The sequence below is a fragment of the Cupressus sempervirens genome, chromosome 6 (assembly GCF_028749045.1).
Source record: "Cupressus sempervirens isolate cs-2001-9-10 chromosome 6, ASM2874904v1, whole genome shotgun sequence".
Lineage (NCBI taxonomy): Eukaryota > Viridiplantae > Streptophyta > Pinopsida > Cupressales > Cupressaceae > Cupressus > Cupressus sempervirens.
Window position 1 is genome coordinate 180,829,605 of NC_143123.1, and position 288,358 is coordinate 181,117,962.

At 33.8% G+C, this 288,358-nt stretch overlaps 2 pseudogenes; both read left to right on the forward strand.

Annotated features, from left to right (window-relative positions):
- Positions 1 to 6,629: 6,629 nt before the first annotated feature.
- LOC149551849 (coatomer subunit gamma-2 pseudogene) lies at positions 6,630 to 210,889 on the forward strand (annotated as a pseudogene).
- A 692-nt stretch (positions 210,890 to 211,581) lies between these two features.
- Positions 211,582 to 212,180, forward strand: LOC149551850 (putative protein phosphatase 2C 41 pseudogene; annotated as a pseudogene).
- Positions 212,181 to 288,358: the final 76,178 nt, after the last annotated feature.

Genomic DNA, 288,358 nt, shown 5'->3' on the forward strand with positions numbered 1-288,358 from the left:
GCTTGGGATACCCTCGAAAGCCTTTATGATAAAGTGTTTGAAGAGGATGTTTTCAAAATTGAATATGAGCTTGTCTCCTCATATCCTAAGTCATATGATTCTATACAGGATTTCATCATTAAGGTGAATGAACGAAGGAAAAAGCTTACTGATTGTGGGAGTTCTATCAAAGATGATAGGTTGATTAATCTTATACATAACAAGCTACCATCAGAATATTCCACATTTGTTTCTTCTTTTAACACCTCAAAGACTACATTAGGGTCTGCCTATAAGAAATTCACTTTTGATGAATATGCTGATCTATTGGATACTGAAGAAAATAAGTTGAAATCAATGGGGATTCTCAAATCACCTAAGTCTAAAGCATTGGTGGCCAACAATGAGTGTTCTCAAAATTCAGCAGGACGGTCTTCAAATCAAGGAAAGGGTAAGAAAAAGAAGTGGAAGAACAAATTAGAGGATGTAGAAAAGACAACACCACAATACAATCAACAAGGCAAGTCTTCCTCAAATTCAAACAAGAAGGGGGACAATAATAAGGAGAAGAAAAAGTGTGCCTATTGCAAGAAAATGGGTCAGGAAGAACATGAGTGTTATCTTAAAAAGATTGATGAGTTGACCAACATCATGAAGAAACATAATGTTCCATTGCCTAATGCTTATAAGGATAAAGGGTCTTCCTTAGATTCAAAGGGAAAAGGGAAAACACTCATGGCTAATTCAAATTCTTCAAAGGAATGGATACTTGACTCAAGTGCCTCTTATCACATGGGTTATTCAAAGGAGGATTTTTCTTCAATGAAGTGATCAAAGGTACCATACATCTTTGTAGGAGATGATACCAAAATGGAAGTTGAAGGGAAAGGAAATGTGGAAATGGAAAATGTAGAGTTTCAAGATGTTCTCTGTGTTCCAAACCTAAGTTAAAATCCTCTCAATTTACCAAATCAATCACCTTAGATATGGACATAGAGTTGAGTTCCTTCCAGACTCAGTACAGGTGCACAATCTAAAAGACGATTCATTAGTTGTAGTGGGGAAAGTGAATCATAAAAAGATGTTGCGCTCTTTCTCCCATTTTGTGTCCAAGTCTCCTTCAAAGGCCTTGTTAACACAATCCAATTCAATAATGCAATTATGGCATTAGCAGTTTGGTCATCTTGACTTCCACTACCTTTAGCAACTTTGCCTTTAGCAACTTTGTACAAACAAAATGGTCAAAGGTCTACCCTGAATCAACTTTTCCCATGGTGAATGTTCAATAGATTCAATGGATATACATTTAGAGGGGAAGTTATAGAGAGGGAAGTCTTCAAGACCACCAAGTGTTGTACAGATGTTTCACATGGTATTAGCAAGTCCTTTTGCATTCAACTAGGGTCACTACATACTTACCTTTGTTGATGACTTTTCAAGGTACACTTTGGTCTACTTTCTTCATAGTAAGAATGAAGTGTTGGACAAGTTTTTAGCTTTCAAGACTCATGTTGAATAGAAATCAAGAAAAACCATCAAAGTTCTAAGAATGGATAATGGAAGCATGTATGTGAATATAAGACTTATAGACTTTTGTAGACTTGAGGGAATTGATCTTCAAAATCTACCAGTATTTAGTCCACATAAGATAGATGTTGTAGCATTGAGGATCCAAACTCTTAAGTCTATGGTAAGTTGCATGATACAAGCCAAGTCTCTAGATCCATCATTAGAAGTCAAAGTAATTAGTAGTGCCACTCACATTCTTAATCAATCTCCTCATCCAACCTTAGATGGAAAGACTCCTTTTGAGGCATGGTGTGGTAGAAAACCTATTGTGACACACTTCAGAGTCTTCGGTTGTCATGCATGGGAAAAAAAATCTTCTAGAGGATGCAAGGAATAGTCATCTTAGCCTTGTACTTTCATTGGTTATGAAGACAGTGTGAAGGCATATAGACTATTGGATCCTGAGACCCATTAGATCTTTGTGGAGAAGGATGTACATATTGAGGAATGTTCACCAAGCTTGTCCTCTAATCCTCTCTACACATCATACAGAGTGGAAACTAATAGTGACACCAATGATAGTGCTTCAACAGATTCAAACATATGGGGTTCTATTAACAGTTGCAATGAAAGGTCACTACATCAGTCTAGTCCACATGCATATATAGCCATAGTGATAGGTCCAACACAAAAAGGTACATCTAGTCTTCCAGGTCCAACTTCAGTGATAGATTTGGGGGATAGTATTGATGACCTACCTCTTCTTCCTAATGTACCAACACCTTCTTTAGTTGTCATGAGGCCTCCATCTAACCCTCTTGTTCATTCTCTACATGATCAATCGTTACAAGTTGAAGTGATTGTGGATACTTATGATTAGTAGTTGCTGTAGGGTTCTTCATCAATTGTAGAGATAGACAATTCTTTGAGATAGGTTCTTCAACCAATTGAGAAATTTTTAGAGACATCACTTATCCATGGGATTCTTTCCACACATAGCAAAAGCATCTCATTTTTACCTTTTGCATTGTTTCTTCCTAAGGGGAGGAACACCGTTCTACAGTCTTGGATCAACTTCTTCATTAAAGTAGTCACTAGCAAGCATTATTCTTTGGGGGGGAGCCTATTCTATTTCTCGTCCTCTTCTCATTTTTCTCTTATGTATATATTGGATGTATGTCATAATTGGGGGGTCTTGATTACTCCATCCATACATACATCATTTCATCTCTCTTTTTGGGGGAGGTTTTTTCCCATGAGGTTTACCCTATTTCTCTACTTTATGAAAGATATCATATCATTATGTACATGGGTACTTAACATAGCCTAGTAGTTGGGACCCATTCTACATTTCATCCTAGTTTTTATAAGCTTAAGAGCATTCCCCTAAGTTGCACTTAAGAGGGGGTACTGGTATAAATAAGTATTTATTATTTACACTTTACTTAAGTTTACCTAGGTTAATACATTATTTTATTATTTTGCATTGTTTTATTATTTATTAGGTGAGACACTTAGGAGTTTTTGTACCTCATGAGTTGTCATGATGACAATATAGAAGTACACAACTCTATTTCAGCACATAGTGTCTACAACACTAGAGTATGCATCATTCACTAAGTTGTCATGTAGACAACATAGTTATTCGTACTCCCTTTTTAGCATGTGTTTTCTATACCATTGATTTGTGTGCTACACCATTGTAGGCTTATCCTCTCATCATCACACTTACTTTCATGCTTAATGGAGGATAACCCATATCTGGTGGACATGTGTCTAGTTGTATGACTTATCATGATGTTGACTTCTATGCATTCTAAAAGCTCTCCAGAGGCCTTTATATATAGGCACTCCTAGTGTACTTTCATATGGAATATTGAATGAATATATCATCATTCTGATCATACTCTCTCTCTTTGGTCTATTGTTGTGCTTGTGTTTGATTTCCTTTGTCTTGGGTGAATTTTGGCTTAAGCCAAATTCTTACAAAAAGTTTATATAAAACTTTAATGGAAGTGACTGACGGATTGCATAGTACCTTGGTAGTACAACACACTAAACTAGATCTTGAACAGAGAGTAGAAGTAGTGTTAAAATCATTTGATGAAGAGCTTACCAATTTGTTGAATATTGCAAAGGAAAAGGCTCAAATTTCCCATGATGCTAACTTGTTTAGCACCATCTATCAAAATATATAGAATGACTTAGTTAATCTTGATACTTGTATAAAAGAACTTCAAAAATGCCTACAAGATGGGAGAACTTTGTATATTAAATGTATTTTATCATACAAACTGACTAAATACTTTGATAGTTAGATAGAAGTAAAGATGAGTGAGCTAGAGGTTATATCTAGCCAGATGCAGTATCCATCTTGAAAAGTAGATGATTTTGAAAGACAATTGCCTAGTATGCATAGTGACATCAAGAAACTAGACCTTAAGAAGGAATAGACCTTGATGATGATATCAAATTTAAGAGAATCTATTGCTCTAAAATTATCTTTTGTTGAAAAATAGTTACAGGAATGTGTCAAGGCAAAAGACACATATTCCAACTTTTTTTATTCAAATCTTAATGCAGTAGAGATTGCATTGTATGCTTTATGTGCAATTATCACCTTAGTTGAGTTCACCAAGGAGACATCGACTAAGGGTATGGATAGTCTGAAGGCTAATTTTGATGATTGCATGAAGATCACATCAGCATAAGGAAGGACAACATTTTTGGATAGATCTTGACATTTTGACCTTTGTTATTTATGTCAAAGGGGGAGAATAAATGTGAAAATTTTTAATCAGGTAAAGAGAAGATAAAAGTGTTAATTATATTGTAAGGGGGAGCATATGTTAAAAAACTTAACACCATGATAGATTAGATGTAGTTTGTTTTTATCACTTAGCCAATTTTCCCTATTTTGTTGACATCAATGCAAAAGGGGGAAATTGTTAACAATTGGCTAATAGTGATATGTAATTGTTGTCATTTATGGCAACACATGATGTACATGTTCATAGGAAACCTCAAAAATAAAGATACTTAGTGTTTGGTAATCAGAATATTGTCTAAGTATAGAATTTGGTTTACAACAATATATTGTTTTGTTTATAACATGTTACTAACATCATACTATGACTAAAGAAGTTACATGGAGATATTATACATGTTTTTGATGATGTGTATAACCTCAAAAGTTAGTACAGGCTATACAAAATAGATATATTTATATTTTCATGGAATAGGATAGTGGAATTGAAGGAAAGAATTGTTTTTTTTACAAAATATTTACTTTTGCAATTAGGGCCAACATCCTAGATCTTTACTCTAAGTTGGAAAAGTGGTTTGTGATCTTAGCTGACCCAAAAACAATTTGTCAAAAGGTGTGGTATTTATGCAAGGAAATTTTGCGATAAGAAGTGTGAAAGTGTAAGTGTAAGTGTGAATTGTAAGATTGTGATTATATGTGAATTTTTGTGAAAGTGATATTGTGAATTTTTATATGAGCTATTTGATGATCCAAGTTTGACCTAAAGATCAAAGATTAGTCAAGGAAGAAGATATAGTACCTATTCCAAACTTTTGATTGCTTGTTTGGTTAGTGTGCTCTTCTTGTAATTGGAAATACATGTTTGTTCAGTAGGCTCATCTTGCATCTACTATACCACAATGCCTAATAGGGTTAGAATCTCCTAACAAGGATTCAAAGTCTCCTAAAAAGGACTCATTATACTAAATTTTCTCATTGACTCCTAATAGGGTCCATCCTCTAACAAGGAACTTATATATCAGTATATTATCTAGAAGGTATCATCGCCACTAGGGTTTTCCCTTAGCTAGGGTTTCCATAGTTAACAAAATATGGCATTATGAGTTATCATTGTGCATTGTTACTATTACTAGTTAGCATTACTTTATTACTTTGTAATGCATGGTTTAAAGTAAGTAATAATATCCAATTTGTGACTAAAGTTTGTAGATTACTGATTCACACCCCCAACCCCCTGCCCCCCGCCCCGCCTCTCAATAATCCCTATTTCTAACACCTTCAACCCATCAATGTGGGATAAATGCCTTTAAAATATTTTTATTTATTTCCCTACAAGTGCATAAGAAATTGATAGATATCTTCGGTGTTCCATCTATCAAGTTTTAGCAAAGAAAACACTAAAATGCATGATTACTAGAACCTTTTCATTTGTCTCTTTTTTGTACATAGATTTGGGGAAATAGAATAATATGCCCTACAATGATGGACCATAGGATTTGGACACACCAAAATCCTTGTTATGGTGATCCTTATCTTCCATACATTTAGATCAAGTTGTGAGGACTCTTACTAAACTAACAATAGAATCATGTGCACTCCATTTTCTACTATAAACCTATCCTTCCAATGTATTTTCCTATGCTATAGTCTCCCATGGATTCATAAGGGCAATGTAACTTATGAGGAAGTCAATTGCCACATCTCTTGACCAAGAATGTACCTCATTTGTGCAGAAATTTATGTTAGCATTGGCCAAGTGGGGAGTATTTTAAATGATAAACTTGTTTTCTTCATGTGTATACATGATTTGATGAAAAATGATGCTTGAATTTGCATACATACCTTGATCTAAATCACCCCTTTTTTCCAACATATTATTTTTCAATTTGTTCTCAATTAGCAAATTTCTACAATGAGATAAAGGAATCGATCTCCAACTGTAAATAATACTCAACTCAAATTCATCATTGATTTGTAACTTTGACATTATATACCAATATTTGTAGAATAATAAGCATTTGATAACTTATAACTGACACACTCAACAAATTCTACCCATGCATCCCAGTTACTTGGCGTGCCCTTTGAATGAGTGGCATTCATATTAGAAGTTGGTGCCTTCTTTTTCTCTATGTCGCAATGTATGTCCACACAACATATCCCTCTACTAATTAATAAAAATATGTCAATACTCTAGATTAAAAAAGCATGCATCCTTAATGTTTATCATAGTGGCTCCCTTGCAAATGAATATGGAGCACTTAATCTCTTTATACCATTAGTAGTTCACAAAAAAAAAATCTTCAAATAGAGTGCTTAGTATGATATACATCACATCTTCAAAAAATTAGAATAGATGGAGAAATGAGAGGGAATGGTAGAGGTTTTGGGTAGGAATTTGACTGTAGGGATTGGAAATGGGAATGGCAATGGTCTTGCAAGGAAAGTGGATGTAGATCCATTTAATGGTAATGTTGGGAATGAAACTCTAGACCGTTCCCAAGAGAAGGAAGAAGACAAAATATTACTGGGGTTTGTTTCAAGAAGATGTGGGGATGTTAAATTTTTATAGTCTCATCCTCTATCATCTATCCTTGCTCCTCAAAGGGATCCACTTAAGAATGTGAAGGGGGGGCTTATGTGGTTAGTTGGGATCTCAAGGATTGAAATGATAGGGTTCATAAGGAGGATTCAGATGAAGTTGGAGGACAAAAGTGGTCTTCTCTTTTTTGAAAAAAACTAGGGGGTAAGTCATCCTTCCCTCCTGCTATCTCAAAATCTTGTTGGGAAAAAGGTGAGTTTCATATTTTTGTACTAGGCCCAATTGTTGATTTCTCTATATCTTTGATAGATTTAACCCTAGTTGATAAATTTCTAGGGGGTTGGCCAGATATTGAGAAATATGGTTAAAAATAAATGGACATTTTGGGGTCAGGTTGATATTTCTATAATTTTTGATGGTTTTATTTCCTTTTTATTTACTTACAAGGATGACCTAAATATGGTATTATGTCGGGGCCCATGGTTCTTTGGCAGTAGCTCCCTTACAATCAAAAAATGGGAACCAAATATGGACCTATCAAATGATTTTTTTTCACTACTCATGTATGGGTTAGACTCCTGGGTATCCCTTTGGATTTTTGGCATGAGGATATTTTTAAAGGGATGGCTGGTGTTGGGACTCAAAATTGAAGCCCTAATTTTGGGTACCATTCTAAATTTTAAGTCTAATTGAGCCCCTACAAAAGCTTTTCATGCATGTGTAACCGACCATCATTTTGAGGCCTATGAAATGTTTCATATTTATAACACTTTTCATTTACTATATTCATGTGTCCCATAATGATAAAGTGTCATTCTAAGCCATTCCATGAAGTTTCATTTTGAGCAATGTTTAAATCTACATTTTTGCAAGTGTTAAATAGTGACAGGAAGCCTAGTTTGCATGTGAATATCTTGCACCTGATTATGTTTCATGACTCACCATTTTGGGAATATTTTTCATGCATATCAAAGAACCTATGTTTTAGTTTTCAATTTGTTTTGATATGTTTTGACTAGGTTTGGAATCCCTCAAATTTGGTTGTTTATTGTTTTCATGCTGATGCAAATTATTTAGAATTTTGGGAAGCCTTGTTTGACCAGTTATAGCTTTGACCCAGTTGACCCTAATGAGAAAATTCCTTTTGCATTGCATTTTACAGGTTAGATAGATTATTCATTCTATATTTGAGCTTATGATGAATATGTTTGACTAGTTTTCAAATGTGATTCCAAATGCAATTTAGTTTTATTGGTGTCAAAAAGTGTAGATTAATCAGTACCCCTGTTTGGGATGTCATAACTTTGGAACCATGATAGATGAAACCAAATGGATTATACCACTATGTTCTACTCTAAAAATAATTCAAGTGTGCCAATTTTTGAGACATGACCAATTCATCTGCATATTTTCCTAGGTCTATTCCATTTGCAAAAATAAATCTTCTCCAAGTGTTCCCTGTCCTACAATTATGAGGACCTAACTTTGATTATTGCCAAATTTTCCCAATTATTTTTCATGAGCCCACATCATAAAAATTATACTCTCCTCATGAAAATAAAGTAATGCCCCAATTTGTAAACCCTCAAGTGTCTGATTGACCTATATTCAAAGCCAAAACTAAATGCACTTTATTATTTTATGACCTATTTGTTTGCAAGTAGTTTCAAATAACTTTAATAATCAATGTCTTTTGAACCAGATGTTGTCATGAGAGAAATCTAACAAGGTACAATAATGTGGAACAAAGAATCAATATGTTTATTTTTAGGGCTTAGTCAGGTGTTTTAGTAAGTTTTAAAGTTGGCTCATAGGCCTTCCTGTCAGAAAATCATAGTTTGCAAGAAGGGGTAAAATGACTTTTTCAATGATCAAACAGTGATCAATTTCAAATCTAATCAATCTCATGGCAATTGATCAACTCAAAGGATTAGGTGTTTTAGCTTCAAAAAAAATTAGATAGACCCACTTTGGGGCCTAGCTAGATTCATTAGGTGGATAAGACATCAGGGATTAAAAATGTTCCCATGATAGGAGTATAATTATTTTCATCATTTTGGTTTTTAGAGTGTACCCATTATTTCTCAAAGATAAAGAAATTATGTGGCAATTTTACAAATATTGATTCTAGAGAGTCAACTATCCTTTTCTTAGCATACACTAGCCATAATCCTTGTCGAATATGTTTAATCCTAGTGATAGAAATAATTGAAAGTCAAAGTGGAGATATGCATCTATGGTGCACTAAAATTGTAGAGATGAGGGGAAATGATGTTAGCTTTTTTTGGTATTTGAAAGGAATGAAAATAAATGAACTGTAGAAATTGTGTCAATTGCAAGGTGTTGTGTGACATATGAATAGAAATGTCAAATATCTCTCATGAGTTTTTATGTGCTAAAAATATTCACTAGATAAGCGAGAGTAAAACTTAAGGATCTATGCAATCACCTTTACCATGGCACTTACTTGTTTCCAAGGCTTCTTCTAGAGATACAAGTAACCACTCAAGCTATCTTGACTATGCTCCATAGTAAAGAGATGAAGGCAAGTATAGATGAAAATTTGAATATGGAGAACTCTATGCAGATAGGCACATGATCAACATTGGTTCAAAGGGATTGATGCATTTCAAAGTTTCATAGTAGATTAGATTTTTAAGCCTTGGAAGTTGACATACTTTGCATGTTGAGTTGCCCAAATCCATGAGCCACTACCTATACACAAAAACTATGAGTTCTAGTAGAGATTATGAATAGAGAAGAAGGTGTTTGCAGGGGAGGTGGTGTGATTTGGAAACCACTGCAAAGATCCTCAATGGCATCATCTAAACCAATACTTTGAGAAGTTGGGTATAGAGCTTGTTTTGCAAAAATAAAAGAAGAGGCAATGGTTATGTGATGGTTGTTGGTATAAGATTGTTTTGGAGTGAAATAATTTGTAATGGAATAATCATTATTTTGTCAATGATGTCAAACCTACTACCTACTAGTGAGAGAATTGTTTTTTGGTTTGAAAGCTATTATTTAGTTGATCGATAAAGAGAATTTGAGAAGAGGAGATAGTACTAGCAACTAGAGAAAGGTTGAGTTATTTGATATGTAAAAGAAGCACTAATACCAAGTAAGACATTAATATTGTAGTGATTTTTTTATCTACTTAAAGTCTAAAATGAAAGATTACGCAAGATAAGACTAGAAGAAGATCAAGTATGAAAAGTGTTTGTCAAGCCTTGCTAAGTAGTCAGTGCAAGCTGAGTAGAAATTAGTGGAAGTTGAGTGAAAAATAAGAGGTGCTGAGAAAAGATGAAAATAAGTGCAAGCCAAGTGATTATCAATATATGTTGAGTAAATTTTAGTTGATGTCAAGCATCAGTAAACTTTAGTGTTCATTGAGTAAACTCTAGTTTTGACTTAGTGGAAGAATAGTAGAGAAGCCAAGTGCCAACAAATTGATGTACAGTACCAGTATTTGTATTAAATCAAAGATTTGATGAATTTGAGTTGAATATTTTATTTTTTTGAATTGTGTGGAGGATATGGAAGATAACTACGATGAGCTAGTGGCATAGAATTCAAGGAAAACCATTTTGTGGTGAATTCAAGAAAGATTGTAGAAGTTTCTAGAGGAACCAAATGGAAAAGTCAATAGATTCATTGCATCCTACCTAATCCTAGCTAACCCTATAATGGATGATTGTGGTTAAGTGGAAAAGGATCTTAATTCTCTATTTATAGAGAGAGTGTCAAAAGCAAAGGTTGTCATGTGTGAAAATCTAAGGAAAATAAGGAGTATAGGGTATTGCTTCATTTAGTGGCCAAATAGAAGAGGCTATAATTGGCATGCAAACCAAGAAGGCTTAAGAGTATGAATGCTTGAAGGATGAACAAGCTATCAAAGCTAAAGTGTGTGAAATCCAAGCAAAATCGAGGACTAAACTAGAGATCTATAATCTACAACTGAGTTGTAATTTGTTTTTAGATCAAGCCTTATTGTTACTTTCTAATCATTGTATCAGTCTAAGATAAATCCTTTGGATTAAGGTTGACCTAAAAATCATTTGTAAATCCTTTAACCAAGTGACATTCCAAGTGAATGGTCTAAATTCCTCTAACAAGGCTCACTCCTAACAGGGTGATTGAAATCCTTAACTAGGTCACATTTAACAATGTGTATTGTAACCTTTAATAGGGTTGGCCTTTCATAGGGGATCACTTTAGAAGAGTGAGAATTAGTAGCATGTTACTGGTGGTTTTTCCCAAATTGTGTTTCCATGTAAAATCCTTGTGTTAAATGTCTTATTGAATCTATTATGTTTCATGTTTATATTTCTACAAAGTTGTTTTGACCTAGAATAGTAACCCACAAAGTTTAAGTGTTGTATGATCTAATGGATGCATGCATAATGAGATTTTATGGATATGGTTCTACTAAGCATTGAATAGTGTTATTTGTACATCTAGACCATAACATATTCAACCACCCCTGACCACCCCCCCCCCCCCAAAGTTATTCTATAGAATTTAAACAATGGTGTGGGGAAATGAAGGTGACCTACTCCCAACCCTTACATGACATGGAAGATTTTCCACTCAAATTAGAAAAACCAAAGAGGAATCCAACATGGAGTGTGGAAAAGATTGATATTTAGGTATGCTTGTTGAAAATAGAGGAATAACCCCATACCTTTCATGATAAAAGGTCTAGGAGAGATCATTGAAAGCATAATGTTTTCCTCATCACCTCCATCGAAATGTAAAAGGAAAGTGTAGCAAATTTGGATGAAAGTCGATGAATTTGTGAAGAAGGCACAAAAAAATTGAAAATTGTGATTAAAAGGGGGCATGTGTGGTTTTGAAAGGAACTTTTTAGACTGTTTGATTTGTGTGAGCTGATGATCAAGAGTAGAAAGAATGATGGGAGAATGGAATGCACTCTGGAAGCATGTGGATTATTAGTGAAGACAACCAAGACACCACCAATGGGAAACACTATGATAGGGGGGTGTTTTACATAGGAAATGTGTATTTCAATAGGGAGATATGAAGTCTTTTTTCTCACATGCAACATATGTGGGGCTTTTAGGCATCTTTTAAGAATGAAGAAATAATGTGTAAGTGTCTAAAAACACACAACTTTTAGACATGGAGGCTTGCATGATGAGGGCCACCCTCGGCCAGCTAATGATGACCAAACATGTAATTTTGAGCACCCAAACCATAGGAAGAAGGTAGAAACACATGGAAAATTCTACAGGATTTTGTAAGTTTGGAAATGTCATAAAATAGAAATAAGAAGCTACAAGAATTTGTATGGTCAGGGAGAGGAAAGCTTGAGAGTTGCGAGGATACAAAAAATCATATGGTCAGAGGGATTCAATTTCAAAGTTAAGAAGATATGATCGTGACTATGGGAAAGCCAAAGTTTCAAATTAATGTGATACACTTGTTTGTCTATTTGGAAGGCCCAAAATGGATAGTTCTAAAACCACAAAAAAATTTATGATTGGGGAAGCATGAATTTAGGAGTTTCAAATTATAGGTGTTGTGAACTTACACAATTCATATGACCAGAAGGAAGAAATAAATTTTTAAGCTCCAAGGATACACTTGAGGAAATGCGGGTCTCGCCCAGATGAGATGGAAAATGAGAATGTGCCATGTGGCACCCAAGTGGAATAAGAGGGATAAGGTGAGAATAAAATTAAAATTAAAATCAAATGTCTCTCCAATCTAAGTGCACATCCTTAGAAGTTCAAAGTTAAAATTTTGAAATAAAATTGACTATTTGTATAGTTTTGACTCTATAAAGTTTAAAATTTTTTAACTTTAAAGAGCCCCATTGATGCCCAAGGGCCTAATTTTTTCAAATGAGCTCGAGGGGTTCATTTTTTCCCAAAATGTAGAGTGCAGTATACCATTAGAAAGAGGAGAAAATGAAATTTCCAAATATGCAGTCAGAATATGTGCAGCTCTTCACTGATGAAATATATGGGAAGATTTGTGAAAATAGGGGCATTGCAGAAGAATAGGTGTTCTTCATCAAGGAGTTTTAGAAGCAGTTAAGAAGCAAATAGAGAAGTTTTCTGGCTCCAAATTTGGGGGAAATGCTCCTAAAAGTATTACTTTTCCTCTAAAGCCATTTGGCAGATGTTTTGGCTCTTGTTTTTAGCATCAAATTCAAAATCTTTTGCACTCAATTTTTTTTCCACCATTTTGAAGATATTTCAAGAATTCGTCAATAGCAATGATGAAGATTTGATTTTTAGTTGAAGGAAGAGAGTAGAGAATTTTTTCATCAGCAGTTGGAAGTTCTTCAAGTGGACAAATGGTAGCATCATAATAGATCTAGGATTTTTTCCATTCTTTATAATCTCTTCTTTATTCTTTCTATAGGGCTACTAATGGTTGGCTATTTTCTAGACTATTGAATAGAGCTCTAGCTATGATCCCACCATTCATGCCCAACATTTATCTCTATATTTGAAAAGCATTATTGAAGTTAATATAAACAATTATGCTCTATTGAGTTATTTTCTTAGTTTTTTCATAGATCCTTTATTTATTTGGTTCAAAGGAATAAATAACATGAGAAATGAATTTATTTTTAATCTGAATGTTGTCTCCTATTTATGTTGTTTATAATCTTCTGTGGTTTGTAGGCAAAGAGCACAGATCCAATTGCAACCTATTTTAGGTTGTATGTTTTTTTATATTTTGCTTATGATTCAAGTAGTCATGCAAATGCTTGATCTATCATAATGGGGTTGAAAAATTCATAAAGGGATAGGTCAAGTTTGAGATTCAAAAATCATGCAGATGTATGATTCACAAGGTGAATGGATAGATCTAGAGTCTTGATATATGAGATGTATCAATAATTTTCAAGGATGTGTGTTAGTAATTTGTGGAATTGCCCAATAGATAAGGCACTAATCAGCTGCATGATCTATATGTTTTGTTTTTCATATCTTGGTTATGTTGAAATCAATCTTATAATCAATATGTTTTCCCTTTTATGTTGAAGAGCTGAAAGGATTTTCCCTCACTTATTTTATCAAGTTCATAGGTCATGATTTTGGCTATTTCATGTCTATGTTTTTTGCATAAGTATAGAAGATTTAGGGGTTTTCATCTACTAAATATAAATTCAGATTTATGGTTTTGGTAACTAGTCACATAATAGAATCTATATTTTCACCCACCTAGGTCTTTCCGAGCCTAAAGAAGGAGTATAGCCTTATAGTTGGCCCCAACGTCTGAATGGGTATGTTGAACATAAGAATTAGCTATCCCTAGATTTATTTTGTTCTCATCATTGGGTTTTTGAAACCTATAGTTTTAAAACATTGATAATATGACTGCCTCAAGGTCTAAACTTATTTCTGCTAGGATTTTTGTTAAGATTTCTCAACTAAAGGATCTACCCCAAAAGGTGGAGATTATTTCTAAATTGGGAAAATGGAATCAAGAGATTATTTTTGAAGATCTCCCTAATGCTTGTTTTATCTACAAGAAGATGGATCACAAGGCAAAAAAAATTCCATTGAAACCAAAACCAAAATAAAGGTAGTGATAGTGGAAAAGAAGGCTCCAAAATTGGTATGGAAACCTAAAGTAAAAAAAGGATAGTCTATTCTTAAAGAAATACAAACTGGGGATATCCCTAGCAAGTAATTCTCAACCTCTATTACGTTCTCATGAACAATTTGTGGATGACACTATTTTCATGGAAAAGGTTGATGTTAGGGAAGCTAGAAGTCTTAAAAGGGGTCAAAATGTATATTCTATAGTCACAGGGTAACTAGTCAATTAGGACAAGAGCTATCTATTCTTTATTAATACTCCTATTCTTAGGAAAAGGAAAATTGAAAATATCTTGGAATGATCTATAGGTATCTTTCCAAGTACTTACCTCGGTCTCCCTTGGGTCATAGTCCTTTAGAATCCTTGTTGGAGGATCTTGTGGAGAAATTTAATAAGAAACTAGTTGGATGGAAAGAAAACATGTTGAGTCAAGCAAGTAAAATTACTATTCTAAATGCCTACCTTCAAAGTCTCCCTACATATGCTCTTAGCCTCTTCAAAATTCTAGATAATTTGCAAATACTATTGATAAAATAGAAAGGAGCTTTTTATGGTCTAAAATTGAAGAAACAAAGAGGAACCTAAGACTGAAGGTAGCCTAGGTATTAGATCTATAAGAAGTATGAATAAAGCCCTATTGGATAAACAAGGATGGAGATTGTACCAAGAAGATAATCAATGGATTTCTATTTGGAAGTATAAGTATCTTTATAATGTTCCACCTATGTCAGAGTTCATGTCTTACCCAAATATTTCCAATGCTTCTACTATTTGGGGAGCAGTACAGGATACTAAAGAAATTTTGAACAAAGGATGTAAGTGGAAAGTTGGAAATGGAAGAAAGTTTAGGTTTTGGGAAGATGTGTGGTTATTAGATGATCCACTGCTAAATAATTTTAATATATTAATTCCATTGATAGATGCAAATAGGTATTTGGGGTTTTTGCAAGCAACTATTGTTGGAATTAAGTTATTATTGCCATTAGTGACAACATTTATCTACATTAGTATAGCCACCGAGCATTCTAGTGTTAATCGAGCTTTGTAGTTCACACTGAGCATTCTAGTGTTAACCAAGCTTCATAGTTCACACCAAGCATTCTAGTATTAACCGAGCTTTGTAGTTTACACTGAGCATCTACAATGTATACCGAGCATTTAGTGGTTACCTTGTAGGTTCATCACTTAAGTAGTTCATACCGAGCATTCATGAAGCTACCAAGTGAATGTGCAATCCAGCAGTGTCTACCAAGTTTACAGTGTTAATCGAGCTTCACAGTGTTTACCAAGTAATGGAAGTATAGTGTTTACCGAGTGAAATCAAGGTAAACAAAGGATCTAGCTTTTATCAAGTCTCCAATGGTTATCAAGTTCCAAGCTACATTGTGTGGTTAGTATGGACTGAGCGTCTACTTCTACTGAGTGCATGACGATGCTAAGTAATACAGTGGATGTCGAGTATCAGAAGGTAACCAAATCAACTTGAAGAACTTGAGTTTTCTACTATTTGGCTGATTCAGTAATATTTTGTTCACTTATGTTTTGGATGACCTTGCAATTGTAACTATTGGAATGGTATATATGTAATGTAATATATCATTTACAAAAGTGAGATAAAATGTGAAGGAATGGATATGAAAAGCTTTGGATAAAAGTGAATTAGCAGTAGAGCAGAGTATTCAGCAAGGTTTACAAGGAGTAGTAAAGATTCATCAGTCACAAGAGGTGATCTATATTTTAAGGATCTAATCAAGTTGTAATTAGATCCACTATTTCATCCTAACAGGTGAATCAATTTTGTAAATCCTTTAACAGGGTAGACTTAATAGTCTTTTTTATAAATCTCCTAATAGAGTGCATACTTCAGTGTATGTTTGTAAATCCTCTAACAAGGTGGACCTAGCAGTCCTTTTTGCTCCTAATAAGGTAGATCACCAGAAGTGGTCAATGTAAGCCTTAATAGGCCAACTTCATACTGTAGTAATGAATTTTTTTGGGTATCATCCCCACCTTAGTTTTACTTTCTATTTGGAAGGTTTCTAGGTCACCAAATCACTGTGTACATGTGTTATAAATGTTTGTTCTCTCATATATGCAGTAGATTAGATGAATGGTGAATAGTATATATGGTTAAAGTGTTGAATTTTTTTAAAGTTTTGATGTTACTGATTCACCCCTCCCCTCTTAGTAACCTATCATATCTTGAATATTTCCAACAATTGGTATCAGAGCTATTTGGTTCCCAAGACAAAGCTTGACAGCTTGAGAAAAGATCAAGGACAATGGAGATATTCAGACTTGACAAAACTATTGAAAATGAAAAGCTAGATCTGGAAATGGCCATGGCTCAACTCAAAGAAGCTAACGAGCATTTTTCTCAATCCTTGAAGAGAAGGAAGGAACTTGCAATATAAATGAATGACCATCAGTATGTTGAAGAGAAGATTGAAGACCTTTTACCATCAAGTAGCTCAAATGAAGAAAATGAGGCTATCAAGGAACTCCTAGCAAAGAATGGCTCTCTATAGGAAGAGGTAAAAAATCTTAAAAGAGAACAAGAAATGAAATCAATCAAGCTATGTGAAGTTTTGGAATAGAGAAACAAGGCAAATGAAGACTTAGAGGCAAGAAATAATCAATCCCTTCAGCATGAAGATCTTGTAGATCAACTATCTAATGCAAATGAAGAAATTATGAATCTGAGATCTGAGAATGAAAGGTTGAGGAATGATTTAATCACTAAAAGACAAATCAATGAAAGCTTACAAAGTGACTTAAGATCTAAAAGACAAATCAATGAAAGTTTGGAAAATGACCTAAATGTTGAAAGACAAATCAATCAGAGAATGATGAAATCTCAGGCAGACATGACTCAATTAAATCAAAAAAGTGAGCAGAATCTTCATAAAAAAAAAGGTAAAGCTGGACTTGGTTATAAGGAAGAAGGTGAAACCTCCAAACAAGGCACCCAAAGGAATCAAAGACCTACTTACAATCACTGTGGTAAGTTAGGTCATACATCAAACAAATGTTGGAGTAATGGAAAAGCTAAATTCAATGGTAAATGCTACAATTGTAGTTAGCATGGTCATAAAGCTAATGGGTGCAAGGAGAAACCAAAAATTGAAGGCAATTGTCACAAATGCAAGAAGCATGGTCACAAGGCATTCCAATGCAGATCCAAATCATTCAATCCAACTGAACAACTTGTTAAAGTAATATTTGGATGGGACTACAATACCTGGTGTAGATATCATTATTGTGGAGAATATGGACATATTGGTATAAATTGTGCAAGACATCACCTAAGGAAGAAGGACACTACTGTAAGATGTTATACATGCACTGAACTTGGTCATATAGCTAAAAACTGCATGAACATAGGAAGAGTTGAAGATGAAAAGAAAACTAAAGCTGATAACATTCGAAAGTAGATGAGGCAATAGTGGATTCCAAAATCTACCGAGAAAGATAGTTCAAATGATGGAAATGTCACTCAAGAAGTGGGTGATTCCACCATTTCCAATTAAATTCATAAAGGAGAATATGGAACTACATCTTCTAGTGATATCTCAAGCAGTTCTAAAATACAAAGAAAGAAAAATGATCAAATCAATATTCTAGATACACAAAGATCAAAGAAAGCATGTCTTTTGCCGAGTCACATCTACCGAGGAAAGTTGGTTGGAGACCTTGCCAAGCTAGGTTGAGAGCAACAAAAGTTTTATTCAATCACCAAGTCACAAGCTTCTACAGAGCAAGTAAATGATAGCCTATCAAGAACTATGTCATCTCAGCTACCTTCGTACCAAGCATTTATGGAAAAATTTAAGTCAAAAGGGCAGAATTTGATTTCATTTTTCACCACGATTATAGAGCTAAGAAATTTCTAGTGATTTCAAGCAATTTTTAAGTGGAGAATTTGTTCAGAATTTTCTTACACCTACCGAGCAGCAATGGCATCTAGGAGTAGCAGTAACACCAAGGTAAAATGAGGTTCAGAAATGCTAGTTAAAGGTGTGGAGTGGAAGGTGTCAAACTTCAAACTAGTACTAGCAATTGCAGAATCACTCAACCCCAATGGAGCTCAATCACAAACTCCAGCAAAGGTACTTCTCATAAATGACATTCGTACTCATTTCAAATGTTCTATTCAAGAGATTGGAAATCTAGAGATGGATAATGCCCTAGAAGAAATGAGTGTTGATGGTTCTTTGAAAGCCAAGCATAAGCATCTGGAGACCAAAGGGTTAACCCACATCTCGCATATGCCAAGAAGTTTTCAAACTAAGTGGATTAGGTACATACTCAGTTGTGTTCACAATGGGCAACTATGGTTAGAATAGCTAGTGTTAATCACCAAGAAGATGATTAATAAGATTACCGATCTTCCCATACTAAGTAAAGCAAAAACTACCAAAACCCCAGGTCGAGAGGAGTTATAGAAGCAAACCATAGCTGAATGGGACGGAAGAGGTTTGAAGGTCAGCACTCTACCTGATGTTGAATTAAGGTTTGGCATTCACATCATTGCCCACAAAATTTATAGCTCTAGCCATTTGAACAATGTACCCTATGAGGTTGTTGATTTGGCATTCAAAATTGTGAAGAAAAATCTTGAATTTGACTTGTCAGAATTGTTGTTGAAACAATTGAACAAAAACATGGATAGCATAAGGACTTTAAAGAATAATCCCTGTAAATTTGGTTCTCTATTAATTTTTTTATTTTTCTATATTCAAAAATTATTTCCATCAAAAGTAACTGTAGTGTGGAGAAAAGATATTCCCATTCTTTATCAGATAAATGAGTTTGTAGCAGAAATGGGTGAACACTTTGATAGCATCATGGAAAATTATTTTGAAGATTTCAAGGAAAGAATGAATAATAGGTTCTAAATTCCACCAAAATTGGTTGAAGACTACAAAGATGATGTATGCTTTATTATTGATTGTGATAAAGTATAGATTCAGGAAATCAGGCCCCGAGTTGCATGGGTGAAACCTCTTCCTTATGAGGTTAATATTGACGAAGCCAGGGATATTATTGAAGCACTAGTGAATGAGCTAGTAGACCCAAAGAAACCAATTTTTGGAACATATGATAAGGCAAAGGCTTGAATTAAGCTTGAAATCAAGCTACAAAGGAAAGAGGAAGATAGCCAAATTGAAAACTGAAACTGGCCCTCTTATGCTAACTAAAGGAAAATGTGAGGATGAAGAAGAAGAAGAAGAAGAAGAAGAAGGCAAAGAACTTGAATCTAAAAAAGATGAGGAACCACCAAAAAGAAAGGAAAGGTGATTATCACCAAACCTAAAAAGAAGCCTACTGCAGTATTCTCTAGAAGAACTAGACAAGGAAAGTAGGAACTTGTACTTGTTAGGCCTCCACTCAATTTGAGGAAAGGTTAAAACAATTGGAAGAGGGAGCTGGCATCACAAATTTTAAGGCATTGAAATTTGAAAAAAGGATAGATGCAAAGAAAATGCAGATTGAGGAATTGGTACTCAATAAGATGGGAAAATGGAAATACTCCCTAGACTAGCTTGCCCCTCAAATCTCCAAAGAACTATTGGAGAGATTGCAACCAAGATGGGAGTCAGCCACCCAAACGGCTAAGGACATATATGAGAAATCCCTATGGAATCTTCTATCAAGTCTTACTGAAGCAAAAATAAAGGTAGCAATGAAGAACCATGAAGGTAAATTTATGATTAGATTTCACACATGTTTGATTTTAATTAAGGACATTGAGCATTTTGTAAATGATGCAACAAATATGTGGAAGAACATCTACCATCTGCAAAAGCCCAATAATGATCCCGTTGAAATCAAGGATGATGACAATAGTGATAGTGATTATTTTGATAGCACTCCATCCATCACAGTTACTCTAGGAGAGCTACATGCACTAATGGAAGAAAAAGAGGAAGAAGAAAAGGAGGAAGAAGCACATGAGAAAGATAAAGATGAAGAAGATCTAGTAAAAATTGCAACAGAAGTTATTGAATCCTTTCCTCAGTTTCCACCAAAGACAGTTACATCTACTTGTGAGATAGCTTCTGAAAGTGAAATTGTTAGCACAAAAGTCACATCAATTGCTCAATCTTCACCAACCCCCTCCTAGCTCCAGGTATCTAAAATAGATATGCGAAGAAATTCATCTACCAAGATGTCTATCACTTCTTTAGCCACCAAGTCAACCTCCTTAACTCCTTCATCATCAGTGAGTGTAACGGTAAGTTCTACAATTTTATTTTTGTCAGTTCCAGTAAGTTCTACAATTTTGTTTCTATTAGCATCATCTGTATCCACTTTGACTCCAATCAATTCAAATTCTACTATGGGTACTTTACCAAGTATGATACCATTTTTGGGAAGTATTTCAATTTTTGATCTAGTTAGTACTTCTATTGGCATTCAATCCTCAAGTCCTATCCTAGTTTTCAATGCTAGCCCCTCCATCTCCACTATTGTGTCTATTCTTAAGGTCAAACCAGTCATCATAGAAGTCAAACAAAAGCATCCATTAAAACTTCTAATCACTAGAAAGGAAATTGGAGAAGACATTGACTTAGACATAGAGATAGTGATTCCAAAGATTGACTATGACAATGCTACTATTTAAGAGATGAGGTTAGCCAGTCAACTCATAGAGATGAAAGCTATGAAGAAATAGTTAAGATCAGAAAGGGATAAGGAATATAAAATAATTGAAAATGCCAAGAATATAATTATAGATGCTATAGGTGTTGAAGTAGATTCTACTCAACACATTTTGATTCAGTTAGATGAGGCAGTATAGAAATTTAATGAAGATTCTTATGGACAAGAGAAACTTATTGAGAAAGATGAAAATAAATTTGATAATAAGGTGCTAGAGAATATTGCTCAAAAGATAGCAATCAAGCAAGTTGAATTGTCAACATTTTTGGGAAATTTTGAAAATTCTTTTAATAATGCAGCATCACTTTTTGCCAAACTTTGTGATGTTTCTGGTTTTACCAAAGAAATAAAGGATAAGTTAAATAAGATTGACATTGATATGCAATCAAGTGCTTCCAATGTAAAGGTGGACTCCTCCTCCACAACCTCTCATCACACCAAAATCAGATATTTGGAAAATGTATAGGCAAAACTATTGAGAGAGGAAGCAAGGATCCAATCTACACTCATAGACATCCAAAACATGATCCTTCCTATCATGGACACAATGCATAAACATATTACTCATTGCAAAACATTGGTCCAAGATTAGAACTTCTCAATGGCTGATCACTTGATCCAATTATCAATAGAAGTTCAAATTGCTCTCTCCACCTATCAAATCTTATAGCAAACTTGGGATAATATGTTTGCTACCATCCTCAATGTACATCCAGGATTTCTATCTCACTTTGGTATAGTCATATAAACTATATATATGTAGTCCTTTGGCATTATTCTCAAAAAGGGGGAGAGATTCAGCATAATAAGTGAGGAGAGTTATCACTATGAGTGATAGGGGGAGTTAGCACTCAATAGAGTTAGCATGTGTACATAAGAATCTTTATATATACATTATAAGTCATCAAGAAGATATATAGAAATGTATATGTAGTGGTTCTTCAAAGATCAATTTTGAAAAACCAAAATTCATTGAGTCAAGTTATGTACATATGTTTTGGCTTATAAGTTTTTTGTCACTAATGCCAAAGGGGGATATTGTTGGCATTAATTTATTATTGCCATTAGTGAAAACACTCATCTACATCAATATAGCCACCGAGCATTCTAGTGTTAACTGAGCTTTGCAGTTCACACCAAGCATTCTAGTGTTAACTGAGCTTCACAGTTCACACTGAGCATTCTAGTGTTAACCAAGCTTCACAGTTTACACCAAGCATCTACAGTGTATACCGAGCATTCAGTGTTTACCTTGTAGGTTCATCACTTAAGTAGTTCATACCAAGCATTCATGAAGCTACCAAGTGAATGTGCAATCCAAAAGTGTCTACCGAGTTTAAAGTGTTCATCGAGCTTCACAGTGTTTACCGAGTGATGAAAGTGTAGTGTTTACCAAGTAATGGAAGTATAATGTTTACCGAGTGAAATCAAGGTAAACAAAGGATCCAATTTTTACCGAGTGACACTATATTTACCAAGTCTCCAATGGTTACTGAGTTCCAAGCTACGTTGTGTCATTAGTATGGACCAAGCATCTACTTCTACCAAGTGCATGCCAATGCTGAGTAATACAGTGGATGCCAAGTATCAGAAGGTCACCAAGTCACCTTGAAGAACTCGAGTTTTCTACTGTTTGGCCAACTCAGTAATATTGTGTTCACTTATGTTTTGGCCAACCTTGCAATTGTAACTATTGGAATGGTATATATGTAATGTAATATATCATTTACAAAAGTGAGATAAAACGTGAAGGAATGGATATGAAAAGCTTTGAATAAAAGTGAATCAGTAGTAGAGCAGAGTATTTAGCAAGGTCTACAAGGAGCAGTAAAGATTCATCAGTCACAAGAGGTGATCTATATTTTAAGGATCTAATCAAGTTGTAAGTAGATCCACTATTTCATCCTAATAGGTGAATCAGTTTTGTAAATCCTTTAACAGGGTAGACTTAATAGTCTTTTGTATAAACCTCCTAACAGAGTGCATACTTTAGTGTATGTTTGTAAATCCTCTAACGAGGTGGACCTAGTAGTCCTTTGTGCTCCTAACAGGGTAGATCACCAGAAGTGGTCAATGTAAGCCTTAGCAGGCCAATTTCATACTGCAGTAACAAAGTTTTGTGGGTATCATCCCCACCCCAGTTTTACTTTCTATTTGGAAGGTTTCTGGTTCACCAAATCACTATGTACATGTGTTATAAATGTTTGTTCTCTCATATATGTAGTAGATTAGATGAATGAATGGTGAATAGTATATATGGTTAAAGTGCTGAATTGTTTTAAAGTTTTGATGTTATTGATTCACCCCTCCCCTCTCAATAACCTATCATATCTTGAATATTTCCAACAACTATTGGAGAAATAATGGATGGGTTAATCTTGTAGAGATTTTCCATAGCTTTAACAACATTCAAATTCTCTCAATTTCTTTAATATTAATCCTAATTTAGAGGATTCTATGGTATGGGGAATAGAACCAAATGGTAAATTCAAGGTGTCTTCTATGTTTAGATATGATTATATTTCCAATCCTCCCCTATAGGCTAAATCTTGGAAGATGGGTCTTACACCTAGAATCAATATATTCTTCTGGATTGCTCTCCAAAAAAAAAATTGAACTCTAGATAATCTTCAAAGGGGTAGTTATATTGTGAATAGATGTAGTTTATGTAAGATGGAAGTTGAAGATATTAACCACCTTTTTATCAATTGTTTTTTTAGCTAGAATGTATGGGTAATTCTCCTCCAGTACTAGAATATTCTATGGGTTAAGCCTAGTAATCTTGTGGAGTGTTTCTAAAGTTGGAAATGTTCTATAAGAAATCCTTGTATTTGTTTCATATGGATTATTTCTCTCCCTTGTCTTTATTGGGGTATCTAGAAATAAAGAAACTCTTGAGTGGGTTGTGGGTAAAAACATTTTTAGGGCTATTAAAGAAAACTTTATTTCCTAGAAGAAAGATATTGGTGGCATGATAATATGCAACCATCTAAAAATTAAAGGAAATAAAAATGATGAAATATAATGATAGTAGAGAGGATTTCATATGGAATTCCCCTCCTACAGGATGACTAAAAGCTCAATTTGATGGATCTACTAAAGGAAATCCTGGAAGAGTTGGATGTGGTGGGGTTTTGAGAGACCATAATAGAAAAGTGGTGGATGTCATGGTGATCACTATTGGTCACTTGACAATCCATAGAGAAGAATTCATTGCATCTCTTTATAATGTTAGAATGGAAGCAAAAACTAGTTATCAAAAATTATGGCTAGAAGGGGATTCCTTAAATATTATTAATATGCTAAATAATAGAAATATGGTAACGTGGAATATTGAAGGGATTATCCTGGAAATTAAAAATTTGATCAAAAAGTTTGATAATTTCATAATATCTCATTATTACTGACAATGCAATAAAGTGGTTGATTGGATTGCTAACAAAGCAGTGAATGTGAATAGTAAGTTGACATGGATTGACAACCTTAGCAAGGATGGGGAGTTAAAGGCAATCATTAATTATGACATGACTAATATCGTCAAAGGAAAGATTATTTGAGATTTTGCGGATTAAAATGATAGGTGGTGGCATTAAGAAAGGGTATTATTGTTGAAAAGTTGCAATTGGAACAATTTTTGTTTTTTCATTGATGTCAAATCTATGGACGAGGCATATTGCTACCTAATCTAAATGTCATATCTATTTGATTGATGAAGAGGATTTGAGAGTTACTCATACCTATATCACCTAGAGGAAAGGTTGAAGTTATGAAAAGGAGTTATAATGGGCATTGATTGGATAGAGTTTGATAAAGCAAAGTAATTTTTATGTCAAGGAAGCTAAGCCTAGCTGAGAAAAAGAGTAAAATACTAAAAAGTGTCGAGTATTGCTAGTGTCAACTAAGACACAATTAGTGCTAAGAAAATCTAATGTTGACCAAGAAATATCATTGATCGATAAATTTAGTTGATGCCAAGCTAGAAAACTTAAAGAATAATCGAGTATTTTAGTCTTGACCAAGTATCAGAATTCAATGATTGCTGAGTGATAGTAAAAGATCAAATTCAAATAAATGATAAGATCAAGCTAACTTAGTTGATTTTTGGGAGAGGTAAAACATGTTGAAGATAAGATTGATGAGTTGGATCATTAAATTCAAGTTGATGATTAGGTAAATACCTAACAAAATGATTCTAGAGAAGTTTCTAGAGGATGATCAAGAATATGTACATATACATTGAATCAAGTTGAATCTAATTGTAAGCCCTAAGATCTACGATGGATATAAAAAAAGGTAAATCATATATTTCCCATTTAAGATGATATAGAACCAAAAATTTGGTGTCTATTCTAGCCCTAACTAGTATGTGTACAAGTTTTTATGTGAAGGAAGTTATATAGAGCAAGGTTGATCATAAATATACAAGTGACTGGATGTGAGGTTAAAAGAGAAAATCTTGCATATGTGATTTTATTGTTGATAAGTGAATTTGAGCAAAAGGATTAAGTGTTGATGAGAAGAGTGGATTGATTACTTGAAGGGTGTCCAAGAAAATCAAGATCAAAGATGACAATGAAAGGCTTATCAATGAAGCAACATAAGGATCAAACAAAGATCTAAACCAAAAAAAGTGAGTTGTAATCACATAGATCAAAACTTATTGTTTTCTTTCTTATCATTGTAAATATTTTATACTAAAATCCTTTTAATATAGGTTGACCTAACAATCATTTGAAGACTTAATAGTTTGTGTAAATCTTTTAACTAGGTGAAATTATAAATGGAATGATCACAGTCCTCTAATAAGGCCATGCCTTATAGGGTGATTAAATCCTCTAACCAGGTCACATTTAATAGTGTGCATTTTAACATTTAACATGATTGGCTCCTAATAGAGCTCACTTCAAAAGAGTGAAAAAGAGTAACATGTTGTAGGTGGTTTTTCCCAAATTGGGTTTCCATGTAAAATCCTAGTGTCAAACTGTGATGAATTTTATATGAATGTTTTATGTGTGGTCATGTTTTTATTATGCAATGAAAGTTAAGTTTATGACAATTTTACATTAGAGATCGAGCCATAGTAGGATATATAGGATAAGCAGAATAATGATGTGTTTGATGTTTAATTCTTCATGTGGTACATATAGACCTTGAGTAACTGATCCTACCCCCTCCCCCCCTGCCTCTCAGTTATTGTAAACATTTCTAAAAATTATCATTTTTTGAGGGAGTACCTATTCATAATTACCAAAAGGAAAGGACACGTATTTTGGGCGAAAAGTTCTTTTGGGTTTAAAGAAAACTTGTCTTCTCTTATTGTTACCATTTGTTGTAGAGTTATCAAAGCTAGATGTATCATGGGTGGAGAGCTAAGGAAGCATGAGCCATCTAACTATAAATAATGGAAGAAAAATTTATAGTTTGGGAAATTCTTCAAATGGGTAAGGTGACTACATACGTTAAGAAGTTGCATAGTTATAAACCACATATTACTAAATATTTCTTCAAGAATTGATTTGGGGAGAGGGTTTCTCTTCATGTGGACTTGACAGAGGATTTCATTGTCAAAATTATTGGTCTTCCTATAGAGGACATGAAATTAAAAAAGGAAACCAACATATCTAATGTGACTTTCAAGAAGTTTCCCAAAAATGAAGAGGAGGAAAAGAAGCTAGTGAAGGAAGGAGACTTCTACGAGCTGGATAAGATTAAGGTAATTTGGAAAGACATTTTATCTTATGTTCATGAATACTTTATTTTAGATGAGAGGTCTAAAAGGGTTCACAAATTTCACTTTGTGTTTTTGAAACACTTCTGGTATAAGGATAGGTTATCTTTTCCCTTCTATTTAAAGCATTTGATTCTTAATAGCCTTTAAGCCCATAAAAAGAAAGATAGTAGGCATATTCTCCATGAAGGTTTTATTTGTCAATTGAATATTATTGTAGAAAGAAAATAGTAAAACTATCACCTACTATGGATAAGAAGAGGAAATCCTTTGGGAAAGAGCCTCTAGATAAAGTGAGTGTGAAAAACAAAAAGCCACAATGTGAAAACTGAGGGTTACAATTAAATTGTAAAGGGGAAAAAGAAGGAGAATGAAGATAATAATACTGTAAAGGATTCTAAGAGAAAATATGAAGAGGAGAGTGAAACAAAAATTGGTAATTTCAGTTCCAACTTTGATGGGCATTTTGGTAGTGAGGGAGATTCTGTAGCTAAAGAAGATGGAGAAAGAACTAATGATGGGTCTATAAAAATGGTAAGAATCATTCTGAACCATTAGGCCAAAATGAGAATAAAGGTATCATGATTCAAGGTGATGGGACAACCCAGATGGAAACTCAAGAGGTGAAGCTCTTAGTTGATTTAGTAAAAAAAAGCCTACAGACAATAATGCCCTTGTGATCAATAATCAAAATTTAAATAAGGAAAAGACTAAAAAAGAGAGTTCAAACAAGGAAAGTCATTCAAAGTTAGATGAGATCTAGGATGCTACCTATAATCCTAAGAAGTTTTTTGAAGATGTGGCCAATGAAGATGACAATAATGAGGGGAAGCTTACTTTCCTCCATAAGGTCAAGTTGAAAGCTAATGTTTTTCTCTAGGTTGGTTCTTGGCTCTACAATGAGATTAGTAATCCCAAGAAAAATATGGGAGAGCTACAGAATAACCTAGATGAAGAAAGAGAAAAAAAAATTCAACTGGAGAATGATATAGAAAGACTAATGGGAACTAGGGCCAAAGGCACACCTAGGTACCAAAGCTAGCCACAAGAGTAAACACAATGGAAAAAAAAATGGAAAACAACAACCAAAGGAGATAGAAGAGAAAAATAATAATTGATTCATCAAATTATCAACATACATGACCAACTATGAGGCTTTCTAGGTTATGACCAATAATACAATTTAAACTTTGATCATCAAGGATGATCCTTATTTCTAACTCTTCAAAAAAAACTATCCTTTCTCACTAACTCCTTCTTACTCTCTAAAAATCAATCCTAGACCTCCTTACAGCCACAGGTTGGCCAATCACAAAAATTAATTTCTACGTTAAATGCATGCACAACCAAAAGTTGGATAGCAACAACTATTAAATATAAATACCAAATTAAATACATGAAAATTTGGTCCAAACTAGAACTAGACATAGACAACTTGGTCAAAGAAGGACTAAGGAAAATAGTGGCACTCAACAATGCTCAAATATAGTGGAACTCAACATCAACAAGAAATCGACACCAATAAGAACTTGGAACCAATAGGAACTTAGCAATGCTTGGCACTACAATTCAGTCAACACTATGAGCTTGGTAGACATTATGAACTTGTTTGAAATAGAGAAACATGAAAAACATGCATGATAGCGATACAACCTAGGATACTTCTCTATCAAACAATTAGGGTTGAAAGAAATAATTCTCCTGAATCATGAAACTAGCACAACCCAAGCTAAATCCAACTTAGATTGGGAAATACATGTAGCATCTTCAACTGGTATGTTCTTCCACCTCACCAAATAATCATAGTAATCTTATCCTCTTGTGGTTTTACTAACTCTTTAACTCAATATATGTTCAACCTCTTCAATCTACTTCTTAGGATAATCATCTGATACACAAACTTCATCATCTCACTCATGATACTTATACAAATTGGCAGCATTGAATATAGGAAATATATCCATGTCATTATGTAACTCAACTTAATAAGCATTACCATTATCAAACTTCCTCAAGATCTTACAAGGTCCAAACTTCTTCATCTTCAACTTACTATATGTTCCACTAGGAAATATGTCTTTCTTCAGATAAACCATCACCTGATCACCAACTTCAAAATCATGATGTCTTCTAGACTTATCAGCACTCTCCTTGTACTTCTAATTACTTTGTTCCAACCTTAACTTCACTTTCTTATGAGAAGAATCCATAAAATCAACAAATTCTTCCCTTGCATCACTTCTCTTTTCTTCACCAGTGACATCCCTCAATTCTAATATTCCTCTAGGATGCATTCTAGTAACAATCTCAAAAGGTTTTTTTTTTACTCTTATTCATAGAATTATTATATGCAAACTTAGCTTGTGTTAACACCAACTCCCAATTATATGGTTTATCTCCAACTAAACATCTCAGCAAATTACCCAAGCTTCTATTCAGAGTCTCGGTCTATCCATATATTTGTGGATGAAATGTAGAACTAAAATTCAATTTAGTACCCATCTTCTTCGAAAAGTTCTCCAAAAGTAACCATAAAACTTATTGTCTCTATCAAAAATAATACTTCTTGGTAATCCATTCAATTTAATAATCTCTTTGAAGAAAATTTCAGCAACATGCTTAGCATCTGATGTCTTCTTACATGGTATGAAATAAGTCATCTTAGAAAATCTATCCACAACAACAAATATAGAATCATACCCCTTTACTGTCTTAGGTAATCCAAGAAAAAAATCCATACTAATGTCACTCCAAGGATTCTCAGGAATAGAAATAGGGGTACAAACCAATATTCTGACCTACTCATTTTGTAACTTGACAAACTTCACAACTCTTTACAAAATTTTGAATGTCCTTATACATGTATGGCCAATAATACTTATGTTGGAAGCATGAATGTTGATGATATTCCAATGGGGTATTATTGTAGAAACACTATTATATTGTTATCATGATGATATGTTACATTCATGACTATGTTTTTCATTGATATCAACATAGTAATTTTCTATGGTATCTAATAGAAGAACATCTGAAAGATCAAGTTGGTACAAATAGATAGTTGAGAATTTTCATGAAGTGAGGTTAAAGGGAGATACTACTAAGTTTCTAGTATATGTAGCTAACCTCAAAAGAATAAGATATTAAGTCTAGAATAATTTATGCAAGTTTTGTTGAAGACTCTTCTAAGACAGAGTTTATAGAGGTATGTTTTGGTAAACCTATTATATCTCTTAGCTAATTTATTATGCTAAGAAGCCAAAGTTAAATATGTGAAGAAGACATATTGGTGATGACATGGATAAGCTCACTCATCATAATAATACATGTACAGAAATATATTCAAGTTACAAGGTGAAATATTAATGTTATTGCTAAGTTTAATGTGTTCTTAATTTGGTCCTATAATAAATAATTGAGTGTAAAAGTTGACTTAGGGAATGTTTTATGGATTTAATATAAAGGAAGGACATTTTAATTTATCATATAAGAGATGGATTAAGTGATTTTAAGTAGCACAAAGAGCAGAATGCAAAGGTGAGTAGTGTAGAGAAGAAGTGAAGGAAACTTCATTGCTGAGGTTTTGTCATGTGATCTGAAGTTAGATACTTGGATTTGAGGTTTGTGACCTGGTCTACAAGGTCTAACAGTGATTGGTCTAGTTGGAAGGATAGAGAAAAGAAGTTAAAGTATAGTACATACAATTATTTTTCAAGGAATAGTTGAGAGATTAGTTGGACAATGAGTTCAATGATTGTATCCTAGAAGCTATTTGGATAGTGGATCCTTCTATCTTCTGCAACTCCTAATAGGGTTGGAATCTTCTAACAAGGAGTCATATGTACTAAATGTTTTAATAGACTCCTAACGAGGTCCATCATCTAACAAGGAATATTTATATTAGTACATCATCTTGTGGGCATCATTCCCATTAGGGTTTCCCTCTGATCAAGGGTTTCCATAGTTAACATATTTGATGTAATTTTCTATGTGCATCTTGTTATGGTTGTTGTTGGTAGAAACAATAGTCTACCGAGATAACTGGTGGGTGGGGGGGGGGGGGGGGGGGGTTGAATCAATTATCCAACATTTGAAATATTTATGTTCTTTAAAAAAACTTAATCATTCATCCAAACTAAACAACAACCATAATAATAGGCATATAGATAATTACACTAGATATGTTAACTAGGGAAACTTTTGATCAGAGAGAAAACCCCAGTGGGAATGATGCCCATAAGATGATGTACTAATATAAATATTTCTTGTAAGAGGATGAACCCTATTTGGAGTCTATTGCAAAATTCAATACATATGAGTCTCTATTAGGATATTTTGAATCCCTATTAGGAGATTCCAACCCTGTTAGGAGTTGTAGTACAATGTATGAAAGAAGAGTCCACTACCCAAACATGTAGTTTCAACTACAAGAAGAGCTCACTGCTCAAACATGCAATTTATTGTTATGTTCTTCTCTCCTTTATTCTCTCAACTAAACCAAACACTATCAAACCTTGTAGACTAGGTCACAAACCTCTAATCCAAATTTCATACCTTGAATCACTTAGGAAAACTTTAAAAATGAAGTTTACTTCACTTCCGCTCTACTCTACTCAACTTCACATTCTTTTCTTAGAATCACTTAGAAAAGAATTCCTTTATATCGATTTCACAAAAAAATTCCTTGAGTTAGCTATTAGACCTTCTCAATTAATCATTATAGGACTACATTAAGAACACATTACACTTAGTGATAACATTAATCTTCCACCTTGCATCTTGAATATATTTCTATACACATAATTTTTTGATGAGAAAACTTAGCCACATCATCACCAACATGTCTTCTTAATATCCTCAACCTCAATTCATAGAATAACAATTCTTCTAAGAGATATAACAAGTTTACTAGAACATGCCTCTATAACTCTAATAGACATCACCAAAACTTACATAACTTCTTCTAGACTTATCATTTCTTCATCTGAAGTTGATTTCATATACTAGATACTCAGAATTATCTCCCATAACCTTAGATAATGAGAATACTCAACTAGTCATCTATACAACTTGATCTTTCTATTGTTCTTCTATCAAATACCATACAAAACTGCTATGTTGTCATCAATGAAAAACTTAGTCATGAATGTAACATATCATTATAGTAACATATTTATAATATTCTCCCATAAGAATATCATCAAAATTCATACTTCCAATAGTCATTTACTTTGGTTCAATGGATAAGATTTTTTAAGGCTGATAAATGTTTTAATTATTGGATAACTACTTCACCCCCCCCCCCCCCCCCCCCCCCAAAGTTATCTTGGTGGACTATTATTTGAAAGCATCAAGTCCTTGAAGATAAATTTTAAAAACTTTAGGAGATCCATGGCAAGAATTCTTAGGAAAGATAGTCTGAAGTTCAATGGAACAATTTATGACAACTAGAAGGAAAAGAGGAAGACACATCTATTGTGTATGGGTCCAAGATATTGGATCTTGACAAAATCATCAAAGACAATCATTTATAAAAAAGATTTGGAGACTTGTACTGAGGAAGAGAGAGATCTTTTCATGTGCAACATGAGAGCTAGAGGAGCACTATTATCTACAGTTCTTATAATTAAATACAATCATATAAAGTTACTTGTTACTTCTCATTTCATTTGGAAAGCTTTGGAAAATAGTTTTGAAGGTGATGAACATTCTAAGAAATTGAGGCTACACAGTTAGATTTATGCATTTCAAGATGCTAAAATGATGGAAGATGAATCTATAAGAACATATAAAGGAAAAATATCATAAATTACTATAGGTATTAGATCTCAAGGAGGAACCAAAGAAGATGATGAGGTTATATGGAAGATATTGAAGAGCTTAACACCACTAGTTAAGTTAACATTTCAAATGATATAGTTGTTGATCTCTTGTACCAAAGATTTCACAAAAGAGACATTGCTTGGAAGACTTGAAGTAGTTGAGAATGAGCTTAGACAGTCCAGAGAATTGACCAAAACTGAAATAACTTTTAGTGCCTTGAATATTTGACTTAGTTTATCAAGGAGCACAAGTGCTAGAGGAAACTTTTCTAGCAGTAGTAGATCTAATGAGGACAGAAAGATTGAAGGAGTAGCCCTTCTAGCAAGAAGAGAAAAAGATGGTAAGAAAATCTTTAAATGTTGGACTTGTAATGAATTTGGTCATTATGCATCTAAGTGTCCTAAAAGAGAGAAAAAAGTATAAAGGAAATTTCAAACCTAGAAGAGATAGAGAATGTCTCTATGTAAATGAAGAAGATAATTCTAATGAACAAGTGGTAAGTGCTAGTGATGATGAAATTAGATTTGTAGTTATTAAAGAAGAAAGTCCAAAGGAAGTAGCTTTGGTGTCATGGGTTGAAAAGAAATCTAATTGGATAATTGATAGTGGTTGTTCACATCATATGACTAGTGATATGAACAAATTTGTTAACTTCAAAAGTCAGGATGGAGGCATTGTGAGAGTTGGAAATAATGTAGCATGCCAAGTTAAAGGTATTGGATCTATAACTCTTGATGGTAAAAATAATAATGAGGATGTATAATATTTTGATGGTTTGAAGCACAACCTTTTGAGTGTTGGATAACTAGTGGCTAAAGGTTATTAGTTGCAATTCACAAAAAAGACATGCATGATCAGAGACAAAGATGGAAAAGTAATTGGAACAGGAACTAGATCTAGAGGTAATATATTTTAGTTGAATCCTACTGAAATGACATTTTTGGTTGTAAAGGTAGATGACAATTTGTTATGACATAAGATATTTTTTCATATCAACTTTGACAATATTGTGAATACCAGTAGTATGTTTGTAGTTAGAGATTTTCCTAAGATTGTAAAACCTACTAACACAATTTGCAAAGAATGTGTTTTGGCAAAACATAACAAAAATTATTTTCCCAAAAAGAAGTTTACTACTATAGAAATATTGGAGATTATACATATAGATCTTAAAATTCCTACAAAGACTAAAGGATTCTATGGTGAAAGGTATTTCATGATTTTAGTTGATGAATTTTCTAGAATGATGTGGGTTGCATTTCTTAAAGAAAAATTTGAGGCATTTGATAAGTTTAAGATATTCAAGAATAGAGTTGAGAATGAATCAGGCATGAAAATTAAATGTTTAAGATCAGATAGAGGAGGAGAGTTTAATTCAAATGAATTTAACATCTTTTGTGAAGCTAATGGAATCAAAAGATAGTTACCAGCTCTGAGAACCCCTTAACAAAATGTTATAGCAGAAAGAAGAAACAGGTCAATAATAGAAGCAACAAGAGCTATGTTAGTTGAGAATGATGTATCCAAGATGTTTTGGAGATAAAATGTGAATACAACAGTTTAGTACACTATGAACAGAGTACACATCAAGAAAGAGACAAGTAAGACCCCTTATGAATTGTGGTTTGGTCAATCACCTATAGTTAAGTATTTTATAATTTTTGGCAATAAGTGTTATATCAAAAGAGATGGTGATATTGGTAAGCTTGATGTTAGAAGTGATGAAGGTATGTTTCTTGGTTATTAATTGAAAATCAAGGCTTATATATATAATATAATCTAAGAAATAAGACTATTATAGAAAGTGAAAATGTAAGAGTTGATGAGAAATTTAGGATACAAGAAAGAATAGTTGATTACAATTCAGATGATGAGAATGTTGTTACTAAACCAAGGAATGATGACATATTGCTTGAGACTAACAATGATTTGTAGAATGAAGGAGAGCCAAGGTAGAAACAAAGCTTAGAACCTTTAGTAGAGCCAAGAGTTGAGATAAAAACTTCTACTTTAGCTAAGAATATGACTAAGAATCATCCACCCGAGTAGATCATCAGAAGCAAAGACAAAGAACTAATGACAAGAAGCAGAATCAATATAGAACTATGTTTAATATCTCAAGTTAAACCTAATAATTTAGAATAAGCATGTAAAGATGAGTATTGGAAGCAAGTTATGAATGAGGAATTGGATCAGATAGTAAAGAATGAGACATGGGAATTGGTTCCCAGACCAGTAGACAAGAATGTGATAGAAACAAAATGGGTATTTCAAAACAAGATGAATGAACAAGGTGAATTTGTAATAAACAAAGCAAGATTGGTATGTAAAGGTTACTCATAGTAGAAGAAATATAGATCTATGATTGGAGGATTATGATATCTAACTCATGCAAGGCTAGATACAACAAATGCAATTGGAATTGTTGTAAGATTCCAAGTTGAACTTAGAGAAGCACATTATGCAGTAGTCAAAATGATATTTAGATAACTAAAAGGAATACTAGAGTTCAAATTGTGGTATGATAAATCTAATGATTTCATTTTATGTGCTTATACTAATGTTGATTGGGTAGGCAGTATGGATGAAAAAAAGAGCACCAATGGTGGAGCCTTTTTACTTGGAGGAAGATTTCTGGGCTAAGCAAGAAGCAAGATTGTACCTCACAAAGTATAGTAGAAGTAGAATATGCTACAATAACAAATAATTGTAATCAAGTTTCTTTTATCAAACAGATGTTGAAGGATATAAGGATAGAATTTAGTGAGCCTATTTTCATACATTGTGACAACACAAGCATAGTAAATATCTCTAAGAATCTAATGTTGCATTCTAAGACTAAGCACATTTCTATCAAGTATCATATGTTGACAAAGAAAGTTGCAAAAAAGGAAATTATATTGGAGTATGTGAGAACTAAAGAGAAGATTGTAGATATCTTCACTAAGCCTCTTCCCAAAGAAACTTTTGAGTATTTATGAGGTATGTTAGGGGTTATGCCCCTTTCCACATCAGAGTAAAGGATGCAAGAGTGCACCAGTCTAGTGTAATAGAGCACTATTGTTTTTCTGGACTGAATGTTGATGCTTCTATATGGGGGAGTATTTATGATGGAAAAATTCATCTAGGACTCTTGTTGAATGTTATTGTTGAATAGTATCTTTTGACACTAGAGCTAGTTAGAAACACTTGTTGTAGAGTTTGATGGTTACTGAAACCTTTGACATTGATGTCAATAGGGGAGAAGTTTAGCATGAAAAATGTGTTGGAAATCTGATTGAAAAGATTATTGATGAAGAAGATTGATCGAAAGAGGTAGATTATTGTTAAAAGAATGTTTTCAATCACTGTTTTGTCATTCATGTCAAACTTACTACTTGTAGGAATGACATTTTCTTATAAGATCCAAGTACTATCACTTAGTTGATTGATGAAGAGGATTTGATCAACAAGATGTAACAAGAGTACCTAAGGAAAAGGTTGATTTATGATGTTGTAATGAAGTGCAAGGATCAATTAAGACACTGGTTAAATGATGTATTACTAACATGCTCAAAGACACAAAGGTTGGTCACACCTAGAAATATTGGAAGAGTAAGTTGTAACAAGATTGACTGCAAAGCTTAAACTAAGTTCATTAGTGGGTGTCAAGCAAGCTAGTTGAAGCCAAAAAAATTCTTAGTTGGAGTCACACAAAAGAAAAATTTAGTGTGTGTCAAGTAAACTTTAGGAGTTGAGTGAAGTTCAAGTGTTGAGCAAAGTAACCGGTGCCAAGCATCAAAAAATCTTAGTAGGTGTTGAGTGAACTTTAGGTGTTGAGCATCAGTAAAAACACAGTTGATGCTGAGTAATACAATCTATGTTGAGCATCATTATTTCAATAGTGCTAAGCTATTGCATTATTTTAAATGATGAAGATTTGCCAAACCTAAGCTGACATATTTGTTATCTTGAATTTTGTGAACTAGATAGAGGATAAGAATGATGAGCTAGTGGCACATAATTCTATGTAAACTATTTTTGGGAAAATTTAAAGGATTATTCAAGAAGTTTCTAAAGGAAAGCTGCCTAATCCATATGAATTGAAATCAAAGGATGGAAGAATCAAGTGGGGAAAAAAGTTCTAGACTTCTATTTAAGGAGTCATAGACCAAGAAGCAAGTGTTGCTGCTAGAATGAAAAATTGCAAAGTGATTAGAAGGGTGTCAAGGAGAAGGCATCTAGGAAGAGCATAGAACAAAAACTCTACTTCGATGAGTGGTCAAGAAGAGATTATTACACTGGTACATTAAGCATGGAAACTCAAGAAAACTAAGCTTGAAAGGAGGGCAAGCTAATAGAGTTGTAGAGATTGAAGGCCAAACAATGTGAAGAGCTAAAGAGTGATTTGAGATCTACAAGTTAAGTTGTATGTTGTAATCAGGTCAAATATTTTCTAATACTCTCTAGCAATTGTATTAGATATGAAAATCCTATGGACTTAGGTTGATTTAATAGCCATTTGTAAATCCTTTAACAAGGTGACATTCCAAGTGAATGTTCTAAAGTCCTCTAATAAGGCCCACTTTTAACAAGGTGGTTAAATCCTTTAAACAGATCACATTTAACAGTGTGTTGTAAGCGTTTAATAGGGTAGGCCTTTCACAGGACATCACTTTAGAAGAGTGAGAATTGAGTAGCATGTTAGTGGTGGTTTTTCCCAAATTGAGTTTCCACATAAATCACTGTGTTATGTGTGTTGATTCTTTATGTGTTATGTTTGCATGTTGATTAATAGTAACTTGCTAAATAGGAATGTTTTAAGTTTGGATGAATGAATGGTTGAATGGGCTCACTACACTTAGTGAAAAAGTTTGAATTGGACATTTGGACCTTGAATAATTGATTCACCCCCCCTCCTAGTTATTCTAAAGCATTTCTAACAATTGGTATTAGAGCCATCTATTGATTTAGTTCCAAGGTACTAGAAACAAGAAGATCAAGATGTCCAAGAGAGAAGTTCCCAAGCTTAACAAAGACAACTTTGTTGCATGGAAAAGTTTGATGAAATTGCACCTTGGATCAATAGATGATTATGCAAAAACCTCAATTGGAACAAAACATGTAGAACTAGCTAGACCTCTTACTACAGATGATTTGAACAAAAGGAAGGTGCATAATCAAGCAATATTGGAGATTTGCCTCTACACTTAGTTATGCTAAATATGATGACATCAAAGGATGTGATACTAAATTCAAAATGTGGAAAGCCCTAATAGATATCTATGGAGGAGATCAAAATGTTCAAAGAGAAAAAAAAGAAAGTCTTAGAGGAAAGTTTGATGACATGAAAATGGAGGAAGGTGAAAATATTGCTTACTATGGATCCAGAATGAAGGAAGTGGTAAGTGCAATAAGAAGCTTAGGTGGTCAATTAGAAGAAGATATTGTCAATAGAAAATACTTGAGAACCCTACTTCCTATCTATGCCATTAGAATTTTAGCCATCCAAGAGCTAAGGTGTATACCAAGAAATGCATTGACTTTTGAAGGAATAGTAGGAAGACTTACTACATTTGAATTATCAAACTTTGACAACTACAGACCTAAGTACCTTGAATCTACTTTCAAGGCTAAGATGACATTGAAGGACACTAAGGAGGTGACATCAAACAAGAAGAGAAGAAAAGAAAAGCATGCATCTAATGATAGCAGCATAGATGAGGAAGATGTGGAACAGTTTGAAGCACTATTGGCTAGGAGATTCCATAGAGGCAAAGGTAAATTCAAAGGTAATCTCCCTATCATATGTTTCAATTGCAATGAAGTAGGTCATATTACTGCAAGATGTACATAGAAGAAGAACTACAAAGAAGGAAACAAGTACAAGAGCAAAAGAGAAGATGATAGCAAAGACTACAAGGACAAAGGGAAAAGATGCTACATTGTTGAAGAAGATTCTAATGAGAATGATGATGAAGTAGTCTATGTGGCCATGAAGGATGAATTAGATAAAGATGAAGATTAAGAAACAACATTGGTAACCTATGTGAACAAGAATGACAAGTGGATTATAAATAGTGGTTGCTCACATCACATGACAGGAGATAAAAGTAAGTTTATTACCTTTACTCAATATGATGGAAATAGTGTTAGATTTGGAAATGATGCTCCATGTCAAATGAAAGGAAAAGGTTCCATTAAACTTACTAAGAAAATATAATGTGATAGTGCATACTATGTTGAAGGATTGAACTATAACTTGTTGACTGTATCATAGTTAGGCAATGTAGGTTGCAAAGTAGAATTTGGAAACAAAACTGTCGAGATCAATGACACTGATGGAAATCTGATAGGAAAAGGTGAAAAAACTAAGAGTAACTTATTTTACCTAGATATGGAAGATGCAACTTATCTTGTTGTTACACTTGATGATGTGTGATTATGGCATAAAAAGTTGTGTCATTTTAACTTTGATAATCTAATTAAAATCAGAAAAAAGAAGAAGGTTAGAGGGTTGCCTAAACTAAAGAAATCTAAAAACACAATGTGCAAACAATGTCAACTAGGGAAGATGACTAAATCTAGTTTCAAAAGAGAAACATATACTTCCAAAGAAGTGCTAGAGCTAGCCCATATAGACTTATGTGGTCCAATAGAAGTGCAAAGCTATATAGGAGACAAATAAATCATGCTATTTGTAGATGACTATACAAGGATAATGACTACTATGTTTTTAAAGAAAAAATTTGATGTATTTCAAATGTTCAAGTGGTATTTAACCAGAGTTGAGAAGGAAATAGGAAAGAGTCTAAAATACCTAAGATCAGACAAAGAAGGTGAGTTTACATCAAAGGAATTTGAAATATTCTACAATGATAAAGATATTAAAAGGCAAACATCAACACTAAGAACTCCAACTCATAATGGTATTGTTAAAAGAAGGAATAGGTCAGTGATAGATTGTGTAAGAACCTTGATGATGGAGAGAAATGTTTCTCTAAAGTACTAGAGAGAAGCTGTAAGCACTACAGTCTACACATTAAATAGAGTTCAAGTTAAGAAAGGTACAAATAGAACACCTTTTGAACTATGGTATGGTCACTCACCTAATGTAAAACATTTCAAAGTATTTGGTTGTAAATGCTATATTCTTAAAGATATTAGAAATGGAAAGTTTGATGCAAAAAGTGATGAAGGCATAGTCCTTGGATACTCCACTAGAAGAAATATAAGTGTTTGAATACTAATGCTAACAATATTGTGGAGAGTGCAACTATAAATTTTGATGAGCATGGAGAAATCCAAATTGATATATCCAAGCAACTAGAATATTATAGATCTTTTGTATACATCTACGAAGGAATGACTATTGAAGACAATGCTACAAATCATATTGGGAATCAGCAAAAAATCTTAGTATTAGCCGAGTCAGACCAAGTGAATGTCAAGCTACATTTAGAAGCTGAGTTGTAGAATGTAGGAAATGCACATTCTGATTCTAAAAATAGTTTATATGAAAGAGATGATGAAATACCAAATGGAGAAGAACAAAATGACTCTAAAGTTGAAGGATCAAACATGGAGAGAAGGATAGAACCAAGATTAGCCAAGTATGTAAGAAGACATCACCCTACATATCAAATCATTGGTGACAAGGATGCAAGACCAATGACAAGGAATAGACTAAGGAATGAATCATGTCTACTAAGCAAGGTTGAGCCCAAAATAGTGAAAGATGCACTACAATATGGTGGCTGGTATAAAGCTAAGGAGATAGATCATGTTGAGAAGAACAAAAGCTGGACCTTAGTTCTTAGACCAGCTGATAAGAATGTAATTGGTACCAAATGGGTGTTTAGGAAATAATGTAATAAAAATGGTGAGATAACAAGAAACGAAGCTAGACTAGTTTGCAAAGGCTATGCACAAGAAGAAGGACTGGATTACGGGGAAACATTTTCTCCTATTGCAAGGATGGAAGGAGTAAGAACATTACTTGCATATGCTACTTCTAAAGGTTTCAAAGTCTACCAAATTAATGTGAAGTTGTCTTTTTTGAATGGTATACTAGAAGAGGAAGTCTACATAGAACAATCGGAGGAATTTGTTGATGACAACAACAAAGATATAGTCTACAAACTACACAAGGAACTCTATGGTCTAAAGCAAGCACCTAGAGCATGGTATGAGAGATTGAACAAGTATCTTGTGAAGATAGGATTTGAGAGAATGGATGACAATAGCAACTTGTACATTAAGGCTGAAAAATGTAAATATATTTTGATATCTGAAATCTTTGTTGATGATATAATATTTGGAGGAAAAGATGCTCTATGCAAAGATTTTGCTATTCAAATGAAACATGAGTTTGAAATGTCAATGTTTAGAGAAATCAAGTTCTTTTTTGGATTACAAGTACATCAATTGAATCATAGCATATTTGTGACCCAATCAAAATACATCAAGGAAATAATCAAGACATTTGGATTGGAAGACTCAAAACCAGTCAACACACCAATGGCAATTGGACATAAGCTATCCAAGAATGATGAGTCAGCTGAAGTAAATTAGACATTGTATAGATTAATGATTGGAAAGTTGTAGTATGTTGTACATAGTAGACCAGACATTGCATTAGTTATTGGAATAGTGGCAATATTTTCTAAAGATCCAAGAGAAAATAGTCTAATGGCAGTAAAGAGAATATTGAGGTACCTAAAAGGAACTAATGACTTTGGTTTGTACTACAAGAGGAATGAAAAGTTTGAGTTAAGAGCCTACACTAGTGTAGATTGGGGAGGTAATATTGATGACAAAAAAAGCACTAGTGGAGGAGCACTTTTCTTGGGAAAAAGATTGATTACATGGACCAAAAAAAAGAAAAGTTGTACCTCACAATCCATAGCAAAAGTTGAATATGTTGTAGCTACTATAAATTGCACCAATATAGTATAGATCAAATATTTGTTGCAAGGTATGAAGGAAGAGGTAAATGAGCCTATGATACTTTATTGTGATAATACAAGTGCTATGAACATATCAAAGAACCTTGTAATGTATGCAAAAATCAAGCACATTGCAATCAAGTATAACTATGTAAGAGAATTGGTGGAAGACAAACAAGTGAAGATGGAATATGTGAGTTCAAAAGAACAAATTGCTGAAATCTTCACAAAAACACTACCTAAAGATGCTTTTGAGTATTTTAGAGGTAAGTTAGGGGTGATACCCCTAGTCAAGGCTACTTAAGAAAAGGCAAGACTCCCCTACATCAAATGAATTGATTGTTGAAATATTACACACTAATGTAGAGGATACTTACTTTAGGATTTATGCCTAAAATAATTGAAGTAACGAAGTGCCAAATTAGTCACAAGCAAGGTGATAGAGGGAGAAAGTGAAAGAACCTACAAAAGCCACACTTGCATATTAAGATGTTGAAACAGCATGTCTTCAGCATTGTTGTCAAAGAGGGAGAAATAATAGAAAACTAATCAACAACTATTGAGAAGATAAAGAATGCAGAAAGAGGGAGAAAATGTAGAAACTGATCAAATGAAAATTAAGGGATAAGTAGACAAAAATGGTCAACAATTGAAGACATAGGAGCTGATTAGAATAGAGAATAACAGAAGATAAGCAATGCATACAGAGGGAGAAGATAAAGAAAAAAGATATAGCAGCTAAGAGGGAGAAATAGAAATGAAGCATTAGAATAGTAGATCCAAAAAGGGAGATGTGAAAACTGATGGTGACACAATTTACTTTTTAGCATTTGACTTACTATTCTAACCTAGTTAATTTGGTTGAATAGTTTCTAATGGTTGATCAGCTTGGTTTTCCATCAATGCCAAAGAGGGAGATTATTGGAAATTTGATTGAAAAGATTATTGATGAAGAAGATTGATTGAAAGAGGGAGATTATTGTTAAAAGAATGTTTTCAATCATTCTTTTATTTTTGATGTCAAACCTACTACTTGTAGGAATGACATTTTCTTATAATATCCAAGAACTATCACTTCGTTGATTGATGAAGAGGATTTAATCAACAAGATGTAACAAGAGTACCTAAGAAAAGGGTTGAGTTATGATGTTGTAATGAAGTGCAAGGAATAGTTAAGACAATGGTTAAATGATGTATTGGTAACATACTCAAAGACACAGAGGTTGGTCACATCTAGAAACATTAGAAGAGTAAGTTGTAACAAGGTTGACCACAAAGCTTAAACTAAGTTCATTAGTGGGTGATAAGCAAGCTAGTTGAAGCCAGGCAAATTCTCAACTGGAGCTGAGCAAGAGAAAAATTTAGTGTGTGCCAAGTAAACTTTAGGAGCCAAGTGAAGTTCAAGTGCTGAGCAAAGTAACATGTGCCAAGCATCAAAAAATCTTAGTAGGTGTCGGGTGAAGTTTAGGTATTGAGCATCAATAAAAACATAGTTGATGCCAAGTAATATAGTATGTGTTGAGCATCAGTATTTCAATAGTGTTGAGCTGCTACATTATTTCAAATGATGATTATTCACCAAATCTAAGCTGACATAGTTGTTATCTTGAATTTTGTGAACCAATTGGAGGATACGAATGATGAGATGGTGGCACATAGTTCTATGTAAACTTTTTTGGGTGAATTCAAATGATTATTCAAAATGTTTTTAGAGGAAACAAAAATGTGGCTTAAATTCAATGAATCCTACCTAATCCATAAAAATTGAAATCAAAGGATGGAAGAATCAACCAGAAAAAGAAGTTCCAAACTTCTATTTAATGAGTCATAGACCAAGAAGCAAGTGTTGTTGCTAGAGTGTCAAATTGCAAAGTGGTTAGAAGGGTATCAAGGAGAAGACATCTAGGAAGAATAGAGCATAGAAACCCTACTTTGATGAGTGGTCAAAAAGAGATGATTGCATTAGTACATTGAGCATGGAGACTTAAGGAGACTAATCTTGAAAGGAGGGAAAGCTGACAGAGTTGTAGAGATTGAAGGCCAAGCAATGTGAAGAGTTGAAGAGTGAGCTAAGATCTACAAGTTAAGTTGTATGTTGTAAATACTCTCTAGTAATTTTATTAGATATGAAAATCCTATGGACTTAGTTTGGTTTAATATCCATTTGTAAATCCTTTAACGCGGTGACATTCCAAGTGAATGTTCTAAAGTCCTCTAACAAGGCCCACTTCTAATAAGGTGGTTACATCCTTTAACCAGGTCACATTTAATAGTGTTTTGTAAGCTTTTAATAGGGCAATCCTTTCATAGGGCATCAATTCAAAAGGGTGAGAATTGAGTACCATGTTACTAGTGATTTTTCCCAAATTGGGTTTCCACGTAAATTACTATGTTATGTGTGTTGATTCTTTATGTGTTATGCTTGCATGTTGATTGATAGTAACTTGTTGAATAGGAATGTTTTAAGCTTGGATGAATGAATGGTTGAATGGGCTCACTACACTTAGTGAAAAAGTTTAAATTGGACATTTGGACCCTAAATAACTGATTCACCTCCCCCCGCCCCCCAGTTATTCTAAATCATTTCTAACAAAATAGGTTGGAGAAGTAGATAGGTTGGAGAAGTACAACATAGAAAAATATTTTGATATAAAGCACATTGAGGTATATCAATGGGGGAGAATGATTGATGAAGAGGATTTGAAAAGGAAGGTTAATAGTCTTTTGCAGTTGGTATTTTTAGAACTAGATGTTTTTCATCTATGTTACTATCAATGCCAAAGGGGGAGATTGTTGGAAGCATGAATGCTAATGATATTCCTATTGAGGAGTATTTTAGAAAAATGATCAGATTATTATCATGATGATATGTTACATTCATGATTGTGTTTGTGATTGATGTCAACATAGCAATTTTTTATGGTATCTAGCAATAGAACAATAGAAAGATCAAGTTGGTATGGATAGACAATTGAGCATTTTCACTAAATGATGTTAAAGCGAGATACTACTAAGTGTCTAGTATATGCAGCTAAACTCAAAAGTATAAGATATTAAGTCTGGAAGAATTTATGCAAGTTTTGGTGAAGACTATTATGAGATAGAGTTTATAGAGGCACATTTTAGTAAACTTGTTATATCTCTAAATAGAGTTATTATTCTAAGAATCCAAAGTTAAAGATGTGAATAAGACATGTTGGTGATGATGTGGCTAAGCTCACTCATCATAATGATACGTGTACAAAAAGATATTCAAGTTGCAAGGTGAAAGATTAATATTATCGCTAAGTGTAACATGTTCTTAATATGGTCCTATAATAATTTATTGAGAAGGTGTAATAGCTAACTCAAGAATTTTTTATAGATTTAGTTTCAAGGAAGTACATTTTTCTTTATCATATAAGAGATGGATGAAGTGATTGTAAGAAACACAAAGAGAGGAATGTGAAGTTAAGCAATGCAGAGTGGAAGTCAAGGAAACTTCATTGTCAAGGTTTTATTGTGTGATCTGAAGTTGGATACTTGGATATTAGGTTTATGACCTAGTCTATAAGGTCTAACAGTGATTGTTCTAGTTCATAAGACAAAGGAAAGAAGTTAAAGTATAGTACATATGATTATTCTACAAGGAATAGTTGAGAGATCATTTGGACAGTGAGTTTAGTGATCTTGCCCTAGAAGATGTTTAGATAGTGGGTCCTTCTTTCTTCTACAACTCCTAACAGGGTTGGAAAAACTCCTAACAGGGTTAGAATCTTCTAACAAGGATTCAAAGTCTCCTAACAAGGACTTATATGTACAAAATGTTGTAATAGACTCCTAAAAAGGTCCATCCTCTAACAAGAAATGTTTATATTAGTACATCATCTTGTGGGCATTATTCCCACCAAGGTTTTCCCTCTAATCAAGCATTTTCCTAGTTAACATATCTGGTGTAATTGTTGATGCGCATCTTGTAAAGGTTGTTGTTTACTTTGGTTGAATGGATAAGATTGTTTAAGGTTGATTAATGTTTTAATTATTGGATAACTGATTCAACCCCCCCTCTTAGTTATCTTAGTGGACTATTATCTATAACAACTTATCTTATAGAAAACTCAATATATTATCAATTCCAAAATGTTTAGTCAATCCACCACTATGCTTTTCCTTGATCAAATTAACTCTCATAGAACTTCTAGGGATACACAACTAAATTTCTTTGAACATATCTTCTTGAATAAAATACTCATCATACTTACTCATGTGATTTAATAGATTTGGTGTTCTGCACTAGAAAAATTAGGGTCAATGTCATATAACACTTTCATTTCATCAAAACCAAGAACTTCAACCTTCATGTCAGTCAATAAAGGACCTCTTCTACTCAATACATTAGAAAATTGGTTAATGACTCACCTTTTATGCTTAATCACAAATGTGAAACTTTGCAAGTACTCAACCCAATTCATATGTCTCTAATTCAATTTAAGTTGACTCCCTAAATACTATAAAGCTTTATGATCAGTATATAACACAAACTCCTTAGGAATAAAATAATGTGTCCACTTCTTTAAGGCTTGAAATTTTTTATAAAATTCTTAATCATACACAAAATACTTCCTTCTAGCATCATTCAAATTCTTACTAAAAAAAGCAATGGGTTTACCTTCTTAACTCAATATAACTCTTATTGCACAAAAACTTGCATCAAATTCAACTTGAAATACCTTATTGAATTTAGGAAAAACCAATATAGGTAACTTAGCAACCTTTTGTTTCAAAGTCTCAAAACTCTTATTAGCTCCATGTGTCCACTTGAAATCCTTTTTGTCTCCTCTCATTGTCTCAGTCATAGCATTACAAATAGAATGAAATTATTGATAAACTTTGTATAAAAACTAGCCAAACCATGAATTGATCTTACCTCACCCACATTCTTAGGTGTAGGCCATTCCAAAATTTCCTTAGCCTTCACAGGATGCATTCTTAAACCATCAGCTAAAATCACAAATCTCAAATACACAATCTTCTCTTGTATAAATGAAAACTTTTTCAACTTAATCATCAACTTCTCCTCTTTCAATCTCTACGATATTTGTCTAACATACTCAAGATGTTCTTCCTTAGTCTTACTAAATATTAGAATATCATCCAAACAAACAATCACAAATGTACCCAAAAATCTCTTCAGAACCTTATTCATCAACCTCGTGAAAGTAATAGGTGCATTAGTCAAACCATAAGGAATTACCAACTATTCATACAAACCATCTTTTGTCTTGAAATTTTTCTTCCATTCATCTCCTTCTTTGATTCTGATCTAATGATAACCACTCTTTAAATCAATCTTGGTAAAATAATTTTCTCCATTCAAACAATCCATTATGTCATCCATCCTCAGCATAGGAAACCTAGATTTCATTATGATCTTGTTAATAGCTCTAGAATTAGTACACATTCTCCATTCTCCATTCTTCATAGGTGGTAATACAATAGGTACAACACATGGAATCAAACTTTCTCTAATCAATCCTTTTTGCAACAACTCATGCACTTGTCTATTAAATTCTTCATTCTCTACAAGTGTAAATCTATATGGTACTTTATTCATAAATTTAGCTCCAGGAATCAGATCCATACAATGAATTATAATTTTTACTAGTGGTAAACCATCACGAATATCCTCTACAAGAATATCTTTATACTCATCTTTAAAAATTTCAATTTTTGTTGGTACTTGGCCTCTACCAATTTCTACTATTCAGTCATTACTAGATTATGTTGCTCAGTCACCACTATTTTCTATCACTCAGTTGCTATTGGTACAACTTGGCCTCCTAGGAATTATTGCAAAATAGACTCGATTCTTCTTCACTTCTTTTTCAAATTGATTTCAATTAACCATGTAAATTCTCAAAGTAGTACAATTAAGCTCATATACACTTTTAATCAAAGGCAGCAATATTCACTTTCTCCCATTCACCCAAAGAGTATATTTATTCAATCTTCCATCATGTATAAGCATATCTATCATATTACTAAGGTCTATCAAACAAAATATGACAACAATACATAGGCATAATATCATACAGAACTTCATCAAAATAATGTCCAATCTTGAACATATTTTGTAACTTTGTAACCAGCTCTTTTGATGCCAAATTTGTAGAACTTCCACTATCAATGATCACCTTGCAACATTTTCCATCCATATTACATTTGGTCTTGTTTAGGATAGGTTCCTCATGACTTTCCTTATTACATAAGGTTCTTCTCACCATCAAATTTTTTCCTGCATCGAGTCCACTCAATGAATCCTCAGCGTCTCCTTGAACCACATCATTTATGTTACCTTTCCCATTTTCAAAGGATTTACACTCAAAGGATCTATGCCCTTTTTTACCAAATCTGAAACAATTACCATAGAAACCACCTCTAGAATAAGAATTATCTCTTCCTTAGTAAGAACTAGTACCTCCTTGATAAGAATCACCACCTTTCCACTCGATCTTACCTTTGTCATCACTCTTCCATTCAAATTTTCTCTTATCTTTCATAGAATTGTGAGATCCATCAACTTCTTCATAAGATTTTCCTCTACCTCTCTAGAATCTACCACCTCTACCTCATTGTCTTTGTTCATGCTTCTTTTTCAAGATCTCCTCAGCTTTTAAGGCATATTTATATGCTTCCTCCACACTTTCCAATTTTCCAAAACTTATTTTATCTTGAATCCCATATCTTAATCCATTTATGTACCTTCCAATTTTCTGCACATCATCATCCACATGTCCAGATATGATGTTCAATATATATAATTTTCCAATACACTCCTTCACATTCATGTTGGTTTGTCTCAAATTTTGCATCTGTCTCAACAAGATAACTTGGTAGTTAGCAAGAAGGAAATTGATCTTTATTGTGTTCACCATTTTCAGCCAAATCTTGATCTTCTCATTTCCTCTCCTTTCTCTATCAGTTTGCAAATGCTCCCACAATAGTGAGGCATGACTCTTCAACCTAGGAACTAAATTTTATACCTTCCTATTATCAAGAATGTTTTCATACTCAAATAACTTTTCTATTTCAAAGATTCAATCCAACACAACATTTGTGTCCAATTTTCCATCACAAGGAATAACTTCTACAATAGGCTTTGAATGTGCCCTAGACAATACTCTCAACAATCTTGCCTCATCCTGATCCTTTTTAGGTTTTGGATTAGGATTTGGTGCTACTACTTTATCATCACTCACATCATCAAGATGTGCTCCTCTCCTCTGGGCTATCTCTACAACATCTAATCTAGTTGTAATTTGTCTCAATGTATCTTATATGGTATCATCAACATTTCCTCTACCTCGAACCACCTTTACAATCATATTCTTTTTTGAAGATTGGAAAGATTGTTGGAAGATTGGTTTGATAACATAGCATGTTTGATATCTTCTGTAGAATCTGACAAAAGAACAGCAAAAAGATCAAGTTGATACAGGTAGCTAGTTGAGCATGATAATGACCTAAGATTATGGGGATAATGATAATGACCTAAGGTTATGGGGAAGTTATGTAAGTTTTGGTGATATATGTTCTGAGATAGAGTTTACAAAGGCATGTTTTGGTAAACATGTTATATCTCTTAGAAGAGTTGATATCTTATGTATCAAGGTTGAGGACAAGGAGAAGATGTGTTGAGGATGATGTGGCTAAGCTCTCTCATCATAATATTGTGTGTACAAAAAGTTATTCAAGTTGCAAGGTAGAAGATTTGTGTTATCGCTAAGTGTAATGTGTTCTTACTGGTGTCCTATAATAATTAATTGAGAAGGACTAATAGCTAACTCAAGGAATTGTTTAATAGACCTGGTATAAAGGAAGGATATTTTCCTTTATCATGGTATGGATATATGTGACTTGTGAATATTTGGAAAGCAACAGAGAGTTTGGAATGCGAAGTTGAGCAGAGCAATGTGGAAGTAAAGGAAACTTCATTGCCAAGGTTTTAGTAGGTGATCCAAGGTTTGGTATTCTGATTTGAGGTTCATTACCTAGTCTAAAAGGTCTGATAGTGATTGATAGGATAGTTAAAAGAACAAGGAAATAAGAAAATAATAGTAAACTATTTGTTTGAGCAGTGAGCTCTTCTTGTAGTTGAAATTGCATGTTTGGGTAGTGGGCTCTTCTTGCATACATTGTACTACAACTCTTAACAAGGTTGGAATCTCCTAATAGGGACACATTGTACTAAATGTTGTAATAGACTCCTAATAGGGTCCATCCTCTAACAAGGAATATTCATAGTAATACACTATATTGTGGGCATCATTCTCACCAGGGTTTTCCCTCTAATCAAGGGTTTCCCTAGTCAACATATATGGTGTAATTATTTATGTGCATCTTTGTATGGTTTTTATTTACTTTGGCTGAATGGTTAAGTTTTTTTGAAGAATATTAGTTTTTTAATTGTTGAATAATTTATTCACCCCACCCCTAAGTTATCTTTGTGGACTATTGTTTCTAACAATTAGTAGCAGAGCATTAGGTCCTCGAAGAAAAAATTTAATAGCTTTGGAAGATCCATGGTGAACATGTTCAGGAAAGATAGTACAAAGTTTGATGGAACACATTATGACAACTTGAAAGAAAAGATAAAGATACATTTTTTGTGTATGGGTCCACGACATTAGATCTTAACAAAAATAGCAAAGACAATCATTGAAGAAAAAGACTTGGAAACTTGCACTGATGCCAAAAGAGATCTTTTCATGTGTGACATGAGAGCTAGAGAAGCATTATTGACTGCACTTCCTAAAATTGAATACAATTAGGTAAAATTACTTTCTACTTCACATTTGATTTGGAAAGCTCTGGAAAATAGTTTTGAAGATGATGAACACTCTAAGAAGTTGAAGCTGCAAAATTGGATTTGTGTGTTTCAAGATGCCAAAATGATGGAAGATGAATCTATAAGAACATAGATAGGTAGGATATCAGAAATTATTGTAGGCATTAAAGCTCAAGGAGGAACCAAGGATGATGATGAAGTTATATGGAAGATATTAAAGACTCTAACACCACCATTCAAGTCAGCAATTTAGATGATATAGTTGTTGATATCATGCACCAAATATTTCACAAAGGAAACATTGCTTGGAAGACTTAAAGCAATTGAGAATGAACTTAGATAGTCTAGAGAATTGACCAGAATAGAAACAACTTTTAGTTTCTTAAGCATTCAACCTAACTTATCAAGGAACAAAAGTGCTAGAGGAGATTTTTCTAGCAGCATGAGATCCAAAGAAGATAGAAAGATTGATGAAGTAGTAGCCCTTCTGGTAAGAAGAAAAAAAGGAGGTAAGAAAACCTTTAGATGTTGAACTTGTGATGAATATGGTCATTATGCATCTAAGTGTTCTAAAAGGGAGAAAAAGTATAAGGGAAATCATAAGCCTAGAAAAGATAGAGATTGTTTTTATACAAATGAAGATTATGATTCAAATGAACAAGCAATGAAATTGGATTTGTGGCAATTAAAGAAGAAATTCCAAAGAAGGTAGCTTTGGTATCAGAGGTTAATAAAAAGTCTGATTGGATAATTGATAGTGGTTGTTCACATCATATTATTGGTGACATGAACAAGTTTGTTGACTTAAAAAGTCAAGATGGAGGAATTTTTAGAGTTGGAAACAATACAGCATGCCAAGTAAAAGGTATTAGATCTGTAACTCTAGATGGTAAAACTAATACTGAGGATGCATACTTTGTTGATGGTTTAAAGCACAATCTTTTGAGTGTTGGACAACTAGGAGACAAAGGTTATCAATCGCAGTTCTAAGAAAGACATGCATGATTAGAGATAAAAATGGAAAGGTAATTGGAATAGGAATCAAATCTAGAGGTAAGGTATTTCAGTTGAATCTTACGGAAACAGCATGCTTGGTTGCAAAGGTAGATGACATTTGGTTATGACATAAGATATTATGTCATATAAACTTTGATAATATTGTGAGGACAAGTAGAATGTTTGTTGTTAGAGATTTTTCAAAGATTATAAAGCATACTAAAACAATTTGCAAGGAGTGTGGTTTGGAAAAACATAAAAGAACTTCTTTTCCTAGCAAAAAGTTTACCACTACAGTGAAGTTGGAGATTGTACACATAGATCTCAATGGTCCTACAAAGACTAGAGGATTTTATGGTGAAAGGTATTTTATGATTCTAAATGATGAAGGTTGCATTTCTTAGAGAGAAATCTGAGGCTTTTGACAAGTTTAAGATATTCAAGAATAGAGTTGAGAATGAATTTGGTATGAAGATTAAATGTTTATGATTAGATAGAGGAGGAGAATTTACTTCGAATGAGCTTAACATGTTTTGTGAAGAAAATGGAATTAAAAGATAGCTATCAGCTCTGAGAACCCCTAAATAGAATGGCATTACAAAAAGAAGGAACAAGTCTATTATAGAAGCTACAAGAGCTATGTTAGTAGAGAATGATGTATCTAAGACATTTTGGAGAGAAGTTGTGAATACAAAAGTCTACACTATGAACAAAGTACGAGTTAAGAAGGACACAAATAAGACACCTTATGAGTTGTGGTTTGGTCACTCACCTACAGTTAAGTATTTCAGAATATGTAAAATTAAGTGTTACATAAAGAGAGATGATGATATTGGTAAGTTTGATTTTAGAAATGATGAAGGTATGTTTCTTGGTTATTCATTGAAAAGTTGTAGATGTTATAATCAAAGAACTAAGACTATTATGGAAAGTGAAAATGTGAGAATTGATGAGAAGTTTAGAATACAAGAGAGAATAGTTGATTACAATTCAGATGATGTTGTTGTCACTAAGTCAAGGAATGATGAGATATTTCTTGAAATTGACAATGATTTTTAGAATGAAGGAGAACCAAGGCAAGAACAAAGCTCAAAACCTTTAGTAGAACCAAGAGTTGAGATAGCAACTCCTACTTTAGGAAAGAACATGATAAAGAATCACCCATCCAAATAGATCATTGGAAGCAAAGACAAAGGTGTAATGATAAGAAGCAGAGTAAATGAAGAACTATGCTTGATATCTCAAGTTGACCCAAAAAATGTAGATGAAGCATGCAAAGATGATTACTAGAAACAAGCCATGAAAGAGGAACTGGGTTATATAGAAAAGAATGGAACATGGGAATTGGTCCCTAGACTAACAAACAAGAATATAATAGGAATTAAATGGGTCAGGAACAAGATGAATGAACAAGGAAAAGTTGTAAGAAACAAAGCAAGATCAGTATGTAAAGGTTACTCACAATAAGAAGGAATCGATTATGAGGAGACTTATGCTCTAGTGGCTAAAATAGAAGCAATAAGACTATTTTTAGCCTATAGAATATAGAAGAAATTCAAATGATATCAAATGGATGTGAAGTCAAAATTTTAGAATGGAGAACTTGAAGAAGAGGTATACATTAAGTAGCCTAAAGGATATCCTCTAACAAATGATAAGGATATTGTATGCAAACTGAGGAAAGCATTGTATGGATTGAAGTAAGCACCCAGAACCTGGTATGCAAGGTTAGATAAGAATTTGATAAAGCTTAGATATAGCAAAGGTATGGTAGATAGCAATTTGTATTGGAAAGAAACTAATTATGGTTTGATGATTCTGGTAATATTTGTTGATGACATTATATTTGGATGTAATGATGAAGAAAGCAAAAAGTTTGTAGAAGAAATGAAGAAAGAAATTGAAATGAGTATGATTGGAGAAATGAAATATTTCCTAGGATTGCAGATAGTATAGAATAAAGAAGGAATCTTTATTTCTCAGACTAAGTACTTAAAGGATTTACTAAAAAGTTTTGGTTTGGACACATGTAAACCTATTGGAATACCTATGGCAGCTAGACACAAGTTATCTACAAAGGATGAGACACCTATTTTTGAGTAGAAGAAGTATAGATCTATGATTGAAGGATTGCAATATCTAAGTCACACAAGGCTAGATATAGAAAATGCAATTGGAATTGTTGCAAGATTCCAGGCTAATCCTAGAGAAGCACATTATGCAGCAATAAAAAGGATATTTAGATATTTAAAAGGAACTTCAGAATTTAGATTATGGTATGATAGAGCTAATGATGATACTCTAAGTTCTTATACTAATGCAGATTGGGCAAGCAATATGGATGATAGAAAGAGCACCAATGGAGGAGCCTTCTTTCTTGGAGGGAGATTGGTTTCTTGGTTAAGAAAGAAGTAGGATTGTACATCTCAAATTATAGTAGAAATAGAGTATGTTGTAGAAACAAATAATTGCAATCAAGTTATTTGGATGAAATAGATGCTAAAGGATATAAGGATTGACTTTAGTGAACCTATTGTTATACATTGTGAGAACACAAGCATGGTAATTATGTCTAAGAATCTAGTGTTGCATTCAAATACTAAACACAATTCTATCAAGTATCATATGTTGAGAGAAAAAGTTGCAAAAAATGAAATTAGATTGGAGTATGTAAGCACAAAAGAGTAGATTATAGATATATTCATTAAGCCTCTTCCCAAATAAAATTTTGAGTATTTGTGAGGTATGCTTGGGGCTATGCCCCTTCCAACATCAAAGTAGAAGATGCAAGAATGCATCAATCCAAGGTAATAGAGTACCATTGTTTGTCTAGACTAGATGTTGATGCTTCCTGTATGGGGGAGTATCTGTGATAAACAAAGTCATCTAGGACTCTTGATTGATATTTTTGTAAATGGTGTCTTTTGACACTCAAGCTAAAAAAGTATTAGTTGATTGCAGAGTTTTTATGTAGAGATATTGGTTGCAAAAACCTTTGACATTGATGTCAATGGGGGAGAAGTTTGGCATGAAAAACATTATGTTAAATGGGGAGAAGTATTATACTAAGAAGAAAAGTTTCGTAGTATGCTGAGGAAGATATTTGACATAAGCACAATATGTGAAACAATAGTTTGGTATAAAGAAAATTGAGTTATATCAATGGGGAAGTATGGTTAATGAAAAAGATTTGAAGATGGATAGTCTCTTGATGAAAAGGATTCAAAGATAGACAATCTTTTGTTGGTATTCTTGGAACTAGATAATTTTCATCTATATTTCCATCAATGCCAAAGGGGGAGATTGTTGGAAGAATAGAGAGATTTTTGGAACATTGGTTTGATGATATGTTACATTCATGACTAAGTTTTTCATTGATGTCAACGTAGCATGTTTGATGTCTTCTGTAGTATCTAAAAGAAGAATAGTGGAAAGATCAAGTTGATACAAATGTCTAGTCATGATAACCACTTGAGGTTATGGGAGATATGTCTAACTATCTAGCATATGTAGTTAATGTCTAAAGCAGAATTGATAAGTCTAGAAGAAGTTATGTAAGTTTTGGTGATATCTATTCTGAGATAGAGTTTACAAAGGCATGTTCTAGTAAACTTTTTATATCTCTTAGTAGAGTTGATATCTTGAGGATCAAGGTTGAGAACATAGAGAAGACATGTTGAGGATGATTTGGCTAAGCTCACTCCTCATAATATTATGTGTACAAAAATTTATTCAAGTTGTAAGGTAAAATATTTGTGTTATTACTAAGTGTAATGTGTTCTTAATGTGGTCCTATAATAATTAATTGAGAAAGACTAACCACTGACTCAAGGAATTGTTTAATGGACTTGGTATAAAAGAAGGATATTTCCCTTTATCATGGTATGGATACATTTGAATTGTGAATATTCATAAAGAAGTAGAGAGTGCAGAATGCAAAGTTGAGTAGAGTATTCAGATCCAAGATTCATGACCTAGTCTACAAGGTCTAACAGTGATTGCTATAGTTGATAAGATAAAGGAAAGAATAGGAAAATAAAAAAATAATAGTAAACTATTTGTTTGAGCAATGAGCTCTTCTTGTAGTTGAAATTGTATGTTTGGGCAGTGGGCTCTTCTTGCATACATTGTACCACAACTCCTAACAAGGATGGAATCTACTAATAGGGATTCAAAGTATCCTAATAGGGACTCATTGTACTAAATTTTATAATAGACTCCTAATAGGGTCCATCCTCTAACAAGGAATATTCTTATTAGTACATTATCTTGTGGGCATCATTCCCACTGAATTTTCCCTCTAATTAAGGGTTTCCCTAGTCAACATATTTGGTGTAATTGTTTATGTGCATCTTTGTATAGTTTCTATTTACTTTGGTTGAATGGTTAGGTTTTTTTGAAGAAGATAAGTTTTCTAATTGTTGGATAATTGATTCACCTCCCCCCCTAGTTATCTTGGTAGACAATCTTTTCTAACTGTTCCTATAAGATTGTAACCCTCTACAAGTTGTAAGTCAAATGCTTAGATCTACTACCCTACAACCAAATAAAGTTATGGTTATACATGATCCAATCTCCATAAGGATGAACCTCAAGCTCTGATACCTCTTGACATAGGGAGACTAATGAGATCTAGGGCCAAAGGCACACCTAACGACCAAATCCACCTACACTATTAAACACAACAAAAATACAACATGAAGAACAATAACCAAAGGAGATAGAAGATAAAAACACTTATTGATTCATCAAAGTATCAACATGCATGTTTGGCTATGAGGCCTTCTAGTCTATGGCCAATAATATAATTCAAACTTTGATCTTCAAGGATAATCCTCACATTCTAACTCTCCAAAAAAAAAATTATGTTCTCCCTAACTCCTTACTCTTTAAGATTTGATCCTAGACCTCTTTAAATACTAGTGTGGCCACAAGTTTGCCTATCATAGAAATTAGTTCCTACATTAAATGCATGCACAACCACAAGTCAACTAGAAACCACTATTAAATACAAATACAAAATTAAATATGTGTGAAGCTGGCCCAACCTAGAACCAAAAATAGAAAACTCAGTTAAAGAAGGACCAAGAAAATACTGACACTCAGTAGTGCTTGGCACTACAACTCAATCAACACTATGAACTCGGCAGCAATAGAGAAACATTAAAAATATGTAGGATAGCAATGTAACCCAAGATGCTCTTGCATCAGAGAACCAAGTAGATAACATCCCTAAGAAGCTAAAGGCCTATGAAATGGAGTTGTGTCAACTATTTAAGTACAACTATCAAAGGATGGATATGGTTACCTTGAGTTTTTGTGTAGCTACTGTAAGCATCGATAGAAGAAGGAACACAAAAATCATTTCCCCTGCTGCTATTCACCTTATTCATGGCCCTAGTAAGAGAGCCAAGTAAAGTACAAAGAATGATGATGTTGTTGATCATGGTTCCACTATGGAGGATATCCTTCAAGGGACTATGGCTATTGGCAATGAGATAGCTAAGGTGATCAAATAGCTAGCTTAATTGTTGGCTCTAATTGTTGGTTTGGTTGTTGGTCCTAGTTATCTATGTGATAGTTTTTGTTTTCTAGCTTTTTTCTTATTGATATACTTTTTAGGTTCCAAGTCCTTGTAAAACCTAGTTTTGAACTCGAACTAATTTTTGTAGGTTCCAATTTCTTGTAAAACCTAGTTTTTGTTGCTATTTTGAAGCTTTAGTTTCTAGGTTCTTGTAAAACTTGAGGTACTTTTATCAATTATTCCTTTTTGTTAATGTAAGGGGTTTTAGGTCCCCTCAAAACTTTCTTTTACCATGATCTAAAACATTAGAATAAATGGAATCCCCTTCATGTTGGGTGTAATTCTCATGAAAATTAATCGTTGATTCATGCCCTATTGCACATCAATATACTTTACATTTTTCAAATATCTATAAGGCTATGTGTTGTCTTGGATGTGTGTAGCATATTTTGAGGCTTTCATACTTTTGAAGAATAGCCTCAAGTTAAGGAGAGTAGTAATGGAAAAAATAATTTTTCCTTACTAGTCTCATATCCTCACACTATTGGCATTGCCAACCAAGTCAACTTCAAATCATCTAGGTTTTATTTTCATCAATCTTTGGTGAATAATTCTTTACACATGTAGTCATGAGGCCCAATTTTATTCCAATCGAGTTCACTTATGAGCATAATTTGCCAAATTATAAATTTGCACATTTCTTTCATTACTCATAGGCTTGCACATACCTAAACCACCTTAGTATCACATTCACTCCTAGAGAAAATTAATTTCAATAAAGGATATACATCAAATTTTCCCATTTTTATTTGTATCCACCTCATATTTGCCTTGTAACAATTTTGTCACTTCTAGTGTGTTTAATTCTTTCCTTTATTGCTCATTGTGCAGATTTGCAATGTTTTGCACACACACTATAATAATATGGTAATTAGGAATATTATAATGTTACTTGGACATCCTTTATTCCCCAAACATCTTCTCAACATATGGATGAAAATCAATTGGGCCCCAAAGAGGGTCCAACTAAAAAAATTGCATTTTAAACAACTGAGTCTTTGAAATAATGCTTTTACTGGCCTCCTCGAGCTAACTAAAAAATGATTTTTCACTAGTTGATCAATTTAAAACTCATTTTCACCTCTTCTATAGACTATCACCTTTTGTGTCAAGAGGCCTCTGAGCTAGCTTTGAAAACTGAGAAAAGCACCTCACCAAACCTTGGCACCTAGCATATTTTCTCTCTGGACTACATAATTTCACCCTATCAAATTTTGTCTCATGATGACTTTTGGATCTAAAGGTATTAACCATCAAATTTTCCTCCTCCAAATTTTCATGCATTCAAACATGTTAGAAACAACAAATTATATTTGGATTAGGCTTGGAAAATCAATCAAATGACCACCTGGGGAGATTGTAAGGAAACTCACGTGCGGAAATAGTTTCCTACACTAATCTCATAAGGAAAGTATGGTGAAAATCCTTTTAAAATCTTCTACACTTACAAATTCAATATCATGTAAACAACATTATTGCAGCCAACCATGCATACAAAAATTAGATAGAGAAAGAAACACATAACACAAAGATTTGCCGGTGGGGAAAAACCTTTCGGTAAAACAACCCCACCCCTCCAGAACCTACACAATGTATTATCTTCAACACAAGATTACAATACACTTGCAATGCAAGTTCAACATCAACAATAGAAGACTCCAGCAACACCTCAGTACCTGCAAAATTTCATCTATAACACTATTGCATTACGACATGCAATATACATTTTATGAACATCTTAAGACCCAACAAAATGCCCACAAAGGAATTGGGCATTTTTCATGGCTCAACCACCAAGAAACATGCACAATGCCACATGTACATCCCATACCAAGAAAAGGGCATCCATCCCTTGAATAGGCAATGACAGCTTGTCATAAAATCTGCCAAAAATAGCGGTCACAAGAGAAGTGTAAGGGAATCTATCATACCAACCTATTTTTGGCATATTCTCTTACACACACCAACCACTGATTATTGGGCACCCAAATAGGCCTCATGTCATAAGATGCTCTTACACCTATCATAGCTTATTCTTTAAATAGCTCTTATGCATCATAAGAATCCGTCATAACCATTTCAGCCATGATCTCCTTCACACACTTCAAGATGCCAACCCATGTAAGTGATCAACATGCCAACTAGACATGTACACTCATATTTACATATTATTTGCAAAAATACATTTTACAAAACAAATAATAATAAGAATAGGAATTATACAAGGTTGAGACTCCTTATTCCTAACATTCTCCCACTTGTCAAACACCTTGTAAGAGCAACAGGAACATAACAGGAACTAACCGCTATAGGCCAAAAGGCCCATAGACTTCGAACACCATCTGAACTTCTCAGTGCCCACTAGTTTTGTTAATGCATCTACAATATTCTTCATAGTATCTACCTTCTCCAAATTTACCTTTCCATCTTCCACCATATCTCTCACTAGTGAAACTGCACATCAATGTGCTTCGTTCTAGCATGGAAAGTTGGATTCTTCGCAAGGCAAATAGCACTCTGACTATCACACCAAATAGTAATCTATTCTGCATCAACACTAACATCAGAACACAATCTCTTAAGCCAAATGGCTTCCTTATAAGCATGATTAGAAGCCATGTACTCATCTTCTATAGTGGACAAAGCAACCACAGGTTGTCGCTTACTCATCCAACTGATGGCACCACCAAACATAGTGAACACATATCCACTAGTTGATCTCCTGCGATCAATATCACCTGCCCAATCTGAATCCACAAACCCATGAATACAAACTGAATGTAGAGATCCAAAAGAGTTACCATGATAACATATGGATTAATCTAATGTACCCCTCAAATATCTAAATACTCGCTTAACTACATCCCAATGTATCCATCCAGGATTATCCATAAATCGACTCAAGACTCCCACTGCTTGGGCAATGTCTGGTCTAGTACAGACCATAGCATACATAAGGCTACCAATTGCACTAGCATAAGGTACTCTACTCATGTCCTCCACCTCACTAAGAGATTTTGGATAATCATCTATAGATAGCTTTTTTCCCATAGGAATAGGAACACATAGTGGTCTACAATCTGCCATGCTGAACCTGTCAAACACAGACTTCACATACTTACTCTGACTTAACCAAAGTTTTTTGTTAGACCTATCTCTACTGATTTCCATACCCAAGATGTACCTCACTGCCCCAAGATGTTTCATCTCAAACTGTGCTAACAACTAAGATTTAAAATTAGAAATCATACCCTTACCCTTCCCAAATAGCAACATATCATCAACATATAATGCAACAATAAGAAGGCGATCATTTTCAACTCTGAAATAAACACAATGATCTAATTTTGATCTTTCAAATCCAATTGACAACACAAAGGCATCAAACTTAAGGTACCACATCCTAGGAGATTTCTTCAAACCATATAGAGATTTCTTCAATCTGCAAACAAAGGATTCTTTACCTTTAACAATGTAGTGCTCAAGCTATGACATATAAATCTCTTCCTCCAAATCACCATGAAGGAAAGTTGTCTTCACATCCATCTGTTCTATCTCTAAATCATATGATGCAGCAAGAGATAATAGAAATCTAATGGATGTCAACTTTGCAATAGGAGAGAATATTTCACCATAATCTATTCCCTCTACCTGTGAATACCCCTTTGCAACCAATCTAGCTTTGTACCTTTCAACACTGCCATCTGCACATAATTTCTTCTTGAACACCCATTTACAGCCAACAGGTTTTCTCCCTTTAGGCAAAGGTACAAGGTCCCATGTTTTGTTTTTCTCTAATGAAGCCATCTCATCATCCATAGCCTCAATCCATGAACCTGCATCTTCCATGCCCAATTCCTCTTTCATAGATCTAGGCTCATCAGTGTTAGTAATCAAAGCAAAAGCACAACTAGAATCTAACATGGAATAACCAAACCTTTCTGGTTGCTTTCTTTCTCTCGTGGATCTCCTCAAGGGCTGAGGTTGAGGTTGTTCTTCCTCTTCTTCTGAACTATCAGAGCTGCTAGAGCTCTCCTCATCATTAGACCCAACATGGTCTCTCTCTTCAGTCTTCTTAGGGGTAGGAGGCAACTGAACAACATCTTTTTCCTTTTCTTTTTTATCTAGTTGTAGCACAATAGGAGAAGATGTTAGCTCTCTGAAAATAACATTTCTGCTATACAACACCTTACTAGTCACAGGATCCCAAAGCTTGTATCCTTTCAAACCAGCACTGTACCCAATGAAAATACATTTAACAGCTTTGTTTTCCAACTTAGATCTTTTCTCCTTTGGAACATATGCATAAGCTTCACAACCAAAAACATGAAGATGTCTAATTGAATACTTCTTACCAGACCACACCTCTATGGGTGTCTTACCAACAAGAGCTGATGTAGGAGATCTGTTAACCAGATAGCAAGCAGTGGCCACAACTTCGACCCAAAACTTTTGTTCTAAACCAGCTCCACTAAGCATACTCCTAGCCTTCTCCATCAGTGTCATGTTCATTCTCTCTACAACTCCATTTTGCTTCAGGCTATAAGGAGTTGTCTTATGCCTCTTGATACCTTGTTCTTTACAGAACTATTCAAACTCTATTGAGAAAAACTCACCACCATTGTTAGTTCTCACACACTTAATCTTCTTACTAGTTTGATTCTCTACAAGGGCTTTAAATTCCTTGAATTGACTAAAGAATTGTGTCTTACTTTTAAGGAAATAAATCCATGTCCTTCTACTATAATCATCTATGAAAGATACAAAAAATACAAACTTGGAGATCGAAGGAACTTTTACAGGACCAAATACATCTGAATGAATAAGATCCAAAACATCAGAAGATTTGTGAGAACTAGAGTAAAACTGAACACGATTTTGTTTACCATATACATAGTGTTCATAGAAGTCAAACTCGAGATTGCAATCATTTAACTCCTCAACGAGATTTTTGTTCTTCAGGGTTCTGAGACCCTTCTCACCAATGTGGCCAAATCTCATATGCCACAACATTGTCTTTTCTGTAGGAAGCTTTCCTTCCAAAGTGTTTACATTGCCATCGGAACCAATAACCATAGAATTCTTCACTGCTCGTTTAGATGGTGAGGATGAAGAATTGTTACATAGAGGAATACATGCATCTAGCTGAAACAAAGTACCTCTTCTAGTACCCTTAGCAAGCACCATCGATCCTCTAATCATCTTACATCCTTCTTTTGAAAAAACAACTTGCACACCTACATCGTTCAACATACTTACAGATAATAGGTTTCATGCTAGACTTGGAATGTGCATAACTCCATTGATTCCCTTTACTCGTCCATTAGGAAATTTGATAGTGACCCTTCTACATCCAACTATCTTCAGGTGAGAATCATCACCCAAGTACACCTTACCACCATCGAACTCTTCATATCTTGAGAACCAGTTTTGATGAGAGGTCATGTGAAAAGATGCTCCTGAGTCAACCAACCACACATCATCAGATGCATGGGCTGCCAAAGCTATGATGAATGCATCGCCATCTTCTTGAGATTTTTTAGAACCAGAATCTAAGGCTTTCTTCTTCTTCTTAGGCTCTTTACAGTCTTTATGGAAGTGCCCAGTCTTTTCACAGTTCCAACATTTTTCCTTGGACTTATTGGAAGTCTTTGACTTCCCATGGGATTTGGATCTACCCTTATTGTCAAACTTATTGTCATTTTTCTTTCCTCTTTCCATGGATCTCTCACAAACAACAAGGGCTTCTTTTTTTGAAATGAAAGCCTTTCTCCGCATCTCCTCTGATAGCAGTGAAGACACCACATCATCCATTTTGAAGGTGACTAATGTGCTTCCAAGAGCCATCACAAGATGGTCCCATGAATCTGGTAAAGAACACAAAAGTGTGTAGCAATGATCCTCCTCCTCTAACTTGACACCAGCTGATATCAAGTGTGCAGCCAGTAGATTAAATGCATTTAAATGATCCATTAAGGATCCACCTTCCTCCATTCATAGAGAATACAACTTCTTCCTTAGGAACAACTTGTTCACCAAAGATTTGGCCTGATACATAGCCCCAAGTCTTTCCCACAAACTATATGCAGTTTTCTCATCTAGAACATTTGGAAGGACTGCATCGGTTAAACAGAGTCTTATGAGACCCTTAGCTTTACAGTCTTTGATATCCCAATCTTCTTGAGTTATAATTGCTGGTCTTATAGTGCTTGTAGTCACTTCCCATAGGTCACGATCTTCCAACATGTCTTCCATCTTGAGTTTCCACAACTCAAAATTAGTGCCATTAAATTTCTCCACCTCCATTCTTCCATATGATGAACTTTCCATCTCAATCTAAAAATAAGATTTAGGATACTCTACACAAGACTCCCACTCAACTTGAGATTAGCTCAAAAAAACCTACCCAACAACTAGGATCAAAAGTTGATAAAGCTCTAATACCACTTGTAAGGAAACTCAGGTGCGGAAACAGTTTCCTACACTAATCTAATAAGGAAAGTATGGTGCAAATCCTTTTAAAATCTTCTACACTTACAGATTCAATATCATGTAAACAACATTATTGCAGCCAACCATGCATACAAAAATTAGATAGAGAAAGAAACACATAACACAAAGATTTTTTGATGGGGAAAAACCTTTCGGTAAAACAACCCCACCCCTCCAGAACCTGCACAATGTATTATCTTCAACACAAGATTACAATACACTTGCAATGCAAGTTCAACATCAACAATAGAAGACTCCAGCAACACCTTAGTACCTGCAAACTTTCATCTATAACACTATTGCATTATGACATGCAATATACATTTTATGAACATCTTAAGACCCAAAAAAATGCCCACAAAGGAATTGGGCATTTTTCATGGCTCAACCACCAAGAAACATGCACAATGCCACATGTACATCCCATACCAAGAAAAGGGTGTCCATCCCTTGAATAGGCAATGACAGCTTGTCATAGAATCTGCCAAAAATAGTGGTCACAAGAGAAGTGTAAGGGAATCCATCATACCAACCTATTTTTGGCATATTCTCTTACACACACCAACCACTGATTCTTGGGCACCCAAATAGGCCTCATGTCATAAGATGCTCTTACACATGTCATAGCTTATTCCTTAAATAGCTCTTACGCATCATAGGAATTGTCATAACCATTTCAGCCATGATCTCCTTCACACACTTCAAGATGACGACACATGTAAGTGATCAACATGCCAACTAGACATGTACACTCACATTTACATATTATTTGCAAAAATACATTTTACAAAAAAAATAATAATAAGAATAGGAATTATACAAGGTTGAGACACCTTATTCCTAATAGAGATGAAACCTAAGGCATCGATAGAATTTTATATAGAGAGTATAAGTGTGCAATTTTGGCTCAAGATAATAATCAGGGAAATTTTGGAAAACCTCTAAAGTTGGGTCCTGGGAATTACATAACTAGGAATGCTATCACAATAGAGGCTTTTGTAAATGGAATGGACCTAGGAAAGTGTACAAATGGATTGGTGAAAACTTGCAAAATGACACACTAGAAGTGTTTTCAGATTGGATCATAGTGGTGAAATCCATTTGGTTTCATCTATCATGGTTTTGAAGTTATAACATCTTGAATGGGGCTTTTGGCTTCATCTATTATGGTTTTGAAGTTATAACATCCTGAATGGGGCTTACCAATCAAGTTGCAAATCTGGTTGCTAGTAAACTTTATGAATTGCATTTGGAATCATGTTTGAAAACTAGTCAAATGGATTCATCATGACCTCAAAATTGAAACATAACATGTCTCTAACTCCTAGAATATAGTGGAAAAATAATTTTCTCAGTAGGGTTTGCAAGGTCAAAGTTATAACTATTCAAACAAGGCTACTTAAAGATTGTGATAAAAGATGACTAGACAATTTTAGGTTTTTGCAAATGGAAACAATTTGTAAAACTTATCAAATGGATTCATCAGACCTTGAAAATGAAAATATATCATGTATTTTATGATTACAACACAATAGTATGGAAATTTCTTCAAAATTCTTATCAAGTCATAAAACACCCAATCTCAAACATGGCTTCTCCAAATTTTGGACAATGTACATCAGTGTGACAACAATAAACAACCAAATTTAGGGATCTTAAAACCTTATCAAAACATGTCAAAATGACTTGAATTATGGAACATAGGTCCTTTGATATGCATACTAGACACTCCCAAAATTTTAGGTCATGAATCATTACTAGGTATAAGATATTCAAATGCAAACTAGCCTTCCGACCTCTATTTGACACTTAGGCAAAAATGCAGATTTCTGGAATGCTCAAAATGACACTTCATAAAATGATTCAGAATGGAAATTTATCATCATGAAATGCATGTCTATACTGAATCAAGGGTGAAAAACACTTGAAACATGTCATAAGCTTAAAAAAGATAGTCAGGTACACATGGATGAAAAATGTTTATAGGGGCTAACTTTGGTGAAGATTTTAGAATATGTACTCCGAATATGCTTGCAATTTTGAGTCCCAATAGATACCATATATTGTCTTTAGATTTAGATAAGTATATTTGTTAGATATGGAATCATTTGACTTAATCACTATTGATTAGATGAATATCACTTATATAATACCCTTGGGATTATTTTGGAGTAATATTTTAATTGGTTAATGTATATTCTAATCTCTTTATTGATTATGATTAGTATTCTGATTAAATGCATCTATTGGAATTATGATTATGATTTGGACTAACCCTAATAATACATTATGTTTTGGTATATACTTGGTTTGATGTGGTTTCTAGATGACGAGAGGCAATCATAGTAACTTCTATAGGACATCTACATGATTTTACACTCCTTTTCTTGTTAGTGTCATATATTTATACATACATGTCTGTGTGTGTGTGTGTGTGTGTGTGTGTGTGTGTGTGTGTGTGTGTGTGTGTGTGTGTGTGTGTGTATACCAAGTTATTGTGGATCAATAATGCAAGTGTGTGAAAGTACCAAGCATTGACTCCACATGTCTACATAAGTACGAGCATGTCATAAAAATACACAAACTAGTTTTTATTTAAGATATAGTCCAATTTTCACTAATGGAAAAACCTTATAGTTTTGATTGTTAGTGCTCAATCTCTTGGTTTCATTTTGGGAGAAAATAAGTACCCTTTTTATGAAATCCTTGATGTTAGTCTCTCTTTTATTGGTTAGGAGATTTGTATGATCATGATACTTACTTTCTCTTTGTGTGTGTGTTGATTATATATATAAGCATGCATATATGGGTGCACATGTGTATTTATGCATGTATATATTTTGTTATTGATGTGCAATTTTGATATTTGAGCTTCTTTGTAATTGTGATGAATATGTGGATTTAAGAAAATAAAATAAATAGAAAATAATAAAATAAATAAATAAATAAAATATAAAACTAATTACCTATTCCTACCTATCTCTTTCTCCTAGACTCTAGTTTGACTAGTTAGTGTAGGGGGTGGGAGTGGAACTCGGGTCCTTTGGGATATAAGGGTTCCAAGTTATGACTAGGGAAATGATTTTCTTAAGAAATATACCTAATTACATTACATTTATAAAATATTAAGTCCAAAATTAATGATAAAATATATTATAAAAAATACTTCCTATATTCATTCATATTTTTTCTCCTACTTGTTTAGATGAGAGAGAGATTAGAACCCAAAACCTCTTTTTCATGAGGGGCCCAAATTACCAATGAGGTAAATAACTTCCTCAAAAACCTCATCTCATTATAATATAGTTATAAAAGAAATTTTAATTATAAAAAGTTAAAAGTAATAATAAATAAATAATTATATATACATACACAGAGACAAACATTTATGAAGTTAGTGTTTATATCTCTAACTATTGTTGTCTATTAGTGTCAAACACTTAGTCATTTACAAGGTAGAGTTAGATGGTCATCACTACAACCAAGCTACTCTATATAGGTTGATTCATGTACATAAGAAAGTATGTACTAAGCACTATAGGAGTCAAGTAATTGCATGGTCATCGAGTAATTTCTATACAAGTTGAGCTCAACATCGATCAAGTAGTCTTGAGCATATAAGTGTCGAGTTACATAGAATGTGTCAAGCATAATACAGACTAAGAAACATCAATACCAAGTGTCAAAAAATAGTAAAGGCTGAGCAATGCAGAGTTTACATGAAAGTCAGGAATGGAATAGATTTTGAGGTAAATTATTTTCAAGCCATCATGGAAGGAATGTTTAATATTTGTAGAGGTTGTTACATAGAGATTTACATGTTAATGACATGGATTCCATATCCCTATTATTGGGAATAAAAATGGAGTAACTAAAAGGGGGGGTGAATCAGTTACCACAAAAATATTTTAGATCCCTTGGATGTTAACAAAACTAATTGTTGTTGTCATTCGATAAACACACAAAAAATGTTGTAAGTCGGTAAAAGTAGTGTGATTTACTTATTACTAATCTTAAACATTCACATTGATTAAATTGCAAGCATAAAAGGAATAACATGAACACATGAGACACCAGGATTTAACATGGAAACCTAGTATGGGAAAAACCACCAATGTAACTAGTTACTAATTTTCACTCTTCTGAAGTGAGCCCTATTAGGAGCCAACCTAATTAAAGGTTACAAAACACACTGTTAGATGTGACCTTGTTAGAGGATTTAAAACTACCTATTAAACCAACTCTTTTAAGAGATTTTTGAATCACTACTACAATGGTAAGAAAGTAACAATGAAATGACCTAAATGAGATGCAACTAAATTGATGGTTAGAGATCTCTATTCTACTTCATGCTAGATCCAACTTGATTGAATATTACTTTGCTACTCCTCAAGGATATCTGACCATCCTTCAAGTTCACTCACACTTGCATACTCTCCCTCTTTGACAACACATGCGAAAGACAACACATACCAAATGAGTATCAATGTACCTCAAGTACTAATTCACATGCAATGTTCTCTTGACTGTGTTGCATCAACTAATAGATCTTCAACTTGGTTCCTATTGATGCATCCCTAGAACTTTATTTTAGTGAGCTTCAAATAGGAGAATGACCCCTAACTTACCTCTTAGATACAAGAATTCATCCTTAGGTAATGGCTTGGTAAATATATCTACATTCTATTCTTTTGTATGGACATATTCTAATCTGATTTCTTTTTCCTGCACCAATTCTCTGACAAAGTGGTATTTTATAGCAATGTGCTTGGTTTTGGAATGCATCACTAGATTCTTTGATATGTTAATTGCACTTGTATTATCACAAAACATGAAAATTAGTTCTTTGATCTCAAACTTCATGCCTTCCAACAACTATTTAAAGAAAACAATATTAGAAAAATTGACTATTGTTGCAACATATTCTGCTTCTGTTATAGATTGGGATGTGCAATTTTGTATTTACTTGTCCAAGATAACAACCTTTTACTAAGAAAGAATGCTCCACCACTTGTACTCTTTTTATCATCAATATTTTTTTCCCAATCAACATTAGTAAATACTTTTAAGTACAAATTTCCTCCAAGTTTATACCATAAGCCATAATCTTCAGTACCTTTCAAGTATCTCAAGATTCTCTTGATTGCCATCATATGATTTTCTCTAGGTTTTGTCGAGAATCTTGCCACTATACCAACTAAAAGAGAAATATTAGGCCTTGTATGAACTACATACTATAATTTTCTAATAATTGATCTATATAAGGTTTGATCTACCTCTTTTGAGTCATCATCTTTGGTAAGCTTTAATCCAGTACACATGGGGGTTCCAACTAGTTTTGAATCTTCCATACCAAACTTCTTGAGTTTCTCTTTGATATACTTAGACTAAGTGATGTAGATACCATTCCTACTCTATTGTATCTAAAGACCAACAAAGAACTTAATTTCACCAAACATAGACATTTCAAATTCTTTGTTCATTTTCTCTAAAAATTCTTTGTATAGATCATCATTCCTTGTAAATAAAGTATCATCCATAAATATTTCTACCAAAAAAATGTTGTTATATGCTCCTTCCTTAATGTACAAACTATTGTTATCATTACTTCTCTAGAAACCAATCTGTATAAGGTAGTTATGCAATCTTTCATACCATGCTCTAGGGGCTTGTTTTGGACCATACAATGCTTTGTGTAATTTACAAACCATGTCCCTATTTTCTAGATCAACAAAAGCTTCTGGTTGTTCAATGTAGACTTCTTCATCAAGAATACCATTGAGAAATGTAGATTTAACATCCATCTGATATACTTTAAATCCTTTATGTGCTACATATGCAAGTAAGGTTCTAACACCTTCCAATCTTGCAACATGAGCAAAAGTTTCACCATAATCAATTCCTTCTTCTTGAGAGTAGCCTTTACATACCAATCTAGCTTTGTTTCTTAATACCTTACCATCTTCATTCAACTTATTCCTAAATACTCATTTTGTTCCAATCACATTTTTGTCTTTAGGCCTAGGTACAAGAGTCCAAGTTTATTTCTTCTCTATTTGATCTATCTCTTCATTCATAGCCTCAATCCAACTTTTATTTTCCAATGTATATTTGACATTTCTAGATTAAAAATTAGCAAGTAAACATGTACCTTTTAGCTTACTTCTTGTCATAGTACCTTCTAATTTATCTCCAATAATTTGATTTGGTGCATGATGCCTTTTGAATAAATTGTATTGACATGCTTTTAAACTTCAAATTCTAGTTCTAGTTTCTCAGACTCAGTAGGCATTGGCTCGGTAGCTTCAGAATGTGACTCGAGTCCTTGTGACTCAGTTTGAACTTCTTACAACTCAGTGACTAAGGAAGACTTAGGAATGGAAGTCTCTTTATTGATAGATGTGTCTGGTAATGTATCAAGTTTGATGTAAAAAAATCTTTTATAATCCTCTGGTTCCTTTTTGCTTTCTTCTTCAATCTTTTCTGCAAACTCATCAATTCTCACATGTGCACTTTCTATAATTTTATGAGTAGAAAAATTGAAGCATCTATATGCCTTACTCTTGAAAGAATAGCTTAAAAATATACCTTCATCACCTTTCACATCAAATTTTCCTTTTCTAGATTCTTTCAAGATATAACATTTACTTCAAAAAACTTTTAGATAACTTACATTGGGTTTATAGCCATACCATAGCTCATAGGAAGTTTTATATGAGTCCTTCTTTAACTATACTCAGTTTAAAGTATGAACTATAGTGTTGATAGCTTCCTTCTAGTATTTGATAGCAATGTTCTTTTCAATCATTAGAATCCTTGTACAATCCATGATAGATCTATTTCTCCTTTCAGCTATTCCATTCTACTTGAGAGTTCCAGGTGTTGATACCTATCTTTTGATTCCTCTTTCAATGCAAAAGTTATTGAATGCATTGGAGATGAATTCACCACCTCTGTCTAATCTTAAGCATTTTAATCTTTTCCCTATTTCCTTCTCTACTCTTGCCAAATACCATTTGAATTTCTCAAATGCTTCTAACTTCTCTGTTAAATACATAACCGTCATCATTCTAGAGTAGTCATCAACAAAAAGAATAAATAATTTTTCTCCACTATAGCTTTCTATTCCAATAGGTCCACACAAATTGGTATGCATAATTATTAAGATATCTTCAAATTGATAGTTTTCTCTTTTGAAACTAGTATTTCCCATTTTGCCAATCTTACAATTCTTGCATAGACCAACATCAAGTTTCTTCAAACTAGGACTGCCTCTTACTTTCCTATTTTTTCTTATTTTCACCATGTTATCAAAATTTACATGACATACCCTTGTGTGCCATAACCAACTTTCTTCAACTTGAGCAATAAAACATGAGCAATCACCAAGATCAAGATAAAATAGGTTACCTTTTGTTTGTTTTCCTGATCCAATCATTTTTCCTTTGCCATCCAGCAGTCTTGCCTTGCCATGCATGAATTCCACCTTGAATCCAATGTTGATTAGTTGTGCCACACTCAGCAGATTATGTTTTAGTCCTTCAACCCAATAGGCATTTTCGCATACAAGTTCTTTGGTTAATGAGATTTGACCTTTCCCTTTTATGCAATAAGGTTCATTGTTTCCAAACCTTACACTACCACCATCATAGTCTTCAAAGAGTTCAAACTTTGTTTTTTTTTCTAGTCATATGATGTGAACATCCACTATCTATTATCCATCTATCATTTTTACTGACATGAGAGATAAGTGCCGTCTTATCTTCTTCATCATCAGATTCATCTTTTACAGCAATGCAAACTATTTCATCTTTAGTGTTATCAGAATCTTTATCCATAAAACATGTCTTCTTACCTTTGTCCTTGTGACTTTTGAAATCCTTCATGCCATTACACTTGTGACTTTTCTTCTCATCCTTGCTTTCTTTGTTTGGGCATCTGGCAACAATATGACCAAATTTTTCACATGAAAAATAGATTAGGAGAACTTTACCTTTGCATTTTCCTTTGCTTCTAGAATATTTTCTTGAAACTAAAGCTTCAACAACTTCAAGACCACTATCAAAACTTTCCTCTAATTCTTCTTCACTTTCAAACTATGTGTCCTTTATTTTCTTGCCTTTCTCCTTAAGTGAAAGCTTGGCCTCAAACACAAATTCAATATTCTTGGAAGCTGGAACATAATTGTGATATTGCTATCAGGATTTAACTGTGTGATTTTAGAATCAAACTCATTGACCCATGTTTCATGAGTAATGATTCAACATGAATCCATCTCTCATGAGAATAAATGGAACATAATTGTCAAAGTTATCTAGCTCAAAGGTTGTCAATCTTCCTACTAAGGTATCCAAAGTTATCTTATAATTTCTCTCACACCTCCTTTCTTGAATAGTAGATACTCTAATATCATAGATAGGAAGCAATGTTCTAAGAAATTTACTTACAATAGTTTCTTCTTTGATGTCTCCTCTAGAAGCTTTCATTGCACTAACACTGGCTTTGATTCTTTCCACATATTTGGCAATATTTTCATCTTCTCTCATTCTCATCTGATCAAATTTTCCTCTAAGGCTTTCTACTTTGGCTCTTCTGACATTGTCATCACCACCATAGATGCCTTTTAGCTTATTCCACATAGCAAAGGTAGATTTGCAATATTTGATATCATCAAATTCCTCATAGCTAAGAGAAGATGCAATATTTATCATCATGGTTTTATGGTTCTTTTTCTCAGCAATGTCTCCAATAGATAATTTACCAGTAGGTGTTTTGTATTCTTCATCAAGGTATTTCAATCTTGAATCACCAATGGAAGCTAGATGAAGTCTCATGAGTCCCTGCCATGCTAAAAAGTTGTCTTTGTTAAGCTTTGGAATTTCTCTCTTGTAATACATCCTCATCTTTAACTTAGGTCCTTGAAACCTTTCCTAGAAGCACCAAAAGCTCTTATACCAATTGTTGGAAATACAAATGGAGTGGAAAATAGGGGGGTGAATCAGTTACCACAAAAATATTTCAGATCCCTTGGATGTTAACAAAACTAATTGTTGTTGTCATTTGGTAAACACATAGAAAATGTTGTAACTTGGTAAAAGAAGTATGATTTACTTATTAATAATCTTAAATATTCATAATGATTAACTTGCAAGCATAAAAGAAATAACATGAACACATGAGACACCAAGATTTAATGTGGAAACCCAATATGGGAAACACCACCCATGTAACTAGTTATTGTTTTTCACTCTTCTAAAGTGAGCCTTATTAGGAGCCAACCTGATTAAAGGTTGCAAAACACATTGTTAGGTCTGACCTTGTTAGAGGATTTATAACTGGTTGTTAAACCAACTCTATTAAGAGATTTTAGAATCACTACTACAATTGTAAGAAAGTAACAATGAAATGACCTGAATGAGATGCAATTGAAATGTTGATTATAGATCTATGTTCTTCTTCATGCTAGATCCAACCTGATCGAATATTACTTTGCTACTCCTCAAGGATATCTAACCATCCTTCAAGTTCACTCACACTTTCCTTCTCACTCAATCAAACCATTTGCATACTCTCACATGTATTATAATCTCAACTTGACTTTATATTTATATCATTTAGATTATCAAGTCAACTTAATTACAAGTTACAATGACTAATAATCATTACCACAGTCGGCTGGAATCAATACTTGAAATAATTAAACTTCACATCCCAACTCAACAAAATCCTTTGATAGCCAACCTAGCTGGATAAACAATAATCTTGAAATGATTTCTTGTGTTAACCAATAGAGGCTTGGTTAACATTGCAAACTTGAAAAATCCTTTGGCAAACAAGTGAACTCAGTGGACACTGACTCTGACCAACTTTCCTTTGTTAACCATGAGAACTCGATTAACACTGGTTTCTGACATAATTTCCTTTGATGCCCGAGTGAGCTTGGTAGACACTATCTTCGTAGAGTAATCTCTAGGAATGCTTTGTACACAAGGAAAATTGCCTTGTTGACCAAGTGATCTCAGTAAGCATTGATTGCCAACTGATATGACATTTGTGTAACATCAAAGACAACACACAATTAGACAATTGTATCCAACACTTATATTTTCCAATCAACAATTCAGGTGGAGAGGCTATTATGGAAGCATCTAGAAAAATCTTTATGAAACTCTTTAAATAGAGAATATCATAACCTAGATGAGAAAAAGATGTGTCTTGGAGATGAGAATAGAAGAGTGTGTGTGCGAACAAGGAGTAATATGTGAATAGTGAAGTGAAAGATCAAGATTAGATCAAAAGTTAGTGAAGGTGTTATATTATCTCTTAACAAAGCAAGTGACCTAATCATAGTAGTGAAGGGGAAGAAAAGTATTATCATATCATAGGATAGGATCAATTAGCAAGGAGAAGACTCAGAATTAGCTTACAAAGCATACTAAGAGTCAAGTACTGAATCAATTCTAACTGACTTGAATTAGGGTAAATCTCTTAACAAAGTGGTCTTAATAGATCTTTTAGATATCCTAAAAAAGTCCTTACATTTTTGTAAGTGTTAAATCCTCTAACAAGGTGAGACCTAGTAGCCTCTTAAGCTTTTAATAAGGCAAACCCCTCACAAGGTAGATCCTATTTTATGATCAAACATTGTAATCATAATAGGTTAACTTTATTACTATAATAGTGAAGATTTGTGGGTATCATCCCCATCCTAGTTTTAGCTTCCCCTTGGAGGCTTTCTCGGAAACAAATATTGTATTATGTGTTTATTTTCATGCATGTGATAGATTAGATCTATATGTTACAATAAGTTTATTATTGCAAGTTTTACATGCATATGTTAACTAGTGAATGCGTGAATGAATTGGTGAAAAGTAAAAGTGCTTAAGATTTTGGTTCACCTCCCGCCACCACCACCCATTATCTTATTATCCTATTTATACCTCTATTAGTCAAAAATTGGTATTCAAGCATAGGTCCTCTAAGAGAAGCTTAATTTCTAGGAGATTAGATATTGGATATGGAGGATTTTAAACTGGACAAGGTTATTGACAATCAAGTGATTGACATCCAACTCATACTATAGAAACTTGAGAAAGAAAGACAAGATCTAAAGGATTCCCTAAAAAGAAGAAAGTTAATTTCTATCTAGATGATTTTTTTCTCCTATGAAGAAGCTGAGACTAAAGGATTTTTTGAATCAATCAATCCAAATGACAAAGAATTTATAGATCTACTTGAAAAGAACAAACTCCTTAATGAAGAAATAAGTGGACTAAAAAGAGAACATGAAATCCAATTAGAAATATTATGTGAAGTGACTAAGAAAAAGAAGAAAGTTGAAGAAGATAGGACTATGGTTGAGGAAGACAAAAGAATAATGGCTACTAGACTTGAAGAAAGGATATCAAATGTGCAGAAGCTCACAAACACATAACTCAACATGATGAATCAACTAATGCTTGTAAATAAAGTAATGAATCACAAGGATGTGAAAATTACAAATCTCAAATCATAGGACATACTAAAGAATGAACTAAAAACTAAAAAAGAATCTATAGAGAGATTCAACAAACCTAAGAGGAAATGAAGTACTTTAAGGAACTTATGAATTCATCTAGTTGTTCAGATGGGTGCACTAAGCACGGAGAATCATCCAAGAATGGAGAGCCAAGGAATGCAAAGCCAAAGGAAAAACCAACATGCTACCACTGTGAAAAACTTGTCATACTAAAAAATTTTGTCGAAGAAAACATGGTATAAAAAATTCTAAACCTAAGTTTATTGGTTATTATTCTTACTACAAGAAACAAGGACATCAAATACATGAGTGTAGGTAAAAAATGAGGAATGCATCTACTACACCTAGATTTGAAGGATTTTTACTATAAATTTTAGAAGGATGGGAATGGAGCATATGAATGTAGATCTTAGACAAAACCTTATTGTAAAAATCAAATGAAAATTATGCACCTAAAAATGCATGTTCTAAATGTCAAAAGTTTGGACATCTAAGAAAGAATTGCAGGACTCAAGTACATTTAGAAAATCAAACAAAATAAAAAGGGAAAGGTAAAGTAGACATTGAGCACATCAAGAAGGAAATGAATCAAAAATGGAAAAAGAGCGCAAAAGATGGAAATAGTGGAGCAAGTGGAGCTGAGGTCACCCAATCCAATGGAGAAGGTGATCATGTCATCTCAAACTAAGAAAGAGAGATATGTATGGAACTATATATTCAAATAATATATCATACATCATTTCCTTACATGAAATATGCTAAAGTTCATATTTGCATATACAAAAGATGCATAAGAACATATTTATGAAGGATTGCCAAACATTAGTAAAATTGTTTATGTTGAGTGAGCATTGCAACATAGACTGAGCACTTTAGAAATTAAAGGGTAGAGGCCAAGTGATATGCAAGAGACTGAGCTATAAAGAAAAGACCAAGTTCAAAAGGAACCAATATTCACTAAGACAAATGGCTTCCACCTACCTAAGTACACATTATTAATAGAGACCCTAAATCGATCAAAAGAAGGTATATATCAAATTTTGAAGACATTATCTCATACCTTGCATATGTATTTCAAGAGCACATAATGACTTGGTGATTTGAGTGACTAGCAAAAGGTTTCAAGAGAGATTTGGACAAGAAGCCTAAATAAGTAAAGATCTAAACCGTGTCAAGTAATTTAGAGGAGAATCTGTTGGTATGAATAAGTATTTACTTATTACACTTACTCAAGTTTACTTAGGTTTATGCATTATTTAATTATTTTGCATTATTTGTGAGACACTTAGGAGTTTGTGCACTCTTTTGAGTTGTCATGATGACATCATAGGGGTCTGCACCTCTTTTAAGCACATGTTGTCTACAACACAGGAATCTTCTACACATATATGACACTTTGTCATTCTTATCCATTCATCTAGAATGTTGGATAAGATGCTTAATTGTCTTATCTTCTAGTTGTTTCTAGAGACATTCTAGGTGCTTCCTGAGATGCCTTTATATACAAGCACTCCTAATGTACTCTTAATTATGGCATATTGAATACATTGTCATTCTAATCATACTCTCTCTCTTTGGTCTACTATGTGCTTGTGTTTGAGTTCTTAGTTCCTAGGTGAATTTTTCCCTTAGGAAAATTCTTACATGATATCAAAGAAACTTGGAGACTTTCTCATCACATAACCATTTGAGACCACACTTTCTTCATCACCTCAGCTTGAATCCAGAGTGCTATAGAAATTGGGAGCATCTAGAGCAAAATCTAACCTTGCCATTGCGTTCAAAATGTTGGATTGGTGAAAATAAATTATAAACACACCTACCTTGGCCCAAAGTGTAAAGGATTTGAGAAAAAGTGCACAACAAATCCATGAAGCCCAAGAAAACTTGCATGCAGAAAACCTGTCACGAAGAAGAAAAAGACAAGAAGAGGTAAGAGTTTGATCTGAAAAACTTAGATGAAGAAAAATATTATTCAACGGATCTTCATAATAAAAAATAAAAAGATATCAATGTTTATAAAGGAGATTGAAACTAAAAATGGGTAACCTAAAGCCTAAAAAAGCTTGGTTGCACAATATAATTAATAAAATATTAATTATATGCACCTACAAGATAGCTTAAGAAAACTAGAGTAATAGGAAACTTAATTAATTAAATCAAAGTGATTTAATTAATAAGTGAAAACAAATAATTACTCTAACACCCCCCCCCCGCCTTAAGCGAAGCTCAGGAGGTAAGCTAACCTAGCACAGCTATGAAAGCAAAAAAATTGGGTCCCAGCAACAAGGCCTAATTAGATACCCAATCACAACAAAATCTCTATAAAGAGGAGAAATAGAGAAAACCACATGGGAAAAACCCTATTGTAAAAAGAGATAGTAAAGAATGTTCTAGAAGAAGGAACAAAGAGATCAGAAGAGAAAATCATGAAGAAAGCCACTAAAGCAGAAGAAACTGCAAACTCTGTCAGAAAGAAACTGTTGATCTGAAGATCCTCCACAGAAATAGAAGGCACAAACCGAGACTGTCTATATGGTAGGTGATCCATCTCACCAAAATGCATAGGTAGCCAACCACTGCAATCGCCTAGTATATAGGATCAAATACTGAATACATAGCTCACTCCAATGAACCATCGAACTAAGGTATCATTAGAACCAACAATATAACCCCCCCTTAATGTAGACGGGGTGAGGTGATAGGCAACTGAAAAGATGGGCCAAAAATCCTCTGTAGAAAGAACCAAGAACAAAGAGAGAGTGTAAGAGGTACAAACACCTATAAAGGCATGTGTCACAGACACTACATGGGGCTAAAGTCATGGAAGGGACACTCACTTGACAAAGGGAGAATGCCTACAATAGAAAACAACTATCCCCCCAATGGCACTTTATAAAATAGTGCGAGTACAAAGGTCTCAAAAAAATGTTCATGAACTCGAAAAGCAAGATTGGCACTTTATCTCAGTGTGTTTTCTAAAAGATGCTTACAATGAATATCAACAAGATTAGAAAAAACATAAGGCTAAAACAATAGAAGGTAGAGCCCAAAACAAAGTATCTGAAGCAACAAAATCGATCCCCGAACTTGAAATAGTCAGGATATCCACCAGCAAGTAAAAACATAGAAGGATGAATAAAATGTTCTTAGAGAAAAATCTAGAACAACAACCAGCATCACTGAAAAGAGCATAGAAAGAGCTTTCTAGTGATATAAAGAAGTCCAAAATGGGAGATTGGATGCTCAAGATACACCTCCCAGAGTGCAAAATAAAACATCCAACTTTGACTGCCAAAATAGGCAACCAAACTTCATCAAAAACCAAAAAAAACCTATACCAGCATCTCCGTATCAAAACCAAATTTTTGACACATTTTTCAAATTGAAAAAATACGTTCGTATGCTCAAGTTATGGAAAGAAACCTCCAGGGCCTCTGAAAATGCATGAAATTTTTTGTTTTTAATAAAAAAAATAATAAAAAATAAAAAATCCCACACCACCCCCGCACCACTAGCAGAGTGGTGGTTGGGCAGAGGGAGGGCAGTGTGGGGTGGGGCCGTGGTAGATACCGTCGGCGGAGCCACTGCGAGCCGCTGGCAAACCGCCAGCAGTAACCGCTAGCGGTGGCTGTCAACGATGATTGCTAGTGGCTCTGCTTTAGTTAGTTAATCACTGTGTGGTTAAAATCACTTTTTTAAATTTTTTTTGTGATTTTAATAAATTTTCTACCTCATAACATGTGTAGGGGGGCGTACAGCCTAGCGAGCAAAAAAATTTTGCCTCCTAGATCAACGTTGTCCAAATCGAAGACATTTTATATCAAAATGGGGGTTTTGACGCCCTCTGAGTCCACCTGTGATGTCTATTTAGCCTCAAACTATTCTTAAAATTAGTGACCCCCCTATTTTCTCTGAAAAAGCCTAAAAAAACACTAGATCTGATCTACCAAACCCTTGTTCTCCCTTTTCCTTGAAACACCAAACAAGCTACAGTAGATCTGGCTCTGATACCATGAAGGATTTGAGAAAAAACACACAACAAATCCATGAAGCCCAAAAAAACTTACATGCAGAAAACCTGTCATGGAGAAGAAAAAGACAAGAAGAGGCAAGGATTTGATTTGAAAAACTCAGACGAAGAAAAATATTATTCAACGGATCTTCATAATAAAAAATACAAAGAGATAAATCCTTATAAAGGAGATTGAAACCCGAAAAGGGTAACCTAAAGCCTAAAAAAGTTAGGTTGCACAATATAATTAATAAAATATTAATTATATGCACCTACAATATAGCTTAAGAAAACTAGAGTAATAGAAAACTTAATTAATTAAATCAAAGTGTTTTAATTAATAAGTGCAAACAAATAATTACTCTAACAAAGTCGACTATGAGGGAAAAAAATTTTGCAAATCAGAACCTAGAGGCCCCGATTTGCAGTTCGGGTATGGTCTTTTGCAGATCTCATTATTATTCTTGGATCTGTAATTTTTTATTTTGCTACATTTTTTGGTCAAATTTTTGGAATTTTTTTTGCCCTTTGGGCACCCAGTAGAGAAAATTTTTGTATAGAACCAGGCTGTCAGCTCCCAGCTCTACACAGTATATTTTATTTTATTTGCAAGCATTAGCATGGATTTCATACTGCACAATGAGCACTTACTTCCAAATTTTCTAGCCTCTAAACTCCACTAGCAGCACCAAACCCACCGATGAGCCAGCCTCTTCCTCACCATCCACTTTCCAACCCGTGGCTCAACTCAATTTATTCATGATTGACGGCCCTTTCTTTATAAAGTCTGCAGACTCCCGTTATGGCATCGATGTGAGATTATATATTATAATCTAGCCCCCACACTATCTTCTTGGCATCGATCTCTCCTTCCACAGTGCTCATAGATTTCTCCCAGTGGTCAAGATTGTTTGAATATCTGGCAGCAAGCCGAGTTTTTTAGACACAGTTCTTTTCACTGCCGTCATACTACATTTCCTAGTAGTAGTCAAACCCTTCCCGACATTGGCCCTTTTTAGTGTCTGCAATCAACATTTTTTGGTGACCAGCTCACATTTTCGAAGTGGGTTTAAGTTTCGGCAATCATAGATAGTTATCTGGCACACCAGGCCTTTTCTAGAAAAGGAAAATTTAAATTCCTGCCCATGGTTTTAAAATCTTGCCTATTCAACATTTTTGGTAGCCAATTGTGAAATGACACATAACCACTCCTTAACCGTGCACAGAACTCCCATTTTGCTGACTCTACATCCTACGTGGTGACACGTATCCTGCCCACCTTTCATGACCCATCAATAATAGATCCTGACACATTGGGTGCACCTGAGATGCCATGTCATCTTAACCATATAGTATGGAATTCACAGTCAGCATTCCTATCACCCTGCCATGTCATCTAACAGGATTTTTTTGCTAACATCAATAGTATAGTGTCTTAAAATTGATGACCATTTGACCATCATTTCTAGGTATTTTACAACTACATTGATGGCTATTTCACTGTCAAATTTAGATGTACAATTTTCCTTCTAGACCCCTCTTTATATTACTCTTCAGTTTGGCAGCTTGACTTTGCGAGCCCATATATCACACATTTAGACTCCAATTCAGGTGCAATTTTTTTTGAAATTGGGTAAAATTTCTTGAATTTTTTAGTGCTAGTGTTGTTTTCTAGTTTTGGTGCATAGATTTTGCAAAAATTGCATTTTTTCGTGACTAGCATAATCCTACATTTTACAACTTTAGAAGCTCGGTACAGGCATATTTGATCACTTTTTTAGGTTCTATTTTTTTTGAAAGTGCATAATTTTTTGTCTACTTTCTAGATCTAAAGTTAGATTCTAAGGTTGTGTGGACCAATTTCTCACTTTTAGAATTAGGCCTTTTTCGGCATTGTAAAGCTTTGATTCTTTTTCAAAATTGTTGTAAATCTGAGCTACAGTGCTTAAGTGATAGATTTTAGCCTCATAAGGTAGTTGTAAAACAAAAATCATAAAGTCCACTTTGTTCATTTTGACAAGTGGCCCATTGTAAATGCACTACTTATAAAGTGCCAACAACATCTTTTTTTGGGTTGTCTTTTGATTGAGTGAAAGGGGGGGGAGGGTGTATTGTGTTCTTGTGTCTCTATTTTGTGCCCTTTTCCTTTCTGCATCATGGGTTTTAAATGTCCTCCTCTAACTTCACGCAACTATTCTACATAGAAAGATATTGCATGGAGTAGATTAATGGAAAAGTATATAGTCTATATGTTGATGGTATAATTACCAAACCTACTGATGCTAAAGAACTCATTGATTGGAAAACTCAAGACCAACAGGCTTTAGGAGTAATTAGGAGTTGTGTACATGGGGATCTTCTCTTTCACATTAAGAATTGTTCAAACTCTAAAGAAGCTTGGGATAAACTTGAATAGTTGTATGGTAAGGTGGATGAAGAAAAGGGATTTCAGATTGAGGATGATCTACTTCTCTTGGATCCTAACAATTATGACACAATTCAAGATTACATCATCAAAGTCAATGAGTATAGGGAACTTCTTAAAGATTGGGAAATCCCATGAAGGATGACAGGTTGATTCATCATATCCTGAAGTGGCTACCTTCTGAGTATGCCAACTTTTTTTTGAGTTTTAATACTCATAAGTTGACCATGGGATCTGCTTACCTCAAGCCTTCCTTTGATGCATTTGTAGAGATTTTGATTGTTGAACAATCTCACTTGGTGGATTTTGGACTTCTCAAGTCATAAAGACCAAAGCCTTGGTGGCTAGTGATGATCACAAATCTAGTCAAGGAGGGAAAAGCAACAACAACAAGAAGCAGTGGAAGCAGAAAACACAATCTAAGACACAAAAATCCTCCTCTCAACAAGGCGGTTCTTCTTTAAACAAGAAAGGAAGTAATGAAAAGAAGGAAAAACTCTTTTGTGCATACTGCAAAAAGCCAAATCATGACAAGAATCATTGCAAGACAAAAAGAATCGATGAGTTAGAAAATCTACTCAAGAAGAACAAGATTCAAGTGCTAGGTACTTCCAAAGATTCAACTCCAACCTCTTCAAAAAGTAAAGGTTAAGCACTTATGGAAAACACAAGTTCTTCTTTAGAATGGATACTTGACTCAGGTGCCTCCTATCATATGGATTCTTCAAAGGAAGACTTTTCTTCATTGAAGCAGTCAAAGGTACCACACATCTTCATGGGAGATGATACTAAGATGGAAGTTGAAGGGAAAGGACATGTGAAAATGGAAAATGGGGAATTCAAATATGTTCTCTATGTTCCAAATCTAAGCTCCAATCTCCTATCAGTTTACCAAATCGCTCACCTAGGAGATGATCATAAAGTTGAGTTCCTTCTAGATTCAGTGATGGTGCAAAGTCTCAAAGATGATTCATTGGTAGTAGTGGTGAAAGTCAATGATGACAAGAGGTTTTATTCCTTCTCCCACTTTGTGCCTAAGATTCCTTCCCAAGCCTTGTTAACTCACTCTACTTCAAACATCAACTTATGGCATAAGCGGTTTGGTCACCTTGACTTTCGCTCCCTTCAACAACTTTGCTCTAAACATATGGTCAGAGGTCTAATATCATCTTTTCTAAGGGAGAGTGTTCATCTTGTTTAGTGGATATAAATCTCAAGGAGAAGTATGATAAAGGGAATTATTCTTGAGCTCTAGTTGTTCTTGAGCTAGTTCACATGGTTTAAGCAGGACCCTTTGCAGTGACTTACGTTAGCCAAGGCCGCTATATACTCACATTTGTTGATGACTTTTTGAGATTCATTTGGGTCTTCTTCCTTCATCATAAGAATGAAGTGGTTCATAAGCTTCAAGACTTCAAGACTCATGTTGAACACAATTCAAGGAAAGCCATCAAGGTACTAAGGGTGGAAAATGAGAATAGATATGTAGACAGAAGACTTAAGAACTTTTGCAAAATTGAAGGGATTGATCTTCAAAACTCACTAGCATTCAGTCCACACAAGATAGATGTTGCAACTATGAGTATTAGGACTCTCAAGACCATGGCAAGTTGCATGATTAAGGCCAAGTCTCTTGATCCTACACTTGAAGTTGAAGCCATTAGTAGTGCTACTCACACACTTAACAGATCTCCTCATCCAGCCTTAGATGGAAAGACTCCTTTTGAAGCATGGTGTGGCAGAAAACTAGTTGTGAGTCACCTTAGAGTCTTCAATTGTCTAGTATGGGCTAACCTATCTTCTAGGAGTTGTGAGTCACCAACACCTAGGCCTTGTACATTCATCAATTATGAAGACAATGCAAAGGCTTACAGACTTATGGATCCAGAGACTCATGAGATCTTTGTGGAGAAGGATGTTCACTTTGAGGAAAGTTCACCCAATTTATCCTCTACTCCTCTCCATACATCATACATAGTGGGAACTGATAGTGACACTAGTGATAGTGCCTCAACAAGTTTAGACACGTGAGGTTCTATGCGATAGCTACAGTGAGAGGTCACATCAGTCTAGTCCACATGCTTATATTGCCACAATGAAAGGTCCATCATAGCATGGTACATCTTGTCTTCCACCTCTAGCTTCAGCTGACTTGGGAGATAGAATTTAGGACTTACATCTTCTCATTGATGAAGGTGATCCTTCTACAGTTGTTGTGAGGGCTCACTTTGACCCTCATGCCCATTCTCTACATGATCAATCTACACAGGTTGGTGTGATTATGGATCCTTATGAATAGCAATTAGTGGAAGTATCTTTGTTAGTTGAGGAGATAGATGGTTCAGTGGAACAGGTTCAACAGACATCCTGGCTAGATCTGCATTCATTCTTTTCAGCATAGTTGGAAGGGGTGAACATTAGCATCAGCAGAGGGATACTTGAGCAAGTTTTAGGGCTAGCATACATCTTCAAGAGTGTACCTTTGGCTTTGTTTCTTCCTAAGGGGAGGAACACTATTCTACATTCATGGACCAGCTTCTTCATCGAAGCATCTTTCACTTGTTGGCATTCTTCTTTTGGGGGGGAGGAGCTTATTCTGTCTCTCTTCCTTATCTCATTTTCTTATGTATATATTGGATGTATGTCGTAATCGGGGGGTCTTGATTACTCCATCCATCGATGCATCCTTATCTATCTCTCTTTTTGGGGGAGGGTTTTTCCCATGAGGTTTTCCCTCTTTCCCCACTTTATGGGAGATTTGTATTTTCATTATGTACATGGGTACCTAACATGGCCTAGTAGCCAGGACCCATTATGCATCTTCATCCTAGGTCGTAAGCTTAAGGGCATTCCCCTAAGTTGCACTTAGGGGGGGGTGTTGGTGTAAATAAGTATTTACTTATTACACTTGCTTAAGTTTACTTAGGTTTATGCATTATTTAATTATTTTGCATTATTTGTGAGACACTTAGGAGTTTGTGCACTCTTGTGAGTTGTCATGATGACATCATAGGGGTCTGCACCTCTTTTAAGCACATGTTTTCAATAACACAAGAATCTTCTACACACATATGACACTTTTTTATTCTTATCCATTCATCTAGAATGTTGGATAAGATGCTTAGTCATCTTATCTTCTGGTTGTTTCTAGAGACATTCCAGGTGCTTCCTGAGATGCCTTTATATACAGGCACTCCTAGTGTACTCTTAATTATGGCATATTGAATACATTGTCATTCTGATCATACTCTCTCTCTTTGGTCTACTGTGTGCTTGTGTTTGAGTTCTTAGTTCCTGGGTGAATTTTTCTCTTAGGCAAATTCTTATAGAAAAAAATGACTTCAGACCCTAACAACCTATATGGCATCTTCATCTACCACTAGAATGAGCCCAAACATTAGTAAAATTTAATTGATGGAGTGACACTTGTCCTCCACTAAAGTTTCATGCTATTCTAAAAATTGTAATGAAATGAGATTTGATGGGTGTGTTATTCTAGATATCACCCAAAGTTATAATGATCCACAATGTTAGAAGTGGTTGCATGTGTAAGGTCAAAGAAAGAGGAGACTATGAGATTAGAGAAGCATATGAGAAGTTATGCAATTGAGGAATCTCAAAGGATGAATATAAAGTTATTGAGAGGAAAGAATTAACTTGTGCCCTAGAATTTCCAAAGAATTTCAAGATCAAATGGATAAAGATTTTTCTAAGATGAGTCTATGATATGAAGTACTAGTTACAGAATGGACCCATGGGAATCATGAAGAAAATGATTTATGGAGTGGCAAGATATCCAACCCTAGATAAGAAGAAAACCATGTGATGCCTGAATCATGAAGAAGTTGAGGCATCTTAGAATATATAGTCCATTGACATAATTGATTTGGGGGTGAATCAATTATCCAACTATCATCACAATCATCAACCTTAAACAAACTTAGCCATATGATTAATATAAACTAAAACTAAAATAAGATACTCACACACAATAACACAAGATATGTTAACTAGGGAAACCTTTGATCAAAGGGAAAACCCTGGTGGGGATGATACTCATAGGATGATGTACTAATATAAATATTCCTTGTTAAAGGATGGATCCTATTAGGAGTCTATGAATACATTCAGTACATATGAGTCCCTATTAGGAGACTTTGAATCTTTGTTAAGAGATCCCAACCCTATTAGGATTTGTGGAAAAAAACTAGACCCACTACCTAAATAGCTTCAAGGAAAATACCTATAAACCCATTCTCCAAATGATCTCTATATTATTCCTATAGAATAATAGAAATGAAATGTACTTTCTTCCTCTTCCTCTATCTTATCGACTAGACCTCTACTCCTTTTGATCTTATAACTAGATCACAACACTCACATCCAATAGTCCCTTGGATCACTTACACACATTCAATAAATACTATGCTCCTTTTTGTAGTTCAGACTTTAATAGATTTTCCACACACACTTACAAACACGAAAAAAATCTTTCCTTTATACCATATCTTCATAATAATTCCTTGAGATGACCTTGACACTTTTCAAATTAATTATAATAAGATAATTAATTAATTATAATTACAATAACATTGTCAGATCATAGTCTATACAAAACTTAACACATGGCTATTAGGACTTGCACATTTGTTGATGCCATCAATAGAACATCCTCTATCACTACCTGACTATGCATCTTCTTACTACATCTCAAATGTAAGATAGCCAAAAAAACATGAACTTCTTTCCCAATGCTTTGTCTCTGAACTGCTCTTTGTAAATTAGGTACAACTTCCATATGTCTTCAACTTAGACTCTACACACTTGACCAAATCATTAGGACACTATGCCAAACATGTTCATAACTACACATCACCAAACAATCAAACCATTATCTATACCATTAAGATCTATGTCTACTACTTAGCTAATCTTTATAGAAACCATGCAATGTTTACATCAATGACAAACACAATCATGAATGCAACATGTCAATACTCTCCAATGCTTAGAATACTCCCCCAAAGTATTATCATCAACATTCATGCTAACAATATCCCCCTTTGGCATTGATGGGAACATAAATGAAAAACCATCTAATTTCTAAGAATACCAAATGATTTTATGTTGTTGATGCTAACCAAGATCAGTTGTCCACACATTAAAAAAGTCTCAATACAATTGGTGCATACTCTTGCTTCTTAGACATCAATTGTTTACTTTACACTAAATAATTTATAGTTTATCAAGTGCATATTCTTTCTTCCTTTCATGAATCTCTCTAAATCTCTCTAAAGAGATATCTCTCCTTTATGCATATTCTCTCCCCCATACTTAGTTTTATTTCATGCATATCATCTCCCCCATTGATATCAATGTCAAAGGCCTCAATCTTAGTTTTACAACATACTAATTGTTAAATACCAATTGCTAGTATGTTTCTCCAAGTCTTCAACCAATTCAAGTATCCAAAGATACTATTCAAAACCAAATACCAAGAGTCCTTAATAACATTTCTCATCACAAATACTCCCCCATATGGGAAGCATCATCATCCAGTCTAGGCTAACAATAGTTCTATGTACTACTAGACTGATGCACTCTCTACATCATCTACTCAAAAGTAGGAAGGGGCATAACCCCAAGCATACCTCTTAAGTTCTCAAATGTATTTTTAGGCAAAGCCTTCATAAAGATATATGCAATCTGATCTTTTGTACTCACATGCTCCAATTTGATATCCTTTTCTATTGCTTTCTCTCTCATCACATGATACTTAATGGATATATGCTTAGTCTTAGAATTCAATATAGGACTCTTAGACATACTCATTGTATTGTGTTATCATAGTAAATGATAACAAGTTATTCAAACCCAATTCTGATATCCTTCAACATATGCTTCATCCACATAACTTGTTTATAGTTATTTGTTTCTACAACATACTCTACCTTAGTTGTACTCTAAGAAATACAATCTTGCTTCTTCCTTAACCAAGAAACTGATTTTCCCCCAAGAAAGAATGCTCCACCACTGGTGCTATTTCTATCATTCATATTGCTTGCCCAATCTACATCAGTATACACACATAGAGTAATCACTTGATCTATCTATTGGAAATATTTAAGACTATGCTAAGTTGCTAAGAGAGGAGAGGTGAATTAGTAACCTCTAAAACTTTACCAATTTGAATTCTTAATCCAATAAGTCAATTAGCACTTAATTCATCACATCTGATCTAATTGCATGCATGAGAAACTAAAAACATCAAAGCATCCATAACACTTGAACACAAAAATTTGGTGACCCAAAAACCTTCCAAATAGAAAGTAAAACTGGGGTGGGGATGATACCCATAAACTTTAGTACTACAACATAAAGTTGGCATGTTAAGGATTACATTGATCACTTTTGATGATCTACATTGTTAGGAGTAATTAGGATTGCTAGGTCAACCTTGGTAGAGGATTTACAAACATACAATGAAGTATGCACTTAGTAAAGAGATTTATAAAGGACTGTTAAGTCCACCTTGTTAAAGTATTTTGATTGGTTCACCTATTAGAATGAAGTAGCAGATCTCTAATTTGCAACTAATTTTTCTAATAGAGATTCCTTAGTGTTCTAATCACCTTTCTATGATAGATATGTCTCTACTACTCCTTATACTGTTATGGCCTTCACAATTCACTCTTTATCTACTGCATTCATAACTTGAACTTTTTGCATTCACATTTACATTACAATACGTATATTTTCACATTGATATGGTACAAATACATTACATATATATACCAATCCAAATTACATAGTATCAAAGTTGGCCATGATAAAAGTTAACACAAATATTACAAAGTTGGCCCTTATGATGATACTCAATTTTTGAAGACGAACTCAGTGAGGTTGTAATACTCAGCATCCACTGTTAATGCTCAGCATCTCCATGCACTTGGTAGACATTTTTTGGCTATCATCCTCGGTTTGAAAACACCTAAGATAATCAATATTTAAATTTGCAAAGTGTTGAGAACTTATCAATCTGCAACTCTAAATTCAAGACTGAAAGTCCCCTATTACTGCAAGTAACATCTATTCCTCAGTTGGTATAAGAAACAAGACTAGTTAAAGTATTTTGATAAAGAAATACCTCTTCCCAAAATTTGAAACCAAAAAGTGGTTTAATGAGATAAGTCAAGATAAAATCTTGATTGCACCTAACCCCAGACTGAAATGACTAAAAAAGAAAAGAAGTAGACAAAAATGAAACCCAAACAAAATGATTTGACTCAAAGAAAACTAACACCTAACTAGAAAGACTAAAAAGACTAAGAAAAACAAAAACAAAAACTTATCTATAGAAAACCTTGAATAATAAGAATGTGGGGTAGTTGTAAATAGATTTCTCATTATTTGCAATAGTGATGAACCACCCCATTTAGTTCTCAAAAATGTTGACTTGTCTTTGTACTTAGAAAAATAAAATTTGGACAATCTTGGTTCAAATTCTGGGCACAAATCACACAAAATCAGAAGTTGTCTTAACTCTTTATGACCATGATTAATCCACAAACAAGTTCTCTTACCTTTAACATCATATTCAAATTTAAAATCATAAAAATCAAAGGGATAATGGGAAAATATCACTTGATCTAGTGAGTTCCCCACCATAGGGGTACACTCACACATTATAACCTCTTCTTCTTGTGGTCTTATCTCATGGTACATAACTTCACAAAAACATGGAAACACTTTAGGTTCCTTTAGACTAGAAAAATCAATCACCAACCTTCCTTTCAAATTACAGGATTCATTACTATCATTGACCCAAGTGTTTTTTGCCTCATATCCCAAAGAAGCATGTTCAGAATCATACTTTCCCTCCATTGCAATCTCCCAAGCTAACAAGAAATTGGGACAACTTTCTTTTGAATGAAACCCAAATGGATTGATTCTAAATGACTTGGTTATTGCATGGTTTGATATATGTGTAGAATACCCACAAATAAACATTTCCTCAATTAAGCTTGAGACCAAATTGAGCACTCTTTCCATCTCTTCTAATGACATATCTTTTTTTGAGGGAGGTATCTTATCATTATTCAATAGGGGATCAATATCACAATAGGAAGAATTGGTATCTTCTTCTTGATGACCTCCTGATTCAAAAATCTCACCAACCACAGGACGTTCTATATTTCCATCACCTTTTGCAACTTCATGGAGTTTTGGAACTTCAAAATTTTCTACGTCCTCAAAATTTCTTGGCATTTCCACACTTATTCCAACATCAACACTTGGAATAATTTCTTCATTGAATGGGAACACAAACTCCTTTTGATCATCTTCATTATTTTGTCCTCATATAGATTTATCATATGATTCAAAAATCATTGCACTAAACTGCAAAGGTTGTTCCTCTATGATTTTGAGAGGCTAATCTAACATATCATTGTACCCATATCTATCTTCACTTGGACTCATACCTCTAATACCATTATTCTCATTGTTAATATTACGATAAAGGCCAAAAAAATTTCTCTGATTTTGAGAATAATTGTTCCAAGCAGAAAGTTATCCTAGATGATTGCCTTGGTTTCTTGAAGAATTCAATTTTATTCTCATAAATTTATTAGATAAAAGAGATATCATCTCCTTTATGGCCTTAAACTCTCTAGCCATATTATTTTCTTCTTTAGCAGATGTGGCTACCTTCTGCTCAAAGAAAGCAGTCTTTTGAGACTCATATCCTAAATATGTAATTGTTGGCACTAGAGCAGCAATAACATGATTCATGAATGTAATAGCCTCTTTGAAGACCTTTTCAATGGTATCAATGTCTTTGGGTGGGAGCCTTCTTAGAAAAATAGAAGTTAATGAATCCATTGTTCCAAAATAGACTTGGATGGCATCCTCTTGTGGTATAACATAAGGAAACTCCATTTTTGATACATCCTATAGAAGTGATGATTAAATTGTGAAATAGTCTAATGAGGATCCCTCTTAATTGAGATGAACTGATGATATAGGATAGTTGGATCAATATAGATCTTGAATTGTTCCAGAAACTTGCTCTTAAAAGAGTTCCAATCCCTTATTGATGCTGGTGGTAGATTGAGGTACCAATTGAATTCCATTTCTCCCAAAGTGTAATGAAAAAGGTAGCATACCACATCCATATGTTGAATCTAGTTTTGATTACAAATCTCCTTGAATATTTTAATATGATCTTCTATTGTTCATGATTCTCCATAGATGGACTGCAAGCAAAACTTTTTGGGATTTTCGAGCAAGTGATGTAATGGACTAGTTAGATTCAAAGGTGAACTTTGGACATTGAAGAAAGACATGGTGCCTAATGATGGGAATGTGTGAAGTAGAATGTAAAGTGAATGATGTGCTAGAATGTGTAAAGTGAATGGGTGGAGTTCTTCGTATCCCTTTATCATTGCATGGTTTGTGAAAGTGGGTAACCTCAAAAAACTCATGTGCACTTGGTGAAGATCTTAATGCTTGTTAAAATGGGGATTCTGGATCAAAACCATCCAGTTTGCACCAACTCTTTAAAAAAAAGTGCACCTCTGTAAAAGTACACTTTCTCACAAATTAGGCACACCACTAAATTTTGTGCACCTACGTAGCTATGGACCTATACACTTGTGTACCTACAAAGTTGCGAACCTATAGAGTATGCACCTAAATTTTTCAAAAACCAAAAAAAAAAATTTGAACTTGTGGAAAGCACAGATTTTTGCAAAAAAAATGCAAAATTTTGAAACTTTGGCAAATTTTCCTTCTTTCTCTAAGAATCAAAAGTGTGGCCCTCCTTCTAGTGCCACTTATGTTGGGTGGTCATTATGCACAAGGTCAATGGCAGGAATCCATTGCACAATTCCTCTCTTGAAAAGGTAATCTTTTGGTATCAACTCCAAGGTTTAGTATTTGTCTTACGACGTACCAAAATTTGCTAAGTTGAAGATAAATGTGATTGTTCATGAGGAGACATTTTCTAGTTCTATTATGATCTTGGAATAAAATAAAATATATTCATTGTCTCAAAATAAAAAACCAAAGAACAATATTTTTGTATTTTTTGTTTTTTAATGAATGCAATTCTAATAATGCAACTAAAATGAGTTCCAATTCTAACAAGGGGTTAGCAAAGAAAATAATGAAACTGAAATTGAATAACATGAAATCAAAATCCTAATAGACATAAGCTACAAAAAACAACACACTGTGAGTTGAGCTTTTGAATAAATCGGTAGGAAACCAATGAAAATAGGAGCAATGCTTCCTAGAATCCACCGATGTAATCATCAGTGAGAAACTTCAACAATCATATGATATTTTACTCTTCATCAAATCATAAGGCTATGGAAAGTGTGCTCATGTGAGACAAAGAGTTATGCAGGCACAATATGATGATCTCTTCTCAATCTCGATATGTTAGCAAAATTTGTAAATCTATAGCAAACACTAGAACTAAAAGATTGCACAACCAAAAACAATGCAATAAACCTTTAGCTCAATCACAATCTCGTGAACAAAATTCACAAAACAATGACACATTCAGGAAAGAATCACTACACTCCAAATGAAAGCACCAAAAGCATAATTTTATTGCATAATAATAGTGGCCATTGTTACATATTACAATGGGGTATTTATAAGAAATTGTCTCCTCAATTTGTGTTGAGAGTGAGAGATATTCTTCATGTAATAAAATGCTTTTAAACAATAAAGCAAACTAAATATATATAATCTAACAATTAATCTGGTGCTTAGAGGGACTCCGTACATATTTTATCCATTAATTGGATGCATGAGCCCTTTCCATGTCAAAAATAAAAATAAAATAGGAGAGAAGAAATAGGAAGAAGCCTTCAGTCAAAGTAGGAGTGTCTGGAGGTGCCAAAAATAGAAGTTGGTCCTTTACTAGGCATGTGTCAAAGTTAAACTATCATCAGAATGTGTTCTCGATGCATAGAAAGTGCTATTTTTGGAACAATTAGTTAACTATTGGTGCACCTCTGAATTGAGGAGTTGCATACCCACGTACCTACACAATTGTGGAGTTTCACACCTTAGAAGCTCAATTCATCAAAAAATCAAAGTTCTCAATTTTGAAAATAGTTTCTGGGTTTTGCTCAAATGGGGTTTTAGATCACTTTTTCTATACATTCTATGCCCTTTTTTGATGATTTATACCCTCTTCATAGCCAATCACTTTCTTAAACTTGAAACTCTTTCTGCTTCTTCAATCTAAAATCCCAAGACACCTGTGTTGAATTTTGTCATTAATAGTTGCATAAGATGAGGAACCTATTCTGCTTCATATGTCCAACCTCTGTATCTTTGACCTTTGTCTTCTCTCCAATTGCCCTATCCTTCCAGGTGAGAAACCAAGTGATCTAGATTATTGAAAATGATTAAATGTTTGAAACTTTTTCATATTTTTTCACAAGTTTTTTTAGGCATTTTTAAATGGCCTTTTCAGAGGTCTTCTACTCAAAATATAAGGTTGAAACTTTCATCAATCCCTAAAATTGGGTAGCTGAAGGCTCATTGTTCTAGGAACTAAAATTAGATTTTTAGTTCTTCTTTCCAATAGTGTAAATGGTTTTGAATTTTGAGCTCTAGGTCAAAAGTTATGACCCTGACAAGTTGACGATGCCTTTTTTACCTACAAAAAGAAGCAAATATTAGTCTGTAGAGTACTTAATTAAGACACACCCTAATGATAGCAAAACAAAAACCCTAAAAACTAGTTACTCAAAAACAACTAACAAAACCTTAATTTTAACCTTAGAAAGCACAAAAAATAAAAAATGAAAATTAGCGCACCTGAGAGGTGCACTTGATGTGCTATTTATTTTAGCAAATATTCATGTGTTTGGGAGGTGAGTGCAATGCAAGGTTGCACAGTGCACAGGAGGTGAATGGGAGGCACGGTGCACACATGGAGTGATGGCACGTGGTATAGAGCATGCACGTGGAGTAGAGTGGACAAGTCCATATAGAAGTAGGGTTTTTGGAAGTGTGCACAAAGTGAAAGCACATGTGGGATGCATGGTGCATGTAGCTGGGCATCTGGTGCAATGCGCAACATGTTAGGGCATGCACCTAGTGCTTAGTGGTGTGCATGACACTTATGAAGCATGCATGTGGCACTTTGTGGCACGTGCACATAGTCATAGAGTTGTGTACATGCAGTACTTATGAAGCATGAGTGTGGCACTTTATGGCATGTGCACGGTGATGGAGGTGCACTTGCAGCTTGCTTTTTTTTCAAATTTTATATTTTTTATGACTTTTTTTATTTTTCAAGTTTTTACTCTTTTAACTCTTTGAATTTTCCAGATCTTGAATTGTGAGTCTAGCGATTTGAAAAAAAAGTAGGGGGTCCCCATTCCTATTAGGGAATGGGGCATGCATTTTGGAACCACAACATTTCTCTATGTACATGTCTTGCTTTTCTTCAATATAACTTTTTTCCCATATCTCTGATATACATATAACATTTCTCCCCCTTTTTGATAGTAATGCCAAATATTTATTCTAACTTATTTACATAGAGACACCAAAATGAGATAAGAATTTAGAGTGTACCTTGAGAGTGATTACCAAGGTTTTATCCCAATTTTCTTGCAAAACCTTGCATGTATGAATTGCAATTTGCACCTCTGCTAATATTTCAATCATATGATCTACAACAAAGAATTTGTTATCATGGATCAAAGTTTTTGAATATACAATATGTTTCTACATAGCATCCATGACTGGAAGGATCATATTTTGTATGTCAATCAATGTTGAGCAGATCCTTGCTTCTTCTCTTAACAATTTAGCTTGCATGATTGACAAAAAGCTGATTTTATTGAAATGTGTAGAGCTTGAACTAGGGTCAAGTTGCAACTGTTGAGCACTTGCTTTAAGATCTATATCAATTTTGGACAATTTTTCCTTTACTTCCTTTGTATACTCAATGACATCACATAGTTTTCAAAAAAGTGATGACACATTTGAATAGGACACCTCAAGATTGACCAAAATTGTTGAAAGCTCAACTTGATAAATGGTTATTTGTTGAGCAATGTACTCCAACACTTTATTGTTAAATTTCTTTTTAGCCTTTTCAACTAGCTTATCTTGACCTTCGGTGTCCTCATTGAATATTTGGACTACTTCTTCTAGCTGATACAAAATAGGTTGAGAAGAATCAACCTCAATTCATATTGCCTCAGTCAAAATATTCTTAGCATCATCAATTATCTTATATTCTATGTCTCTTTCCTTTCTTAATCTTTGTTGTTTGGCCTTTTTCTTGAGGAGTTCACCAAATATGTGCATTTGATCTATAAAAAGATTGTAAATAGCCCATTTAGGAATTATTATTTCCTCATCTAAATCTATGTCTTCCTTTATCTCCTTTCCTTTCCCCAAAAATTTTCTACTCAGTTGAACCTTAGGCTCAATTGTCCTTGCACTTATTACTTTTGTACTTAGAATGGAAACAATAGTAGACATACTTGGACTTGTAGTAAAAATTGATACTATATTGACTAATGGAATACTTACAGAAATACTTGAAGAATCCAAAATTGATGAAGTCAAAATTGTAGAATCTAAAACTAAAGTAGACAAAACTAGAGAGCTTACCACTGATGTACTCAAAATTGAAGAAGTCAAAATTGGAGAAATGAAGACTAAAGAATTCAACTGAGTAGATGAAGAAGGAGTCTATAGCTTGGTGGATGAAGTGGAAGTCATTTTTTTTAATGATATGCTGAGCTGAGTTGGGGCAAAGAGTGATTGCACATTTGATGTATCAGTAGTAGTCACAACCAAACTTGCTAAAGTTATCTCCATACTTAATGTAGTCAATGTTTTGCTTGAAGAGTGAGGAATTGAGGCAATGACTATTGCAACTATCTTGACTGGGTCAGTCTCTTCATCATCTTGCTTTTCTTCCTTGATAGCTTCTGGACCTTGATTCTCTTCATCTTCTTCATTATCAAAGTGAGTCACTTGTTCAACATTTTCTTCCTCATCTATCTCCTTATCTTCTTCTTCATCATCATCCTTTACTTCAACTGGAAATTCACTTAGTTTATGAAGATGATAAATATTTTCCAAGTGTTTGTAGCATTTCTAACAACATGCTCAATGTTTGTAATCAAAACCAAACAAGTATTAAATCTTAGAGTTAGTTTTTCTTCATTTTTCTTTATTGACTCTTTCACCTTAGCATTTGATATGCTTATTAGTAACTGCTTTAGGGTTTGTGCATATATGTCTTTGACTATTTGCATAGCAAAATCCCATCTTGGCTTTATCTTCTCTAGTAATTCACTAGAGACTTGAGAAGTGATCTAGTCTGGTGAGTACTTCCACTTACCCATTTTGCTCAACACCAATTCTTCAACTTGCTTCTACTCCTCCTCAATCCTCATTTCATATTTCAAAGATTTAAAGATTTTTTATTCCCACTCTTTCTTCCAATTGCTTCAATTTTTCCTAGAAGGTGGGTGGAGGTTTGTTGAATACAATGTCACTTCCTTTCTTTTGTGACCTCCTTCTGAATACTAGAGTGGATGACTTTGCAGGCTTGGTGATGATCACCTTGCCCTTTTTCTTAAAGGTTCTTCTTCTTTCTCAAATTCTTCCTCGTCCTCTACTTCTTCCACATCCTCACCTTTTCCCTCGGTTAACAAGAGAGGTGCACTTGATTTCATCTTTGCTATCTCTCTCTTCCCTTTGTTAACTACCTATGGGAGCTTTGTTTCTATCTCAACTCTAGCCTTAGCTTCTTCATAAGTTCCAAAATAAGGGGCCTTGGGATTAATAGGTTCATTGACAAGGGCTTCAATCATATCTTTGGTTTCATCAATATTCACCTCATAGCCAAGATGTTTCACCCACACAACTCTTGGCTTAACTGCCTAGATATATACCTTATCACTGTCCACCATGAAGCATACATCATCCTTGTAGTCTTCAACTAACTTATTTAGAATCCCAAACCTATTAATCATTTTCTCTTTGAATACATCAAAGTAGTTATCCATGATGCTTCCATAGTTCTCACCCATTTCTACAATATATTCATTTATTTGGTAAAGTACAGACACATCTTTTCTCCAAACTACAATGCCTTTAAAAGGGAAGAACTTATGAACATAAAAGAATAAAAAGGTTAATAGTAAACCATAATTTGCACAAGTTGTTCTTTGATGTTCTAATGCTTTCCATGTTTTTATTGAATTTCCTCAATAACAGGTTGGCAAGGTCATAAGATAGGTTGTTTTTAACCACTTTATATGCAAAATCTATGGTTTCACATGATACACTATTAAGATGGCTTGAACTATACATCTTATGTGCAATAACATGAATTTCAATTTTCAATTTTGCATCTGTAACACTACTTATTTTCATACCTCTGCCATCCCACTTGGCTAAGCTTTTCTTCTCCAAATCTACTCAACCTAGGTTTTAGTTGTTTTGGCTTTAGCTAGCATGGGGAAGCCAATGATTCAATGAATCATCTTCTTTATTATCAAAATTGTTTGTTCTAACTATAGACACCCAAAAATTGGAAAAGATTGAAACCATGCAATTCCAATCAATCAGTGCAAATTTGATGCAGGCAAGGGATGAATAACTAGGGCCAAATGCACACCCATGTATTCAAACCACCTTGCAAGAGTTAAGACAATGAAAGAAAACATGAGGAAAAACACCAAAGAAAGAGAGAACAAGGAAATATTTATTGATTCATCAAATATTTAGCATACATGCCTAGCTGTAAGGCCTTCTGGGTTACAGCCAATTACAAATGTACAACTTCTAGATCTCCAAATCAGCTTTTTAAATCCACATATCTCTTTTCTTTTGAACTCTCCCCAAAAATCTGCCCTAACCCTAAACCTAAACACCCTACTTATACTTGCCAAAATGGCTTACAGATAATTCTAGAACATAGAGAAACCACAAGTCGGCCCTCATCAAGTATAATTAACTATACCAAAATTAAATGTGAGCAAAGTCGGCCCAATTGGAACTAGGCAGAATGAACTAATGTGTAGGATTACAAAGAAACCCAGGATGCTCTTGCATCAGACAACTAGGGTTGGGAAAAAATGATTCTCCTGAATCATGCAAGTGTCACACCCTGAGCTGAATCCAACTCAGACTGAGAAATCCATGTAGCATCTTCAACTAGTCTATTCTTCCACTTTGCCAAATATTCATAGTAATCTTTTCCTCATGTGCTCTTACCAACTCTTTGATCTAATATCTGTTCAACCTCTTCAATTTTCTTCTTAGGATAATCATCAGGTATAGCAATTTCATCCTCTAACTCATGATACTTATACAAATCAGCAATATTGAATATAGGAGATATATCCATGTCATCAAGTAACTCAACTTCATAAGCATTACCACTATCAAACTTCTTCAAGATCTTACAAGGTCTAAATTTCTTCATCTTCAGCTTACTGTATGTTCTAGCTAGGAATCTTCCTTTTTTTAGATGAACCATCACCTCATCACCAACCTGAAAATCATGGTGTCTTCTAGATTGATCAGCATTCTCTTTATACTTTTGATTACTTTGTTCCAATCTCAACTTCAATTCCTTATGCAAAGACTCCATAAAATTAGAAAATTCTTCTCCTGCAGCGCTTCTTTTTTCTTCACCAACAACATCTCTCAAATTTGATATGCCTCTAGGATGCATTCTAGTAACAATCTAAAAAGGTGTCTTCCCTGTACTCCTATTCACAAAATTGTTATATGCAAATTTAGCTTGTGCCAATACCATCTCCCAATTACTTGGCATATTCCCAACCAAACATCTTAGAAAATTACCCAAGCTTCTATTCACAACCTCTGTCTGTCCATCTGTTTGTGGATGGAATGTAGAACTAAACTTCAACTCAGTACCCATCTTCTTCCACAAATTCTTCCAAATTACTATCTCTGTTAGATATAATACTTCTTGGTAATCCATGCAATCTCACAATCTCTTTAAAAAAAAGTTCAGCAACATGCTCAACATCTGATGTCTTCTTACATGGTATAAAATGAGTCATCTTAGAAAATTTGTCCACTACCACAAATATGGAATCATACCCTTTCTTTGTCTTAGGCAATCCAACAACAAAATCCATACTAATGTCTGTCCAAGGTTTCTCAGGAACAATAATAGGTGTATACAAACCAATATTTTGACTCACTCGTTTTGCAACTTGAAAAACTCCACAACTCTTTACAAATTTTTGAACATCCTTATACATTTGTGGCCAATAATATTTTTCTTTCAGCAAACCCAATGTCTTACCAATTCCAAAATTTCCAGCTAATCCACCACTATGCTTTTCCTTAATTAGATTCAACCTCATAGAACTTCTAGGAATACCAAACTGAATGCCTCTGAACAACATACCTTCTTGAATGAAATACTCATCATACTTACTTATGTGATCTATCAAATTTGGTGCTCTACACTCTCTCCATGCCTCAGAAAAATCAGGATCAGCATCATATAACTCTTTCATCTCATCAAAACCAAGAACTTCAACCTTCATTTCAATCAACAAAGAACGTCTTCTACTCAATGCATCAACAACTTTGTTAGTAACTCCACTCTTCTGCTTAATCACAAATGTAAAACTCTGCAAATATTCAACCCACTTCATATGTCTTTCATTCAATTTATGTTGACTTCCTAAGTATTGTAAAGCTTTATGATCAGTATACAACACAAACTCCTTAGGCATCAAATAATATCTCCACTTCTTCAATGCTTGAACAATAGCATAAAAATCTTGATCATACATAGAATATTTCCTTCTAGCATCATTCAACTTTTCACTAAAGAAAGCAACAGGCTTACCTTCTTGACTTAGTACAGCTCCTATTGCATTACCACTTGCATCACATTCAACTTGAAATACTTTGCTGAAATCAGGCAAAGCCAATGCCGGTAATTCTACAACCTTTTGTTTCATAGTCTCAAAACTCTTATCAGCTCCATGTGTCCACTTGAATTCCTTTTTATCTCCCCTCATTGTCTCAGTCATAGCATTGCAAACAACACCAAAATTCTTTATAAACTTTCTATAAAAACTAGCTAAACCATAAAATGATCTTACCTCACTCACATTCTTAGGTGTAGACCATTCCAAAATTGCTTTAACCTTCTTAGGATCCATCTTCAAACCATCAGCTGAAATCGCAAATCCCAGATACACAATCTCCTCTTGCATAAAAGAACACTTTTTCAGATTAATCAGCAACTTTTCCTCTTTCAACCTCTGCAATACTTGTCTAATATGCTCAAGATGTTCTTCCTTAGTCTTACTAAATATTTGAATATCATCCAAATAAACAATCACAAACTTACCCAAAAATATTTTCAGAACTTCATTCATTAACCTCATGAAAGTACTAGGTGCAATAGTCAAACCAAAAGGCATAACCAACCATTCATACAAACCATCTTTTGTCTTGAAAGTAGTCTTCCATTCATCACCTTCTTTGATTCTAATTTAATGATAGCCACTCTTCAAATCAATCTTGGTAAAATACTTTGCTCCACTTAAACAATCCATTATGTCATCCATCCTTGGCATAGGAAACCTATATTTCACTATTATCTTGTTAATAGCTCTGGAATCAGTACATATTCTCTATTCTCCATTCTCCATTCTTTTTAGGTGCTAATACAGTAGGTATAGCACATGGACTCAAGCTTTCTTTGATCAAACCTTTCTGCAACAACTCATGCACTTGTCTGTTAAGTTCTTCATTCTCTGTAGGTGTCAATCTATATGGTGCTTTGTTTGGAAAACTTGCCCTAGGAATCAAATCCATACAATGACTTATACTTCTAATTGGAGGTAATCCATCAAGAAGATTATTAGCAATAATGTCTTTATATTCATTGAGCAATTCTGCAATTTCTTCTGGCACTTGATCAATACTACCATCTGTCACTCAATCACCACTATCTGGCATCCAAATAAACAATCACAAACTTACAAAAAAAAATATTTTCAGAACTTCATTCATTAACCTCATGAAAGTACTAGGTGCAATAGTCAAACCAAAAGGCATAACCAACTATTCATACAAACCATATTTTGTCTTGAAAGTAGTCTTCCATTCATCACCTTCTCTGATTCTGATCTGATGATAGCCACTCTTCAAATCAATATTGGTAAAATACTTTGCTCCACTTAAACAATCCATTATGTCATTCATCCTTGGCATAGAAAACCTATATTTCACTATTATCTTGTTAATGGCTCTGGAATCGGTACACATTCTCCATTCTCCATTCTCCATTCTTTTTAGGTACTAATACAGTAGGTATAGCACATGGACTCAAGCTTTCTTTGATCAAACCTTTTTGCAACAACTCATGCACTTGTCTATTAAGTTCTTAATTCTCTGTAGGTGTCAATATGTATGGTGCTTTGTTTGGAAAACTTTCTCCAGGAATCAAATCCATACAATGACTTATACTTCTTATTAGAGGTAATCCATCAGGAAGATTATCAGCAATAATGTCTTTATATTCATTGAGCAATTTTGCAATTTCTTCTGGCACTTGGTCAATACTACCATCTTTCACTCGGTCACCACTATCTGGCACTCGGTTAGCATTATTCTCTTGCACTTGGCCTTCATTGAAAAATATTTGGTTTTCTTGAAATTATGGAAAAACAAACCTAATTCTTCTTCACTTCCTTTTCAAATTGTTTCCCATTAACCATACAAATCTTTACAGTAGTAAAATTAACCTCATCTGGAACTTCAATCAAAGGCAACAATGTTTGTTTCTTCCCATTCACCCAAAGAGTATATTGATTCAATCTTCCATCATGTACAGCATGTCTATCATATTGCCAAGGTCTACTTAACAAAATATGACAACAATCCATGGGCATAATATCACACAAAAATTCATCAACATAATGTCCAATTTTAAATTTCACAAGGCATTACTCACTTACCAATATCTTATGCTCATCTTTGATCCATGAAACATGATAAGGTTTGGGATGTTTCAGCCTCTCTAACTACAACTTGATATCCAGCTCTTTTGATGCCAGATTTGTAGAACTCCCACTGTCAATGATCACTTTGCAACATTTTCCAGCCATCTTACATCTTGTCTTGAAAAGACTTCTCCTTAAAATAGGTTCCTCATCACTTCTTTTATTACATAAGGTTCTTCTCACCATCAAATTTTCTCCAACCTCAGGTCCACTTGGTGAATTTTCAATGTCTTCTTGAATCATAGCATTTCTATTATTATGTCCACTTTCAGAGGATCTACATTCAAAATATCTATGCCCTTCTTTGCCACATCTAAAACAATTACCATGGAATCCACTTCTAGAATAGGAATTACCTCTTCCCCAGTAAGAATTAGTACCTCCTTGGTAAGAATTACCACCTTTCCATTTGGTCTTGCCTTTATCATCACTCTTCCATTCAGATTTGCCTTTATCTTGCATAGAATTGTCAAATCTACTACTTTCTCCATAAGATCTACCTCTACCTCTTTGGAATCTACCACCTCTACCTCTTTGTCTTTGTTCATGCTTCTTTGTCAAGATCTCCTCAGCCTTCAAGGCATACTGGTATGCTTCTTCCACACTTTCCAACTTCACAAAACTTATCTCATCTTGAATTCTAGATCTTAATCCATTAATGTACCTTGGAATTTTCTCAACATCATCATCCACATGTCCAGATCTGATGTCCAATCTATAGAATTCCTCGGTATATTCTTTTACAATCATGTCCCTTTGTTTCAAATTTTGCATCTTTCTCAATAAGCTAACTTGGTAATCAGCAGGAAGGAATTTGTTTTTTACCTTGTTCACCATCTTTGGCCAAGTTCTTATCTTCTCCTTTCCTCTCCTTTGTCTATCAGTTTGCAAGTACTCCCACCATAATGATGCATGACCTTTGAACATAGTGATTGCAATCTTCACCTTTCTATTATCAGGAGTGTTTTCATACTTAAAGAACTTCTCCATATCAGAGATCCAATCCAACATAGTATTTGTATCCAATTTCCCTTCATAAGGAACAACTTCTATAGCAAGCTTTGAATTTTCCCTAGACAATAATCACAAAAATCTTTCCTCATCTTGATCTTCTTCAGGTTCTAGATTATGGTTTGGTGATACTGCTTCATCATCACTTACATCTTCAAGATGCACTCCTCTCCTTTGGGCTGTCTCCACAGCATCTAATCTAGTTGCAATTTGTCTTAACTGATCCAATAAAGTGTTATCAACATTATTTCCTCTACCATGAACCATCTTTATGAATCAAGTTCCTGCAAGATCGTAACCCTCTACAAGTTATAGGTCAAATCCACATATTTGCCACCCTACAACCAAATCCAAATCAGGGTTCTACATGATCCAATCTCCACAAGGATGAACTTCGGGCTCTGATACCAATTGATGCAGGCAAGAGATGAATAACTAGGGCCAAAGGCACACCTAACTATCCAAACCACCTTGCAAGAGTTAACACAATGGAAGCAAACATGAGGAACAACACCAAGGAAAGAGAGAACAAGGAAATATTTATTGATTCATCAAATATTCAGCATACATGCCTAGCTGTAAGGCCTTCTGGGTTATAGCCAATTACAAATGTACAACTTCCAGATCTCCAAATCAGCTTTTTATATCCACATATCTCTTTTCTTTTGAACTCTCCCCAAAAATTTGCCCTAACCCTAAACCTAAACACACTACTTATACTTTCCAAAATGGCTTACGGATAATTCTAGAACATAGAGAAACCACAAGTTGGCCCTCATCAAATATAATTACCTATACCAAAATTAAATGTGAGCAAAGTTGGCCCTAGGGTATAATTTAGTGGCTAATATTCGTAAATTGGCTAATTTTAGAATTTTTTGGCTAGTAATTTGGCTAATAATTTAAGATTTGATACAACCTAAATTGCCATAGTCTTATAAAATTCAGTTCTAGAATATTTAAAATCGCTCAATAATTTATTTTATTGAAAAATTTAAACTCAAATATTCGTTACATGAATAGATTTGAGTTACCTAAATATAATATATTATTGGAGAAATTAAATTGAACTGACCAATAATTATCATAATTATTAGTTAATTTAGGGATATATCAACAATATTTATTATTCACTATTGATTTAAAGTACATGTAACGATTCTCATAACATTCCACAAGGTAAAAAAATGTTTAATTTTGATTTGAAATATTCCATGGTGATTAATGAACTTCCTATTATTATTGAGATTTGTCAATATTTTATACAAAAAAAATTATGATTCAAAAATAATCGCCAAAATTAATCATATTTAGAATAAAAAATTGAGAGTTTCACCAATATAAATAATTTTTTTTCAAAATAATGAAAGATTCGCCAATATTTTATATCTTTTTTTGGAGGCAGCTTTCTTAAAGTTTACCCTAGTCGACCCAATTGGAACTTGGTAGAATAAACTAATGTGCAAGATTACAAAGAAACCCAGGATGCTCCTACATCAAAATTAAAGAGAAAATTAGAAGAAACACAATAGACTTTCAAATCAAAAATCACATCAAGTCATTAATCACCTATCAAATCGACAAGACCTAAATCAACTTTAAAAGAGAAGAAAAACATTTCAAATTCATAAAGTGAAATTCAAAAAAGGAGGAGGAAAAAGAAAAAAGTTTTGAAAATAAATAAAACGTTTATTAAATTAACAAAATCATTTATTCTCACAAAATTAGAAATCTCCCTTTTTCATTTTAAAAGAATTAGAAATATCTTCAATTATCCTCAAAATCAAGTTTGTTGGACTCTTCCTCCTAGTCTCTTATGAGATATTTTTAGTTTCACTTTCACCCACTAGTCAAAGGTGAAAATCCTAATTCTTACCCCAACCCCTTCCAAAATCCTATAAATAGGAGGGAAATCCAAGAGCAAAATGACCCAAGTTTTAGGCATCTGCACTATAGGAACATTTTGATTCATCATTTTAGCATTATCATTTAAGCAAGTTCATAGCATTTTAGTATTGCTTTTATGTTATTTAGCATCATTTATTGCATATTTAGTTTTTTACATATACATTTTGATAGCATATAATCTACATTATAGTCATAGATCTTGCATGCATTCTTGTAGATCTGCATTTTTAGCATAATCCCATTCTAGAACTGTCACTAACATGTTGGTCTGAGAGCTATTTTGGTAGTTGTAGTTAGGGAAACATGAGACACTCGTAGAGATTACATTTTGATGATGATATCTTGGGTTTATTTTAGTTTGTCATCAGTCTATTTGCATTCTACACTAAAGTTTCATGAATATGCATTCACACCATGTACAAAATGGTGCCCACCGTGGGGCTAAACTAAAAGCCTCTCTATTTTTAAGTTTTCAATCTAATTTTTCATTTCTAGTGTAGATCTGATCGAATACAAGCTCTACAGCATTTGGGAGGCCTCATATCAATGAGAACAACATCCTAAAGTCTTCCCTAAGTGCACAAGGGCAAGATTTTAATCTTCTAATGTTGTTGCACTCTGTTTCAACACTTTTGAGAGATATTCTAACACTTTTGAACTCTTTTTTAATGCATTTAATCTTTTTGAAGTGTAATTAAATTTTTTTGTAATGCATTTAAATCTTTTTGCAATGCTTTTGAAGTTTTCTATAATGCATTTGATCATTTCTGAAGTGCATATGAAGCATCTTAGAGCACATTTATTTTTCTTATAGCACATTTGCCAGATTTAATATTGCATATGATGCTTTCTATAATGCATATGAGTATTTCTATTGCGTATTTGGTAAACTTTACAATTTCCTAAATCTAACTTCCAAATTTGAATCTTGTTAGCTTAGAGGTCCCTTCCAAGTTAACGAAAAGCTTTCAAATTATAGACAATGTGCGACAAGAATGAAGACCCTCCTAAAAGTGCCTAGCCTTTACTAGCTCTGAATCAAGTAAGTGGACCTTAGCTCTTGTCAATACAAAGTGTTCAAAGTTCCAAACATAGCTTAATAGAAGTATTCAATCTCACTAATCCAAAATAGAAGTAGGCCTATGCTCTCAACTTCTTCAAGTTGATTAGACTGCTCGACCTTTTGAAAAGATCAATTAAAATTGAACAAGGAAAGAATCCACACATAGTGTACTTAGGAGCCCCTTTGTCTTAAATAGTATAAGGGTTGGTGATTAAACCTTTTTATCTATTGTGTTTAGGGAGCCAAAACAATAGGGATATGCTCTCACTCTCCTCGAGTGATCAGATTACCAAAACTATTTGTGACTTCCATTTCCCACTTTTCACTAGGTAGGATTATCTAGCCATAGAAAGGCTACCTCCCAAGTTGCCTTAGCAGGGCCGGTGACAGAGATTGCCTTCCAATCTTGCATTCCTAATTAAATTCAAGCCATCCATGTTCAAAATTTATCCTTCCTTGAGCAATCTCATAAGGGATTGTGTCAAACCTCCTTAGCATTGGTGGGAAGTTCTCTATCATAGGAGAGGTAAATCTGAACATAGTTGGTTAAACACTAAGACCCACTAGTCATCAGCTTTAGATAACCTTGTTAGGAAGCTAATTTCTTCCATTTACTAGGTGCATGTGGTTTTACATTTTATTTGATCTTATTTCTATTGTGCTTGGAAGTGCTTTTAACTTAGTAACAAATACCAGTGTGGATCACAATCCTTCCAGAAAGAAGAACTTCAAATCAGTATCAAGAAACCAAGTCCAAGATGAAAACATTGCTAAGTAATCTCAAAAGTAGCATATATTCTACATAAAAAAACTCTTTTGAACATTCCTAAAACACTTATGATCTCTATTATAATTCATATTCCTATTAAATAGTGCATATGAGCCTTAAAATAGTGCATTTGCCTAACAAAATGACACATTTGAATCATTAAATAGTGTATATGACAATTAGAATAGTGCATATGAGCATTAGAATAGTGCATATGATCAATTAAATAGTGCATTTGACCAATCCTGAGGTGCATATGAGCAAAAACATAAAATAGAGGCCATCTACATGCATAATAATTGCAAAAAAAAGACAAATTTGGAGACCTTTTTCCTTGTTGGTATTTTACAAAGTCTGAGAAATTTCATATCTGACCAAAAACATCGTTTTGAAACAAGCAGAGCTACAAAAATCATTATCAACCCAATAGTTATCATCATTTCATTTGACACATCAAGTCAAAAATGTTCAGAGACACACATTTATTCCTTGCCTGACTTTGTGAAAGTGAAACTCATCCTATCAACATTGGCAAATGCCTAGTCCAATCTAGCTTGTTACTACAGACAAATCATGGTCAACAAAAACTCTCACATTCCAAAATACCTAGGAACTAAAGGAATCTAACTCACATTGCATGCCACCATAGAAAATTGGTACAGCTACAAAACTGAAGTGATCACCTATATGAGTGAGTTCTAGAATAGCCAACAAAACCTTTAAGTGCACAAAACCTCTAAACTCCTTGAGCCTACTACAACAACAAATTACCCACAGAACACAGCCATTCACAAGTCACCCTTGTTCAATCAAAACTCAAAATCCATGGCCATAATGGGTTCATCTAACTTATGGGATGAAAAAAGTATTGAAACTAATATCGAAGATTTCCAACAAAATCTTGAGCTTATCAACATCATGGACAAGATACTCAAAAAACATAAGGAATGTTATATACTAGCATTAGTGCAACAAGGTGCAAAATTACCATCTAATTTTGATGTGACCAACTTGAAATGATGTAAAGAAGAGTCACCCCTAGATGTTGCCACACAAAAGTTACAAGACCTACAAATGGAAATGGAAAGAATAAAGAGAGGAAAAAATCAAACCATGGAATTCAACCTCAAGAAGGTATGTCCTCCCCTTTGACAAGAACATTACCTTCACACCTTTCCCACAAAATGTACGAATACCAAAATATGATAAATATTTTGGCACATTAGATCCACAAGACCACCTCGGACAATTCTATACCTTGAGTATGGAATTTTTCCATGACATGACATACTTGATGTGACTATTTCCTGGAATACTTGGAGGGCAAGCTATGGAGTGGTTCTCTAAGCTATCCTCCAATATCAAAATCTTTGACCAACTTGCCTCTATGTTCATCTCCTAATATTCCTACAATATTGAAAGGAAAGTTACAATGATCAATCTATGCAACATGAAACAACTCCCTCATGAGTCATTCAAAATTTTCTTACAACAGTGGAGACACACTTTTTCTAAGTATCACAGAGACATACCTGATAAAAAGAAGGCTAACATCTTCATTAATAGTCTCTGCAAACCAATGAATTACTGGCTCCAACTCCAAGGGCCCAAATATTTCAAAACCACCTTAGAAATGCTACTAAGGTAGAAGAGACCTTACTAAATATTGACATCATTAAACTATCCAAAGATGGTAAGGGCTTTTCAAATAACTCCACACAGACATAATTTCTTTGATTAGGCCATCGATAAACAAAAGTTGTGGTGGAGAAAAATATTATGAACACTATTAATGGTGGGATGGTTGAACCCAACCATGTCAAACCTCAAACCCAATCCCATCTAAACCAATCATATACTATTGTTAGCAAAACTAACCCAAACATGCCCCAACAAGATAATGCTCACTCATTCTATTGATGCAATGTGGAAACCCCCTTGATGACCAATCAACAAGTTACTTACAATCAAGCTCCTCCTCCCCACTAATATTAGTCCTCTGATATACCCAAGGTGTATATTGCTATCAAGGTGTCTTATGAGAGTGCCTTGCAAACCCTCTTGGTTGATGAGTTCATTGTACTTCTTGAGGCCAAACCCTATGAAACCCAAGTCAAACCAAAATGGTGGAATGACAAGCACATTTGTCCCTACCATCAAAATAGGGGGCATTTAACAAACAATTGTTTTTCCCTTAAGGGGGAAATCCAAAAATTAATCAATGATGGAGCCATCAAAGTAAACAACCTTAGCAATAATGAAGACCATACGGCCTTAAAGAACCCCTTCATGATTCATAAAAAAGGTGAATCCTCCAGAGCCAATCAGAACACACCCCCTCACACTAAGGTTAATTATGTGCATCATTATGACAATATCATTAACATTTTTTTTGGCTTTGATGACATTGTAATGTCATCATAGTTAAAGATAAAAAAAAAAAAAACAATCCTCAAACACTGTTACCTAAGGCCAAGCCTCTAAAGTTATCCTACCAGGACCTATGAAAAATCTCGATCATGTAGTTGCAAGCTCCTCCTTGCCCAAGTATAACTTGGTTAACCAATTACTTAAGACTCTGACCCATATCTCCATTTTTGAACTATTACAAATTTCCTTGAAGCATAAAGAAATAGTTACCAAAGCCATAGTACCGAATGATCTAGATGCAAGTAGATTTCAAAATATGGTCAACAACCTGGTTGCCCCTCATTGTATACCTTTTTTAGCTGAAGATCACATGTCCATCATCTAGCCCCAAAACTCTCCTTCGCATATTGAAATTTTTATCCATAGAAATAGGGTTAAGCAAGCATTGGTTGATGGTGGAGTAGGCCTAAATATTTGTACACTCAATTTAGTAAAAACCCTAGGGTATACAAAGGATGTTGTTGAATCAAGAAAAAAATTACCATTGAAGCTTACAATGATGAGGAAAGATCCTCCAAAGTCATGGTTATTTTGCCAATCAGAGTAGGACTAGTTGTGAAAGAGATTGTTTGTCAAGTTTTAGACCTATAATTAACTTATAACATCCTATTGGGAAGACCGTGGATTCATGACATGAAGGTCATTCCTTCCATTTATCATCAGTGTCTTAAATTTCCTTACATGAGTCAAGAGGTGACCATACCAAGAGATCAACACTTTGCCCAATATTGTAATTCCCTTGTCCCTCACAATAGGGAAGAAATTGGCACACCAATAGATGACATCAGCTAGTCCACAACTACAGACACTTCATACTCTACTAACCAAAACAAAAATCACTAATCAATGTCAACTAAGGGTAAAGAGAAAGTGGGTTGTTTGGGTCCTTCTATTCCTTCACCATCATCATCCAAAGACCCTAAATAGTCAAACTATGAAGAAATGGATAGATTGGTGAAAGAATTTCATAGAAAGTGAAATTTGCATTGCAAAGGGGTGGGTGAGTACTCAGTCTCCCTATTTGTTCCCCCGCTTTCTTTAAGATCTCATGGAAAACTATCACCTGCCAAACCTTATCATGCACATGTTATTAAAGCAAGCATCACACCTCTAAACTCAGTGGCAAAAATTAGTCAACAAAACATTGATATCTCTTCCCACCTAAACAAAAAAAAATTTGACCTAATGAAAAAGATGGGATACATGGGAGATGGTCCTTTAGGAAAAGGGATAGGCATCATTGAACTTCTAATGGCATAATTCAGGTCCAACAAGTCCAAAATGGGGGTAGGATATGATGAACAAGATAGGACACAAGCCTCTTCCAAAGCTCATCCTAAGCATAGTGATTCCTCCTCTTCCACCTTGGTGTGGGTACCTAAACAAAAGGATGGTTACAGCCAGAAAATAACTGACATCATAAATGTGAACCTATCCCTCTCAGGTTCATATCCCATGAAAGAACCATCTAGAAACACCTCTAATAATGAAGATGATGATGATTCCACTAAATGGGAATTTGAGTCATTATTTGAGGAGTCTCTTCATGATAAAGAATATGATGTGGTTCACATACCCACATCTGACAGTTTGGCTACACAAGGGACAACTCGTAGTCCAAGACCCACTTCACTGAGAATCAAGATACAACATAGTAGCTTAGAAGATGATGAACATGTCAAAGGATTTTAATTTCAAACCCTATTCCCTAACTTCTTTCCAGTAGAAGTTGAGGATGACTACTTTGAGCCTCTTGCAAGCTCTACTTTTCTTGACACTCTAGAAGAAGCTCATGTCATAGATCTCAAAGGTATAGTGTATGAGCCATCCAATGAAATCATGTCTTAAAACCCTTCCAAACTTGTTCCATATTATGAATCACTACCCCTAGTCCATTCTAAACTCATTAACTGGGATACAACCAAGCCTCACCACATCCCTCATTTTGAAACTAATTGTGAAGTCTTCCTCTACCTTAATGTGGTTGAACATATCATCAACAAAGAACAAAAGAAAGGCATATAGTCAAGTCTTGTATCAACTACCTCATTCACACTAGAATAGGTCAAGCATTCTACAACCTCAATGATCACTACTAAGTTGTGGCTAACCTCGAGAAAAAATGGAAATAAATAGAAGTGGCACATCCCAAGGTGAAAACCCAACTGTGGCACCCATGGATGGGGTGGTTGATACTTTACCTAAACACTCTGAGGAAAGATCTTCTACTTTGATTGAACCAAGAGAACCAGTCAACGTCAGCATAGAGCAAGAACCAAAGGTCATTTATTTGGCACAATCCTTAAGCATAGAGGAAAGATAGGTATTCATCCACTTCTTTTAAGAAAGATAGATAAGCTTTGCATGGTCTTATGTAGACATACTTAGCTTAGACTAGAATTTAATCCTCCATCATCTCAACATTTCTCCGTAGGCCAAGCTAGTAAAGTAAAAGCTTAGAAAGATGCATCCCCATATTCTTCCATTAGTCAAAGTAGAGTTAGAAAAGTTAATTAGCACCAATTTCATCCAACCCTTAGCATATGCATCATGGATATCCAACATTGTTCCCATATCAAAGAAGAATGGCAACATATGCATCTGCATCAATTTTTGAGATTTAAACAAAGCATGTCCCAAAGGTGATTTCCACCTTCCCAACATCAACACCATTATTGATCTAACAATAGTCATTCCATTTTTTCACTTATGGATAGGTTTTCAAGGTATAATCAAATTAGGATAGCACCAGAAGATTAAGACAAAATAGCTTTTACTTGTAGTGGGGAATGTTTTGTTGGAATGTGATGCCCTTTGGGCTAAAGAATGTTGGGGCTAACTACCAGTGGGCCATGACCATTATCTTTCACGATATGATGCATATTTTCATGGAAGATTATGTTGTTGACATTCTTACCAAATCTCATAGCTAAGAAGAACATCTCCCAATACAGGCTAAAATATTCACCTGCCTAGAAGCATTCAAAGTCAGGCTCAATCCCAAGAAATGTGCTTTAGGCATCAAATCAAGCAAGCTCCTAGGATACATTATCTTAGCCAAAGAGATAGAAGTTGACCCTGAAAAGGTACAAGCCATAATCAATATGCCACCTCCAAAGGACCTGAATTGATTATGCTCTCTTCATGGTAGGCTTCAATCAGTTCATCGATTCATTTCTTAGTTGGAAAAAAAGTGTATACTTTTTACACGCTTGCTACATAAAGATATAAATTTTAAGTGGGATGACAATGCTAGAAGTCTTTTGACTTACTAAAAACCTAGTTGATGAATCTGCCCATGTTGGTACCTCCTATACCACACAAACCTTTCTTATTGTAAATTTTTGTAATAGATAAATCAATTGGAGTCTTCCTGGTGCAAGAAAATGACCAAGGAAAAGAATAGGCTATCTATTACATCAATTGTACCTTGGTCAATTATGAGCTCAATTACTCTTTTATTGAAAAGGCTTGCCTAGCCATAGTTTTTGCTTCCCAAAATCTACATCACTACCTTTCAACACACAAAGTCGAGCTCATATTCAAAATCAGCCCCCCCAAATATCTTCTCAGCAAAATAGCATTAACTAGTTGATTGGATAAATGGGTGATGATCCTAAGTGAGTTTGACATTGAGTATGTTGATAGGAAGGCAATCAAATGATAGGCCATTGTTGATCAATTGTTAGATGCACCTATAGCGAGTTCAAATCCTATCCTAGTAGATTTCCCTAGATATGCACATTCTTTAGACAAAGCTAGTAACATGGAAATTATATTTTGATGGTTACTACACACACCATGGATCAAGTATTGGTATCTTGTTCATCATGCCACTAGGTATTACCATCCCTAATTCTTACAAACTAATTTTTTCATGCACCAACAAGATGGCCAAATGTGAATCTTTAGTCATGGGTCTCAAGCTAGCTTTAGAATGGAAATTGACAACACTAGAGGTTTATAGAGACTCGCAATTGATCATTAATCAAGTCACCAACACTTATCTGACCAAAGAGAAAAAATTATTGTCTTATAAACATATGGTCAATACACTCAAGGCATGTTTTGTTCACATTACTTTTGAGAAAATTCCTAGAGAAAAGAATAGAGCAGAAAATGTTGTGGTCACCCTGGCCTCCTTACTCTAGCTCTTGGAGTAGCACGAGTGGTATGAGTTCTTATTAGAAGAGGTGGTTCAACCTACATTTATTCAACCCAATTCCCTTATCATTTTCCACTTAGACACTTCTGATTCCCTTTGGTATAGCCCCATCATCACTTACCTCCATGATAATACCATTCCGTCTAACCTCTCACATAACCAAAAATGAAAATTCATTTGACAAACCTCATGTTACACCTTGGTAGCTGATACACTACAGAGGAAAGGTCTTGATGGTACTTTATTTAGACATCTTGAAAAGGACAAGTCCAGAGTTGCTCTATAGGAAGTCCATGTAGGGATTTGTGGGTCACACTCTAGTTAGCAAAAAAATTCTAAGGATGGGCTATTTTTGGCCAACCATGGAAAAGGATTCTATCCACTATGTCAAAACCTGTAAAAAATGTCAAATTCATGGTAACCTTGTTCATGCACCAACCCAAGAGCTCAACCCTTTTGCCACACCATGGCCTTTTTATTAATGGGGCTTTGATTTTATTGGAATCATCCATCCACACTCCTTTAGTAGACAAATAGATTATCATCACTACTGAATACTTCATAAAGTGGTTCAAAGCAGTGCCACTTGCCATTATTTAGATGTCTTGAAAAGGATGAGTCTAGAGTCACTCTACAAGAAGTCCATATAGGGATTTGTGGGTCACACTCCAATGGTGCACACTAGCAAAAAGATTCTTAGGATGGGCTATTTTTGGCCAACCATGGAAAAGGATTCTATCGACTATGTCAAAACTTGCAAAAAATTTCAAATCCATGGTAACCTTGTTCATACACTAGCCTGTGAGCTCAACTCTTTGGCCACACCATGGCCTTTTTATCAATGGTGCTTTGATTTTATTGGAGCCATCCATCCACCCTCCTTCGATGGACATAAATGGATTATCACCACTACTGAATACTCACAAAGTGGGTCAAAGCAGTGCCACTTGCCAACTCTATAGGAAAACAAATCTCCTCTTTCATTTTAAACCATATCATTTGTCAGTTTGACATACCTCACGTCATTCTCATGGAAAATTCCATGTACTTTATAAATCAAATAATTGATCAATTATGTGAAAAGTTTCACATTATACACCACTCCTCATCAATTTATTACCTTCAAGGTTTCACATTATACACCACTCCTTATCAATTTATTACCTTCAAGGCAATGGCCAAGTAGAGGCCACCAAAAAAACCATTATCAACATCCTCAAAAGAACCATCAATGATATTGGTAGAGATTGGCACTTACAATTGAACCCTACCCTCTGGGCCTACATGATGAGTGTCAGGACACCTATAGGCATGACACCCTTCTCCTTGGTTTATGGTTGTGAAGTCATTCTTCCTCTAGAAGTTAAGATCTCATCCTTGAAAGTTACTCTTTGAGACATCCTATCAGATGAGGATTACAGAGCAGCCCATCTAGAACAGCTAGAGTTTTTAGAAGAACATTAGCATGTAGCACATGAACATCTCAAAGTGTATCAGAATAGGTTATCAAGACATTACAACAAAAAGGTCAAACCCCATGTTTTTCGAATTGGTGACCTAGTGCTCCAAGAAAACCCTAAGAACCAAGTGGCTAGAGAAAAAAAAGGAAAATGGGAGGCCAATTGGATTGGTCTTTACATTATCATAGAGTCCTTTGGGACTGGTACTTACAGACTTTTAGATTGTGATGGCATAGACCTAGCAAAACCCATCAATAGTATTCATCACATAAAAAATACCAAAAAAAATCAAATACTAGAAAATACTAAAAAGATAATAATAATAAAACATTTTTTAAAAAAATTGGTACAACAGAAGTGAGAGTACCACCCTTGGGTTTAAAAGGGGTGAGAGACAACACCTTTGGACTTCCCTGAACAACACAAGTCCTTCAATGCTAAAAAAAATCAAGACAACCCAACTACCTTTGGACACATTTTGCTTGTTTGAAGCTCATCCAACACAATCAAGTTAATTTCACACATACCCAATTAAGAAACACTTGTGGGTCAGAGTTCCATATTTCTTTGGCATTAGATGTAATTAACAATAGCAAATATATCCAGTATGACAACAACAAAGGGGAGCACACAAAAATTAGCCAAATAGGGAGTCCAATTATGTATTGAGATACCATAGACATGAATTGCAGGAAAATCAATGGACATCTTAGCTTTCCACCTTGACCAATGATCATCAATGCTTTTTTTAGTCCTTTTCTCACCCATTGATGTCCCAGACTCCTTTCAATACACCCCCTCACATCCCAAACATAGCCATCCATGCCCATGTTCCTACTTTTTGGCCCATTTTGGTGTCCTGACCTCTTTAGGTACCTCACACGGTCCTAGTTAACCCCTGTATTCCAACAAATCTCACTCATATCCTCATTCCACTCCCAAAAATCCCAAAATCATCTTTAAAAAAGTTAAAAAATCAAAAATCATCTAAAATTACCAAAAAAATCTAAAATCATCTAAAATTACAAAAAAATCAAAAAATTGCCTTAAAATATCAAAAAAATCCTCAAATTACCTAAAATTATCCAAAAAATTCAAAAATTGCCTAAAATTATCAAAAAAATTCAAAATTTACTAAAATTTACCAAAAAATTCAAAAATTGTCCAAAATTATCAAAAAAATTTAAATTTTGTTGAAGGCATCCAAAAAGGGGTCATAATTACTGAACATAGCCACAAATGCTCGAACAATTAACAACACCCCAAATTTTTTGTCAATTCCTATCTCACTTTAGCTCAATTAGGCTATACAACAAGACATAAAATATTTAAATTCAACATGCCTCATTGATATTAAGAAGTAGCATAGTAATGTCTTGAAACATTTCGCTAGACTTTTGAAAATCTGGCACAATGTGGATAGCGCAAGAGGTGCCCCCGTTTCCTTCCTCTTGTCAAGAACAAAAATTCCCAATGGATCATCAATCTTATTTATATTGCAGTGGCCATGCTTAGTCTATCCCCTTTCAACAAATATATCAATGCTATCTCAAAAGCCCAGATATCTGGTGAACTCTTTCATCCTCACTCAACTAGGGGCACATAATAAGTAAACGTAAGTGTAAGAGCTTGGCTCTCCCTCTAGTGCCTTTTTAGGCCTATGTGCCTTTTTCAAGCCCCTCTAGCACCTTTTTAAGCCTCTTGAGCACCTTTTTCAAGGCCCAAGTATCCTTTTCAAACTCCTACAATGCCTTTTTAGGCCCAAAGTGCCATTTTAGGCCCTTCAAGCACCTTTTTCAAGGTCCAAGTGTCCTTTTTGGCCCCTCCAGGGCCTTTTTAGGCCCCAAATCAACTTTTTAGGCCCAAAATGCCTTTTTAGGTCCTTCAAGCACCTTTTTCAAGGCCCAAGTGTCCTTTTTGGACCCCTCCAGTGCCTTTTTAGGCCCAAAGCACCTTCTTAAGGCTCTTCAAGTGCCTTTTCAAGGCCCAAGTGTCCTTTTCAAACACCTCCAGTGCCTTTTTCAACCTAAACACCTTTTTATAGGCCTTGAAAATATTCATCATGATACATATCTAGAGGAATATCCCAATATTGGCCTTATTATTGTTTGCAACAGCTATTACTATACACAATATAATGCCTTACCAATCACAGCTCCCCACATATTACATAAATCTATATTCCTCCTCCATTACAAACCCACATAGACATTCTCGCCCACTAGTAATAGTTATCCTTACTCTACAGATCATATTATTCCTAATTTTATAGAGATTAAAACTATTCCAATACTTGCCACAAAAAAAGCATCCAAATATCTATCAAAAATTCCAAAAACATTCACATATTCCTCAAAACACTAAAAAAATCCAAATATATTCAACGAAATACTAAAAATGAAACATGACAATGCATTACAATCAAAATCTATTGTCCCTTTGATTGCCACAACAATAAGCACAAACTTTTTATTCTACAACGGTAACAACAACATTACATTGAAATAGCGTCTAACAGATTATTTATTCTGGCCTCCCTAGGGGAGGTGGCAAAATAGGGTGTCTAATCAATGGTGGCTCTTCTGGCCTAGCTCCAAATGAAGAAGCCCCTAGTGTCAACCCCATTTGTACCTGTTGGAATGATTTTTTGCATGACTAAAATTTCCTTTGTCCAAATCTAAAAATTAGATTGGAATCCATTAATGGTGAATGGGGTTTCTAGTTTAATCATCCAATTGTAAACCTTTGAAAAAATTTCTTAAAACCCTATGTCTCATTCCCTTTAAAAAATTTCAAGTGTGAAATATTTTGAAAAAAGGAACTTGGGTGAATATTCTATTTTCTTTTTTATTTTTATGCACCCCAGGGTAGCCTTTTCTCTCATGTTCCTCACTATCTGATTTGTAAAGATCTACAATTATCACTATCTCATTATAAAAATATGTGCACTTTTTATGCATAGCGAAGTAGCGAGCACCGAGAATTTTAAAAGAACGAAACCGTAAAATCAAGGAATGGTGGTCAAATATTTGTGTTACGGCCAAAATTTTAGTCATGTGCACCTTGTTACTACCATCAAGCAAGAAAAGGGACCCAGTAAAAAGTAGCCAAAAAATGGCACTGGGATAAAGGTTTTTCCGATGCCTTGCTACCTCACTATCAGAAAAAATAAGCATTTCACCGTTAGCAAAGTAGCAAGTAGTCGATAAGTCAAAGGGCATGGTGACCTTCAAGTTTCTCGATAACCATACTTTTTCCAAGTGGCATGATGAGTAATAACTGCTATTATTAGAAGCAGTTAATAAAAGCGATGGTGATTTGATTGGTTTTTATGCTTTCGGAGTCAAGTTTTGTTGAAATCACCCAAGCTCACTACCTCACTATCAAAAAATTTTGGCATCTCACCGTTAGTGACATAGTGAGCTGTTGTGAAATGAACACATGGTGGGACCTCAAGCAACATGGAAAGGTGACTAAGATTAAAGAAAGGTTTGACTTGTTGCCAATGTAGATTTTCCTGTGTCGCCAATGCCCTAGATGAACACCCCATTCATAAATCATATAAGATATTCTGACCATAAGATCAAACTAGAATCAATAGTCCTCGCTATCTTGCTATGGAAAGTTGCAAGTTGTTTACTCTATGTGACATAGCAAGTATGGGACCCACACTTTTTAGGGTACTTTATGTAGTTTCTTTACCTTTGATTTGATCTCAGATCAACAGTCGTCGCTATCTCCCCATGAAAAGTTGCTCGAAGGATATGTATAGCAAGGTAGCAAATGAGGGCCCACCACTATTCTTCTAAGCAATGCAATAATGTGTCATCTACAAGATCAAGATCAAATCAATGGTTGTCATTGCTTCACTATGGCAAGGTGCTCATTCTTTATGTATAGCAAAGTAGCGACCTATCAACATGTGTCCTCAATCACCAGTGGGTCCAAATATAAGTGCCATCAAGGAAGGAGCTATGTACGTGGTTAGTTTTAATTGGATTGCCTAGCCAACTTGTCAAATGGAATGCCAAGTTGTCTTTTCTGCATCCCTTGATCATAGGATTTTTAAAGATCGATGACATAGATTTAAATGCAGAAGGTGGTGCCACTTTGTGTATTAATTAGACATGAAAGCTTCATATGTGAGGAAAAATAGAGTATAATACAGAAGATTTTCTCATTTCCACCTTACACAAACAAAGATTTCGAGCCTTTTGAGTACAAGTGATTACTAAGAAGACCGTACTGAATTTGGTAAGATTGTGAAACAACTAGTTTGCATAGAAATTGTAAAAATATAGAGAGAACAAGAGAAGAATTCAAATAAGTAGTCACACTATCATCTCTATAAGTTTTTTAGTTCTACAAAGCATAATCCAAGATGCATCCGAAGAAGGAATTTTTTAGGTTAGGAAAATTATTTGGATAGAAATGGACAAGATGATTTGCTTGAGTTTCTTCCTAAGTCTACTGTTGAAATGGTACAAGTTAAGAAGTTGACCTCATTAAATCCTAGGTTGAGGATAGCAGATGGATTGTTTGATAAGGTTAATTGGGTGTGGGATGCTCATGCCTCGTAAATTGGTTTAAAATTGTTCAAAAAATGGTTTGCAGGGAGGAAATTGTTTGCTCCACATACCAATATATGGAATTTTGACCTAGGAAAGCTAGTGGTCCCTAGTGTTTTTATGGATTATGATCTCCTTGAGGCTGTGGCAAAGAATTATGATCAAGCCACTAGGGTAGTGAGAAGAGTAGATGGTGAAATTCTAATCACCATCAATCCAGAAGAGATTAGGGAAATTTTTCATTTGGGACCTCTCACTAAGTTTCATGTGCCCATTAATTTGACAAATTTAGAAAAAGAATATATGTCAAAGAAGGATATAGTTAGACAAGGTGCACTGAAGGCCCACATTGGCAAAATTGGAACCCTACCAGCAATAACATCATCCTCTAAAGAACCTTTCAAGAAAACATGCTTCAATGTCAAGGCAGTAGAGATATACAGGACCCTGTGGAGAATTTTTGGAGAGGATAAAGAAGATTTTATCCCTGTGAGTTTCATGTATATGATTACTCAAATATCCTCTTTTGGCGTGGAAATAATTTTTGATTTTTCTTCTTACTTGGCCGATTAGATTCATAGTGGATTGGTTGGGATTGCTAAGGGCAAGATGGAGAAGGCTTGGGTCCATTACTCTCTATTGATGCACATGTTTCTATTTAAGGGGGTTACATACTTCGGTAAAGAAATGGTATTAAATAGAGAACAAGAAGGGGAAGCATTGCTAGTTCAATTATGGAGTGTAGATATGACTGGGGAAGTAGAAAATGCTAGTTTTGTCAGATTTGATAGGTACTTCACCTCCAAACTAAGGTGCCTTATATTGAGTGACAATCCTAGGATCCCTAAGGCACTAATGCACCTTGTTAGGCCTATGGATAAACCCCATAATCTGAAGGTTTCACATAATTGGGGAGATACCATCCCATATTCAATTTCAATTGTTATCAGAATTTATGGATTCAAAGGGACACCCCATGTACTACCTTACCAACTGCCCCTAAAGGTAGGAGTAGTTGAATTCTTGTGGTAGTTGGGAGGAGTAGAAGCAGCTTTTTTGCACAAAAGGGGGATGGGATCAATTTTTCCCACTTGCATAGTAGCCCACTAGTTTGTGATAACCAAGGAAGGATGGGTTTCCCTTTACAAATTTTTGGATCAATATAAGATGGTTGTATCTCACCCTCATTTTTATGATGCAAAGGGTTTCTTTAATTTGGCTCTTAGGCATAGGATTAAGCTTTGTCTAGTTGAGCATGAATTTGATTTCCTTGAAGATGTAATAAGGAATGAGTACTCTCTACAGGAGCAAGATACAAATAAAGAAAAATGGAGACTCTATTCAAAAGTTTTGAATTTTATTAATTGTTTTGATGAAGATTACAGTCCTTTAAGTAATGTTGTGACTATTGTAGATAAAGTTAATAAGCTTATGAATACATTTCCTACAATAATGGAGGTAATGAATGAGAAAAAGAAATATTTCATTAATTCTTTTCTAGATAAGGCCAAGGAAATAATGAGGAGATTGGGCTTTACTCCCAATATAGGGGCAGGTCCATTAATTTTTCAAAGGAGGCCAAGATAAACTATCATTCATGATCAAAGGCCCATTGTTGATAAAGGAAAATAGATAGTTGAATCTACTAGTGTTGTTTTTGAAGAAAGGCCTCTTGAACCTTCTCCTAAGAGGAGAAAGATAAAAAGGGAAGAGGAATCTCAAGATGAGGGTTACTCACCTTGCCAAACCCCAATGAGAATTGAAGAGGAGCGTCTCACTGATGAGAAGATTGAAAAAATTGGATCGCAAGGGGGAGTTTTTGTTACCCAAGCAAAGATTGATGAAGGGAACCCCCAAAAGCCTCCTATGCCAAGTTTTGAGTTGACTGTAGCAGATTTTAAGGGAAGAGAATTGGATCCTATTTTGGAACAAGCCAGTCACCAATTTTTGTCTGATGACAATTTTGTAAAGTCTCGGGCTTTCCATCAGTTTTCTTGGAGGGAAAACATGCACATTTTTTAGGAAAGATGTAAGAATATGAAAACAAAGAATCCAGAAATGGATGAAGCCTCCATTCAAAATCAAATAAAGGAACAAATGATTCAAGAGTTCTAGAATATAATCCCTAAAGAAGTGAGACAGATGGTAAAGGCTACAAATATTTTATTATTGCCCAATTGGGACATTGTTGATGCCTTGATTTTCAATTCTGTGTCAAATAATTTGGGATTGCAAGATCCAAATAAAAAAGAGTTCTTGGGAACTACATTTAGTAATGACCAAGCTACTCTTTTCATGTGGTCATTGAGAAGAGGATCTAGGGCTGCTCCATCACAACCTGATGATTTAGGACTAATAGGGAGTATCATTGTGAGGAGAGTTTCTGATACCTCACATGTATAGGCAGCTCACATGAATGTAGATTACTCTCAATTTTCCTTAGCTACTATAGAGAGGGAGGAAAAGGAAATGACTAAGTTGTAGAGCAAGTATGAGGTAGTTGTGGATGCCTACAATAAAGAGGTAAAGAGGAGAATCGAGCTTGAGAACAAGCTAATGGGTAGGTTAGCAACACCAAGAATAACATACCCTCACCCCCTAGTTGAACCCTTCAAATCCACCCCCCTCATAGAAATACCAGATACACCCCAAAGGCCACAGTACTACACTGCTAAGGATTTTGAAGAAGACAAGGGTAAATTGTGGGCCCTACATGTAGAGTTGGAGGCAAAATATGAAGATAAATCAAGAAAAGCTCTCACATATTTGGGGGACAATGTTGAACAGCCACTAATTCATGATTAGTTGGCTAAGGTGATCAGTATCTGGGAGGAGTTGAAAGCCAATGATGAGGCTTTAAAGCCTATTGTGAATAAATGGGTTAGAAGGGAGAAATAAATGACATTTTTGTGGTACTCTATCATAAAGAATTCTTATGATCAAATTGAAAAAACCTTTGATATTGTTTCTGATCTTGCTAATTTTAACAATAAAAGGATCCATTTACATAGAATAATAGTAGGCTACTTGAACAAGTACAAGAGCCAAAAATTTAGTTTGTTTCCTCATGCCCTAGATAAAAGAAATAATTTGAAAAAAAAATATGAATAGGTGAAGGAACTTGATGATATTTTTTGTTTAAGGATGAATAGAATTATAAACAAAATAGGGCATGCATGGTGGGCTACCACAATGGAAGAAATGGTGAAGGCCCAAATATTCTTTGATTCTTTAAAACAAGAATTTGTCGCTACTGATAATGAGGCTGAGTATGTACTCAAGAGGCAGAGTGCTATTTTTTAATTTAATTGGCTAGATGACACACTGTTTTACAAGTGGATGGTAGAAATAGCTTATGATGAATAGTTTGAGGAAGTAGAAACTGACAGTGATGAGGTGTAGGGTGATGAGATCCAAATCATTGACACCATCACTACACAAGGCCAATAGGGAGAAGAAGACAAGAATGATTAGTCACTTACAGTTGTAGACCCAGGCCCATAGGATGCTGACACCACCAAAGAAGAGGGAAAGTAGAAGTTATCCCCACCGTACAAGATAAAGATGGTGAAAACCCATAGGTGGAGACTAACTTGCAATCATCAAAACAAACTTCATCGTTGGCTAGCTTGGCAGTTGCATACAAAGAGGGATCAGAATAGTAGCCAAATCAACAAAAAAAGAGGTTGTGACAAAAGTGGACCCACGAAAAGGAATGTTTGATCTAGACATCTTTTGTTACCCACATTTTTGTCATTTTATGATAGGTGTATGTAATTATCTCTTGTAAAGGAAACCTATCATTTTTATCTTAGCCTATACTTTGTTGCATCTCACATTATATAAGTGAGATTCTAGAGCTAGAGAATGGTCCAATTTCTAATGCTCTAGGTGATATACTTAGTTTTTTTTCGGTCCAATTGTTTGAGCAAGTTTATGATGTATTTTCTTTATTAGTTTGTGAGACTATGTTAACATAGAATGATCTTTGTGTTTCTTCTTAAGTTCATTCTGAGTTTACTGCAAATGTATATAATTTTCAAAGAAAATGAATACACATTATGAGCTATCCCCATATCAGTTCTTTCTAAATTTTGTCTCCTACTAGTTAGTTATCTTGATATGGTACTAGTTAGTATTTTGTCTCCATTTAGATTGTATATATATTCATCACTACTATTAGTGCAATGGATTAACTAAAAGCTTTGATGAATTTGATAAGGTTTCTAAAGTAATGAGAAGGATGTTGTGAATGATGGATTTTAGCAAGAATTGTTGATGATATTTGTTGTAAGGAAACAAATCAGATCTAGAGACTTTGTAGTAGACTCTGAACCCTAATGGATTAGGCACTGATCAAATTAATTCAGTTGGAAGAGAAATAGATCTTATAGTGGCATCAATTGCAAAAATTTCAATCAATTTTACTTTTATTTTCTGAATATTTTCAAAGTTAGTCCATACTTGTTTGCATGAAATATTCTAGCCATAGGTAGCCACTGTTGCAAAGAATACTTGCAAATCTATAGAAGAATTTATGACCAAATTTGTTAAATGGGATGTATGTTGTTTAAAATGTTACAATTAGCTATGTGTTTATGGATTGAGGATGAGAATTAGAATGAAACTAAAATAGTTTGCATACAACAATAGTTAGATTAAATCATCCCTTAGGTACACCTGTACACTCGAAAGTGTCCCACTCTAAACCCTTCTATCCAAACGATTCCATGAGATTGGAATGTTCGGATGTCGGCTTAGAGCTCCCTATCCACGGAGTGCAAGAGAGTATATTTTAAGAATAAGAAGGCTCTCAGATGAGCCTTAGAGATACTCTTCTTGCTAGTAAACCATGCAATGGGAGGTTCCAAAGACAAGATGCAAGAATGCAAATGTCCCAAGGAGTTCCTCAAGGATGCAATGCAAATGAAGATTAAGCTAGAATGAGAATGTCAAATGCAGCTATGCTAAAACATGTATGAGAGTGTTACAATACCATTATTAAGCTATGTGAGATTAAGCTACATGTAAAAATGAAAGCTAAGCTAAGATGCTATGGTATGAGAGAATGTAGACAAGAAATAGAAGTTCTCCACAAAGCTCCAAAGAAACCTGTTAGAAAACCTGCAGCATAACAATGTTCAAAAGATGGATTGGGGGGGGAAGCTCTCTCCCTTTTAAAGATGTATGGACGGTAGAGATCAAGATGAAGATGGTGGATGATCAACAGTAGAATTTGAAAAGATGAGTGATCCATGTGCACACACAAATCAACCAATAGAATATAAGTTGACTTGTCATATAAGACAAAAGTCACAAAGCCTTTTCTTTTAATTGCAAAATAGAAAAAAGACTTTATGTGTGCACTTTAAGTGGGTTAGAAGAATGGGTTCTTTTATTTAATTAAAAGGGGACATGTTCTTTTAATCAAATAATGAACTTAGGATAGCATAGTCAAACTATAGGTTATAATCAAATAAATTGATTATTAGCAATTTGGCTTAGGTAAGTGATTAAATTAATTTAGCCAAAATGTTGAAAAGGGGGCTAATAGTCTAGATGACCATTTTTAGGTGATTACATTTGCCCCTCTTTGACTAATGCATGATCGATCTAGGAACACATTATGTCAAAGAAAATCGAAGCCAAGTAGGCGATGATAGATATAGATATCTGATTTTGAAGAACGAAATGTAGAAAAAGATAGCAAGTCCTAAATGTACAGCCTAATAGTGGTAGTACTGAACACTAGGAAAAGATGATGTCAGAATTCAAGAAGAATGCTAACACTTAGCAAAGTAGATAGATTGAGAACAAGTGAGAAGATCAAACAAATGCTCCTAAGCAGTGATAGACTATTTCTGCCCCCTCGGGATCGAAATTGAAATGAGGTAAGGGGATGCAAAAATTGGCTAGAAATAAGAAAAATAGAATATAGCAATGTCCAAGATGACAGATAGATGATTAGAACCCAAGAATGACTATAAGAAACTGATAAAATGCCCCAGTTTGACTAGAGTTGACCTTGAAGGATATAGCATAAAATTAGGTCAAATCTAGTAGAAAGATGATTTAGATGTGAAACAGTGAATTGAAGTAGATATGAAGTATGGAAATGATGAAGACATGAATAAATGAAGATGCCCCAGTGATGATTCGGAGATTAGACCTCAAAAGGTCAGCTAACTACTTAGAAGAAAGTAGAATTTTAAAAGACAATTTTGACCATCAAGATGAACTCGAATTTGGATTTCGATCCCGAAAATGAATCTAGGACGTCAAAATTATTTAAGAGGTCAAAACTTTATATAATGTGATGATAAGATAGAAAAGAGATGAAGCGAAAGATTAAGAAGGTGAAAAGACATGAACAAGAAGAAAGTAAAGAAATATATGAAAGGAGTTAGCTGATATGTCCACAAAAAGATGAAGAGAGAGCTCTCCCCATATGCAAGAATGCAAGACTAAGCTAGAAAATGAACCTAAAATGCAAGCTAACATGCAAAGTGGTTTACCAGCAAGAAGTGCATAACATTTAGACTCTTAATTTCATCATTGAGCATTTATTAGAGACATCATGAGATCATACAACCATCACTAGTATAACTATGAGGATATGAATATGATCGATATTAGATAGGTATGTGAAAATCCAATCTAAGCATCAGAGACATGTAAGTCAAGATAACTACACGATTAGATTCCCTAAGTTTAATTTAGCAAGATTACACCTGTATCAAGGCATAAGTGCTAGGATAAACCCTGAGTGCAGTCTTGTGAAACAGTCAAGGATGATACTTTTGTAAGTCAACGTGTTGAATAGGATGAGCATAAATGCTTACAACACTATAGAAAAAAAAAAGTATACCCACAGGCAGAAATCAAGAAAATATGTCCCATGCCCCCAGTCTTCTAGTCAATGACATCCTCGAAAGACTATTAGGGAGGGAACACATGGCGAAGAAATCATCATAAATAGCACACAAAGTAGATAAATGTCAGCATAGCTCAGTCGTTTAAATGTTAAAGTGTGTGTGTGTAAGTCACTTAGCCATTTCTTTCAGACTTGATTCTGATAGTGAGAAATATCACGACATAGGAGACCGTAGGTAAACTATCTGTAAAGTGTTGAAAAACACTTGATGTCAAAGTGGGGGAAGTGTTGAGAAACACTATTTTGTGAGTTGTCAAAGAAACCCTAATGCACAAGAATACCTCAATAGGCTAAGTAGCTATGCCCCCAAGATGAGGACAAGAAACAATTCCAAGTCAGGAAATGTCTAGCGAAGTGGATGATTGAGACTGATAGACATAGGTGCAAGGGTTTCAAGTAGTGCCTTGTTTCTAGGTTTTCACCACTTGATAGATTTTTTTTAGGACTTTTTTCAATTTTTTTAGGATTTTTGTATTTTTGATTTTTTTGGTGATACATCAAAGTGCCTATTGCTAGGTTTTCACTAAGAAGATCTTTTTTTTTTCAAGACATTTTCTAATTTTTAAGATTTTTTCAGCATCATATATGATTTTTTGGATTTTTTAGAATAATTTAGAGATCACTAGTTCTCAAGCAAGATCACATCATTTTCTCCCAATGTCTAGCAAGGTATAGGACATGATGGAGAAACAAGCTGATGGATAAGCAAAGATGCATAAGAAAGGAATGTGAAGCAAGTGAATGTGATCCTCAAGAACTGACTCCTCAAGAGTACCCAAGCTAGGGAAAGAAGTGAATTAGTCATATGAAGCATATTTTGGATAAGAAATGGAAGTAATGAGAAAGATAGCGTGTAGGATAAGCAATGAAACCAACAAGTGCGGTAGCATATAAGATAAGCAATGGAAGCCAATGAGTAAGATAGCATGTAGGATAAGTAGTGAAGCCAACAAGTGAGATAGCATGAAGTGTATAGTCCAAAAGAGTAGCCATGTCAAGAGACCTATGAGAACCATGTTTCATTTATTATGATCAAGACCAAGGGGTCAACTAGATAGTATAGCAATGGGATAGAGAAATAAGAATAAAGCTCAAGATAGAGGCTATGAGTGAATGGGAGAGCACAATAGAAAATCTGGTGGATAAGATAACCAATATGCAAAGATAGCTCAACATTGTCAAGATCAAAGAGAGAAGAAGGGACAGATGGATGATGGAAGAATTACGCATGATGCCTGTTTTCCAGGTTTTCATCATGGTACTTATCCAAGGTGCCACAAGAAGTAGTTTTCACCATAGGATGGATTTATTTCTCTTTACTTTTGCTACCAAGGTGCCACAAAAAGTGGTTTTCACCAACGCACATTTTCATTTTTTTTTTTTCTTTTTTTTGAATTTTTAGAAAAAGCTCAAGTTTTTTGAATGTAGATAGTGCTCCTATAGGAAACATAAGTCATGATAAGACAAGACCATAGAAAGGTATGCTCAAAGATGTTGATAGGGTGATGAAAGGGAAATGGTAGTAGGAAGAGTATATGGAAGATAATAGTTCATGTATAGAAAGGAGGTGTAAGCTTTAGAGGATTTTATGAGGGTAGTTTAAATATTGGACAAGATAAACATTGACACACACCTTGAAGGGTATTGGAATGATGGAGGAATCATGGATGAAGTAGCTTGAGGTTTGGATGCATGAGGTGGTAGAAGAGATTTGGAAAAAAGTGGAGTGGAAGGCTTTAGAATATTTTTAGGAAGATTTTTGGAAGAAGATGGAATGGAAGCCTTTGGAAGCTTGAATGTCAACTTTGAAGTATTTTCAATATTCAAGTCTTTTAAAAGAGACTTGGGAATCCACATAGCTTTAGATTTTCCTCGTTCTTTGGGTGCTTGAGAGTGCATTTGTATAATGATGGATTTAGGAACCCATATTTTCTTTGGTTTAGCTCTTTGAGTAGTGGACCTTTGCGGTCTCTTTTGTGCATTCTCCTTCTTAGCATTCACATGTTGATTAGATGGGACATAGTGATCTTTCTTTTTCAATGGATTCTTATGTTTATTCTCACTTCCAAAGGACTTGGGATTTGTGGATGAATAAGGATGATATGACTGGTTTAGATGTATAGATGGGTGAAAAGTCATCAAGGATGATTGCCTTTGTTGATCTTGAGGTATTATAGGAGAGCTAGGGAATGAGCTAGGAGTGAATGTAGGAGATGGAGGAACATAAGGCCCCAATATAGATGGAAGGTTTGAAGGCTTTAGCTTTGATGGATGAGGACCAAGGATAGATTTAGAAGATGGAAAGGGATAGTAGGAAGGGATATCAACATCTTTAGAATGAGCAACATGGTCAAATCCATCAATAGACTCATGAGTACCTTTGATAGGAACAACATTTTTAATAGAAGCACTTGAAGCTTGAGCACAATTTTGAAGTGGATGTGGAGAAGTAGAACATGAGGGGATGCTTTGATCTTGACAAGTAGATTTGGATAGCATATGAAGAGAACTTTTCTCATAATTTTTAGTAAGCTCAAGGGAGATAATTGAAGTGGTATCTTCATCATACTTGGGGGGTGGACAAGATATAGGATATGGAGGGGAAAAATCTTGAAAGAGATGAAAGGGTGCTTGATCTTGATCTTTCTTGACATTTATAGCTTTTTCTTTTTGAGAGTCCTCTTGACATGGAGCCACTTCTAAGGACAAGGGAGAATGAAGAGTGAATGGAGTAGTGCTTGGATTAGGCATAGTAGTGCATGAAGGTTGAGGATGTAATCACCTAAAAATGGTCATCTAGACTATTAGCCCCCTTTTCAGCATTTTGGCTAAATTAATTTAATCATTTACCTAGACCAAATTGCTAATAATTAATTTATTTGATTATAACCTATAGTTTGACTATGCTATCCTAAGTTCATTATTTGATTAAAAGAACATGTCCCCTTTTAATTAAATAAAAGACCCCATTCTTCTAACCCACTTAAAGTGCACACATAAAGTCTTTTTTCTATTTTGCAATTAAAAGAAAAGGCTTTGTGACTTTTGTCTTATATGACAAGTCAACTTATATTCTATTGGTTGATTTGTGTGTGCACATGGATCACTCCTTTTTTCAAATTCCACCGTTGATCATCCACCATCTTCATCTTGATCTCTACCGTCCATACATCTTTAAAAGGTAGAGAGCTTTCCCCCTCAATCCATCCATCTTTTGAATATTGTTATGCAGCAGGTTTTCTAACAGGTTTCTTTGGAGCTTTGTGGAGAACTTCTATTTCTTGTCTACATTCTCTCATACCATAGCATCTTAGCTTAGCTTTCATTTTTACATGTAGCTTAATCTCACATAGCTTAATAATGGTATTGTAACACTCTCATACATGTTTTAGCATAGCTACATTTGACATTCTCATTCTAGCTTAATCTTCATTTGCATTGCATCCTTGAGGAACTCCTTGGGACATTTGCATTCTTGCATCTTGTCTTTGGAACCTCCCATTGCATGGTTTACTAGCAAGAAGAGTATCTCTAAGGCTCATCTGAGAGCCTTCTTATTCTTAAAATATACTCTATTGTACTCCGTGGATAGGGAGCTCTAACCCGGCATCCGAACATTCCAATCTCATGGAATCGTTTGGATAGAAGGGTTTAGAGTGGGACACTTTCGAGTGTACATTTTTGGCGCCCACCGTGGGGCTTGAATCAAATTTTTAGCTCCATTTGCTTTCATTTCTTATCTCTAGTTTTTTATAGCAGCATATTGGATCTAATCAAATGCTTTTGTAGAATTTTCACTTTGGTTTTAAGGCCAAGCCATAAGTAAATTGGTTTGAAGGCCAAAAACTTAGTTGGTTTAAAAATTTGATCATATCTTTTAAACCACTTGGATTTTGATTCTAAATTTGTTTTTGAAATTTGGATATATGCTCAAAATGTCTCAGTCCAATTTTCAGAGCATTTTGACATGATTTTCGGGAGTTATGAGTTTTTCTTTATTTTTCATAAAAAGCCATTTTTGATCGCAAATCAGCGAAATTTTTTAAAAAATTTACATTTTCATAAAGTTTTTTTAATTCTAATGGAGGTTCTTTTTTTGTGTTTTGAATTTTGAAGTCGTATTAAAGATCAAAAACTCGATTTGATAAATTTGGTCTATTTTGAAAAAATTGATCTCTAGAGTGCAAATAAAGAGATTTTTTAAAATTTCTTGCATTTTTGGAAAGATCTCTGATTTTTAGTGAGGGTCTCTTCTTTTCATTTCTATTTTTGGATCCAAAATCATAGTAAACAAGTCCAATCTTGTTGACTAGGTCAAAATCAAAGAGTAAAAATGAAGGCATTTGTGATTAACTTGCACTTTCTTTGCATGCACTTGGTTGGAAGATAAATTGAATTTTTGAGGAAACTCACCACTTTTTATTGCAGATTTTTATGTTATTTCATACTAATTTTTTGTGCTAACAAGTTGTGATTACAGGTTGCCATCCTTATGAAAAAAATTTGAAACATTGCATAAAAAGAACGCATGTCAAAGCTTCAAATGCGCAAGGGCTACTAACATTGTTTGCAGAGCTGCCCAAAGCATAAAAACCCAAAATTTCTTGCTTTTTTGTTTTCATGTGTGGTATTGAATAATTGTTCATTTTTCATAGGCACATAAAACTTGTGATTGGAGTCTTTTGGTAATAGGAGAGTATGCTGTTCACCCTTGTGGTGAATCAAAAATCTTGACTTGCCATTTGGTTTCAAAAGCAAGGGGTAACTGAATCTTCTTGGCGTGTTTGGGAGAAAATGATTGGAATAGGAGAGTATGCTCTTCACCCTTGTGGTGAACCAGAAATCTTGACTTCCAAAATTTGATCCACTTTGTGTAGTTAGAATCCTTTAGAGGGCCTGCTCTCGGACAACCTGAGAGGAACGACCCAAGTGGGGACAAGCAGATTACCTGGCTCTTCCAACCCACTATAAAATCAAGGCTATCAAGGACACAAAACTTTGGTAGACATAGTGTTTTTCTTCGCCTAGTGTGATTGCTTATGGGATTTCGACCATAGGGAGATCACTAGGCAAGAATGCTTAAGGTACTCTTGTGATCGCGAGATCGGTTACTCATCGCAAGGTGAGGTGTCCCGTAATTGGGAGCAAGAGGAACACTATGAATGGAAGCCCTATCTAAACACTCTAAGTTAGTAACTACCCTTTTTTAGCCACTCAACTTCTTGATGCAAGGATCGATCGTAGTGGACTACCCGGATCACCCCAAGATTTTACACTCACCATATGTGTTCCCTTGGTTATGCTTATGGCATTTCCATGACAAAGCAAATATCTCTTGTGGGAAACCACTTGGTGTGAGGCAAAGGAGCATCATGCGTGGGCCAAGTTGTTAAGTAATGAACCATGAATTCTAGGTAGATATTGCTTGATGTGTTCTCGAATGTGGTATACTTGTGAAAATCTTTTGAACATACACATGACGATAATTCTAGGGAATTCTTTTGAGATGTCACATATGCTTGTATCATGCAAGGTTGCTTTGTCCCTTGCTTGATTTTTTGAAGACTACTCCATGTGTCACTATCTTGCTTGGAAAGAAATTGCTTTTGAACATCAAACTTGCTATGCTATCAACTATTGTCAAACTTTGTCAACCAAGTCAAAACATCAAGTGCAAACATTTTCTTGTGTTGCTTGCTAAGAGGAGTCTCATCATTTGACTCTTTTTTTATATGTCTCTAGTTCTTGAACATGCTTAAAGTGAATTTTTGGTCTTAGTTCTCTTGGTCTTTTTGTCTTCACAGTCTATATTTGCTTGCTAGTTATCCTTTTGCTGAAATGGTTTCCTTGATTTCTTGACTACACTCTTGGGTTGGAGAGTTGTTCACTTGTCACCCTGCTTGCTCTATGTATTTGGCTATTTGGGCATCTTGCCTAGCTATTGACTTGAGTCATTCATGTCGTAAGTTTCTTGGACATATTGTTTGACAAGTCACTTTAATCTCTCTCTACTATCTTGGCAAGTGAACACTCTACCTCCTATAGTTTCAACATCAAGTTATCCTCTAGGCTCTTTTATGCTTGGCTCTGCATTTAAAACTATGGGATCTAAACCTTATGCTACCAAAATTCAACAAAATCTAGATGATCATGATATCCTCCATGTCACTAAAGAGTTTCAAAATCTATATGCACAATACAAAGAACTAGAAGAGACAAATGATCTTTCTTACCTTCATCTCTCTAAGTGCATGACAGAAATGAAGTCTAAACTTGAGAAAAGGTTAGAGGAAAAGATTGTATCACTACATGAATCTTCCTTAAGGTCTTTACATGCATGTGAGTCACCTTCTTTGAGGTCATCCTCTTCTTCTAGGTCTACATGCTCTACTTCAAGACATCAAATGTCTTCATCTTCTAGATCTAAAGACCTCTTTAGAGAACAAGCAAGTGATACCTCCTTTGAGCCTATGCTAAAATTTCATGATGGACCTATCTTTGAACAAGATAATGATGAATACATGGATACATACCATTCACTTGAGAAAGAAAAAAAGGACTTTAGACATACTTCTAATAGAACTTTTTCTCCCTTGGAAGATTCTTATGATGACACTTTGCAAAAACTTCTTAGCAATAATATCATCATGTTACCTAAGTCTAGCTCATATGGAAACCCGTTCTTGGATATCTATTGTGCTTATCATCAACATAATGAGCATAGTACTTCAGATTGTATAGAGCTAAAACATAAAATTCAAGATCTTATTGATAATGGAATTATTGATACCTCTAGTGATTCATGTGATGAGGATACTTTTCTTGAGCAAGATTACATTAAAGAACCTATGTCTAGTAGCGGCTCTATTACATCTTCCACTTCTTCCAACACTCATGCATCTCCCAACACTTCAAAGCTTTCCAACATGCCTCCATCAAACAAAAAACCTAGTGCTTTCCATATTCAATATGTGTACCCTCAAGGGCTACCTCTAAAAGAAACTCAAGCTAACCTTCACTTGGCTGAAAACCTTTTCCATGCTACTAATCCTAAACATCCTCAACCTTCATGCACTACTATGCCTAATCCAAACACTACTCCATTCACTTTTCATTCTCCCTTGTCCTTAGAAGTGGCTCCATGTCAAGAGGACTCTCAAAAAGAAAAAGCTACAAATGTCAAGAAAGATCAAGATCAAGCACCCTTTCATCTCCTCCAAAAGTTCACCCCTCCATATCCTATATCTTGTCCACCTCCTAAGTATGATGAAGATACCACTTCCATTATCTCCCTTGAGCTTACTGAAAATTATGAGAAAAGTTCTCTTCATATGCTATCCAAAGCTACTTGTCAAGATCAAAGCATCGCCTCATGTTCTACTTCTCCACATCCACTTCAAAATTGTGCTCAAGCTTCAAGTGCTACTATTAAAAATGTTGTTCCTATCAAAGGTACTCATGAGTCTATTGATGGCTTTGACCACGTTGCTCACTCTAAAGATGTTGATATCCCTTTTCACTATCCATTTGCATCTCCTAAGTCTATCCTTGGTCCTTATCCATCAAATCTAAAGCCTTCAAACCTTCCATCTATATTGGGACCTTATGTTCCTTCATCTCCTACACTTTCCACTCCTAGCTCTCCCATCATACCTCAAGATCAACAAAGACACTCATCCTTGATGACTTTTCACCCATCTATCCACCTAAACCAGTCATATCAACCTTATTCATCCACAAATCCCAATTCCTTTGGAAGTGAGAACAAACATAAGAATCTATTGAAAAATGAAGATCACTATGTCCCATCTAATCGACATGTGAATGATAAGAAGGAAAATGCACAAAAGAGACTACAAAGGTCCACTATTAAGAGAGCTAAATCAAAGAAAATGTGGGTTCCTAAATCCATCATTGAAGAAATGCACTCTCAAGCATCCAAAGAATGAGGAAAATCTAAAGCTATGTGGATTCCCAAGTCTCTTTTAAAATAATTGAATATTGAAAATACTTCAAAGTTTACATTCAAGCTTCCAAAGGCTTCTATTCCATCTTCTTCCAAAAATCTTCCTAAAAATATTCCAAAGCCTTCCACTCCACTTTTTTCCAAATCTCTTCTGCCTTCTCATAGATCTAAACCTCAAGCTACTTCATCCATGATTCCTCCTTCATTCCAATACCCTTCAAGGTGTGTGTCAATGTTGATCTTGTCCAATATTTTAGCTACCCACATGAAATCCTCTAAAGCTTACACCTCCTTTCTATACATGAACTCTTATCCTCCATATATTCTTCCTACTACCATTTCTCTTTCATCACCCTATCAACATCTTTGAGCATACCTTTCTATGGTCTTGTCTTATCATGACTTATCTTTCCTATAGGAGCACTATCTACATTCAAAAAGCTTGAGCTCTTTCTAAAAATTCAAAAAAAGAAAAAAAAATGAAAAATAGAAAAAATGAAAAAAATGAAAATGTGCCTTGGTGAAAACCACTTCTTGTGGCACCTTGGTAGAAAAATTAAAAAGAAATAAATCCATCCTATGGTGAAAACTACTTCTTGTGACACCTTGGATAAGTACCATGATGAAAACCTAGCAAACAGGCATCATGCGTAATTCTTCCATCATCCATCTATCCGCTCTTCTCTCTTTGATCTTGAAAATGTTGAGTTATCTTTGCATATTGGCTATCTTATCCATGAGATTCTCTATTTGTGCTTTCTCATTCCCTCATAGCCTCTATCTTGAGCTTTATTCTTATTGCTCTATCTCATTGCTATACTATCTAGTTGACTCCTTGGTCTTGATCATAATAAATGAAACATGGTTCTCATAGGTCTCTTGACATGGCTACTCTTTTGGACTACACACTTCATGCTATCTCACTTGTTGGCTTCACTGCTTATCCTACATGCTATCTTGCTCATTTCTTCCATTGCTTATCCAAAACATGCTTCATATGGCTATCTTTCCCTAGCTTGGGTACTCTTGAGGAGTGCGTCCTTGAGGATTACTTTCACTTGCTTCACATTCCTTTCTTATGCATCTTTGCTTATCTATCGGCTTGTTTCTCCATCGTGTCCTATACCTTGCTAGACATTGGGAGAAAATGATGTGATCTTGCTTGAGAACTAGTGATCTCTAAAACCTTCTAAAAAATCCAAAAAATCATATATGATGCTGAAAAAATCCTAAAAATTAGAAAATGTCCTGAAAAAAAGATCATCTTAGTGAAAACCTAGCAATAGGTGCTTTGATGTATCACCAAAAAAAATCAAAAATACAAAAATAAAAAAAAGTTGAAAAAAGTCCTGAAAAAATCTGTCAAGTGGTGAAAACCTAGAAACAGGCGCTACTTGAAACCCTCGCACCTATGTCTATCAGTCTCAATCACCTATTTTGCTACACATTTCCTAGCTTGGAATTGTTTCTTGTCCTCGTCTTGGGGGCACAACTTCTTAGCCTATTGAGGTATTCTTGTGCATTAGGGTTTCTTTGACAACTCGCAAAATAGTGTTTCTCAACACTTCCCCCAACTTGACATCAAGTGTTTTTCAACACTTTATAGATAGTTTACCTACGGTCTCCGATGTCATGATATTTCTCACTATCAGAATCAAGTCTGGAAGAAATGGCCAAGTGACTTACACACACACACTTTAACACTTAAAAAACTGAGCTATGTTGATCTTTATCTACTTTCTGTGCTATCTATGATGATTTCTTTGCCAGGTGTTCCCTCCCTAATAGTCTTTCAAGGATTTCATTGACTAGAAGACTGGGGGCATGGGACATATTTTCTTGATTTCTGCTTGTGGGTATACTTTGTTTGTCTATAGTGTTGTAAGCATTTATGCTGGTCCTATTCAACACGTTGACTTACAAATGTATCATCCTTGACTATTTTGCAAGATCGCACTTAGGGTTTATCCTGGCACTTATGCCTTGATATAGGTGTAATCTTGCTAAATTAAACTTAGGGAATCTAATTGCATAGTTATCTTGACTTACATGTCTTTGATTCTTAGATTGGATTTCCACATACCTATCTAATATCGATCATATTCATATCCTCATGGTTATACTAGTGATGGTTGTATGATCTCATGATGTCCCTAATAAATGCTCAATGATGAAATTAAGAGTCTAAATGTTATGCGCTTCTTGCTGGTAAACCACTTTGCATATTAGCTTGCATTTTAGGTTCATTTTCTAGCTTAGTCTTGTATTCTTGCATATGGGGAGAGCTCTCTTTCTTCATCTTTTTGTGGACATATCAGCTAACTCCTTTCATATATTTCTTTATTTTCTTCTTGTTCATGTCTTTTCACCTTCTTAATCTTTCGCTTCATCTCTTTTCTATCTTGTCATCACATTATATAAAGTTTTGACCTCTTAAATAATTTTGACATCCTAGATTCATTTTCGGGATCAAAATCCAAATTCGAGTTCATCTTGATGGTCAAAATTGTCTTTTAAAATTCTACTTTCTTCTAAGCAGTTAGCTAACCTTTTGAGGTCTAATCTCTGAATCATCACTGGGGCATCTTCATTTCTCCATGTCTTCATCATTTCCATACTTCATATCTACTTAAATTCACTATTTCATGTCTAAATCATCTCTCTACTAGATTTGACCTAATTTTTATGCTATATCCTTCAAAGTCAACTCTAGTCAAACTGGGGCATTTTATCAAATTTTTTATATAGTCATTCTTGGGTTCTAATCATCTATCTGTCATCTTGGACATTGCTATATTCTAATTTTTTCATGTCTAGCCAGTTTCTGCATTCCCTTACATCATTTCAATTTCGATCCCGAGGGAGCAGAAATACTCTATCACTGCTTAGAAGCATTTGTTTGATCTTCTCACTTGCTCTCACTCTATCTGATTTTCTAAGTGTTAGCATTCTTCTTGAATTCTAACATCATCTCTTCCTAGTGTTCAGTACTACCGCTATCAGGCTGTGCATTTAGGACTTGCTATCTATTTTTGCATTTCATTCTTTGGAATCAGATATCTATATCTATCATCGCCTACTTGGCTTCGATTTTCTTTGACATAATGTATTCCCAGATCGATCACGCATTAGTCAAAGAGGGGGAAATGTAATCACCTAAAAATGGTCATCTAGACTATTAGCCCCCTTTTCAGCATTTTGGCTAAATTAATTTAATCATTTACCTAGACCAAATTGCTAATAATTAATTTATTTGATTATAACCTATAGTTTGACTATGCTATCCTAAGTTCATTATTTGATTAAAAGAACATGTCCCCTTTTAATTAAATAAAAGACCCCATTCTTCTAACCCACTTAAAGTGCGCACATAAAGTCTTTTTTCTATTTTGCAATTAAAAGAAAAGGCTTTGTGACTTTTGTCTTATATGACAAGTCAACTTATATTCTATTGGTTGATTTGTGTGTGCACATGGATCACTCCTCTTTTCAAATTCCACCGTTGATCATCCACCATCTTCATCTTGATCTCTACCGTCCATACATCTTTAAAAGGTAGAGAGCTTTCCCCCTCAATCCATCCATCTTTTGAATATTGTTATGCAGCAGGTTTTCTAACAGGTTTCTTTGGAGCTTTGTGGAGAACTTCTATTTCTTGTCTACATTCTCTCATACCATAGCATCTTAGCTTAGCTTTCATTTTTACATGTAGCTTAATCTCACATAGCTTAATAATGGTATTGTAACACTCTCATACATGTTTTAGCATAGCTGCATTTGACATTCTCATTCTAGCTTAATCTTCATTTGCATTGCATCCTTGAGGAACTCCTTGGGACATTTGCATTCTTGCATCTTGTCTTTGGAACCTCCCATTGCATGGTTTACTAGAAAGAAGAGTATCTCTAAGGCTCATCTGAGAGCCTTCTTATTCTTAAAATATACTCTCTTGCACTCCGTGGATAGGGAGCTCTAAGCCGGCATCCGAACATTCCAATCTTATGAAATTGTTTGGATAGAAGGGTTTAGAGTACTACTATGCCTAATCCATGTCTAGCCATCCAAACGATTCCACGGTGGGCGCCAAAAATGTACACTCGAAAGTGTCCCACTCTAAACCCTTCTATCCAAACGATTCCATGAGATTGGAATGTTCGGATGCCGGCTTAGAGCTCCCTATCCACGGAGTGCAAGAGAGTATATTTTAAGAATAAGAAGGCTCTCAGATGAGCCTTAGAGATACTCTTCTTGCTAGTAAACCATGCAATGGGAGGTTCCAAAGACAAGATGCAAGAATGCAAATGTCCCAAGGAGTTCCTCAAGGATGCAATGCAAATGAAGATTAAGCTAGAATGAGAATGTCAAATGCAGCTATGCTAAAACATGTATGAGAGTGTTACAATACCATTATTAAGCTATGTGAGATTAAGCTACATGTAAAAATGAAAGCTAAGCTAAGATGCTATGGTATGAGAGAATGTAGACAAGAAATAGAAGTTCTCCACAAAGCTCCAAAGAAACCTATTAGAAAACTTGCAGCATAACAATGTTCAAAAGATGGATTGGGGGGGAAAGCTCTCTCCCTTTTAAAGATGTATGGACGGTAGAGATCAAGATGAAGATGGTGGATGATCAACAGTAGAATTTGAAAAGAGGAGTGATCCATGTGCACACACAAATCAACCAATAGAATATAAGTTGACTTGTCATATAAGACAAAAGTCACAAAGCCTTTTCTTTTAATTGCAAAATAGAAAAAAGACTTTATGTGTGCACTTTAAGTGGGTTAGAAGAATGGGGTCTTTTATTTAATTAAAAGGGGACATGTTCTTTTAATCAAATAATGAACTTAGGATAGCATAGTCAAACTATAGGTTATAATCAAATAAATTGATTATTAGCAATTTGGGTTAGGTAAGTGATTAAATTAATTTAGCCAAAATGTTGAAAAGGGGGCTAATAGTCTAGATGACCATTTTTAGGTGATTACAACACCCACCTTGGTTTTGCGGAGCCTAAAGAGAAGAAAAGCATTCTTGGTTTTCTTGAAGTTGGATCCAAATTATTTACACATATAATTGTTAATAGGAATTGGCTAATTCTTAGGTTGCATGAGTGATATCATTTTGGTATTGAGCATTTTATTTCTTATTAGTTTTAAAACACCAACAGTACCCATACCGCATCCATGGGAATTGGGAACCTCCTACTACGTAATTGTGTGTTCAACAGTTGTGTAAATTTCCTATCTATAAACTTCATCTCTCACTAGTCCCCATTCAAGAATGCCTAATAATAACATCCCATCCAATAAGCAGCTTCCTGGTGTACCTTCATCATCTAGTGCATTTTCATGAACACATTCTCCACCAACTTGTTTACACCTGGTGCAATGATCACCTGTTGAGCCACATCTTGCTACTATTGCATCTAATCAGTCATCATTTTCCAGTGCTCCATGTTCTCTTTCACCTTGCCCAAATGCTACTATAATTGTCTCACCTTCCCCTCACTTAATGCTAATCACTCTTGCAACTTCAATGCCAGGGAGTTTTATTTTGCAATCACCTCCCTAAATGACTTAGATTGTGACTACAATAACACCAATTCATTCTACGTGCTCTCTAAACCCACTTGTGGCATCTTTAGTGATTCCTACAACCACTGAGCCTGTGACCATTTTTCCTACATCCCTACATCACTTCCCTCCACTCATGCATCTTCCACATGCAATTCCATTTCTAGTGACTGCACCCATGCCTACTCTGCCTCCACCACCACTTGGAGCCATCTTGCCTTCATTTGTGCCCCATGTTCTTATGCTTTCTCCATCAATTCTAGGAAAAATGTGACCTCTTGGTCTACATTCTTAGCTTGGCCTCTCTCAATAGCTAACATTCTTCATAATTCCTCAACATCCTATGATTATTTATCTCCACCTCCCACCTCTAGTCGTGGCTCATCCATATTTACACCGCTCATCCCCCCTTTTGTTTTCCCCTATCCTGGTGTCCTGAGATTAATCAATCGATGTGTCTTGCTCACTACTTCACCCCTACCAATGCCTCCCTCATCCTTTGAAGCTTCTTCCATGGACTTTTTAGGATATTTCATTTCCCATGCCTCCTCCTCTACTCCTAACATACTCCTCATCTACCTGGGTGGACTATTCTCCACCTGCATCATTAGCTCATTGTCTAATATCACTTGTAATGCCTATTGTGTTGTAGTCCCTAACAACATCATCAAAGCTAAAAAGAGTGTTTCCTTTTCCCTAACCCCCACCTCTTCAAGTTGCACTAACCCTTGTCCCACTTGACTTGCCTCACCTAGCCTTGATATTAACACTTGAAGTTTTGACTGATCCACCAGCTCCTCAAAGGTTCACCGAATGCACTTTGCTCTTCGCCCTTGCCTCATCCACCTCCCCTAACTAGCATCACCCTCCTACTACAACATACTGATCTGGTGAGCCTAACATGCTTTCACTTGTGTGATTCTTGCAACTTCTTAATACATCCAATAATATCATTCTACTCTTCACCTCACCTTGATCCATTCCCATGTTATCCACTTACTCATAGTCATCACTCATCTGAAACTCTTTCTTTACTAGCCTTCCATGTATCCACTCTCTATGTTCCCATCACACGGATACTCGATACACTTGACCCTTGCCTCTAAAATTCAGACACCCAAATTCCTACCAATGCACACCACCCATCAAAGTCTGCTACTAAATCACTGCTAACACATCCCATGCTTTCTTATCTGCCTAGTACAATAATTGCTCCCTAGTAGAATTGAACAAACTTGATACTATTATTCACAACTAGAAGCATGCCTAGTCCACAAATAATGGTTTTCTATGTTATCATGTGCTTTTAGTACCTTGATGTTGTGCTTGACTAGAGGTACTAGGATGAAATCATGATTTATTTATTTTTTCACTATTTAACATAATTATCCTTTGGTTTCACACTTTATTATTGTTCACTTGTAAGTGTCTCCTCTAGTTTGGAGAGCCATGTTTACCTTGACCAATTTTGTTTGCTATCTTAGGTGAAGTCTTCTATCTGACATGTGACTGTTTGTGTGCTTGTTTTTATTCTTCTATAGATATAGTTTTTGTTTTCTAGTAGTTGTCATATTTTCATGTACATTGTTTGTCTTTGCTAATACTTCTTGACATGACATAGTATTCATATCACTATGGCTAAGCTAGTGGTGGTTGTACATAGTCACTTTTTATCACATGCTCTATGATGACAATTATTTTGCATCTCTTTAAAAAGTGATAGTTAGTTGCATTCATCTAGTTTGCATTTTCATCTTGGGTTCCTTGAAAAAAAATGGTTAGCGCATAAGTCAATACTACACTAGATGACCTTCACAACATCACTTAGCAAAATCATGATTGGTTATCCAATCACAAGCACCAACATCAATATCTAGATGAGCTTTTTAGCACTCAACTATCATGGACTTTGTCTCCTCACAATATCACCACCATGCATTACACTTCATTATCTCTCATCACCATCCTATATTTTCATCCCACCTAGTGCATTCCATGTATTTTGAATCTTAAACAATTCTAGTCACTATTGCCTTGTGTCAGATTTAATTTCTCATCACACTCCATCTTTTCCTATATTACATGGTTTTTTTAATCTCATTTAGTCATATCCCACTTCCTTTCTTTTCATCTAACATTATTCAATACCTCACATATCATTCCCTTCCATTACATTTCATCCCATACCATATTTTATTTCATTTTAATTCACTTCCCTTATTTTGCTACATCTGTTACTTGCATTTCGTGTTCCTCATCACATCACCTTTATTTCATGCATTTCATCTCTTTCATCTCGTGGCTTTTGAATCTCAAAAGTTTATGTCCCATCTCATCACTTTTGAATATCCACCAACTTCATTTCCTTCCATTTTTCACCTTCATTCACATTCATTAGTCACAATACCTTTTTTCCCATTTTTAATTTATCATATCATATCATTTCATCCCGTCTTTGTATTTTCATTCCATTTCATTACCTATTTCATTTCATTACCTATTTCATTTCATTATCTATCATGTTATCACATATCATTTCCTTCATTAGATATTTAATTCTATTTCATTACCTAATTCATTTCATTTCATTTCACCACCTATTTCATTTTATTCCATTTCATTACCGCCCCATTTATCTCATTACGATTCATTTTTCACAATTAATTCCATTACATTGCATCACAAAAAATTCTACTACATCACAATACATAATGTTATATGTCACTATATTCCATTTTATTACATCCCATTATGACCAATTCATTACATCAAACTTGCTTTTACCGCATTTTATTTCACATCATTACATTCATAATACCACATCACATTTTCACTACCTCATCAGTGGCATACTATCTATTCTAAATCATTCTCCATATACATCAAAAATTCACATATATATACACATCTTCATCTACTACTACCATATCCATCAAATAAAAAAATCACATGCACACATAAATCCATGATATAACAAGTGCACACATCTAAAACATGACTAAGCTTGGATATCTCATAAGGCCACATGACAATTAGACAATCCATCAAAAGGCTAAAATCACATGAATATCAGATAAAATGCACCAACATGAACATAATGTGATCATATAACATGAACATCCATAAATCAAGGATCAAATAAGTACATCAACATAAATGTCCAATGGACATCAAATGTGTAATCATACATAATGAGGAGTGAGGCAACAATATATAATGAATACTCATCCATGTGAAGGTGCCTAATCTAATAGTCCCTGCTCACTAGGGGCACCTATATCATCTTGTGGTGCCTACCCTAGCACATCTATCCTGGTATCACATCAGGTGTCTGACTCATTAATGCCCCATCTATCCTCAGTGGCAGTGGCAATGGCAATGGTGGCCCTAGTGTATCACAGCTATGAATGTTTGTAAGGTACTCAACACCTCACCCATATGAGTGTCTATGTCACTCATCTAAGCTTCCAAATTGGTCAATCCTCTTGGCCTCCCTGGTGGTGGCTATACCTTTGGTGGTATTGGCTACTATACCTACGAATGTGCCTCTGGTAACACCTATTGCTATCCTAGTGGTTGTGCACCTGGTGGATCTCTAATAGGACCCTATACCTATAGCCTCTAGCTTTGGACAAACTACACATCCTCTAGAAACCTAGCCCTCACCTACTCTATTCTAGCCCACTCCACCCCTCTATCCCACTAAACAACCATCCCTCCTCTCACTGGTGTACCACCTTGGCTTCAAATACCTTTGACCCTCCCTACACCCACTAGTTCTTGTATTGGGCCTTGTGCCAGTGGTAATACCATGACTACTTAGCCTTGCCTCCCCTATGCTCTAACCACACCTCTCAACCTACCTCTAGCCCATTGTCTCCCTCTGCCTCTTCCCAAACCACCCTCATCATCATCATCCTCTCCCCTGCTCAATTTCTCATCAATCCCTAGAATAGGCTCAATTGAATCTTTGTATCTAGGAAAGGATGCTCTCGAAACCATTGTGTGTAATCTCCCTCCATCCCTAATATACCACCCCATCTCACAAGGCCTATGGTTGTGGTGTGTCTATCTTCTGCAAGAAGGCCTCTAGATAGGCCTCATACTCTAGCATCAGCCCACACACTGCCCTCTCTGACTATACTCAGGCATAATGTGTTGTCCTCTATGGCATGTCTTGTTGCTGACAAAATTATCTCACCACCCACCTGAAACAAAACCACTCTATCATGGTAGGAATTCAAATAAGAAAATACCTCAAGCTAAAGAAATACACCATCTCATTGTCATCTTTTACCTATAACTCTTTGAACCTGTAAAGTCTCCACACAACCTCATCAATATCATCCAATATCTGGCGCCAATATTCTATCTTGCCCAAATGGGGCTACATGATCAAACTAGAATAGGTATACATGAATAGCATACCCTAAGGCCATTGTGACACACACACACACTATGAGTAATGGGAAAATGTTCCCATGTCCATATCTGTAACAAAATCATCCCTGTTGATAACAATGACACATCAAAATACACCACTTGATGTAAATCATGATATAAATGGGCCAAAATACAGCTACCCCATGCAAATCTTTGTGGCTCATCAATCATATCCTATATCAGTAGGCCCCATCCAAAAAGACACCCTCACCCTCAATAGTCTGGCAATAGAATCCCCCTATCAAACCAACCAATACTATCAGCAATGCATCGTACTATAACATCTAAAACCATGATACATTGTCATCACCAATGCTATCATTGCTAGACAAGTCTCTAAACATAACGCCATCAATTGTATGATCATAATAAACCAAATCCCCTATGGTTAGGATCTAAAAAGTCCTATATACATCTTTAGGAGTCACTGTCATCTCCCTTATTGGCAAATGAAATGTGTTGTGGTATGAGTGCCACCACTCGGCCACAATTGTTAATAATTCCCTATTCACTCAAAACTAGGGCATCTGTAACAAATATGTCAACCCACATATGTCTATCACCTAGTGGTCTATGCCCATCAAGTGACCTACTACTTCTAAAGGCCATGGATACAATCCTCATACCATAAGCTTTTTCCCACGCACCTATTTTTCACCAAGACAAATAAAAACATTAGTTTTTGTCACAAAGTGATCATCAAACATCAATCTCATATTTATATCTAGCTACCTAGCTACTAGTTCTATCTTGGACCTATTGCTCATCTTTCTCTATCCTGTGTTAGACTTTTTTGTCTTCCCTACTCTGTATCCTAAGTTGGGGAATCACCTATCTATCATCAGATTGATCCTACAACATCACTTCATGAACAATTGACTACTATTGTTTACTCATTATGACCGTCCCTGGCTGATAGGCCTAGAATCTAGTCTTTTTTGTTTCCTTATGCTCAACTCAAGCCCTACACTCAGTTTTCACATTCCAATATTCTTTGCACTATTTCCTATGACATATGCACTATCAAATCAATTTAATGCATTAAAATAGGAAAATGCACTACTTTAACATTTGAAAGTGCTCTTTTATACATCATATGCGCTATACAATGTATATGCACTATTAAAATGGTCATATGCACTATTTAATGCAAAAGTTTTCAAAAATCAAACATATGCACTATAAGATCACTCATATGCACTAAAAATCTTAAAAGCACCATTAAAACCCCTATATGTGCTATTTTTTAATCCTATGTGCTAACTTGCCGGACATCAAGGGTTTTATATGCACTAATTTTCCCCACGCATGTGCTAAAACATTATTCAAATGCACTAAAAGAATGCATAAGTGCTAAAAGAACATATAAATGCACTAAAAGCCTAAAATACCACATTTACCCTACAAATCCATGCAAAACTCCAAAAACATAGGTAAAAATACAAAAATCTTAACAACAAAGGATCTTGATGACTTACTCGAGCACCATAATCTGTTGTACATTCGTATCGATGACCCCTCTTGAATTTGTACTCTCATAAAGGGACCACCATCCTCGCTGACTTAGACCTCCAAATCACCAACTGCAAAAGGGGAGTGTGAAAATGACAAGAGTAAAAAGACTTTTGCCCTATTTAACCCTCCTAAGGGGCATTTCTGTCACTTTTTCACCCTATTTACCCACTATTGGCATCTTTTTGCTCACCAAAATGAATTGGGTATTGTATCAAACCAACATGGTCATCTTTATCTATCAACTATCCAACATTTCATAAATAAATTTGGAACCTACTTATTCTTTGCACTTCCATTTTTTTTTCTTCCAATTTCATTTTTGAGGGGGCAGTATATCCATATCAAACTAGGGCATCAAAATTTTCCTCAAAATCAAAAATGTCCTACCATAGCCAAAAAATTCAAACATCAAGTCTACCAAAACTAGGGTATCCAACCAAAAAAATATCCTAATAATAAATCAACACCACAAACAAATCATCAAATCAACAATAATCAAAACATCAAATCATTAATAATTAGACATCAAACCATCAATAGATAGACACCATGACAACAATGAAATGTCAAAATATCATCGAATAAACATCCAATCATCAGAAACAGACCTAAAATCAAAAAATCATGATAGTCTTTGAACTAATATGCTTCATGTATTAGCTCAAAGAGGTGCATTTTTAGACACCCAAAAATTGGCAAAGACCAAAACCACATAATTCTGATCAATTAGTGTAAATTAAAGATAAAATTAGAAGAAATACAACAAACTTTCAAATCAAAAATCATATTCGGTCATTAATAACCTATCAAATTGACGAGACCTATATCAACTTTAAAAGAGAAGAAAAACAATTCAAATTCATAAAATGAAATTCAAAAAAGGAGGAAAGAGATCAAATTGTTGAAAATAAATAAGACATTTATTAAATCAAAAAAATCATTTATCCTCATAAAATTGGAAATCTCTCTTTTTCATTTTAAAAGAATTAGAAATATCCTCAATTATCCTCAAAATCAAATCTGTTGGACTCTTCCTCTTGGTCTCTTGTGAGATATTTTTAGTTTCACTTTCACCCATTAGTCAAAGGTGAAAATCTTGTTACTTACCCCAACCCCTTCCAAAATCCTATAAATAGGAGGGAAATCCAAGAGCAAAGGACCCAAGTGTTAGGCACCTATACTATAGGCACATTTTGATTCATTATCTTAGTATTATTTATTGCATATTTAGTTTGTTGCATACCCATTTTGATAACATATAATCTACATTATAGTCATTGATCTTGCATGCATTCTTAACATGCTCTCATTCTAGAACTATCACTAAGATGCTAGTCTGAGAGCTATTTTAGTAGTTGTAGTTAGGGAAACATTAGATGCTAATAGAGATTACATTCTGATGATGATATCTTGGGTTTAGTTTAGTTCATCATAAGACTATTTGCATTCTACACTAAAGTTTCATAAATATAAGTTCATACCATGTACACTAACCACAGTTGTTCGTTATGCACCCAGCTAAGGATAAACTTAATCCATTTAATTTGAAATTCTTAGGGCATATGGGGAATATGTGTCAATCCTTTTGCTTCCAAATGTTGATGCTCTGGTTTTAGGGTTCCATCAACACATTACTAACCTAGGGCATCATCCATCTCTAGAGTACCAATTTCTTTAGTAGCACATTTAAAATTATTATGAATGTCATGAACAGGAAGTACCTTAGGAGGGATTTTGGATTGTGCTCCACTTGGGTCTAGGGTTTTAGCAATCGCAAGTGTGAGCTTGAAATCTAGTACTTTCCATTCAACTCCTCAGACCAACATGTTAGACCCTTTCTTGACCTTACTACTCTTGGATTTCATTTTTTCTTAGTAGCTTGAGAAAACTTTGAAAAACTTTTGTAGGAAATTTTCTCAAGTCACTTTGATCACACTAAAAGTAGCTCTTCGCAATAGCACTTGAAAATTCATAGTAAGAAATAAAGTCAATTCCATGCCTTTTGTTAAAACTTCACATCAATTCTTAGTACAGAGGTAGATAATTTGACAAACTATCATCCACTACATGGCATTGATTACTCGATGACATCTCCACAATTTGGTAACCATAAGTGCCTTTGTTAGTCCCAACCTTTCTCGATAGAGTCTTTGACCTGACCTTACTCAATAGAGAAGGTAACTTGGTAATAACTGATATCAATCTTACTTAGTGATCCCTTTGTATCTTGTATATATATTTGGATATTTGTCACCTTTCAAATGGAACTAATTCAAATGTCTTCTTTGATAGCCTAGTTCTAGTTCTTCCTTGATAACTTAATTAGAAATGGTAGTCACCCAATTCTTGATTGACTTGACCATCATTACTCAGACCAGTATCCTTGGTAGACTTAGGAATCCATTACTATCTCATCTTCTTTTGGATGTTATTAGCCTTTTCTTTCTTCTCATCTTCAATTCTACCAGTATTCATAGAATTCTTGGCAAGATGACCAAGTTCTAGACAAATAAAACATCTTTTGGTGGTATCTCTTTTCCTCATATGATGTTTAACACAATTCATACTAATGTGTCCAAATTCTCCATAGTAATGACATCTACACTAGGTATTGTAGTCCCAACCAAATATTGCTTTCACAATTTGTTCTATAGGATTCAATGTCTTTGTTTTGCATTCGGATGCCTTATGTCCATGTTTCTTACATTTATGACAATTTCCTTCAAATCTTGGTTTTTCTTTGCATTCATTAGCTCTAAGACCATGCTGATTGCAATTGTAGCATTTTCCATTGAATTTTTCTTTTTCATTGCTCCAACATTTTTTTGATGTATGACCTATCTTACCACATTGATTGCAAGTAGGTCTTTGATTCTTTTAAACACCTTGTTTGGAGGATTCACCTTCTTCTTTGTATCCAATTCCTACTTTTCCTTTTCATCTATAGAGGTTTTTCTCATTCAGTTGATCCATGTCTACTGAGATTTCATCATTCTCTCATTGATTTTCTTCTTAGAGTTTAGATCATTCCTCAATCTTTCATTGATTTGTCTTTTAGATCTCAAATCATTTTTTATTCTTTCATTTTCAAATCTTAGTCTCATAATTTCCTCATTTGCATTGGAGAGCTAATCAATAAGGTCTTCTTGCTAAAGGGATTGGTTCTAGATTTCATTGTTCCTTCCATCCATCTCTTCTTTTATCTTGTTTCTCTATTCCAAGACTTCAAATAACCTTACTAACTAAATTTCTCGTTCTCTTTTTAGTTTTCTTACTTCTTCTTGTAGGGAACCATTCTTCTCTAGGAGTTCTTTGATTCCATCATTTGCTTCATCTGAGCTGCTTGAAGGGTGAAAGTCTTCAATTCTTTCTTCAATGTAGAGATGATCATTAATTTGATTTTCAAGTTCCTTTCTTCTTTTCAAGGATTGGAAAATTTGCTTCTTAGCTTTCTTGAGTTGGGAAATGGCCATTTTTCATTGTCAATAGACTATCTCCATATCCTTGATCTTTTCTCAAGCTATTAAACTTTCCTCTGAGAACCACAATGCTCTAATAGCAATTTTTGGAAATATTTAAGACTGTGCTAAGGTACTAAGAGGGGAGGGGTGAATCAATAAGCTTTAAAACTTTGCCAATTTGAATCCTTAATCAAATAAATCAATTAGCACTTAATTCATCACATCTAATCTAATTGCATGCATGAGAAATTGAAAACATGAAAGCATCCATAACACTTGAACACAAAAATTTGGTGACCCAAAAACCTTCCAAATAGAAAGTAAAACTAGAGTGGTAATGATACCCACAAACTTTAGTACTACAGTATAAAGTTGGCCTATTAAGGCTTACAATGATCAATTCTAATGATTTTCCCTATTAGGAGCAATTAGGATTGATAGGTCCACCTTGTGAGAGGATTTACAAACATACAATGAAGTATGCACTCTGTAAAGAGATTTATAAAAGACCGTTAGGTCTTCCTTGTTAAAGGATTTTGACTGGTTCACCTGTTAGGATGAAGTAGTACATCTCTAATTTGCAACTGAGTTTGTTGATAGAGATTCCTTAGTGTATTGATCACCTTTTTGTGATAGATATGTCTTTGCTACTCCTTATACTATTATGGCCTTCACAATTCGCTCTTTATCTACTACATTCATAACTTGAACTTTTTGCATTCACATTCACATTACAATACATATATTTTCACACTTATATTGTACAATACATTACATATATATACCAATCCAAATTACATAATATCAAAGTTGTCCATGATACAAGTTAACACAAATATTACAAAGTTGACCCTTATGAAAATACTTAGGTTCTAAAGACTGACTCAGTGAGGTTCTAATACTTGAAATCCACTATTAATGGTCAACATTATCATGCACTTGGTAGACATAGAAGCTCGGTCCATACTGATCACTTTCAAGTAGTCTTGAACTCGGTCTGCACTAGTGACTCGGTAGATATTGTGCAACTTGGAAAATACTGAATCACTTGGTTAGCATAAAGTAGCTTGGTTAACATTGGCTTCGCATCACATGAACTATGAACTCGTTAGACAATGCAATGCTCAGTAACCACTGATAAACTCGATGTATAATAGAATGCATAGTTTGAATAGTTGGACTTCACACTAACTAAATCTTCTCAGTAACTACTAGGATTAGTCCAAAAAGACTCAATAGCAACTATGGAACTCAATGGCTATTGAATTACATGGAAAACATTGTAAACCATTCAATGAGCTTGGTAGCTATACAGAATCTAAATAAGTGTATGTCACTAATAACAAACTTGACTGATATGTCAACACTATCTTACCAAATTCCATAGTCAAATGTTCTTTTCAAATATCTAAATATTCTCTTTACTACTACAAAATGATACTCCTTAGGATCAGCTTGAAATCTACCTACACTCCCAATTGCATTTGCTATATTTGGTTTGGTGTGAGTAAGATACTGTAAACCTCCAATCATGGATCTATACTTCTTCTTCTCTACTTCAAGTGTCTCATTTTTGTTGGGTAACTTGTGACTAGTTATCATAGGTGTACCAAGAGGTTTACAAATTTTGAAACCAAACATTTTCAAAAATTCATTTAGGTACTTAGCTTGTGAAATGAAAATACCATCACTATTCAACATCATTATTCTATACAATCTACAATCCTAGCTTCATTTCTCCTATCATGCTCATTTCAAACTCATTCTTTATCTCTTCAGAAAACTTATCACTTGCTTCATCATTACCTCTAAAAATGATGTCATCAACAAATATTACTATTATTAGGAAACCATTTTCAACTTCTTTCATATACAAGTTACTATCTAGCATGCCTTTAGAAAATCTAAGCTTTGCCAAATTACTGTCCAACCTTGCATACCAAGTTTTAGGTGCTTGCTTCAGACCATATAGATCTTTCTTTAGTCTGCATACCATGTCTTTGTCTTTTGATAAAGGAAAACCTTTAGGCTACTTAGTATATGCCTCTTCTTCAAGTTCTCCATTCAAGAAGGTTGATTTAACATGCATTTGATAAACTTGAACTTCTTATTTGTTGCATAAGCCAAAAACATCCTTGTTGCTTTCATTCTGGCTACAAGTGCATATGTCTCCTCATAGTATATGCCTTCTTTCTATGAATATCCCTTGCAAATAAGTCTATCCTTGTTCCTGACAACTTCACCTTGCTCATTCATCTTATTTTTGAATACCCATTTGGTTCCTATCACATTCTTGTCTTTAGGTCTAGGTGTTGGTGTAAATAAGTATTTACTTATTACACTTACTTAAGTTTACTTAGGTTAATGCATTTATTATTTTATTATTTTTACTTGTGAGACACTTAGGATTTTGCATACCTTTTTGAGTTGTCATGTAGACAACATAGGAGTATGCAACTCTATTTTTGCACATGGTGTCTACAACACTGTTTTACGTGTCACACCCTTGTAGGCTTATCCTCTCATCACTGCACTTACTTTTGTGCTTCATGGAGGATAACCCATATCTAGTGGACATGTGCTTGGTTGTATGACACATCATGGTGCTGATTACAAGGCATTCTAGATGTATCTCAAAGGCCTTTATATACAGGCACTCCTAGTGTACTTTTACATTGCATATTGCATTAACTATGGCATATTGAATACATTGTCATTCTGATCATACTCTCTCTCTCTCTCTTTGGTCTATTGTGTGCTTGTGTTTGAGTTCTTATTTCTTGGGTGAATTTTTCCCTTAGGAAAATTCTTACATGGTATCAGAGCATAGAGACTTTCTCATCACATAGTCGTTTCAAGACCACACTTGCTTCATCACCTCAACCTGAATCCGAAGTGCTGCTGAAATTGAGAGCGTCAACAACCAGATCTGACCTTGCCATTGCATCCAAAATATTGAATTGGTGAAAATCAACTATAAACTCAGCTACCTTGGCCCAACATTGACCTTGAGGCCAAAAAAAAGTCAAATATATCGAAACCCAAAGGCCTTGATTTGCAGTATGGGTATGATCATTTTCGGATCTATTTAATTAATTTTTAGATCTGAATTAATTTTCATCTCTGTAATTATGGGCATTTTTTGAATTTATTTTTGAATTTATTTATTACCCAGTCAGAGAAAATATTTTTAGCCCAACCAGGCTATGACACCTCGGCTCGGCTCTGTATTTTGGTGGTGGATTTTATTAATATTTCGCAGGGCTTATATTTTAATTGGTGGGTATCCCTGAAAATAAACCTACGAACCATACCAATACTCCACATTTTCTACACACTGGCGAGCATTTTTTTGATGATATTATAGGCAACAAGCCTGGTGGCCCCTTTCCACATTATGGCAAAGTCCACCAGTGAGGGCAGTTTATCTTAACGTTCCTAGCCTTTTCCTTTTAACAAGCGCAGCTTCTACTTCCACTACCAATGTGGGACTAATTCCAAAAGTTCCCAGCGGCATCTTAAAAAATTATGTCATTGGGTTGCAAGTTTTTGGCAGACTATCATATCCCGACCACGTGATTGCAATTTTTTGGCTTTGCAGTTGTCTTTCTGATGATGATTGATTTGTAGCTTTTCTAGTGGTCCTTTTCAACTCTCGGTTGACCTGCATCTCGCTATCAAAGGATTTTTGATGACTATGACCTCTCATGCTACTCCACCTGGCATCATTCAAAGCTCATAGTGAGCAACAATTCTATTCAAGCTTCCCGCTTGCAGACCCCTGCGCCAGTACTACCACGCGGCAAACATTAATTGATTCATCCTACAAACTCACTTGGCATCTACACGAGGAGGACTCTTAGAGTTTTTAGACACATAGGAAATGACACATCAGCCTGGGATTGCCACATCACCCATGGAACCTGGTCATACGTGACACATCACAATTCCATATAGCATAGACTGACAGCTCAGCTGACACGTCACTAGGCAGACATTTTTTTTACGTCATCTTTTCTTGAGGTTAAAATTGATGGCTATTTGACCATCATTTCTAGGCATTCAACAATTGTAGTGACAGTCATTTGACCATCAAATTTAGACTCACATTTTTCCTTCTAGGCCCCTCTCCACATTGCTTTTCAATTTGGTAGCCTGACTTTGTGAGTACATATCTCTGACATTCAGACTACGATTTAGGTGCAATTGTTTTTGAAATTGGGTAAAATTTCTTGAATTTTCTAGTGGTGGTGTTCTTTTCTAGTTTTGGTGCACACATTTTTTATAATTTGCATCTTTTGGAGATTGTACTTGCATAATCCTATGTTTTGCAACTTCAAAAGCTCCGTATGGGCACATCTGATCACTATTTTAGGTTCCATTTTTTTTAAAAGTGTGTATTTTTTTGTCTACTTTCTAGATCTAAAGTTAGATTCTAAGGTTCAGTGGACCAATTTCTCAATTTTAGATTTAGGTCTTTTTCGACATTGTAAAGCTTTGATTCTTTTTCAGAATTTTTGTAAATATGAGCTACAATGCTTAAGTGACAGATTTAAGCCTCATAAGGTAGTTATAAAACCAAAATCATAAAGTCCACTTGGTTCATTTTGACAAGTGGCCCATTGTAAATGCACTACTTATAAAGTGCTAACAACATCCTTTTTGGGGGGGGGTTTTGATTGAGTGAAAAGGGGGGGTGTATACTATGTTTTTTGTGTCTCTCTCTTGTGCTCTTTTCATTTTCTACATCATGGGTTTTAAAATTCCTCCTCTAACTTCATGCAACTATTCTACATGGAAAGATATTGCATGGAGTAGATTAATGAAAAAAGGATATAGTCTTTATGTTGATGGTACAATTACCAAACCTACTGATGCTAAAGAACTCATTGATTGGCAAAGACAAGACCAACAAGCTTTAGGTGTTATCAAGAGTTTTTTACAAGGGGATCTTCTCTTTCACATTAAAAATTTTTCAGAATCCAAAGAAGCTTGGGATAAACTTGAACAATTGTATGGTAAAGTGGATGAAGAAAAGGGATTTTAGATTGAGGATGATCTACTTCTCTTGGATCCTAAGAATTACGACATAATTTAGGATTATGTCATTAAAGTCAATGAGTATAGAGAACTTCTTAAAGATCATGCAAATCCCATGAAGGATGATAGGTTGATTCATCACATCCTCAAGAGGCTACCTTCTGAGTACACCAACTTTGTTTTGAGTTTTAATACTTATAGGTTGACCATGGGATCTGCTTACCAGAAGCCTTCCTTTGATGCATTTTCAAACATGTTGATTGTTGAACAATCTCACTTGGTGGATTTTGGACTTCTCAAGTCATCAAAGACCAAAGCCTTAGTGGCTAGTGATGATCACAAATCTAGTCAACGGGGGAAAGCAACAACAAGAAGAAGAAGTGGAAGCAGAAAAAATAATCTAAAACACAACAATCCTCCTCTCAACAAGGTGGTTCTTCTTCAAACAAGAAAGTAAGTAATGAAAAGAAGGACAAACTTTTTTGTGCATACTACAAAAAGACAAATCATGACGAGCATCATTGCAAGACAAAAAGAATCGATGAGTTAGAAAATCTACTCAAGAAGAACCAGATTCAAGTACCAGGTACTTCCAAGGATTCAACTCCAACCTCTTTGAAGGGTAAAGGTCAAGCACTTATGGAAAACACAAATTCTTCTTTAGAATGGATACTTGACTCAGGTGCCTCCTACCACATGGGTTCTTCAAAGGATGACTCTTCTTCATTGAAGTAGTCAAAGGTGCCACACATCTTCATGGGAGATGATGCAAAGATGGAAGTTGAAGGGAAAGTATATGTGGAAATGGAAAATGGGGAATTCAAAGATGTTCTCCACATTCAAAATCTAAGCTCCAATCTCCTATTGATTTACCAAATCACTCACCTTAGAGATGGTCATAAGGTTGAGTTCCTTCCAGATTCAGTGATGGTGCGAAGTCTCAAAGATGATTCCTTGGTAGCAGTGGGGAAAGTCAATGATGACAAAATGATATATTCCTTCTCTCACTTTGTGCCTAAGAGTCCTTCCCAAGCCTTGTTAAATTACTCTACTTCATAGATCAACTTATGGCATAAGCAGTTTGGTCACCTTGACTTTCGCTCTCTTCAGCAACTTTTCTCAAAACACATGGTCAAAGGTCTACCTAATATCCACTTTTCTAAGGGAGAATTTTCATCTTTCTCATTGGATATGAATCTCAAGGAGAAGTATGATAAAGGGAAGTCTTCTCGAGCTCCAATTTTTCTTCAGTTAGTTCACATGGTATTAGCAGGACCCTTTGTAGTGACTTCAGTTAGCCAAGGCCACTACATACTCACATTTGTTGATGACTTTTTGAGATTCACTTGGGTCTGCTTCCTTCATCATAAGAGTGAAGTGGTTCATAAGCTTCAAGATTTTAAGACTCATGTTGAACACAAGTCAAGGAAATCCATCAAGGTACTGAGGGTGGACAGTGAGAACAGATATGTAGATAGAAGACTCAAGAACTTTTGTAGAATTGAGGGGATTGATCTTCAGAACTCACCAGCATTCAATCTGCACAAGAAAAATGTTGTAGCTATGAGGATTGGGACTCTCAAGACCATGGAAAGTTGCATGATTAAGGCCAAGTCTCTTGATCCTACACTTGAAGTTGAAGCCATTAGCAGTGCTACTCACATACTTAATAGGTCTGCTCATCCAGCCTTAGATGGAAAGACTCCTTTTGAGGCATGGTGTGGCAAAAAATTGATTGTGAGTCACCTTAGAGTCTTTGGTTGTCTAGCATGGGAAAACCTTTCCTCCAGGAGTTGCAAGGCACCGACACCTAGGCCTTGTGACTTCATCAGGTATGAAGACAATGTGAAGGCTTATAGAATTATGGATCTAGAGACTCATGAGATCTTTGTGGAGAAGGATGTACATTTTGAGGAAAGTTCATTGCACTTATCCTCTACTCCTCTTTGCACATCATACATAGTCAAAACTGATAGTGACACCAGCAATAGTGCTTCAACAGGTTCAGATATGTGGGGTTCTATCGACAGTTGTGGTGAGAGGTCACATTAGTCTAGTCCACATGCTTACCTTGCCACAATGAAAGGTCCAACATAGCATGGTACATCTTGTCTTCCACCTATAGCTTCAGTTGACTTGGTAGACATACTTGAGGACTTACATCTTCTCATTGATGAAGGTGATCCTTCTATATTTGTTGTGAGGGCTGACTTTGACCCTCATGTCCATTTGCTACATGATCAATCTGCTTTGGTTGGAATGATTGTGGATCCTTATAAATAACAATTAGTGGAGGTCTCTTTGTTAGTAGAGGAGATATATGGCTCAGTGGAATAGGTTCAACAGACATTTTTGACTGATCTACATTCATTCTTTTCAACACAGTTGGAAGGGGTGAACATCAGCATTAGTATAGGGATACTTGAGTAGGTTTTAAGGCCAACATACATCTTTAGGAGTGTACCTTTTCCTTTGTTTCTTCCTAAGGGGAGGAACACCATTCTGCATTCATGGACTAGCTTCTTCATTGGAGCAGCTTTCACTTGTTGTCATTCTTCTTTTGGGGGGGGAGCCTATTCTGTCTCTCTTCCTTCTTTCATTCTTTTATGTATATACGAGATGTATGTCATAATGGGGGGGTCTTGATTACTCCATCCATCGATGCATCCTATTTATCTCTATTTTTGGGGGAGCATTTTCCCATGAGGTTTTTCCTCTTTCCCCGCTTTATGAGAGATTTGCATTTTCATTATGTACATGGGTACATAATATGGCATAGTAGCTGGGACCCATCTTGCATCTTCATCCTAGTTTTTAAGCTTAAGGGCATTTCCCTAAGTTGCACTTAAGGGGGGGTGTTGGTGTAAATAAGTATTTACTTATTACACTTAAATTTTCTTAGGTTAATGCATTATTTATTATTTTATTATTTTTACTTGTGAGACACTTAGGAGTTTGCAGACCTTTTGAGTTGTCACGTAGACAACACAGGAGTACGCAACTCTATTTTAGCAATGGTGTCTACAACACTATTTTTTGTGTCACACCCTTGTAGGCTTATCCTCTCATCACCACACTTACTTTCATGCTTAATGGAGGATAACCCATATCTGGTGGACATGTGTTTGGTTGTATGACACATCATGGTGTTGATTATGAGGCATTCTAGATGTATCTCAGAGGCCTTTATATATAGGCACTCCTAGTTTACTTTTACATTGCATATTGCATTAACTATGGCATACTGAATACATTGTCATTCTGATCATACTCTCTCTCTCTCTTTGGTCTACTGTGTGCTTGTGTTTGATTTCTTAGTTCCTGTGTGAATTTTTCCCTTAGGCAAATTCTTACACTAAGAACTAACTCCCATGTATCATTCTTCACAATATGATCTAAGTCTTCCTTCATTGCTTGAATCTAATGATCATCTTTACATGCTTTATTTTCACTCTTAGGTTCAACTTGACATATCAAATAGATCTCCTCATTTACTCTATTTCTTGTCATCACACTTTTTTCTTTGCTTCCAATTATCTACTTAGGAGGATGATTCTTCATAAAATTCCTATTAAAGGTAGGAGTTGACATCTCAACTATTATATCATCTCCAGGTTTAGATCTTTGCTCAATAGTTAGCACACCATTCTACGAATCATTGTTAGTCTCAAAGAGAACTTCAGCATTTTGTCTAATAATTCTAAAATTATCTTCTTCTTCATCTAAATTATAATCTACCATATTTTTCTTAGTCCCAAAATTTTCATCAATCCTTACATTTGTGCATTCAACTATTGTCTTAGTTCTATAGTTAAAACATTTGTATGCCTTTATTTTTAATGAATAACCAAGAAACATACCTTCATCACTTCTTGGATCAAACTTACTAATATAATCATCTCTCTTAATATAACATTTTCTCCCAAATATCCTGAAATACTTAACTGGTGATGAATGGCCAAAACATAGTTCATAAGGTGTCTTGTTCGTACATTTTCTAATCTATACTTTTTTTAGAGTGTATACTATTGCATTGACTGCTTCTCTCCAAAATGTCTTAGAAACATCATTCTCAAACAACATCTCTCTTTTTACTTCTACTACTGAATTATTCCTTCTTTTAGTAATTCAATTCTACTCAGGTGTTCTAGGTGAAGATAGTTGTCTTTTGATTCTATTCTCTTCAGAAAATATGTTAAATTCTCTATAGGTGAATTCTCCTCTCTTAGATCTCAAAAATTTTGTCTTAACACCAGATTCATTCTCAAATCTATTCTTAAATATCTTAAACTTCTCAAAAAATTTAGATTTCTCATTAAGAAATGTTTCTAGTGAAATCATCAACAAAAATCACAAAGTACCTTTCACCATACCCTATATTAGAAAAGGGAAAGGGTAGAATACTCTTGTTCTAGAAGGACCACTCAGATCTGTGTGGAAAATCTCCATCTTCTCTGTAGTAATGAACTTCTTGCTAGGAAATGATACTTTATTTTGTTTAGCCAAAATACATTATTTACACACAACATTAGTAGGCTTTGTAATCTTAGGCAAGTCTTTGACTACAAATGTGATACTAATCTTCACAAGACTATCAAAGTTTATGTCATAGAATCTTCTACGCCACAGCCAACTATTTTCCACTTTAGCTACCAAACATGTCATTTCTATAGGATTCAACTAAAATACATTACTTCTAGATCTTGTGCCTATTCCAATCAGCTTACCTAATCTATCTTTGATAATGTAGGTATTCTCAGTGAATTGTAACTAATAACCCTTATCCACCAATTGTCCAAAAGTCAAAAATTTATACTTTAATCCATAAAAAAAATAAACATCATTAGTGTTAGTCTTACCATCTAGAGTAATGGATCCAATTCTTGTTATATGATAGGTTGGATTGTTACCAACTCTAACAATACCTCCATTATGATTCTTGAACTTAACAAACTTATTCATATCACCAATCATGTGATGTGAATAACCACTATCAATTATCTAATCAAATTTATTTTCCACTTAGGAAATTAGAGCTCTTTCTTCTCTAATTTCTTTATCAAGATCATCTTCCTTGATAGCCACAAATCCCAGTTCATCATCACTTTCACTTTGACCTTTCTCATCAAATTCTTCATCTTCATTTGCATATTAAAAAAAATCTATCTCTATCTCTTCTAGGCTTAAATTTTTCCATATACTTTATCTCTCTTTTGGGAAATTTAGATGCATAATGACCAACTTCATTACAAGTCCAACATTTAAAGATTTTCTTGTTATCTTTTTCTTTTCTCACAAGAAGGGCTATTCCTTCCTCAGTCTCCTTGTCTTCATCAAATTTGTTGCTACCTACAAAATCTCCATGTTTACTTGCAATCATTATCAAATTAGTTCAAATGTTTAGGGTACTAAAAGTTGTTTTGACTCTAGCTAGATCTCCAAACTGACTCAGATCTACTTCTATAGATTATAATCTTCCAAGCAATATTTCCTTTCTAAAATCTTTAGTGCAGGGCATTACTAGCTAAATCATCTAAGCTACTTGCTTGAATGGTGGTGTCAAGCTTTTCAAGATCTTCCATATTAATTCATCTTCTTCCTTGGTTCCACCATGAGACTAAATTCTTGCAATAATTTTTAATATTGTACCAATATAACTTCTTACAGATTCATCTTCCATCATCTTAGCATCTTGAAATTCACATATCCAATTTTGCAATCCCATTCTCTTTGCATGTGTGTTACCTTCAAAAGTAGATTCTAATGCTTTCCAAATTTCATAAGATGTTTCAAGTAACTTTACCTAACCATATTCATTCTTTGGAAGAGCTAATAGTAAAGCTTCTCTAGCTCTCATGTTACACATGAATAAATCTCTCTCTTATTCACTGCATCCTTTAATCTTTTCTTCTTCAACAATTTTCTTCTTACTCTTTATCAAGATCCAATATCCTAGACCCATGCAAAATAGCTTAGTCCTCATCTTCTCCTTCTAACTATCATAGTTGGCCCCATCAAATCTATGACTATCCTTTCTAAAAATATTTTCCATTGATCTCCCAAAGATGTTAAGCTTATCCTTTAAGGACCTGATGCTATGATACCAATTGTTTGAATATCTAGTCCACTGATATAACTGAGGGGGGGTTGGGGTGAATCAGTTATCTAGCTATTATTTTCCATCGATCTCTATAATTGGGGGGGGGGGGGGGGGGGGGGGGTGTTGGTCTGGGGTGAATCAGTTATCTAGCTATTATCACAATTATCAACCTTAAACAAATTTAACCATATAAGTAATATAAAATGAAACCACAACAAGATACTCATACATAATAACACTAGATATGTTAACTAGGGAAATTATTGAACAAAGGGAAAACCCTGGTGGGGATGGTACCCACAAGATGATGTACTAATATAAATATTCCTTGTTAGAGGATGAACCCTGTTACGAGTCTATGAATACATTCAATACATATGAGTCCCTATTAGTAGACTTTGAATCCCTATTAGGAGATTCCAACCCTATTAGGAGTTGTGTCAACCTTCTTAAGAGTTGTGAAAGTCAATTGGACCTACTGCCCAAATAGCTTCAAGGGAAAGACCAATGAATCCATTTTCCAAATCAGCTTTGTATTATTCCTTGCAAAATAATAGAAATGAAATGTACTTCCTTCCTCTTCCTCTTTCATGTCAACCAAATCTCTTCTCAACCAAATCTCTTCTCCTTCTAATCTTGTAACCATATCAACACTCGCATCCAATAATCCACTAGTACAAAAACAACAATATATGATTAAAAAATCTACTAAATTTGTATATATGTGACTAAAATTAGTCACGTGGCTAATAGTAGTTAATATTCAGTCATTTATAATGCTACTAATTTACTACTAATGATTTTAGTCACTTATTTGATCACTAATTTTGATCATCAATTTAGTCACATATTTATTGGTATATTCAATCACATATTTAGTCATATATTTGATAGTTGATTTAGTCACATGTTTAGTGGTATATTTAGTAGCATATTTAATCACATATTTAGCCATATGTTTGATAGATGATTTAGTCAAGTATATTTAGTAGCATATTTAATCACATATTTAGTATATTTACTCACATATTTGGTAGTGTATTTAGTAGCATATTTAATAGCATATTTAGTTACATATTTGGTGGTGTATTTAGTAGCATATTTAATAGAATATTTGGGTCACACATTTAGTAGCCTATGCAATAGCATAATTAGTCACATATTTGGTAGTGTATTTGGTCATAATAGAGCATAATGGAATCGAACCACCATCCTCCTGCTTGTAAAGTAGGTGCTCTTCCATTGAGCTAACACCCTTTAAAGAATACATAATAAATTATTCTTTGTCTCATTTCATTCTGAATATAGCACCCAAAAAGGTTATGGCTCTGTATTTCTTGAAATGGGGGGCAACAAGGTAACATCTAATCAAGATGATAGTTTAAAGGCTCCTTTTATTTCAAAAAATAATTCTAGTTTGTCAAACATAATTCAGCCAAAGGAAAAGGGAATTTGGGTAATAGATTTCGAACTTAAAAATATATCGTTTAACTTTTATTTACTATTAATTCCTATTTCAAAGTAGCTACATCACACAAGCCTAGGCTTGTATTTTGACTTCTCAAATTAGGTTAAACATGTTTGCAATACACCAAGGTAGTTGTCTAAGTGAAGGTATTCTAAAGGCTTTAAGGGTTCTTGAAAAGTTGATAAAATTTGCCTCTAAGAAAAAAATTCATGTACATGAAAATGGCTTTCCTTAGTAGCCACTAAGATAATGTAAAAAATGGACAAAAAATTATTTGCAAGCAATGATTTCTATTTGCATGTGGTATTAGAGGGCGTGAAGAGTTCTTGATGTGATATATTAAATTAAGTTATTGGGCATGATTCATTTAGAAAAAAATTCGTGACCTTTTTTTTTCAAACAAAAGCCATTGCAAAAAAAAAAAATAGTACAAGCATGCATCTAAGAAACATTGTTGTTTCTGGTAAACTAGACAAAGTATTAAACAAGCAATACCTTGACTCACACTCAATTGTTAGAGTCGATTCAAGTAACCTAAGAATCTTTGGACAATAATTATCCAAAATATTGGGTAAACACAAATAGCTACTCTTTCACATTTTCATACATCAACATATAAAATACATCTTTCAATTCTTAATCAAGTAAACTAAAACAATTTACTTATGCTATTGTAGAAGCTAAAACATATAAAGATTTTGATAATAATATATTTCACATGCTCCATTGGATCTTGCTACAAGGGACTAAAGTGCAATAAGTGTGTTGATATTATAAGAGATGAAACTCTATATATCTTAATCAAATTAAAGAAATTATGCAGCCACAAATAGCTACAAAGATGAATTTTTATTCTTTGATGAAATTTATTTGTTGTTTAAGTTGAGGATCACAACTTAGGAAACTAAAGTGATGCAAGTATAGTGATGCCTAACTATATATAGATTATTTGGCATTAATGTCAATCAAGGCATAAGAACAACTATTTGTGCATAGATTCTCATATATGATGCTTCTTATGGTCAAATTTTGGTGCATTGCAAGACTTTTCATGGCCAAGTCATGTTCTAAAAATTGCATTGCCAATAAAAAAACATATTGGTACTTCTACTAGTGCAAAGTCCCCAATTGAAAAATCATAAATCCAAACACAAATCAAGGAGTTTGCAAGAACTCAAAATAGTAGATTGATATACAAGAACTTATAAAATCAAGAACAAAAAATATGGATATACAATAAATTACCTTGAGACAAATTGAAGCATTTATTGAGCTTGAGGATGCAAATGAACCAGACTCCATGCTAATGGATCTTAATCTAGCTAACCTCAAAGGGGATGGCCCTAATTTGACCATGATCAAAGAAATACCATTGGAAGATAATCACACTACTACCCAAGAGTTGGGATCATGTGCTGGGTGGGGAAACATATCTCTTTCTTGAGGAAGTAGGTATTTTATTCAATAGAAAACTAGAAATATGATTCAAATGGGCTATATTCAGACAATAATTGTATGCAACATGGCTATATTTATTGTTTGTAGTTAACTCATAAAGATTTTAATGAAGTAATCATTCAAGTACAAGTGAGAAAGAAGGATAGCTTGAATTACTATGCATAGACCTATGATCAAATAATCTTACAGTTGCAACTCATATTAAAAAGATATTTTAATATTTCAGTTCATCTTGAGGTCATACACAAGTGATCTTAAAGTGCTCAGAACATAAAGTATATTGATTTGTAAATTTTGCAAACTAATACACAATAAGAAAATCCCTTGAAAGATTTAAGCTCAAAACCCAAAACGACTTTGCTATCTAGACTATTTACCATTGTGAGCTTACCAATGAGAATGAAAATTAAAAATCGCAATACTTGTCAAAATTTTTGGTTCCAATTGCATCAAACTCATCTTTAAATATGGAACAATGAGCTTTCTCTTTTGCAATGGATGCCTCCAAACATATTCGTTATATCCATGGAAATTCAAGTAGAAGGCTTGAGTTGGATAAATAAAGTTGGAGGAATATTGTAGATGATAGTTTAGAGTTGGTAAATCTTGTCATTGTATTGAAAAATTGCAATGACATATTATGGTCATCTATTGAAAATACTTCTAGTTCTCCATAGGACCCTTTGTTAAAGGGTACATAAAGGTGATCCATTAGAACTTCTATTCAACATTGTTCACAACAAAAAGAAAAGACTTTTCCATCCACCATATTAAGTCATTTAAATGTCTACAATATTATTAATTTCTTGTAGGAAAATGTTGAAATTCCCATGTTTATGTAGACTTGAACTCATTAATGGAATCTATAGCCCAAACATTGGCTGAAAGGAGGTTGCCTTTGCTCATGGTATTGACAATTATGTAGCATAAGAGTATATTATGCCACATGGAAAAATGTGTTTGCACTGCAAAAGATCTAGTTGCTGGCAAACAGCAATGGTACAAGAATGTAGACCATGCCAAGGGAAGTATTGGTATGCAATAAAAAAAGTTGTCAAATGGAGGATACCTCTATTCATGGTACTGATAATTATGCAACATAAGAGTATATTAAGCCACATGAAGAAACATGTTCACACTAGAAGAGATCTAGTTGCTTCCAAATAGTAGGGGTAAAGTGTTGTAGACCATGCCAAAGGAAGTATTGGTATAAAATTAATAAAGTTTTCAAACCACTACTGAAGCTTATGTTAAAACTTAAAAGTGATTTGGCCTATTTATAATGACGCCCTTCTATATCTACTCATATTTCTAAATTTTTATTGGTCTTTACAATGGGATATGGTCAATCATACTTAGTAAGAAATTGTTCCAATATTCTATTGTGCTATACCTCATAACTACTTTTACGCAAATAATTCTTTATCTGGGTTGAATAAAAGTATAGTTGAAATGCCTTATTTTAGCTTTCAAGTGTGATTTCAACAAATTTGAAATAATTACAAATGTGTAGTTCCAATCTTTGCTTGTAAAATGTAATGTTTTATCTTTGAGGCATGATTTCAACAAATTTGAAAGAATTACAAATGCATGGTTGAAATATTTGCTTGTAAAATCTAGTTCTAGTATCAATTTCCTTTTTTTTTAAAGCAACTAGTTAATACAACACTTGATGTTAAGTATAACATACAATTCCAATTATTAGGCTATGCAAGATTTATAGATTATAGAAAAAATAACGATTAACTTACCTCACTATTTGGAATGGGTTGTAGTCCTGATCATGTTATTGAGGTTGGAACTTGGTAAAATCTTGGCAAGTTGTTTTTCTTTAGACTAAGACTTGGACTTAGTGGAGAAACTCAATAAAAACTCATAAATAAAAATATACATACATACATACATACATATATATATATATATATATATATATATATATATATATATATATATATATATATATATATATATATATATATATATATATATATAACATTTTAAATTATTTTTAAAAAAATTTATGTTGATTTCATGTGTTTTTGGCAAATACATATGCATGGTTCCAATCTTTGATTTTCTTTCATTGATTTTTGGGTATATTTCTTTATATTTGTCAAGTGCTACTAGTTTTCCTTTATAAATAGACATTTTTTGGAAAATGAAGTGGTTCTCTTGTTTCCTTAGTTGAAAACTCATGAAACCTTGGGAAACAAGAGTAGACTCACTATACTTTAGAATGCAAAAGGTTGGAGCTAGGAAAATTTAGTTTTTGAATTTTGCCAGCAAGCCCTAGGAAAGTTTAAGATGAATCTAGCTAGAAGTCAATAAAAATAATGTGCCTAGCAAATGTATAAGCAACAAGATGTTGACATGGTTTCTTGTGCAAATGAAAGGGTAATGATTAATTCTCCTTAAATGGAAATGGAAAGATTCCACCAATCCAATGAAGGATGTTACCAGTCCATTTGATGCATATAGCCAAGAAAGGCTTTAAACCCCTTAAAACCCTCCATTTTTGGGATTGGATTGTACAAATAGAGTTGGAAAGTCAAACCTCCAAAATCCTTTGAAATGTCCAAATGGGTATCATGAATGGTGATTATATTGGTAGGTTATTAAGCAATTTTGCAAGTTATAGGTCAAAAATCTAAATAGGAGGGCTAATTACAAGGGCTACTAGGAGCAAACAACCAATTCAAGGATGAAATGGAGTTTGGGGTTGTTTTAGTTGATCATTTGTGATCAAAATAAAGTTGAAGAAACCTTACTTAACTTCCCCTAAGACCTTGCAAAACAAGGAGCAAGTTCAAGCAAAGTAGAACCTAGAAACCATGTTGGTTAAAGTAGGTAGTTTTGGTGTCGAGCAAAACCTCATTATAAAGTTGAGTGAGGAATGTTAAATAGGGTTGGGTGATGATACAAGGGACCCATTAGAACTATCACGAAGCCTAGAATAGTGATTGTGAAGTTCCATTTGAATTCACATCATAATATTATAGGGGTTGTTGGATCATTTGATGTAATGGGATCAAGGATCACGTTATATAAGTCATATTGGCATGCATGCCCTAAAAGGTCTATTGTAGCGATTAATGGTAAGGTTGAGGGTTTTAATAATAAATCATATTTGTAATGTCAATTTATGACCAATATGATGTAATGGGGGGTATATAAAGTTTGAATAGTTAAATGTTTTCAAAGTTGACAATTTCATTGTCTACTTGGCAACACAAATCTGAAGATAATCCAATATAACCTAGCATGGGGCAGTTAGTTAGGGAGTTGTGGTTAGTTGTGTAATTTTGTAAAGGCTTATTAAAAATTAGAGCACCCAAGAGAATAGAGAGAAAAGGAAGATGGGTCATGTCAAAATTGTTTTCCATTTTTTACAAACTACACAAGAGGAGTAGACTGACTATGGGTGTGGAGATTTTGCAAGTATGTGCTCTTATATATACACTAGTAAATTAGGGGGTGGTTGGTAGAGTGTTCTAGTTGGCCTATTCCAAGCTGAGGTGCCAAAGACATGCAAGTTTGATATGGAAGTAAATGTTGTGTAGGAATATACTAGTAATGTTAGTTTTGTCTGGACTAACAAAAATCTAAATCAAATGTTTATGGAAAGTGGTTCATGTGATTGTAACTTTTCTATATAGTAATTTATCTCATAAGTTTGTAACTATGCAGTGTATAGAAAAAATGGAAGGTAGATCCAAGAAATTAGGGCAAGTTCCCACTTAATAGGATATGCAAACCAGTAAGTGACACATGATGATATATTGTTCTTGTCTCTTTCCAACATTTAGTGAAAGTGTTAGGCTAATCTATAAAGCAAGGTAGCTTAATAGCTAATAGGAAATATGAAATAGTTAAGTGACATGTGATGATTTATTATTGATCTATGGCATATTCTATTATACTAGAGTTATAATGTATTCCTATGTCTATAACTCTATATCTAAATGTTTAAACCTTTGTCTATATTTTTATTGAAATAACACCTAATCAAATTAAGAATATTTTGTGTTTGTCTATAATTCTCAAGGTTATTGTATTTGCCTTTATTATAGGAATTAGATAAGAAAAGCACTGACCTCTTGTTCTACATCTTGAATTAGTTCCTTAAGACTGGATTTTATAAAATCATGTTGTGATAGAAGTTGTTGTCTAAGAGCCAATACATCCACCATCCTCTAAAGAAGTTGCATTAAGATTGGAATACATTAAAACCAGCATAGCATTGGGAATAGAAAGAAGCCATTTATATAATCTCATTCTGAGTTTTAGGTTTTAAGAGCCATAACTGTGGCTTATTTTAAAAACTAACCATAGCAATTAAAGGATGCATGAATAATTCCACCAAACAGGCCTATGTAATTGTGAGAATAATTGATAAAACATCGTATTAGTTGTCAAGATTGATTAAAATATTTACTCATTGAATATAGATCTAGGAATTACATTGTTCTCTCATCTATCATGTTGAAAAGAAAAAAAGGGTAGAAACAGGGACAAGATGATGCAAGAGAGATTAAATAAAAGAAAATACTAAAAGGAAAAGTGAAAAGATACGATGGCCTTTTCTATTGATGAAAATGGTAGTGTTGAGAGTCAAGACAATTACCAATGACCAATTCATATGTAATTTTAATAACACTAATTAGGCTATATAAAAATCTACTATGTTACTTCTACTATAATACAAAGTGGTTAGTGTTAGCTTAAAGAATAAATTTGACAACTGAGTGTCAATACACTTAACCAAGATCAAGAATAGGTGCCGAGTGCAATAGATGCCGAGTAATCTTCAAGTGCCAAGTAAAGTGTAGGTGTCGAGTAAAGTGTAAATGCTGAGTAAAGTGTAGGTGCCGAGTAAAGTGTAAATGCCGAGTGAAGATCAGGTGCCGAGTAAATTTTAGATGCCGAGTAACACAGTTTTGTGTAAGTGTCGAGTAACTTAGTAGAACAGCATGTGCTGAGCAACAAAAATATTTTAGGAGCCGACTAATCCAGGATATCAGCATAAGAGTTTGGAATCGCACAAACTATGATGAAAATAGTCTTTACAGCCGACATAAGGAAATCTCGAAGGATTTAATGATCAGATCGAATCTTTTATATTTCCTATGTAATTTGCATGCAGCCAATAAGAAAAATGATAAAGGCATGCAACCAATCAGCAAAAGATAAGTATTAAGTGGAAATGAAGATTGAATATGGATCGTAGATCCAGACCTAACCCTAAATCCTTGAATGTCTTTATAAGGAAGACGATATCTCATAGAGAAGACATGATAGAGAAGACATGATAGAGAAGATATGATAGAGAAGGAGATGATGAAGATGATGATATAGAGGAGAAGATATAGAGTGGTTGATATACTATTTTCAGAAGCGAAAGATATCAGATCACAAAGGATCAAGATCAGAAGAAGCAGAATAGAGCTAGCATTCAGCAATCAAGGATTGTAAACTAGCAAGTTCGTTTTACCTAATACTTTCTAGCCATTGTATTAGCATGGAAATCCTATGGTGATAGGTTAGCTTAACAGCTATTTCATTGATCCTAGAGATAGGTGAGTAAATCCTTTAACAGGGTGACACTTCATGTTAAGTGTTTGTAAATCCTCTAACCAGGTCACTATTGACACAGTGTAAAGCCTTTAACAGGGCAGACCTTTAACAGGGCAAACCATCAGAAGTGGTTAAACAATATTGCTGCAGTAATTTTTGTGGGTATCATCCCCACCCTAGTTTTACCTTCTTATTCCTGGAGGGTTTCTGGGTTACCAATTTCAGGTGTTATGTGTTATTGATGCATGTGTTAGTTTCATGTTTACTGTATTTACATGCATGCAATTTATTTCCACATAAAAGTTTTATAGGACAAATTTTAGTACTTCTGATTCACCCCCCCCTCTCATAAGTACTTTTTCCACATTTGAATATTCCAACAATTGGTATCAGAGAGTTACCAGGTTCTCATAAGGAAAAGTTTAACAGCTTGGAGGAAAAGATCTAGAGATGGAAGCTTTCAAACTTGGAAAGATCATTGAAAATCAGGTGATAGATGTGCAACTTGCTCTGCATAGCTTGGAGGAATTTAGAATCAATTTGAGAAACTCATTTAAAAAAAGGAAAGATCTGGCCATAGCTGAAAATGATATACACTACAAGGAAATTGATACCATCAACATATTTTCCAATGGAGATATCAAAGAGTTTGATGCAGCAATAGTAGAACTGATGGAGAAAAGCAAAATTCAAGCAAAAGAAATTAGATCTCTCAAGATGGAACATGAATCACAAACCATAATGATATGTGAAATTACAGAACAAAAGAAAAGAGCAGTTGATGATAAGGTCATGATGGAAAATGACAAAAGGAATCTCGCAAACAGACTTGAAGAAAAATGTACTGAACTGACAAGGATCTCAAACATGCAGATGGATACACTTGCTCAAATGATGAACCTTCATCATGAACTCAATGTGAAGGACATTGAGATCTCTACTCTGAAGATACAGAATGAACAAATGCAGAATGAATTGAACAGAGAAAAAGAGGTAGCAGAAAATCTCAACAAGTCAAGTGAAGCCATCAAGTATTTTGAACAGTTGTTGAAAACTCCAAGATCTGCCCATGATACATCAGGACTTGGTTACAATAGCACTGAAGTTGGAGAATCATCAAAAAGTTCTGAACAAAGAAGTGACAAAGGTAAGAATACTAAACCCACTTGTCATTATTGTAATAAGAAGGGACATACTGCTAATGTGTGCAAGAGCAAAAGATTCAATCAACCAAACACACCCAAGAGTAAGAGTTTCTGTCACAAGTGCAACATGCAAGGACATATGACACAAGATTGCAGATCCAATTTCACAAGGACTCAGAGATTTGATGGACATTGTTATAATTGCAATAAGTATGGACATAGGGCATTTGAATGCAGATCAAAACCTATGTGGACATCAAATCAACCAGCAAAAATAGAAGGAAAAGAAAGTCATCATCATTGGGATTATAATACTAGGTACAATTGTCATTATTGTCAAGAATATGGACATACACCACAAAATTGCATAAGAACACATTTCAGAGGGAACTACAAAAGATGGTTGAACCAAACCACATGTTTTAGTTGTCTGAAAACTGGTCATATCAGCAAAAACTGTCCTACAAGATCAAAGGCACCCAAATCTGAAGAGAATAAAGGCAAAGAAAAGATTGATATTGAAAAGATAAGGGGGAAAATGAACAAGACTTGGAAAAAGAGAGATGAATGCAATACATCAAGTGAAGGGATCACTTCACCCAATGGGTCAAGTGATCACAATTCATCAAACTAAGCATGAGAAGTGTATGGGACTGATATACAAAGTTATATCAGACATCAGTCCCAAGACAAAGAAGCAATTCAAAGTATAAATCTACATGAAACAAGATGTCAAGACAAAAACTAAATGTTGATGCCGAGCTACCTTTGGATATCGAGTCAAAACTCAAAACAGATGCCGAGCTCCCAACAGCGACTGAGCTGATAACCAATGCCGAGTTTTTAAAAAAAAAAAAACTCCAATGGAAGCCGACTAGAAAGGAAATTTAGTAGACGCCGAGTTAGGTTGAAATTTCTTCAGAAGCCGAGTTGGAAGTTGAGCATTTAATGCGATGAAATCAGGGTATATTATCGCGATTTCAATCAGTTTTTTGCATCGCGATCAAGAAGCAAAGCCAAAAAAGGAGCGGAGAAGATCAAGAAAAGTTCAAAAGCAATTCGTGAAAGATTCCAACAATGATCTCGTCGATTCAAGGTATTTCTCTTAAGTCCCAAGCTACGTAGGTCTCTCAAACTTGTTTGAATTATAAAACCCTAGTTTGGAAAACAATGGCATCCGAGTCAAGAACCACCAAGGGTTTAGAAAGCCATGAAGTTCAGTTGGTCAGCAACGAAGTAAAACAACCTGAATTTAAGCCCATACCTAAAGTAGCATACAAGAATGATCCTGCAGGTGCATTATCAGTTATTCCGGATAAAGTTGTTATGGTAGAAGATGTTCATAGATGCTACAATTGTAAAATTGGTGCCATAGGAGACTTAGAAATTCATAATGCATATGATAAATTATTTGAAAACAAAGTACTGAAAAATGTGTTTTCCATTGTAGAAAGAAAAGGATTAACCAAAATCCTAGCATTTCCGACTGTCTTCAAAACATAATGGGTATGGATAGTTTTGAGCCGAATACATAATGAAGCTTTTTGGTTAGAGTCAGGGCCAGTAAAATTCACCAAGAAAATTGTTCATAGGGTTACTGGTATTCCAACCCTAGATCGGCCAAAGACCTTGCGAAGTGACAAAAGGGAAGTAATTGAGAGAAATACAGGTGCAAAATGGAACAATAGAGGGATGACTATCGACACAGTAACTAATCCTCTACTAGACTTTGCTGTAAGAATTATTTCACACAAATTCTATCAATCAAGTAGATTAAATAGTGTACCTTGTATAGCAGTTGATGTTGCATACAAGATAATAAAAAGGGATGACACTTATGATCTGGCAGAGCTCATGTTTCAACAGATTAATGAAAATATGGGAGCTATAAGGAAGAGCAAAGGAGCTCAATGTAAATTTGGATCAGTTTTGATATGTATGTTTTTCTATCCGATGAAAGAATTTCCTTCTATAGGGAAAGTTAAATGGAATCCAGACAAAACAATTATTGAACAAATTAATGGATACATTGAACAGATGGGTGAAAATTTTGATGCCCAAATGACTGGTTATTTTGAGGACTTCAAAAAGTCCATGAAACAAAGAATGAGAATTCTAGTTTCAATGACTGAGAAATATGAAAAAGATATTTGTTTTCTTGTAGATATAGATTATACTTATGTGCAAGCAGTTATACCTAGAATAAGATGGCTTAGGCCACTAGGATATGAACTTGATGTTGATCAAGCCTCTACAGCAATAACAGCCTTACTTGTAGAAGAAGTAGACAAAAATGCAAAAATCTTTGGAACTTATGATGTTGTCAAATCAAAGATAATAACAGAGTTGAAGACTGCTTCAACAGTAAAGAAGAAAGAGAAAATGGTAAGACAAATCAAAAGAAAGTTTGGTATAGAAGAAGAAGGGACAATAAAAGAAGAAGGAGATGACATTGAAAAAGAAGAAGAAGTCATTGAAGAAGAAGAAGACAAACTTCAGGATCAGACTCAAGGGTCAGAAGGAGACAAAGAGGAAAGTGTTGAGGTTGAAGTAGCCAAGGAAGCACCAGTCAAGAAAAAGACCACAACTCCATCTGCTCCTAAATCCAAGGGGAGGAAAGTAGCTACCCCAGCACCAAAAAGACCAACCACAAGGGCCACAACTCAAAAAGAAAAAGAAGAGGCTAAAGGGAAGAAGAAAGACTCAAAGAATACTACTGCTGAGTCAAAGAAGAGGAAGTTCATTCCCCGGCCTGAAACATATGAGGAGGAAACAAAGTCAGAAGACAACAGTCAATCTCAAGAGGTAAGACAAATACCCCAGATTGATGTTGATAAATTATGTACAGAAATTAGAAATAATGATTTGAAAGGATTAAAGAATCTAAATTTTTCTAAGCTCACCAAAGGAGAGCAAAATAAATTAGAGGAGTCTGTGTATGCTATGATGGCTGAATATAAGCACACACCTCTAGAATTAGATGACTCTATGCCGAGAGAACTGTATACAATCATAGAGGATAAATGGCATTTTTGTTTACAAATGGAAAAAGAAATAAGGGAGTCAACATTGGCAAGATTGTTGCTTGATTTGACTAGAGATCAAATAATAAATGCCATAAAAAGGCATAATAACAGATTCACTCCCAAGTATAGAGCATTCAGTATTCTACAGAATAAAATTGAAGAGGTAGTTACCAAATCCACAAGATTGTGGAAAATAGTTTACAAGAAGATTGAAGATGTATATAATGAATAATATAAGGTAGAAGCAATTGCCAAGATAAAAGAAAAGGGAGCATCAGAAATAAAAGAGAAGAAACTAGTGGAGAAGGAGAGTAAAGGAGAAAAGGAAGGAGAGGCACTCAATGAGGAGAAAGAGGAAGAGAAAGATACAGCTGAGCCACAAGATCAAAGTATGCAAGACATATAGGTATCTCCTCCTAGTCCTCCTCATGCCACCATCACACCTACAGATTTCATAAAAATAAAGGATGTTACAAAAATTTTAGGTCAAAACATCAATCCATTAACTGTAGAGGATTTGGAAATCCTTGACCAATCATCTTTAGTAGCAAAATTAAGTTCAAATCCTATATTGGTCAGTGTTGATGAATTACAGAATCCAGAAGTCAAAGCAAAAGCAAGGGTAAAAGCACAAATGCCACCTTTGATCACACAAACTACTGGTATTCTATTCCTTCCACCACCACCTTCACCAAGTATAAGTACTGATACACTCCAAGTGCCAAGTATAGCAACAGGGGAAACAAAAGAAAAATCTGAACAGCCACCAAGTTCAACCCCATCTAGCATTCAAAAAGGGGATACTCAAGCTGAAGAAAAAGAGACACAGAAAAAGGAGGAGACTACAATACAAACACTGGTTGCATTACCCAAATCTGGGACTCCAACACAAACTCTTCAGTAGTCGAGCACAGATGGATTACAGCTAAAAATTAGAACACCAGGCTTGAGTTCATCAAAAGCAGTCAGGAGACTTCACTATGGAGTTCCTGAGCTTGATGAAGAAATTAAAATCCCATTTTATGAATCTAGCACTCTTACAGAAGAAAAGATTAATGAAATTCAGAGTGCACTAGACAAAAGAAGGAGACAAGAAGCACTAAGAAAGGAATACAAGCATAAGCGTACATTGAATGAAATTAAGGACATATTCACGGAAGCTTTTTGCTTACAATCTCCAGATGAGTCAAGACCAATCATGGAACAACTTTCTGATATAGTTGACCAAGTGACTAATGAAGACCAGGAAACAAATGTAAAATTACTTGAATGATCAGAAAAGAAGTTCCAAGGAAAAGTAAACAGTAAAATATCTAGTGATATAGCACTAGCACAAGAAGAATTGGCAAAGAAAGTTACAATAGTTAAAATTGTACTACGAAACATCTTTTCCCTGTACAACAAGTTGTGTGATTTTTCAACATTCACACAAGACACTAGCCAGAAAATACTGAGTTTGGAAAGCAATTTGAAAACTTCTAGTATGCAACTCCCTACAGATCCAGCTCAAAGTGAGAAGCATTTTGTCCAATCGCTTCACACACAAAGAGAGCTAGTCATTTTGGCAGCAGAGGAGGCGACTACAAAAGCCAAATTGATACAAATGCAATCATCAATTACTCCTCATTTGGGATTACTTCATAAGGAGCAAATAAATGCAGAGACAGTCCTCAGGAAAGACCCCAATCTTTCTTCATTTGATGGACTTGTACACCTAGCAGTAGAGATTGCCATCCAGCATAAGACATTAGATGTCGCATTAGCAAATTGGGATGCAGCTCTGAAGATACTCCTTGAAGTAAATAGCACATTTTTGGCCAAATATGGCATTTCATTGTAAAGACCCTTGACATAAGTGTCAAAAAAGGGGGAGAATAAGTAATTAAAGAAAGAAGTTGAGTACAGGAATGAAGTGATAAGTATAATAAAAGGGGGAGTAAGTATAATAAAAGGGGGAGATAGGGGAGATAGCAGAGATAGCCAATTTTGAAATTTTGACAGGGAGAAAGCAGAGATAGCCAATTTTGAAATTTTGACAGGGAGATAGTAGAGATAAGCAAATTTTGGAATTTTGGGGGAGAAAGAAAATTTTGGGAAGCAAAGTTTGAATGAAGGATTAATTACTGAGTCACATGGGTTAAGTGTTTTTGCCACTCATGTCAAAGGGGGAGATTGTTAGCTTAAAGAATAAATTTGACAACTGAGTGTCAATACACTTAACCAAGATCAAGAATAGGTGCCGAGTGCAATAGATGCCGAGTAATCTTCAGGTGCCAAGTAAAGTGTAGGTGCCGAGTAAAGTGTAAATGCCGAGTAAAGTGTAGGTGCCAAGTAAAGTGTAAATGCCGAGTGAAGATCAGGTGCTGAGTAAAGTTTAGATGCCGAGTAACACAGTTTTGTGTAAGTGTCGAGTAACTCAGTAGAACAGCATGTGTCGAGCAACAGAAATATTTCAAGAGCCGACTAATCCAGGATATCAGCATAAGAGTTTGGAATCACACAAACTATGATGAAAATAGTCTTTACAGCCGACATAAGGAAATCTCAAAGGATTTAATGATCAGATCGAATCTTTTATATTTCCTATGTAATTGGCATGTAGTCAATAAGAAAAATGATAAAGGCATGCAACCAATCAGCAAAAGATAAGTATTAAGTGGAAATAAAGATTGAATATGGATCGTAGATCTAGACCTAACCCTAAATCCTCGAATATCTTTATAAGGAAGACGATATCTCATAGAGAAGACATGATAGAGAAGACATGATAGAGAAGATATGATAGAGAAGGAGATGATGAAGATGATGATATAGAGGAGAAGATATAGAGTGGTTGATATACTATTTTCAGAAGCGAAAGATATCAGATCACAAAGGATCAAGATCAGACGAAGCAGAACAGAGCCAGCATTCAGCAATCAAGGATTGTAAACTAGTAGGTTCATTTTACCTAATACTTTCTAGCCATTGTATTAGCATGGAAATCCTATGGTGATAGGTTAGCTTAACAGCTATTTCATTGATCCTAGAGATAGGTGATTAAATCCTTTAACAGGGTGACACTTCATGTTAAGTGTTTGTAAATCCTCTAACCAGGTCACTATTGACACAGTGTAAAGCCTTTAACAGGGAAAACCATCAGAAGTGGTTAAACAATATTACTGCAGTAATTTTTGTGGGTATCATCCCCACCCCAGTTTTACCTTCTTATTCCTGGAGGGTTTCTGGGTTACCAATTTCAGGTGTTATGTGTTATTGATGCATGTGTTAGTTTCATGTTTACTGTATGTACATGCATGCAATTTATTTCCACATAAAAGTTTTATAGGACAAATTTTAGTACTTCTGATTCACCCCCCCCCCCCCCCCCCTCTCATAAGTACTCTTTCCACATTTGAATATTCCAACAGTTAGGCATTCAAATTTCATATAGTCAATATAGCTATCAGATTATATAATTTCTATAAAAAAGTTACACATTCCTCTCCTTTGATATCTAGACCAGCAAGAAGATAGATGAAAGAACAATCTGTATATCTTCAGAGAGTATCAGGTGAGTATTTAATGTATGTGATTGTGTAAATTGGAAAGGACTAAAAGAAAGGTAAGCACAATGACAAAGAAATTGTAAAAATTGGTAATTGTGTTTCCAACCAATTCATCATAGGTGAGAATGAACTTCTAGGCATTGAAAATCCTGAGTATGATTCATTTGATTGCTCTTAAGTCCAAGCTCTCTCCCAACTTGGTAGAACAACTTCAATTGTTTATGAACAGTGATGGAAATATACAAGATGGCATGATTATGAAGTTGAGTAACAACATTAGGAAGAAGGTTTAAGTATTCTCTAGTTCAACATGTTATTGTAGAGACCTAAATCTGATTACATCACTAGGTAATCTTATTTAGTCATCTCCTAGGACATTTCTCATGTCCCCTAATTATAATAATGTAGATAAATAGGTCAATGAAATAAAATAGTTATAATAATTATTTTAATAAATTTATACTAAATTATTTCAACTATATTTTAATAAATATGTACTAAATTATTATTGGAGTAAATGACTATATATAAATCATATTGTAATTTCATTATGAATAAATGAAATTATACTAATCTATTATTAAAGAATGGATAACAATATATTACTAATATAGTAACAATATATAGTGAGATCTAAAAACTAATAATCAACTTAATAAAGTTTAAAATAATTTAATAATATACTTAAATCTAAAATAGTAATAAATAAAGATACAATACAAATAATTATAATAAATATCATCTATATATAAATTGATATAATATATCTAATCTTTATAAAGAGACAATGTATTAATGAATAAGTGTATTAAATGAAATCAATTACTAAATCAATATAATCGATTAATTATAAAGAGTCGCGACTGATAGAAAATTAGACATAAGTATTAGGGAGAAAATATCATTTAAGAAAGGATATATAGAAAGGAAATGAATTAGGTAAGGGGAAGAATAGAGAAGAAGAAAATGACATATATATAAAAAAAGGATGGTCTGAAAAGGTTTATTTGGAAGAAATTGAATGACATTATGTTTGTCCTATTGAGGGACATTGCAGTGGTATCAGAGCTAAAAAATCTGCCATCTTGTGAATTTATATCAAAAAAATTGAATTCATAGAAAACTCAAAGCCACAAGAACAATCTTCAAATTAAAAATATTATAATCACAAACGTATCATAGAAAATATTGGTGGGAGTTTATAAGATTTCTAGAGCCTTGAAAAATGTATGAAACTATTAGAAAGAGATGGAAGCAGCCAAAAGAGACTTATGGTTGTTATTCAAACTTTCTCAAGGGCATTAGGTGTGAAGATCAATTAATATTTTAAATGGTTGAAGGACATAAATTTCTAATAGTCTGTATGAAGTGATAGCTTGATCTTTAACCAAATCAATAATGTTCACTATTTTATATTAACTACTTCAAAGCAAGACATAGTATTTGGGACACAACCAAGCTTTCAACAATTTGGAAGCAAATATTGCTATACGCCATAACGAGAAAATTCTTAATCTCTTTCCAGTCCAGCTAAATGTGTCACTATAAGAACCCCTTTGAAAATGGAAAACAAAATTATTTCCTATTAAGAAATCTACAACTGGTGGTCACAACAAAACACTAGTTCATGCTAATGTCAATATGAAACAACCAAAAAAATCAAAGTTTAGACAATAGCTACATATCAGTGTAGATAATATCACAACTTAAGTACAAGTATTAAAGCACATCCATGGTAAGTTATAGAAGCAAAATTTTCAAAGAGAGGATGTAGATAATATACATTTCATTCCCGTAATCTTCTTTTGTGGCAATTAGAAATAATCCCAATCTGATAGATGTCTATCATAGACCAACAACTACCAATTAAATGTCAATTTTTACTATAGCAGTGCCAAGCTCTATGTAATTTCTCAATTACTCAACCTTGAACTAGTGTAGTAGGCATTATCCAACTACTCCAAGTTTCAAATGTAAGCTTCACCCCCACTACCAAACGATATTGATAGATATTGCTATATTTTATAGTCATTGCAAGATAGTCATAGACACAACTCTAGTTCAACAACCATGAAACATTTTATCAATCTGATTACAACCTAGTCTATATCGATGGTTATTTATTTCTCTTTAGAAAATAGTGATATGCATTGCTATCCTCACCTATGTCCCCTAAATATTGATCTTCATACCAACCTTATACATATAGCTTAATCAATCAAAAGCATCAACTGTTGGAAATACCAAATTTGTAGTCAATGCCCTATACAACTACCCCAACTGCAGTAAAAGTTGCAACTGCCCCAACTACAATAAAAGCTACAACAAATACAAACCATAGATGACAATTCTCTTGATCTTTTCTATGAGAATTTGATCTTAAAAGTTTGATTGTCAAATTCACAATTATGGAACTCATTAGATTCACATCAAAACTTAATAAACCTTAGACCAAACTTATACAATATTATATTACTTATAAATTTCAAAATATCTCCATTGAAAATATAAATTATTAGAAAAGTAGATTCAAAATCTACTCTAATATTTGCAACGTTCTTTTTATTATAATTCAGAGCATTGATCTTGCCATCCTATAATTTTTAATAATATCAGTTTTAAATTTAACATAAGATTATCAGTTTTGATGGATGGACTATAAGAAATATAAAAATAGATCAAGTGCCATAAGATTTATATGCCCCCAATATATATATGTATGCCTTTATAGTCCACTAGAAATATATGCGTAGTTGTGCCAAGAAATATTTGTTAACATACTTTTTTGGTCGACATTGTGCAAGAAGATTATAATTAGTGAATGAAATACATATTTCATAATTATAGTTTTTTGCAAGATATGGACTATTGTGTTGCTTTATATAGAATCAATGGCCTCTACAAATGGACAAAACAAAACACATAATACAAAGGACCATACTAAACCAAGGTATATATGAAGATACCTTGTCATACAATAGCTACACCCCATAGCAACCAATGATGGTACATAAAGATAGTATACAAAGCATACATACCATATATAGTTTAATGAATGCATATTTTTATATGGTCAAATCAACATATTATTTAGATATCAATGAAGACTATTGTGATTGAGTTGAATGGTCAAGGGATAATACCATCGAAGGGAAAGATATATGTGAAGCTATACTCTTATTATTCAGATGCACTACCGCATGAAGGTTGAAATGAAACAAAGGAAAAAGAAATCATAGGCAATGAAGGAGAAGGAACGAGGATTGAAGTCAATGCACTCTACTATAGTAGTACCAAATAAAGTGGGAAGAAGAAAAAGAAAATTCTATTTAAATAACTTTCAAGACCATTCAAATATGATGAAGATGGTTGATTCAAGAAAAGGTAAGTTTAATTTCATATTTTTGAATTTTGTTAAATAATTAATATTGAAGGATGGATAGTTATAACTATGGTCTATTAAATAAAATAAGAGAAAAATAGAGTAAATATTCTTGTGGGATAATTAAATATGGAAGTAAAATATTAAGATTAAATATATAATGACTTATTGAGCAATTAACTTTGATCATTTTTAAATATAATGAATGAAAAACAATAAATGTATGTTAATGAGGAAAGGACTAGGTAGGTAAGAGGGTATGGTTAATCCCTAAAGCAAGAGAGGGATGTATTCAACTCTTGGGTTTAGGCTTATCGAGCTATGGGACCCCACTACAATGTCTAAGTACTCTAGTAAGGTATAGCATTAAGAAGTAATGACTCTAAATGATTACAAGATTATGTTAAGCAGTAAGAACTAGGTGGATAAGAGGGTAAGGTTGAGTCCTAAGGCAAGAGGGGTATATATTGACTCTTGGGTTTAGGTTTATTGAACTATGGGACCCCACCACAATGTTCAAGGACTATAGTATGATATAGCATCTAAGCATGGTGAGGGATGGAAAGCACCCATTTGAAAGGGGAGGACCAAGGTCTTGTCAAGTTTTTAATGCAAATTTCTTGTCCAATCCCAGGGTGACCTAGCCTATACATACAATCTAATCGAGATGATATGAATGTATACATATATGAAGAATTATTTTAATTAAATAGTGTAATGATAATCCACTAAATTGATTCCTTGGGAAAACATGATAATATTATAAGCCCTTACAAGTGGGGACATTACAGTAGAGCTATTTTTTCCTAATTAAAACTATTAGCTTCTTTTGAAAGTATATTCATGTGTACTAACTTGTATTCCTTTGGTGCACGATTTTGGATAAAAATACAATGACAAAACATATTATTTTTAGAATAATCTTATTAGATAATATGATGATATTTTCAATATGTGTCTACATCATTTATGGTTCGTGTCTTCATGCATCAATGTGTCTTCTTTTTGTATGCTTCATGTCTTCAAGAACTTAAACAATTATGTTGTGAACACTTTATGTTTTCATGCATTAGTATAGAAACTCCATCCATGGTTGATGTATTTTTGCATCCTATTTTACACCTTGTATGTGACTTTAGTATAAACATTCATAACTTGAGAACAAGCAATTTGAGGAAGGGTGGATTGTCGTGTCCACTAATTATGATAATGTAGATAAATAGGTCAATGAAATAAAATAGTTATAATAATTAATTTAATGAATTTATACTAAATTATTTCAACTATATTTTAATAAATATGTACTAAATTATTATTAAAGTAAATTACTATATATAAATCATATTGTAATTCCATTATGAATAAATGAAATTATACTAATATATTATTAACAAATGGATAATAATATATTACTAATATAGTAACAATATATAGTGAGATCTAAAAAATAATAATCAACTTAATTAAGTTAAAAATAATTTAATAATATACTTAAATATAAAATAGTAATAAACAAAGATACAATACAAATAATTATAATAAATATCATCTATATATAAATTGATATAATATAAATCTAATCTTTATAAAGAGACAATGTATTAATGAATGAGTGTATTAAATGAAATCAATTACTAAATCAATATAATTGATTAATTATGAAGAGTCACAACTGATGAAAATTAGATATAAGTATTAGGGAGAAAATGTCATTTAAGAAAGGATATGAATTAGGTAAGGGGAAGAAAAGAGAAGAAGAAAATGAAATATATATAATTGATTGATCATCATCCCCTAGTTAATTTATTTATTTAATTAACTATAATCCAATTGATAAAATCAAATGATAATCCAAAATCAATTGATCAATTAAATCCCTATTCCTCTATTAAATTCAATAAATTCTTAGACCTATTTAATTTAATCCCGCATCCCTTATTTATTTAATAAATCATTCCTAACCCCTAAAACATCTCTAAACCTAACCTTTACCCCTAATCCAACCCATTCTAACCTCATTTAGCCACCTAACTAACCCATCCCATCAAAGCTAAGCCACTTGCACCCTAAATCCCTTTCTAAACTGAGTCTAATCTCCCTCCTAAACATGTGTACTACTTTAAGCAAGAGTGAAGACTTTCTGACCCAAGTCAAAGTCAAAAAGTCTCCCTTATCCACTTCCATCACTATCCAAGAGCATTTATGCCTCTTACATGTCATTAATACCTCTTACATCCCTCTTACACACTCATCCTCCCTCATTACTCCCTTTGACCAACCATTATTCCATCCCCTAACACTCATCCTCCTTGTGACAAGTGTCACTCCCCTGTTGGCTCTAAACAAGCACAATCGATGTGCTCCCCTTTCAAAGCATCCTAGACTTCCCTCATCATTCTTCCATCCTTGCATCCTAACCCTCTATTTCTCTACTCCTTGGTCTATAAATAAAACCCTTCCCTCTATCACAATCCATAAGCCACTTTTCTGAAAACTTATGATGCCCCACTAACTACTACATCATAGCCATTTTGCACCATGACCATGCTAAAATACATCCACATCTCCATTGTTGAAACCTCCACCCATCTACACACTTGGTAAAACCCCCACCCATTGGAAGCTTGAGCACATCATGACCATACATCCCTTATCCCATCAGGGACATAGCTTTTTCATTGTAGGTTATGCCCAAGAAGCTTACCATTCTTGGTTTGCCTTCCTTTTGGTGATAACCTCATCCTATCATAAGTGTTAACTTATTTAGTTTTGTGAATGCTTTATTAGTTAGTATTTCAATATTAAACTACTAAACTAGGTGATACAGTTACAACATGCAGGAACTTGGCTCAGCCTATTGCACCTATAATTGAACTAGGAATGTTTTGAGGAAGTTGGATCATATATTCTTTAGCATCAAAAAAATTTCTTGACGAACAAAACACCAGTAAAAAAAAAAATTCGGCATTTCAAATTACATCAATTCAATTTATGTAAAGAATTTTTAGAATGCCTTAACCCCTTAAAGGAATTTATCAATCTAGTTGGACATCTCCATTCTAAGTATTTACTATTAACACAATTTATGAAGCATATGGAGCAGGATTATCCCAAATTCGAGAGAAAGTAATAGTACTTGCAATTTTGAAAATGAATGTATTATATAGCTAAGAGCCATTGTAACAAAATCTGATGGTGTTCCAAATATACTGACACACACTCTTTAGTATGATGTATGTCCAAGAGAATACCTATTATTATTAAAATTATATTGGAGAGATAGAAGAACCATATGGGAAAAACTAGCAACCTATACTTGAAGATACAACATTTTGGATCTTAATGTACCATAGATGAAGTTTGAACACATAGACTGAGATATGGACTCAAGTATGGAAGCCCCAAGCTTTCAACTACACTCAAGCCAAACCAAAAAAAAAAAAACTCATTACTCAAACCTATAGCAAACCATTCTATTATTTTGGATCAAACACTAGAAAAAAGTTGAGTAAATAAGCATATCAATGAAATTTATGACTAGTCTTCCATCAACTCCAATGTTTGGAATTATAAGAGTTACTATGCATCCCTAGTCTCTATCTCTATCTTTGATTGTTTTGTTATTATTTATAAGGAAAAAAAATTATTGTCTTATTACAATGTTAATATCTATCAAGGTCAAATATATCCATCATTTAAAATCTTTAGCTAAATGTTTTCAATTCATTAGTATAGAGAATATTTGTTGAAGTTTTAAGCTGGCTATTTTGGATTTTCTCCCATGCATCATGGCTATTTTGAGTATGAGAGTTGATAAGTAGGATATATTTTCCACAACAAGTAAAATTGTGATATTTCTATTAAGATTTAATTTTGTTTGTTCCTACTACATCAACATAGATTTTTTATGCATCAATTACTACCTCTCAGCTCGATAAGTTACCAAATAAGTTGGCAACTTCTCCAACAAAGACCATTCAGAAGATTCAAGAGATGAGTACTCCAATGGAAATAGTTGGACCTACAATAGACTTTGTAGGTGATTATAGAAGTCTTGGGAATCATATTGCAATACAATCAGGAACTTCTTGAGGATTAGATGATGATATAGAAAATCAACCCTCCAATCCTCGAAGAAGGCTCCAAGCATTGATGCATTGTGGTTATGCAATTTCTGAACTAGAAAATGAAAAAGTACAACTCATGGAAAAAAAATTCTTCATTGAGTATGTCTTCATAATTATTAATTTTTACCTTTGTAGCTTAAATCAAAGAAACAATTGGAGGAATTTTCACTTCAACTTGTGTGCTTAGCCATTTGGAAGCAGGCTTTGCATTTGTGCTACAATTGAGCTGCCTCTACTATAGAAGGGAGTTTGTCTCCTAACATAATTGATAGCAATGAATTTTTTAATAGAATTTCCATTACTGCATGAACATTAGAAGAATTGAACTTTCATGGAGTAGCAACAACTTGCTCACAAATAGAAAGAAAGTTCCTCACAACAGTTGAATGTACAGAAAGGCCTACACCTCTGGATAGTAAAATGGATCACATTTCCTCTATTTGTTTTTGCATGTTAATCAACTTGCTAGAAAAGTTTCATGCAATTATTAGGAATACATATCTATAGTATATTAGCATATGAAATCATTGTAGTTATAAACTAGATTATGCATAATTGGAATAAATTTTGAAACCAATGCTTCCAAGATTTGTTCGTGTATTTTGGGTAACATGCAATGTAGAGATGCCTGATGCAATAGAAATTATATTTTAGGAAGCTCTTTTCCTAGGCAAAAGGGGTGCTACAAGTAGCAATATTAACACTCTTTAATTAGCAACAATATGTTTAACTCTTTTATTAAATGACATAGAAGAATATGCATCAAAATAAAGTGTGTCTTAACAAATTTAGTATATAAGCACCTACTTTTTTTATTAAATTGTTGCAGTTAAAAGTAGACTAAAATATTTTGTAAAAAATATGCTTTTGGTTGGGTCTTAATATATTACATTTCTTATGATTTTTGTAGTTAATTTTAGGTGGAGGAGCAGATGAGAAATTTAAATGAGGCTGCAAATCTCTATTAAAAATCTGCTATACTATTCCACTTTCTCTAAATGGGTAGAAGCCATATCTACCAAGCAATCTACAAACAAAGTTGGAATTAAGTTTCTCATGGAAAATTTTCTAACCAAGTCTAGAGTCCCTAAGAATATTATCGTGGATAACAGTATGTGTTTCAAATCAAAAGAGTTTTCTAATTTTTACAAGACATGAGGCATAATCGTTTCCTAATCATCCTGAATCACTCCCAAGGCAATGTGCAAGCCTAATCTAGCAACAAGAACATATTAAAAATCATTGGGAGAATGTTGGATAATAATAAAAGAGCTTGTGGTTCCAAGTTAAATGTAGCACTATGGGCTTGTTGGCACTCAAAATCTATTTTCTATTTTGAGTCACATTCTGAAAATTTTGCTAAGTCCTCATGGGAGCTTTTATTTCATTTGTAACCAGCTATCCTTTTGAGGACTATGATGTGTTTCAGTATTTATACACCCTTCATTCAGCCTACATATGTGTTCCATATTGAGAATTTTTTATTCTGAGTTATTTTGTGAAGTGTCCTTTTGTACACTCATGCATTCTGCATTTTTACCTAAGTGTCAAACAATGATAGGAGGGCACGTTTGCATTTGAATATCTAGTACCCAATTAAGATTCATGAATAACCACTTTGGGGATGCTTAATATGCATACCAAAGAACCTATGTTCCAACTTTCAAGTCATTTCAATGTGCTTTGACTAGATTTTTAATGTCCCAAAGTTGGTTAGTTGCCTCTATTGTAAATTTGCATATTGTTCATAATTCCAGGTAGCCCTGGTTGACAAGTTATAACTCTTAACTAGTTGACCCAAATAATAAAATTCCTTTTTTATCATATTCTAGGGGTCAAAGAATTTCTATGTTCCAATTTTGAGCTTGTGACAAGTCTGTTTGATTAGTTTTCAAATGTGATTCTGTTTGCAATTTATAAAGTTTCACTAGTAATCAAAAATGCAGAATGCTCAGGAGCCTTGTTTGGGATCTCATATCTTTGAATATGTGATTGGTGGGACCTAATGGATTATACCAATGTGTCAGTTTTCAAGTCTTGATGAATCTATTTGCACACTTTCCCAAGTCCTTTCCATTTGTAAAAATCGTTATCCTGTCAATATCCTCAGTCTTGCAAATCTGAGTAGCCCACTTTGACTTCTCGCCAAATGCATCTAGTTATTCATCATGAGCCCTAATTGCAAATTTATACTCTCCTTGTGACGATGAACTAATACCCCAATTTTTGTTTCCCCAAGTGTCAGTTTTCCCAATTTCAAAGCCAAATTTGAACGTGATTTATTATTTTCTAACATGTTTTCTTATAGGCAAATCTAAGAGGGCAATAGTGGTGGTCAATATCTTTTGACTGAGAATTCATCATGAGATGAGATTTGACAGGGTAAGAGATTGTGGAAAAAAGAATCAGTCTGTATGGTTTTAGAGCTCGTTTAGATGTTTTGGTTAGTTTTTAAAGCCAGTCAAAGGACCTCTTGGCATAAAGTTGTCAGTTTGCAAGAAAGTGGTAAAATGAGTTTTAATTAGCAATTCAGTGATGGATTTTGATTTGGATCTGTATCGGATGACTAATGGGTCAATTTGATAGTTCAGTTGTTTGAAAATGAAATTTTTTTAGTTGGACCCACTTTGGGGGGGCTGACTAATTTGCATCAGATTGATAGAACTCAAGGGCTTTTAAGGCAAAGAAGAGCTACTTGCTTTTCATAAATTCATTGATAATTTTGAAGCAAAATATATGTCTCGATTGCAAGTGGTTGTAGTATTAAAGGAAAAAGTAATGCGGCTTTCTATAAAAGGCTATAAGATTATTTTTAGAAAGGATTGGTTGTGGCAATAGCTCAACATATTGATAAACGAGCTATTCTGATGCAAGGTTTTACAAATAAGGAAGTGGTTTCCAAAACATTGATGTCTTTTAAAGTCACACTCTACAGTTGTTCGCGGTCCTCATTTTGGACTAAACAAAAGAAGACTTCCTCCAAATTCGTTAATGAACAAAAGAGACCTTGGGAAGAGAAATTAAAGAAAGAGATGGAGCAAGGTGTAGTAGAGAATGACTGGAACACATCCAAGCTAGGGACAACTTTCCAAATGGTTTATTTCCATTCACCTGAATCTTGGAATGATTTATATCAAGAAAAAAATCAGCCAAAATTCAAACTGTATGTTTTAACCTTTAATCAGAGGGATGGCATTATGACAAGCACCCTATACTAAGAAAAGGCCATAGTTTTATATAGGGTAAAAGAGGAAGTTTTATTAACAAAAAAAAAATGGCTCTCCTTATTTTAAAAAGCATTTCACCCATGTGTGTTGAAACGCTTGGCATGAGCACACGAGTGATTCAAGGTGTAAATCATGAGTATATAGCTAAGGGAGATTGCCACGGTATGTGAGGGAGTTGTCTATTTATGGAAGCAAAGGTCAATAGTAATTGAAAAAGTAATTAAAATTGTGCCATTGTTTTGGCTATCAGCAATCAAAGCATGTAACTTTTTCCAACCGTGTCTATGATGTAGTAGCAATTTGAAGACACAAAAAGAGGAGAGGACAAGAAATTTTTTGATTAATGGCTTTCTCATCCTTCATTATCCCAACCGAGAGGTGTAGAATGGGAAGGAATCTTCTTACAAATGAGAATCAATGCCCAATTTGGAATTATTATGAAGTAAAAAGTGCAGAAGCTACAAAAAATGTAGATGTGCCTTTGGATTTCCAAAACAAGGTAGTGCCTTCTATTCCACCTCTTCAATCACTTATGGAAATTATATATGTTAGAAATTCTAATAACTCCATTAACTCAACTAATGCAATTTAGTAATATATAAAAGGGAGTGGCTGAATGTGAAGTCAATCTCAAATTCAAAGCTATTCACTTATGTTTTGAGTAGGATTACACATGTCAAAGAGAGTCATTCAAGTCAAAAATAGAGATCAATGGGGAGGCACGTTGGCCCTCAAATTCTATGGTCCTCCTTCCTTACCATCAACAGGTGACTAGTATGACAGGGACATCCCTTCAAACGCCTAATTAGTAGAGATAAAACCATGGTCCACAAAGCATGAAGAGAACACCTTTCTGCCAAGAAGATGGAGAGATTTGGAAGTTGGCTAGGAGAACAAACACAACAAGGAAGTAAAATGTTAGGAGCAGAGGAAAGAAGCCACAAACCAATATTCCACATTGTTTCGCGAATAAACATTCTTAATTTTTAAATACTTCTTTACATGCATTCATTTTTTTCTTTAGGACAACAGTTTTTGTAAGCCACAACTCAAGTGAGGGGCCCATCATGGCCAGCTAGCATGACAACTAAAATTTTAACTGAAAAAGAAGAGACCAGTCAAAAAATGTGTTGAATTTTGGTGGTTGCCATGTTGCCACTAAGAAATAGGAGGTTTTGCCAGTAACAACATGGTGACCTCTTGAAAAACCTTAGGAATTTGGCAAAAGTTGTGGGTTTCGCCCAGATACAGCAGGCAAATCAAAATCCAACAAGTAGTAGCATGTGGCAAGTAAACTAATGAATAAAATAGTGACGTGGCTAAGATCAAAAGGTACTAGATCATGCCACATGGTAGATCTGACAGTAGTCACCATGTCATCAAGGCAAAATTGTAAGGTAGTTAATCATGCGACATGGTGATCAACCAATTGGCGATAATGTACACGATGATGTGGAAAAATAGAGGACAAATGAGATGATGCCACATGGCACCCAGATGGAGATTTTTACGTGACTGTGTCAGAAACAAGCCAATCCAGTGTTGACACATGGCAGGGTGGTCAACAAGGTTTGGCCCAGATTGAAAAGTGAGGGAAATTTCAAACAAAGTTTAAAAAATTATTTTTTAATGTTTTCTTCCTAAGAGATACATGCAAGAATTTTAAATAATTTTTTCTTTAATGCTAAAGTTTTGACTTTAAGAAATGTAAAATTTCTTGCATAAAAATTTAAAATGAAGTGCAGTCCAAGGCATAAAAGGAAACTATTTTTCATTTTAAGATCCTGGGAGTTCTTGGTAAGTCCATATAGGCACATTATATATCAACAAAACTGGGAGAAGATGAACTTTCTAATTCTAGAGATTGTTTTTGCACAAGTGGTCACTAGTTTGAGTTATGCAAGATTTTGTCTCGGGTACCTGATTTCCAATTTCATGTGGTTGGGGCAGTTCAAATTGAATTTCCAATAAAATGATGAATCGAATAAACATAAAGGGCAACATGAAGGTAGTTATAAGTGAGTATTTTCATCTTCAAATCAATTGAATCAAAGCATTATCAGCATTGCATGATGCTTTCAAATATTTTGGCAAATAGAATGGTTTTCATCATTGAATAGGAGATATTTCAAGTTTGTTACAAAAAAATGATGAAAATCAAATCAAATCTCATGGGTAGAAAGATGAGAGATGTTCTACAATAGAAAAGAATGAAGATTCAAGTGGACAAATGTCATCTTCAAATCAGATCTAGGATTCCATTCTTCCTCTATATCTTTCTCTTTCTTTCTCATTGTAGGGGGTTCCAGTTTTGAAAAAATTTCTCACTGTTGTGATACCAATGTTGTTGTTGGTTTTACTTCCTATTTAATTGAGCAAAGCTCTAGCAGTGAAGACCACACATACACTCTTGTATAGATTTCTAGTTTCATTTTCATGTCTTGTTTCTCTAAGATAAATAGAAATTGATGATAGATCATGTGAGATATCTTGAGTTGCATTCAATATTACTAGTTTAATGTATTTGGTCTTACCAAGGATAAATAAAAAAGGGGATTTACAATGAATTATCTATGTTCTCTTTTTCTATCTCTTATTTCTTCATATGCTATTAATTTTGCGATTGAATGAATAAGGTTCACTAAATCTAAGGTAGCTTGGATGAGTTGTGTATCAGATCTATTGTTGCTTTTAATTTAAGGAGTTAAGTAAATGCTTCAATGATTTGATAGGGTTTTTGGGTGTATGGAGGGGATGCTAGTAAGAATGGAATTTGGGGATTTCAGTTGACAACCATAATTGTAAGGCAATCAAGTTAGGTCATCCTGCCAGAAATGACTCTATGTTACAATGGATAAGGCACTGATCACTAAATTAGATGCAAGCTGAGATGAAAGGCATTTTCACAAATCTTTTTAATAAATCAATTCTATTTTTTCATGTTTTGTAGTGGGCTGAAAGGAATTAACCCTCACCTAGCGTATGGGTTCATATGTTATGATTTGTAGCTATCTCTTTCCTATGATATTGCATAAGTATCAGAAGACATAAGGGTTTCATTTGTTGTTAATAGGTTTAGATTATATGTTTAATTGCACAGGTACCATATATTATAACCTCAAGGTTAACCCACTTAGGTTTTGCAGAGCCTAAAGTGAAGAAGGAATTATGCCCTATAGTTGGCCCAAGATTGTAGTCGAGTGCATCTATTATAGTAAATTTCTAGCCTTAGATTTATTGGTCCAGTTTATTGGTTAATTTTAAAACTATTAAATTAGGAACCAACATGCTGACATGATCAAAGTGAATAAATCTATTGGGTTCTATCCTTTTAATTTAGTCTATGGTAAAGAAGCAATGATTCCCTTAAACAACTTATGGCCAGTATATAAATTCATGATTGAAGAACAATTGGAAGATATTGATTTTATGGAAGAGAGGTTGAAAGCACTTGTAGAGCTTGATGAAATCAAGAGATGTGTGTAACAACAAAAATCACCAAGAAAAGCAAGTTAAATTTCTCCATGATAAGAAAGCTAAGAATAGATATTTCAAGGTAGGAGATTAGGTCTTGAAATGGAATGCTAATGATTAGGAAAAGGTTAAGCATGGTAAATTTGAGGCCTTACGGTTAGGGCCATTCATCATTTTAGAAAAGGTAGGTGAGCACTCATTTTTTGTAGGATACAGATGAACATATTCAAGAGTTTCCTGTACATGGACAATCCTTAAAGCCATTCCTCTCATTAAGATAATCAAGGGGTTTCTCTTTTCTGTAACATATTTTTATTTGATAGATCTAACATGACTGCATAAATTAATTATTGTTTATTTTTTGTCTTTTTGTAGGTTTGCTTCATCTAGAGAAAGCTGGGATGCTCATCATGCCCACAACGGGCACATGTCCCCAACAAGAGCCATTGATGAAGTCCTAATTTTTTCAAATTAGAGCTTCTATTCAAATTCTCTCTCCCATTGATCTTTGAAGTTTCATTATCAATATTATTTTGTATAAGCATTGATCATTAGCAGTTTTGTTTTTCTAGGATAAGATTTGATAATTTATGTATATGACTAGTGTTATATTTTAAAATATTATACATAGCACTATTTGTGCTTAAATCAAATGGTATCATCATTCAACTTTTAATAAATTAAAATTATTTGTTCCATTCTCTAGACTAAAATGCTAGAGATTCATATATTATCCTTTGATTATATAAGACTGTATATTTGAAACAAAGGAATCTTCAACATATCCATTAATGGGGTTTCATAGAGATTAATTAGAGCGCAACAAGATGGATACATATGAATTTATTGGAGTATAATAAGGAGCATTTGTATCAATTTAGAGGCTGATCCAATTCACTGCCCAATTCTAAAGTTTCTCTTTGCTAGTGCTTGTGGACCATATTTTGATTTTATAAATTCATCGCTTTACCGAGTGGCTATCAAGGATCCTTATAAGGAATTCATTGTTGAGGGATTAGAAAACATGGATTCTAATTCACGTATTGGAAAAAGACATACAAATCATTTTCCTATCTCAAGAGTGACCTTGAAGGAAAAACATGATCTTTTGATTATGCACCACAAGATCTTTTGATTATGGCAACAAGTTCACAAGTAGAACCTTGTGCTGCTTTAAATCTTGTATCATTTGGAAGCAGTCACTCTCTCAAGCCCAATAAAGAAGATTTGATATTGTATTCAGCTTGGATAATTCCTAGAAATGAAAATCGTGTGATTAAAATGATTAATCATACATCAAAGCTTGTTCCTACAATATTGATAGGAAGAGGGGAGAAGTTGCATACCTCTGACCATGCATACCATGGGAAAATGGAGGAAGTTCTTAGGATGGTAAAGCCCCATCATTTGTTTCCTAACCATGGTGAATCTAGTTTCATCAAGGAACATGAATTGCTTGGAAAATCTACAAGGATTCAACATATAAGTGAGATGCTAGGAGTTTCCCACCTTGGAAATAGAAGAGTTTACTCCAACAGGTTTATTCCTCTAGGCAAGGATAACTTACAGTTGATGTACAAAGATGCAAGGAAGGCTTTTGAAAATCCAACAAAACTTTGCATTTAAGAACGGATGAAGGAGAAAAGAATTATCCATCCCAGCCTAATTCAACTTCCAAACCAATTATCAGCAGTAAACAAATTAACACCAAAGACATCAATTCTCAAAAACAAGGCAAAGAATGGAATAACAGACAGTCACCATCTAGTTGCACGTGAACAAAACATACTTATGAGATCATGTTAATCAAAAATAGCATTATTCTTATAGGAGTTGCAAAGGGATAATAAACCAAATCTCTCCATCAGTGGATCAAAAACAAGTTCAGATCAGAGTCATCAACATTGATTTATCACCTTCAAGTAAGCAATGATAAACAACTAGCACTGCAGTGCAAGTAGGAGACAAATGGATAGCATCACCCTTTCAATGCTATAAAAGATTATGGCTGAAAAAATGGTTACACAGCCTTAAAAATTTTCAAATTACAAAATTTAATTTGGGAACATGTTATACAAATACACTTGATTAGTTATAAGGCACCAAAAGACACAATGCTTTGAAAGATAGTATGTGTCCTTTCCTTAATATATATAGATAGAGAGAGGGGGGAGAGAGGGGATATGATTAAGAAAAAGAGATATGACTCTGTATTTGAAATTTAGTCAATATAAAATATCAATAGTTTTGAAAATGAGGCTCATTTTCTCTAGCTATCCTCACCATCTCAAAAATGAGGCTCATTTTCCCTAGCTGTCCCTCACCATCTAAAAAATGAGGCTCATTTTCCCTACATCTTAGAAACTTGTCATGGCATGTTGTCATTCTAACAAACCCCAATACTAGTGTCACACTATTGTAAACTACTTATGATATAAGATCATTGCTGCTTGAATAATATTACTTAATATTTATGTATATCCAAGAGTGGCATTTGAATGTTTATTTATGAGTTTATGGAGAGAAGTCCCATGTAGAGACATGTCTCTATGTGGCTTCAAGCCATGTAGGGACATGTTCCTACCTAGGATGTAACTTATCATCCATTATTTCATAATAATTATGCCATAGTTAAAATTAAGACACTATTCACAATAACGAGGTGATTCAAATTGATCATTGTCTACATAATCACTATTTGAATAACCACAATTTGCATTGATATAATTGGAATTTAGTAAGACCGATCCACTTGGAATATTATTGGTCAGCCAGAGTTATTAATATTGATCAATGATAATTAATCTGACAATAATCATTAGATAATATTATTTTGAGGTAAATGTATAGATAGTTATATAGAGAGATAGATAGATAGATAGATATACTTTTTATTACATGCATACATACATGTGTGTGTGTGTGTGATTATTAGTCAGGGATAAAGATGATTGATTTAGTGATCATAAAAACAATTTATGATCAATTCAATCTGACTGTAAGGACCCTCCTCATATGTAATTATAAAATATGAATTCTCTGTTAAAAATGTTATAGGAGATTGAAATGGATATGAAGTAATGCTTATATTGTGAATGTCCTAATCAAATTTAGAGTAGTTGATACATCCATGTTTTATATACTTAGTGATTCGAGAACATCTACATTATCTCAACTGTTCAAACATTGAAATTTCACTAACAATGATATGAGGCATTTTCACCTAACGATAAGGGTGTTGATTACAATATCCTAATGATTAAGTTTTATGTTTCAAATAGTTTGGTATTCTTTAATTGGTGTTGTTATGATGATTAGGTGTATGCATGCCTAATGGTGATTATTCTGGTACTTTAATCTGAATTAACGAATAAGTTATGTTATATTGATTATGTGATTCGGATGATTAAATGTGGGTAGAAATAAATTAAATAGTTGATTTTATGAAAGATTCACATTCTAATTTATGTAACTATCTAGATAGTTTTTTTTAATATATATGCATGTGATTTTCTTGAGCTACTGATGTGTACAATGAGTGTGCAAGATATTTTAGCCAAAAAATTTAATGAAGAAATGAAATTGAACCCTAAGTATCAATTGTGGAAACCTGGGGTTAAATCTGATGAAAGATGCAAACCTTGTTGTTCGTATTTTATTTGTGTCGTGGATTGGGTGAATGTATCATTCTGTAATCAGTAAATATTAATGCTTCATAATAGTGTTTTTATAGTGTCACTTGACACTTGTGAATTGTGTATGCATTCCAACATGATAGTTAGAGGGAATCGAGTAACCTAAAGATTTAAGCTGGATTTGATTAACCTTTTGTTAATCAGTTAGTATTGAGATTAATTACTCCTATTTAGGATTAGGGAGTTAACTACATTTTTGAAGGTTGTTAGTATATCCTAAAATATTCCTAGCTTTGATAGGTCTCAAATTAATCCTAAAAGCCTAAAATCTTTAAATAGGGGTATGGGTATGGGTTGGGGACATTTTTCACCCCCTTAGCCCCTTTGGTTGACTTTAATGGTCACTCAAAAACTCTATTTTTTCTTTAGTGCAAAAAATGATGATTTCCTTCACGAGTTGGTGACTTTAACTCCACCTTGAGGTTTACCTAATGCCTAGTTGAGTTAAGATCATATTTAGAGGATTTTTTGAGAAGTTTTGGTTGTTACCCAATCTCTAGTTTTAGAGAGAAGTTTTCAAGATTAAAGGGAAGGAAGGGAAAAGCTCATCTCAAATTGGATCATTTTACCATAACCTTATTGTGAGTGTAGGAGTTCTTCATCTCTTTTGTTCATGGTTTTCATGTTGTTCATGCTTGATTCATGCATAAGTCATCGTGTTTTCTTTTTCATTGTATGCTTGTATGTGTGTTGAGTATGCTTGGGAGGGATTGAAACATATTTTATTGAATGTTTTCCTTCATGTTTTGCTTTTTTTTTTAAGGGATTTTGTGGCTTGTTTTGGCATTACTCACCCTTGGATAGGGAAGAAGTGGCCATGTATGGGGAAGGGCTTTAGTTGGACCCCAATAGTGTAGAATCTCTTCTCAAGACAAGAAGAGGGAAAGAGGGTAGGGTGTTATGGGCCCCTACTTGTCATCACATACCATGTTTTGAAATTGTAAAATTTGAAGAAGTGAGAGAATGAAAATCCTTGTATTATTGGCCTTGAAAGGGCATTTGTGGAAGAATAAAAGTTCTTGAGATTTGAGCCTCAAAAGGGCTATGCTCTGGTATTGTGGTCGATGTCTCCTATTGAGAAAATTCACCTTCTCCCTAGTTCGGTTCAATGTTGAACCTATTGTGAAAACTGGGATGGGAATGCATGCTTGATGTGTTCTTCATGATGTAACACCCTGCCAAGGGATCCAAAGAATTAACCTAAAGTTTCACTAAGTTTGGTAGCATTTTTTTTTTGAAAAAAAACATGAAAGTAAAACCATTTATAACATAGTAGCGAAAGCAATAACAATATCCAACTGAAAGTGGACATAAACATACATACATAAGAGGTTACATTCTTAAGGATCCCTTAACGTTGAATTATATCTAAATCAACTATTAATGATTCCATCAAATACTACATCCACATAAAATAATAATGAAAAGTCTACCATTCTTAAATTACATTTACGATTGCTCAATCATCCACTGTACATGCCACAAGGTATGAAAGGATTAAAAGAATATACATATGTGAAATAAAGTATATCATCCTATTCTAATCCATAGTGCAAATGTAGCAAGTAAATGAAACCAAATACCATACATGATACATCATCATCATAAATGATATAAACATTCATTGTAATAGATAATCATAAATCATAACATAACTAATTAAGTGCACGATTCCTCCCAACCATAAATAGCATCATTAGACCATTGTGGGCCCTAGTTGTCCCTCCGTGCGTAACATTCCAAATTACCAAAGAGATCATTGGTTTTATCATAGTATGAATGTCACTCCTAAACATACTACATCATATACAAAAATTAATATAACATGCAAAGTAAAGCATAAGATAAGTAAACAACATCATCTATCATATGCTAATCATCAATGTAAGGATACGTGTCCACCATCATAATCCATGAATAGAATGAAGATAGATGCCAACAAGGTATGCATCAGCCACGGTGTCTCAGATGGATCTCATATGGTAAGAGTGGAAAAGCACTACAACTTGACTACGTAGAACCTAAATGGTCCACTCCCACCACGCTGAGGAGATAATCTCAATTCCCAAAGAGGTTATCAAATCTCATAGTACAAATACTCTCTAAGTCTAAGAATCTTAAAAGTACACGAACTCAAAGGTTCCAATCACAAACCAACATCTAATCCTAGGGGCACAACAAAGAAATGTAGGAAACCTACTATGCAAGCGAGAAAGTGTCATCGCACGGATCATGCTAGAGTTGCCCTGGTAGTCTCCCAATAGACCCTAGCCCCCTAGTGATCCCTATGCGGCCACTAGTATCCTCTCATACAAATGAGGCATACTATGAAATGTAAGGTCGCAACCAAGTGTTCTCTCTACTCCCATCCTAGTCTGTACTAGCACTCGAGGCATGGGCAAGAACAAACAATTATCTTATTAAGTCCATTTAAGTCAATATTAGGTGTGAATGTTTTTTCTTATTAAAATAACTTACAATGAGTTACCTTGGCAGCCTCTTAGGGCCTCGGCCCCCATTGCAAGCCACTTCCCGACACTACAAGTAGATAACCTACCCTAAGCTCATGGAATCATAAATCAAAAAATACCAAAAGATAATCCACAATATAAACATCAAATCTCCATGAGTCAACTAAAAAGCATCCATAGATAATCATGATCACAACAGTTCTCTATTGGCAACTGAAGGTATCCTTGATAATCACAATAATTATTGGTTCTTAATAAGCAACCAAAAAGCATCTCAAAATAATACTAATCGAAGACTCCAAAATGGTTGAGTCAAAACATATCACAACATGACATCATCAAGATCAAATAAACGAGTCAATCCCACCAAGTAACTAGAAAATAATCCAATACAACTAATCAATAACTCATAAAAAGATTACATATATCACAGCTTACACAAGAAGACTGAAGACAATATCAATCAACATGCCATCATATAACCATGGTTGAGTTTATAAAGATCAGAATCAAAAGATATCATCATGACATCACATTCATAACCTCCGAGCCTCTAGTAGACATCTTATAACTGGTCAACACTAGTCAACCCAAAAACCCAAAATAAGAAGCATAGAGAAAACACAAAATGCAAGAACATGTTCGAGTTTGTTTTAAATTGCATAAGTGAATTAAGTGTGGGGGCCTCAATTTGCATTTTCAAATTTAGATATTAAAATATGGAGAAATTTGTACATTTACCTAACCCATGCATTTTTTTGGTAGATAAAAAGTATTCTCCCCATAACCCATAAACTCAATTTCCTAATTGTTCTATTAATATATTGTTTATACAAACGTTGTGTGAAAACGACCCCCATCGAAACCAATAGGACACATAGAAAAATTCAGTGTAAACAAATACAACTCATCCTCATTTATCTTCATATAAATCCGATTAAATTAGATTCATATTATTAATCTAAAATATTATAAAATAATTAATTATTAATGAAATAATCTATTAACTAAATTTTAATTATAATATATATATATATATATAAGTTAATATTATATAATAATTAAAATTTAATAATATTTAAAAATTATTAATATTTAATAATATTTAAAAATTATTAATATTTAATAATTTTATTATCAATATGCTATCAAAGTTGAATCACATATATAACAATTTTATAAAAAAGAAACAAAACAAAAACATAATATGCTTTTATTAAAATCGTTGTTGCAGTACAATGGTCCCTACTATCGCAGGGCCTGCGGTGACAGTGGGTACATCATACCCTCTATCGTCACAGTACCTACGACGGCAGGTACCTACAGACAGTGGGTACAGGGTGTGAGTCCGTCCCCCCACGACTTTCAATTAAATTTTTTTTTTATAAATATTTAATTAAAACACGCATTAAAAATTTTCTTTTATTAAAACGATTTCATTTTAATCATTTTCTTTGTGACATATTTTAAAGATTAGCATTTTTAAATATATATATATATGTATATGTATATGTATATGTATATGTATATGTATATGTATAGGTATAGGTATAGGTATAGGTATAGGTATAGGTATATGTATGTGTGTGTGTGTGTGTGTGTGTGTGTGTGTGTGTGTGTGTGTGTGTGTGTGTGTGTGTGTGTGTGTGTGTGTGTGTGTGTGTGTGTGTGTGTGTGTGTGTGTGTACAGATTTGTAAATGTAGATGTATATTTTAAAAGAATACATTTGCAATAATGTCTGCGATCAGATATATATAATTTTATACAAAATGGGTTTTTCCAATTTTATAAATTAAGAATTTTCCCTTTAATGATCGTTTTCTAGGTTTACCTAATTGATCCTTCTAATAGGTTTGTCCATAGGCATCTGAAAAACCCTAGCCCCATAGTTTTCCTCAGATCTACGCATATGAAAATTTCTTATAAAGAATTTAACTACTCATGACAAAATACATACAACCAAGATATGAAAATCCTCATCAAGCATTCAGAAGGCACGAAGAAGACAGGAAGTGCAAGAAGCGGAAATAACATAGACAAAATCACAAGTGTCTACCTGGACACAAATACTAATTCGCTTCTCCTTAGAAACTGCAGAGCAAGCTCCTTCCTTCTCCAACGTTCCCAGGTCCTCCAAACACGCTCCCTAAGCTTCTAAGAGTGCTTGAATATAAAGAACTCTCAGGAAGCACCTAGAATGTCTCTAGAAACAACCAAAAGGTGTTGACAACTAAGCATGAGTCTTTTCCAACCTTCTAGATGAGTCATAAGGTTGTAGACACCATGTGCTTAATTTGTGTGCTAACTCCTATGTTGTTGACATATGTGCAATCAAAAGGTGTGTTTACTCCTAGGCAAGCTTATAACTTTTATTTTAATTCTTTAATTACTTTTATTATTATTATTTATTTATTATATTATTATTATCTTTATTATTATTATAAATTTTAATTTCTTTTATTTAATTCTTTTCTCAATTAATTTTCATTTAATTAATTATAATCAAAATATCTAAAGGTCATGATATTATATTAATTTTTCCCAAATAATTAAATTATTAATTAAATCTTTTAATTTAGACTTAATTAATAGAAAATTCACCATAGACTTCCAAGATAAAATATGAAAACCCATCATAGAACAATCCATACAAAATCAGTCTAAAGGGTTAAAAATCATGAATTATGTCATCCGACACATTCGAAAGGTAAAATATCTCGGATACTTGTCCTACCTCACTAGGACAAATGGTTTAAGGGTTTAGGATTTGGACTTGAGAATTTATCTCCCCTCTCTTACCATTGAGATAGTGCGATAGGGTACGCTCATCCTAGCAATTCAGGGAAGTCGATACCCGGTACTTACAATCTTGCATAAAAACCATGCATGTGCATACAATATATATATATATATATATGCTAAGCTAAATAGGCAATGGCAAGAAGTTGTGCATCATGTAGATCCTGACTAGCAGGTGACTACGACTCCCTTCTTTAACCACATCAGAAATGCCATACATAAGAACAAACACCCACACCATACACATGCAAGTATGGGGTAAGTATCCATAATAAAACACATGTGATAATAAACCATCTAACTAATCATCATCAATAACTAGAAATAATGTAATAATCATCATGGATATATGAAATGTAGAGTCTAAGTAATCTCATCATATATCAACTGAATCCATAGCACAGTATTCGATAGTCTCAAAATAATGCTACTAATCATCAACATAAAACTAGTATAACATAGTCTAACAATAATAGCAACAATGTGTCTAGAAAAATGTGAACGGGGGCAGGCACTACACATGATATGTTTGTTTTGTCTCTAGGTTAGTTTTTCATCTTCTCCATGCTCACCATGATGTATTATAGATATTGAAAAGGATACCTTGTTTGGGACCAAGAAGAGGATTCAAATTGTATTTTAATATTATGTAAAAGTGTATTTAAACTCTTGTTGAAGTGGCAAGGATGTCGAGTTTTCTTACTGGTTCTTTCCTGATGGAGCCTTAAACCAAGTTGAATAATAGAAGATGATTTTGGATATGAGATTTTTGTATTTAGTTGTGCATACATTTACTTGATATTAGATGTGATGACAATTCTACTTCACTGTGGCATTCTCATGTTTGGTAATCATATTCATCTAATCTAGACGAATTTGATAGAATGATGATATGTTGTTATACAATTTAAGATTCCAAGTATGTTAAGGAAAATTCGATGCTTGATTTGGACTTCATTATTTTTTTTGTAATTTCTTAAGAATCAAAGTAATCCTATGTCTTGGTTTAAAGCACAATAATTGAACTCAATGAATCTAATCAACATTAGAAAGAAAATCAATAATATTGCCCTTGGTTTATTGGACATAGTTGGCTTAAATCTAATTAGAAAGTAATAAGTATATATATTCCCTTGTCAAAGATGAAATTACATTAGAAAATTTATCACTTAGAGAAAAATATGGTTTTGAAAAAAAAAATATAATCCCCCAGGAGCAAAAATACTCTTTCGATTTTGTATGGAAAGCAAATCAAGTCCATTTTAGAAACAGAGAATATTCTAGTTGATTCCTTTAGAAGAAAAAAAGGAAAAAAATTGTTTCCTAAATTTAGTAAAGAAAAAAAATAGACTTTTAACCTAATAAATAAATACTAAATCAAATATCCTCATAAGCTTATCCCCAGGTCTCACCAACTAATCTTTATGTAATAACTTATACACTTATCACCCCACTTAATCTTTTCCCTTGGTGTCAGATTGGTCAAAGGGGCAGATCTAAACTTGTGAACTAAAGTCAATGAATATAATGGTTGAAGTGACCCTTGTATCCTCCTAGATTTTTGCAGGACTATTTAGACCATGCGTTGGCTAGGAAAGTGGTTTGTTGGGAGGGGCATTTAAGCCAATGTTTTTGCATGAGTGTTAAACAATTTTTCCTTCCCCTTTTGTAGCGCCTAACCTTGGCTCTATCCACTCGCATGGGAGGGGACACAACCCTGCCAATGCAAGGCTTGGGAAGCATACCCACCTTGGGGACTGCCCAAGGAAGTCTCGGTTGTTGTGTGGCAAGTGGGTGAGTGGAGGGTTAGTGGTAGGTAGTATGTGAGTGGTTAGAGGGTTAGTGCAGGTTAGTTAGGTTAGTTGTAGGTTTAATAAAGTTTAGTTTTAAATTAGTGTAGTTAAAAGTTAGAGTATTATTAATGTTAGTAAATTTAATTAAATGAAATTTAGTTAGTCTTAATTTTCAATAATTTATTTTAGTTGTGACTTTAAATGTTAGTATTATGATAGTTAGTTAGTAGTAGGGAGTTTAGTATCATAGACATTAGCAATGTTAATACTTATATTTATTGTAGTGTTAGTAAAAGTTATTTAATTAGTTTAGTTTTAAATTTAAGTGGGATTTAGTTAGTTTTATTTTTCCTTGGTAATTTAATGAATGTGTTTTTTTTCAAAAGGAAATTTAAAAGTATTTTCTAAATTAAAGATAGAAGCGAAGATTAATTAACTTGGTGTTTAATGAATAGATTCTTTTTTTTTTTTTTAAATGTATGATCGAAGTATTGTTTAGTTATCTTAATTTTCAAAACAATTTATTTAATGAAAATTTGTAAGAATTGGGAGTAGAACGTGATTAGGGTAGTGATGATATGTTAATGTTAGTAAATCGTAATTAACCAGTTTTCTTTTAAGTAATAGATAGTATTAATTGTGTGTAGGATATCGAAGTGTGTTTCAAGGTTAAAGGTCTTGTTTATGTTTGATTAAATAAAGTTTAGTTAATTTAATGCTACGTGTTATTCTAGATAGTTAGTTCTATGATTGTGATTTCTAAATAATTAAAGTTATATTTACTTAAATTGTTATTAGAAGAATTCAATTATATCGTTTATTAATATTTTGATTAGTTAACGTTATAGTGGATAAAATAAATGTTTTAAATCTATTGAGTCGACCTCACATTTTGATATTAAGTTTTTTGAGAAGGTTATAAAGTTAATTTAGTATATAGTAAAGTTGTATGTTTTAAGAAAAGTTAGTATCATTATTGGTTAATATGTTTTCTAAGATAAGTTAGTTAGCATATTTAATCTGTCTTAAAATTAATCGAGTTTTGTTATAAGTGATTATAGTGTTCTTAAATCAAAAGTTAGCATTATTTTATCTTAAAATATTTTAGATTAGTAAAGGTTGTAAAATTAAGTTAGATTGTTAGATTAAATTTTAAGTATTGATTATACATCCAGATGGTTGTTTAGTATTGCGAGTTAAGAAAATCTGATTTATTTATTCTAGTTATAATAGATTACTTTAAAATTAAAGTAATAACGAAACAATTGTCGAAATCAATTTAATAACAAATGCTCAAATTTAATGATTTTTTCCTTATTTATTGATTATAAACTTATATGGAAATGTTAGGACATCGTTAGAGGGTCACGTAGTTGTTTATCATTATACCTAATCCTTAACATGTGTAATTCAACATATCAAACTTAGTGGTGTTATTATTATTTTTTTTATATAAAAAAATTGTTGGTGTGTTTTTGCCCTCTGATTTTTGGGCATGACACTGACTGAAGTTATAACATTAACACATGATATAATCAATGAAAAATGAGGTTGTCAAAAAAAATACCCCCAATGCTATAGAATAATATCTAAATCCATTGTTCCATACAACCTTACTTCAATACAATGTAAGGGTCGGATAAGGCTTTTTCAGACACATGGACAGATTGTTTCCTACTTTAGCAAAGCTATGGCAGGAATCCCATAAGGGGGGATTAAGCTCTATTTTTTAGGAAGGGGGCAGTCTCATGAGTAAAATTTTATTTTTCTATGGGATTATTTAGAATCTTCTCCTAAAAAATAGAAGGCCTTAATTTGTATGAAGTAGGTGAAAAGGGGGTGGGGCTAGAAATAGCCCCACAAGCTTAGGAATTTTTTTGCTACTTGTCAAACATTTGAATTTAGATTTTTAGTTAAAAAATAGTTTTGTAGGGAAATTAATTTGTTTACTTATTTTTAATTTATTTTCCTTCAATTTTGGAGCTAAATTTGTCAGCTTGAATATACAACCTAAGCCATGGGACCATGAGCTTTAAAATATTCCCTAAAAAATAGAAAGTGGCTTCTGCTCTATTTTATAGGAAGCCCCCTTCCATGGGACCCCAACCTAAGTGTAATTATGAGAGAGTTTGCAATATGCAAACAAGTGATTTATCCTCCAAGATGTCTACCATACAAGGTATGAACACCTTCATATTAGGCAAACTCCATGAAATTTTGAAATTTTCTCTATATTACATATATGAACATTATACATCAAGTTTTGCCTCAATAAAACATGATAGTATCTTGATTGTGTGTTTTTTTCAACATAGCAATAAGACTTTTGGATAAAGATGCCAAAAAACTTTTATGGATGATAAAGCACTTTTCAAGTTAGCCATGTTCTATGTTGGCTATAAGTTTAGTTAGAGTGTATTTGGACTTTGGACATATACATGTCAAGAAATGCAAGAATTTAATACAACAATGAATGAATGGTGTTTGATTGCAATAACCCTTGCCTTAAGCTAAAGAAAGCTTCAGGTAACAAAAACATGTTAGAGTTACTTCTAAGTCCTAATTATTGTTTTGATTCATTTTTTAAAGCCAATTTCTATTTTCCTGAAAATAACTTTTCCCACCTTAGTAACATATAAACTAAATTTGATAGAATCAAGTAGCCTCAAGAGAAATCAATTGATTGACCTTGACAAGACTAACCTCCATTTTCAAGTTTGATCTTCAAAGTCAATCCAGGCACTTTTGGTAGTAAAAAATAATTGAATACAACAATATTCCAAAATTCATGGTGTACTCTCTCTCTTTGGTTCCTAATTGAATCCACATTTTCTCAAAAACATATCATCAGCTTTTGGTTTATTAATTTATTCCAGAAAAAGAGTTTTGCTACAATGCAATAAAGTGATGTAAAACAAAAAAAAATTTAAAGAGTAAATCCTAATCTCACTTGTAACTCTTTAATTTGTTGATTCATGGCAAAAATAGTGTTGAAACAACTTTCATTTATAAGACTAGTATCATGTGAACGAAGAATAACTAGTGGCCCATTGTTGCAATTAGGATTCCTTAGTTCCTTATATTTGTTTAAAGGAACTAGTGATAGTGAAGATCCACACTTATGGTGGAGGCTATCTTAGTTATCTAAAAGCAATTGATGTTGGGAATGTGACACCATAATGCAGATACTTATTGGCCCTGCAACTAAATCAGATTCTGAATTATTCTCTAAGAAAACATCTTTCCATTGTGAATTAGAGCACAACAAGTGCAAAGACAAGATCACAATACATTAAACCACTAGAGAATAGGAGTAATGCTAGATAACTCCATAATCCAATTCAAACATATTAAAAGCAAACTTCCATGAAGAACTATATCAAATGGTTAACAAATAGATGCGAGCAGTAAATAAAAGAGGAACATAATTAATGTAGAAACCAGTATTTAATGCAACATAAATATACCCAAATCCACAAAAATTATACCAACTAGCATGAGCTAATGATTTGTAAGCATGACTAAAAAAGAACACTGATGGATTTCTTCCTTGACCCTACTATCAAAAGCAACTTAATAATTCTCCATTGACAACTATACAAACACAATAGTAAGAAAGCAAATAGTTTAAAGTAAAACTTTTAAATGAAAAATCTATTTGAAAGAATGCATCCAATCAAAATATTAAACAACTTGGTAAGGAACTGATATCTTATAGAACCAGTGCAAGCTCATTTACTTGATAGTGTGTATATAAATGTGTACATGCAAAACTATTATTACCAATTTTTTGTATTTTGCTTTTATTTCAAGAGTATTATACTACTCCTAACACACATTCTACCACACATTGAAACTAAAAAGCTTATCAACTAGTCACATGACAAGAAAACTAGTCTGTCCTTGTTAGATTTTATTTTTACAATTCTATATTCTGCAAAGTCAAACTTCACCATTATTTGCATTTGTATGATTTATTTCCAAAAGAGCAATCAGACTGATAAGTCATGCTTTTAAGGTCATCATTATTATATCTAGACAAGTGAATTGAGTATTGTCAAACCTCTTAGTGGTGAGACTACTATCCAAATAGTTTATCAAAGTTGCAACAATTCCTATCCAACTCATACACATCCAAGCAATAGGTGTAGAGACTGGGCATATTCATACCCAAAAAGCTGGGAAACACTAAAATCCATAAAATAAACTAAATCTAGTGCAAGAAAACCAATATAGAATTGATTGATGAAAATTAAATATGGAGAAATGCATCCAACATATGTCAGACACATAATAATAACATTCCTTGAATCTTGTGAGCCATAATAGTCACACGGTTTGGTACAATAATGAAAATAGATAACAAAACAATAGAGAACTACATTTCAAAGGAATTTGGACCATAAAAACTAAATATATACATTATTTCATCCTCAAGACTCAGCACGCAAAATCTAACAACATACCATTAACTTAGGAAACACTCATCCACAATGAAGATAATAAAGCCATGAATGTGTAAGGAAAAACATAAATATAGAGAAAGTACAAAATTACAAACTAATCAAGTTTGCTTACCACTGGTTTTCCTGAATTCTTTGCAATACATACTTGATAGCTTTGATTTTCTCATAGATGCAAAATAGGTACAGAAAATCTCTTGAATGAAATGCCTTCTAGAGCTATTATAGCAATTCATGCTCAATGTCAATGACTACTATAGTTCCCTACCTAAAACATAAACATCAAAGTTCATTTTCAGGAGCATGGTAGCTCTAGAAATCATATCAAGCCATGTTATCTACATAGACTTGAAACTAGATATAGAATGTGAATGAGTTTAGATTGGCTTAGTTGGATATCATTGTAGAAAGAAGTTTCTTCCTATAACTCCATAAAAAATAACAAGACCTAGGCCTTGCAAGACAGATACACTAAGCTAGCTTGGTCTTGAAAAATGTGATTCGCCCAAAATCCAATAAAAGACTTGGCTAATGCAAAAATGACCTTTAGCCTAAAAATCATGCCTTTATTATCTAGAATTTCTTGGAGGTCAAGCCTCATTCTTTGACCAGAAAAATCTCAAAAAAACTTGTAGAGTCAATCCAAATTTACTATTTTTGGGGGAATTTCCCACCTAGACAAAGGAGTTTTATGATCAATTAAAGAATTTCAAAACTATGAGGTGCATCCTTTCTCTAGTCCAAATTTTGGAATTTTGCATGTTCTAGGTTTTCAAACTATTTATACTAGTACATCATCCCCCAAGGATGTTCACCTTTTAAAGATAGCTAGAGAAGGGTGCAAAAATTCAAAGAAATTAAACTTTGTAAAATATAAAGATGCAACAGCATCCAGGTCCATGTTTTGACATACAAGCCTGAACCAAAATTGCCAATGTAAAAACATTTCTATATCGATTTTGCAAAAAACTTGTAAAATTTTCCAAATGTAAAAAATTTCTATACAGATGGATATGTGCTAAGAATAAACTTGTCCTAGCTGCTAATGTTCAAGGAGACAAATTAAGAGATATCTAAAACAAGCCATTGTTGATAAAAAAATATGTTGTCTTTAGTACTCTCTTGTTAGTGGAATTCATTTACATCACACCACTCCATATATTGTCAATTGTTGGAGTAACAAGGTACAAGAAGTAATTCAAGCCAGCATTGCTCTTGTACAGTTTCATGCACTAGCCTTGCTTCATTTGACAAAAAGGCTACTTACCTATAAGCAAGCTTATGACTAGTCTAATGGGATGAACAATTCACTCACCTTTAGCTCAATGCCTCTTGATCTATTACACCTACCACATTATATAAGAAACAAATGTAAATTCACAAACAAGTGAACATTCATTCTATGATTATTTAGAAGGATGCTTGCATCAAAAAGTAGAAATGGTCATATTTGAAGCTACAAGGTATATAATAGAATTGAATGGGGTGAAAATTCAAGAGTTGACACTAGCTATTACTTTTTTATAACTATTTTTAATCTCATCAAAGACAGTTCTCTAGTTTTCAACTATCTATACTTTAAACATGGTGGCAATGACACATCCGTTGGCAATTACAAAATACAAAATTGATATCGAGAGACTAATTTTAGACCAAAATTGGTGCAAAACCACTCTAGCTATTAGTACACTATTAAAAACAAGAAATGAATCAAGTGTGGATCATTTGATGAAGAAAATTACAAATTTCATGTCTGATATAACAGGTGTGTTCAAGATTATTGTTATGGAAGCTATTATATCTTTGTGCTTGAAATTCCCAAAGAAATATTGCAGACTAATAAACTTTTTTGAGTAATATACTCCATGAAAAAGGATTGAGTATAAGAAAGCTATCATAGATTCTATTCTTATTCATATAAGGGGTATTCCAAAAGCAAAGGAAAGTGGCATGTCTCATCTTTGCAAATTTATTGAAGACAGTGAATTCACCTATCTTTGAACATAGATTCCTCATTTTCTCGGTCACAAAGGATCAAAGATTGCAAACCCTAGCAAGTATATTCATTATGTTTGAGTAAATTATTAATTATTTATTCTATATACTTAAGCTTACTTAGGTTAATGCATTTATTTAATATTTAGCATTTAATAGTTGTAGTGATGAGTTGTTGACAACATGGGAGTTTGTTCCCTTCTAGCATGTTCCACCTTTTTGTGGATGTTTAGTTGTCAACTTTATCTTCTACCACTTTCCAGCTTGTTCTACAAGCTTCCATGAGGCCTTTATATTCAGGCTCTGTCATTGTAAATACATTTTCTTTTTTTTGCAATGTTCTCTCTCATGTTTGTTAAGGGTTTTTTTTTGAGCTCCACCTCTTCCTTCTTGGTTTCCCTTCGACAAGTTATTTTCATGTAGGTGATCTTCGTGAGCTTTGGAGTTGGATTTCATCAACTCCTACATGGTATCAAATCCTCCCTACTACTACTTTGTTGAAAGTTTTTTGAAGCCGCAATTCAAAGACACAAACCCTAGTTTGTTTGTACTTTTTTCTTCAATCCAGGGGAAAAGCATTTTTCAAAGCACTTTGGGCCCAAATAGACACTTCCATTGGATCTAGAAGGTCATTTGCAGTCAGGATTCATATAAAACTTTTCAATTTTGGAGATAGGGCTCTAGGAGGCAATAAAAAATTTAGCCCTACAAGCAGTCGTATAGTCGTACAGACATTTTTGGCTGAATTTTTTTTTTTTAAATATAAACTATAGATGCCATAAGCCAGCCACCATCACACCTTTGTAGGGTAGCCACCACACCACTAGTGCATAGCCTATAGTGGCTACAGTCAACAGTGTTGCCATAGGTCCACTATGGCTTGATCGCTGCCCAGTCGCAACTGGCCACCAGCGGCTCCTCTCCTTACCACCACCTCCTCTAGCACATAGCACTACTCTGCCAGTAGTTCTCAACCCTCTCTCTTCTCTAGGTTTACCTACATAGTCACGTGCCTACATTAGTGTTTTGAGCACAGTCAACACCAGTCCATAGGTGCCACATTGGCACTACCATGTGGCCCTACCACATCACCTGTGGACATGTCAGCATGTGCAACATGGTTTTCATGCCACATGGCACCTTTTTTTGCTGCAATGGCCCTTAGGCTATCAATTTTTTTGCAGTAAAAGGCTGACATCAACATGACATCAACACTACATCATCAGCCCTCTTGCACCTCTCTAGGGTCCTTTTTGACCTACTTGCAATTTTTTGGCCATATCTTTAGCATACGGAGCTTTTTTTCCAATCTAAAAGAAGCACCAAAAATCTAGTTCTAAGATAGAGATATTGGTGTAATTATTTTCAGGTTTTGATGTGGTTTTGTTGTCTATTTTTTTAGTTGAAGTCTAAAGTTCTATTTTTGACTCCGGCATGCATATCTTTTGTATCTCATGTCAATTTTTTGAAAATGTTATATTTTTGGAAATCTAGTTTTGTCATCTTTTTAGAAATGCTATCATTTTCCTTTGATTCTAGCCCACGCTCTTTCTCTCATGTTTTTTGTCATTTTTGCTCTATAGTGGATATCTTGGGTATTCTAGTTCTGAGGATCATTTTCCTAGCACGGTATCCTTTGTTTTGGGCTATACTATCTTTTGTATCAGCTTTTTTCTTTTTTTTATCATTGTAGACATCATTTGTAAGCATTTTTATGTATATGCACTGAGATAAAGTGGCATTCTTGCATTTCAGGTTCATGAACATTGTTTTGAGATAATTGTACCTACACAATTTTTATAAAGCACCATGGGGGGGTTAGTTGTTGCCATTTTTTGTGCCCTCTCCCTTTGTCAAGTGAGTGTCCCTTCTATGACAATAGCCCCATGTAGTGTTGGTGTGACCGTGTCTTTAGAGGTGTTTGTACCTCTCCCCTCTCTCGTCATTCTTGGTTCTATCTATAGAGGATTTTGGCCCACCTTCTTAGTTGCCTATCATCTCACCCTATCTACATTAAGGGGGCATTATTCTAGTGTTCTAATGCTTCTATGGTTTGATGGTTGGATAGTGTGAGCTATGTATTCAGTGGTTGATCTAGTAAATGAGATGATTGTAGTGGTTGGCTACCTATGCATTTTGGTGAGATGGATCATCTACCATATAGACACGCTTGGTTCGTGCCTTCTTCTTCCATGGAGGTTCTTTAGATCAGCAATTTCTTTCTGATGGTAGAATTTTCAGCTTCTTCATGCTTTAGTGATGCTCTTCATGATCACTTTTTGTCCCTATTTTAGGGGACATTCCTCTAGTTGGAGGCTTCTTTAGTCCTTCACTAGGTTACCTCTTTTTGGGGAAGGGTTTTTCCCATACAGTTTTCTCTCTTTCCCCACTTTCAAAGGTTGCATCTCTTTGCATTGTACATGGGTACCTAACATGTCCTTGTTGCTAGGACTCATTTTGCATGTCATCTTAGTTTGTGAGCTTAAGGCATTCCCCTAGGTTGCACTTAAGGGGGGGTGTTAGAGTAAATTATTAATTATTTATTCTATTTACTTAAGCTTACTTAGGTTAATGCATTTATTTAATATTTAGCATTTAATAGTTGTAGTGATGAGTTGTTGACAACATGAGAGTTTGTTCCCTTCTAGTATGTTCCACCTTTTTGTGGATGCTTAGTTGTCAACCTTATCTTTTACCACTTTCTAGCTTGTTCTACAAGCTTCCATGAGGCCTTTATATTCGATCTCTCTCATTGTATCTCACATCACATTTTTATTGTAAATACATTTTCTTTGTTTTGCATTGTTCTGTCTCATGTTTGTTTATGGTTTTTCCAAGCTCCACCTCTTCCTTCTTGGTTTCCCTTCGATTGTTTATTTGCATGCAGGTGATCTTAGCAAGTTGTGGAGTTGAATTTCATCAACTCCTACACATTACATATACAATAGAATCATTTTTGAAAACTCAACAATTAGGAAAAGTGTTGTGAGTGCATTAGCAAACTTCAGTGCCTTGGCTAATTCTTTAAAGCCTCGCATATTTGTACTATTGCACTAATACATGTTCAACACTAACAATTATGTTTGGGATTGAGAAACCATCTACCTAAATTCTCTTGATGGAGATGTTTCACCAAATAAGAATGGAAAGGATGTTAAATATTTAATTTTTTGTATCTTGGACTTCCCACTAGTTAATCTTGAAGCAAGTTGACATGCATATGAATCTAGTGAAGAACCTTTTATCTTGGCTTCTATTCCAAAGGAGGTCAAATCATAGTCATTGGTAGAGAAGAAGGCTTCTAGTAAAAAAGTATCTGAAGAAAATGATGGATCTATTGTTGTTAGATATATTGCACAAACATATGAAAGCCTCTAGGCTTCCATTCCAAAGTAATCCATTTCATATTTTTGATTGTGCTCACTAGCTAAGGCTATTCTCATGCCTATAAAACTCTTTGTCCATGCATTCACACTCACCAATCTTCATATAACCTATACATAGTTGAGTTTAACCTTTGAACTCAAAATGATGTTGTCAATCACTCCAATGAGATCTTGAAAACTTTCTTCCAAACAATATATTCAGAAAAGGGAAAAATCCAATGGTTATTTTGTAAGATATAGCCTACATAACAAGGTTGTATTTCCTATGACAGTCTCTTTTAACTTCAGAACCAAACAATTAAATTGTCTTTCTTTACTTCTACAAATAGCAACCAAATCATTGTCAATTATAGATTCTAACTACTCTAGAACACTCTAGGAATTTCCCAAGCAAATCCATCTTGTAATATAGTGACCATATAAATTCTTACAACTAAACAACTCCACTATCTAACACATGACAATCACTCATATCTCTATATCCTTTGATCAAAATGCCTTCTTTTCTATCAACTAATATTGTCACACAAATCCATCTAGTAAAACCCTCAACTGACTATCCATCAATTCCTCCCATTACCAAGTCACTTGTATCTCCACAAGCTTTGATCAAAACACCTTATTTTCTATAAACTAATCTTGTCACACAATTCACTGTATTAAAATCCCTCAACTGACTTATATTGTATCTTTGATGGTCATTAAGTGACAATGTGCCTTCATACATGCACGATAATCTATTTGAAAATATTGTTAGTAAGGAAGAATTATGGTTTTATTCTATTAGGGCCATAACCAAAGCCTATGATAACATAGATAAGGTCATTCTTAGACACACTCCCAACTTTTCTTGAGGAGGTTTCATTGCTATGACAATCATCTTAAAAGATGTCATAAATCTTTTGTGTGCAAATGTCAGTGACTTTAGATTTTTCGTGTGCTAAAGAGGAAGAGTTATTTAGCTCTCCACTGATCATGAGTCTAGTACTGAACATGTAAGCATTAAAGACAGTGGTAGTTTCATTCCAAGTTTTCCTAGGGACATCTGAGATAGGAGTCTAAGGTCACATCTATGGTTAGATCCAAATGTGAGGGAATGGGACATTGAATTAGAAGCAGAGTTTCTAAGTATTGCTAGTGATGATTTATGAAAGGTATTGAATAATCAAGAGGCAACCAATTTTGTTAGCAAAATCAAAGACCCACAAATGGTAGAAAAGAAATTAATTTTAGAAGCCTTGAAAAGAGAAAGAAAGAATGACATATATTGTATTCTAGTGTAATTAAGATGATTGCTTTATGAGTTGTCCTAAGGATACACATACTTTTAGTAACTTTGGATCCTAATTTTAACTTAGTGTTCTATAAATTTTGATTGATTCTTGTGGAAAATAAAATCTTACCCTATGGATGAAATTAATGTTGTTGAGTTACACTAATGGCATGAAATTGAAATCAAGACTTGGGAAAAAACCATCACTGTTCTATTGAAGAAAAAGTAATTGATATCACAGATCACATATCTTAGGAGGTATTCTTTTACTCAAACAATTTAACTTCCATTAGGACCTATAGAAAAGTTATGTATCCAATTCTAATCAACCCTGCAAAAACCATTTATTTTTGCAAGAAACAAAATTATTTCTAAATATTCAAAATGATTATTAAAATAGAATGGGAAATGTACAAATAATTACTTAAGGCTTCTTTAAGATATGCAAGATTTAAGTTCCCTTTCCCTCACATTTTATATCAAATGTTTGCTTATAAATAAAATAATCAGTATTACACTAGTAATGGTATTGGAAAAAGGTAATAAATCTTTTTACAAAAAAATAGACCTTTTGCTATCATCTCACTCTAGATAGAATCAAACAATAAACTTAGAATACTACAAAAGAGAAAAAACCTCAAAATCTATCGCTCACCTCTCATTTTTCTAGCAATTGTAGCAAAAGTAATATTTTTAAAATGTATTACTTATTGGTATTTGGAAGTGCACCCACAATCATAGCAACAACAACCATGTTGAATGCATCAACTACTAGGGTTTCTACCTCTAAAGACTCCAAGGCTTTTTTTAATTTACGCAATAATCTGCCAACAAAGGAAAGCATTATTAGAAAATGCATTTTTTTTCCTCTTAATTGGCTAAAATTCCCTCCAAATTGTGCCCATTCCCTCCAAAGTGTATAATCAGTCATTTTCATTCCCAATTAAAAGTGTTAGATAGTTATTATTATTTAATATATTGTAATAGAGGAAGAGAAGCCATTATTTCTTTTTCAACATAAAAATATATTAAAAATTAATTAAATAAATATAGTAATATAGTAATATGATAACTATTCAAGGAGGGGTTTTAAGGATATTCTAACAATTTTAGAGGAGTTAGAAACTCCACATAGGTCTAACAGAGACTCCGCGTAGGTGCAACATCAAATGAGGAAGGTTTCTATGTCATAAATAGCAACTCTAATTTAATTTAATTTCAGTATATTGTTGATTTATAAAATACCTTGAAGTGTAGAAGAGATAATATCTAAAAATATCAATCATGTATTGATAATAGTTGTGTGTGAAAATGACATAAACCTATTAGATTTTATATCACTTATTGAAAAAAGGCATGGAGCTTTGAGATTGACAACAATATTATTAGTCATCAATAAAACTTTAAGGTACAACAATAAACCCTCTTCTAAAATTTATTATACTTTCAAAGGTAAACATGAAACCCCCTCTCATAAAAATTGAATAATAAAAATCCCATCTAGAAGAAAATCTGATACAAACAAGATAGACATAAAAATAAGATGTCCAAGTTGAATCTTGTAAGCATGTGGTTTGAAACCTTACCTCTTACAATGAAATTGATAATTTTCTTTGATCAATATATGTTTTCACTATAGAGGTGCTTCTAATCTCGCATTGATAAAATCCCTTTGACTATTCATCAATCAAGAACTCACTCTTTAGTGCAGATCTACAAGTCTTGTTGAAAAATCTACCCTTTCATGAGAAATCCTTGTCAATAGGAAGATCCAAACTATATTCTACTTTATGATGTGTATTTTTAATTTTTTGTTCCACCCCATCTTGTTCATTATTAAGTTTGATGAGACTAGGATCCTAACTAGCTAAGCTCATGTACTCTCCATTATTATCAATTTTATTAAGATCAACAAAAGCCTCCACAAATGATGCAAGTTTTGTCAAATGCTCTTCATCTATCCAAAGTTCAAATGAATCCAAATATATTTCCTTAATCAATAAATAAAGTTCCCCTTGATATCATTCAAGTGAACTTTTTATCATGGGAAATCATGTGTTTGTTTGCGAAAGCTTTACTAGAACTCATTGTTCAAGCATAGAATATTGCACCATAAAATGAAATGAAAGTGTTTCCCTCTAAATGTACTTGCAATGTATTTTTTTGGTTTAAAGGAATATAACCATAAAAATATTTATTTATTTTGCACATTCCCTTTTTTGAAGTTACATCTTAAACTTTTTATTTTAAATTGTTTAAAATAACAATATTTTAATGCTTCTCTTTCTCAAAAATACCTTATGGCATAAATATAAAGAAAACTTTAGTTATAATATTAAAATTTCCATGCAAATTTGATTTGAGGGTAAAACTTTAATTACAATGTTAAAATTTAATATAGTTTTTATTTTATCATTTCATTTATAAAAATTAAAAATTAATGTTGGATGAATCAAAAATTATTATATCAAATATTTAATCTATTATAAATTTATCAAAATTTGTATATTTAAATATTTAAATTATAATTGAAATCATTATTGAGGTTGTCCCCATATTTGGCTCTATTGTAGAAGGCCTCATTGACTTCAAATTCATTGTGGAATAATCTAAATTCATTTCTCAACTAACATATTGCCATGTCCCTCCTGAAGTATAAGATAATTAATTACAAATTAATAATTATTTTAATTATGAATATTAGAATAAGTGATTAAGAATCCAAATGAGTAATACAGATAATAGAAAACTAAATTAAGAAAAAAATATTAATCCACCCATTTGTGGATATACCTCTTAGAGGAAAACTAAATTAGTTTACAATATTGATTAAAGAGCCTAAAATGGTGAATGAAATATCCCAAGACATTTAACAAAGTGTCTAGTATCTAGAAAGATGAAAAGTGAAACCACAATTGGTATGAGAAATAGAAGGTCCATGAATGAGCTATGTACAATAAAATTAACCTAATCCATTAATTAATAAATCTTAGAGAAAGTGAAGAGAGAAAGTACAAATGATTAATTATTAGTGAGTAATTATCTTGTCACTTATTTAGTAGTCTATTCAGTCACTTATGTTTAGGTGATTGATCTTTGGTGACTAATTATCCAACCACTTATTTAGTCATTTAATTGGTAGTTTATTTAGTCTCTTCTATTTGCTTGATCTTGTGATTCTACCTAGTGAGAAAATTAGTCACCTATACCTATAAATTGTAAAGAAATAGTGGAATGTGATTATTTTTAGTCACATGACTAAGAATTCTTGTAATGTGACTAAAAGTTTTAGTCACCTAGTCACCTATTTGCCAAAATGCACTAGTGATCCCTTAGATCACTTACATGCATTCAATAAGCACTATACTCCTTTATGCACTTTGCACTTCAATAGATTTTCTACACACACTTACAAACATGGAAAACAACTTTCTTTTATACCACATCTTCATAATAATTCCTTGAGTTGGCCTTGAGGATTTCCCAATTAATTATAATAAGATAGTTAATTGATTATGATTACAATAGCACTGTTGGATCACAATCTATACAAAACTTCACATGTGCAATACTAGGACTTGTACACTCACTGACATCATCAAAAGACTACCCTCTATCACTATCTAACTACACATCTTCTTACTACATCTCATATGTAAGATAGAAAACAAACATCAGGAACAAGTTTCCCAATATTTTGTCTCTGAACTACTCTCTATAAATTAGGGTACAAGTTTTGTACATCTTCAACTTAGACTCTGTACATTCAACCACATCATTAAGAAATTGTGTCAAACATGTCCATAATTGTGCATCATCAAGCAATCAAACCATTGCCCATACCATTAAGATCTTTGTATGTCACTCAAATAGTATTTACATAAACTATGTTATGTTGACTTCAATGACAAACACAGTCATGAATGCAACATGTTAATACTCCCCCAAAGTAGTATCATTAGCATTCATGCTAACAATGAAAATATAGGAGCTAGGTGGAATGGATGAGGTTTTTCTATTACAAACATTTCTGATCCACTAGTTGAATTTGCAATGAGAGTTATTGCTCACAAATTTTATTGAATAGTAAATCATGTATGGAAGTGGATCAAGCATAGGAGATAGTGATGAAATATCATGAATATGATCTTTTTGAGTTGCAAAAATTGCAATTAGTAGAGAATCTATCATCTATATGGAAAGAAAGAATTCAATGTATAAGTTTGGATCCCTCATTGTATGTATTTTCTTTTATATCAAGAAGTATTTTCCTAGTGTTGGTGATATTATTTAGGAACAGGTAAAACTAGTGACTAAATAGATAAATGAATACATTACACAATTAGGAGAAAATTTTGAGAATGTTATGGATGCTTACTTTATGAAATTTAAACAAAGAATGAAGATTAGGATGAGGATACTAAAAGAATTAGTCACAAGGTATTACAATGAAATTTTTTTTCTTATAGATATAGACAATACATTTGTGCAGGAAGTGAAGCTAAGGAAGGCTTGGCTATAAAGTTTTGACTATGAAATTGGCAGTGATTTAGTGAGTGCAAACATTGTTGCTCTATTGAATGAAGAGATAGACACTGAGGTTGAACGTTTTAGGAAATACAAGGAAGCTAAAGAAATAATAACTATAAATATCTTAATAGCTTCTAAGAAGAAGAAAAGGAAAAGAATGATTGAAGACCTAGAAGAAAAACTAGGCACCCTAGGCAAGGGAAAGGAAACACTATAGTTAACACAAGGTCTTGGAGAGGATGAAGACAAAGACAGTAGTGATGAGGAAGAGGAAGAAGTAGAAGGTGACAAGGGTAAAGCCTTAGTTTTTTTCACTCTACTGAGCAAAAAGGCTCAAGGAACCAAGAAGAAGCCAGTAGTGATACCCCTCTCTCCTCCACCACCAAATAAGCCAAGAACCATAGTAGTTCCTAGTGTTGAGCATACTACAAAATGAAAGTAGCAGAGACTACTAAGCTCAATTCTCCTAAACCAATAGAGGGAGATTGGTTAGAGGACCACCTAAAGCACTATCTAAGTCTATTGAAGAGGTATGTGTAGATCTAAGAATATCTTTAGGATTATCCAACTTTATATTTGTTTACTATGATACATTGGATAATTTTGACCAAACCAAAATTGAGGATGATATGGTGGATATGATTGCTAATCATAAGCTATCTAGCTCCTTGTAAAATTGAGAAGTAGATACCTAAGGACTTATATAAGAGGTTGGAAGGAAGATGGTACCAGGCACAAGTAGAAGAGAAAAAGATAAGAACTGACACATCAGTCAAAGTTATGCTTGATCTATCCCTGGATCAAAAGGAAACATTTTTGGTAAAGTATAAGAGTAGATTAATTTTTCCTAAACATAGGATTTTTTTATCTTACAAAATAAAATGGAAGTTGTAGCACAACAAGATGAATTGCTTTGAAAAAGAATTTTTGGATTATCAACTAAGGGAGCAGAGATAGAGAAAGAAATTGTAAACATCAAAGATGATTACAGAAGTGGAGAAAGTTTAGGTGTGTCAAGTGTGCAAGTTAGCATGTCACTAGTACATGTAAACACCCCTAACACTCTAGAGGCCAAGCAATCAAGGCTCATAGATATAGAGGCAAGAACTAAGGAAAAAGAAACAAGTGTAGATATTCAAGAAATTTCAGCACCTTGCATTGAGAAAAACAAAGGAATAAGTACAATTGAATCGAATGTGACCATTGTTGTCTCAAGCACCAATGCACCAGCATGACCAAGTGGTGAAACTCTATCATCAACTCCCAAAGTAATGTTAAGTAGTAGCACTCCACCAAGTAGAAGAAGGAAATCAATAAAGGATACTTCACTACATATTAAAGTCAATCTAGATGAAATATTTGAGATGCCACTATTAGACTTGGAAAATATCACCTTAGAGAAAAGAATTTTTGTACAAGGGGTTTCGGGGAAGAAGAAATGACAAGAAGAGCTAAGGAGAACATAGAAGAAAAAAGAAGGTACTTTGTGATGTGAAAAACATTTTTATTGATAATTTTGACATTCAAATTTTGATGAAGAAGCTCCAATCATTACCCAGCTTGTAAATATTGTTGAACAAGTTTCCATTAGGTTGTGGACAAAGTTTCCATAAACATTGTCAAGTAGAAAGTGCAATTGCAAGAGCACATATAGGTTATGAAAGAACTAATAAAGAAGGTACAACATTTGTACAACATTTTTTAAATGTGTCAAGATTCACAAGTGATCTTCAAGGAAAAATAAACCAGATTCAAGCTAAGATGAAGAGATATAGCAATATTATTTCTCAATTAGTAGGATCTAGCATAGATCATTATAATAATTTACTAAATGCTCAAGGAACATTGGTTGAGCTTCAATCGACTAATAGCAATATGATATCTAAATTTATCTCTATTCAAAAAATGTTGATAGATCATTTGGAGGTCATGCAAAGGGAGCTACAATCAGCCCAAGATCTTATCAAAGAATATCACAATCTTTCTATGGCTAACAACTTAATTGATTCAACTACAAGACTACATATGTAGAATCATATTCTAGAAGCAACAAGAACCACATGGGATCATGCACTTTCCATGATCACTCAAGATCATAAGACATTCATTGACAAATATGGATTGCTTCTACCCATTCAAACCCAACAATCATGACATAAATGTTCAAAAACAAGGGGGAAATAGATTTGTTAAAAGGAGAAATAAGGAGAGAAATGAATTTTTTATCATATTCATTTTACATTATTTATTCATTATTCATTTTTTTGGCATAAGTCATAAGACTTAGGGGGAGAGCTCATATTAGATTGTATTTGTAACAATGTAAATATGACAAAGTGTTTTTTTCACTAATGTCAAAGGGGGAGATTGTTGGTATCTCTAACTATTATTATCTGTTAGTGTCAAACATTAGTCATTTACAAGGTAGAGTCAGACAATCATCATTGTGATCAAGCTACTCTATATAAGTCAATTCATGTACATAAGAAAGTATGTAACTAGCTCTATAGGAGCTGAGTAAGTGTATGATCACTGAATATTTTCTATATGACCTAAAATCAACATTGACCAAGAATTTTTGAGCATACAAGTGTTGAGTTACATAGTATGTGCCAAGCACAATACAGATCGAGCAACAACAATGTTGAGTGTTAGAATATAGTAAAGGTCGAGCAATGTAGAGTTTGCATGAAAGTCAGGATTGGAATAGATTTTGAGGTAAATCATTTTCAATCTAACATGGAAGGAACATTTAACATTTGTATAGGTTGTTACAGAGAGTTTTACATGTTAATGACATGGATTGCAGATCCCTATGTTCTGTGATCAACGATTCAGATGGAGAGGCTATTATGGAAGCATCTAGAAAACTCTTTATAGAACTCTTTAAATAGAGAATATCTTAACCTAGATTAAGAGAGATGTGGAATGGAGATGAGAAGAGAAGATAATGTTTTTGAATAAGGATTAATATGTGAATATTGAAGTGAAAGATTAAGATCATATCAGAAGTTAGTGAAGGTGTTTTATTATCTCTTAATAGAGCAAGTGACCTAATCATGGTAGTGAAGGGGAAGAAAAGTACTATCACATCAAAGGAGAGTATTAGTTAGCAAGGAGAAGACTCAAAATAAACTTATAGAGCATACCAAGAATCAGGTACTAAATCAATTCTAACCAACTTATATCAGGGTAAATTTCTCAATAGAGTGGTCTTAATAGATCTTTGTAAATATCCTAATAGAGTATTTACTTTGTTTTAAGTGTTAAATCCTCTAACAAGGTGAGACCTAGTAGTCTCTTAAGCTTTTATTAGGGCATACCCCTCATAGGGTAGATCATATTTTATGATCAAACATTGTAACCATAACAGATTAACTTTATTACTGCAATAGTAAAGGTTTGTGGGTGTCATTCCTATTTATATCTCCATCAATCAACAGTTTTACCTCATTAATCTTTAGGTTAAAAGGAAGGTAAGATGGTTTTCACCAACAAGTGAAACCACCTGCAAAAATAATTTTAAAATTAATTATTTATTAAATTAATCTAAATAAAAAATAGAGAGGGGAAATTACTCTATAGAAAGCATCTTCCCCAACCTTTGTAATTTCTTAGAGGATTTTATGATCAAGAGTCCTTCTATAGTGGAGGGGAGAAATAATTGGAAAGGAGAATTAGAGGAATTTCTTATTTTGGGAAGGCTAGGTGTGGATCAAGTTCATAAGCTAGGGACATTTGTAGGACCCAAGTAGGCTTTTGAATCTCGATGTGTCTTGTTTGTGCCTATTTGTTTGGTCACTCTCATATTATTTATGTTGTGCTTCCTAAATCCTTTTATATTATGTTGCTCTCTATAAATATAAACTTAGATTCAATAAGTTTGAATGTGCTAATTTAAATTTTTTAAAATTTACAATTTTTAAACTAAAAATTTGCTCTAAATTTACTATCTAAAAGAAATTAATATATGTATTTTAAAGAAATATATTAATAGCTTTATTTTTAATAAGTTGGTTTCTTTTTAATTTAAAACTTATATGTAAGAAAAGATTAATATATTGTGAGAGGCATGACCCTATTCCCTGTCTTGCACCATGTGGCCCATAAGGAGTCACAGCTACCCAACCATAAGGTAGGTGTAATAGGAATAACTTGTGGGTCCCTCCATTAGGGAGGAGTGGGAAGGGAGAAAACCCTCCAACCACTTACTAACCTTTTTTACTATATAAAATTTAAGATTTGATTTGTTAAACTAAGATAGTTAATTACAATTTAATTTTTTGAACTAAAACTATTGGAGTTTAATGATGTTAAAAGGTAATCAAAGGTTTTTAATGTACTAAGTCTTTGAAGATGATATATAACATGTTAAGTTTAAAATATTAGAATTTTAATTAAGATGTAATTAAACATAAAAAAATTCAAGTTATGTTAGATAGTGTATTTTCAAAAGGTATTTATATTCTAATTATTTAATTATATCCATTATGAAGTTAATCTAATGAATAAGTTACTCCATTCAAAACATGCGAAGTTTAAGTTTTAGTAAACCTAAATCACATTTAACCAAGATGAATAATTATTTAAGTTACTTGAGACTAAATTGTGCAAATTTAGAAAATAATTAAGCTTAATTTTAAACGGTGATAAGAATCATGTCCTTGCAAGTGTTGAAATTATGGGTATTATGTTATAAGTTTGTGAGTGTGTTATGTTCTAACTGTGTAGGTGTTGATATTTGTCTTTATAGTGTTGCAATATTTGTAGGTGATTATTGTAAAGTCATATATATTTAATTTACACTTACCCTTGTGGTTGAATTATTTGTTATAGTACTACTTTGGTTATGCCAAATATTTTTTAAGGGTTAAGGTTTTTATTGGTGGTTGGGCCCCCAAATAAATACTTGAAGGAAACCCTAAGAAAGGGATATGTCTATGAGAATTCCTTAACCCTAGATGACATATTGTGTTCAGTAGGGTATTTAGTTGACAAAGTCATAGAACCCTATGGTGAAGATTTTGAAGGTTGTCATTGCTGGAAAAATTAAATATAAAGACTCTCTCGGCATAATGTTATCAAAAAACTAGAGAGGTTATTGGAAATCTTAAAGTTTTATTAGAACACTAAATATTATGTTATCAACAAATGAAGAAGCCTATTAGAGAAGCCAAGGAAAAGGTATGAACGGTCTATAGAAACATTGAGAAACCCTAGTTAGATCATGAAACATAAAAAGGAATTATTCGAGGAGAAATATAAGCAAGAAATAATTAGAAAGAGAAAGAGAGGTGTAAGTGTGTATGGAATAGAGAAGAAGAACAACAAGCTATTGAAAGGAAGAACAACAAGCTATCAGAGGGAAGAATAAATAGTACAAAACAAAGAGGACCTATCAAGTAGTAAAGGAAGGCTAATATAGGTCAAATTTTTTGTTGTTTATACCAAACAAGTTTCTTTAAAAGGTTGTTAAATCCTTTAACAAGGTGGTCTTTAGCAAGACTTACGAGTACTTATTTTGAATCTATTATACATCCTTTGACAAGGTGAGCATTATATTAGCAGGATTAAATCTCTTAACATGGTAGTCTTTGACAAGATTACTAATATTCCTAATAAGGTATTAGACACTTTTAATAGGTTGTAATCATCTAGAAGATGACAATATTGTAAGCTCTTAACAAGGCACCTTATTACTATAGTGATGAGTTGTGGGTATCATCACCATCATATTTTTTCCCTCTGACCAAGGGTTTTCTACAAGACAAAAATAATATGTTATGTATTTATGTGTTTGATTATTACCTTATTTACTTTACATTTTACTAAATAACATCAATACAAAGCCTATTGGTAATACTATTAGCTACAATATGAAATATTAGTGAAAGTGATTAACAATTTATTAGTTTTTGTTATAAAAAATGTTTAAAATCAAGTTTTGAATGGTAATAATTCACCCACCTGCCCTTAATGACTTACCAAAACTTGCTATCAAAGTATCTACTTCTTAGAAGAAAGTCTAACGACTTGAGAAGGTTTAAGAAAATGGAAGGCTACGAGTACCAGAAGGAATTAAAAGAAGCACTGAAGCATGCTAATGAACAAGGTTTTGAATTAAGGGGCAAGCTAAGAGAATCTTTTGCAAAAAGGAAAGAACAAACTAAGAAGCTACAAATGATTCTTGATTATTTGGATTGGTTATCGAAGGGAAGTGTCAACTATGAGGATATTGATGCTTCAATCAAATATACACTAGAAAAGAATTGTGAATTATGGAAAAATAACAAGAAATTATGGGAAAAGATGAAAAAAATGAAGGAACATGAAGGTCAAGCCATCAAAATGATTGAGATATTAGATAGAATGAGAACTGTCAAAGATGACAAAGAAAATGTTGAGTCAAAATATCAAGAAGTTGTAGAGATAATTGTTGGAAAATATCTAGGCATGGAAAGATGATGATATGAAATTCTAGCACATGACTATCAATTAGATAGAATCAATGAGATAAGACAATATTTGGAGATAGAAAATTAGAGACTAGAGATGGAAAATAATGACCTAAGTAATAATTATAAAGTTGAGAGGTAATTCAATTTGCAATGTACAAAGTTTGAAAATAGTGTGGTTAAATTTGATAAACTCTTGACAAAACAAAAGGAACAATTGGACACTGTCAATTGGGATATATTAGCAACAACATAAAAGAGAAAGGTAAAAATTTAAAGTATGAAAAACTAATGTCTGAAGATGATGAAATAGGTAAGATGAACTACCATCCTATCTATCACTATTGTGGTGTGTACAATCACACAAAAAATGTATGTAAAGTCAAACAAGAGACAAATTCAAGAAGAATACCATTAAATGGTAACTACTACAATTGGAACACATTCAATAATAAAGCTCATGAGTGTAGGTTTAGAGATAACATAAGACATCTAAGAAGAGTTTCAATGGATATTTTTAAAAGTGCAATAAATATGGTCACAAAGATGAAGTTTACAAAACTAGATCACTGACAAATGAGAAAATAGTATACTACCAAGAGATTGAAGATAATGACCTTGTGAAATGCTATAGATGCAGAAACCTAGAACACTTTACTACTAAATGCAAGTCAGAGGTTACTTGACCTTAGAGATCTCTTGGAATACCATGTTAAATATGTTCAAATTATGGACACTCTGCCTATAACTAAAAGTATTAGTATTCCATTGATAATGATTAGAAAGGAAAAAGAAAAAAGATTCATGACAAAGAACAAGTGAGAGAGGAAATGAGGAAAATATGGGTCAGAAAGGAAGAAGATACAACTATGATTAAAGAACCTTTCTTATATGGCATAGTTACTTCATCCACCAACTGAGAAAGTAAGTACATGCTTAAGGGCATAGAACTTTATTGAGCCCATTTATAAGGTCCCAGAGAATAGATAAGAATTATAATATACATTAGTATAATGGGATATAATGAAATTTAGAAATAATTGAATCTTTTGTTACCGATAAATAAGTCTATTTTTAGTTATTTTTGGCTTGTAATAAAAGATTTGGTACAATAGTCATTGGACACTTTATTCATACATAAAGGGAATCTATCTATCATAAAGTAATCACATTTAAGAAATATCATGTTCAAAGAAGAAATCATCGCACAAAGTGTGTGTTTATCAATTTGTGAATTGTAAATCCTAGTTACAAAAAGATCTTGAACTAGTGACTAGAATTAACCAAAGAAAATTATGGAACGTAGAAATTAGTTAATCAATAGACTAGATGAATATGAGCCTAAATATAAACTATGCTCACTAAAACCAAAGGATATAGCTAGATCCATAGTCCCATTAGGAATGCCAAATAGAGTAATACTTGTATGCCTAAAATGTGGGCAAACTTCTATGAGTCATTATATCCAAGATTTCTCAAGAAGGAGGTCTCAAATGGTGACTCATAGCTCTCTATTCATGGAGTGCATGGGTTTGTAATGGGGGCCCATAGTTTGACCTAATTTGTGCCCATGAAAGTACACCATGAAACAAGAGATTCAAGGATCAAAATATGAATGCAAATGAAGATGTAAACTAATTTAAATGATAACAATACAAAACAATGTAAGAAAGGAAATGTTCCCTCAGTTTGACCTAGTTTGTGCCCATGAAAGTACACCATGAAACAAGAGATTCAAGGATCAAAATATGAATGCAAATGAAGATGTAAACAAATTTAAATGATAACAATACAAAACAATGCAATACTAATCTATGAAAACAAATATAGATCTAAGCTAATATGAAAATGTAAGGATGAAACCTCATGATGGAAGCCATGGATGCATGAGAGAAGAAGACAAGAAGATAGAAGTTCTCCACAAAAAGCTTTAATATTCAAACTCTTTCAAAAATTTCTCTCCAAACCTGCAACATAACAATAGCATAATAATGGATGTCAAAAATGAGGAGAGGGCTCTCCCTTATAAAGAAAAATGTGGAAGTAGGAAGCTTCTCACAACCAATATGGGATAATAGAGTTTAATCCATGTGAGACAAAATTCCACCAATGAGAAAAGAGGAGAAGAATTAAATAAGGGAAGGAAAAAGGAATTTATTTAATTTGTATTTGTTTCATTTCCTTTTTCACATGGGATTTTATTTAATTAAAAGGGAGCAAGTTATTTTAATTAAATAAGAAATATTTAATTAAATTAAAATGGGGGTTTTTCTCATAATGAATTAAATGTGGATGAATTTAATTAAAAGAGAGGTTTTCTTTTAATTAAATGGGGACTTATTTTATTTAATTAAAAGGGAGATTTTCTTTTAATTAAACAAGACTTAGGATAAAATTATCAACCTTAGAAAAATAAATAATCAAATTTGATCAAGAAAATTGGTTTAAATTGATTTAATAAAATATTGCAAACCATTGATTTAGGAAATTTGATAAATTGGATAATGGGGGCCCATAGTCTAGGCGACCATTTTAGGGTGCATATATTTGCCCCTCTTTGACTAATGTGTGATCTATTTGGGAACACATGTAGTCAAAGAAAGAAATTGAAGTGTGAGATTGATTTGGAATCACAAAACAACCCAGATGTGTGGTCAATTCAGGAACACATCAGGACAAAGAATACAAATAAATTTTGACTTGAAAAAGTCAAGGATAAAATTGATAAGATTGAATCAAGGATTGAAGTTGATAAGTAATGGCCCCTCATGATTGAAATTGAAATGAGATAGAGGAGAAATAGAAAATTAATAAAATTGATCAAATCGAACTAAAGATAAGGTTCATGATGTAGGATGAAAGATATAAAAATCACAAAACTAAGGTAGATCATCAAGTATGAAATATTATGCCCCAAAATTGATTTAGAAGAAAAGAAGTGCGGTAAAAGCAAATGGAAGATAGAAGTTTGGAAGATATGGAAAGAAATAGAAAGAAGAAAAGATAAAGCCCCAAAATTAATCAACTTTTTAAGATAGAAATTTTGATTGCGATCACGAAAGAAGATAAGGAAATGAAGATCAAAACATGACCACAATTGATTAAAAGTCCACAATAAAGATGAAAGGAGAACCCTCTCAAACTCATAATGTAGCCTAAAATGCAAATAACATGAGGTTTAATAATGCAAGCTACATAAAAATGCAAAGGTGTACTTGCAAAAAGAGCAATTGTAACATAGGATTTTGTGTTCATCATTCATTAGAGAATGTAAAAGAACCTATTTTGATCATTGGGCCATTATTAATGGACATTGAAAAATCACACAATCATCACTAGTCACAAGTGCAACTATGAACATATGAATGTGATTTATATTAGATTGGAATGTAGAAAGATTCTAACATAAGCATCAAATACATAAAGGTCAAGATGATTTTGATGTTAGCTTACCCAATTTAATATAGCAAAACCATGCTTGCATCAAGGCATAGATGTCAGGATGACCATAAAATAGTTGTGCAAAAGAAGTCAAGGATGATGCCTCAAATCTCCTAAGTGTTTCAAGGGGACAACAAGAGACACTCTAGAGTTTCAAGACCACACCCACAAGCAAAATAAAAATAAAAACATGCCCAATTCCCTAGGTCCTCCAGCTATGCATCCCAAAGAGAGTTATCAAACAAAGACACTCAAAAAAAATCAATGATAGTCAACACACAAAGAAAAGGTCATGACATAAGAAAAGCATTAAAAAAAAATTAATTGGGTTAACTAATACTAAATTCTAAGGATAAGGATCAAATACTTGCAAGTAGGTAAGATAGCATGACAAAACTGGGTAAGACCAAACCAATAAGTATTGAAAAACACTCGATGTCAGGGGTCATATTGAAAAATACAATTGGGATGGTGTTGAAAAACACTAGTTGCAAGGTGTCCTAAAGACTAATGCAACCAAGAGACTAAAGCTAACATAGTTATACCCCCTAGACAAAGACCAATTCCAAACCAAGGCAACAAGGACAAGGCATGATGGAGAAAGGCTAAGTGTCAAGGATGCACTAAGAAATAGCAGTGCAAAGGCCTCAAGTAGTGCCTATTTCCAAGTTTTCACTGCTTGGATTTTTTTTTTTTAATTAGGACTTTTTATATTAAAAATTTGTATTTTTGCTACCAAGGCGCCTATTTCAAAGTTTTCACATAGGCAATTTTTCTATTTTTTTTGAATTTTTTGATTTTTTTTATTTTTTATTTTTATTTTTGGAATATATAATTTTTTTTGGAGATACATCAAAATGCTTATTACTAAGATGATCATTTTTTCAAGACATTTTTCAATTTTTAGAATTTTCACAATATATCATTTTTTTGGATTTTTGAAATATATCAATTTTTTGTATTTTTTCAGGATCAATAAATATATACAAATAATATACAATGCCCCAGATAGAATGGGCATCAAACTCTAAAGCAAGATCACATCATGCAATCCCAATGTCTAGCAAGGTGGAGGACAAGAGTGATTAGCAAGATGGTGGAAGAAATGAAAGACAAGAGAATGAAGGAGAATAAAGGGAAGAAATCCTCAAGGGAAAACTCCTCAACAGTACCCAAGCTAGGGAAAAATTGTTATGTAAAGCACATTTCGATAGGAAATGAAAGGCCAGCATAAGATAATTCACTAAAGCATAATGTAAAAGTTCAAAAGATGCAATCCAAAGGAGGAGACATGTCAAGAGGCTTCATAGTATTGTATTTTACTCTTTTTTATTAGATCAAGACCAAAGGGGTGAATGGGAAAAGGGTAGTGAAAGACTAGAATAAATGGAGGAAAATAGATATGAAGGCTAAAAATTAAAGGAATGAAAACAAGATCATCATAAGATAACTCACAAGATAGCCAAATGTTTGTGTATAGGTCAATAGTGTCAAGATCAAAAGAGAATGGATGAGAGATGTAGGAGAACTATGTATGATGCCTAATTGTTAGGTTTTCATCATGGTACTTATCCAAGGAGCCACAAGGGAGTGATTTTCACCATAGGATGAATTTATTTCTCTTTACTTTTGCTACCAAGGTGCCTGATTACCAAGTTTTCACCAAGGCACATTTTCAAAATTTTCATTTTTTTTTCCTTTCTTCTTTTCAATTTTTTTTCAAATTTTTTGGAAGAAGTCAAGTTTTTTAAATAATTCTCCTTGAAATTTTAAACCATGACATGCAAAGGAGTCAAAATGATATGCTCAAAGATGTTGATAGGGAAAGGAAGATGGAAGACAAAAATGGAGGATATGGCTTTATGCAAAGCAAGTGAAATTGGAAGATGGGAATGAAGGCAAGATCAACGTCAATGCACACCTTGAAGGGTGGGGACAGGATGGATAAAATGTGAATGAAGGAATATGTGAAGGAATATGGTGAGTGGATAGAAGAGGTTGTAGTTTAGGTGCATGGAATGGAAGAAGATGAAGTGGAATTCTTTGGAAGCTTGAATGTCAACTTCAATTGTTGTTCAACATTAGACTCTCTCAAGAGAGGCTTTGGAATCCATATAGCCATAGGCCTATTTTCATTTCTTTTTGATAATTTAGAGATAATATCTTCAATGATGGATTTTGGAACCCATATTTTTCTTAGAAATTTTTTGTTAGATATCTCTTTTAACTTTATGCCCCCATGTCAATTAGAGGAGACATGGTGGTCTTCTTTTTTATATGGATTCTTGAATTGCTTCTTTTTCTTGTATTGAACATTCAGGTTGCTTCCAAAAGATTTGGACTTATGGAAGAAGAAGGATGATATGACTAGTTTAGGTGAGTGGGTGGATGAAAAGGATTCAAGGATATGAATCTACATTGATCTTGAGGAAAAATTGGAGAGGGAGGGATGTAAGGACCCAAGATGGATGATGAATGAAGAGAGTTGGGAGGGGAAAGTGAAGGGACATAAGGACCCAAGATGGAAGGAAGATGTGAAGCATTTAGTATTGGTGGGAGAGGTCCAAGGATGGATGTGGAAGATGCAGAAGGGTAATCAATAAGTTTACCAACATCTATATGACAATCAAGTACATCAGCATCTTTAGAGTGAGCATTAGGATTTTCAATAGGATCATGAACATCTTGAATAGGAGAAACTTCTTTGATAGAAGTAATTAAAGCTTAAGAAGACCTAAGAAGAGTAGAAAGTGGAAGGAAACATGGAGTGGTAGAACAAGAAGATGGAAGACTTTGATCTTGACAAGGATCTTTGGATAGCATAAGTGTAGATTTTTTCTCTTGATTTTCAATAGGCTCAACATCAGAAGTAACAAAACTATTTTTAATAACCTTAATGGAAGTATCATCTTTGGAAGGCTCAATTGTGTTAAGGTCATTTTGATTGTCAATAAGCTCAGCATTGTAAGTATTAGCTTGATCTTTCTTGGGAGAAGACTTAAGACATGGTGGAATGAATGAGGAAGGGCATGAAGGATCAAAAGGACCATGAAATGGATCAAAGACATCATGAAAATAATTGAACGACATGAAGGGTTCTTGGTCTTGATCTTTCTTTATATTTTTTTCTTTATCATTTTTAGATTCCTCTTGACATGAGGCCACTCCTAAGGAGAAGGAAACATGTTGGAATTGTATGGAAGACTTTGGAATAGATGATGAAGGACTAGCTGAAGTAGGCATTATAGTGCATGAAGGCTTAGGCTCTTTAGGTTCAGCATTATCAAAAGTATTTGCAGCCAAGTGAAGGTTAGGTTGAGTTTCTTTAAGAAGTATCCTTTGAGGATAACTAAAGGGAACCACATGAAAAGCATTAGGATCTTTTTTGGATGAAGGATTGGTAGAAAACTTGAGAGACTCAAAATCTTTAGGGGATGTATGGATAGTGGAGGAAGTAGAAGATGGAAGGTGAGAATCAAAAGAGAAAGGTTCAAACTTAACATGATCTTGCTCAAGAGTGTAATCTTTTTTTTTCAGCATGAAGGTTCTTACAAGAGGAACTCTTATGGCATTGATGTTTTATTTCAACAGAAAAGAATGCTTTCTCTTCCTCAAAAAATGCAGATTTATCATTTAGGTATTGTTCAAAAAATTCATCAATGTCATTTTCAAGATTTGAGTCATATGGATTACCATCAATATCTATCTGTGACTCATCCCCTTTAAGCACAAGCATAGGACTAGGAGGATTTTTAGGACTCATAGGAATATAATAGTCATCATCATCATAATCATTATCACTATAAGCATTATAAGTAGGCATATCACAAGAATTTTCATGTTGTTCACTATGGTATTTCTCAATAAGAGGAATAAGACTCTTGGTAGAAGTAGAAGAAGAATGATATCATGAAAAAGAGGCAGGTGGAGACCTACACAAATGATATTTAGAAGAATCATGGTAAGACTTGGAATATGAATAATGTGAATGATATTTAGAAGAATCATGATAAGACTTAGAAGATGAAGAATGTGAATGATATTTAGAAGAATCATGATAAGACTTAGAAGATGAAGAATGTGAATTATATTTAGAAGAATCACGATAAGACTTAGAAGATGAAGAATTTGAACAATATTTAGAAGAATCATGATAAGACTTAGAAGATGATGAATCTGAACGATATTTAGAAGAATCATGATAAGACTTAGAAGATGATGAATCTAAACAAATTTAGAAGAATCATGATAAGACTTAGAAGATGAAGAATCATGATAATTTAGAAGAATTATGATAAGACTTGGAAGATAAGGAATATTTGGAAGAGGGATATTGTGATATGATATTATGTATGATCCTAGCAAGAACATCTAATTTCTTCCATTTTTCTATTATTTTGTCACAAGGTTGGCATCCATATATCTATTGGAGTAACAACACTTTTCAAATTCAATAAAGACGTTGAGTTTATCTATGCTCAAACAATGGTCCCTAACAAGATATTCAAGATCCATGGTTCTAGAAGAAGAACCAAGCATGTAAGAAGAGAAAGGATGAATAGAAAAAGGTAGACTATATGATAATAGGAGGAAAAGAATCAAGAAGACATGTAGAAGAGGAAGAATGAAAATGGGAGATTAGAAAGACATGGAAGATGAACAAGAGAGAAGACCAAGAGTCATTTTGGAAAATTTGATACCATTTGAGTTTATCTAAATGTTGAGCAACACATAATAGCACTTGTAACAAACATGAAAGAAAAGATACTAGTTGATAGGATAACCCCAAGAAACGTTGGTACCAAACTAGGATAGAAAAAGCACTCACTTGTCCAAAAGAGAAATCATAAGATAAAATATTTCAATAGGCCTAAACCAACACTACCATAGAGATGCCCACAACTTTGGGTGAATACCCTAGCACATATGGACCAAGAGGATGATTTACCCAAATTTTAATTAATTAAAATTGAATTTTGATGAAAGTGGATGGACAAGAGATTACTATGACTCTCCAAGTGTAATATCAAAGAATCCAAGCTATATCTCTCTCAACAAGGATGGTCTCTTATGAAATCAATGATTACTAATTCAAGAGGTCAAAGCACAATAATCCAAGGTGTAAACAAGCTTCTAACTATGGGTAAGTAGTTGTTGGGCATTCATTTCCCACAAGGTCAATGGCAGGAATCCATAGTGTAATTCCTCTCTTGAAAAGCAAATCTTTTTAAGGATCCACTCCAAGGTTTAGTGTTTGTCTTGTGACGTACCAAAATCTTCTCAGTAGAAGATAAATGTGAATGTTCATGAGGAGGCTTTTGCTAGTTCCAAAAACGCTTTTATCTTGGAATCAATTAAAATCTATTTGCTGTCTCAAAATATCACACCAAAAGAACAATATTTTTGTATTTTCTATTTTTCAATGAATGCAACTCTAACAATGCAACTACTATGAGGTCCTATTCTAATAGGGGGGTTAGCAAAGAAAATAATGAAATTGAAAGAAAATAACATGAAATCAAATAACTTGAAAGTGAAATTCCTAAATGGACATAAGCTACAGAACACAACACGTTGCGAGTTAAATCTTTGAAGAAATCGGTAGGAAATCAATGAAAACAGGAGCAGTGCTTCCTAGAATTCACTGATGCAATCGTCAGTAAGAATCTTTAACAAATCGAATGATGTTTCACTCTTCATCAAATCACAAGGCCACAAAAAGTGTGCTCATGCAAGACAAAAAGCTATGTAGACACAATCGGGTGATTTCTTCTCAAGCTCATTACGTCAACAAAATTCATATATCTGTAGCAAACACCAAAACTAAAAGATCGCACAACCAGAAACAATGCAATAAACCTTTGGCTCAATCAAAATCTCATGAATAAAATCCAAAAAACAATGACACATTCAGGTAAGAATAACTACACTCTAAATGCTAGCACCAAAAGCATAACTTTATTGCATAATAACGGCAGCCCTTGTTACATCTTACAATGGGGTATTTATAAGAAATTGTCTCCTCAATTTGTGTTGAGAGTGAGAGATATCTTGATGCAATAAAATGCCTTTAAAACATTAAAACAAACTAAATATATACAAATTGGTAATCTAACTGGTGCTTAGAGGGACTCCATCCATATTTTATTCATTAATTGGATGCATGAGCCCTTTACATGTCAAAAATAGTGAAAGCATGAGAGAGAAAGTAGGAGGAAGCAATCAATCAAAGTAGAAGTGCATGAACAAACCAAAAATAGAAGCTGGTCCTTCACTTGATGTGTGTCAAAGTTAATTTTCCATCAAAATGCGTTTCCAATGCATGGAAAGTGCTATTTTTGAAACTGGCAGTCAATTGTCGGCGCACCTTTCAATTGCGAAGCTACGGACTTGTGGACCTACAGACCTACGGATCTGTGGAGCTACAAACTTGTGGAGTTGCGGACCTCGACTGAGTCAAAAATCTCAAAAAAAATTGTGTCAAAATTGAAATTCTGGCATCTGGGTTTTGTTCATCTTCATCCTAAAGATATGTTTGGATATTTTCCCTTGAATTTCTCTATAATCTTAGTAATCTTAGTAGCATTGGGAAGATCCAAAGCCTCATACTTATCTTTGACCTTCTATCTATAGTTGTCTACCTCAATTCAAGTTTTTGCAAAATCTCCAAGTTTGGTATCCAACTCTAACAATGCTTCTTTTGTCCTGAAGGCTTGCTTGATGTCGTCATCACTGGATGCTTCCTCTAAAATCTTTCTAAAGTTTTCTACAACTACCTCAACTGGTAAGAGCTTTTCTCATTCTTCATCTTCAAAAATATCCAAGCATGCATCACTATATAACTTTTTTGCTTCCAAAATTTGCTCTCGAGCTTGGTCCTTGAGCCTATGTATCTCATCATACAATGTTTCCATCACATAATTTCCCTCCACAATCTTCTCTATCCAATCATCTATCATGTCTAGCTCTTCTCCAGTATATACATCAATCAAAATGCGGTACCTTTTTCCTTTTATGGCCTCTAGAATTTGCAAATCCTTGCTCCAAACCCATACCTCATCCATAATGTTGAAGTTCTACCTCAAAATTGCCATGATCTTATCAACATTGTCTTGTGTAGCATGTAGTAATTTCAGACTTCCTATAATTATAGTGATACCCCTATCCTCAAGGTTGTCTCGCCAATCCTAACAAGCTCTCAGAAATGGATTGAGTCATACAACTTCCACTTCTTTAAGAATGGTAGTCAAAGTCTCCTCAGGGCATTCAGAATCAAGAGGACCAATAACTTCAGCTATATATCCTTTCAAGATCTCAACTTTCCTTCGAAGTGCTCTGATTTCAATCTCATCACATTCCATATGGTTAAGAACCTCTTTGACTCCCATAGTCATCATCTGTCAAGAAGTATCCTGTGTAGGTTTCCCTAACATGATATCCTTTACTTCATAGTCCTGAAGGCTAACAGCTTCTTCATCTGTACCTTTCAGAGGATGAGCCACTTGTGCAAATAAGTCCTGGTTTCGAGAGGTGTTAATGAATGCAAATGGTGTTGCATCCTGTAAGGGAGAATCAGGCTTGTTCAAAATCTCTACAATGTCACAAATATCATCCTCTGAAGCAAGGAATTGATGCTTAGCACTTCTCATTATTTCCTTCCGGAACCATCTCAGGATATGTCTTTCTGTAACCTTGGCTCTAGATGATGAAGGGATGTGTTCAACTACCTACTTCCCTTTGTCACTCTTACTCAGAGTCTCCTATTGTGAGGGTTCTTCTTCTATAGTCTTAGTTTTTGTAGAACCCATAGTTTGATCCTCAACTTCCTGGGAAGGCTATTGTATACATTCCATTACTTGTGCCTCTTTTGGTGGCTCATTAGTAGTCCTTGGTTCTGGTTCTCCTTCTAATGATGATTCTTTCTAAACATGTTCCTCTGAACTAGGAGGTGGAGGTGTCACTAAAACCTTATCTACCATCATAGCCTGAGGTGAAGATGGGGGCATTAGATGAGGACCTTGTGTCTTAGGTGGCATCTGCGTCTAATCTTGTTGTTGAAATTCACTTGTAGGAGTATCTCTAATCTTATCTCCAACCAATTTTGTACCCACTAGCATGAAATCAAAATCTAGAATGGATAGAATATCATCACCTAGCTCTCTTTGCTCATTCACCCATCATTGTACTTTGTCTTTTGAAGAAGAGAGCTCTACCATTTTAGGTTGGGTGGGTGGTGGGGTATTTGTGACATTCTTCTTTCTTTCCAATTCAGTGGCTTTGGCAATTCGAGTTCTACCTTGTAAAGGCACTTGTTCTTCCTCCCCATCTGACTCTATTTCATCCTCATTTGATTCTTCCTTGGGAATGGTTTCAGGAACAAATGGATTAGGCACTAATCTTTTACGAACTCTTTGCCTCTTGTTTATTCTAACCTTAACCCTCCTTTGCTTCTGTGGAATAGTAGGAGAAGTGAGTTCTTCATGCATCGAATGAATGGATGTCTCTAGAATCTCTCCTTCTTCTTGTTGGCTTGACAAAATAGGAGGCAATGGAAAATCAACCTAGATATGAGAAATTGCAGGGTCTTGAGGGTCTTGGGAAGTAGATTCATGTTGCCGCATAGGGGCCTATTCTTCAGGGATAACTTTAAGGAACCCCCCCCCCCTCCCAAAATTTATAAAATTGTGGTGAATCACATGTCATTTGGGTGAAAAAAAATTAATAGTGTCGGCGAATTATGCATCAATCGATGGATATTTGGTGGAAAAAAATTTAATAGTTTAGACAATTTTTATAAAATAATGGTGATTATAATTTTTGTTTTTAATAAAATTATTAATATTGATGGCGAATTATGTTTTCAAATGTAATTATGTTAAATGTATTATTTGAGAACTCTGACCATCTAATGATCCAAGATCAATGGTTGAGGTTTAATTTCGGCCAAAATTTCTTGAAGGAAGAAGAATTGTCGAGGTAGTCACCAGAATGTTGACATGTATCAAGGTAAGTTGTAGTTGTCTGTGGAGTACAGTGTCACTCAGAAAAAAAAATTCACATAGGAAAATGGGAATTTGGCGAATGATGATTGTTGAAAGAGACACTCAATTAATTCCATGGTGAATAAGAGTAAACATTAAAGAGAAATATGGGCAAAGAACCCAACTACCAAACTAAAATTACATAATAATAGTGGCATATGTTCTGACCACTATATGAGTATTTTATAAAATCTGGGTGAAGCGGTCAACTAGTATACGGTGTTTTTTTAGCCAATTTCTATAGCCCAATCAGGACATATTAGCCAATTGGAAAACAATAGCCACTAAAAAAATCCTTGCTATTCTTCAACATGCTCTATCTAGATCCTCTAAGGAGAGGCTCTCTTCCTCTTTTCTTTCTTCTTCTCTGAAGGATGGTAGTATCCCACTAGACAATCAAGCTAGTAGACTATTTTTGGCCTGATAGGAGACTGGAGCGCAAAGATAGGAACTATGACCTTTCTCCCCTATACCCTTTCTGGGTGAGCATGTGCATGGAATATCACTGTGTCTGGAATCAAATCAAGTGGAAAAGGTTTCTTGATCCAACTCTTTGTCATTCTGATGACATGTCTTGCTCGATGATTAATATCATCTCCTTCCTCCCTATCAACTTCTACATTCAGAATGGGCCTCTCGCCAACCTTATCTATATTGAATAAGGGATCCAATAGCTTCTATGAATCTTATAGCCTTATCTCATTCGGGATGGTCAAATGGAGAGCTTTTTCTGCTAAATACAAAGTCATTCTACAATAGTCCCTGATACGGACATCATAGTCATTTGTGGCATTCATCCAATGATCTTCAATGGCATCCTCATGGTAGAACTCTTTTCCTACTAGATTTTCCACTTTAACAACATTGTCAAAGAATGGTCAGGGAGAGTTATATTCTTCAAGAGGATAGTTCTCCTATTCCCACTTGAAAGTCGGGATATCCTGCTTTCTCTTTACCTAGTATGCTCCTATTACAAATGGCCAATCCCAACAAGGTCTTCATTGTTTCTTGATCCTCTCACAAGCTAACTCAATCTGCCGAGAAATTTCCATTAGAACCAACTTATCACTCGAGTACCTTGGGAGCTTCTTTGGATGGATAGATGCACCACCAACCCGAATGTATGTGAATGTCTGAAATTGGATTAAATATGCACCGAGAGCTATGATCTGTGCCTTCGCCTCATCAGACAATCTCTTTCCATAATCGCCTTTGATGAATCAAATGATGGCAAAGATAAAGGCATCATTCACAATCCTATACTCTTTGCTCTGTGGTGAGAGCTTCTTCTTAACTATCTGAGGATAAACTATATAGGACCATGCATTAGGGTCCTGCATACTGCCCTTTTTGTACAATCCAGGATAGTCGGTGGCTCTTGCTGCAAGTAGATGTACCACATAAGAAGTCATATAAAGCTTCTTCTTGTCATTAACTGTCCACAACTAATCACACACATTCTCACTAAGTGTGGTGGCCCAATCTAGTGGCATTTTTGTGTGTCTGATGGTTTCAATGAAGTTAACCATGAATGGAGCGAGATGACCTACTGCAGGCAATTCCATAGCTCTGCTCAGAAGAATGATTGAATATCCAATGTCATCCTTCATATATCCTTGCACCATATCTACTTTACTGATTGTCTTTCCTCGAGATGGCTTCTCAATGAAGTATGAGGAATATATGATGTCCATGGCCTCCTGGTGATGATCCTTATGCCACCTCTCAGCTGCTTCATATGAAAGTGTGATAAACTGATCAACTCTAGGTAAGTGAAAAACTCTCTTGATATTATCAGGTCATAGATCTAAGACCACTTCCCTAGTGACGCTCTTTACCACCCTTTCCTCGAGAACAAAATGTCAAGATAAGGTCAAAATCAATTCAGCTGACTGAACGGTCCCAGGATGTGATGCTACATTTACCAATCCAGACTGGATTAAGGTGGATCTCAAAGAAGATCTTTCAGTTGGGTTGTTACAAACCCTCAAAAATTCTCCCAAGTCCGTGTGTCCAAGTTTTGTGTCTTTGATCTCAGAGTGTTCATTGTGCAATCGTGACTTCGGGGTTATGCCTTGGAACTTGTACACAACTGGCTTCGCTATTGATCCAGATGTGGACGCCATTTGATTATATTAATTTTACATCACAAAGAAAAAGAATGATTAATCACTGGATGCATATAAAACATTTTTTTTAAAAAACAATATTCTAGAATTTATTTTACTTCTTGTGATTTTCTATTTTATTTTTATAATTATTATTATTATTTTTTTTTTTTTTTAATTTTTTTTTTTGGTTTTTTGAGATCATATATAAAAATTAAAAATTTAAAAAAAATTTAAAATGTGAGGTTTGGAGTGGCAGCCGCGTGCGCTGCAGAGGCTGCGTGTGCGCCAAGAAGGGCGCCACAGCAAAGCGACGCGCGCACAGTCCAGAAGGTGCGCGCAGCGGCCGCACCGCTGCGCGTCCTTAAGGGCGCACAGAGTGGTAGCACGCTCATGGCCCAAAAGGCACGAGCAGCAGCTGCGCTGTCGCTTGTCCTTAAGGGTGCTCGGAGTGGCGATCGCACGTAGTGGCCGCACTGCCACACGTCCAAAAGGGCGCGCGCAGCGACAGTCACGCGCGTCCTTGTAGGCGCACACAGCGGCCACACTGCCACACATCCAAAAGGGTGTGCGAAGTAGCAGCCACGCGTGGCCCAGAAGGACACGACGACAGCATCGCGCATGCGCCAAGAAGGGCGCGGTGACAGCACGTTGCATGCTTCTTCTCTTGCACGCACGCTCAAGCATGAGATCATGGGAATGGAGGGGGGGAGGTTTCATACCTTCCTCTCTCAGCTCTACCAAAAAAATGAAGTGAAGAAATAAAAATAAAAAGGGGGACGGAGGGGGTTTTATAACCCCCCTTCCTTGCTTGTTTTTGCAAAGCATGTGTACCTCGATATGCATGCGTGCATGAATTTTTTTTTCAATTATTTTTTGTGATTTTCAATTTTTTGATTTTTTTGTGATTTTTCCACTCTAACTGATTTAATCAAGACTTTCTCCTTCTTCCGATTCTCGAACTATGAGTCTGAGAGTTGGAAGAAAGTAGGGGGTCCCCATTCCTAGTAAGGAATGGGGCGTGTGTTGTGGATACCACAACAGTAGCCTAATCTGAACAGGATCAACCTAGGGAGATTGGAAATGATAGGACAAAAAAGAAATTTGATCATATAGTCTCAACTTAGGAACTCAAATTTTGTTCATTTTAAATATCCAACTAGGTGTATCAATAAATTTTTAATCATGAACTAGGCATGCAAGACAACAATCAAGGATTTCAAGCAAATGTCTTCAAACAATGAGCAAGGGACAAAGCAACCTTGCACATGAACAAGAATAGTGTCATAGTATCAATCTAATCCCTAGAACCACTACTGTGTATGTTCTCAAAATATTTTCCAATCACACACATAGTCCTAGAAAATAAAATTTTGCAGCACTATGGTTCTTAGTAATGTTCAACTCTATAGCTTTTGCAATCTAGAGTGGGTGAAATCCAATCCCAGTGCACCGAGGTTTTGACATATTCCAAAATTTTAATCAATCAAAGATATTGAGGAGATCTTAAGCCCAAAAAAAGACTACACCTATGAGGATTTCCCCCACAAGGACATTTATATAGTGGTTGCTACTATCACATCAAAAATAGCTATTATTGCTTGAGGTTCCATCCATGTGGTTGACCTAATAAAGGAAATGTCCACTATGGTTTAACCCTCTCTAATCAAGAAAGACTCACAAAGTTGTACCACATAGGTTTGGATTCAAGCATTCCAAATTTTTGATTTGCCCAAAAGGGAATAGAGCATACTCCTCTAGCCTCTTCACCTTGCCCAATTATAGAAAACAAGATTCTTTGACACCTTAATTTGAAATCACCTCACCAACTATTTGGAAATTCCAACAACAAACATCACCAATCTCAAAAGAGAAAGGACAAATGGATGCTAAGGACAAATCCAAGCAAAATAGTGAGATAATAAAAAATATCCTTCCCTACCTATAAGAGGATCTATTGTTAAGAGGAGCTTCACATGTAAAGAAAGCGAATGAAGCTCAGTCTCTCAAGATCTCCCAAATAGTCTTCATAGAGCCTAATTACTATGTGAAACACTGATGCGTGAAAGAAAATCTAGATCCAATTTTAGAGAACCAAATGAAGTATGAATCTATGTAAGCATGTAAAAGCACTCAAGCCGAAGACATGAGATGTTCATTATAGTTCCATATCCAAATGTTATAGAGATCAACCAAAATACCTAATAATCCTTGTAACGTGTCTTTTCTTTGTTGTACTTTTCATTTACGCTTGAATGCTCTCTCGCAACAAACAAAGTAACAAGAAAAACAAACAAACACAAGATATGTAATGTATATCCAACTTATGCAAAACTAGGTTTAGATCTAAAAATCTAATGTTTAAAAGTGATAATAATTAGAAATAACCCAAATGAAAGCTCACATCATGTATTGATCCATTATGAAAATTAAATGCAAGCTATTCATTAAATACCCTTTTTTATTGATTTTTGACACAGTCATCAAGATTAGAACTATATTATATGAATTTGGATCCAAAACCCTAAAAATAGAAAAGTGACCCATATAAAAAATCAGAGAGCTTTCTAAAAATGTTAAAATTTTGAGAATATCTTTTCATCTATGCCCTAGGGAGTCATTTTGTCAAAACAGACTAATTTTTCCAAATCAAATTATTGAGCCCTAATATAATCTCTAAAATCAAAACACAAAGAACCAACTTTATTTAGAATTCAGAGAGCTTTCCAAAAATATAGACTTTTCCAAAAACAAAAAAAAAAATCTCCTTAAAATGATTTTTCATTTAAAATAAAGAAAAAATTATAAAAAATCAAAAATACCTCAAAAAAATCTGAAAATTGGACAGAATCTTATCTGATATGTTGCCTCCTTGCGAAAAAAATTCAGATTAAAATACTTAGCCATTTGGGAGATATGATCAAATCTTTCAAATCTAGGGTTTTTTAAATCTCCAAACAAATCCGTACAAGGGGTAAGATCTAAAAATGTCCAAAACTAGCAAGTAAAGGTGGGTTGCCCCACGGTGAGCACCACAAATGTATGCCTAAAATGTGGGCACACTTCTATGAGTCATTATATCCAAGATTACTCAAGAATGAGGTCTTGAATGATAGCTCATAGCTCTCAAGGGTTTTCCTCTTAATTAATTAAATGTGGATGAATTTAATTAAAATAGAGGTTTTCTTTTAATTAAAGAGGGACTTATTTTATTTTATTAAAAGGGAGATTTTCTTTTAATTAAACAAGACTTAGGATAAAATGATTAACCTTAGAAAAATAAATAATCAAATTTGATCAAGGAAAATGATTTAAATTGATTTAATAAAATATTGCAAACAGTTGATTCAACAAATTTCATAAATTGATAAATTGGATAATGCGGGCCCATAGTCTAGGTGACCATTTTAGGGTGCATACAATACTAATTGAGGATGTGAATGCATGTATTTAAAGAAAACAAATTGAAATTAGCAATGAAGAGATAAGTATAGAATATGAGGAATTGTTTAAGGGAAAGGAACCGCAAAACAATGAGTATGGATTAGCTCATATTGTACATATGCTAAAGAATTATGAAGAAGATTGGATCAAAATTATCTTGAGCATGTTACATAGAGAATGTTTACAGTTAAAAGATTATAAGAAGATGGATTTTTAAAAAGGATATTATAAGATAGATTTAAAAAAGGATATTATTGGCACCATTATAGGACTACCAGCAAGTGGATGTAAATGCATAAAGGAACTGGACCCCAAATTACAAATTAATGGATTAATTAGATACATAGTAGATTACAACACTTTTATTGTGAACAATATTATGGATAGAAGTATAAATTTTGATTCTACAATTATTGTCTACAAGATTTATCAAGCAGAACAGTTGGACAAGGTACCAACAAGAGATGTACAAGTTACATATGAAATCATTATGGAAGGAAAATAGTTTTATTTGATAGAACTATTGAGAGACTAACTAATGAAAAACTTGAGATAAATGAAGAAACAAGGACCAAGGTATGGTGCATTACTAATGTGTATAATCTTTTATGTATAAATTACTTGCTTACAATTGGCACAGCAATTTGGATAGTTGGAGAGCCTTACATTCTTATAGAAACTTATGATCAAATCCTCGCCTTTGATCACATAAAAAACTCTCTTTCTACATTAAATACACTAACTCATGAATCCTTATCTTCCATGCACTTTGACTAATTCAAAATTCTAACTATGTCAACCTCAAAATCAAATCTTTCTCAAATTGCAACTTTTGATGTTTCTTGGTAATCATTGCATTCTTCAACCCAATCATCATTGTGAAGCTTGTCACACACTATACTTTCTCACTCATCATCAATGTACTTGCTCAACTATTGCTATGCTTGATCACTATTGACACTTCTTTATACATTTTCTTGGCAATAACTAACACCTAACTTGAACTATTTTGTTCAACTGCTACTTAAGTTCATTAATATTAAGTTTCAACTCCTTCATTGACCATATAATACTGATAGTCTATCAATCTAATCCTTTTGACTTGTTTCAACTCTAGGCTTCATACAATTGTCTTCTTTATTTTATGTATTGATTGAACAACACATTATCTTGTCAAGGACTAACTTATCAAGTGCTCTTTGTATTTCCATGATATTTAACATATCTCAACTCAACCTTTAAGTAGGTCATCTCATAATCTCTTTTCAAATAATCTTCATCAATCAAATGATATGGCACTCTACAATATTAGTAAAATGTCTCTTCGGTAGGTTTGACACTCTATCTTACCAATAGGTTTGACATCAACAAAAATATAACAAATACTCCTATTATAGTTTCCAACAATAAGTTACTTCTTGAATATGTCATTGCTTGCTAGTAACTTTCATTAGGATTATATTCCATTCATTCTTTAATATTGAGATTCCAATAATGTGACTCTTCATCTGTATTATTATTTTAATAATATCTTCCTCTTTTGTTGTTTGTAATGTATTAAGAAGAATCTCTATCCTACTCATCCATTTCTTGATGAGATCCATATATAATTATAATTAACTTGATTGTTCAATTGTAATTTCATTTTCCATAAAAAAATAACTTTATCAGTTTTGATCCTTTAGTTCTCTCTTCTTTTCTGATAGTATTTCTATAGCTTCTACCAACTTTGTTAGATATAATCCTTTCTATAATTTTGTCTTCAATTCATTCTTGATATGTTGATCATTATTAATTGTTTCTATATAAATTTGTAATTATTTTGCACATGATTTTGTCTTGTCAAACATTACCTTAAGAAATAGACTTGAAAAAGTTCTTACTATTATTTTTACAAGCCTTTTTCTTTGTTTATCTTTTTCTTGGTTTAATAGTTTAGTCCTTTTATGTACTCGTTGTGCATATAGTTATCAATCCTCATAACTCAACTTTGCATAATTCATCTTCAATATTACAAATTCAAATCTATTATTCAATTATTATTCCTAATCATCTCTCTTTTCCTTTTCTCCTATTCTTCTTCTATTAATATCATGTCTTGCTATATTCCAGCAACCTAGATCTCCAACAATTCTACTATCTTCCACAACTTCTAATATAGATTATAAATGTGCAGACCATTTCTTCCTCAACATGTTTCTTATCAATTGGTGTATCTTCTTTAGTTTCACCTGTGGTACTTGGGTTCAACTACTCTTCTAGTTGTTCTTCTACCTTTTCTTCTAATTTCTCATCTTCTTCTTCCAACTCAACATTTGTATCGATTATTTTTATATCATATTCACTTATAGTACTTATAGATATTTCCTCTCTAATTTAAAAAAATGTATTCTAGTCTTTAATTCAATTCATAGATTGCTCCAATAGGTGATAATTCTTCTTTTGTATCAATGGGCTTTCTCCTCCTTGCTTTTCTAGTTCTTGTGCATTATTCCATCTCATTGTGGTTTTGTCAAGTAACTCCTCTAGAATGTTTCTTTTGAGTTGACATAGAAATTGTTAAAAGTTGTGTATCACAACTATTATTCCTTCTATAATCTTCTTCTGTCCATTGTCTATATTTAAATTTTGATATTTTAATAATAGTTCCAAATTCTCTATACTTTTAGCTAAGTCTTTAGCAATGCTTTCTATTATTTATCTTAGTATCAACACTATTGATTAAGGTTCATTCCTCCTCTATTGTGTCCTTGGCTTCACTTCTTTTATGGGTTGACTTCTTGTTCTTCTAGATTTCTATATCATTATTGATTGTGTTTGTCTTCTCAATTTATGTTCAATAGCCCTTTTCCATTTCTCCACCTTGTTCTTTATTTTTAAACCCTAAATAACATAAATATGGTCAAAAACCCTTTTCTTTTTCTTTATTTCACCTCCTTATGCTTCCTAGTTCTAACCATATTCATGTTCTGACCCTAAATAACATGAATATGGTCAAAACTAGGAAGCATAAGGAGGTGAAATGTCATGACTTTGTCTCTCATGCATGGTATGTGAATTATCGACTATTACCATACACCTTATGATAGAATGATGATAGGTAGGTTCCGAGATTTAGGTATGTCATGATTGACATCCTTCTTATTAATATTGGACCTGAGATCTTATTAAGGTTGATATAATTTGTAGTCATTATTGTCATAAGTATCGTATTCAAAATTTTATCAGGTTGATAAGATAAGACCCTATGGAATAAAGACTCAAGATGTTATAACTTAGAAAAATAATGTCAATGGGTTCATAGTATGTTATGATCTATTAGGATAGTTTTTTTAAGAGGCCATTGTGAAGAGATTAATTAACACCTACCCTTGTGAGTACTAATAATAATTATAGACAGAAATGGTTATCAATTTTGATAAAGGCCTACTCGATAGAGCTCGGCATGATAATAATTCAATTGTTGTGAATATAATATATTGACTAATAGATATAATGGGTTTACCTAATGACTGACCTAATGAGTGATTTTGAACATATGCAAACATGATTATGAAAACATCCTAATTTCTTGACATTAGTAATTTTAGAGACACATGCCTTATCATTTAATATCTCATAATGATAACAAGATAGTGTTAGTAATCAAACTATATTTAATTGAATCAAGAATACTAGTAGTGATTATTACATTTTGGTGGTTTTGATCTAAGCTATGTAATCAAAACTAATTATCATGTTGGCTGATTTAGCAATATAGATTCAACATTTTATCGTTATGATAGAAAATGGATTATGATGTGATGCAAAATGTTAAATTGATTATGAAGAATTATGATTAAATGTGATGTGAAAATTTTGATATTTTAGCATTTTGAATGTCTTATTTGAAATGATTAAACAAAGGAATTCCATTGGATTATGTTATTATGAATTATGTAACATTTAAATTCATATGCATTTATGATATGTATTTTATATGACCTCCTTGGACTATTGATGCTCAAGTTTAGTGTGCAGGAAGTGGAACCATGGAAATATTTGGGGGAAACAAGCTCCAAACCTATATGAACATGGTTTAGCCAAGGCGAATCTTTGGAAGATTCAAAAGCCTCATTTTGATGTATTTTATTATGTAAATGTAAGTTTGTATGTGTGTGAAATTTTCAATCTCAAAGATGCATTAGGGACATGTCATGATGATGTGGAATGTGCTTTTATGTGTCACTTGACACTTGTGAATTTTGTGTGTTAATGAAATGTTATCTATAGTCTGGTCACGGTAGCATGTTACCCTAAAACTAATTACCTAGTTAGTGATTAATTAAACCCACTTGAAAAGGGATAGGATGGGTCACAATCAAAGGAAATTCGAATTTAGAATCGACTAGGGTTTTGAAGGGGCACTAGGTGGTCCCAAAGTGTCTTTTGTGTGAAAGTAAGCTACCCATATGATAGTATAACATGTTAGGGACCTAATTTTGACCATAATAGTGCCTAGGAAGCCTAGGGGGTCCCTTTACCAATGCCCTCTTCCATCAATTCGAAAATAGAGTTGTCACATGAGCTCTTTCCCATGTTCCCACTAAGTCAAAAATAGCAAATTAGGGGGAGACAAGTTTGTAAGAGGAAGTAGCTTGGTGTTTTTGCTAAAATAGTTAGTGGGAAGGCCTTTTTAGAGAGTCTTGGACAAACTAGTGGGGTGTACACCCACTCTCTAAGTTTAGAGATAGTTAGGGTTTTGGAGGGAGGCTAAGGGAGCTCTTCATCAACTATCATTGCCTTAAGTTTGGACCAAGGTCGGTGCTCAAACCATGACCATTTTATTTTTTTAGCATTGCATAATGAATCTAAAAGTATGGAGTGTTGTTATGGCATCATGTATTGTCATTGTAATATTTGTGTTGTATTGTGATTGTGTATTGTGTTCATGTCTTTTCTTGGTTTTCTTCCTTGATCTCCTTGTTTTTTTTAATGTTGAAATTTTTAATGGGTGTGAAGGCTTCACTCACCCTTGGGAGGGAATATAAGCCTTGGGTGAAGGGGTTAGTTGGGCTCAACATGGAAGTTGAGAAATTTTTGTCTTGGAGAGAGATTTGTTGTTCATGGAGTATGGACTCCATTGAAGCCATATGCCTTATTTGATAGCCTTGAAGAGGCATTTTTATTATGGGAGGTATAAGTGTATTTATTTGATGAGGAGGATGTATTTGATAGCCTTGAAGAGGCATTATTAAATTGCAAATGTATATGTGTATATGGATATGGCATTCTCCTCCTTGAAGAGTCCACTTTCACCCAATGTGTTAATGATTCCAATGGTGAATCAATTTATAAACCTTGGAAGTAATTTTTATGTGTGGTGTTGTATGTTTTCATGCATTATCAAACATTGTATGTGTGTATCCCATTTAGACTTGTTTCCCCTACTTGGTGGGTGGCTTCATAGAAGCCTAGGATCCATTGTTCCTATGTGAATGTGCTTTTAAGGTTTTGTACCATTTAGATCCATGAAGATATGATGGTTTCTCCATTGCATTGTTGAAGTAGCAAAGATATGTCATTGTATAATTTATGTGGAAGGATGATTTCCTCCTCCATGCCTTGAGAATTGTATTTTCAAAGTTGAAACTTGTGTAGTTCTATTGTGTGATGCACTCCTCCATGTCTTTGAACAATGTATTGGTAAGGAAAAAGTTTCCATTTGTTGCCTTATGTATTGTGCTTTTCAAAAAGCTCTTTAGATTTTATGTTATCACTATGAGGAATGGTTCCTTGAGGAAGTAAAGAGATTTTAGAGATACCTAATGTTTTGTGATGAAAGACTTAATGTTATGCATTAGATGAATTGAAATGGAAAGATGAATAGCTGATGATATAGTTGAAAAATAAAAGAATTCACTCCAATAGATAGATCCTTGTAACTATTTTCATAGAATTGACCAAGCATAGGTGAAACGTGTTCATTGTTTTGATTATGAAATAATACAAGCAAAGTGCATTTCAAATATGGTTAGAAATTTCATTATCTATTGGCGCACTAGGAAATTTCATTTAAAAGATTCATTCTAGCTAGAAAAGAATTGATCTAATTGTCTTCATAGTTGATCTTGTACAAGTATAATACAATACTCCAATTTAGTGTCTTGCAAAAGGGTAGTAGATTTGACTCTCAAGTTTTAAGTCTCGAATGGATTCTGATACTTTAAATAAAGTATTCAATTTGAGGTATCAATCTAAGTATTGGTATTAGCACTCAACACTATAGTAAAAGACAAAAATATAAACAAATAAAAATAACTAAGTAGAAGTTCAAAAAGCAAATATGGATGAGCAAACAAGTCTGGAAGTGTGCATTATAGTCTTTGGAATTTGTATGGGAAGTGGGAAATAATCCACTTCCCTATTATAGATCAATAAAATATTTTAGAGAATACTCTTTAGAATCATTCAAAAAAAAGGTATAAATAAATAGAATAGAATAAAAGAGTTAAGTCATAGACTAACTTAGATAATAACAACATATCAATCAAGCAGGAAGATGAATTCACAAGAGTCCCATGACTTAAATGGGTCACATCCCAAATAAAAATAAAAATAAATAAACTAAAAAATATCAACTTTCCCTAAGAGTGGGGTGACCAATGCCTTGGTAGAAGGAGAGTTTCAAAAAGTAGCTTATATTATATAGAATAAAATGGTAATAGGGTAGGTAGATGACCATGTCCTCAAAAAAGAAAATCATGATAAAAGACCTAGAAAATTTCCCCCCTCCCCTTAGACCTAAGTACTTTGCAATCAACATCAAACAAGCATAGGGAAATTGCATCCCAAGGGAGGAAGTTGACTTTGTTTAAAAGGGAGGAGACCTTTGTAAAAATGCTACATGTGTGGAGGGAATGGGAAGGCAAGCATGTTTCAAACTGTCCTCTATCCCATTTTGCATATAAAAGTGTCTTCCCCATTTCTTGAGCAAGGTACTTAGACTTGGGAATATGCACCTAGAAGGTGTATGCATTTAGGAGTAGAGGGAGGGCATGTGTAAGGGGAATAAAGGTGGAAGGTGCTTGGAGATAGAAAGTTAGTGGAAAGTGGGATAGGTTAGTAGTATTGCAACTCTTTCATTGTTGGGTTAGTTAGTATAGTACCTTGTTCTTTTTTTTACTTTTTTTTTAAGGGGTAATGTATAGTAAGGTAAAATAAATAAATTAAACATTGTTTATGTAGATAGGGGGAAAATCTTAGGGGATTAGTTTAGTATGTAGATGATTATGGTAAATCAAGTGTTTAGGGATAGTGAATGATAGGAAGTTTGTGTTTAGTATTTGTTAATTGGAGAGGACATGGTGTATTTAAGAGATATGATTAGTAGTTAACACCATTGTAGTTGGGGAAAAATATAGTAGTTTACAATGTTGTTTTAGTAATAATTAAGATAGTTGGATAATTAATTTTTATTAAGAATCTATGTAATAGATATGTGATAGTTTAGTTATCCTAAGTACATTATGATATATTTTATACATAATGACATATATAGTAGATATATCTTAAAGTTGAGTTATTACGTGGATTTAATGATGTGACCATATACCATGTGTGGCTAACTTATATAACCTACATTTTGGGATTTAGTATTATATGAACTAAGTACATAAAATGGCTAAGACTAATGTTTCAGGGTGTACACTTAATATAAATGTATGAAGTATAGTATTTATTAATTTATTTATTTAATCATTGATCTTTATTTAATCAGCTTAAGTTAGACATATGACCCCATCATTAGAAGATTGATTAAGTGTGTTATATTTGAAAATCGCAATTGACTCTCCCAAAGGTATTCACCCCATCCAGACACAACCATAGTTTCCTTGGTCATAATGGTACCTAGAGCTTAGTGTTAGAAATATTAAAATTAAAATATTAATCATTGATTGAGGGTTAGTAGGTGGTAATACATTGTAGTAGTTTAGGAAAATAAATAATTTATTGTTAACCCAGTCAATAGCACCTAGTTCTTAAGCCTTAAATATAGTTAAAGATAATGAAGAGTAAGATGTAAGAAATCCATTAAAATAGTATACCTATATAATAATAAACCAGAATAGTGTTGGACATTGAAGGTAACATGTTAAGGATTATATCTAGGACAACTATTGAACATCTTCATATTCCTAATTTATTAAATTAATGTAACCGCATTAATGCGAAAAGCATACTTCAAATTTACATGCAAAATGTCTTATTTCAAGCATAGGATGTCGATTCAAAATGATATCATCATCTAGCTCCTATATTATAACATAGATTTCTAATGAATGTTAGAAAACTTATTGGATTTCCCTTGGAAACTTGGAATCCAAAGTGTTTGAGTGAAATTGATTCTACCACATCAATTAGGATTAATTATCTCCACTCAATGATCAAATAAAATAACATTCTAATATCCTCAATAAGCATAAGTTGTTATATTCCAAACCTCCCATAATTTGGTGGCATATTCATAAAAACCATAGATCTATATGTGGTACCCTTTAGTTTCCCTTTCAAAAAATAAAAAAAATAGTTGTGTTTTGCCTTGTAAATTTTGGGCATGACAAACAAGGAGGGACAAATATGGAAGGTTCAACGAATCTAACTTGATCCTAACATCAATGGTGATGTTTAAGTGGAAAAAGATCAAAATTACCTATTTAAGGAGGCATAAGAAAGGAATTTGAAGGTTAATTCCTAGTTGTTTAATGATCTTAAGGATAAACTATGAAGAGAAAAAAAAAAAAGGTGAAGTGTGAAGAGTTTGGTGAAGAGCGATTTCTTGAGGAGATGCCAAGAAGATCAATAGAGATGCTAATTGAGGTGAGTCAATGAACTAGTATATGAGTGAATAGAGATCTAAATTTGCAAAGTGGGTTGTACTTTAAAAATCAAACCTACACTTACATTCTAACCATTGTATCATTCAAAATCCTTTAATCAAGGTTGACCTTCTTGACATTGAGGTCAAGTTTATTTATTAGTGACTCACACTTAATCAATTGGTTAAACTACTACCGAGCTTACTAGTAGTTTGTAGTGTTAACTAAGTAGTCTAGTTACTCCTGAGTTCTATAGTTTCTACTAAGTTTTAGAATCTACATTCAGTTCACATTGAGTAGTATCTATTGAGTTTATCAATGACAATGCTAGCCATGCTTCACAGTATTAACTGAGTTGCATAGTGTCAACCATGTTCTCCAGTGTCTACTAATCTTGTAGTGTTAGTGATGAGAATCTAGTCTTGACCAAGCCAAGGAGTGTCAACCAAGCAATTCATTTTATATCAAACTCATAGTGTTAGTGTTAACCAAGCCATGCAGTGTCAACCAAGTGATTTAGTTTATATGTCGAGTTTCACAGTGTTCATTGGGTCACAAGTGTTGACCGAGTTCAAGATACTTGGAAGTGATTAGTATGAACCAAGCTTCTACATCTACTAAGAGCATGATGATGCCTAGTGTTGACAATGATTGTTGGGAATCAGAACCTCACTAAGTTTATCTTTAGAACCCGAGTGCTAGTAGTTGAGATGACTTTGTGATCTTGATGGAAATCTATGTGACTTTGATGAATTGTGTTTTGGATTGGTATATATGTAATGTATTATATCACATCCAAATAAGAAGTAAGTATGAAGTGAATATAAAGAGAAGAAGTTTGAATTAAGAAGGCTACAAGTAGTATAAGGGACAACAAAGATTTGTCTATCACATCAAGGTGATCTTCACACTTCAAAGGAATCTCAACTAATAAATCAAAGTTGTAGATCAAAGATCATCCATTAATTCATCCTAATAGGTGCATCAGTCAAATCCTTTAACAAGGTATACTTAACAATCTTTGACAACAATAAGGATGAACTAGTTTGGAGGGATAATGCCAATGGGCTCTATTCGGTTGCCTCTAGGTACTCTACTTTATGGAGCTTAAGAGAGTTGCCCCCTTGGTCGAGGGCTTGGATCCCTGGCCTTATGCCAAAAATCAACATGTTTTTTTGGTTGGCTCTTCAGGACAAAACTCTAACCTAGGAAAATCTCATCAAAAGAGGTCATACCATGCCCAGTAGATGTGTTTTGTGTAAAGAAGAGTCGGAGATAGGCAATCATATGTTCATTCATTGTTCTTTGTCTAGGACAGTTTGGGGCATCCTCACCCAGGACTTAGGCCATTGCTAGTGCTTTCCTTCTAACCTCCTGGACTCTTTCTATCAATGGCATGGCTTGTTCAATGGGTATGTCTTGAAGGAAATTAGCTCCTAGATCCTGCCCCATTTTTGTTGGAGCATATGGAAGGAGAGAAACAATCAAATTTTTAGAGATAGGGAGGAGCCCGATTTAGTTGTTGGGAGAAATATTTTTAGTAACATAAAGGAAAAAATTTCTGTGAGGAAGGGAGGAGAATTTGAGATAGGAGGCAGGATCAAGGAGAAGATAAAAGATGGTTCGAGGAAAAGATAGGATGCCAAGTGGCTCCTTTCCCTTGAAGGTTGGCACAAAGCCAACTTCAATGAAGCCTCCAATGGCAGCCTTGGCTCCTCAGGTAGTGGAGGCATGATAAGGAATGAAAATGGAGATAGTATTGCAGCTTTTTCTCTCCCGTTGGGATTCCAAACCAATCATTTTGTGGAAGCGAATGCCGCATGCAATGTTGTAAAACTGGCTTTTGAAATTGGTGTCACCAATTTATGGCTCAAAGGGGATTCGACTAACATTATAAAGTGCATCATTAGCAACTCACATCCATCATGGATGATTGCAAATCTAATTGATGAGACTCATAAGACCCTCACCAAATTTAATAGAATCCATGTCACTCATATTTTCTGGGAAGCAAACACGGTTGCTGATAGGTTTGTGAACATTGGGGTCCATGCAGACCAAAAAATGACTTGGCTTCCCAGAATTTGTTTGCTGAAAAATATTAAAAGTTTGATTGACTTGGACAAGATCCAAGGAAGTACAGAGAAAATCTAGCTATAATTATTATTATGAAGGTTTTAAGAAATAAGGGTACTTTTCAAAATGGAAGCATGGGAAATCATAATTGTAGTAATTCATTATTGATTAATCGTTCTTGAGCAATAGCAGGGCTATTTCTCTGTAGTTATTGCTAACTCTCAGTGGTCCCTTTTAGTCACAGAGTGAGGAGCACATGAGTAAAGAGGATGTGCAGTGTGCAAAAATGGTAGGCAAAAGGTGCAGAAAGGAGCCAGTAGGAGATTTTTAGAAATGGAGAAGTAGGGAGAAAGTGTGGGAAAAGCTAGAAGAGGGTAGGATTACCAATTATATCATGAAGCTACATGGATTTGATCAGGAGGTGACCAAATGTATGGTGGGGTCCTAGAAGGATGGCAGGGTGAAGGTGAACGGGGTCTACTTCTAGATAACAGATGAGGTGATTGCGACTATCACTAAAATCCCTATTGAGGGTTTTAAATTCTTTAGGGATAAGAAGCTCTCAACCAATGCGGTTAGGGACTTTGTGGAGAGTGAGAAGGAATTGAAGGTGCTGAGAAAGATTGACACCTACTATGTCCCTGACTCCATGAAGAAGCGGTGGAGGTATGTTCTAAGAGCTGTTATCGAGTACATCACATTGGACCCTAGGTTTGATAGATCTCGTACCCACCACTTTATTATATTGAATCATTTTTGGTATAATGCTATTATTTTCTTTCCATATTATCTGTTAACCTCTATGAGCAAGGTGGTGGATAGATTCAAAAAGAAGCCCACCACAAACCCAGCTCTGCATGAGGGGTCATTGCTACTTATCCACAAGCACTTCAAGGCTCAGACTATAAGCATCGCTCCCCCTTAGGTAGAGAAGGTGGAGTCTGGTAGTTCTATTTACTCCTCTAACTTGGATGAAATTTAGAGCCTCATCTCTAGGGAAGGAGGGATCTCTTCTTCGAGGAAATTAGTGACTCAACAAGCTAAAAAATTGCCCTCCCCCATAACCCCTAGCAGAAAAAGCCCTAGGGATCTTGGGCAAAAGCCTCCTAAGAAGGATGAGGAGTGAGTCAGCGATGATGAGGAGGAACCAGAGTCTGAGGAGGTGGTTAAGGAGACATGGGAGGAAATTAAGGAGGAAAGTGGAAGGAAGAAACATAAGAGGGAGAGTTTGGGGGAAGTGCACTCTCAATTTGAGGAGGCATCTATGCTGCCCCTATCTCCTATCCACCTCCAAGCCCAACCTAAGGAATAGAAAGAGGAGAATGCAGGGTATGCAAAAGGGGAAGTGCGGGTCAATGATAGGAGGAAAGCTTGGATAAAATTTAATGTCAAGACTTCAAAGATGGGCATCTTTAAGGAGGCCATGAATCCCCAAATCCTCATGGAAAATCAAGAGGAATAGCAGCTAGAAGAACTCATTGACACGGCAATAGTGGCTATTTCGAACAGAGCCAGGGAGATAGCGATGAACCTCTTGAAAAATGCTTGTAATAGTATGATTGACAATTTTAGATCAATCAAATGGCTTTTCCATGAGCTGGAGGAGGTCAAAGAACAAGTGAGACATATTGAGGCAACAAGGAATGGGATGAATGCTAATAGGAGGATGGATTCGACCAACAAGCTCAGTCTTGCAAAAAGAAGGATACACAACTTGGAGAACTACAAGCACAACCTTGTGAATCAGATGTTCTCTTTGTTAAGCTCCATTAACAACAACAACATCTCTCTTATGAGTTGGATCAAAGACAAAGAAATGCAGGATGATGAGGAAGGAAAAGATAGGGATGAAGCCAGAACAGAGGATGACTCTGTAAAGAACAACACCATTCCTGATCAGGACTAGGGGGACCAAAGGGTGCAATAGATGGAAGCAGAGGAGAATCAACTGGCCTTTGAGGCTGCTCAAGTTATGAAAGTGTTGGAGGGAAAGAGCAAGGAATAACTCTTGCCTATTCTTTTGTTTTCGTTTTTCTTTTGGCTTTTGGTCTGGCTTTAGGCTGTGGTTTTACTTGTCTTTCTTCCTGGTCTTTTCTCAGAACTCTCCTTTTTGGTTGGGCTTTATGATTATTATCAACCTTTGAACTTATACTTTTTTGACTGGGCTTTCATGCTTATTATTAGCCTTATGTGTTTTAACTACTGGGTTTCAGGATCCCTGTAAAACTTATTTATCTAATCAAAAACAATCTTTGACAAATCTCTTTACAAAGTGCATACTTCTTTGTGTGTTTTGTAAATCCTTTCAAAAGATAGACCTAGTAGTCCTTATTACTCCTAACAGGTAAATCATTAGAAGTGATCAATTATAAACCTTAACCCACCAACTTTATACTATAGTACTAAATCTTGTGGGTATCATCCCCACCCCAGTTTTACTTTCTATTTGGAAGGTTTCTAGGTCACCATATCTTGTGTCAAAGTGTTATGAATATTTTACTACTTTCATTATTTCATGCATGTAATTAGATCAAAATATTTTATGAAGGATTAATTGGTAAAATAATTTGAAGTTTTATTGGTTCCCAATTCCCCCTCCCCTCTCTCAATAACCTTTCTTACCTCATATTTTCAACAATTGGTATTAGAGTATTGTGGTTCTCAAAGAAGAAGTTTAGCATCTTGAGCAAAGATTGGAGGCAATGGAGGTATATAGGATAGATAAGGCTATTGACAATGAAAAGTTGGATTTGGAATTAGCCATTGGTCAATTGAAGAAAGCAAAGGAGAAAATCTCTCAATCATGAAAAGAAGAAAAGATCTTGCAGTACAAATGAATGAAAATCTTTACACTAAAGAAAGAATTGAAGATATCTATCTAGAAAGAAATTAAGATGAAGTCGATAAGGTAATCAAAGACCTATTAGAAAAGAATTTCAATTTTAAAGAAGAAGTTAGAAACTTGAAAAGAGAACAATAAATCTAGTCAATAAGACTATGTGAAGTCATGTAAGAAAAAGACAAAGCCAAAGAAGAGATAGAAGGAAAGAAAAATGAAATGCAGAATCTATCCCTTCAGTGGGAAAAATTCATTAATTAGTTCACTAATGCAAATGAAGAAATCATGAATCTAAGATCAAAAAATGAAAGATTGCAAAATTATCTAAATAATGAAAAGCAAACCAATGAAAGAATGTTGGAATCTCAAGTAGACATGAATTAGTTGAGTGAGAAAATTCACTACAGATACAAAGGAAAAGCTGGAATGAGATACATAGAAGAAGGTGAATCATCTAAGCAAGGAGCTCAAAAGAATTAAAGGCCTACTTGCAATCATTGTGGTAAGTTAGGTCATACATCAAACAAATGTTGGAGTAATGATAAAGAAAAATTCAATGGAAAATGTTACAATTGCAATAAGCATGGTTGTAGAGCAAGTGAATGCAAGGAGAAACCTAAATTTGAAGGTAAATGTCACAATTGCAAGAAACAAGGACACAAATCTGTTGGAAGATAGGGAATATTGTTGGAAGATTGGTTGAAAGCATGAATGTTAATGATATTCCTATGGGGGAGCACTACTATTATTATATGTTACATTCATGACTAAGTTTGGCATTGATGTCAACATAGCAGTTTTTTGTGGTATCTAACAAAAGAATAGTAGAAAGATCAAGTTGGTATGGATGGAAAGTTGACCATTATAACTACCCGAGGTAATGGGAGATACTTTTAAGTATCTAGTATATGTAGTTAACGTTAGAAGAAGAAAGGATAAGTCTAGAAGAAGTTATGTAAGTTTTGGTGATATCTATTTTGAGATAGAGTTTATAAAGGCATGTTCTGGTAAATTTGTTATATCTCTTAGCAAATTTGATATCTTAAGGATTGAGGTTGAGGACATGGAGAAGACATGTAGAGGATGACATGGCTAAACTCACTCGTCATAATATTATGTGTATGGAAATTCATTCAAGTTGCAAGGCTAAAGATTAATGTTATCACTAAGTGTAATGTGTTCTTAATGTGGTCCTATAGTAATTAATTGAGAAGTACTAATAGCCAACTCAAAGAATTTTTTTATGGGCTTGATATAAAGGAAGGATATTTTCTTTTATCATGTGATGTCTGATGATGTAGATTGTGAATGTTTGAGAAGAAATAGAGAGTGCAAAATGCAAAGTTGAGCAGAGTAGTGTGGAAGTGAAGGAAACTTCATTCTGACGTTTTGCTAAGTGATTTGAGGTTTGGTATTTGGATCTGAGGTTTGTGACCTAGTCTATAAGGTCTAACAGTGATTGGTCTATTTGATAGGATAGAGGAAAGAGCAAAGGAAAGGAGAAGATAATAGTAGATTACTTGTTTGAGCAGTGAGCTCTTCTTGTAGTTGAAATTGCATGTTTGGGTAGTGGGATCTTCTTGCATACATTGTACTACAACTCCTAATAGGGTTGGAATCTCCTAATAGGGATTCAAAGTCTCCTAATAGGGACTCATTGTACTAAATTTTGTAATAGACTCCTAACAGGGTCCATCCTTTAAAAAGGAATATTTATATTAGTACATCATCTTGTGGACATCAATCCCATTGGGGTTTTATATTTGATCAAGGGTTTCCCTAGTAAATATATTTGACATCACATAAGGAAAAGAGACACCACTAGAAGATGCTTTATTTGTATAGAACTTGGACAACTTGCCAAGAACTATATAAACACTAGAAGAATTGAAGATGAAAAGAAAGCCAAAGTTGACAATATCAAAAAGTAGATGAGGCAACAATGAATACCAAAATCTTTTGAGAATGAAAGTCTAAGTCATGAAGAAGATGTCACTCAAGAGTTGGGTGACTCAAGCATCTCAACTTGAATTCCCTATTGGAATAACTAGAATTGAGACTCTAAAGTAGACATCTCACATTAGTCCTAGCTAGTAAGAATAAAATATCTATATCAGCATTCAAGATGCAAAGGGATCATTGAGTGATTGCAAAAATTCAAGACCTTACTGAGCTAGGTCAGGTTGCAAGACCCTACCGAGCAAGGTTGGGATACACTAAAACATTGTATGGACACTAAGTAATGATGAGACTATTGAGTTTTGAATGACTCTATCAAGCATTAAGGTTGAATCAAATGGAAGACAATCTGTCATCAAATGAGTGAACATACCAAGCATTTATAGCATTTGAAAAGTGAAAAAAAATTTAAAAGGAAATGAAATTTATTTTTCACTATGAATAAGGGCCACACTTGTATACATCAAAGGCATGATTCTCCCAAACATGGATGCATTGTAGAAGCACATTGCACATGCCAAAACACTCATCCATGACAATAACTTCTCCATAGTTGATCACATGATGGAGTTATTAGTAGAAGTAAAAATTGCATTTCATGCAAGCAAGGTGTTACAAGAAAATTGGGACAAGACAATGGCATTGATTTTGAAGGTACATTCTGATGCTTGTCACATTTTGGCATCAACATGTAGTATACACCTTTGGCATTTATGTCAAAAAGGGGGAGAAGTATGTATATATATTGAGGAGATGTATAATATAAGATGAATGTATAAATGAAGATTATTGGAAAAGTATAATAAGTGATATATGTATGGGGGTGTAGCATAATATTATACAAATACATGTACAAATAATTAGAAAACATCTTTTACAAAAGCAATTTTGAAAAATCTCAAAAACAGAGTATGTTATCGAGTTGAAGACACATGATGGAAATAAAAAGAATGTTTTGACCTAAAAATTTTGAGTATTTAGTTTTGGATTGATAAATGTTTTTGTCACTAATTATAAAGGGGGAGATTTTTGACATTGAGGTCAAGTTCTTTTATTAGTGACTCATACTTAGTCAATTGGTTAAACTAATACTGAGCTTATCTGGTAGTTTGTAGTATTAACTAAGTAGTCTAGTTGCCACCAAGTTCTATAGTTGCTACCAAGTTTCAAAATCTACATCCAATTCACACCAAGCAATATCTACTGAGTTGATCAAAGAGAGTGCTAATTGTGCTTCATAGTATTAACTGAGTTGCATAGTGTCAACCATGTTCTTGAGTGTCTATTAAGCTCGCAGTGTCAATGTTGAGAATCTAGTGTTGATTGAGCTAAGGAGTGTCAACCAAGTGATTTAGTTTATACTAAGCTAATAGTGTTAGTTTTGACCGAGACATGTAGTGTCAACTAGGTGATTCAATTTATATGTTGAGTTTCACAATGTTCACTGAGTCACAATTGTTGACCAAGTTCAAGCTACTTGGAAGTGATTCGTATGAACTAAGTTTCTAAATCTATCGAGAGCATGATGATGTTGAGTGTTGAAAATGGTTTCCAACTATAAGAACCTCACTAAGTTTGTCTTCAAAACTTGAGTACTAGCAATTGAGTCAACTTTGTGATCTTGATGGAAATCTATGTTGTAGCCGACTTTGATGAAATGTGTTTTGGATTGGTATATATGTAATGTATTGTATCACATCCAAATTAGAAGATGAATTGGATACAAAGAGAAGAAGTGTGAATTAAGAAGGCTACAAGTAGTACAAGGGGAACAAAGATTTATCTATAACAACAAGGTGATCTTCATACTTCAAAGGAATCTCAACTAGTGAATCAAAGATCATCCATTGGTTCATCCTAACAGGTGCATTAGTCAAATATTTTAACAAGGTAGACTTAATAGTCTTTGGAAAATCTCTTTACCTAGTGCATACTTAATTGTATTTTTTTTAATCCTTTCACAAGGTGGACCTAGCAGTCCATATTGCTCCTAATAGGGAAAATAATTAGAAGAGATCAATTGTAAGCTTCAACCAGCCAACTTTATACTACAATACTAAAGCTTGTGGGTATCATCCTCACCCCAATTTTCCTTTCTATTTGGAAGGTTTATGGGTTACCATATCTTGTGTCAAAGTGTTATGAATATTTTGTTGCTTTCATTCTTTTATGCATACAATTAGATCAGAATATTGTATGCAGGATTAATTGGTGAAATAACTTAAAGTTTTATTGGTTCTTGATTCCCCCCTCCAGTAATCTTGCCTACCTCATATTTCTAATAGACCTAACAGTCATTTCATAAATCTTTTAATCAAGGTGACATTCTAATGGAATATTCTAATGTCCTCTAACAAGGCCACTCCTAAGAGGGTGATTGCATCCTTTAATAGGGTCATATTTAATGGTATGTTGTATTACCTTTAGCAGGGTTAGCTCTTAACTAAGCTCACTTCAAAGGAGTGAAAAATTGGTAGCATGTTACTTGGTGGTTTTTCCCAAATGGGTTTCCATGTTAAATTTTAGTGTCAAAGTGTTATTTTCATGTGTGGGTGTTATTTCTATGCATTCTATATTTTATAGTAGTTTAGAGATAGTGAGTTAAGATATGCATGAAATGCTAAATTGTTGATGATATTGTATATAAACTGAGTGGGTTTATAAGATTGATTAAGTTATTTGAAGTTATTAAAATTTGAATTGGTACATTTGGACCTCAAGATAACTAATTCACCACCCCACCCCCAGTCACATTTATTCTAAATCATTATAACAATTGGCATTAGAACTTTCATGGTTTCAAGGAAAGTTTGAAGGGACTCAAGACAAAGATCAAGATATAAAAGAAAGAGATACCTAAGTTGAACAAGGAGAACTTCCCAACATAGAAAAGGTTGATGAGATTGCACTTATCTAGTATTGGAGATTACACATCTTACTACTTGGACAATGAATACATTGAGGTTTGTAGACCTATGATAGTTTAACAAATGAAAGAGAAGAAGTAGCACAACCACATGATGATAGAACTTGTAGTAGTCTTGAGTTATGAAAACTTTGATGATGTGAGGAAATGCACTATTACTAAGAAAATGTGGGACAAGTTGCAAAAAATCCATGGTGAAGAAAAAAATGTGTTTAGAGCTATAGAAAAAAGCTTGAGAGTAAAATTTGATAACATGAGAATATTGGAAAATATTGTGGTCAAATCAAAGAAGTGTTGAATGATATCAAAGGAGTTGGGGGACATATAAGCAATCAAAGTATGTGCAATTCAAAAATTGAGATGCACACCTAGTAATGATATGACCTTGGATAACTAATAGTCTGATTCGTAAACTTACTACATTTGAATTATTGAATTTTGATAATTATTCCCCTATAAGTGTTGAATCTACATTAAAATTAAAACCAACACTTGGTGGATCTAAGAAAAATAAAAAGATGAAGTATGTAGAAAGTGACAGTGGATATGATGATGAACTTGATGAACTTAAAGCATTTTTTGCTACAAGACTTCTTAGAGGGAAAGGAAAATACAAAGGTAAACTTTCTATTATTATTTTTAAATGTAAAAACATTGGTAATATTGCTACTAGATTTCTTGACAAAGATGAGAAAGAGGAAAGGAAAGACTTCAAGTACAAAGAAGGGTGATATGATAGAGACAATAGAGGAAACATAGATAGAAGAGACTCGAGGAAAAAGGTAAGAAATCTTTCTATATTGCTAAAGAGGATGGTTATGACAGTAATTATAATGATCATGATGAAGAAGTTGTTTATGTTGCAATGAAAGATGATTCTAATGAAGATGCAAAAAATACATTGATCTCACATGTGAGTAAGAATGATAGATGGATAATTGATAGTGGTTGCTCACATCATATGACTGGTGTTACAAGTAAGTTTGATAAGATAGAACATTATAATGGGAGCAGTGTTAAGTTTGGTAATGATGCACCATTTATGTGAAAGATAAAGGGTCAATTACACTAAATGATAAGATTAAGTGTGACAATGCATTTTGGGTTGATGGTTTGAACTATAACTTGTTGAGTTTGATATAACTAATTGTAGGACCAGAAAATAGGTTAAATGCATAACATACTATGAGCAAATCACAAACTCAATCAATATATATTAGCACCCACTAGTTCTACCATGAAATCCAAACTAATCAAAAGAAAGAAAACATAATTAAAAACTCCCTTTTCCGTTTGTAGCTCCCATGTCCTTCTTTCTTCTCCAAATGATTGTAGCTCCAATTTTCCTATAGTGCACACAAGATTGAAGCAAAGAGCCTATGACAGGGATAAAGCCATGAGAATACTTGAAGTGTGATTTAATGCGAGAGCAAGAATGCAAAATGCAAAGAAGTAGAGACTCAAAGACTCAAAGATTTGGATTTTCAAAACTTAAGCATTCAGATCTAAAATGAGAGGAAGGTTGTCCATTTTATAATTGTCATGGAGAGTGAGAGCATTGGATTTGTCACCCCTAGATATGCGATGTGGCAAGAGATTTCTATGATGCATATGATAGAGTATGCCAATTGTGAGATTCCATGACACATGAGAGTCAAACCTGGCTAAATGTGGAAGAGAATCTATGACGTGTCATAAGACACCTCAACCCACTTAAAGCCAAGAATCTATGATGAATAAGCCAAATAGGGACATGCGTAAGAGGTAATGATATTTGATTATGACAAATCTCAGCCAAGTGTCAAAGGAGAATCCACGAGGTGTCACATCCAAGTGTCACTATGATGCAATATTTTATGGAATATTTGAATTTAAAATCCTCTTATTCCACAAAATAAGAATTAGTAAAAAATGGAATTAATGATGGAAAATGGAACTTAGGAAATTAAAAATTTCCATGGTTTGCAGATAATGAATCAATTAATTGATAAAATTAATTAATTAAGGATGATAATTAGGAAGAATAATTAGTGAGAATAATATAATTAAATTATGAGTCATTTAATCCTATAGAGAAAATTAGTAGATAATTGGCCAAATTGATTAAATGAATGCGACCGTATCCTTTGATAAAAATGTGACGATGATGGATATCAGATAAGATGATGAAAAAGGTAGACCAAAGCCATGGTCAAATTGATTGATTGAAGTTGATAACATGCCAAGGACACATGACATGAATTGGTTGATATGTAACATTTAACTGACATTGTAAATGCTACAGGTTTGATCATAATAACATTGACGGACATTGTCAATGTTATTAAAATGGTTGATGATGCCATGATCTGATATTGAAAGCCTCAAAAATGTCAAAGATTGAATGACATGAATGATAGTTTGACCTAGCACTGAGAGCCATGATAGTACTAAGGTCAGATTGATAAGATTGATAAGTTGATAGGTTTCCAAGACACTGAAAGCCACAAAAATGCCCAGGAGCAGATAAATGATGATTGATTTGAGATGTTTGATATGTTTCAGATTGATTAGGACTGATTTCGAGTGATTCTGAGTTGATTTGGGGTGATTTTGAGTTGATTTGAAATGATTTTGAGTTGATTTGATATGATTCTGAGTTGATATGAAATTGATGTGAAGGAGGATACAAATGACAAAATATGGTCAATCTGGCCAAAAGATCAGAGTTAGTAGAATGAAAAAATGGGACAAATTAGTATGAAGAAGTGATGAAATCATAGATGTGAACCATTTTTGAGCATCTACACTAATAAGTTTAGGCTATAGAGTTGGTTTATAGAATAAGGAGGAAAACATCTTTGATGCTAGTGGTGAGCTAGTTCAAAGTGGAGAGAAAACAAGAGGTAACTTTTTCTAACTAGACCTATATGAAGATATTTGACTATTTTCACAATGTGAAGATGTTTAGTTATGGCATAAGAGGCTATGTCATGTGAACTTTAATAATTTGGTAAATATTAGTAAAATAAAAGGAGTTAGAGGGTTACCAAGACTAAGAAAACCTAATCAAGTGATATGCAAACAATGTCAAATGGGTAAAATGGTAGTCTATTTTCAAGATCAAAACTTATTTTTTGATGAAATTTTGTACTTAGTTTATACTAATTTGTATGTTCCTATTGGAATATAAAGCTATTATGGTGATAAATATTTCATTATGTTTGTTAAAAAAAATTCTAAAATAATGACAATGATGTTTCTTTAACAAAATTCTAATGCATTTCAAATGTTTAAGTGGTATTTGGCTAGAGTTGAGAAAGAAACCAAAAAGAGTCAGAAATGTTTATGATCAAAAAGAGGTTGTGAATTCAATTCAGATGAGTTTAACATATTTTGCAAGGACAAAGGAATCAAGATACAAATAAGTACACCAAGGACACCACCATAGAATGGTATAGCTAAGAGAAGGAATAGATCAATTATGGATTGTGCAAGAATACTAATGATAGAGAAAGAGGTTTCACAAAAGTAATGGAGAGAGCCTATAAGCACTAAAGTCTACACTCTGAACTAAGTTCAATTGAAGAAAGGAACAAATAAAACACCATTTTAACTTTGATATGGATATGCACCAAATGTGAATTATTTAAAAAAATTTGGAAGAAAGTGTTGCATTCTAAAAGATGCAAGAAAAGGTAAAATTGATGCAAAAAAGTGATGAAGGCATATTTCTAAGTGATTCCACTAAGATAAAATCTTATAATCATTTGAATTCTAACACTAAAAAAATTTTGGAAAATGAAAATGTTAGAGTTGATGAATTTGTAGAGAAAAATGAAGAGCAATGCAAGAAAGAACTTGAAGACTATAGAAAGTTTTTCTACATCTATGAAGGTGAATGTAGCACCTTAATTGAACCAAAAAAGGTAGCTTTTCAGTATCAATAGCAAGGCACTACCAAGGTTCTATAGTAAATTTTATTCAAGAATTAGTAGAGTGTCAAGCATCAGGCTATAGGAGTCAAGTCAAAGATAGACACTCTCGATTAGCAAACAATGGAAGTTGAAGTACAACCAGAGACAATAGAAGGATTTGAACATGTAGAATGCAATGAACAATAGAAAGATGAACCTAGACCTAAAAATATATTGGAAAAGTATGTGGAAAGACATCATGCACCTGATCAAATGATTGGAGATAAAGATTCAAGAATTATCACAAGAAGAAGATTGAAGAATGATACATTCTTATTATGTGAGTTTGAGCCTAAATCTATCAAAGATGCTTTGGAGAATTGAGATTGGATCAATGAAATAAATGAAAAAAATGAACAAGTTGATAAGAACAAGACATGGACATTGGTACTTAGACCAAAGGATAAGAATATGATTAGAGCTAAGTGGGTTTTTAGAAACAAGCTAAATGTGAAAGTTGAAATCATAAGGAACAAGGTAAGACTTGTTTGTAAGGGATATTCACAAGAGGAAGGGGTTGACTATGGTGAAATGTTTGGCCCACCTACAAGGTTGGAAGGAGTGAGAACTTTTCTTGAATATGTTTCTTGCAAAGGATTCAAAGTGTACTAAATGGATGTAAAATTTGCATTTTTGAATGGAATACTGGAGAAAGAAGTCTACATTGAACAACCTAAAGGATTTTTTGATTTAAACCAAAGGAATATGGTATGTAAGTTGCATAAAGATTTGTATGGTTTAAAGCAAGCCCCTAGAGCATGGTATGAAAGGTTACACAATTTACTTTGTGAAAAAAAAAATTGTAAGAACCAATCACAATAGCAATGTGTATCTGAATATTGGAGTTGAAAATAATATATTACTAGCTGAAATTTTTCTCAATGACATCACATTTGGAGGAAAGGATTCATTGAGCAATTTATTTGTTGATCGAATGAAAAAGTAGTTTGAAATGTCAATGTTTGGAAAGATTAAATTTTTTGTTGGCTTGAAAGTATATCATATGAACAAAGGTATTTTCATCACTCAATCAAAGTATATCAAATAAATATTGAAGACTTTTTATATGAAAGATTCAAGATTAGTTGGAACACCTATGGTGACTAGACACAAATTTTCAAAGAATGATGATTATGCTGAGGTGAATCAAACATTGTACAAACCAATAGTTCGAAAACTACAATATGGTGTACATAGAAGACATGGCTTTATATTAGATGTTGGTATTGTTGCTAGATTCTCTTCTAATATCAAATAAAATCATATGATGGCAGTAAAAAGGATAATAGGATACCTAAAAGGAACACAAGACTATGAATTATGGTACAAGAGAAGTGACAAATTTGAATTGAAGGTTTACATAAATATCGATTGGAAAGGAAATTTTGATGAGAGAAAGAGTAAAAGTGCAAGAGCTTTCTTCTTGTAAAGAATATTGATTTCTTTGATGAGAAACAAGAAAAACAATATTTCACAATCTATAGCAAAGGTTGAATATGTTGGTGTAGCAGTAAATTGTTCAAATATTCTATGGATCAAGAAATTGTTAAAAGGAGTTAAGGAAGAGATAATTTTGCCCATTGTGATATATTGCAATAACTCAAGTCCTATAAACATATCAAAGAACCATTTGATATACAAACACTAAGCATATTGAGATCAAGTATAATTACTTGAGAGAGTTGGTACAAGACAAAGAAGTGAGACTAGAATATGTGAATACAAAGGTAGTTAGCTAGCATATTTACAAAGGCACTACCAAAGGATGATTATGAGTGTCTAAGAGGTAAATTAGGGGTCATTACCCTACCTAAATAAAACTAAGCAAAGATGTTCTGTTACATTAATTATCATGAGTTGAATATCTTACAGATTGATGTAGGAGGTCACACTTTAGGAGATGCCTAAAGGTGGGAAAAGAAAGACACTAAACAATGAGTAGATGAAGCTACAAGGAGTTGATATTGAGATTACATGTCTATGTTAACCATAAATATACCATTTATTTTTCTTTGGCATTGTTGTCAAAAAGAGAGAAGTTAGCATTATTGTGTTACCTTACAAGTTATCAGATAAAGAGGGAGAAGAATGCATGAGTTACCATATAAGTATACATAAAGTGTGAAATATTAGCATGTTACAAAAAGAGAGAGAAATATCATAGAGACATTATGTGGAGAGAATGATTTTTTTCAAGAGTGAGACATATGTTCTTGACACATGTTGAGGTGTTGCTACTAAGAATGAGTATGTAGTGAATAGATAGAGGGAGCATCTTAAGACTACATGGATGAGAATAGAAATGAAACTAAGAAAGAAAGAATACCAATACACTAGAAGGTTACAAGATAATATTGAAGCTTTTTGGATTGTATGGTAACTAGTGAAGTGTCAATGTTGTTGCCATCAATGCCAAAGAGGGAGATTTTTGGAAAATACAATTAGAGAAATCATTATGTTGTCATTGATGTCAAACCTATTGGTAAGATAGAGTGTACATACTAAAGAGATATTTTACTAATAGTGTGGATATCTATATCATTTGGTTGATGAAAAGGATTTGAAAAGAAGAGATTATGAGATGACCTAGTGAAAGGTTGAGTTGAGATGTGTTAAGTATCATGGAAATATAATGAGCACTTGATAAGCTAGTCCTTGAAAAGATAATGTTGTGTTCAATCAATACATGAAATAAAGAAGATATAAGGTAGTTGGATGAATCCTAGAGTTAAAACAAGTCAAAAGGGTAAGCTTGACTAAGTATTAGTATTGCACGATCAATGAAGGAGTTGAAGTAGAAGATTAAGGAACTTAAGTAGAAGCTGAAAAAAATTGTTCAAACTGAGTCTTAGTTATTGCTGAGAAAATGTATCAAGAATGTTTGTAGCAACCAAGCATAGTAATGCCCAAGTGAGCATGTTAATGCTATGTGAGAAAATATAGTATTTTTTGATCTACACAATGATTACTGAGCTAAAGAACACAGTGATTGTCAAGTGACAACAAAAGTCATAGTTCGAGAAAGATTTGATTTTGAGGTTGACACAATTGGAGTATTGAATTAGTCAAAGTGCATAGAGGATAAGGATTGATGAGCTAGGGTATTTAATACACGAGGAGAATTTTTTATGTGATCAAAGGAAAAGATTTTATCAAAATTTTCTAGAAGAAGAAGGAGAACAAATAGATGAAAAGATTCGATGAATCTAACCTAACCCAAAGATTGATGTTTAAGTGGAAAAAAATCAATAGTACCTATTTAAGGAGGCATAAGGAGAAAATTTGAAGGTTGGTTCCTAGTTGATTAGCAATCTTAAGGAGAAGCTATGAAGAGTAGAAAAGAATAGGTGAAGTGTAAAGAGTTTGATGAAGAGTGATTGCTTTAGGAGATGCCAAGAAGATTGGTGATAGAGATATTAATGGAGGTTAATCAATAAACTAATAGATGAGTGAATGGAGATTTGAATTTGCAAAATTTACTATACTTTACAAATCAAAACTACTATTACATTCTAACCATTGTATTAGTCAAAATCCTTTAATCAAGGTTGACCTAACAATAATTTTTTATATCCTTTAATCAAGGTGACATTCTAATGGAATATTCTAAAGTCTTCCAACAAGGCCACTCCACAATAGTGTATTAAATAACAGTTAATTGGGTTGCCTCTTAACTGAGTTAACTTCATAAGAGTGAAAAATTGGTAGCATGTTAATTGGTGGTTTTTTTTCCAAATTGGTTTCCATGTTAAATCCTGGTGTCAACATATTATTTGTATGTGTGGATGTTTCTTTTATGTAAGATATATTTTATAGTAGTTTATTTATTGGTAGTCAGCACATATAGAGACAATGAGTTGAGATATTGCATGAAATGTTAAATTGTTGATGATATGCTATATAGACTAGGTGGGTTTCTCAGATTGGTTAAGTTGTTTGAAGTTATTAAAAATTTTAATTGGTACATCTAGACCTAGGGATAAATTATTCACCCCACCCCTCCTGTCTCAGTTATTCTAAATCGTTATAACAATTATCATCATAGATTTTGTGCTTGCAAGGAAATTTTGAAGGGATTCAAGCCAAAGATCAAGATGTATAATAGAGATACCTAAGATAAATAAGAACTTCCCAACATGCCAAAGGTTGATGAGATTGCACATATCTGGTATTGGAGATTCCACATCTTACTACTTGGACAATGAATACATTAAAGTTCCTAGACCTATGATAGTTGAAAAAATAACAGAGAAGCAGAAGCATAACTAAATGATAATTGAACTTGCAGTAGCCTTGAGTTATGCAAAATTTGATGATGTGAAGGAATGCATTACTTCTAGGAAAATATGGGACAAGTTGGAAAAAATCCATGGTGGAGACAAAAATGTGTTGAGATCTAAGGAAAAAATCTTGAGAGGAAAATTTGATGACATGATAATGAAAAAGGATGAGAATATTGCCCAGTATTATGGCTGAATCAAATAAGTAGTGAATTCCATCAAAGGATTTGGAGGACATATAATTGATGAGACTGTGATAAGTAAGGTATTGTATACTTTACTTCATATCTATGAAATCAGAGTATTTGCAATTCAAAAACTCAAATGCACACCTTGTAATGATCTAATCTTAGATAGTCTAATTAGTAGATTTACTGCATTTGAATTGTCAAATTTTGATAATTATTCACCTACAAGTGATGAATCTACATTCAAAGAACAACTAATCATTGATGGATCTAAGAAAAAGAATATGAGCATGTATGTAGAAAGTGATAGTGGATCTAAATAAGAACTTTATGAGCTTGAAGCATTGTTGGCTAGAAGACTTCCTAGAGGGAAAGGCAAATACAAAGGTAAACTTCCTATTATCTATTTTACATGTAACAAAGTTAATAATATTGTTGCTAGATGTCTTGATAGAGATGAGAAAGAGGAAAGGAAAGACTTCAAGTACAAAGAAAGGAGAGATGGTAGAAACAACAAAGGCAACATGGATAGAAGAGACTATAAGGACAAAGGTAATAAATCTTGTTATATTGTTGAAGATGATGGTTATGATAGTAATTTTGATGATCATGATGAAGAAGTTGTTTATGTTGCAATGAAAGATGAATCTGATGAAGATGAGAAAACTATATTGATCTCACATGTGAGTAAGAATGATAGATTGATAATTGATAGTGGTTTTTACTTCATATGACTAGTGATACAAGTAATTTTGATAAGCTAGAACATTATAATGGGAGTAGTGTTAAGTTTGGTAATGATATACCATGTTATGAGAAAGGTAAAGGATTAATTAAACTGAATGATAAGATTAAGTGTGACAATCCATATTGGATTGATGGTTTGAAATATAACTTGTTGAGTGTGACAATTGATAAGTTTAGGCTACAAAGTTGATTTGTAGAATAAGAAGGCAAAGATCTTTGATGCTACTGGTGAACTAGTTTGAAGTGGAGAGAAAACAAGAGGTAACTTGTTCTATCTAGACCTATATAAGGATACTTGTCTATTTGCACAATGTGAAGATGTTTGGTTATGACATAAGAGGTTGTGTCATGTGAACTTTCATAATTTGGTAAGAATTAGTAAAATAAAAAGATTTAGAGGGTTAGCAAGAGTAAGAAAACCTAATAAAGTGATGTGCAAACAATGTCAAATGGGTAAAATGACAAAGTCTACCTTCAATAGAAAGACCTGTTCTTCTAATTATATTTCAAAGTTTGTTCATAATGACTTTTGTGGTCCTATTAGAATACAGAGATATTATGGTGATAAATATTTCATTATGTTTGTTGACGAGTTTTCTTGAGTGATGACAATGATGGTTCTTAAAGAAAAATATCTTGCATTTCAAATTTTTAAGTGGTATTTGTCTAGACTTAAGAAAGAAATAAGAAAGAGTCTAAAATGTTTGAGATCCGACAAAGGTGGTGAATTCATTTTAGGCAAGTTTAAAATATTTTGCAATGACAAAGGAATCAAGAGATAAATGAGTGCATCAAGGACACCACCATAGAATAGTATGGATAAGAGAAGGAATAGATCTCTTATGGATTGTGAAAGAACACTAATGATGGACAAATAGGTTTCACAAAAGTACTTGATAGAGGTTATAAGCACTAGAGTCTACAATCTGAACCAAGTTCAAGTGAAGAAAGGAACAAACAAAACACCTTTTGAACTTTGATATGGATATGCACCAAATGTGAATTATTTTAAATTTTTTTAAAGCAAGTGTTATATTTTGAGAGCTGAAAGAAAATGTAAATCTAATGCAAAGACTAATGAAGGCATATTGCTAGATTATTCTACTAAGAGAAAACCTTATACATGTTTGAATTCTAACACTAAAAAAATTGTTGAAAGTGAAAATGTTAGAGTTGATGAATTTGTAGATAAAAATGAAGAAGAATGCAAGAAAGAAACTAAAGACTATATAAAATTTGTCTACATATGTGAAGGTGAACCTAAAGCCTTCCCTAAACTAGAAAAGGTGGTTATCAAGCATTAGAAGCTAGGCACTACCAAGGTTCTACAATAGAGTGTCAAGCTTTAGGTGTTGAGTCACAAATAGACAGTGTCGATTAGTATACATTGGAAGTCAAAGTTGTGGCTATAAACAATAGAAGAATTTGAACATGCAGAATCCATTGAACAATACCAAGAGGAACCTAGACCTAAACCTATATTTTTGAAAAGTATGTGAGAAGACATCATGCACCAGATCAAATAATTGGAGATAAAGATCAATGAATGATGAAATTGAACAAATTGAGAAGAAAAAGACATGGGAATTGGTATCCAAAACAAAGGATAAGAATGTGATTAGAACTAAGTGGGCTTTCATAAACAAGCTGAATGAGAAAGGTGGACTCAGAACTAAAAAGGCAAGACTATTTTTTTAGGGATATGCACAAGAGGAATGGATTGACTATGGTGAAACATTTTACTCACTTTCAAGGTTGGAAGGAGTGAGAACTTTTCTTGAATGTGCTTCTTACAAAGGATTCAAAGTGTACCAAATGTGTGTAAAATCTACATTTTCGAATGGAATTCTAGAGGAAGAAGTTTGTATTAAACAACCTCAAGGAATTGTTGATCCAAACAAATAGAATATGTTACGTAAGTTACATAAATATTTAAGCCCCTAACGCATGGTATGGAGCGTTATATAATTACTTGGTGAAGCAAGAACCAATGACAATAAAAAATTGTATCTAAAGATTGGAACTTGAAAAAAGATATTAATAGTTGATTGATAACATCATAATTGGAGGAAAGGATTCATTGAGAAAGTCAATTTTTGATCAAATGAAAAAGGAGTTTGAAATATCAATATTTGGAGATATTTTTAAAAAAATTGGTTTGCAAGCAAATCAGATGAACAAAGGTATTTTTGTCTCTCAATCAAAGTATATCAAATAAATTATGAAGTCTTTTGGTATGGAAGACTCAAGACAAGTTGGAACACCTATGGTGACTAGGCACAAATTGTCAAAGAATGATGATTTTGCTAAGTTAAATCAAACATTATATAGGTTAATAATTGGAAAACTACATTATGTTGTACATAGAAGACCTCACATTACATTAGTTGATATTATTGCTAGATTCTTTACTAATTCTAGAGAAAATCATATAATGGAAGTAAAAAGGACATTGAGATACTTGAAAGAAACATTACACTATGGATTGTGGTACAAGAGAAGTGATAAATTTGAATTGAAGGTTTACACAAATGCTAATTGGATAGGAAATTTTGATAACAAAAAGAGTACAAGTGGAGGAGCTTTCTTCTTGGGAAGAAGATTGATTTCTTGGACAAGAAATAAGCATAACTATATTTAACAGTCTATAGTAAAGCCTGAACATGTTGCTACAATAGTGAATTGTTCAAATATTGTATGGGTCAAGCAATTTTTAAAGGAATGAAGGAGGAGGTAACTTAACCTATAATGATATATTGTGATAACATAAGTGTTATAAATATATCAAAAAACCCTATGATTCATACAAAGACTAACCATATTGGGATCAAGTATCATTACTTGAGAGAGTTGGTACAAGAAAAAGAAGTGAGACTAGGATATGTTATCCCAAAGGAACAGTTAGCTGGCATATTCACAAAGGTACTACCTTAGGATGATTATGAGTATCTAAGAGGTAAATAAGGGGTCATTCCCCCACCTGAAGTAAACTAAGTAGAGATGTTGTTTTGCATCAATTATAATGAGAAGAATATCTTACAAATTGATGTAGGAGGTCACACTTTAGGAGCTACCTAAAGGTGCAAAAAGAAAGACATTGAACTATAAGTAGATGAAGCTACAAGGAGTTCATGTTGAGATGACATGTCTATATAAACCATACACCTACATTTTTTATAAATTTGGCATTGTTGTCAAAGAGGGAGAAGTTAGCATTCTTGTGTTACCATACAAGTTATCAAATAAGGAAGGAGAAGAATAAATGAGTTACCGCACAAGTATACATAAAGTTAGAAAGATTAGCATGATGGAAAAAGGGAGAGTAAGATTAGAGAGAATTGGATAGAATGATTGATGTAAAGAGGGAGACATATTTTGTTGACACATGTTGAGGTGTTGCTACTAAGAAAAATTATATACTAAACTGGTAGAGAGAGCATCCTGAGACTGCATGGATGAGAAATGGATTGGAACTAAGAAAGAGAGAACACAAACATAGAGGGAGATGATAATATAATATTGAATCTATTTGGATTGAATGGTAACTAGTGAAGTATGAGTGATGTTTCCATAAATAACAAAGAGGGAGATTTTAGGACATTTTGCTAATAGTGTAGACTCCCATATCATTTGATTGATGAAGAGGATTTTAAAAGAAGAGATTATGATATGAATTAGTGAAAGGTTGAGTTGAGATGTGTTAAGTATCATGGAAATATAATTGACACTTGATACGTTGGTCCTCAACAAGATAATGTGTTCAATCAATACATGATATAAAGAAGACATAGGAAGACAGTTGGATGAAACCTAGGGTTGAAACAAGTCAAAAGGATAAGTTTGATTGGGTATCAGTATTGCATAATGAATGAAGGAGCTGAAGTAGAAGATTAAGTAACTTAAGTAGAAGCAAAAAAAAAGTTTAAGATGAGTGTTTGATATTGCTAACAAAATTTATGAAGAATTATTAGTAGTGACTGAGCATAGTAATGGTCAAGTGAGCATGTTTATGCTGAGTGAGAAAATATTGTGTTTTCTTATATATATATATAGTGATCATTGAGCTAAAGAACACAATGATTTCTAAGTGACATCAAAAGTTACTATTTTAGAGGGATCTAATTATGAGCTCGATACAATTGGAATTTTGAATTGGGAAAAGCACATGGAAGATAAGGATTGATGAGATGGCATATTTAATGTATGATGAGATTTTTTTATGTGATCAAAGGAAGGGATTTGATTAGAAGTCTCTTGAAGAAGGAGAGAAAAAAGATGGAAGCATTCGATGAATTTGACCTTACCCTAGGATCAATGGTGATGTTTAAGAGGTAAAAGATCAAAATTACCTATTTAAAGAGGCATAAGGAAGGAATTTGAAGGTTGGCTCATGGTTGATTGGATATCTTAAGGAGAAGCTATGAAGAGAAGAACAACAAAGGTGAAGTGTGAAGAGTTTTGTGAAAAGTTATTATAAGAGGAGATGCCAAGTATATTAGTGATAGAGGTGTTAACAGAGGCTTGTCAATGAACCAACAGATGAGAAAATGGACATCTAAATTTGCAAAGTGAGTTGTACTTTATAGATCAAACCTATTGTTACATTCTAACCATTTTATCAACCAAAATCCTTTAATCAAGGTTCACCTAACAATCATTTTGTAAATCCTTTAATAAAGGTGACATTCTAATAGAATGTTCTGAAGTCCTCTAATAATGTAACTCCTACCAAGGTAATTAAATCATTTAACATGGTCACATTTAAGAATGTGTTGTATAACCTTTAACAAGGTTTTCTCTTAACTAAGATCACTTTAGAAGTGTGACAAAATGATAGCATGTTACTTGGTGGCTTTTCCCAAATTGGGTTTCCATGTTAAATCATGGTGTTAAAGTGTCATTTCATGTGTGGATATTATTGTTATGCATGTTATATTTTAAATTATTTTATTTACTGGAAATCAGCACATATAGAGACATTGAGTTAAGATATTGCATGAAATGTTAAATTGCTGATGATATACTATATAGACTAAGTGAGTTTCTAGGATTTATTTTTTTTGAAGTTATTAAAAACTAAATTAGTACATCTAGACCTAGGGATAATTGATTAACCCCACAAATCATTTTAACACTTAAGCCAAAGAATATTGTGTTCGCCTTTGGCATTATTGTCAAACAAGGAGAGAATGTATGGGGAACAAGAGATAAGGAGAAGTAAGAGAAAAGGGGGAGAAGTATAGATGTAGAATGTGAAAAGGAGAAATCAATATGTAAGACATTAAAAATTATTTAAATAGTAAATGGTTAGTTTTCCATCAATTCCAAAGTGGGAAATTATTAACTTGACAAAATCCTAGAACCCAATGATGAAGATTTTGAAGGTTGTTATTACTGAAAAAGTTAAACATAAGGACACAATAGAGACACTATCAACATAATGTTATCAAAAAACTAGAAAATTTATTGAAATCTTATAGTGTTGTTGGAACCCTAAAGATTATGTTATCGGAATAAAGAAGCTTATTGGAGAAGCCAAGAAAAAGGTATGGACAGTCTATGGAAATATTAAGGAAGCCTAATTGGGTCATAAAATAGATAAAGGAATTAGATAAAGGAAAAATATAAGAAATAAATAATACAAAAGAGAAAAATATGTGTAAGTGTGTATGGTAGTGTGTATTGATTAGTGAAGAAGAAGAACAAGCTGTGAAAAGGAAGAACAACAAGCTACCAAAAGGAAGAACAACAAGCTATCAAAAGGAAGAGTAAATAGTACAAAACAAAGAGGACCTATCAAACACTAAATAAAGGCTATTACAAGTCAAATTTCTTGTTGTTTATACTTAACAAGTTTGTCAACAAGATTGTTAAATCCTTTAACAAGGTGATCTTTAATAGGACTTAGGAGCTCTTTTTTTGAACCTAAAGTAAATCCTTTAACAAGGTGAACATTGTATTAGTGGGAAAAAATATCTTAATAGATTATCCTTAGACAGGACTATTGATACTCCAAATAGGGTATTACACACTTTTAAAAGGGTGTGATCATTCAAAAAATGACACTATTGTAATCTCTTAATAGAGAACCTTATTACTACAGTGGCGAGTTGTGGCTATCATCCCTACATCATTTTTTCCCTCTTACCATGGGTTTTCTACAAAACCAAAATATTATGTTATGTGTCTGATGTCTACTTTTTTTACTTTAGTATAAAATGGAGTAAATAACATCAATACAAAGCATATTGGTAATACTATCAGTTACAATAGGAAATATCAATGAATGTGATTAATAATTTATTAATTTGTGTTATTAGAAGTGTTTAAGATCAAGTTTTTTACAGTACTAATTCACCCCCACCCACGCCCCCCACCCCCAGTAACTTACCAACATAGGGTTCCTATGTGCCCTAGGTGAGCGGATCACCATAGGATCTAGGTGAAGGAGGTTAAGAATTTTTTATGCTTGATTTTTGCAGTAAAAACATAACATAAGTTCACGATTGGTTGGGAATGGGTTCAAGATTATAATAACTTGTATTTAAAATAAAAATTAATTAATGGTGTGTATACATCCTATTGGAGTATCAGTGTCTAACTATTAGGGTACTCCACATAAGGGCACTAGTGAAGATGACTACTAGGGAGGATCCCAAAATATAGGACTATGCAATGAAACTCACCTAATCAGCATCCTAGCAAACTCTTATTTTGTTATTTTGATCTATTTTGTTGCTTTACATTTCTACTTTGGGTGAGCTTCCCTTTATATTAAACTTTCCTAGTTTCCTTGTGTGAACTATGGTTCTATCTCCTAGCATTAGGGAGTGGATCTTTGTGGCCCCATGTGATTGGGTGGTAAATCTCTTCGAGGTATTGTTCATATTTGGACTTTTTATGTAGCATCTAAACCTATTTTAAAGATGTCTCTCTCTATTATAAATATTGTACCTTGTGAAGAAGTTTTTATTGATGTTGTAAACTAATATTCATGTTAATGTAAGAATGGAAGGATTTGTATTGTAAAGATCAACTATAATTCTTTAGGTAATTGGGAAGGGTATCTCCAAGAAAACAATGAGAAAGAGATTAAGATGTGATATTGTTGTTGAACGTAAAATTTTAGTTATGTTATGTTGTTGTTGAAAATGATTATGGAAGTAAATGTGTTAATGATTGTAAAGAAAGAAAAATTCTTACAATTCACTTAATGTCTTTCTTTCTTTACTTGATTTTTTATTTAAGTTATATAATTATAAATCTTGGACCGTGATAATTTAAATGAGGTATGAATTTTATTGCATTCAAGTAATAATCTTATATGGGAACTTGTTAGGGCTTAAATAAATATTCAAGCTTAAATAAATCAAAAAAAAATCCACCTTTCTTTTCAAATTATTCTTGTCCTTTTGGGTTCACTAACGGATGGTGGAACCCTCAATTTTATGATAAAAATTGACATCAAAGCTTCATAACGGTTTTTTTTCCTACTTTCGAAGGACAAGTGTGAGAGGTTAGTAAAACAATGAAAATCATAATTTCACAAGCATAATGTAAAGGATGGTGTAAAATGGTGAGATTTTACCAAATTGTAAGTAGGTAGGACATGGTTCAAAAATTTGATTTTTACTATTTTGAAACAAGCTTCATAAGGGTGATGTGAAGTCGTGACTTTGGAAGAGGAGCTTGTTATGACTTGTGAAATGGAGATTTTTCAAAACTTCACAAGGGGTGTTGTTTAGAACTTGCGAATTGGCAATCTTTAAGGTTTTGAGAGCATAATTAAGGTGCTGAGTGAAAAGACAATTTTTGCCAAATCTCAAGAGGTGCTTAGGGCATGCCTCAAAATGGGAAAAAAAAACTCAAATTCATTAATGGTCATCATTATTTCGGAGGAGGTAGCCAAATAAGCATGTGAAAATGAAAAATGAATATTGTCAGGATATCTTGGAAAGTACAAAGAGAATTTCAAATTTTTAATTGGAAAAGACATAAATGTTGTACATTCAGCAAGCCAAGAACCAAAAACTAGTCACATTGAAGAAGAGGACCAATTTGATATTATTAACATGCATATTTTTGTATGGGATATTAGAAAGAACTATACTAGTTATGTAAGTGACTACCATAAGATCAAATTGGAGGAAGATAAAGTTGAGATTGAGCTGATATTAGATGAACAAGGGGAATAGTTTAGTGGTCATGCTTACCTTAATGACATGCTAAACATATTTTGTGGCCTTCTTCCATGATGAATATGAAAATATCTTTTTGTTAACATGTAAATATTATGTCTAGTTACAATTAGTTTTAGTTAAGAATTTTTGAACAGTTTGAAGTTTTTTTTTCCTCTCTTCATTTCCTATAAGAAATTGTACCAAGACCCTAAATAGATATTGATAGAAGAATATAGAAAAGTACATGTACAAATCAGGGCATAGAAAAAGAAAGTATAATTTATGCATGTTTTGAGTAGACATTAGAACCATGCACAACTCACTAGTACTTGTTGGAGCTCTCAAAATATGAAAGGATTTGAGTGCCATATTGAAAACTCTTTGCTAAGAGGAACCCCTATAAGAGCTTTTAGCGCATATGTGTATGGTGGTCTTTTGGAGTCCTATCACATGTTTCAAGTGATTTTTACCTTTTATTTAGTATATTCATGCACCTTGGGTTATTAATTCAAAGTTTAAAATCATTTGGTGAGGTGTCGTTATGAGCACTTGTCAAATTTTCCAATTTGCCTAAGTGTCAAATAGTATTTGGAAGCCAACTTTGCATTTGAATATCTTGCATCCACTTTTATGCCATGAATCACCACTTTGGGAATATTTTTCATGGATATCAAAGACCCTATGTCTCATATTTAAATTTATTTTGATAAATTTTTATAAGATTTTGAGCTCCCCAAAGTCGGTTTCTTATTATTGTCATGTTATTTCCACCTTTTACACTAATCTGGGAAGCCCTATTTGCCTGATTTTCAATTTGACCCAGTTGACCCTATTGAAGAAATTATTTCTCTACTACACTCTAAAGATCAAAAATGTGTTATATTCCAGATTTGAGCTGTATACAAATCAATTTGACAAGTTTTTAGATGTGATTATGTTTACAATTTCTAAAGTTTCACTGGTAACCATATTTGTAAAATTGTTAGAAGGCCTATTTGTGATGTTATAACTTTGAGCCTGTGATAGATAGGCTAAAATGAATTTTTCTATTGTATTCCACACTAAAAATACTCCTCCCATGCCAGTTTTCAAATCTCAATGAATCCATTTGAGCACTTTTCCAAAGCCATTCTACTTGCAAGAATCATTGTTTCACAAGGTTACCTAGTTCTACAAATTTTGGAAGCTGTCTTTTCACAATTTCCAAATGTGGCTAGTTATTCATCATGAACCAAAAAAATCACATATTTTTCATATCAAAGTGAAACTATGACCTAGATTGCATTTCCCTAACTGACTATTTGATTTATTTTTCAAGTCAAATCCAAATTCAATTGTTCATTTTTGACATGTTCAGTGAGTGAACAAATTTGAGTAAGTGACTTTAGAAGTTAATATCTTATTATTGGAGTGTCTTCATGGGATGACATCTTATAGGGTAGAACTATGTGGACCAAAGAACAAATGTGTTATGCATCAAGTCATGGTTATGCAATTTTATCAATTTTTAAGGTCGACAAAGGGGACAACTTGCTCTATAATGTCAGTTTAAAGATGTTGAAAATCTTAGTTTACACGATCAAATTGTATCCAAAAGTTGATCAAATCAAATATGGATTTATTCCAGAGTTCAAATGATCAATTTCAAGGGCAGGTTGTTTAAGTTTGAAAAACTTTTTTTAGTTGGGTTGAAAAAAAAATTTTAGTTGGGCCACCTTGTGACCTAACTTGCCTCACCAAGATATTATATTTTAAATTCATGAACCTATTATGATATTCAAGCTTTCATTCATTTTTCACATATGATCATTTTCTTTTAAAAGGGTGTGTAGTATTAGACATACTAAACAATAAAGGAAGGAATTGAGCATACCGGGGAGGTCCCAAGGTTCACACTTGTTGAGTCCACCATAGAAATAGATTTTTTGTAAAACTATTGCCTAAAACTATTCTCATTAGATAATTTTTTATGAGCTCTCATTGGTAAAATTAAGGCCTCCATTATTCTCTTCCCAAATTCTGCCAAAATGACAAAAGTAAATGGATTTATTTGATTGTCTTCCACCTAGTTGATTGCAAAAGTTAATATATGAGTTGTGGGGAGATGTTGCATGGACTTCTTACATGGATGTGTAGAATCATAGATTGGAAGTGAATATGGATAAATCCCATTGTAGCATCAAGAGGAATTTCTTACCCTAGTACACATGTATTTTGAGGAGCTTGGTATCTTTCAAGGGGGCACCAGTTTGGTCATGCACATCACAAGTTTAGTGGTGCTAAGATCAAGGTGTTAACTACACAAGACATGTTCCATAGGAGATATTGTTAGAAATAAGGAATACTGAGAGTGGGGGGGTGGGAGGTGAATTAGTATTCTACAAACTTTAGCCCAAAACTAGATATTATTAATTGCCTTATAACTTGCATATGAAAGCAAACTAATTATACCAAATAGTAAACATAACCATATAATAAGATAACTCATAACACCATTTTTTTTAGCTAGGGAAACCCTAGCCAAGGGAAAACCCCGATGGGGATGGTACCCACAAAACGATCCACTAATCAAAAGTATTTGGTTAAAGATGTTGACCCTGTTAGGAATCTATTACATGCATGTAGTGTCTTAGTTCATGTTAGAGGAATTAGGCCTTGTTATAAGCCTCAACCCTATTAGGAGTTGCTTCAACCTTGTTAGAAGTTGGTACATATACATATACAAAATGATGTACAAGCTAAGCCCACTACCCAGACATGTAACATATAATGTAATTCCTTGATACAAAAAGATAGATATAAAAACCTCTTGCTTGTTGTTGATATCTTCAATATTTGATATGTCATTATTTCTCATCACATAAATCACACTCCTCTTATCATACATCATAATTAGCAACACATAAATTTTTTAGAGTCTTCATAAGAAGCACACTCTACTTCACATATTGTAATTTGCCTTTATACCTTTGTAATTCACAAAACATTGTCTAGTCAGCCTTCAAGCTTTCACATGCTTGGCTAAATATAAGATTAATTCTTTATCTCTTAGGGCTAACATCTATGATTCCATCCCTAATTTTTCAATATATTATTCCATAAACAAAATAATTCCTTACCCATAATTACCCATTTTTTGTTATGTTATGTTACTTTTTGTATACTGTCATAGCCGGTAAAATTGTCATATCTTCTTCTATACTGACTGTACTAATTTTTTCACTTACACATGTCATCCTAACACTTTTTACTATTTTTATCTAATAGCACACATGCCAATAATGCTTCTATCATCCATACAAATCAAAATTGTCTTTGTTCTGCTTCATAAACTATCTTGTACTTAGACAATTTTCAAGTCTAACTATAGAATCTTTTCCTGCACAAAATGCCTTATTCATACAAGTTATATGTTTCCATAAATGACAACTCAAATTCTTTTATGATTTATCCTACTTAGCCAAATTTCCAAAAATCTCCCCCTTTAGCATTGATGGCAACATATGGGAAAATTGGCTAAGTCCCAAAATGTTGATCAAAAACTTTACAAAATCTTGGCCTTTTTGAAATTTATAAAATTTGTGGATCATCATATTTTATAACCATATTTTCCTTATATCTCCTATGAAATTTTAATTCTCTTTTTACTATAATACTTCACATAAATAGTGCTCCCCTTTTCTAAATACATCATACAAATATTCTGTTGCACCTCCTTACATTATACTTTATACAATTTTCCTATATTATTCCCCCTTTGACATCAATGAAAAATATGTCAAAATGTATATACAAGTCAAAATGTGTTACCTTTTCTCAAACTAAATTTAAGATTATAGATAGACAATCAACAAAATTTGTCTTTAGTTTCTCAAATTCCTTCTTCCATATATCTCTTATTGCCTCTGTTGTGTTGAGTAGTGCACATAATCCATAGGAAGCTACTTCAACTACATTCAAGTCTGTATATGCAAATCTCTCATAAGATACCTTGGCTGTAAGACATTCTTCCAACTTATTTTGCACATTACTTATTTTTAGTGTTAGGTGTTCTCTGAGCAATGAGAATTGTTTTATTGTCCTTTATTTTCTAAGTTCAATGATCCTAATGTCATCATGAACTTTTGATATTGTTGCCTCAAGTTCTTCAATGATGGTGTCTAGCTATTGCAATTTAGATGTCAGTGATTGAAGCTCATTTACCTTTGAATTGATTTCATTATTTATATCTTTCAGATAATTGTATGACATGGTACATTGTCCATACAATTTCTTTCCTTCCTCTAGACATCTTCTTAACTCCTTGATTCAAGCATCAAGTGATTGTAAATCATTTCTCACATTGGTGCATACTATAGAAAATAGTTATGCATCATATATAACTTGAGCTTGGATTGTTGCTATGTCTAATAGATTAGTGAATTCCTCATCAAATTATTTCACTAACTCCTTTGCCTTCAGTTGTAAGTCATGCTCTATCACCTTGGTTGTGACTATTTTCTGCAATTTCTCAAGGACTTCTTCCAAAGTCTTCTCTAGATTTATGAATTTCTTATTCTTCTCCAATAGCTTGCTTGGTGACGATATCAGTCCTTTCTAATCATCATCATCAGCATTTGATACAATTGATAACTCAGTTATCATAGGAGATTTTTCTTTCTCACGTGTGGCCAACAGAATATCAACCTCATGCTAGAACTTAACTTTGTCATATTATGTTGTAACATGTTTTTAGCATGAATGTTGATAGTATTCCTTTGGGGGAGCATCCTAAGCATTGTCAAAGCATGTATATATTGTTTCCATGATTAACATGTTGCATTCATGACTATTTTTGTCATTGATGACAACATAGTATGGTTTATGTGAAGACTAGAAGAATAGAAGACATAGATCAAGGTCGTATGGACAATGTATAGATGTTAAAGTGAAGCATGGTTGAGGATGTGTTCTACACTATGTCTTGATGATTAGGTTAAGTGTGCATGAAGTAAGTCAAAGATATACAGAAGATATGTTTGATTTACAGAGAGTAGTATATAAAGAGAGTATCTAAGAAGCAGTTTCTTATGAATGGATTGTATCTCTTAATAGAGATAGAATCCTTATATGCAAACTTAGACAATGACAGAGGACAATCTAATGATGACATCAGCAAGTGTGCAAGGTTTTTAGTCACACATGTGAAAATTTGTAAAGAATATGAGCTAACAGTGTTGTGTTATTGCAAAATAATTAATTATCCTAATGTGGTTCTATTATAGTTAATTGGGAAAGCCTAAAGGCTGACTCAAGGAATTTTTTTGATGACATGGTATAAAGGAAGGTTATTTTTCTTTTAGTAAAGTGTGAATTGGATGTGTGTGAAGTGCAAAGTATATGAACAAGAGTATAGTATTTGGTAAATATGACTCAGTGATCCAAGGGATTATTGGATGAAAAGTTGGTGATCTAGTATCAAAATCAAAAGAAGAAGAGAAATTTGGTTGATAGGATAGAGGAAGAGGAAGTAAAAGTACAATTCATTTCTATTATTTTGTAAGGAATAATACAAATATCATTTGGACAATGGGTTCATTGGTCTTACTCCTAAAGTTATTTGGACAATGGTTCCATCTATCTTCTACAACTCCTAATAGGGTTAGAATCTCCTAATTGGGATTCAAAGTCTCTTAATAGGATTGATATGTACTAAATGTTTTTATTGACTCCTAACAGGGTTCATACTCTAACAAGGGATATTTATATTAGTACATCATCTTGTGGGTACCATCCCCATCAAGGTTTTCCCTAGATAACATATTTGGTTTTATTGTGTATGAGTATCTTGTTATGGTTACTAATTATATTTATCATATGGTTAAAGATTAATGAGGTTGATAATTGTTATAACAGTTGGATAGTTGATTCCCACCCCCTCCCCTCTCAGTTATATTAGTGGACTTTACATTCTCAACATGTTTGAAATGAGATTTAAATGATGGTTCCTACATTAAAACTTTCTAGTTGTGCTTTATTCCTTCATCCTTCTATTGCCTAGCTTTCCTCCTCTTTTCTTCATCATTTTTCTTTTTCTCTTCCTCTTCCTTCTTCTTCTTCTCTTCTTTCTTCTTCTTATCTTCCTCTTCTTTCCTCTCCTCTTCTTTCAATTATCTCCTCTTCTTCTCTTCCTCTTATTTCATCTTCTTCTCTTCCTCTTATTTTAGTTCTTCTTCTTCTATCCTTTTCTTTTCTTCTTTCTTCTTTCTTTTCTCCTCTTCTTACTCTTTTTTCTTTTCTTCTTCCTCTTCTTTCTCCTTAGAGTTGGTGTAACTAGTCAAATTACCAACAATATTTGTTCCACAATCCTTGAAAGGATATTCTAATTTATCAATAATTACCTTAGTGCTATCAATTTGCATAGTATCTATAGAAATTACTATTTGCATAGTTAACTCTATCATCAAAGTTTCCTTTGTTATTTCTACCACTGATCTAATTGTTGGTAAGGTTATTGTAGACTTTTCTGCTACTACTATGGACTTTACTAGTACTTCCTTTTTAGATGTAGAAGTCATAAAATTGACAACTACTTTCTTTGTCTCCTTGTTCACTTCCTCATAATTTCCACCCATCAATAAAATTGTTCTCCTTTTTTTTTGTATCAAGGGTTCAATACCCTTCAATATCCTCTTCATTTCATCATCACTATTTACCTCATAGAGTTTTCTAATTTAATTCTCTCTAATTCCTCTATCTTCATCTACTATTCTTCTTTTCCTATTAATCAGTCTATTATAAAACTCTTGTGGTATGTCTTTTTGTATATCTTCAAATATTTTATTTTCTAGAATCGTATGCCTAACTACAACATTCTCTAATTTCAATCTATCCATATTACTGTACAAATATAGAATTTATATAACTATACAAAATTGTTATGTCAATGATTTAAACATTCATATTTTTAACCTTAGGCTTCCATGGCTTCTAACCCAAAATTTTCTTCACTGTCTTAGCCTTCTCAATAGGTCTATCTTCTGATTTCTCATATTCTTCCTCTTCTAATTCATCAAATTCAATCATTTTTAATGTATTTCTTCTCTTACCTGATCCACTAGACATTTTTTTGGTTCTTTTCTTTGAAGGTGACTTAGTTAGTTGTTGCTTCACCTTAGTTAGTCTTTCAAACTTCTTTGTGCTTGGAGGAGTGAATTTTTGGAGTTTTATCACACTCACTTCCTCTTCATCTTTCTCTTTTTGTGTTGTCTATACAACAATAGGTTGTACCTGGGATACTATGGCATAGAGCACACTTGGGATTTGTGTGGATGGTCTTGCCACTGTAGCACCCTCTACTAATCTTGCAACATCTAGTGGTGTAGCAACCAAGACCTCTATTTTTCCACTTTCCCTCATCTCTTTGGAAATATTTTTTAAATACCTATTTCCTTCATAATTATTTCAATTTTTTTATCAACTCTCTTTTTGTTGTCTTTACTATATATCTCAACCTATACTTCTTTCATATTTTATTCATATGTCCCCCATCTAGAACATTTGTTGTCTTTGTCAGATCAAGAATTATTTTTGCATATCCTTCTATTAATTCTTTAATGATTTCATAGCCCATAGGATCAATGAATTTGACTCTTGGCTCGAGTACTTCCATATAGGTAACATTTGTTTCTACCATGAAACAAATATTATTTTTTAATTTCTTAACTAAACAAGGTGGAATTCTAATTCTTTATTCCATTGCAAACTAGAAACTCCTCATCATCCTTGTGATATAATTTGTCATTCTTTCCTTAGGTTGATTTCTATAGTGATGAGTCATCATGCTCATTGTACATTTTTCATTGTGTCATTCCTAGTCTAGCATATTAGGAAAACTTCTAACTACTTGAAAGAATAGATGTGTCAATAAAGACTCAAATCTAAATACAACATTCTTAGTTTTATTCAACCTCTTAATGTTGCCAATAAATTGTTGTTTCACAATTTCACACGTGTTAACTTTATCCTTCTTAGTTATCATAAGATAAGCTGCATGGATGAATCAAATAGGCACAAAGTTCACTCTAGAATAATAAATCATCTTATATCAAATAATCTTACTAATAACCCTTACATTAGTTTTAGTTATAAGGTAAATCCTCGTGTTCCTACTATCAAACTTGGTTTTTAGATTGATTTTAATTAGCTTCTTCACATTCTTCTAATTTAAAGGAATGCATCCTTCATTACTCAGACCAATAAGTTTGTGAATCATTTCATTATCAATCATTACAGGAATATCTCCTACCCAAAACATACCTTCATGAATTTTGTTTAGAATAATTCTTCTTCATTCATGATTTCCAAAATCCATATAGAACATATGATTAATAATTCTTAAACCATTCAAATGTTCAAACTCTTGTTTCAAAGATAGGTCATTGTTGTACAATAGTTCTAAATCTTTGTGGATATCACTATCTCCAATGCATTCAAACTTTCAAGGTATGTAGGCTCTTACATCTTCTACGTGTAATACATTTTTTGGAACTTGTGATAATGATCCTAAGGGATCATCCTCCAAAGACACGTAAGGATACTTCTTTATCTTATACCTAGGATGCTCACTCACATCATAGACTATGGGATTTTTCATTGTTACTGATTTAAAGCTTCAAAATACAATTCCAATTATGAAAAATACCTAAATTTTTCATAACTAGGACTTTCTATGTTTGCACTCAAACAACACTTCAATTCTCCTTCAATTCAATGTCACTTCTCTCTTAACTTCTTAACTCTTCACAAGATCAAATGGTACATACAATCTTGTTTGTATAGCTTGTATCTTACCAATTCGATCTCCACATTAATTGTGTAAGTACGCAATTCATAAAAAGTTGTATTTGATTACCAATATTTTTTTTCATTTACATGGGCATGTGTGATCTTCAAATGATATGTGCCCTTAACCATAGCTTCCACATGTTTTCTTCTACCTCATATTAACTTTGTAACTCTTAACTCGATCTTTAACCATATTTTCATCTCTCTGGTACTTGATCTTCAATAGAAAGGTTCTTGATTCAAATAGGATGAATCACATATGATAGATGACTTCAATCTTTCATTAAGTGCACCAAAATATTTCTCTTCCAATACTATGTGTGAGCTTGATGGATATTTTTCTTTGACAAATATCTCTTTGAATTCTTCTACATATTCTCTCCACTCATCTTTCTAACTGTTATCATTGCTATCATTCTTTCTGACAATTATGTTATTTTTCCTTCTAAATTTTGGATTCCTGTTAATGTTCCTCATGTCCATCCTACAAAAAAAATTTATATCACCAAAGTTGTTACAGAACTGACATACTAGTGCACTACTTCTTTGATTAGGTCTAGATTAATTAATTGGTGCTCTACAATTTCTGCCAATATGTACAAAGTATTTACATTTGTAACACACAATGTTCCTCCTTGTTCTATGTGTTCCTTCATTTGATCTCCTTCTTTCACCTATAAAGTTGGGACCTCTAAACATTCTACTATTGCTACTATTACTATGAAATTTAGTTTCTTATTGTTGGTAAATAGATTTGTCCTATGAGAAGAAATTCAAATAATGACTCAAAATACTCGATTGAAGGCATAACTACTACCAATAGTTGGATGAGTTATCATTGGATTGATAACAATCTTCTAAATTGTGAAGTACACCTCCCTCATAAAAAAATAAAAAAATTGTAATGAATTAAATAACAAAGTGTATCTTTAACCTAGAGATACAAAAGGCTTTTTGACATTCAATCATAAACATAAAATGAATGTGTTTACAGATGTGAGTAATTAATAAGAACATTAATAAGTAACCATAAGATTAATCGCTAACCCTCCCTTGTGATAGAGAAATTAAAGAATATTAATACTTTAATCTGCATCATATGAGAACATAAACAAGTTGATTTATTCACTTGATAGAAACACATAAAAGTGTTTTAAAATGAAAATAAACACTCCCAAGATTGATTATAATCTAAGAATCTAGATATTTAGACCACAAGATCTAATCTATATCAAGAATCCATTATCTCAAACATAAACAAAAGAACCACATGATTATTTTGTTTCTATGTTATCAAACTAGCCAGAAAATGTAGTAAAAGCCTATTATTTTCCTTCTATCATCTCTATTACAAAACCATAATATTCAGAACATGTGTCATCCCCTCATGGACTTAAGACTGCTAAAAAATAAGAACCTCGAGAAAACTTCTCCAATATTGGGCCATTAATAGTTTCATAGGTTTGTCATTCAATTTTATAACTAAATCTTGGAAAGATTGATAGTTAATTAATCTTTCCTTTATTTTTCATGTCTTTTTGAGTAACTCTTAATCTTACCCTTAGATTCTTTATAACATTATTGAATTGATAGCATCAATAGATGAATGTTGTGATTCACTTCTAATACAAAGATGACACACCTATAGTGTTTATATCCATGTGTATTGCATGAGTCACCATAATCACCTCATTCTCATACTATGAGTTATGTTAGTTGTTGGATGCCTATTGACATTTACTTGAGCCTTTTGGTGACTGAGAATGTGGGCCTTCCTTATTGGGCATCGATATTCTAGTTAAATAGTTATATGTTTCTACTCCAATGTTGCATATCATGTTCTCCTTTCAATTAACTAGTCTAATATGGAGGCATATGAATGATGAATCTATGGATACCTTCATCAAAAAATTATCATAGTCATTATTTAGCTCAATGGTAACAAAATGATGAGTTTCAACTATATCCTCAAAGCTCCCTTTATCATCTGCATTCTTCAATTTCTCCAACTATTATGGGATTGTGATTAATAATAGTAATGGGAAAATCCCACAGATTTATAACAACACTCTCAATATCAACAATTCCTTGACCATTTAGTATTTTTCCTTTGATTTCTCATGCATGGTCATCTAGTTTAATAGATCTATATATTTCCCTTACATCAATTTTGGAACTAAAAGACATCAGACATTTCATTTGATTCATTGCTCAGATTAAAACCTTCACGTTCCCAACACTTCATGATACTAAATACATAGACTCAATTTCATCCAGGAATTCTTGTTATGTCATGGCATAGCTTTGAGCCTATTGATACAAACAAGCACCTTG